Below are 276,948 nucleotides of genomic sequence, written 5' to 3' on the forward strand. Positions count from 1 at the left end.
CATTTGCAGAGCTTGATCCAGAAGAATCAAAGCACATGCTTAAGGAAAAGAATGGTACGTGGTTCATGAACCCCATAATTAGTTCCCCTTCCTAGCTCTAAGCAGTAATTAAATCTGTCACTTCTGCTCTGCTGATTCATTTATTTAGCTACTTAATTGCTCAGCTGAATACATCTTTATCTCCGGAACTGCAACATTTTATTCAGACAAAGAAATAGCATAATCCATTATTTTTTTTTCCAAGAGCAGGGACATGTAGAAGAAAAGAACACTAATACTAGATGATTTGGTGATGTTGTCAGTTTTCACTTATCAAACAAAACAGTGTTTAAGGGAAAACTTCAACCAGTGCTTGAGGATAGCTTTCCATATATAGGCTTGCTTCTCCAGGAAATTATGTCAAACGCGAGGACCTGATGTATCTGATCCTGGTTTCCATTTCCATAATGAGTTAACTTAAAGCATTTCCAGTCATACTTTTATATAAAACAATAAGTCTTACCCTGATCTATTGGTGGAATATTTCATAAACAGTTTAAAATTGCAAATGTATACTAAATTGTTTACAAACTAAACAGTATCTTTTCTTTATACATTTTATTTTTTGAGACATTGGTCATAGAGATTTCTGTCATCTGTCTCTTAGATTTATCATCAAATATAGCATTTTGATTTGTAGAGGAAATGGCTTTTTGAATACTTTCAAGCTTACAAAGGAGAGTCCTTCTGAATACCTCTCTGTTTTCCATACACGCAGTTTTCCTCACGTTACATTTTCAGCATCCTTAAGGGCAATGGTAAGATTTCCCTGCCATTTCTATCAATAGGTTGAAAAAGCTGGTGTAGGAAAGCAACACGCAAAACAATGAAGACCAGGTCAAGACACATCATCTCAAACAGGGTCTTTTGGCAAGAAGAGGAAATATTGTTTATTTTTATAACCTTTTTTTCCTCTTGTCTCTGAGCTCTCTAATGATAGCTGATCCAGGAAGTGAAAGATACAAAAACCACTCAAAATTCAGAGAGAAGGATATTTTTCTTTTACTTCTGGCATCACTGACTCAGTTCTGCCAATTCATTCATCTGCCCGGCTTGCTGGATTTTTATACCATGCACACAGTCTTGCATTTCACTTCATCAGTGACTTACTTGTGCTGTCTTGTTACTCAGTTACACCTATGCAGCTGTTTAAGTCATAGGTCATGTTTTTCCCAGGTAAGCTCATTATTCTAAAAATCTTTTACTGCTTACCTGGAGGGGTTTTGCTGTTGAGGATTTTTTTTTCCCTTCAGCAAAGGTCCTGTCCACTCCTTTGCAATACAAAGCATGGCTGTGCTGCCACTGCAGACACCCAGCTTGGTCCTGCTTGAAGTAAAAGCAGGACCCAACATAAAGACCAGCCAGTGGAACTGGCTGGGTTTATTAGCTATATTATTGCAATACCTTGCAAATACAGCTGGATGTCCTGCCATACCTCCAGCTGCTGTGCTGGGCTACATGGACCTCCACCCTGCCTGTGCCAGAACAGGGGTCTCTGCTTCGCTCTCCCCTATCCTCAGGCAGGACTTTGTCAGCCCATGGGCTGGAGGCTTCGGCCCGACAATGCTTAGTCTGTATTGTTCGTGTTGGTGTTATTGTTCTGCATCTGTGCACTCCAGGTTACTGAAAGCTCTTTGTTGAAATAAAGAATATTTCTGTCCCTGCTGGAACTAAGAAGTCTGGAAATCTTGTGGGCAGTTTTGTTCTTGCAAGCCTGTGCTTTGGACTAGGGTTTTGCATGAGCTTCACTTAAATATTGTCTCTTCTAAATGCGTTTCTTCAAATGATCTTCTAAAAGCACATTCTTTGTTATGTAGGGCACATGCTTAAATTCAGGGAATTAGTAAACTAGCAAAAACCATCTCTATACATCCTTTGAGGTTAAGGGTGCTTTGAGGATAAGCCTGTATGTGAATGGGTTTTGTATAAAAAAGCAGTGTTCACTGCAGCGGGACGAACAAGTATGATCAAAGGAGGGCATGGATTGAAATTGAAAAAATAACATTTATTTGTAGTAGAAGAGAAGTTTATTGTTGAGTCGGTGGAAACTGAACAGAGGAAACACAGGGATAATTTCAGACGGCTTTTATCTCAGTTCTGAAAGAGCATGAGGTTAGTCAATAGGATTAACTACTTTTACATAGATTTGTACATAAACACTGAGACACTAGAGTTGGGGGGACATGGGCTGAGTGCCCTCCCTTTGCAATGATTACATTTGGGAACGTCTGTGGGGAGAATTAGGTGACAGTGACTATCAGCTTCCCCTCAAATGAACCCAACTGTTGTCATCCTGCCATCAACAGGCTGGAAAATACTGTATCAAAGACATTGCAGAGTTTACAAGCAGTCATATGGGACCGAAACCGCTCCCTTCCCCAGCCCTCCCCATGCCGGAGCAGGCAGTGTCCAGCTACTTGTACAGCATGAACTGGAGGTTTGCAAAGTGGTGCACAAGCTGTGGGTCCAGGCACTGCTGGTGGAGGCAGTCTGATGGATCAAGGGTGTTTGGGGTTTTTTTTTTTCGTTTTTAATATGTTTTTTTTGTTAGTTTTCAGCTCTATACTCACTGTATAGTTAGAAACTTCAGGCTGGAGTTTGTCCTTACTCAGTGCTGGAATACGCTGGTCTAAATCAAATTATATTAAATTCCCCAGTTCTGATACAAATGCACCTGGGTCTGTACTTTATTCATGTATTGATTTACTTATTGGCATATTGGGAACCTGTTGTTAATGTTTTAGAGAAGCCATTGCTTATACTATCTGTGCGATGCAATGTGTCTCTCGGGTTGGAGGCTACCTCTGATCAGCCCTGGTCACTGTACTTGGTTATATAAGGTGCATAGACTTGGGTACCTATAAATACTAGTGTGCAGCTGTCACAAAGGGATTGTGAGCGAGCTGTTCGGGATGTCGAAAACGTAATAGCTTGGCACCCAGGAATATACAACTTTGGTAAAATATTACAAGGTTACGTATCAAAGGAGAGGGTAGAAAGGTGGCGACTGCTTTTAATCTTTGTCTTTTTTTTTTTTAATTATTTTTCCGACTTTGTACTTCTGGTATACATCGGATCTTTACAATTTTTATCACATTAGGATGTGATATTCCTGGCCTTGACAGTGCTTTTGTTTGGATATTTATAGCTGCTTCTGGTCGTTGTTGAGCAAAGGAGATTGCCCTGCCCTCTGGCCCTTTCTTAAGCAGATTTTGGGCAGAAGGTCCCCTCATGTGGCACTAATTGAAATGATTGGTGGAGGGGGGTGCTGTGAGCACGCTCTGCCTGACTCGGGCTTATCTGCCAGGGGCTAAGCCAGGGGAGGAAGGAAGGGAGGGAGGGAAGACGGCGAGAAGGGAGCTAAGGGGAAAAAAAAGGAGGGGAAGCAAAAAAAAAAAAAAAAGAAAGAAAAAGGAAAATAAAAAAAGGAAAGGAAAAAAAAAAAAGCAGCCCAGCGTTGGTTCCCTGCGGTAGGACTGAGGGCTGCCGGCCATCTGTCCGCGCTCGGGCGGCGGGAGGGCGGCGGCTGGCTGCGCGCCCGCGGGAGGACGGCAGCGGCGCGGGGCTGCGGCCGGGCGGGGGGAGCCGCGCAGCAGGTGCGTACTTCTGCCCCGCGCAGGGATGCGGGGATGGGCGGGGGGGGGAAGGCGAGGAGAAACCGGCTCTTGCTTTCTAGGCTCGCAGCGCGGCCGAGGAGGGGTGCTGTGTGCGGGGGGGGGGGGGGGGGAGGCTGGATTTGCGGCGGTTTGCTTTGTTTTGATCTTGCAGCTTCTGCGGGTGCTTTGAGGGCTGAGTTTCACTCCTCTGCCAGCCCGGGACGGGCTGCGATGGGCGAAGTCGTTAAAAGATTGAAGCCAAGAAGTTGCTGTAGAAGTGATTTGTGTGGCCAGGGGGGCTGGTTTATCACCCGGACAAGTGAGTTGCGCTACAACACGTGTTAGGGACTGTCAGCTGGAAAGTGCGCGCTTCCCTCGGGTGAGTAACCCCGCCTGAGCCGGCGGCGCCGGGGCTTAAACGCGATAATATAACCTAGAGGGTGAGGGGGATGTGTGTGTGTTCTCCCCTTTTCCTGCAGCCACCCATGGTTACTAGTTTCCTGCAAGTTTAACGTGAAATGGGGAGAGGCCAGAGCTGGCCCTCGCCGAGGACAACCACAGGGGCTGCGGGGGGGTTAGACGGGCAGAGGCTGAGAAGTTTCTGACGTACTGTAAAGCAACATCACTGTCAAAAGCAACCGAGCTGGAATATTGCCCCATATTTTGGGGGTATAGCATGGGGAGTTGTTTCCTTTTATTTAGCTGGTAACATTTCTGGAGGTTTTTGGGTTTTAGGTTGCAAATGTAAACAGCCTAAGCAAAAATCATGTCGTTTTCTGTGTTGTGTAATGCGCGGAAAGTGAACTTCAAAGTGTGCATTTCTTAAAGAAAAGTTAGGAAATATATGGTAGCTTTATGATAACAGTAATAAGACAGAACTCTGGACTTCATGCCTTACTATTATTATTAATGTTATTATTTTTAAAGATGCAAGAAGTTTTCTTACTTTGTATGCACCAAAAACTATGCTTCAATCTCTTTGATACATCTGCTAGAATGTCCTATTACACGGGATATGGCTATGTTTAGTGTACAGCTTCTGTTTGTGTTTCTGATAACCCTGCTAGTACTACTGGAAAAAGAAACAGTCCGTTAACACGTATTACCTAATCATATTTTAACAGCTCTTGTGTAGATTATAGACAGCAAAATACAGTCATAGCTAGAAATTGCTGTGCGTGTCTATCTTCAAATATTTAAAAAGAAAAAAGTGCTGTTAGAAGTGTGCGTACCATCTAGTCCAGCTGTAGGTCTTGTTTGTTTGTTTTATTTATGGTTTTAGAAGTAGAACAATAGTAAAAAAATGGAGTTGAGCAGCTGGTAACCCATTTGTCCACTGCTTATGCCTACTACAAAGATTCCTGGTGCAATGTTCATGAACTATCCCCGAGGATGGTTCAAAATGGAGTCCGGGAATCAGCTGTACTAAAATCAGGCAAGACTTTATAAAAATAAAATAAACTGAAAAGCTGTGGCTTGCCTACTTATAAACTTCTTAATAAATACGTTATCTATCTAGTATTCTACTTGTATTCAAGAAAAGGAAAAATGTGATTGATCATGTGGTTATTACTCCATACCTTCTTGATCTATAATCAGGTGAACAAAAATATTTTTACTTTCCTTACAATCTGAAATAGCTAGTTTCTTACAAAAGACCTTACCCCCTTTCTTTCTCTCATCTGTGTCCATGCGGCAAAAATAAGTCCTCAAGAATATAACTGTTTGTTTTACTGGTTCTGTTCTTTATCAGTCTTGGTCTCCAGTTTATACTGGTTTGACTGTTTCTGTAATATTGAGCTCAGTTGCCATTACTTCCTTCAAGGACCATATTTAAACACATCTGTAGAGTGTGTGCAGTACGAGAACACATAGCGATGTGGATATATTAATTTTATTCTTACATGGCTCGGTGTATTTTTCTTGTTACATCAAAGAAGCTAGAAACGGGATGAACGCTCCATTAGTTGTATTGGTAAGAGAAATACATTAACGCGAGTGCACAGTCAGTAAGAAAGAGCTTTTATTTGAAAGCCTTCTCATAATGGACATCGTACTAATAATCTTAATGTGTAACCTGTGCTGCGTATCTTCGGTGTTAGATTAGATTTGCTTTTAGGTTCTTTGTAAATACAGTTTTTATTCAGGATAACCGAATTTCTACTAGATGTCCAGGCTCCTTGTTTCTTTTCAGCCTTTGTAGCCTTTGAATGCCACAGGATTTTGCCAGGCAAAGGACTAGGTGTGCATGGGGTAGGTGTTTCAGGATGCAGCTCTTCTTCTCGGAAACCAGCCTCAGTATTGTGGGGCATTGAGGTCTGATATTAATGTAAAGTGGAATGTGGTATTAAAAATATAAGTCAAATCCAAGGACTGCTGTGTTGGTTGGATACCCAAGAGCAAGCTGGAATAGCCGCCTCCGACAGATTACTGCAAATGTTGTGAGCGACTTTTGCAAGCTGTGCGGGAAGTGCTCAGTTTTCTGTGCGTGAAGCCGCTTGCCACGGAGCCATCGCAGGGCAAGACGCTGTCCTAGCCAAAGCGTGGTGGATCGCACCCCTCTTGGTGCTCCACACTGAGGGAAGCGGCACAGGACACAGGGGAGCAGAGAGCGAGCTGTCCCTCCTGGTCGGGAGGGCTGGGAGGCTGGGGCTGAGCACGCTGGGCAGGGACAACTGCAAAGGGACCCTGCAGTAGGGCAAGGGTGTATCGCTGTGGCAGAAAGTTGTGGAGAAGCTTGCAAAGCTAATGGGGAATGTGGCTGCAGCCACAGGTGTGCGTGGCAGAAGTGTGAAAGAGGTATTTGCAGGAGGGAAAGGTTTTGGAGTGGTAGATGCTGTGACAAAACACATGGTGGTCATGGAGGTGATGTTTTGGGGGGCAGAGAGGTCAGAGGTCTGATGGAGCAAGGAGTAAAGGCAGGCTGGTGGCCCCAGGAGCGGTCAGGAGCCAAAGCTCTTAATGCTGCTGTAGGGAGACTTTGCAGCCGGAGGGATAACCCAGTTTGGGTGCTTTAGGAATAAAGAGTCAAGAGCTGGGAAGTGACCGTCGGGATTCCCGCCCATCATCGAGGACCGAGGAGGAAGCGTTGGGCAGCTGAGCCGAGGTGAGATTAGGTACGGCAGTTATACTGGGGTGCAGCAGGAGGGCTGGCAGCCAGGAGGCAGGGGGGTGATGAATAATCTTTAGCCCTTCCTGTTGCATACCTGAAATTGGGAAGACAAACTATTACAGTTCAAAGCAAAACGTAAGGATAGGAACTCAAAATGAATCTGTAGCACCGAAACTGTTTACTCACGTTGTTAGTCTTTCTCAAAGATTTTCAGTTAGTGCGTTTTCCATCTTCTGATGTTTATAACAACGTCACGACTGGAGATTGTAGAATGCACAGAAATTCATTTTCATAGACTTTGCAAGATCGTTTTTCTTTAAAAGAGACCTTGTTCCACTTTTAATAACAGATGCAGTTTGTTGCATTCATTTGCTAAGCAACAGACTCACCGTGTTGCCTATGAAGCACAAAAGCAAGGGAGGCTTTGACACACGAAGTAGAGCTTACGTAAAGTTCTTGAGCAGCAGCAGAAAGAGTGAGTGATGAATTCTCTGGGTTTTGTTCCTTATGTTAAAATATTTTAAGGTTGGGTATTTTCCTCTGCTGGCTGCCATCAGCAATAGACGTATCAACAGGAGAAAAATGGGTCGCTTGGGTTTTAGCATTAAGCAGCAAATCCAGGGCCAATAGGATTTAGCTGGGATGTTAAGGTTTATTCAGTGCATTTAGTTAATGAAGTTGGGGAGAGGGAGAGAAAAAAGTCAGTGTCTGGGGCTGGGGGAGGGGGCGAAATAGCCTCCTGCCACCCGGTGCCTCCTGCAGTGACTCTTCCTGATTGATAGATGCTCCACAAGACAAAGAAGAACTCAGTGAAGGAGGTTTTAATTAAAAAATACCAGCTCAATACGAGCTCTGTTGGATTAAAATCAAGCAGAAAATCTTTGTAATAGACATCCACCTAGTCTTAAGGGCGTATGTTTTTACGGAGTGTAGTGTCCATCGGCTAGGGGGAGGGAAGAGGGAGATGATAATACCTTCAAGCACCTATAAAGTGGTTATAAAGCCACGAAAATATTCAGCAAGTGCAATCGTATGTTAACATTCATCATTCAGGCACAGAAATCAAGTTCGGGTTAACAAACTCCCATTTCAGCAGCATGCCAGGTTTCTAGCAGGCAGCCCCATCATCCGTGATGCACCCGGGTGGCCCTTCGCTATGCTCACCCATATTCTGAAGCCTTTGTGTCCCCTGCCAAAGGCTGACATCTTGTGTACACACACGCTGTTCAGCATCTTGACTTGCTTTCCAAGCCCTGAAAGCCTTCAGCACAGAGACATAAAAAACAATTAGTATAGAAAGTTATTGTTATTTAAAATATAAAGGGTTATTATCTATACTTAAAAAAAAATGCAAACCAATGTGAACGGATCTTTTTTTCCAAGAGGGTTAAATGTATGCATTTTTATTGTTTTTTTTTTTTTAAATTCTGTTCCTCTACAGACCACACTCCCACTTGGATCAGACATTTTTTTTTCCCAAAGCTGTAATGGTCATTTAGAGTCTGATGAACTTTCCTATTCTACCCGCCCCCTCAGAGGTCTGTGCTTGATGTCGTAGCTAGACACTGCTGGGAGTCATTGAGCAGCGATTAAGACTGTCAAGACTCAGCCCAGTGACCTCAACAGACTTTTCTTCTGAGAAGGACATGGGCATCGGTGGCAGGATTTGACTGTAACAGTATGGAATAAATAAGCAGCAGACTTATAAAATGAGAAAAAGGAGTCCACGTACCTGTTGTTCTCACCGTAATCTAGTTGCTCAGACAGCCTATGGCTTGATACAAGTGTGTGAGGAGGACACTGCAGCATGTCTTAGTAGGATTTATTGCAGTGACACCTGAAAACTTCAAAATGGTTCAGAGAAAAACTTGAATGTGTAATTTTTGGTTTTGTTTCTTTTTGTTTCAGTTTAAGACAAATGTTTTCAAATAATCAAAAAAAAAAAAAGCAATGAAAATGTTCAGAAAAACTTTGCACTTCTCTGCTTTGTTCTGTACTGCTTTATTTCTGTTAGATTCACAGTATGTTTACTGAAAACATTTTGGCCATACTTACAGACTAGTTTAGGGACATGTCTGTAATGAGAAACAAAGAATAATTTCACTAAAATTAAAAACAAACAAACAAACAGAAACACTTGACTGTGGTGCTTAGAGCGAGGTTTTTATGAAGGTTCAGCCAAGTTTTAGAAAATGGGGGTGGCTGTGTCAGAGCCGCAGTCCCAGACACACAGCAGCAGTCTGGGCAGCTGCATACAGAGCAAGTGGAGCTCTAGAAAAAGACTCCTGTCATCTTTTAAATATGAATAGGGATGCATTCGTTGGTAAGCAAATACAGATGAGATGTTAGCACTAATCTGAGGATTTCATAAAATGAAATCTGAACAGTCTGGTTGTCCCAGTGGCAACAGGGAAAGCAGAATACTATCCCAGATGCAGAGCACTCCACAGAAAACTGAAGGGGGGGTATGTTTCCAAAAAAAAAATACTTTTGGTTGTAGTTCATGGCAATGAAGTGCTTGGTGCAATGTCCACAACATCTAGTCCTGTATTTATGATGGCCTATTACCTTTAACCCCGTTGGCTTGTATTTTTCTCATCAATGGGCAGTAAAGCACCTATTCAGCATTTGAGCCTGATTTAAACTAAAAGAAAGATAGAATCTGAGCTTTGAAGACCATAAAATGACTCTTCTGTGATTTCATTCAATTAACAAAACTGTGTGCATACATCTAGCCAGAAGAGCTAATGGAAATTTTGCTGGCTGATTGGTAACGTTAAACAGTCTAGAGAACAACAGCAGAGATTTTAAATGAAAGGACTGTAAAAACATTGGGGGCAGACGCAACCTTTGTAAATCCTGTAAATCCACTCAATATTAGTATATAGAACTGGATTAAATACTGAAAGTCCCTGAGCTGCTTGGATCTGGTGGAGATTTGCTTACGTACGATCAAAGTGATTAAAAAGACTGTTTGCCTTTTTTATTAATGTATGTTACACTTATGAGAGTAAATTAAAATAAAATGTTTTGCTCCTGCAAATAGGAAAATATATCAGATGTTCTGATCTACCATTGTTCTGACATGCAAATTCAGATTTTTCATTGACAGTGATGAGAATCAGGTTTGGAGTCTCAGCTTTTGGTTCGGAGATGTTGAAATCGCTGGGTTTTGATCAAGTAGTAGGAAACATCAGAAGTCACACTGTTACATTTCTGGGAAGAGCAAGGGCTCCAGGCAGACGCTGAGAAATATATACTTCATTTCCCTCTCCCTCTTTCTCCCTGTCAGCATTCACACTGTACAAATACAGGTGCCCGGCAGGTTACGGAAAGAGTGTTGCTGTTAATTAAGTACTGTGAGCATCCCACAACGCTTACTGTGGACTGGGGTGGGGTGGGGGAGGCTGAATAAAAATCATAAGGGCTCTTAAACCTTGCTTGTAACAAAGTCTACTGTCCCTTCAGTGTTTGTAGTGTCAGAGAAGATACTCTGAATCTGACCCTACGTTTTAAAATACTGCTGAAATTTTGAAGGCTTCTGTTGTTTGTGTAGGAATGGTACATCTCTGACAAAAGCCTCCAATGTGAGCTGTGGTGGGGGAGCCTCCTGAATCTGTACTTCCCCATGACTACCTAGAACAGCTCCCTAAACAGCCTCCAATGCTGACAGAATTGCATCTGCACTTGGGGGTGTCTGTTGTGACTGTCACATGCTGGGTGTGACGCTTTCCCACACTTCTGACCAGCGTTGCTGTTGGCCTCCCGTTTGCTTACAGGAACCATAATTGCCTGTATATCCCTGGGAACTTGAGTACCAATTAATCTGTGAGCATATGCTGTCATAACTTAATATGTGACATCATAGTATTCAACCTGTCATTGGTAGCTAATTAGTGGTTGGGAGTAATTTTACCCATGTCTTAAAAAGCGTGTTTTAAGAAGACACTGATCTTCAGCTATGGCATGGTAACTTCAGGGATACCTGTTCCTGGTACTGGCTGTGGAGCAGAATGCATTAGCTTAAACACTAGAAATGCAAATAATTTCCTTCTGCAGCTATTCAAACTGTCATGACTTAATATAATGGTAGCTCACCTGTTTTGCTTCGTGTTGCCCCCACGTTGGATCCACATCCATGACCAGTTACTGAGTGTCAGCTGCTGAGGGATAGATGAATGATGCTTTATAGCCAGTGGGTGATACGATCTCCTTGCCGTTGTGTGAACATGCTTTAATGGAGTTGGATGATGCTTTTTGATTTCTCAGAAACACCCTTGATTTTCAGTTTCAATGAAAAGATGATAAAAGTCAAGAGTTTAAGCAACCTATACTGATATTCCCACATTTTCTGATACTTGTTTTCTGCTGACAAAGGTAGCCTTAACCTTTGGATTTGCTAAACTTTTAGAGGATTTTGTTTGTTTACTTGGTTGTTTGGGTAAATGTATCAATGCCACTTGTGGTGGAATATATATATATATATATATATGACAGTTTTTTTGATAGCTGCTTCTTGACCTTGCTGGGAGGAGATTGCTGACACGCAATTTGTACCCTGGGCTTTGCCTTGTCATCCCTGGGTTTCATTTTAGGGTAATCTGCTCACTGGGACCTGCTCACTTCTAATCCTGTTCATTGTCTAAAAAGAAATCTCACAGCACTGTGACCTTTTCTTGCCTGTTGTACCTCCTGTTAAGAAACAACCCTGATCTTACTTTGAGTGGGTGTGTGAAGTTGCTGTGGAGTTGGCAATAAAACACAAATGAAGCTTTATGAAAAAAAAAAAAAAGAACAGAAACTATCCTTTTTACTGTGCTTTTATTACATTGGATTGTGCACAGATGGAAGGGCTTTTAGTTGGCTCAGGAGTAAAGGGCCCACCAATATATATCTAAACCTTTCTAAAGCAACTTGAATTCCCTTAGGAGCAATGCATTAAAGTGCCTATGAAAATGGAGTTTTCTTTTACCTTGTGACCTTTCTGCTTTCCCATCACTAGACAAGAAAGACCCAGTCTCCAGTGAATATTATTATTAGTCAATAAAGTTAAAAGCAGCAGATTATATTTATATTGGGAGATAAATAATAACAAAAGTAGCCAGAACTAGGATTGCCTACGGCTACTAATAAAATGTCACCTTCATTTTAGCTCTATATGCCTCTGAGATCATACTTAAAAATGCATCAAAATCTGGTGCTCTCAATGAGAATATGGCTGAGTTGACAGATAAAGAAATGTGTTTCTGAATAATATCCTTAAAATATACTGGACAAGTATAAAAGATTGCAGATGCACCTAAAATGTGTTTCATTTCTAGTTCCTATGCTGCTGATGCAATTTGAATTTTTCAGATGCATATAATTTTGTATTGGGGGATTATTTTGTATGGAGCTTAGCAGATTTTACAAAATCCCTTCTTGGCTGTTTTGATTTCAGAGATATTAATTCTTACTCACTTGAAACACTTAACTGGGAACTTTACTTAACTACAACCTTAAAACCATGGCTGGCAACTTTCTGAAGAAAATTATCATGTTTATACTACATTAAATTTCTTGCATGCTTTTGGTTGTAAAATCTGGACAAATGGAGTAAAATTTGTGTACATATTTGCCCAATTTTAAAAGGAGATGAATTTGCACTTTTATCTCTGCTTTCTGAGAAAATTCTGAGAAATTAATCTATTGCTGGGAGTAGTCACAGAAGCAGCTCAGTTGCTGTGGTCAGAAGTAGTTCTGGATTAGTACTTTTATTTTCTTGATAGCAATTACAATTTTTGGAGGGTGTGAATATCCACAGAATAAAACTGCTTTGGTTCTTCAAATATGTCTAAAGCTGAAGGCAAAGTCATCTTCAAAAATCACATCCTCACAGATTCAGACGTGGTGACTTTGGCTCAGCATGTCTTCTGCTGCAAACCTTACTTCAAGATATTATTAGTCAAAATTCAAAAACTATGCAGGCGACTCTTGCAGAAAGCTGGTGATCTGTCTAATGATCCTCAATGGTCTGGGGAAAGACAGAGAAAATGGTGTGTATTTGCATGCTTTTCAGTGAGAACCATTTATTAGGTTAGACGTCAAATGGGTAGGCTGTAGTAATAAACAAAAATGGGTTTATGGCTCGTGTTGTGAGACCAGCTTTCATGTCTGCAGCTTTGAATAACTGCTGCGGGTAACAGCCTCTCTTGCCTTCACACTTCTCTTTCATGAAAAGGACTTATTGAACTGTATTTGTTCAGATAAATCTCTTTTTTAATTTACGGTGTGTAATCAACAAAGTATGCAGTTAATCAATATTAATTTTAACCTAATAATGTTCAATTAGTATTAAGTCAAAGTCAGTAGTTTTGTGTGAGCACTGGGCACCTAATTTACGTGCCTATCTCTAGCTTGTGTGTACACATAGTGACTTTGTGACAAAAATGGTATTAGAGGGGATTCTGAGCCATAAACATCATCTTCTGTTTCTCTTTTTTGGCAATCTGAAGTGCCACTGATCTGCATTCTTAGCCAATGATGATCTTAGATTTGTAACTGTAGCCATGTTTTAATACAGTTTACCTGGTTAATTTTTGCAAATTGGAACAGCTTTTTCTATGATCTGTTTCACTTATTTGCCGCCTTAATTCTTTGGGACAGACTGTAAAGGTTGTCCTGAATTTTAACATGTGTGCAGAAGGCCAAATGTGGTAAAAGGCTGAGCTGAAGGTAGCCTTGTCCTGTTTTAACATCCAAGAAAAGCATTGAGGAGGAGGACCCCCTGACAGAATTTCTCCTCGATTATTCTGTTGGAGCAGTAGGATGAGAGCAAGTTTCTGTCTAATCCACAAGGGCTCCTGAGATTCTCTGTGCTCCTGCATCCCAGGAACATCCGTCTTTATGACAACACAAAGATGTTACCAGCAACTTCTGTTGACTTGGGCTGCAAGTTGGCATCTCGTTGTGAAAGTGATGTGTGATACTGCTCCAACTCAATATCTGAATAAGATATGAGCTTTTTCCCAAGTAACAAGAGATAGGACAAGAGGAAACGGCTTCAAGTTGCTCTAGGGGTGGTTTAGATTAGATATTAGGAAAAATGTATTCACCAAAAGAGTTATAAAGCATTGGAATAGGCTGCCCAGGGAAGTGTTTAAGTCACCATCCCTGGAGGTATTTAAAAGACGTGTAGATGTGGTGCTTAGGGACATGGTTTAGTGGTGGACTTGGCAGTGCTGGGTTAATGGTTGTACTCGATGATCTTAAGGGTCTTTTCCAACCTAAATGATTCTGTGATTCCTAAGATCCATGGAGACTGTGTTTGCATGGGCTCTGTCTTCTTCCCCATCCATTTCTCCTGACTTTCCTTCCCCTATTCAGAAGGTCTTCTGAGTTTTAAGCCTGGACAGCACCCTCTGTTTGGGTAAAAGAAGAAAGAAATGGGTTTGCAAAGATACTTTGTCTCAGTCATGGGACCAGTGGAAAGGGACAGTGAGAGTGGTATGCCCATGAGATTAGAAAGGGAAAGTCTTTGCAATATGTTTGGGTAGAAAGTGCTTACCTTGGTAGGTGGATATTTTTCCACATACCTCAGAGGAGATATTATTTTTAATGACATGGGAAAGGTCTAGTGGTTAGTACTGGAACACTACACTATAAGGCCTATTGTATTGTGTCCACGACCACTTCACTTCAGTAGGAATATGGACTTTCCAAAACTTGTGCATTTTCATTTCAACCACTCAGAACATTCCGCAGTGAAATACCAAAAAAGTTATATTCTAGGCATGCATTTTTTTCCCATTCAAAACTATCTCAGCCCCAGTACTTCTGATGCCAGCTGAAATGGAAATAAATGGCACAAGAAGGTGCTGCGATGGCACATGAGCAGACAGTCTTGGATAGGATCCAGTGCCTCTGAAACGTCTGTGAAGCTGTGTGTGTCAGCATGTCCGCGTTAGCAAGGGACTATTAATGGGATGGAACAAGTAGGCTTTGGTTGGTTGTTGACCGATCCTCCCCAGTAAACACTGGTATATTACCTAGTGTCCTGTAATAGTACTGTAAACACAAGTGTGTGATGTAAAAATAAAAAAAAAACAAAACAAAACAAAACAAACAAAACCCAAACAACTAAACCAAAAAACCTCTGTTACAGCGAGGGGCAATCTCTAGCTGTAGTTACACTTTTAACTACTGCAGTGGTTCTCTTCTGAGCTGATAATGATTGTGTGTCTTTGGTGTTTTTGTAGAAAAATACCATTGTACAAATGTTTGTCAGCAAATGGACTGCAATCGATTACCTGTCTTGAGCCTGTGACATTTCCACTGCAGATGAAGTGTCTCAAATGGCCACGTTTATGGAGCAAAGGGGTGTATTCTTGTTGTACTGCTCATGTGAGCTTTCATGACAATTGGCAATCAAGTAATGAAATCTTCCCAGGGTGTGTGCAGCAATGCTATTAAGTATAAAACATTATCGCTTGCCTCTTTGTCAGAAACACACTTAACAGTATTACAAATGTTTGATCCAAGGTAAAATGCTGCTGTTTCGATAATTTAGTGGACAGAGTTATATCTGGTTATGCGTATGGTATGTCTGATGCGAGGGGGGAGTATTCCCCAAAGCTGCCTAACAAGGCCTCCTCCGCCCTTGGCTCAGTCTGTGGTCAGTAGGGAAGCATCTCCAAGCAGAGCAGCTCTGAATTGCCTGTCTCAGAAGCCAGTCGTTCTCCCCTGACTACTGGGAAGCCTTGCTAGGCTGAAGTTAACCCCTGGACATAAATCCATTAGTATTTGGCTGCCTGCAGTGCAGACTAGTGCATCACCACAGTCCTCCTGCAGATCTTTAAAAACTATCATTAAGTGGGCTACTTGTGTAGTGACAGCGATGTAGCCACAGCAGCACAAAACCAGGGAAGAGGCTGAGCTTCTACTGGTATCCAGACATGGTTTTGCAGGCTGTGCTTATGTCTGCGTGGTTATGGCTACACTGTCTGCACAGTGCCCAAGGAAATAATTACTCTCAAGCTAGCTCAGTCCACGCTGCTCTACAGCAGCATGAGGGGTACAGTAGCAGACTACTGGATCTTGTATCAATCTTACGGCCAGCTTCTTGTCATCTTTTGTAGACTCCTGCGGCTCTATTGAATGTATTTGCAAACTCAAACTTCACTTTTTTCAATCTTTGAGGTAAATCTCTACTTACTCATTCCAATTTATTCATTCCATTCCTGGGCTGCATCAAAAGCAGCGTGGCCAGCAGATCAAGGGAGGTGATTCTCCCCCTCTACTCTGCTCTCATGAGACCCCACCTGGAGTATTGCGTCCAGTTCTGGGGCCCCCAACATAAGGAGGACGTGGAGCTGTTGGAGCAAGTCCAGAGGAGGGCCACGAAGATGATGAGAGGCCTGGAGCACCTCTCCTATGAGGACAGGCTGAGAGAGTTGGGGCTCTTCAGCCTGAAGAAGAGAAGGCTCCGGGGAGACCTTCTAGCAGCCTTCCAATACCTGAAGGGCACCTACAGGAAAGCTGGAGAGGGACTTTTTTCAGGGGCATGTAGTGATAGGACAAGGGGGAATGATTTTAAACTGAAAGAAGGTAGATTTAGATTAGATATTAGGAAGAAATTCTTTCTTGTGAGGGTGGTGAGACACTGGAACAGGTTGCCCAGAGAAGTTGTGGATGCCCCCTCGCTGGCAGTGTTTAAGGCCAGGTTGGATGGGGCTTTGAGCAACCTGGTCTAGTGGAAAGGTGTCCCTGCCTGTGGCAGAGGGTTTGGAACTAGGTAATCTTTAAGGTCCATTCCAACCCAAACCATTCTATGATTCTATGAATTTATTTGCTATGAGCAATTATTGCTTATGTTGACATTATTTGAAAATTTGCAAGTTGGATTAATTGAGAGCAAGTCCTCTCTTGCTGTCTGAGACATATCCTGGGCACTTGCTGTATGTCCATCTTTAACTGTTATGATGGGTTCTTTTCCATGTTAATGCATTTTTTCCTGTCTGTGATCAGTATTAACAATCTGTCTCCTGTAAGTTGCAGGGAAAAATAGAAATACTTGTTTTGGACAGCCTGTCTTCTAACTTTAAAACCATACTCAACTTTAATATCTCTTTGAGTTCATCTCTGCTATTGAGTGCCCAGTTAGCAAAACAAAACCCCATCCATTCTGTTGGCAGATGACCATAGGATTGGGAATCATCCACTTTAGTTGGAACTGCAACATGTATGAAATGGCTCCACCTTGATTAAAATGCAGTCCCATGCACACTGCTGTGAGGTGTTAGGTTTTGCAAATATTTGGCCTACATTCTTCTGTTCAGTTTTGCCTTCTTTAGCTAAAGGAAATTGCTTCTCATCTTATCCTCTGCCAGGACTTTAAGTAATTCTCTTCTTTCATCTATATTGTTACCTGTAAGATATTTATAGACTGTGATCATTTCTGCTCAGTCCTCTTTCCTGAATTATATAACTTTAGCTTCCTTAGTCTGTCTTCATATTCAGTATCTTATCGTCCAATTCCTGTATCATTTAAGTTAGCTTTCTTTGTATATGCCTAGTTATTTTATATCTTTTTTTGCAATCCGTTGAGATAAGAGCTGCATGCAATATTGCATTTGTGGTCACATCGTGGCTTCGTACTGTGGAATTATTACCTTCTTGGATTTATAGAAGATACATACACATTGAAGGCTGGCAGTTGCTTCTCTGCAAACAGATCAAACTTGCAAAATAATCTTCAATCTCCAGTCAAATATTGACCCTACTTTCAGATGGCACCACCATTGATGCTTTTAGACAACTACAGTCAGTGCTGCTTATATTCCAACCTAAAGCAGGAATAACTTTATTTATTATGAGTAAATATTGCCTTGTTTTCTGCATTAGCACATTTCAAATGTTTGTGGATTGCTATAGTCTTTGGCTTTGTAGACAAAGGCAAATCAATTGGGAAGATGCAAATTATTTCCTCCAATGTACATGAACTTAATGCTTACAGACTTTCAAAAAAACCCCACAAACATTTAAAAAATCATTCATCTTTACTTGATATGTATTTGGTTTTGCTTAATTTTCATGCAGAGTTGTCATTTCTGATTTCAAGAGAGCAACAAAGTAATAGTTCTAAAGTAAAGAGAAACCAACTGCATGTAAGACCAGTTGCTGGACATACCAAAACTCTCACAAAAGCAACGTCAGTTTTTGTGTTTAAGAGGCCTCTAAATTTTTACAGGCTTGGTTGTTTTTGTTCTCCACTTCACCCCCACCCTCCCAGTACATCAAACCTCTGAACTCGTGTCTGATTTATCTACCTTGAATTCAAGATGTTTTCAGTTTCAGTGTGATTCAACAATGAATTACATTTATAAATCAAATTACATAGAAATATTATGTGGTTCTATTAATGACATCTGTAGTAACTTTTATAATAAGAAATCTTTATTTTAACTTTCTGTAGTTTTCTTGTAATGTGCATTTTCCAAGTCAGTAGTCTTTTTCTGCTAAATTTATCCTATGTGTCTAACTCTTTCTCTACTGCTGTTGCTCCTCCCTTGAGTAACATTCAGCACCTTTTGCTTCCATTCAGAGTTGCTTATCTGTGTGAAATAGTTCACACTACTGGCATCTTGTATTGTTGCCTGAGTGAATGCCAGAACTTCCGAATTAGTAAGAAAGCAGTTTGTTCCTTGATTATCAAATTCTTCTACTCATATAGATGTAAATACTTTGTGCTGATTGTATCCCTGTTTGTGGCTTCTTACTCTTCCTATCCAGATTTACCCTTGACATCAGTGGCCACATTTCTTATTTGCTTCCGTACAAGTCTGGGCCAGAGATTAATTTGTTTCATTATCTTCAGTTAAAAAAAAAAATAAGTGTTGCTGTAATATTGAACGAAATATTTTGATGCACGGTTCTGGATGATGCTTTATCGTAATTCAGGTGAAGTTGAATCAGGCAAGCTGTCTTTAAAATGTGCCTGCTTCCTTCTGTGATGGAGGTCCTTGCCAATTGTTGGCAAGTCCGTTCTGACTACTAGGTTATACTGGTTATTTTAAAAAAAAGTTTTAAATGCATTAAGTGCTTTAAGATTAGTGGCAAAATGAATGTTATTAGGTAGTCTGATGAACACAGTCTGTTCCTTTTTGAAGTTAGTAGACACTGAGATCTGGGAGAGCAGTGTTAGTCCTGAAAAGTTGTAATGCAGTCCTACTGTCCCAAGGGAAACCCAAGGAAAGGGGACTTGCTGCAGAAATAGAACTGAAGTTAGAAAATAACAGGATTTAGGAAGAAAATTTAAGCCATCTGAAGGCATCTTTCTAGCCCCATAGCTGGAATCTTGTCTCATACCTCATTGCCACTGAATCTGCAGAGACATGGCTTTGATTACCATCTCCTCGGTAAATTACTAGTTCCTTCCTAATGTCTGTCTCGAGCTATTAGACGTGGAGTTCATCTTGCCATACTGTGCTGGGAGCAGAGGAGCTCAGGATGGTTATTCCTGGTTTGCTTCCCCCATGCTCAGAGCAGGTCTCTTGAATGTCCTTGACATTACTGTTAACAGAAGGGTGGTGAGAGGCAGTGGGGGGGTATTCTGTGAATCTCTGAGTTTAGGATATTGGGGGGTGTATTTATTTATTTTTTACTTGACATAATTTAGGATTAGTAGCCTGTTCAGGGAGTTTGTGTTGTAGTGTATATATAGCAAAAGAAAAGTGTGTGGTGGGAGACAGATATGTACGCAGAGCAGGTTCACGAGATTAAAAGAAGCCATTTGGTTCCTACTCATACAGCTGAAGCTTCCGTATTGTTTTGTTTCCGAAACAACTGATGCTGCCATGTTACTCTGGTCTGCTACAAAAGCCTGGGAGCACCCTTGCAGCCCTGCAGAACTGTCTGGCATCTGGCCACGAGGCCAGAGAATGGGAGGACAGCGTGAGTGGGCTCCGCACCACAAGTGTGCGTCCCCACGGTATTTTTAGGCTCTTACAGCGCTGTTGGTAGGCAAGGCAGGGGCAGGGAGCGTGCGGTCGTGCTGCTTCTGGTCACGTCGTCAGCAAGAGAGAATAGATGTGTTTGGGGTTTTTTGTGGGTGGGTGGTTTGGTTGGTTTTGGGGGGCTTGCTTTGTGTTGTGGTTTTGTTTTGGTTTTCGTTTTTTTTCTAAATCTAAGCCACCCAGGTTGATTAGTCTGTTGAGTGCAGATAGTTGGCCTGCATGGACTAGCTGCTGTCTGAGTGTCTGTGTCCCTTCTGGGATGAGCAGAAATGGCTGTTAAACAGCTTCATCTCACAGACACGGGGAACGCGACTACAGCTACTCCTGAGCCAGCAGTCGTGTGTGTGTGTGGTTGGGGGGAGATCCCTTTGCAAATGAACCAGGTTTCCAAGGTCTGAGCCGTAACCTGCACCGAGTTCATTTGCATTGTAATGAACTATCCTTGCAAGGTTAAATAGGAAAATTGGCTCCTATTCCTATGGTTTCCTGGTGTCTGGGAGCAGGGAGGGTAAGTCTGTAGCCATTACAAGAGGTGGGGATGAGGTGGTCATAAGACGAGTGACCTCTGGGTGTAATGGTCCCCTTCCCATTCCTTCAGCTGCAGCCATGCCTCCTGCATTCTCAGGCTGTGGCACATGTCTTGGGCCGAGCTTGGACCCCGCTGTGTTTGGCACACAAAGTCACCAAACGTTGCTGGTGCTGGGCTGGGAGTCAGGCGGCTGGGACCTCCTGACAGTGCATTAAACTGTCTTGACAGAGAATCAGAGGCGGGAAAGAGTGTTTTTGTGGAAACTTAGGACATCAGAGGCTGATACCACACTTCTACAGGCTTACAGATATTGTCTCCTAACTGCTTTTTGTGCCTTGGTAGTCCTTGCACCTTAATTGCTTTGTTCTTCAGCTTGCAGTCAACATGACCACCACAGTGCTTGTCTTCTCCTGCTCTTTGTCTGTCTTTTTTTTTTTTTAAAAAAAAAAAAAAAAAAAAGAGAGAGAAAGCAGAACAATTCCTGCCTCTGTAAGTGTCCTCTGTGCCATTGCAATTTAATCTGCCAAAGAAAATGCAACACCCAAATTGGAGTAGCAAATGCTTTGTCCACTCTTGACATGCACCCACATTTAGAGATCAGCTCAGGAAAGTTAAGTTGCAAAGTGCTGTTAAACAATCACAGTTTAAGACCGATGGAAAGTGTGTTAGTTGATAATGCTGGGAGGGCTTTGGCAGAATATGATGATACAAGGTAGGGTTGGGTCACTTGGGTTAACCCTCAATTTCTACTCTGGGCCCACTGATCAGGCAGTTGTCAGTGGTAAGGAAGCCCTTTCTAGTGTGACCTGAGTTATTTCAGTCCATGTTTGGCAGTACTTTTTGCAAACATAAGCCTGTATATTTGAAATTCACTTTCATTTTTCATATCTTATGAACCAAGGCTAAGAGATTTCAGTGCAATTTTCAACAGCATGATTCTTATTTATTTACTTTGTAGTCATTTTATTAACATTACTTTCACTTTTCTCTAATTAAGCTGTCCAGTTGCCATTGTGTCGAGTAGTGAAGTTGTTCAGTAAGCTTTCATGGCCACATAAAGGAAAGAGATGTTTTTTCTCATACAAAAAGTCCGAAAAATTTTTCTGAACTAGTTCATTATTCCTTAAAGCCATTCTGGACCACTGATTTATAGCTTATCAAAATCAATTTTTTATTGAAGTGGTGTGTTTTGCAGATTTATAGTAATACAAGTATGAATATTAGATCTGTCAGGATGTTACATGTGTCACTTATTTGGAATAAAAATTATGTACAGGTCCCTATTCTGCATGTTTTGTTTCATAGTGAAGATTTCTGGTGCTACCTGGTCTTTGTTTATATTTCATGTACTTGATCTGGATCTCTCTGAAAGCACAGTTTCTCCCAATTGGAAATCGGAGGTGTTGACACAGCCTTAATGTTGATCAGTCATATAAAAACTGAAATAAAGGATTTTTTTTTTTTTAATAAAGTGCAAGAGTAGGTGCATGAAAATTTTCTGGTTGATGTGCTCGTGAATTCCTCCCTCCTTTTTTGATCCATCTTTGATCCTACCAATGAATCTTGAATTTGAGCCAGATTTCTCTGCGAAATTGTCCCCTAGATGATGATGTTTGCCAGGAAAGGGTTTTCTACAGTGTGTTAGCAGGGGAAAAGACTTAGTAATAGAAATGAGGAATAAGTAACATCAAAACCACTGTGGAAAAAAATTAGATTATTGTTGTCTGCACCCTATAAATTTGCAAGAATTTTTTTTGGTGATTTTATGAAAGTTTTGTCATGTTTTCTATGAAATTGCACAATCCCTACATACGAATTTGTCTGATGAGGATTTTTTTAATCATTATTTCCTGTATGAGTTATGGAGAGGAGGGGATGCTGTTACTGGAAAGAGCCTGCATAATCATCTACATCGTGCCTCAGCCAGCGTGTTGTGACTGTATTGCTTTTTCCTCTTTGTGATATGATGTATCACCAGGAGCTGTGATGTGCCAATGCAAAACACCGGAGTTAAAGCTGAAGCTTAGTGCTCAAACCTTTAGCTAAAATTTGGAAAGAGATTGTGGAAGAGAAAGTACACAGCCAGGAAGAACTCTGTTCAAATCAATATATCTTTTAAAGGCCTGCACTGAGAGCACTCTATAAAGAGCAGAAGCGATGCATGACTTCAAAACCAACATGTGTAAAAAACATGGATTGAAAGAAGTGCTCCAGGGGCTTCAATGATCAGTGGGCACAAAGATACTTTTGTTTCCAAGTTTGTGCCTGAGGGGACATCTGTCATGTAAGAGGACTCTTCATATAGGCCACATAATGCTGAGGGCTGGGTCCTTTGGGTGAATCTTATCTGTTGCTAAATGGATGCATGAAATACTCCTGAAGGAAATATGGAGAGGACTATACATAGTATAAACCTCTATTGGAGCAACGGGCCTTTGCTCCAGTGGAACTGAGGGAAGGAAAGGATTCCTCAGGCAACTAAAAGAAAGATATTAAAAAAAAATAAAGGCTCTTATAACTTTGTCCCGTGTCTGGTGATTCTTGCAATCACACACAGGACTTCTCCAGCATAGCAGGTATGTACCTCCCTAAGCCCCAGACAGTACATTGGCATTTCACTTTGTGCTGTAAATTGGTTCTGGCCAAAGACATTCTGGCTCTGAACCAGGACCAGGCACAGATCTCACATGCTGAAGATCAGTCTCAGGTAGTTAGACATGGGTCCTTTCAGTTCTCTGTAAGTGTTGTAGGCAGCCAAGCTGCATTTTCAAATATAAGTGAGACATCTAAGAGCCTAAGCCTAATTGAACAAGGTAATGTCTAAATATCTCTAAAACCGTGGCCTAGGAGAGTATTAGGTTGTTGCTGATCCCAGAAATCCTGTAAAATTAAAGGCTGATAAACTACAGAAGGAAGGATTGCAATGTAATTTGTACCTAAACATGCCTAGAACAATGAGACCTGAAAATGTAAGCATCTGATTTCAGTTTGAAGAAATCTTGTCCACAAGACCATGGGTAGTATCACTCTTCTTGTCCCCCTTCCTTTTGGGTGAAGCTGGGATAACAGTATTCTAAGCAAAACAGCTAAATTGTGATAAAGAGATATCTTTTAAAAACTGTTTTTCAGCCTATGGTCTGTGAAACATATCTCAGAAACCCATGGCAGGTAAGGATGAAAAGCAAGTACTTTGCCTTGGGCTTAATTTTGCTATTCGAAGGTCTGCATCTCCACTGAAAAATATTTAGGGATCTGTGAATTGAAAACAGTTGAAAATCACTGACCTGAAAATATATTCCCTTGTTTTCAGAAAACCAGCAAGACTGAGTTAGCAGAACATTTCTCTATGGTGATGTTGATGCCTTCCCTCTCTACCCCCATTCTACTAATGGATCATGTGATTTGTAGCTAGAATATAGCCTTTCATTTCTTATGGTCGAAACCTTTTCCAATGAGATCTTTTTGTGTTCAGACATCAGCGTGGAGCTTTCCTAGACCACTTGTACTGCAAATTTAAATGCAAATAAAAAGTTAGATTAATTTGAAAAAAAACATGTTTTTCACTTAATTTTAAATGATCAGTCTTGCCAAAGAGATCATAGAATCATAGAATAGTCTGGGTTGAAAGGGACCTTTAAAGGTCATCTAGTCCAGCCCCCCTGCAATGAGCAGGGACATCTTCAACTGGATTAGGTTGCTCAGAGCCCTGCCCAACCTGACCTTGAACACTTCCAATGGTGGGCCATCTACCACCTCTCTGAGCAACCTGTTCCAGTGTTTCACCATCGACATCATAAAAAATTTCTTCCTGATATCTAGTCTAAATGTACCCTCTTTTAGTTTAAAACCATTACCCCTTGAGATCTCCCATTATAATGGAGATGTCTTACAGTTTTGGATCAAGGCTTATTTCTGTTTACTCTTAAAAAAAAAATTGACTATTGTAAATGAAACTGAGACATGTCTACACTAGATGCCACAACTATCCATGACAGTGCAGCCTGCATTTGGAAAGCATGTGCTACAGGCACAGCATTCATATATTACAGACCTCTGACCTTAAGCAGATGTCATTACTTTAGTCATGTGGGCAAGCCAGAAGGAAAGGTCAGAGCTCATTCATATATACTTATATAATAGTTCTTTATTTCATGTATACATGTGGTATTTTTGTTTGGAGGTTTGTGGGAAGAGGTTACCCCTAAAAGGTGGTTAGGTTGGGGCTGAGCTTCATTCTGACAGAAGATGGTGTTTTAAGGCATGTGACGTTGGGTTTTTTGGCATTTGGGGTTTTTTTTCACTCCCTTTGTTTGTTTTTTTTTTGGCATGGAACACACATGAGGTTGCTGTTACCTAAATTATGCACTGGAATCACTAGGGTTGCCCAGGGTGGACATCAGCACAGACTTTGTTCCCCTCAAAGTAACTGTCATCTTCATGAAATATGCTCAAGTCTGATCATACCTTTGGCAGCAGTCTTGAGCCGGAAAACATCCTTCCAGTTCAGGCGACTGGGACTTGTATTTGTTGCACACCACTCTTAATGCAGGCAGGGGAGCAGCAGGCCATCGAGTTAATTGTACTGCATCTTACTGGTGCACTGCTGTGATATTTATGACCTTCCTCCTTTCCTTCATCTGAGAATGAAAATATCGTTTTATTTTGTGATGTTGCCTGAAGCCCCCAGGTTATCCAAATAACTTGCAAGCCTCAAGGCAAAGCATCAAACTGTCCGCCTTTCCTAAAGATACTTTCACGCTCCGTCACTACCACCACCAAGCTACCTTTTTCTTCTGTGCGAAGAAAAATCAACCTTGAATCATCTTGCAATTGCTAACGCAGCAAACAGGTCTTATTAAAATAAAAGGACAATGGAGTAACAAATTAAAGTCCACTCTGAAAGGAAATGGATAGATGAGTTCCTGTGTGAAAATGCACCTTTTTCTAACATCATGTTGTATAAGGTGACTGTTGCATTTTAGCTGAGTAATTGAACTCTGGGGTACATGCTTATGATGCCAGGAGGGCAGCACGAACTATGCTGAGAATTTCTCACATTTAAGTCACAGGCCTTTTAAAGCTTAAGCAGCAGCTGGGTAACAGTACAATGCCATCTTAAGGGTAAGAATAGCCACAGGGATTTCTGACAATTTACACCCATGAATTTATTGAAACATGCTGCTTTCAGCTCTTCAATGAAAGCACCTGCCTTTAAGCAATGGCCAAAACATACCTATAGGTTGAGAGAGGCACTTCTTCAACTGTATATTTTCTTATCCACTACAAAAGCATATACAGTGTTGATATGACCCCCCCAAAACACATATGAAAAAGTTTTCTGTATGTATGTCCTCAGTGGGGAAGAGCATAGTTGCAGCAGTTGGTGTGTTGAAGCTAATTCCCTCCATCACCCTGTACAAAGTCTGGACCACTTGGTTCTCTGCAATATGGTCCTCCTGGGCTCAGTGCTCGGGCAGAAGCCTGGGTAAGAACTGCTGAGCTGACACCGAGCTGCAGCTGCCCTTTGGCTTTCCTCCAGTCTGTGCTTTTTGATGCTCTTCATAAAGACAGGGAAGAGAAACTTGGCTCATTTGTAAAGGGTTCGTTGCTTTGTTATATATATTTTAGGGAGGAAAAAATCTGAAAACTGTAGGAATTGTTAGCTCAATTTCTCTGTTTACCAAAACTCTCCTCTTTCTTGCTTTCTCCACCCTCCTGTTGTGCAATGGGGCTGGAAAGCACCAGAGCAAGGGCAAACACTTGTACTGTCTGGATCTGTCCCGGGCCTTAAAGGAGCCAACCAAACTGTGTTGCGTTAAGATTTTTTAAATTTCACTTTTTGGCATAGTCTTGTAGGGCTGGATTCTTTAAGAGTCAAAGCTGAGGATTTAGACCCTGATTTTCATTCTGATTGAAAAAAAAAGAAAATGACCATGAAGAGGGTAAGGAAAGCATGTAAAGCGTAACAGTAAGTTGAGAGGTGTTATAAGAAGATTGACCAAGCTGAAAAAACCTCGCTGCAGGCACAAGAACAGCACTGAGGGAATCCAGACTTGGCAGTAGCAGAGGTCAAAGTTTAAAGAAAAATAGATGAATTATAGAAAAGAGATACAAGAGTTCACTTCCAGTTGATAGTGTTTGGCATCTGTTACCATCCACAGGTGGAAGGCTGCACAATTTGGCAAAAAGATGCACAGAGATAACCCCAGGCGTTGTTTCTGTGTGGCACCAGACCATATCAAAATTACATGGGGCATGACAATATTTAGATCAAAGCTTTAAAGCTGAAAGGGCATCCAAACCTTCTTGTACCAAGGAAAAAAAAAAAATTAGGTAACCCTTGTTAAAGCTTTGGCATAGTATTCCGTTGGGGTCAGGGAGAGAGAACTTTTGAAAAAACTATGAGGTGTTGATTGAAAGTGAAAATTTAGACTTGCAGGTTGTGAAAAGCCACTTTGAAAGGATGAAATTGCATTGTCTGTTCTTTTTTAGCTTCTTTGTATGATATGTGAGTTGACAACAAGTGTGCACTATGAGTTAACTGTACAATGTTCAGCATTGCTAGTACTACTGAGTGTAAGTCATTTAACTTCCAGCACTTTTTGGAGCCAAAGTAAAATGTGTTTAAAAATTACTAGTACTCTAAATGCCCATTTGCTTCCTAGCTCATGCAGCTCAAGTTCTTAATATCAAAGGAATAGAAGTTTAGGGCATAGTTTAGGTAGAACAGTGATGCTTAACGCACTTATGAAAGAGAATAAATGAGATCCATGGGTGGAGGGGAGATTCTGACCTACCAAACCCCTTGCTGATAAGAAACCATCTCTCAGTGTCCAAGGTCCGTATAAAGGAGAAGAAACTTCTAACTGAGGAATTGCTTAGGCATAGGGGTTTAGGAACTCTGTTAAGCTTTTCTCTGTAGCTTGGCTTTTCAAGAGCATCTTGCTAGTTTAATCTAGTAGAGTAGCAAGCAATTTTTGATGTAGAGGAAAAGTAAAGAAACTTTAGGGGGGATAACAGTAAGTTAAAATTGGATAGATCCTTTTAACAGTTTGCAACTCTCAATTTTTGTGTTAGCCTTTACAAAGACATATCTCTATATGTTTACTGTAAACCTGGCAATCTTGAAGCAAAAATCTGTTTTCTGGGCCAAATTGGAAGAGTCCTAAATTTTGCTTTAAAATTAAAGCCAGCCACAGTCTGCAGGGACTGCAACACTCTTCTATAAAACAAATGTTAAAGTTGGAAGGATCAGAACAACGTAAGTGACTTTGGTTCCAATTTCTTGCTGATGTCCAGACTGTAACTGACTTTGCGCTGAGACTGCAAGTTAGGTATAAAATGTTGCTGTTATAAATTGGTGATGTTTTACTCTCTTTTTGCATATTATATTGAAAAAGAGAACAAAGCCAACCAAGTTCTGTTGTCTGTGCTGACAGTAAGAGAGATTTTCACTGATGGAAGACAAATGCTTTGTGAATAGCATACACTGATCTGGGGGTAAACCCATCACAGGACTGAAGAAAAAACACTTTCATATACACTTTGGCACAGGTGCCATTCTTTTCATGGAGAAGAGCATGGGGGCTCTCTTGGTGTGTGGATTTTGTGGATGCTGCACCTCTTAAGATTTCTTCCATTTCTATAAAGCTCACAGGACAAGGGATTTATCACTGCTATCTATTAACTGCCTGTAAACACTGTGTACTTAAATATTTCATAGCTACATGAAGGGATGAGCACTCTGGGCACTATGGTTTTATGCAGCATATCCGTCACATGGCTATCATACTTCCAGTTTCAGAATATATTTTACCTAGAAATGTGATCATCAGGACGCACTTTTTATAGGTAACACCTTTACATCAAGAGGAAAAAATGAATGTATAAATTAGTTCTTGATGTGTCTTTACACGTTGGTCCCTTGTTTGTTGTTTGGGTCATCGAAACATTTAGCAGTGCATGAGAATAATCTGATTTAATGAAAAGAACAAAGAACTGGCTCTCTGTTTTCCAAACTTGCAGCAGATGTAGAGAATAAATTATTATAAACAATTTTCCAAACATAATGTATGAATTTATTGCAGTGACATCTTGATCTTGCATAAGAAATACAGCATATACATACTAAATAGAGCAGTTCATGCTAACCAGATGCAGGGTCATACATTAGCAATACTTTATCTGATTAGTATTGTTAATGGAAGGTCTTATCCAGCCATTTCGTAAAAGCAGATCTGCTGTAGATCATGATTTCTTGTCAATACAGTCATAAAAGCTATCATGGTTAAGATGGCCCAGCTATTAACCTACTAGAGAGAAGTGGACAGAAAAATATACTGAGCAGTCAGTGAAACGGAGACACTTCCATTTATTTTTCTTTCATGTATAGCATTGCCCCCTGCTCTGCTACCTTTTCCATCATTTCATTTGGTAAGACAAATGATTTCAGCATCTTTCTTTACTCAACTTCTAATATATTCAGTGGCTTGGTTGTGATAATTTGTTACTTTTGATTTTATATTTATCATGGTCTTGATAAATGAAAAGGTAGTACTGAAAGGGCATGTTTCTGGAACAGATGGAAGAACCATAGTTACACCATAGATTATTTTAAAATGTGTAGATTAGGAAGAAAACAAAATTTAATCTTCGACCTGAGAAAAGAGTGAGCTTGAGAATGGAATATCCTGTGTTAACTTTGAAGACGACCTATCTAACATTTTAATTTTGTACAATACATTTCTGTAGTTTGTTTTAGTATTTCTGACAACAATCACAGTATTTAATGATCTGTATTCATTACAAATAGTATGTTTAGATATTCACAATTCAGCATAATTTTAATCAATTAGAATTTGTGTAGAAGTCAGCTCAAACAGGTAATGTTTTGTTTAGGGTAATCTGTGCTAGTTTTGAGTTTCTTTTTGAAGCCACTGTTCAGTTAAAATATAGTGGCTTTCTTGTTTATTTTGAATAACCTGGGAAAAAAAAAAATCTTCTGTTTATTTTTAAATAAAACAGGTTTTCCTAAGGTATTTGCCTAGCTCTAAGGCAAAAACATTTATTTTTAATTAAGATGCTGATATGTTTTAAAACCTGTTATGAGTTTAAATTCATTGGAAAATAATCCTAAAACAAGTGAGGACCTACTATGACTTGCGTGCATGGTAGCAAACATATGAAGTAGCTGTGCTATCACAGAACAGTGAAACCACAGAGCTTCTCTTGCTGTTCGTCATGATCCCAGTGCTGTACTGCGTTTGCAGCTCCCATGTCAGACCCCAGCAGCAGGGAATCAACTCTTTGTTGCCATGGTTGTGGAGCTGCACCATTAACTTGGAATATCTTCTCAAACTGAACTCATTCCTTCCCTGTTTTCAAGAATAAGTTAAAGATTAATGAAAACTTTGGAAATGTTTTAGATTTTATACGCTTCCTGCTAAGACAAGGTGATTTAGGATGACATTTGATTATATGAGGTGGTTGTATTTCTTTTCCTGAAATTATAACTAAGCTTACCTACGTAAATTTCTTTCAAACATCCTTTTAAGTATAGAAGACTCCCTCCACTATTTTTTGGGTTTTTTTTTCTTTTTTTTTTTCCCCTCTGTTTCTCTCTTTATTGCACACACTTTCATTTGTTCTTGTCTTTCTAACTTTGCTTGCATTTCTCGGATTCTTTGTCCTTTTCTTTATTTCCACATCTTCCTTATTTTTGCCTTTCTGTTTTTTCCCTCCATGTTTCACTTCCCTAGATTGGATACAGGACATTCTGTCCCACGGTCTAGGTGTGTATGAATCTGTCCCTCCCTGTTCACCTGCCTGCCTCTTTCACTCCTTACGTAGGGATAGGGAGTAAAACCTGAAAGATCTGAACAAGGGTTTTCTGACAGTAAAAGTATCTAATATTGTCTACCATGACTACAAGAAGATCATAATTCTTGAATTCCTGAATGAACTGAGAAATACTAAGGGCTGTAAAAACTAGCAAAAAGACCACAACATGCAAGTCTTGGCAATGAGGATGAATAGAAAAGGTCATATCTCAGGTACATTTGCAAGATTAGGACATAGCTAGAGAACAGAAGTCATACTGACAGTAGAGTTGAAGATGGCATCCCGTTCAAGGATTGTGTGAATGGCAAGATGGTAGAGCCCTTGTGGTGTTCAAGGAAAGAGATAGGAGGAGGGTCTACTGTGCTTTGTCCCTATTCTTCTTGAACTTGCTGATCATTACAGGAGATGTCAGAATGAAAGATCAAAATACAGACTGAAGAAAAGGAGATGGCTATGCAAGGGAGAGGTAAATCAATAATATCAGCACGGTAGTCCAATCTCTTGATGAGGTTACCTGGGGAATATGATGCAGAAGGTAAAAGAACACAAGACATGCTTGTGTCAGATCTTTTCTGAAAATCATGGGGGATGGTGAGGATTATTCTCTAAGTAATGATTGGAGGGGTACGGAAAAAAAAAGCATTAAACTTCTTGGAGAAAAAGCTTCTGACTGACTTTGCAGAAGACAGTTGGATGGCCAGGATACTGATTAAAAGACCTGACCAAAAAGAAGACACTAAAGCCTTCAGTGAAGGCAGGAATTTCTACAAGAAGTAGAAGCCAGACTGCAGCAGGTCAAAAATTGAAATGGGGAGTTTCAAACAGTATTTGTAAAAATGCTTGTGGGAAGTCAGATATCCAAACAGTTGCCATGCTTTGTAATGAGGCAGAAGAAGTGAGTTGAGGATGAAAAAAGTGGAAAAGGGAGATGATCTGCAGCCACGTGCACAGGGGCAAAGAAAGCGAAAGAATACAAGAGCAAACTGAGAAAAGGCAAAGAGTCATCAGCATTCATGACCTGGAAATCACAGGGACTTCCAGTGATAGGGAGTGAGGAGGAGGGGTTGATGCTCTGTTTTGGCTGAGACCAGAAAGAAGATAGAAGGCTATCATGGCAGCAAGAGGGAACATGTTATTGCTTAGTTGGAACCAAGTAAAATGAAAGGTTAGTCTGGCAGGGTGGAAGAATTGAATCAATGCTCTTGGCTGAATGAAGACAGGAGGGTGATGAAGTGTCTAACTGAAGGCGTGGAAGACCAAGTCATCAAAAATTAGTTCAGTTAGTTGTGACGAAGGGAAGGAAGGACTTGGTGGATCGTGGATGACAGCAACATGGAGGGGAGATGCAAGTAGAACTGGATGTGACACTAAATAAAAGTAAAGTAAAATAATTGAACAAAACTCCAGACCAGACAACGTTTGGGAAAGGTAGCTAGTAAAGTCTGATATCCCCATGACTGTCTGAGCAGAGGTAAGGAGTGTGGCAGGGAGAAGGAGAAATCACTGAGAAAGTATAGTTAAAGGAGTAATTTCAGAGGAAATCATCTGATCTCTGAGGGGTTGGTGGAAAGGGGAATTGTAAGGAAGCTGTGGCTGGTTGTGATAATTTTAAATACAGAGCTTCCGAGAAAATAAAAGCAGAGACAGAGGGAAAGAAAGAGGCTGAGACACAAGACATGCAGGTATGAATAATATTACTAAAGTCCTTGAGGTACTGCCAAAACTGGGGTGGGAAGTAGAAGGTGGACATAGCAGGAAGGTAACTCCTGGGGGAGAATGTCACCAGAGGCAGGACACTGAGGATGTGGGATTATAGGGTTGCTGAGAGGGGGAAATGGAAAGAGAATAAACAAAGATGGTCAGATGTAACTGAAGTTAGAATAAAAGAAGGAAGCAAAGGGAAAAGAGCAAATGGAGCTAGTGTAAGAAAAGGATAAGGGAGACAGATGCTATGAGGCAGTAAGGGATGTGGTGAGAGCCCTAGGAGAATAGCAGATGGACAGGTTTTTTTAAAGAACAAACAACAACAAAAACCCCAAAACAAAAAAAGGAACAAACCCTAACAAGATAAAACAACAACAACAAAACTCCTGAATGACATCCAAGGAATTTATGGCCTTAATCCACCTTCAGGAAAAATCTCATGAACAGCTAAGAAATGATAGTCAAATGGCTAAAATGTTGTAAACTGCATGGCTGTCTCCTCAGATGCTGTAAACTAAAATGTAGCTCTCCACTGAATTTTTAACCCATCACAGCTCTTCCTGTGTTACCCGAGTGTGAGGGCCTTGATGGAGCCTTAAAACTGAAAAGCAGCAAACCCAAATTTTATATGCTGCAGGTGTGCACAGTAACGAACTTAAACTCCTGCTCACATGCCTTTTGTATTTAATACCTCTCATATCTAGTATCTTTTGTGGTTTTCTGCATTTGGTTTTATACCGGAACACTTTCAACCATAGTTCGCAAGTGGATTGTCTGAAAAACTATCGATGTGGTGAGAATTTTACACACTTTAGTATCTCCTTGCGCTTGGAATTACCTAAGATCTAATCAATGGGACACACTTGACTTTCAAGTTATCTAGTTGTAATCAAAATAGTAGATATCAGCTCAGTCAGAACAGTGTAGAATTGTGGCAACTGGTGTGCTTTCAATGACTATGCTCTGAGTTTGCACCAGTGTCTTTCAGCACAGAATCCACCACTCAGTCTGCACCAGTATAGGTAGGCGAAGAGGTTTTCTTGGTGAATGAATTGTTTATTCCTTGTTAGGAGTACTCAAATACTAAGTTTCTGTATGTGTTGTAAGCATAAGGGACTGAAAGTGACACAGCAGTCATCCATGCCAAATTATATACAGAGTACAGCACAGTAGCAGTGACATCAATGCATCCTGTAATGTCTGCTTAAACATCCCCATGCCATATTTGACTGAAAAGGGATTGTTGTTTTGTTACTGGGAATGACAACGGTGCACTTCCCCTCCCTACACAGCATCTTGGCTGAACAAGCTATTGAATGGAATATGTTCTAAGTGGCCATGTTTTATATTAAAATTTGATTAAATTCATTCTGTAGGCCACTTCAATGTGAATCCTAATTATGTTATTCTGCCAATAACTGAGGTAATACGATAAGAAGAATGTCACATTCTCTGGACTGCTTTTAATGGAGTATATATTACAGCTTGGTGCTTGCCGTATTTAGCGGTCCTCACTTAAGAAAGAAATTTAGAGCTAAACAGCAGCTTAGAGCTGTAAAACTTGGTGGGTCACACTCTTCCTGCTCATGTATAAGCTTGATTGGGTGTAATAGAAATCCATGCAAGATGAAAGTCCAATGCAGGATTTGAAAACAAGGGAGGGTGGTGATAAAACTTCCTCACATTATTAAACATTTTTCATACACGCTCTTCATTATTTCAAGGCAAGTGAGGCACTGTACTATCTTGGTTGACCTTCTCTGTGACTTATTTTCAGCTCATCTCCTTCAATAGATGAGAATGGATGTGGCTCTCTGGCAGTTTATTTTACTGCAGCAGAGCTAGCAATAACATTTCATAGCCTTCCCTTAGAGAATTCAGCTCCTCGTGTACTGGCATTGCTGTGTGGCTTTGTGTTTTCAGCCATCTAATGCAGTTGTGGTTTAATGAGTGCAGTTAAAAGAACAAAAGAGGAAAAATTTTGGTGAGGCAAATAAATGACTAAGAACAAGGTAAGCAGTCAGCACCTGTGTGTCAGGTTAAAGACTATAGTTTCCAAAGAGGTATCGTGTGTTGTGGCTTCTCCGTGCTGCAGGTTATAGTAATGTGTTTTAAAATAATGATTCACAGTTGGTTATTTGATGTCAAATGGCCTAAAAATCGCATCTACACACGGCTGTAAGAAAATGGAGCCTTAAAAAATAAACACCTTGGGAAAATGGATTCAATTGTAGTGAATCAACTACTTCAAACGAGCAGTAGGGTCATTGCTGATGCTGGTTTTACCATTTCCCTTTTTATGCTACTGTTTCTGGAAGGTCATTTTGTCATAGTCCTCTCCACACCGATGTTCTTTTTTTCCTTAATCGTTTCTGACAAGATACCCATCGTACAAGCATTCTCGGACAAACTTCCAAGAACAAAGAGTTTGTGCTCAGTATCTGGGGAAGAGCTGCTCAAGTCCATTGCGATTAGGCTGCTATGGCTGAGGTGCTGGAAGTAACAAGGGAGGCTGGTGGTGCACTTCCCAACTGAAGAAATTAATTTTCTGTGTATTATCAATCAATGTGCCTGGCTCCTCTTTGGGCTGGGAACTGCACGTGTGAGAATTAACAGCTACATTCTGAGCTTTGATGCAAAAAGTAGTATGAGGGGTTTTTTTTTTGTCTCTGCTAACCGTGCTGAGTGTCAGGAAAAAAAAAATTAGTGACCTTGTCCTGCTAAGCCTTGAAATGGCCTTGGATCAGCAGCTGACTTTGGCCAAGTTCTCTTGTAAAAACACCCCTCGGCAAGATTGCAACATGTGAATAAACAATAAGTGTCATTCTAGTAACAACGCAAAGGTCGAATATAAAAATAAATAAAAGCAAGGATAAAAATTGCTGACCTGAGGCCCAGTCCTTAATCACAGAAGTCGGGTGACTTTTCAGGGTATTTCAAAGCAAGCAGTATGTCAGGCTGACTGGGACTGGTGTTTTTCCTGGTCCCGCTTGTATTTACTCTCAATTCCATGTTACAGTGATCGCTGTTTACACTGTGATCAGACATTAGTAGTTCTACTGGATGTGGGTCTTCTCTCACTGATGTTGGAAGTGCAAATTTTTAGGTTTAGTGAGTTTGATTTTTTCACCTCAGCAGCAGTTTCAACTTTTACAATAATGAAATTGTCTCCTCGTGCTAGCCAGTGCCTCACGTGGCTGTGTCTCTTCTTGTTGGGCTAGGCTCTAAATTTGGGATGTCACTGAATTCATTAATACATGGAAATGATTCATTTAAGGGAGGTTTCTTTCCCCTCTGTACATGCTTGCTAATTAGCAGATGAATTTTGATGTTCTAATTGATCTGCTGCAGGGAGACAGCTGTGCACCCCAGCTGTCCTCCGCTCCGGTGGGCTGCCTCTGCAGAAGGGAGGCAACGGCCCTGCTCCTGACAAATTGATTTAACTCGAGTGCGCTGCCTTGGGGGAGTCGTACACCACTCTGTCGCTGCAGATGACTGCAGCCTTTGCAGACTGCAAACACTGGAGCGCTGTAATTGCCCAACAATGTCCTTTCCATTGCCTCGCTGAAATTCAATTTTTTATGCCTCACCAAGCTTTCCAGTCCCCCTCCTGCCCCTGTATTCTGGGGAGATACTGTATTCTGCCTGACTGCCGTTCTAGGAAGAAATTCAGGCGCTTGACAATGGGGTTTAAATTGTATTTAATATGCTGATAGTAACTAAATGTGCTCAGTCAGTCACATATCAAAGTATTTACATTTAATTTATAGGGAAGTATTCTCTAATTGTATTGTTTTAGCAGGTAGTCATTGCTACGAACCTTTTAACAGTAATGTTGTTGCATCACCATTCTTCCACGTGTTGCCCCACATATGTAGAATGATGGCTGTGGTGTCGTTTAAATGTTTACTTTTTCAATTGCAAGTATGAATTTTTAAGGCTTTGTGCCCCATTTGGTCAAACCTGGTAAATACTTGGATGTAGCAGGTGCCTTTCCACAAAAATGACAACTGTGGACCCAGAAAGCACAAATGTCTAATTAATCTTTCATGTCACACTCCCTCATGAATGGATTTCCAAGCTGTGCACTGTGTCATTGCCACTGTCTGGGGGCCATTGATTTGGCCCGAATACACCTCAGGGGGGAAAAAAAAGCACTACAGAAAGTGCATTCGTGAATTCTAAAGTGTGCCATACCATTACCTTTCTGCATATCTGATAGATAACCAAGTATATCCAACATATTTATGGGTGTGCAGATTTATAGACTACTAACAGGTAGCAGCTGTTCTGGAGGTCCGCAAGTTTTGTGTGCAGAGGACATACAGGATTCCTGAGAAATGGCTACCCATTGCGTTTGCAGAAATGTAGTGTCACTTTTTATTATTCTTATTTGTTCCCTGTATGCTGCTCTTTGTGTAAGTGTGTGCCAGTGATGGGCAGTCACCAGAAAGGAAAGAAGGTACGGGTTCATACCATTGCTTGTTGAGGCAAAACCAAGATATATACATATGCAGGTATTAAGCCATAAGGATGCTAGAGATTTTGTCACACTGACCGTATGTTCAAAGGTAAGTGACGACCCCTATAATTTTTCAGAAAACTACCTTTCTGTGTTACACTGAGTTATAGTCCCAAAGAGCAGCAGAAGGGATATTGGGGGGGGGGGGGGGCGTGCAAAGTCAGGATTCCATCAGTCTTGTATGCTGCTGTTCTCCACCCATGCACACAGGAACAGACCAATATGGATTAAGCTTAAGCAAATAGTGTTTAGGTAAATGTAACTTCCTTGATATAAGTCAGACAATTTCCTTAATTGGCAGTGCTTTTCTCAAAACTCCTGTTATAACTTATGTGTCTTCAGAATAAATACCTCTCTGTTAGGGTCAACCCCTGTACCACATGTTGCCATAATGGTTATTTTCATCCTTCAATAGCCTGTCTTCTTTTCTTTGTTATATTTCCAGTGAGATATAATGCAAGCAACAAGGCATTTTTCCCTCAGAGAATGACAGAAGCATATATGGCATAATGAGTAACATATTTAGTGGTTAAAAATAATGCTTATTGGTCATTTTATTTCATTTTATAGCAGCAGCTGCGGATTTACTGAGTACTACTTGGTGATACTACCTGAGATTTATGGGCTGGGGAAGCAACCTAAACTCTTTTAATCTTTGACAGGATGTAAGAAAGTGATACCCAGTGGACCATCACCAGTAGGACTAGATTATGCTGAGCTCATTCGTTAGCCCCGAATGGGGAGAAGGGTATTCCTAAGGACTAGGTGCAGCTCCCACCACTGTGTGTTGGAGCCCTGAGGGGCATAGATGGAGGTGTGCTCTCCTGACATGCCTGGGATCTCTAAAATGAAATTGCTCCTTGGGGGCTTCTGTGCCGATGGCTGTGCCTGCAGGTGGCTACAAGTCACGGTTGCAGCTCCACTGGAGTGAGAACAGGATGGATGCTGTACCTGCTCACCTTTGTCCCGTCATCTTCTGCAGGGCAGTATCTTGCCAACCTGCATGTAGCTTCCTACCAGCTGTGCAGTTACAGCTGGTAGTAGAAAGCAACAGGCCACAATAGATGGAGAAATCAAAAGGTCATATCTCTTCTCCAAATACAAACCTGCACTGTGAGGTAAGTCCTTTTTGTCCCAGCAAGGCGTGAATGATTAAGGCAGAGGCACCATTTGGCACATTGCTCAGGTTGAATGTTCTCATGCTCTGATAATGTCCGGCTATATAGGTACCATGTCCTAGATGTGCCCATCAGGCATATTCACTGACTCAAGGTCTTTCCATTGCAAGGTGTTATTTTTTACAGAAAGTACTGCAGGTCTTGGGGCCTCCATGGAAGGTCAGATGTTGATCTCACTTAATGTACAACTCTATCTTTTTCATTGTATTACATCAGAGGGGAGAACATCCTGGTAATCCCTTTTTGTCATTAACACTGTGAGCAAATGCCCTCTAGACTCTTAAGCCTGTATTCTAGATTCTGTCACTGGGAAAAGCCAGTTCTTCCTTCCCTTCCCTCCCTTCTCTCCCTTCAACCTGTTGGGGTGAAAAGCCAGCAGCTACCTCCAGCTGCTGCTAAACCTCCCGTTGCCCAAAAGCATTAATGATAACTAACAAGGTAGGCTGTTTCAGAGGAACACTGTTCACACAGAATCAACCAGCCAACCAGGTTGGAAGAGACCTCAGGGATCATCGAGTCCAACCGTTGCCCTTACACCACCCTGTCAACTAGACCATGGCACTAAGTGCCACTGTTGGAACATTGTGGGGTTTTGACCACTTTAAGGATTAATTTGCTGGGCTGGGATTTTTCCCCCCAACCAAGATGTTTTTTATTGAGCATTTTAAGCTGTCACATCACCTATGAGGTGCTACTTTACTAGCAGCTTCTAATGCAGAGTACTCAACACTGCCCGTCTTCTCATACATCTACACCATAATGTTTAGCTGTTGTGTATCAGAGAAGTGTTTATTCCAACATATATTGTAAAGTACCATTTTGTGCTGTGTTTATTTAGTTTTGTTTCATAAGAAGCAAATAGAATGCTAAAGGTACATCTGCAATACAGCCTCCACAGTATATTATTATGGCGAAGTCATGAAGGAACTGCTAGTTCAAACTTGCAAATGAGTACTGACACCAAAGAGAAGGCAGTGCTTAGCTCTTTTATTTTGACCACTGTAATGTAATTACTTATACTAATCTTTCATTATATTTCCATGACTAGCAAAGACAGAGACCTAATTGTGTCTCTAGCGGTTGCTACTGCAAAGTACCTTTTAAATCATATTAGCATCCATACTTGATATTCCTACTGTTTTTGACATGTAGATCACAAGATATTGTTAAATTACTCAGCAAGAGCGACTTGCTCACGTTATATCTGAGCCACAGTATAGGAATGTATCCAGTGTGAGTGATCTGAGGGAAACAGAAGAGGCAGTGACCCCTTTTCTCTGGGAAGGCACTTGACCTTCTTTTTTGAAAGCACTGTAAGTTCTGTGCAGCATTCTACTCTAGCTGGTATTTCAATACCAAGATGCTAGAAATAGTCAGAAATTAATTATTCTGCTTCTGGCTGTCTGAGAAGCTATGCTTCCTTTTCTTTGGCACAGATCTAGCAGTAGTGATGAACACGTTCTGCACAACCAGGCTGGATTATTGTAACTCATTGAAGCTGAAGATAAAAGCTCCGTAGAAACTTCAGCTATTGCAGAGCGCAGCAGCCTACCTCATTAGTAGGGACAGCACTGCAAACACACAGCGACTATGCTGTGCATTGTCAGCTGGCATCCTGTTTGCTTTAGCAGCCAGCTGTGGGCTCACTCAATGTATAAGGTCATCAAAGTGGTGGTATGGATGCTGTTCTGTCTACAGCTTGCCGTGCTTCGTGTCTCTGGTACAGTGCTGCTGATCGTGTGCAGAATGAAACTCCCTGGAACTGGACATGGGCAATTTTGGCCAAAGACCTTTTCCTGAATCTCAGAGGCAGATACCAAAAGAAGGTCTTGTCTCAGACAGTTTATAAGCGTCATGTTCTTTTGAAGAAATCCTTCTGCAGTGACAGAAGAAACATTTAAAGATACGTATGTCAGAAAGAAAGGATACTGAAACTTAGGAACAGAAAGGAGTCCACCTTGGAGAAGTGTGGGAACGTCCAATACCAAAATTACCAGTCTAATAATGCAGCAAGAGGTGTCACAGAAATGCCTTAGCTAGTGTTTTACTGGTACTGTGGGTAGATCTCAGCCTCACTGTCAGGATAGGCATCAAGAGGTCACTTACCTTCTTTATGTAGCCCAGTTCCTACAAGGGCAGCAGACTGCTCCCCACAGTCCACAGGGAGCTGTTGTCCATGCAAAGGTTTGATAAGGCTTGGAAGGCCAGGGCAGAGGGTGGGGGGAAAGGCAGCAGGGAGGGCCAGAGGTAGCTACAGGAAGATGGCTCTAGGAAAGAGCAGAGGGCTTTTGAACAATGTGCTGACAGAGGGACTTGAGAAGAAAGTGTGGTGTTTGACTCCTCTTGCATGCAGGAAGATGGAAATTTTGTCATTGAGCCCTGTTATGTAGCCCTGTTTTCTCAGGCTCAGAAATACCAGACTGGAGGGCTGAGAAGCTGTGAGGGTGACTCCTCCGAGCTGTTGAATGGGAACACCAGGCCCTGACAGCCCTTCTTATTCAGCTGAGATGGGAAATTGTGCTACAGGGGGAAGGGGCTCATCTCTACCCCTCTGCTGTGTGGACAGCCACAGTTCTTACGCTGCTTCTGCTAGAAGAGATCTCTAAAGGTCACCTAGTTGTGCTAGAATGAAGAATTATTTATAGTTACATTATCTCGTACGGGATTTTTTTCTTTAAAATCTGCTGCAAAGGGGATTGCATGCAGTAGTCTGCTTCCATGCTTAGTGGTCCTTTTAGGTAGAAGGTCTGTCCTCTTATTAATTAGAATCACAGAATCATTCTTTTTTTTTTAATTGCAAGTTAAGCCATTAATTTTTTTGTCCAGACGTGGAGAAAAACAGCACTGTTCTCATTTACAAGAACATTTTCCTCTCTGAAAACTCTCCTCTTTCACTAAGATTAGGAAACCCCACCTTTCAGTCTATCCTTCCTGGTCAGAGCTTTAGGAACTCTCTTGAATATGTTTGTTTCTTCTAGATTCTCTGCAGTTTCTCCACACTTCCCGCAAGTGCAATGCCCCAGACACCACATGGGGGCCTCCTCAGTGCTAAGTGGAGGACAGTAATTGCCTCCTGTCTTTTGCATATAGCACTTCTGCTAATATGTCACAGAATGAGATTTGTGCCCAAAACAGCCTTACAGTATTGGTTCTCGTACAAGTCGTAGTTCGTTGTGGGTTGCAGATCCCCAAGGGTTTTTGCAGATTTTAATTTTTTAGAGTTTCTTTTTGTTTTCTAGTTATACCCCATTGTGTACCTCTTGTATTTTGTACCAAAAATGAAGGTGTCTGCATCTAAGGACGTCTGATTTCATCATGAACTTTTTGTCCTAATGAAAGTAGTCCTCTGAATTTTGGTGTATTGTTAAGGTCAGAAAGGGGTATCAATAATTCTTCATAAGGTACATTGATCTTAATGTGATGAATAACAGTCATTACAGCATCTGGCTTTCAAGTTGGTGAGAAGAAGGATTGATTCTAAAGTTTTATACAGACATTCATGGTACATATTAGTAGAGTGGAAATAAACGAGGGTGAGCTGTTGTTTTCCATATGAAGCCAACTGTAGCAATGACTCAGAAAGCCTCACAGAGGCCAAAGCAAATTCAGTGGGTTTCCCACCAAAATAAGTGGCATGCCCTGCAATGCATGACACGTCTTCCTCTGACCTAGGACACCTTGCTTTTAGCAGCATTCAGCTCTGCAATTTATACAGGCATTCATATTTCACTTTCTCCAGTTAATCCTAATAACTAGCTTTTAGAAGGACATGACAGCATAGCATATGGGTGGTAAAACTGCTCATAAACTATAATAACATGGCCAAAAAAGATTAGATAGATAGATACACTGTGCTTATTGTGACATTCGCTGATTAGGAGGTATAGCTACTTATTACTGCCATTACCTTGGTGACTTGGAAGCAGACTGAAGCTGTTATTTGAAAAACAGGTTATAGGTCCAAATTTAAAACAACTGTGTACTTACAACATGTAAGATATATAATTATGTTTGCAATTCTGTTCTTCGGTGTGCAGATGATAATTTTGTTCATTTATGGTTGCACACTGATAATGTTTTCTGTAGAACTGGTGTTGGCAGGATTAAGTGTGTGTTAACAGTAAGTAGGCAGTCTGTAATATGGTTATCATTTTGTTGATAGGGTTCTGGTGGGATGAAAACCAACCAGAAACATAAGTTCAAATTATTCCTTACTGTAGCTCCAAGACAGGCTTCCGCTGTGTGTGTGTGTTCTTGCATCTTATTTTTTATTTTTATTGTGTGAAGAGTTTTTTCTTCTTTCCTTCTCATTTGGAAATTTTTGTATTAGCTTCATTTTCAGTGTGGGCAGTGAAGTTGGGCATCTGCAGGTTTGTGCCTTTAGGAATAAAATTCAGTTTCCACTCAAAGTAATTTGAAGTTTTCTATTGGTTTTTAGGGGTTGATATATTAGTATACGCTTATGAATGTATTTATGAAAGAGACATAAAGAAAAAACATCTATTAAAGATACCCTTTTGCTTTCATATTTTCTCAAAAAGTAATTCAACAGATGTTTGAGGGCAATTAACAGAAAATTTTCAACAGCTCTTCCACTTTTCCAGATTGAAAGGGAAACATAAATATGCAGATCAAGTCTGCAAAGTGCTTTTAAGATGTTGGGCTTAGGTGTTAGAGAGTCGTGGTACAGTACAGCTAGTTCATTATTTGGGTTTTCCAGTTTTAGAAATGTGTGGCACTCTCATTTCAGTTTAATTAAATAGATGTAAAAGGGGAAAAATGTAGTTATGTATCAAGCCCAAGATACATAATAAACATCCTCTATTGTTACTTGTTTAGGCAGTACAATGAGTTTTGCATTGTATTAAGGGAACTGGGCATAGTACAGTATACTACATATAATGATACATATACATAAAATATATTACATACTATTTAAGTTATACATGAGTATACATATAAAAAAGTAGACTGCGTATTACATCTATTTATGTATGTTTATATGTTAAATATTCTGTATAATATGCACAGAATTTATGACAGAAAATACAGGTGCCATGGAATGTATTGTCTTAGAATGACCACAATGGTTTAAATTCTCAGAATAATGAAAAAGCTCAGTCTAGGCTATGAGATTATACTTTAGCAACTCAAACAAGATTTTGCCAAAAGCATCACAGCCTCCAGAGCCATATAAAGCAAACATGATTAAAAGGAGGCCTTGTTTAGCATCAAGAAAAGTCCTAACTGGTTTCTGGTTTTTTATTGTCTTTTTTTTTTTTTTTCCCCTTCTATATCAGTAAGTTTATGAAAGCAGCATTATGGCTAAATGAGTGTGCTTTATCTCAGTTTTCCGTGGTTATGGGAGGAGATAATTACTCATGGAACCCTTTGTGTCCTGTTAGGACCATCTCTAAAGGATCTTCCCTTTTTCCTGTAACTCGTGGGATGCAGCACTGATGTGAACGGACCTTCCTACGTGTGAGGCTGTGAGTGGCGCTTTGAGAAAATACGCTCTAGTAATTGCATTGCACACAAATGTATTTAGTAATGTATGCACAGTGTTTAGTAACCTATAGCTTGGAAATGTTGGAAGGCAGTTTCTCAGATGCTTTCTTAGCTCTTAGCCACTGGTTAATAATAGTATCACATTTTTTATGTGATTTATCAACGCTAACCTTGTGAATAAGATTTTAAATACTGTTAGCAACTAATTTAAGTACTGTTAGCAACTAATTGTGTGTTAGTGACCAGGTAACATATATAACCTTACATAGGTAACAAATTAAGTTAGTGGGCCAATATATTGCATGTACCACCTAGGAACACAAGCTCTGCCTTTGCCACAAATGCTGTCTAATAAATGGGGCTTTGCAAGCAGAGTCATAGAAGAGAGCGCTGGAAGGCACCTCAAAAGGTCTTCTGGTGCAAACTCACTGGCATAAGGATCAGCTTTCCGTAATCATGCCCCGAAGGTCATCATGTTCCAATTTGTTTCAAGAACTTGCTCCCTGTTATGGTCTACCATTTGTTGCCCTTAGGAAGAGTCTTGGAGTTGTAGTCTGATTTTTTGTATGACAGTGAGAATCCACTATGCAGCAAGAAGGTGCAGCAAGAGGGACAGTTGCTTGGATACATCAGACCAGGCTTGGATTTACTGGGGAAGGGAGGAAGATGATGTTTTGTGGGTTCATGGGTTTGGATTTACTGTGTCTTGTGACAGGAAAATGTTAACAGCCCTTTTCCTGGCCTTTCACAGAGCTGGGCTGAGCAGTTCTGTGAAGCTGTAAACAGGAATCAGACATGATAACTAACACCTCAAACTCTGCCTGCTGAGCAGTAGACAGCCCAACACAGACCTCAAAGCACTAGTTATGCTCAATTAGCGCATTGCTCTGCTCCTCATTAATGGAAGGGCACAGGCTTTCTGCCAGACCCCCACTGTTATGGGAGGTGGTGACAGGGCTGGTGTTTCTGGATGGAAAAGGTTCATCTCCTGCTTAGGTGCATGAGGTGTGAAGTTGTCTGGACTACTGATATAATATGTTCATATAACAGCAAATGAGTGGCAAATGAGAAAGAAAAACATAGTTTATCCAGTAGGCAGTGGTGGATGGGACATAACCTGCTTTTCCTAAGTCAGGAAGACCGTTGGGGACTCTTACAGAGGGGGACTGCTGTACAGTGGGGAGGAGGGCAGAGCTCCAACCACTGTGTTGCACATGTGCAGTTCTTCAGGCTTTGTGGCTCTGTCTCAGAGAAGTAGCAACCCTCCTCCCTCCTAATGCATGTTAGCCATGGGTGGTCATAGCTAAACCCAAGGAGCTGTCCTCTCTGCATTGTGGTGGTGCCTACGGATGATTTGTGGATTAGGACTGTTTAGTGCTTTGACACTTATGGAAACCCCTTCAGCAGCTGCAGTTGCATGCGGATGGTGCAAGAGGCCGCACCGCATTCAGGGAACACCTCTTTTCAGTTTGTAGTACCTTAGGAGAGCACCTAAGTCTCCCCTTATGACCTCCTTGCTACTGGTTGTTACTCATCAAGAGACTCAACTGGGTATGTGTCATGTGAAAAGGCAGCAAGTTAATTCATGATCTCTGCAAATGCACTGCTTGGTAAGGATGGATGCACAGCGTACGTGAGCGATGGAGATACTAAGGATTGCGAGACCATGAAAAAGACTGTGATTTAGAGTTGGTTCTCTGTTCCTTTTTGAGTCAGACTCCTCAAGGCAAATGCAGCGAACTGCTTCAGTCAGCTGCATGCTGTACCACAGGCTAATTTCTGTTTGAATGCATGATGTATGAGTAACTAACCACTGTCTTTCATGAAGAACTTGTGCATTCCCGTGGAAAAGAGAGGAATCTGGAGCCTTCAGCGGAAGGGGCAGTTACTGCCTTCCTCTTTGATAAGGGTTAATGACTCTCAGCAGTTAAGAGAGGGCATTGCTCTCACCCACCAGCTCTTAGGCTTTGTACACTACTAGATGCTCTAAGTAGTCTCATAGGTTTCTGATCTCTATCTCTCAGCTGGGCAATGCCTACCTAATTGAAAAAGTAATACTGGAAGGAAACGGTACAAAAATAAACGTATAGAAATTTAATCAGAGTGCAGCTGTCTAGTTATTCACTTTCCCCTTCTATTGAGTATTTGAACTGTTTCTTTTTCCTGGAAATAGAATTTTGCACAAGTGATTTTGAGCTCTTCATTTCCTGCAAAAGTCTTTTGCTCTTAGTTCTCCCTCCTCAGATAATTCTTGTTGCCCTTTCAGCCTTGGTGGTTGCTGTACGCTTGGTTGTGAATTAGTATGTATTAAAAAAATTATATGGACAGGCTGTCTTTGGTATTTAAGAAGTCTTTATTCCCTGCAGAATCTAAGTGACCTGTAATAGTTAACACATTTCTTTAAAAAACTCCAGAGAGGAGCCATGAATCAGCTTGTAAAACAGATAAATGAATTCACTTGCCCAAGATCAAGCAAAAAACCTCTGGGAGAGGGGATGTGAAGCAACATCTCTTACAGCTCAGTTTGGTAACATGTGTCCTAGACCAGCCACTGTCTCTGATAAAGGCAGTCAGAAGCATTCAAAGGGATGTTTAATTTTGGCAACTGCAAAGGTCACTTCTTGGAAGATGGTATTGTCTGTGTGGATTATTTCTTCTTTATATTTTTATCCACCGTTTGCTTTTGATCTCAACTCTTTTTTTTTCATTATTCTTTGTATGAAATGTCAGCAGTTCATCTGAAGAAGGGCTAAATTCTGGTAGAAAGGTCCATAGTAGTTTTCATAACTGTCACAAAAGTAGCATCACAACCCCAGTTGATGTAAATCACAAGGGAGCTTCAGAATTGCATTTCAATTAGATTGCTTCCTCATCCCCAACTTCTGTTGCATTTTCTCTTTGTAACAAGCTGGCATTGCAAAATAATTGATTGTGTTTCAATACAAATGTGATGGGCTTGTAGCTGTCCAGACCTGTTGAATAGTGATGGTTGTCCCAAAGGCATCGCCCAAGAACCTGCCAGCCCAGCAAGTACGCGCTTGGTAGGTTTTGCTTGTGCTTGGCTCAATGAATTCGAGGTAAATGGAGATAGTCCTGAGGTTTCAGTGCGTTGCCTACATATTGGCTGCAGGACGTCGTGGTGGAGGAATGGTAAAAAGAAAAAGGCCCCAGCAAGGGTTAACGTACTGTAATGACTGCTTAAACAAGCACTTATCGATAAATACTTTGTGCCATTTGCATAATACCTTCTCCTGTTAATGAGCAGAAGCTGAGGTGGGGTGTAGCTGCTTGGGGGCAGGGGAGGATTGAGGGGGTGTTGAAGCTGTTTGACACTACACTCAGCGTCTAGTAGTCTATTAGGCAATCTTTAATATACAATAGTTTTTCAGAATATTTGCTCTAGTCCTTTTCCTGTGCTTGTTCAAAGTGCTCCTAATGTTTTAATTCCCCCCTCCCGCAACAGAACATAAAGTGAATATACAAGGAAATGCATGGAGATGTGTAAAATGATGATCTTAAACTTAACAAGCCTGTTTGGTTTTTTTTCAAGCTAGTGAATAAACCCTCTGTTGTTTATGCTGCAGAGGTCAGTGCTCTGTAGTAGGAAATGACTGGTTACACGTCAGTATTCTCTAAGAGTTCATCTCAATTACTGGATTTGTCAAACATAGCAAGCCTGAATGACTGTGTGGTGAAAATAGCACACAGTTTGACTATTAAAGTAATTGGAGCATTGACATTTAACCAGACTGCAAGAGAATTGCAGTAATAAGTCTGAGGAGCACAACCACAAGCAAAGCAGAGAATAATATTTTTATAAAATCTCCAGTGAAACTGATGCTTTCTTGTGTTTTGATTAATGTAGATTTCAGTATCTTTTTCATTTAAATTATAAGATTAAAAGGAAGAGATAATTCCTTTTTGCTACTTTTTTGGAAGAAGTACTAATGTTTGTATAATTGGAAATTTCATTAATTTAATATGTGCCCTGGTGCAATTTTAGTATTGTTACACACAATCTATGTATGTATTTTTAATGCCCTTATAAAGTACATACACTATACAGTTAAAAATGTATGTATGTATATACATGTATATGGAGATCATCATGTCATATGATCATCACAGAATTATGTTATAAATGTGTCAATTGTTTACTGGCTTTCCACTTGCTACTCTACCTTGCTAAAGAGCTACTTCTGGGCTTTCAAGCCTGAGATGTGGAACTTAAAATTCTTAGCTTTGGTACATGTAAAAGAGCTTTTCTAAAATCCTTTAAAAGTAATTTACTTGTATCCATCTGCAATTCGATTTTTATTTTTTTAAATAAGTTATTTCTCATTGTAAATTCTACATACATCAACTTTTCTCAGACATACTGAGACTCTGGAGAACAGTATAACTATCAGTCACTGGATAATTTGGATTTGTATTTGTGGATCTGAATGGATTTTACAATCACCAAAATTGTATTTCAGACAGTGGCTTAAGCCACAGCCTCTTCCAATGTCTCTGGAGTAGGGACTGAAATAATAACAATTTATTACATTAGTCTGAGGGGGCTTATCCTCAGGTGAGTTACCTGCATTTTGGCACATTAATTTTACCTTACCTGAACTTTAAAATATGTTATCTCCCAATGGTGGGAGCAAGTCTTCATGTGGAAACTGGGAATCTCCTGTTCCTGGTGAAGTAAACCAGACAGATAGTAAAATAATCCCAAAAGAGAGGGGCAAGACCGTGGTACAACCAATGATATGTCTAAAATATCTTAATTACATTAATTTATAAGGATATCCTTTGCAAAGGAGTTTAGGGGTACAGAGTGTGATTTGCCACTTCTGCAGTCACATCTTAATTATTGTGTTATTACAGGAGCACAGAGCAGTACTTTTAAATTTAATCTGTTACTTGCCTTGACTGGCTTAAGTCCGACTCCACAAAGCGGTTGAACATTATGCTTAAACACATCTCCCTTGTGTAAATGTAAGTATATGTTTTAAATCCTTTTGATTTCAGCGAGACTTACGCACACAGGTAAGTATTTTGCTCAGTAGAAATAAACCTCCGTATAAATTTAACTGTTTTAGTGAATTTGGGAATTGAGCTATCCAAAGCAATGCTTAGTCACAGCTTAAGTACACATTTTGGGCAGCCTTCCCTAAACAGACTTTCCCGTATTTCCCGCTGGAGAAAATAAAGGAAAATTCAAGGAAATACAGTAGATGCTTTCGCAACTGTTTGCTGACCTTACTGTGAAAATGGAATATTTGTTAGGACCAAACCAATATCTTGAAAAAATAAAAGGTGCAGGTGAGAGTCTTAGTTTCTTTTTTTTTTCCCTGAACTACATCTTGCGAATCTGTATAGACTGGGGGTTGGGGCGGGATGACAGACCTACAGGCTGTTTGTGTTCAACTTTTTGAAGTACATTCTGTAAAACCAGTTATCTCCTTCTCCTCTATTGCTGATGTAAATCCAGTCAATGTCTTGAAGTTGCTCCTGACTTGCCCCTAGTGTGACAGAGATCAGATACGCATCCTCACAGAATGAGCTCTTATTTCAGAGCTTAAGCGGCACTATCCTTACCTAATGTAAGTCCATTTACCTTGAGTGTTGTGGCACATTGGGGTTGCCCGTCTACTACTGTTCTTGCCAACTTCTCCTAGAATTTAATTCTTAAGATCCAAATTCATACTGAAATGTTCCTCACAAGAAGGAGCTCAACTAAAATGAAGAAACTAAATAAAAAGTTCTCTTTTCTGGAGTTTGAGGGGCTGAAAGTGGAGACCTCAAATTCATCCAAGCAAGAAGAAACTCCCTTATTAAGCATTACACAGTTTAGACAATTTTAGCTGCCAAGGTTAACGTAAATCAATGATTTGGAACATCAGGCAGGCAGGAAGCATTATTTGACTGTGTGCTATTCAATGGAAACGGTGTCCTGCAAAGAAACATCCATCCAGTTACAGGGGAAAAGCATCTTTATGCTGATTTAATAGTAAAATAGCACAATAATTTAGAACATTTTTTTTCAAAGCTTCTGAAGTAGAAGGGATCAGGTAAAAACTGGGAGCAACCTTGCCTTTCAGTTCTTGGGCAGAAGGATGAAGGCAGCATGCACTGTGACAGTAGGAGAGCAGCATAACCTGTGTTAGCCATTCAGCCTGTAACGGTGTTTTGAACTTTGAGCTGATGGAAACTGATGCAGAAACACTAGATACCAAACAGATTAAATCAACATCCAGCAAAAGTTGCTACCAGAGATATTCAAAGCAGCAGGAGGACCTTGTAGCAGTTCAGTATTATACATCAGCCTAAAGTCTGAGTACAGTGAGGTAAGGCATTCTTCTTGAGAGTGAGAAAGAAAATGCTAGGGAGGTCTTGCAGATGACTACCAAGCAGTCACTGTCATTAGAGACACTTGGGCAGGCTTCTTCCCTACTAGTTGTGTTAGGACTTCTGAGATGATCTGCAAAAATCCCAATTTACCAAGTTTAACTTCTGATTACTGGCCTTGCAAGAAGAAGATGTCAGCCTGTGAGACCTAAAAACAGTAACTCTAAAATGCAAGAGTACAATCAATTAAAACACGAGGCTGTTTTGCTCGGATTTCATTCCAGTAAGGCTGCAATTTTGCCTGAGATCCAAAGCCACACAGGTAGATGCCTTTCTAGGCAGAACTGCCTGTCTAAGAAGAAATTTCATCTACTTGGTGAAGTGAGTTATAAGAAGTTTTTTCCAGAGATTAGTCGGTGATTGGGGAAACGAAAGCCAACCTCAATATACTTGAGCAAATCCTTTTGTGGGTGACTTACGTGGAGCGGATGGGGAACAGGGCTGAGTATTGCCCCATGGGCTGTGATTGAAGAGCTCTGTTGATTCAGGCCAAGGCAGTTTAAGAAGTTACTGCTGATTAATTTGCCCTGTCTCTGCTGGAGTGCCTTATCCTTGAGGTAAAAATAGCAAAAAGTGGTGTGCCTGCTCCCCATCCACTGCAGCTCCCAGCCGGAGGGCAGTGTAATCTGCCTTTAGGTTTTATTTGGTGTTGAGGCAGCCTGTGAACTGGAGCAGCTGGGGACTTTGGGTCTCTAACGTATCTGATTTAACTGTGGCAACAGAGTGGTGTCAGAAGAGGACGGGAGGACCGGTGACCTCATCAGCCACAGCTGTTAAATCCAGTAGGGATTGCTTTGTGGGTGCTTACTGTCCTGGTTGCAGAAGGTGCAGTGAACCTTTTCTTTCCTGCAACATGGTTGACCAGCACTGTGCTGTCTTCAGGGGATGAATGGGCCCTGTATTGGCTAAGAACTGTAGTCATCTTCTAACTGACCTGTAATGGGTCTTGATGGATAGGAAGTGAATATCAAATATGAGTAGTAAGTAAATCATGACTAGAATGGAGCACACTTATCTACTTACATTATTTTAGTGTTTTCTAAAAGACAAGATCTTAGTTTGGCTCCTGTAACTGTTTCAGGGGCAAAAATAAATGTTACCATGTGACAAATGGCTAACCATGCCGTCAGTAGGTATAAAGCAATTGTACAGTTCAAAGCTGCTTCTGGAGTCATTTCTAAGAAACTGTCAAACTCATTGAATGTGGTAAGCATGAAGGTGTGTTTATGTTGGTTGCAGTTCTGTGATTCTTCTCTTTTAGCAAATTTTAAACCAGAGATTAGGTTATGTTTTTTGTAAGGTGGGGAGAGTGTCTTTTTCAGACATGGAGATGTCCAAAGGACCTTCCACAGGTGTCTAAAGTTTTGAATTCACACTAGAAAATATTTTGAGATATATCATATTATTTTTACAGGAAAAGATGGACAAGTCCATAAATCTCATCCCTTTATTCATGCTGACACAACAGTAAAGCTTTTAAAGTAACCCATATCTACTTGTAAAGTGAATATCGGCTTGATGTAGAAAGGTACTTTGGCGTTAGCATAGTGCTTAAGCACTTGCTTAACTTTGAGTATAGAAGCATGTGAGTAGCTTCTTGAAATGAAGAGAGAACTTAGGGCTGTATTCAGCACAACTCAAAAGCTTTCTCAAGGAGGAAAGAGTTTGATTCCCCTTCTTCCCCTCTGTGAGAGACACAACTGAGCCTCCTTTTGTAGGAAGGATTTTCATTGTAGCACTCAGGGAGAAGGCTTGAAGATTTCCTAGCTTGTGATAACACTCTGCCATCATGAGATGGCATAATTTAATCATCATGATTTTCCCTAAAATTCTGTGAGAATGCTTTAGTTTTATAGTATGGAAACTTTGAGACTTTTTGCTGAGTTTTGCTTTTGCATTTGGCATCCCTTTGAACCCAACACTTAGGTCTGTGAGCTTATTATCTTCACTCATAGCCAAAGAAAGCACTCACTCATATGAAACCCTACAAAGTCAGAGCTCTGTTTTGTACTGACTTATTATTAGCCTCTTCTTAATAGCAGAACTCTCAGCTTGCTTTGTTGTTGGTTTTTTTTGTAAGGGAAAAAAAGTTGCTTTTATTTTTAGCTGGGTTGGGTTATTTAGACTGAATGTGACATTCAGGCTTCAAAGAATCCAGTGCAGTACATTTTTAATCTGTTGTTTTTAATGAATTCTAGTCACTAGGAAATACTGTTATCTAGGTCAGATTTTTTGAATATTGTTTTTCTGTGACTGTGCATCCTGCTGTGCTTCCTCTGAATGAGCTCCCCAATGATGTTTTACTTTCTCACGGCTTCCTGGATTGACTTTCCTGACTACAAATGTAGGTTTCGTTTTGTTTTTCAATACAAATGTACAAATGGCTGAACCAGCATCCACCCATCTAAGACTCAGTCCTAAACTTTCTTCGGCGAGAAGGGGAAAGGATGTAAGATACCTCAAAGTTTTATCCTTGATTTGAAATTTTGCCTCCCTGGGAGAAATGGAGAAAAGATGACAAAATCACAATTTATTACTGAATTTCAAAGGTGTTAAGACAACTGCTTCTCAGCTACTCACGTGAAAATGGCCTTATCCATACAGCAGGGCAAGACACCACCTGACACCATGGAGAGGCTCTTAGAGGTTTCTGAGCATTTCAGTTCTTTCTGGCCCTCTCTCTTGCTATACCATAACTGTTGTCTCCCCAAGAGATTTCTCAGTGCCTTGAACAGAAATGCATCAGAACTGTTAGCCATGCTTACAGGAGGGGATACTTTGCAGTGGTCATCTGAGATCACCCAGCAGATCCATGGCAGAGTAGGAAATTGCACCCGTTTCTCTTCAGCTGACTATCCTGCCCCTTTCTGATACCACATTTTCTTCAACATATTATATGGATTGGGCACATACCTCCATGTTCATTGACAGAATACCATTACTCAGCTATGCAGTTTCTTTACTTGATGGATATCATTCTCCACTCCTGGTGGAATGATTACTTGCATAAAGATTCTTCCAGGGTAGTGTAAACAGGTGGATGTTTTTAACTTCTGTGCTTAATGATAATTTTATTTTAGTTCGTCATTGAGTTAAATAGAAATTACATAGACTTACCTGGTAGCAGACACTATGTGTGAGCTGATATGAAGTTCATGTAAGAGGTTGTGGTTTAGAGGCGTTCAGTCAGAATCCAGTACAGCAGATTGAATCCACACCATTGTCTCCACACGCAGTTATTTACACCAAATATTTGTGCCACCAGTGCCTCCCATGCTAAGCACAAATAGTGCTGGAACAGTATGTTGTCAGGACGGGACACTTTTTTCCCCTAATAGTGTGGGGTGGAAACATTCTTGTGCAGCATGAAAAGAACTCATCAAGTCCTGCCAGTGAAATCCCATGAACTGGGGGATTTCTACAGAAAATCTTACATGGACTACACAAAATTGCAATAGCTGATTAAATTATTGCATGCATTTTCTTAAGCATGTCTTGGGCAGGGAGATTCTTTTCAGAAAATTGCCCTTTGTGCACACACACATGTAAATAATAGTGTCAATTTTGTCATTACAAAGTGGTTCTCTCGTGTTTTTTGTCATTGTAGAAATATTAAAACTTGTTAGTAACTGAATTGTGCAATTTGCTATGTGAGGTATTTATTTCTGACAGTGATGTAGCAGATCAGCTTATAAGCAGTGGAAAGGGAAAGCCAGTTTTATGATTTAAGTGGATAAGAAGAGAAAAGCAGAAAAATAATGTGGAGTTTATATCAGAATGAGGATACTGAAACTGAAGAGAGGTGAGAAGGAAGCTGGATGACAGTCTGCTGAAAGCACTTCTAGAGCAGCTCACTCAGTGTACCCTGTTCTGGAGCTCCGTGTTGGGAGTCCTGGACTTCCCATCTCACTGAGATCGATGGCAAACCTCAGAAGTCTGAAAACAACAGCTGTAGCGGAGTACTTGAGGAGCAGTTTCTCTTCAAAGCTTGAGCCTTGGGTTGATGGGGTGAAAATATAGTTGTGTGCTTTCTTTTTGCTGGAGAAGAGAAAGGCTGGATAGAGTCACTCATGCCAAACCTAAATAAAACTGACTGGTCCCAAGGAGTTTTGAGCTCTGCGAATGCTAACTTGGATTATTTGTCAGTGTTAATATGAGGCTTAATTTTAATAAATAAATAAATTGAATACTGAAGCTTTACTAGGAGTTTGCAGCTGGCATTGAAGTACAGCAAAAAAAAAAAAAAAGAGAGAGAGATGTGGACTTCAGCCAACAGGACATCCAGCCATTTAAACTGACCTGAGCGGGTGTAATTTTATTTTCAAGTAACACAAGAAGGACTTCAAATGCACTTGCATAGATGGTGGATAATTGACTCCTAGCAATGGATGCTGAATATGGAGGTGCCTGTGCTGGTTTTTATTAGATGTATTGTCAGCCTTTAACACCAATGATCACAAGGTTTGTTGACTTGTGTGCTGTATGATCTACTTCACACCTAAGTTAAGCATTCAGGCAGGTGGTCAACATAATAACTATATCTCTCCTAAGTCTTATTTAAATGCTAGTTTGAAAGTTCAAAAGGGACTTAAAGCTTGCTGGTCCTCTGCAAAAAGGGAAATTACTCTGAGGTGAATTTTGTGGTCTGAAGGAGCAACTGGCTGTGGATTTGCATTTCAGTGAGCACCTGTCTCTGATTGATCTCCTAGCACACATTACTGAAAAGGTAACACATTGGGAAGCATCTATGGAAATTGAGGCTTTTTTTAGTAGCAGTTTGAAGGTAAAACCATCTTCTCAATCCTTTGCCAGTTCCATAAACACTCAATTCTGGTTTTGTTATGTAAATTGAGTGTCATTAAAGACCAGCTGTGGTGTTGGATTTGTTTTTATTTGTATACACTGTATTTGTGCTGAAGACATATATCCTTAGAAAGTACTTGCACCTTTTTATTAAAGGTTACAATTCTTGCTGAAGCATATTTATTTGGACATCTGACTAGTGACATTTCAAGATCAAGACCTTTGAGTTTCAGTGTGTAGAACAAAATGTTACGATTCTTTTGTTTCTACCTTCAGATTCATTCATTGAGATGGCTGAAACTGTGCCCGGTGAATCAGCAGAGAGCTGTACCTTGCCCTCTTCAAAGCTGGTGGGCAGGGATGGGAGAGGACAGCAGGGTGGCATTTAGAGAAAAATGTCTTTTTCTCCACAGCGTCAGTTGTCTTCCCCCGTGTAAGCTTGGTGAGGCCTATAATGGGAGTGGGAGTACTGTCTTGTATTAATTGTGTTTTCTCAACAAAGAGTTCAATGATCTTCTGTTTTTAACATGGACAGTGTTTAAAAATGAATTCATTTTGATGATGCTTGTCCGTGCTAAATGGCTTTGTTTAACAATGTGATTTCATTAGCAGTGCGATTTAGTTCTAACATAGTGCATTTTATACAACAGGTAAAGCATGAGAGATGGACAACTGTCTTTTTCACCTGCCTCCTGTAATGCTAACACCTAGGGCAGCCCTTCTACCATGTCTGCCAAAGGACAAAGGCTGCTCTTTTCAGGGTGAATATTGCTCCTCATTTCATGGCAGAGAGAGGCAAAGGACACCTTTACTCTTACCTTTCAGCCAGCCCAGCCAGGGCTAGCAGTCTGTGTAAATATAGTGCAATATAAAGCTTCTTGGAGTATACCAGGGAAGAGCTTAGTTCAAAGGTTTTCTTTACCTGAACAAAGAAGCGCCCAGTCAAGGGGATGACACTTTCTGCGGGATGTCTTCTTGGAAAACTGGGCCCTGTCATTCATCTCAAACATTTTAACCATTCAGTAAAGTGTCAGTCTGCATCACTGCTAGCACTGTTAACAGGGCCTGGTTTCCTAAGGGAAAACGTGGGTTCTTGTTCTTTACTTTCTGCTCCTGTATCTATTTAATCGTGCACTGGGAACAGTCTGCCTGTCACTGGAAGTTAAGCAATAGGAGTGGGATTCTTGAGGACAATAAATGAACAAAGTCAAGAAGTTTTAGGGACTTTCAGAAGTATATCAAACCCCACAGCAGGTCAGGGCCCCACTTTACGCTGGGCTGTCAGCATGCCCCATCTGAGCTGACTTCCCTCGGCACAACCCCTTTGTGGATATGGGAATATGGAACTGGACATGCCTTGGGTTTGCAGGGTGGCTGCAGGCCTTCCCTGTCCCTCCCAAACTGACAGTGCTCATGCCTTCAAGTGCAACAGCATGGTTTTTCACTGAGCAGCCTGGGCTTACGCTTCCCCTCTTCAGGGTCTGTGGGAGTGGAAGCCGACCAGCATCCAGGCTTTCTGCAAGTTCCCAGAACCTATTGCCCCTTTTTTTGGAGGTGGAGGAAACACCCAGATCTAGCAAATGTGCAAGTTCAAAGTCTTCTCAAAGCTAAAGATAAAGCGGCCTGTGCATTTCAAAAGCAGCAAACAGTAAAACTTTAACAAAACAAGACGCTGCATTGCTCAGAGACCCTCCCTGAAGAAGGGGTTGAAAGAGAAAGCAAGGCAAAAGATGTTAGCACACAATGTTCATAGAATCATAGAATGGTTTGGGTTGGAAGGCACCTTAAAGATCATCTGGTTCCAACACCCCCTGCCACAGGCAGGGACACCTTTCCTCTAGACCAGGTTGCTCAAAGCCCCATCCAACCTGGCCTTGAACACTGCCAGGGAGGGGGCATCCACAGCTCCTCTGGGCAACCTGTTCCAGTGTCTCACCACCCTCACAGTAAAGAATTTCTTCCTAATATCTAATCTAAATCTCCCCTCTTTCAGTTTAAAGCCATTCCCCCTTGTCCTGTCACTACTTGTCCTTGTAAAAAGTCCCTCTCCAGCTTTCCTGTAGGCCTCCATCAGGTACTGGAAGGCTGCTATGAGGTCAAGCAAAAATGCTCAGTCCTGCTACTGAGTTCTTTAATACATCCTAAAGCAGCAGTAGGGACATAGCCTTTTTGCTTGGCAGTTCATCTTTAAATGAAGAAAACAGTCCATTAAAGTGTATATATTATTGAGCATCATTAAGACACAGGCTAATGCTCACATACAGGAGCTGAATAACAATAGCCTAAGGGTAAATGCCTTTACATTTGTAAGAACACCAAAGAGGCAATATTATCTTTATTACATCTTAATTGATAGTGATGGATTTACCCTAACTTTTCATTTCACTCATTGACTCTGTAACACCTAACATCTACATTGTAACAAATTAATCTTACACTTATAGGTTTTTTTTAAATAAAGGTGTGCTTGTAGGCAATTAATTTATCAACGATTTCCACCACCGTTGATGTGGCTGCCATTTATTCTCATGGCAGAGCTCCTCGTGGTTTCCACAAGAGGAGTCCTGAGCTTTTAATTCTTGTTTTCAGGACTTAACTTTTGCAAGGAAGTATGGATTTAGAGGAACGTTTTTTAATGTTTTCTTTTCTTTTAAAATAAGGTCCTATTTTTAAAACTCCTACAGCAAGTGTACCTGACTATTTTTAGCATTGTAGATTGGAGCTTAATCTGCCTTGCCCTTCTCTATGCAGTAATAGCAATAAGCTAAATTAATTTAGTCTAGACTTTTATTAGTCCCACTGAAAACAACATCTAGTGAGACTGAGATAGTAAAGGCTTTGTATATGTGATTTGCATACATATTTTCAGAAAAAGGATTTAAAAAAAAATTAAATGAGCAATTCTGAAAGCTGAGAAAAGACCACAGTACACACCAAGGATGGCAGTGCAGAAAATCGTTAGTAATGCCATTTTTCACAACACGCACAGCGTTAAGTTAAACACTTGCAAAGCACAAAGTTGCATTAGTACCGCCAAAACCAAATGAATTTGTGAGTGCTACACGCCGTTTTTCATTTTTCCACTCCTGAGCTGTTAAAGGAACATAATTGAGATCAAACTCCGGCTCTGTTTTCTGTAAGTTTAGAGTAGGTGGCAATATGCCATGGTAACAGGACAGTGCAGTAAAAGCTGCTTCAATAGCTCCTGCAGCCCCCAAGAGATGTCCCGTTGCTCCTTTTGTTGAGGAAACTGCAATATTACGCGAGTGATCTTTAAAAAGTCTCTTGATTGCTTGATTCTCAGCAGCATCTCCTAGAGGTGTAGAAGTTGCATGTGCATTGACGTATGTTATGTCTTCAGGTTTGATCCCAGAATCTTTTATTGCTGCAGACATACACCTGTAACAACTACTTTCCTTCGGCATGCAGCCAGTGACTTGCTGAAAGCTCTTCTGTGGTTTTGTAAGCATAGATTTAAATTCAGACTTCGGAGATGAAGATTTGCAATCTTTAACAGATCCCGTGAGCACTGTGAGAACATGGTGGAAATCAATCACTTCAAGCAGTTCTCAGTAATGTGTAAGAGGGTAACGCTACGGTCATGAGGGAAGCCGTGTCGTTTGCCATCGGTGTCCTTAATGCGGCATGCGTACTGGCTGAAGGAAAGAAGCCAGAGAGTGGTGGTCAATGGGACGGAGTCCAGTTGGAGGCCTGTGTCTAGCAGAGTCCCTCAAGGGTCGGTACTGGGACCAGTTCTATTCAATGTATTCATTAATGACTTGGATGAGGGAATAGAGTGCACTGTCAGCAAGTTCGCTGATGGCACCAAACTGGGAGGAGTGGCTGACACACCGGAAGGCTGCGCAGCCATTCAGAGAGACCTAGACAGGCTGGAGAGTTGGGCGGGGAGAAATTTAATGAAATATAACAAGGGCAAGTGTAGAGTCCTGCACCTGGGCAAGAACAACCCCATGTATGAGTACAAGTTGGGGACAGACCTGTTGGAGAGCAGCATAGGGGAAAGGGACCTGGGGGTCCTAGTGGACAGCAGGATGACCATGAGCCAGCAGTGTGCCCTTGTGGCCAAGAAGGCCAATGGCATCCTGGGGTGTATTAGAAGGGGTGTGGTTAGCAGGTCGAGAGAGGTTCTCCTCCCCCTCTACTCTGCCCTGGTGAGGCCGCATCTGGAATATTGTGTCCGGTTCTGGGCCCCTCAGTTCAAGAAGGACAGGGAACTGCTAGAGAGAGTCCAGCGCAGAGCCACGAAGATGATTAAGGGAGTGGAACATCTCCCTTATGAGGAGAGGCTGAGGGAGCTGGGTCTCTTTAGCTTAGAGAAGAGGAGACTGAGGGGTGACCTCATTCATGTTTATAACTACGTAAAGGGCAAGTGTCAAGAGGATGGAGCCAGGCTCTTCTCAGTGACATCCCTTGACAGGACAAGGGGCAATGGGTGCAAGCTGGAACACAGGAGGTTCCACATAAATATGAGGAAAAACTTCTTTACAGTGAGGGTGACCGAACACTGGAACAGGCTGCCCAGAGAGGTTGTGGAGTCTCCTTCTCTGGAGACATTCAAAATCCGCCTGGATGCGTTGTGTGTGATATGATCTAGGCAATCCTGCTCCGACAGGGGGATTGGACTAGATGATCTTTCGAGGTCCCTTCCAATCCCTAACGTTCTGTGATTCTGTGAAAAAATTCTGCTAGCTTTGACCAAATTTGTGTACAAACACAATGCATAATGTGCTCTGTGTGTGTGGACTTCTGAAAAGCATTCAACTCTTTGTGCATGACACTTTCAAATAGGGCTACACCTTCAACAAGTAACATCTATGTAATCAAACATGTTTGTCTATTGATTTTTTTTTTTAAAAAAAAGGTATTAGTTGCACATTTAATTGAAAAAAGGCTCATCCTAATGCTCAGTTTCAAGGGACAAGTTACTCTTTTCAGGATCTGTTTCAGAAAGTGACGTATGGTTTGCATGATGACTGGATATGTCATCTATGTTGATTTGTTATTTTGGAGAATCATGACTCATTGTAAGTTGGTCTGAGGCTCTCTGGCTCCATTGTGTTCACTTCTCCATGACCTGTTAACTTATTCCTCATGGACTCCAGACATTCTCTTCATGCAGTGGCCTGTTTTTTGTCTTTTTTCTTAATATTGTACAATCTCCCACCACTTACACATGGTCAAAAATTGCATCATCAATTTTATTCTAGTTATAGCATTACCCTAGAATCTTCCCAGTGGATAATCATATGTTATTGGTATAGCAGCTGCTTTCAAAATAGAGCAAGATCCCTGGGGCTTCTCTTCCCAGGCAGTTTCCTAATAATGTGTTCTCCAAGGCATCTCTTCTCTCTCTTTCCCTGTCTAGCAGTGGACAACTATTCTGAAGAGTGCTTCTTCCCAGACTCACAGGTCCAGTCCCTGCTAATTTGTTTAGCAGTACAATTAGCACTGCCGTTCCTAGCAAGATGAATTTCACTGCTGCACAGATACTGAAATAGAAGCCACAGATGCCTAGATCTATTGGAAAGTAAAACATTAATTCAACAGGAAACACCAACTTTTCTTAGTTTGGCTGAACATTTAAAATGCCCTTATAAAAAAATGAATCATCTCATTGAAGCAGTTTCATACTGGTTTTGTGCTAAAGCTTGCCAATTTCCCAGCTGCCTGCTATTTGGTACAAAGACAGGTAGCATCCTCTGTTGTGCTTTTTTGACCCAGATTCTTTATTCACATACGTCAGTGTTAGCAGTAAACAGGAATTTGCAATAACTAAGTGCTGGATCCTGTTGCCTTGTGACTAAATTTTTCAATCTTTGTTATTACTACCCAGCAACCAGATAAAAATAAAGCAGAAGAATAAAGCCTGAAATACTCAATAACAATACAAGTGAAGATCATAAAAAAAAATGAATATGCAATGTTTATAGGAAGCTACACTGAACAATTTGCATGTGTTGCAATTTACAACCGCATCTGCTTTGAACAGTCTGCAGTCGCTTCTCTGTCCCATTCCCATCATCGCCAATGCAGAGTAGCCTATGTGGAAAAAAACAGAGATGTCTGAAGAATTTTTCTTCCCAGCCCCCTCCTGTCTGCATTTCTGTGATACTGTTGTAAACCTAACTGGGTTATGTGTAAAGCATATCGGAGTATCATTTTATCTATCCTTGAGCTGGATTTGTGCAAGTTTGCAAAAATAAAACAAATTCTATTTCTTTTTCCAATAGTTATAATAACAGTAATAAAGGAAATATCTCAGAAGCCTTTAACTAATGCAGAGTAAGCCCATACATCTCCCTGGGAGGCAAAACTGCGATTAGCATGTTTGAATGCCTTACTACAAGTGATACTTTGTGAAAATGCAGCACTTTTTGTGGGAATGAAAAGTGCAGTTGCGAAGCAGGTTGTTAATTAACAGAAGAGTTAGTGTAGTGTTTACTGTGATTTCATCCTAGCTTAACAGAGCAGAACCAAACTGAAGAGCCAAAAAAACAAGCAAGCAAGAGCTCTGTTGGTGGGTTTTTTACATCCTGAGAATTTGACTTTATTCTAGTCCCTGTACCTTAGGGTAGGGGTAGAAAATTATGAAGTGTTGATTTTAATTCAAGCTTCTATATGTTATAAGTAGGTACTTCAATTTTTCTGAGATTGTTTCTAGTTGTTGCAAAGCTCAGAAATGAACAAGGCAGTTTTATGTTGTTGAAATCTTATCAACGTTGTAGTCTGAGTTCAAACTGACTCTTGACAGCTAGATTTTCTTTGCAGGGGAAACAAGGAAGAGAGAGAGTCTCCCTAGGGTAAAGGCATCATGTTAAGGCAGCAGCATGTTCTCTCTTGTCCTGCACTAATCCTGCTGCCTAAGCAAACCCGTGTGCGAATGCTCACCTAACATCGTGTCCATGACACGCTTGGAAGTGTGCTTCAGGTTAAAGTGAGTGGATGCAATTTTGCCATTGAACCAGCAAAGGTCGTTGTGGTCTGCCTGTTTTAATGGTTTTGTAGAACTGTTGTGAACAAAGTAGGTGCATTCTGACATCTCCCAATAAGCAACATCACTAAAAACATACACTCAGTAAAAATTATTCTTAGCAATGCCAGAAAAGCACATCTAACTCATTTTATTAGAAAAGTCCTTAAGATAAGCAGTCCATTCCAATTTTTTAACTGATACCATATTTTCTTTCATGTAAAATGCAATAATATTACAGTTTCCTCTTGTCAGATGAGGATAACTGATGAATGAAGTTGCTTTCAGTGTAAGACTGTATGATAACTCAGCGTGACAAAATCAAGCGCATTATAGATCAGTGACAGATGAAAAGCGCTCTGTCCAAATTGTCATTGATATCGTGCAGTGGCAAAAAGACTGTCTCCTTATGTGCTGCTTTATGAAATGATTTGAATTGCTTGCTATTCCTGAGTTGCTCAAGCCACTTGGTGCCTCACATCACGTATGTTCCTGCTCCAGCAGAGAACAAGACAATACCTTCACACCCTGGCAGTCTTAAAGCAGACTCTTAGCACAGCTCTTTCTTTGGGAAGGGGATCAAGGAAGTTTTCCTGCCTCTCCAGCCTCAAGTTCCCATCCTTGCCCTGATTGCAGAACCAAGAGTGTTTCAGCTGTAACTGGAGAAGGGCAGCAATAGCTGATTTTCCCTGATGCTAGGGTTAGTGAAGATGCAGTTTGTTGCAGTCAAAGAAGATATAATTGTTCCTAGGCTTTGAGTGTCTTACTGAAGACCCACTCAACAGCAAGAAATGTTTGGGGGTTTTTTGCCTCAGCTCCCAAAGTCATTTCACATATCCATGTCTCTGTTTTATTTATTCTTAAATGAAATACGCTTTGTGAGCTAATTTCCCTTAGCTAAAGGCCCATGTGCAAGTGAGCACTTAAACCTACATGACCGCAAATGAAAACAGCCCATGCTGGTGAAATGCCCAGAGCTGTCCCACATCTGGTCTGAGGCCAGAGAGCTCCTTTGACCGCCTGCCGATGCTCACAACTGCACAGCACAGCAGCAGCAGACTCTGATGTCTTCCAGGGTTTGGGTAGGTCTTCTCTGCCTCCAACTTTATCACTCCTGGCACAAATCTGCCCTGAGAAGATAGTTCTCTGAAGCAGCCTTGCCTTATGCTATGGAGAACCTCACGGCATGTCCAAAATGGAAAGCAAAAGGCCGCAGTGGGCAGCATGAGCAGGTCTGGAATCTGGCTTGCACCGTGTGAACTGGTTGTGAAGAGGCACGGCTGGACTGACTGTAAGCCATCACCCATTGCCCATCACTGGTGCCATTCAGTGTCTGATACACTAAGAAACACTGTGCAAAAAATGGGCTTTCCAGCCCCAAAACCCATAAAGACAGGTCTGTTGTATTACAGTTGTGTATTAATTGTGCAGCACTAAGCACTAGCAAGAAAAGATTGTTTCATTACTAATACTGGTGAAAAATCAAGTGATGTCTCTGTGACCACTATGAACAGGACTGCACTTTGTAAGCCAAAAAAATGCAAACTACAAAGCTTTCTTGTTTCCTGTGATCAAGTTATATTCCCACATCAATGTGCATAGCAACAACTTCAGGGAACAAAAGAGTCTTTGTCTAAAATAAATGATTATTCGGTCCTTTTTAGGTTAGCATAGAGTGACCCTTTATTTTCAGAAGCTCAAACGTGTCTACAAATTGTTGGAGTGCCTAAAATTCTCGGCATATTAAAATTGCACTTTTTAGAAATGGAAACAGACTGAGCATAGCAGGGAGAGGACTCTGGCTTGCAAGGAAGGAGAGGGCAGAACCAAAGGTAGTGCTGCTTTTTCTTTGGTGTTGATCACTTACATGCAGTACACCTCTGACTCTCATTTTAAAAAAAATCATAGTGTGTGATGACCTGTGCATTATGTGATGCTAATTGTGAAGCAGAACAAAAGCGGACATGATATTGATTAGAACAATGAAGCTTAATGAAGTAATTGTTAAGGCATAACCTCCATACTGAGGAGGCTCAAAGTGTAAGTTGTTTGCTCAAAAAAACCCCAAACCCAGACTGTGTTTATGTGTGAAGGTTGGTTGGACACTGGGGATTTAATATCTATGCTGTAAATGCTGCCACACTGTAGACTGCTAATGGTATAGGTTGAGGTAGTGTCTAGCTTTGTTTCCATCTGAAGGAATTCCCATGTGTCCTCAGTAGTGGTGCAGGGCTGCAATTCCTGTAGGTTTCACTTTGCTGGTGGTGGGAGGTGAAGATCATGAAGTTCTGTGAGGCTAAAGGGGTTCAGGCTCTTTTCTTTACCATCTTTTTTGCTTGAAAGGATATTCCTCAAGACAGAGACTCTCTTTATATCTGTTTCCACTGTGGCACTAACCCCACCGTCAGTGCTTAACAAAGAATACGTAGCATTGCACTGAAAAACAACATGAAAAGAACTTTAAAGTGGCAGAAACAAGCTCTTGGAAGTCAGGAAAAGCTAGATGTGTGGTTTCTTCTGTGCCTTCAATTTGGCCTTATTATACGTACATAATGTGTTACAGTCATGAATTACATCATTGCAGCTGTTTTTCCAGAGGAGCAGCATTCCCTTTGGGCGTGAGATGAGCAGTGTTCAGGGCATGAATCAGTTAGGTGGAATGAATGAGGATGTTGTCGAATAAGTTAATCTAGGAATTGACAGTTGTGTGATGAAGAGACAGGATGACTTCAGGAAAGGAAATGACGGTCTTGTGTTTAAATCAGATGAACTCGAGGCAGAAGACTTCACTTCTGGCACTGCTGCAGGGTGTCAGGGAGAAAGAAGGTATTGGGATTAGGAACAGTGGGCACTGTGGAAAGGGAGAAGTCCAGCCAGGCTTATTGGCTGCTGGCCATGGGCAAGCCAGGCTGATCTACTCCCCAGGGTTCCCAACACAGTGTGCGCAGCTACGATGGCAGCAGAGGGGGCCAGCTGTGGGACAACCTGAGCTTTGGACATGTTGTCATCCCAAGCCTGGAGGGTGCGAGCTGATGGTGAGAAAGGTCATTCTCTGTGGTTTCTTATGCAGGGTGAGGAGGTGTCTGTCTAGGTTTGAAGACAGAAAAATTCAAATTGATCCAAAGATGGTGTGGGCAGGTGACCACCAGGCTACCAGGCCTGTGGAAGACAGCAAAGGAAAGTTTGGAGCCGAGAGCCAGGCACAAGTGTCAATGCAGGATTTGTTTTAGTGGGCAGGATGTGGGTCATGAGCTTGAACCAGTGAGTTACTGAGGACAGCAGGACCTCTGGGGAGATGTTAGGAGCTTGCAATTCTAGCTAACCAGAAGCAACAATCCTTTCCTGATCTAGAAAGTCTTAATGAGGAACTGCAGATATTTTGGAGAGCCTTATTTTCGTTGGGCAAGACACTGCAGATTATTAAAATATAATATAGAGAATTGTATTTTTTAATGGAGAAAAAAAAATAAAAGAAAGATAAGTCCCAGTTTTGAAGCTTAGATCTGTCTGTTGGGTCTTGGTGGAAATGCTCGTACTTGTGGGTAGAGTTAGAAGTGCCGCTTCAGAGTTCGGCATTCTCAGCTCTGGTCTTGGTTTCAACCCATCTTCAAAAATCACGTTAGCAAAATTGTCGAACAACATGGTTATACAAAGACATGCTAGGACACTGGCATAGAAATGGGATGGTAAAGCTTGCTTCTGGGTCTTTGATGGGAAAAGCAAGAAACTTGCTGGTACTAGTTGTTGTTCCTTCACACGCTTCAGTTTATGCATCTTCTTTAATCATTCCAGAAGCTTCTAAACTAGTCAGATTTGTGTCGTTCTTCCTGCAAGACAAAAATAAGTTTAAATCCACTTCAGGTGAGCAGGGAGAATTCAGTTAATAACACTGAGCCATTTACACTGGAGTGCCAGCAGATCACTAAAATAAATTCACCTTGCTTGGCACGCCTTTGACAGGACATCTGCTGTTGAATTTTACCTGATAACATCTGGGCCCAAGTACTTTTCTAAAATGGGGAAAAAAAAGATAAATTGTCATGGAGAAATAGTGTCTGCATTTCTGCTGCATTAAAATTCACCATAATCATTTTGTGTACTGTTTCTCTAAGGATGAGGAGGTGGTAATTTTAACAGTAAGGCTTACACATGATCTTCTGTCTGGGGATCTCAAAACATTTCAGAAATGTGAAAGAACATTTTCATTCAGTCATCAAAATGTGTTTGCAACAAAGTTTCATTTTCTTAAAAAGTTACCGTTCATATTTAAGAAAGCACACTATACTTTTTTTCTTGGACTTTTCAGTCTGTATTGAGCATTTAGTTGTCACAGCTAACTGGTAAACAAAGTATGCTTCTCTTTTCAAAAGAAAAAGATCACACCTGTGATTTGATGTGTAAATTGTTGAAGAAAATTTGCAGGTTAATTTAGCCTTCTGATTTGACACAACTTTCCAGTTTGGTTAACTACCAACACTGCAGCTGTAAGACTGACGAAGGCAGCAGTAGTAAGCAATGACCACTCCTCTTGTTCTGCTAACACAAAGGCATTTACACTGAACATTGCTGAGAAATTCAGCTCCACGAACACGTCCCTTCCTGGAACTGAGACAGCACGATTGAGAAACAGCAAGGAATTACAGACAGATACCAAGTTGTCTTGTGGTCCCTGAAAAACAGCAGAAAATTTTAACCCTGGCCAACTAGAAATGGGCAAAACTGCTGGCGAAAAAATGTAACACCTGATTCTTCAGTACCATCCATTTTGTACAGCCAGGTATGGTTACACAAACATTTTCTCAGTCAGCAAAGTCAGTTCAATAAGTCACCGTTCCTGCAGTGTTGTTCACCGACTTCCATGTTGTGCCAGATGATTATTTGCAGGGTTGTGCCATAAACCAGATCCAGATTTTGGGTTTAGGTTTTTTTTTTGTTGTTTTATTTGGTTTTCAAGTCAAATCACTTCAGTACAGTTTTGTTCACTTTATGGTTGCATGACTGAGGGGATAGAGGACTGCAGGAAAGAAGCAAATATAAAGAAAAAAGGATGGAGACTTCTTAAACTGCATTTGTCATCATATGAAATGTTTCTGTAACTCTGCTTTAATTTTTACAGGGTGAGGGCGTGCAGTGCCACTGTTCTGACGTGGCAGCACCTTCTTGGGAGTTCCCTAATGAAAGAAAGAGAAAGGAGAATTGTCAGAAATAGCACTGTCTGCCACTACCCAAATATTTTATGGAAACAAAGCAGTTTCAACATCTTCTAATGAAATATTCCTCATTATCTATCAGGTTACCTAGGGGGCTGCTAAGGATGTGAAAGTAATAGCATGTATACTGGAGATAAGGATGTGCAATGTGCATGTGGACTTGTCTGCTATGATACCAGGAGCTTGAGAGTCTGAGCTGAGCTGGCTCAGGGTCACTTACAGTTCTTAAATACATATGTACATAGATAGAGGGAGAATGTTTGATTAATTTGAAATTATTTTTTATTCCATGTCCATGGAAATTTTATTTCAGCTTCATGCATACATTTAAAGAGCTGTCAGTGTTTACAAAGGCCAGTTACATTGTGCATGAAACCAGAGTCAGAAACTAACAACCTCTAAACAAACTGTGAAATTAGAAACTATTTTTATGTGGATCTATCAGTACCTTTTGAAGGTACTTATAAACCAGATTGTATTAAACAGAGTAATATTATTTTGTGATATTAATTTGAGCCAGATTGCCCTATGATAAAATAAACCAAGTTTGTTGCACACACAACTATCCTTGAATACAAAATGTCGTATGTTGTCCAGTCAATTTGTTATTCACAGTGAGCAGTTCAGGATAAACCTGTAGCCAGATAAATGAATCCCAGCACACCTGAGAATGGCGAACACACTTATAAAAACTTTATTTTCTTTACAGACAATTTACCAGCAGGATAAAAACATTGTATGTATCAAACTGTTGACAAGCAGTGGTTGAACAGCAGTGTTCATAGTGATCACTTAACTGCCACAGCATTGCAAGATTTTGGATTTAATCTCCTTCAATGTCAGCATACGATAAATTGTAACTATCACAAAAAGCATGCAGTCATAAAGCATCTTAAAGCAGGGACGTGTACCAAAATAAGTGGATTAGCTTTTTACATACCAGGAACAAAAGGGACACAAAATCCTCCAAATTAAATTTGTTTGAAAAGGAAACTCAAATGAAGCCAACATTTTTAATCTACTCAAGATGTAAATGGCTGTTCACCTTGCAGAGTTCAAGGTAATCTTACCAGCACAAGGATAAGGCCCATTTCTGTATACTTTCAATCACTTAAGCAGTCCCAGTGAAATTAAGAGCGTGTGCTCAGGTGATGTAAACACTAGCATGGCTTTGTAAACCTGCAGTACCATACTGCCAGTGCACTCCTTGTGTGTTTACAGCTCGGACTAGCAAGTGAACACATTATAGCTTGTGCACAGTCTCCAAGCACAGTAAACTACTTTTGGTAGGTACATGGTTTTGACCATATATTGGCCTGGAAGGTTGGATCAGCAGAGCTTTAGCACCCAAAAATTGCCTCTTCTTGTCCCTTGATATCCCATTCTGGCAGAAATTTGGAGTATAGAACTAGTTAGCCCTTACTAGAATGCCTGTTCTATAGACTAATGCTCTCACAGTTAAGCCTACCTATTGAACTAGATGTTGTTTCCATTTGCTTTGGTCCTGCATAGCTGTTACAATTATTACCTACCTGCAATGAGTAGGGGGGACTTTTAGCCCCTTGCTCTGAGCTACGTAAGTCCACATATAGTCCGTGGGTTGTTACTATATCTTAAATGTGTGCAGAATTTGCAGCATCATTTTTGACAGTGAGAGCAGGGCCGTAAGTTTGTGAGTCTTGAATTTGCAGTCATAGGGTGTATAGGTCTAAATAGCGAGGCTGTGCTTGGCCAGAATGCCTGCAGCAGCTGGGAGACGGCTGCAGTGTAGGAAATGGCATAGGTGGTTGGATTCTGATGGCTTCAACTACACCTGAGGCCTTGGACTCACTTTCTGTATATTCTGGCTGCACCCACCAGAGGCACCTACCCAATAGGAAATACTGGGCACAGGGACTTCCACCCGTCTGAACTAGGACTTCAGGGTAACCCTGCCATCTTCTGTAGTGCGTGTGCTGTCGGTGTAGGGCTTCACACATATCTTTTGTCACTGCTAACATTTTTACTCCAGCCACCCCTCCATACTAGGGTTTCGTTGCTCATGCTGAGCTGCTCCTCTGTGGAGTGGGCGGACAGGGGATAGCAGCGTCCCTCTTCCACACCGAGACAGAAGCCCTCGTTCCTGGTCACAGTCCAGAGAAGCACGTGCAAGTTCGAGCAAGGGAGAACGGGATGCAGAAAGGGAGTTTTCTCTCGAAGCTCAGACTGCAGCTGCTTTGGGCAAAATCTGAAAAGGGGGAAGAGAGAGAGCCTGGCCAGTGGGTTCACACTTTGATATTCTAGCAGCTACATGAGAACTGCTAGCTGCCAGTTCATCCAGCAAATACTTCTCCTTGTGAAGAGCCATTGTTGTTCTAATACGTGCTGCAAACGTATTTTGTGATTAAAGTTGCAAAGGACATTTGGAATGTCCTTCACGCCAAAAATAAGACTCTCTGTTTAAAATTAAAAAAAAAAAAACAAACGAAAAAACACAACAACAGAACAACTCAATTTTCCATGAAAAAGCTGTTTTTGTGAAAGTTTTTCAAGCAGCCTGTCAGTTACTTATGCATTTGTGGGAGAGACCAACAAGATGCCTTTTGTAATAGGCTGTGTACAAATTTGCTTCCTGCCGAATCTACATGTCTCAGAGTTGCAAGCCTATGTTTTGCTAAAATATATGAGTCATTTTATCCTCCCCTCCATGGATTCTTAGTTTCTCCTTTTTTTTTTTTTTTTTTGAAGTATGCCATCTGAAAGGAATTTCATGGCCACGAGTAAGAAACTCTGGTCTGATGACTTTGGTGGCAAAATTAATAATTCTGTATCTCGTTTTATGAAAGAGTGCAGATGTTAGTATATTCAGTCTGTGTGTGAAGTCAAGCCAGATTGTGTTAATAGTCCATCGGTAAGGAGGAGGTAACACCCACTGAGTTTTGCATTATATATTTCCAAAAGCTGGATGGCAAAACAGTCGTTGTCAGAAGTGCTAGAGTGTTGGCAACCATAGGGCAGGGCTGGGGGAAGAGAACATGTAGCTGTAACTATTCCTCTACATCAGCTTCTGTGCTTCTGTGATTCATAGAATAGAGAGGGAATGACTTGCATTCTAAATTTGCATGACCGGAAGGGTACTGCTTAAGTATTCAGTCATCTTTGCATTTTGTACTTAGAATTCTTTTGCTCTTTTGCAGTTATTTTTGCTAATCTTCTCAAGCACTATTAGAATATAATAACATTTCAGTACTGTGGTTACCTTGGTTATCTGTACTCCTGGGAGAGCTGGCTTCCACTGTTTTTTAGTAGCAAAAATGTCTGGGAGTGGGTGATATTTGACAAATGTTTAGGTAACAGAAATAGGACTTTTAGACTAGTTCCTCATTTAGGAATTCTTAACAAAATAGCTTGCAGAAATTCAGAACATTTGGGTTTGAGTCTCTTGACTTGAGCTGGCAGAGACCTGATGCAGGGAAGGAAGCAGGTAGCGTGGCTCGGAGGGAGGAGAGGCACTGTTAGCATGCCTAGGGCTTGGGGATATCATCATGGATATCCCTCTATTAACACATATACACCTCATCTAAAACATTATGCCTTAGGCTTTATGTAGCATTTGAAACTTCATCTTTGAAGAAATACTCTGGGAGGCAATGATGTGTTGTTGGAGGTTTTGGGGGGTTTTATTCAGCTAGCCATAACAACAAATTACCTGTGTAATTCTTCTCTAAGGTCCTAATACTTCAACAAAATTTATGTTTCTCAGACTTTAACACCAAAAAAACCCCCACAAAATGATTAGGTTCAACATTTTCAGGCTGTCTACATCTTTTTTCCTCAATTTTGCCATTAACCAACTCAGTCATGATGAGAAATTGTGAAGTAGAGCTGTTTGGAGGCTATCAGTAAAGCTCAGGAAATCCTTCAGAGTGGTTCATCACCTTTCCTATTTAGACCACAGGGAAGTTAAGGGAAACAGAGGGAAACGTTTAACACGCCATGTATGTCTGAAATTTCCTTTCCCTAAAATGCCTTCTTTTTCACCCTCTTATCTTGCAAACATCCACCAGCAGTCTTTTAGAATCAACAGGTTGCTGTAGAAACAGTAGAGGAGTGGTTATCTGTAGAAGTTGCCCACCAAGTGTTGTGCTGTTCTCCTTTCCATGGTTTTTAGGTGCCTGACGTCCCTCCTTAAAGGTCCAGTTTGTGCCCAGAAGAGCCCTACCTGTGACCCTCCCCTCCCCATTCACCTGTGCTCACAGATCAGAGAAGCTGGATCATAAATTTTTTCATATCCACAGAAGTTGTCTTGCTCTGCTTTTGTTTGATGCTGTTTTTTAGGGGTCAGAAGTGCACGGACTTAACATTTTGTTTGGGCCTCCTTCATGCCAGAAAGGCAGGACCAATGTACCCTTACCTATCACTGCGGCAGAGGTTTTTTGTCCTGCGAGGTGCTGAGAATTCGTGCTTCAGCTTCACAGGGGACCCAGGGTAACCTGGGGCATGTCTGTAGCCTATGAACGATCCAAACTGACATTTGCATTGTCAAGAACAATACATAATCTGACATTTGTGTATAGAACAACTGTGTGATAAAACAGTGGTTGCTGCTGCATTTTATGTGATCAGAATATTATCTCTGAGTACTGAGGGAGCATTGGGGCTAACACAGGCAGTTCTGTGCATGTAGGACTCCATCAGAATGAATATATATATATATGTATATGTGTATTGCATGGCTGATCTCTCAATTATCTTGTTTTTATATTACAGTACAGATTGGGAAGACTCTAGATAGCTTGACTGAATGCTGTTGCAAAGACAGAGCTTCATCTTTATGCTACCATAATTGAAGACTTAGATTCTGAAGAAAAAGATCCTGCTCATGAACTCAGTATTAAACAGGCTGAGAGCCGTTGCAGTCTGGGAAAATCTTGTTTTATAAATTAATGCAGACTAGTTCCTCTTGGCAATGTTTTGGTGTCATATCCCAGTTTATAGAAAATATATCAACCCTGTTACCAGTGCACATTAGTTTTATATTTAAGTACATGTGTGGACATGAAGGTGCACACTGCTGTGTGTTCCACATACTGAAGAGCGGTTAATTAAGCAGAGCACAGTGAAGCCTCCCACAAAGCTTATTTTCCTTCTGTATTTTATCACTTCCCCTATTGAGGTGGAGAATAGCTACAGACAGAAGCTGGATCTGCCCATTACAAACAGGGTCCATTTTCATTTCAGCTGCTTTTAATTGATTTCACTTCGAGGATGTATATATAAGTTGTAGATGAAAATCAATCACATAGTGGAGGCGTGGAGCATCAGAAAGCAATTTATAAGTAGATTTCCTTAAATGCTGCAAGAAAAGTCATTGATTTGTATGGAGCATGTGTTAGGGAAAGGGAAGGGGAACAGTTTATAATACACTATAGTGTGATCCTCCTTCTGTGCTGACCTAAGAGCAACTGTGTTGAGCAGGTTAGCTCTTCAGATGCATCATTGGGTGTAACTAGTTGACTCCAGGCAGTCTTGGACAGTCTTTGTGGGTAGCAGCGGAGGGAATAACTGTCCTATATTTATGATCTTTTTTTTAAGATACAATGACTGCAGACATAGTTTGTTTCATGGTAGCAAGATTTGGTGGCATGATGGTTTGGCTGCTGCTGTGCCCGTACTGGGCAGGTTCCGGGATCCTCCATGTGCTTGGATTAGGGGACCTAAATCACCCAGTTATATAGTCAGCTGCACCTAAATAACTAAGGATCTGCCAGCGTCTAGACATTTAGGAGGCATCTGTGCTGTTTCTACTGACATACATTGATTTCCTTTTTGGAGGAGCTACTCCCTGTCACCAGTGTAGCCTTTAAAGTGTCTTCAAAAATGTTTCTGTGTGCTGCCTAAGACAGGGCGGTGGGTAAAAGGCAGGTTGTGCTTTTACATAAACTGAATTTCTCTTACTGCTGGAGTTCAGTGAAAATGTCTTGGACAGAGCATGAACTGTTCTTCCTGCCACTTCCTGAGGTGGGTCTCACGTGCTTGTGGGTGAGCCTGTGGTGACAGGAGGAGAGCTTTGGTTTGGGTCTTGTCACACGGTCGCAGTCCTCACTGGGGAAGGGAATTCGTTTTTAAGCTTTTTTAGAGGAAAGTCCGAACCTGAAATACTGCAGTAGAGTGTTCACCTCCTCTTACTTTTCATTCTTGTCTTTTCTTAACTGAAGGCAAAAAATAAGAGATGCAAATGACCCACATTAACACTTTGATAATCCCAGTCTAGCAGTTCTGCTGAAAAAGATTCTCTGTGGCCCAGTCTGACCCACAAGTTGTGCAGAAAAATAGGTAAAACCATTTTCATACAGCTGAAGCCGTAACGGTGGATTTAACTCTTACAGACATTTGAAAATAAATAGATGCGGGGTGTCTCTGTTACCTCCCTGGGGAAGTTCCTATTTTAAATGCAGTCCTGTGCAAAGCAGTGGTCTTATGGTGGCAGGAGACCTGTATTGCTGCTGTGAATGAATGGTGAAATTCCCTGTCTGAACCTTAAATTCCAAGCTGGTTATTCAAATTTACTCAAAACACAAATTTTACCTCTTAAAAAAAATTGCTTTTAAGAGGACAGACACATTATCGTCACACTAGCTGTCTCAAGTGTCTATAAATCAAACGTGACCATACCTATACCCTGTCTCCAGGGCTCTAAACACTGTGCCAGGATTACCCACCCTGATGCTTTTTCAGCTTTTATGCCTACTTCGTTGTTAATATTGATCATGGATGATGCAATCCCAGGCTCTTAGCACCAGTTTGGCTGGTCTCTTCCCTCCTGTCAATTACTCCATCTCTGCTGATTCTTTCCCTGTCTCTCTCGATGCTACCTTCATCACCTCCTTGAAGAAAAAAAAAATATAGCCAAGTTAGCTGGCTGCTGTCTCCTTTGCTTTTTGCAGCATCAGGAACCTTCTGTCCCTCCTCAAGTGATGGCAAAAGTACCTTTCTGTGACTCAGTGCCACCTTTTCACCCTTTTTCCTTTGGCTTCTCCTGTCATCTCTGGTAGGAAAGCAAGTCAGCTCCACATGACCCTCTGTTCCCTTGGTGTTGGGGTGCAGCTCCCACTCTTTCTTCATTCAGGCTTCCCTCTCTGTGTCCTGCTGGCAGGAGACTCCATCTGACACTGGCTCCATTGCTTACTGAAGCACATACCCAACCTCTGAACACCTGAGCAGGTGCCAGTACCAGCATCAAAACTGGTATCAGCACAGGCCACAACTTTACAACTGTGTTGCTCTCTTAAGTAACCTGAGTAAAGAGCCACTTAAACCATGCTGCTCTCTCCTGACTTGACCCTGACCTTAAAAACTGCTTTTATTATCAGTGCTTAAGGGGTTACATTGTCTCTTCAGTTGCTACCAACAGTCTGAAAGCTTCATCCCAAGTTCATGTGACTAAGCTAAGGTAAACATCTGTATGTTCAAACACTTATCCTGTCTTTAAGGACACTTTTTATGCAATGTACTGGGGACAGAGGTGCTACCAAGCCACATCTGACCAGCCCTACAGCACAGACATCTACTCGTTGTCTAGTAGTGGTCACTAGCTGGTGCTTCAGAGGCAAACCTTGAGCAATAAATTCTTCCAAATTCTTTAGGGAGAATTTCTAATTAAGCATGATGGCTTTTGTTGTTTGGTAATACTGGCAAGACAACAAAGCCTTGTCAAATTGTAATAACACTCTGCATGTCTTATGACGTGTACAGTTTACTTTGAAGCCTAGAAAAGCAATGATTAATTTCTTTGCATGGCCATTGGCCCCGCACAACTGCTGTGTTACAGCCCACACTTGCGAGGTGGAAAGTGAGAGGAGGAAGTGAATTCATCTAAACCAAAAAAAAAGAGAGAGAAAAAAGGAAAATAATTGTTAATAATCTCTGTTAATAGGATTTTCACAGGCATGCCCTGCCACTGGAACATATCTCTCTTCAGGGCAGCTTCCCCGCCTGTTTTAGCCAACTAGAAACCTTCTGTGAACAGGTGATATCTTCTATCAAATCTTCACCTCTTCTTCAGACATCAGGGAGCTATCGGGGGGTTGGTTAGGAAGGAGGGGAGAGAACCTTGTTCTCACGGGTTTCAGATAGTTCTTCAGCAAAATACACTGATGACTCTTCCTTTTTGTTAGCAGTATATTTTTGTTTTGCTCTGTGTTTCCTTCCAAAAGTTTGAGATGTTTGCTTTTGGGATTATGTCTCTTATGAAAATAACCAGGCTTCCAAATGCAGTCTGTCAGGCTTGCCAAGATACTAGACACGCAGGTTGCCAGAGGAGTTTTGCTTCTCATATTGCCTGTAAGTAGATCAGCAATGTGGAAGCTCTGAGCTTTTCAACGTCTTCAGCTCACCTGCTCTAATTTGTTGAGGAAAGGTGAGGCAGTGAAATACACAAGAGAAGGAATTTTTTGTCTTTCCTTTTTGTGACCTTCCCAACAGGGGCAGCAGCATAGTGCATGGGCACCTCTTAAGAGCATGTGTTTGGGGGTGCAGGGAGTTACATGCCTTGGATGGATGGAGTCCTAGAAGGAAGCTGGGACTGCTTTTGACTGGGGCCAGAATCAGTTTGGCCATGTGGGAAAGGAAAGCCCAAGTACTTGTGACAGTTAATTAAGGCTACACGACTATGGGAATGAGGCTATTACCAAATGTGTGTTTGCATGATACCTAGTACTTTTGGGGACAATGATTTTTCTTCATTATTATTCTGATAACTGTATGGCCTCCTTTTGGATTGTCTTTAAGTAATTCCTAGCAAAATACATGTGTTCAAACCAGCTGGATAATATGTTCAGTGTGACTGTTCCTGACGTGCTTGCTACAGCAATAGAGCCCAGAAGACCAGCAAATAACACGGAAAAAATCTCCATAAGGAAAGGAACAACAAGACAGGCAAGACTTTAAACTCTCAAAAGTGAGAGCATGTTGGGGATTGTTTTGCTTGTTATTGTTATGGTGTGCCCACTCTGGTGCTTTGAATTTTAGTGGCCCTGGTCCCTAAAGCCATGTTGTACGTCTCATTCAGTCATTACTCTTCTGCTGTTGCTGGAGGTGCCTTCCTGCAGACTTCCTTACTGAGGCAGTGGATGCTTCTTGACAAATATCTGTTCAGCCCCTGTAAAAAATGAATAAAGAACAAAACAAAAGCTGACCAACACCTGTGATCTGTTAGAGAGCACTTCTTTAAAGGCTTATGATGATTTGTGGGTTTGTGTGTTAACAAACCTACCCATAGCACAAAAATAAACGGCAGTCTCCAATGGTGATTTCCATTGTGTTGAATACAAGCTGATACAGGCACAGGCATGTTATAGATGCCTTGCACTTGCTCATCTGATACACAGGTGACCCAGTTCATGCCTGCTAATGCGTGGGAAGTTATCCGTCAGGGTCACCGCTAAGCTGTGTGCTCGGCAGAGCGTGCTATGGCACTCTGCAACAGGTGGTGGCTGTAGCCGCGTTTGGAAGGATGTCAGGTCATGCTGGAGCCTGGGTTTAGCTCGTTTATTACAGGTACTTTTGTCAACTGCTACAGATCATTTCAGGCTGCTTTGTGATTGTCAAGGGATGAGGTTACAAATGTAGTTCATGAAAATTATATTAAACTGATCAAGCACAAAATGAAGCTTTAGCTACAGTCTTATGTATTGTGTCTATGAACTCCACCCAAACATTAAAAGGAACTGATTTAGTGACTCATCTTTTCCTGTATTGTATCGTCTGTCAGATAACAGCATTTTAAGAAGCTCAGGAACAGGTCAGATTATTTTGATGTCTTCTGTAGCATGCAGCATAGATTTGCTTTCTCTTTTTCCCCATCTCTTCCCTGCCTCCAACTCTGTCTCTGTGTCTCTCTCTTTTCCTCTTTATCTGGATTAAACAAGTCTCTGGTTATTCTTTATGCCACTGCAAATAAAGTCATTTTCAGAAACAGATGTCGAAAGAGCCCAGTGAAATAATCCTGGAGGCAGATGCAGTCTTCCATAAGCTGCCAAGTGCATGGTGCAATCAAAGTGATGAAACAAAATGGACCAGGCTGCAGAAAAAGTAATTAAATTATAGTTCCGTTGTAGAAGCACATTTTAAAATTACTGAGATTCAGAGCCCATAATGCTGGTATTATAGTTGAAAGAATGCTTGCCATGGGTCATGAGCATTTTTTTTAACAGTTATTAATCATGCTTGACTGGAAAGACGTGTAACCTACAACAAGCAGTGGCTGTAGTTTTGCCAAAGGAAGCTTTTGTTCCCTGAAGAGAATTGTATCAAAGGCCAGTGTGTCCTATTATTATGTGTGCAATAGCAAAGTGCAGAATCTGAAACAGGGCTTTTCAGATTTCAATACAGAGCGCTGGAGGGGAAAAAAAGAAAACAAGTATTGTATCTTTTTGAATACTATATGATCTCCTTTTTCTCTTACCAAGTTAACTTACTTATTGACTAAATAATAATAAAAAAATCTCTAAAACATCCCTTCTCTCCCTAACTTCAATAAAGATAATGCCAGGGCTCTTGTAAAAATGGAAAAGAGAGAAAATGTACAAAGTCTTGGAAACTGGAGATTAAAAAGACCTCATTAGTTTATTTGACTCTTTTTCCTTTCCATTGCAAAGTGAGTCTATAGAAGAGCAGATGATAGAAATTTTTCAAATTTTTTTTTCCGATTGTCAGTATCTAAATGTTCTGTGGGAAAGTGTTGATTTCCTTGTTAAAAAATTAAATGAAAGACTTCGATAGTGACTGTCCATACTGCCTCCACAAAATCGTAAAAATGTGCCATTTTGGTTTTCCATTGCAAAGAGATATTTTTACTTTGAGATACATTATACATAATAGAATATAAAACCAGCAAGTTGAAGTCTTTACAAAAATTTTGTTGTAGAAAAATAACTTCTTTGGATTGACAAAAAATATTAAAACATACACAAACACACATGCTCATACACTCATACACTAAATTATTTCAAAATTTGACATTTTGGTTCAATTTGGAATGAAAGCAAACTTTTCAAGGTGGAATTTCCTATAAAATGGGCACTCTACATCTAAATTCTGTTTGAGACTTGATCCGGCATTCCCAGTGCTGAGTGTCTCAGCTGACTGCAGTGTATTTCTTATGAGGCTTCCAGGAAGCTTTATGCAACCTTTCTACATGGAAACATCAGGGGCACTGCCACTCCTGGAGAATGTCATTCAGCCTGAGAGAGAGCCCAAACATGTTTTTGGGACAGAAATTTAGCTTTGTTTTCTTCCTTTTTTGGTAGTAAAGTCATCCTTGCATCAGGCAGCTACACTTGCAGCCTCCTTGTTTCTCTCCTTTTCTTTGGTTCCCTTCAATATCAGTAGCCTTTTTTGAATACTGCCTCATTTGTTGCTGGCTAAGATCCACCTCCATCTTTGTATAATTTTTTGTTAGTAGTTTTTTCCATTATCCTCTCAATGAACTCCCACTTTTTCCGCCCCCCTCCTGTGGTTATGGTGTGTCCAGATCCAAATATGAAACAGAATATGGTTATGTGAATGTGGTTGCTTCCTCTTCTGCTCCGAAGTATAAGCTTTCAACCTCTGATTTGCAGCCTTATGTCATCCCCAGGTCTTTTGTATCATCAGTGCCTTCAAGATTTGACTCATTATTAAGAATTGGTTTTCCTTTGTTGTCATATTTGTATTATAAATGTATTGTAATATATTGTAAAGGTATTGTAAAGTAAATTTATTACTTGTATTGTAAATGTACTGCAATACATTTTTTCACTGTGTTTCTTTTTGTGTTATCGTCCTGCTAACATTTGAGCTCTTCTCCTTTATAATGTCTGCAGTCCTTCCAGTTGACTGTCATTACCATGCTACTAATGCCCTCTTCTAGTTATTGACATAGATAATACCAAAACTTCAGTAATGCTTTTTTTAAAAAAAAAAAAAATTTATTTTTATTTAATAGTAACCTATTCCTCAGTATGTCTTTGGAGTCTTTGCAATTACCTTCTCTTGATGCTTACTTTTTTTCTTTCAAATAAGCAAATGGACCACTTTGTGGTCCCAGGCCAAAGGTGGGAAGGTAAGGGCAACATCAAATCCTTCACGTTAGTATGGGTCTTGTCTTGTTTTAATAAAGAGCATAGGACCAAAATTCCACATCCAGTTACGTTCTTGAAACTCTGTTGAAGGCAGTGGGGTTGCATATGAGCAACAAAGCTCCTGGAGCAGCTGGGAAAAAAAAAATTGAATGTGTATCCTAGTTAAAGCACCTTTTGTAGGGAGTTCCTCGAACATGGGGGCTTTTTTAGTGATTGTATTAGTTCACTTCCAGAGCCCCCTTCTCTTGCTTTGCTCTCTCGTGATGCTCACTGTGGGAAGTGGCAAGCGCATGGTGTGGTGTGGCTGGCTATGAGCTGCTGACCCACCTGCTGCCAGGCCGACTGGGAACCGTGCACTGCTGGGTTCAGACCAAAGCTTTTCCTGCAGTGGAACCATGACCTCTCGCCTCTAGTTAGGCTGTGGCTCCATTAAACTTGTGTGAACTTGAAACATCGGGCATCCCTGTATCTCTTCAAAATGTTGAAACTGGTTGGGGAGCTTATATATACATATATGTATGAGTAGGTATGTATGCATGCATGTAGTTGTAAGGAAAGGGACTGAAGGATAGACAGAAGGACAGATACTTCATGAAGCACTGTTTCAGCTGAGTAACTCTGTGAAGCAAAATGAGTTGTTTATGCAAAAATAGCCTCTTTTCTTTGTAAAGGTTGCACAGAAGTAGCAAATGGATAGCATGAGCGCTGTTTTTTTCCCAGTGCTAGAGCAAGATATAGTGATTCCCTTTATAGCTGGCACTTTGAAGTCATTAATAAATAAACTATTTGATTTTTCTTCGCTTTTGAGTACTTCATCAATTAGACTTGCTTTTGAGTTTTAAGGATTCTCCTGGTTTAAATCAGTGACAAAATTATTGATTTAAGTGTCTTAAATCTTGGCATGTGTTTGGCTCTTTACTCTGAGTACTGACTGCCCATAAGAGTCATTTGTTGTAGGCTGGTTGTTGGGTTTTGTGGTTGTTTTTTTTTCATTAAATCTAGTTTCAAATGAACCACTGGGAACTTAACTGGGGTTTTTTACCCACTGCTTAGTCCTGAGTTTCACAGTGCAATTCTTATAATGCTATATGTTTTGACTAACCGCCAGTGACTGAGAACTTGAGTATTCATCTTGTGAGCATGACTTTTGAAGGCAACCATTCTCACAACCTGGCAGGGCATTGCAATGCTGCTTTTTGTGTTCCTTTTTACCCTCATGAGTGATGGAAGTCTTCAGAGCGCTGAGCCGTATTTGCAGCTGTAACAGCTGTGCTCCTGTTGGACTAGTTTATCTTTCTCAGAAAATTCCCAAAACATCCTTGCCTCAAGCGAGCACGAATGTGGTGCCCCAGAAGGGAGCCTGTGACTCACATTCCAGAGTCTGGTACCAATCCCCTTGTGACAGAAGGATGGGAGCTCATCCTCTTCCCTCCCTTAGGTGCTGTATGAATTTCCTTTTTTAATGAGTATTTATTTTATTCATCTAGGGAGCTTGAATGGATTTTCAAATCACAGCCTTGTAAATAACATCATTAAGGTAATTACAAAAGTGATATTTTTGCTTGTTTGTATCAGAGATTCAGTTATATCAATATATAATATTTGTCTGTTTAATAAGGTGAAATGTATTATTACCATTAGCCTCTTTTCCCTAACCAACAACCATGTTTTATACTGGATGGAGTGAAACAACTGCCTCACTTTTATTGAACTGGATATGTCTACAGAACATTTAATTTACAAATAGGTTGGACAAATATATATTCTAAGGCAGATGTCATTTCAACATTGATGGAATTAGAAAAATACAAATATATTTAAATATCTGTTTATTCTGTGCCCAGTGGGAACATACTTGATGGGTTAATGTTTCCCATTAAAGAAGCTCACGTATTTCTTGGACTGTTATACTGGTTTTGGGCATTTTTTCCTTTGATCAATAAGAAGCTATCTGTACTCTTGTATGTACTAGCAAAGAAAATTATAATGCTTCTTTACATCTGTGAGACTGTTTATACTGAAGATAAAAATGTCGTTTAAAAAATCATGCTATTCTTAATGTTTGCTTATTAGATTATGCCCCAGCAATCTTTTAACATTTGTCCACATCCATCATGTAAAAAATGTATCTTGCTTACTTTCCAGCATTTAACCATATTCTATGCATATATGCATACTATATTAAAATATATCTTTTTATATATGTATATAAATCTTGCTTACTTAATATATCTTGGAGATAGACCATATGAACTATTTCTGTGTTCTCTCAGAGATTTTAAAAAATGGAGGAAAGAACATCTGTTTAGGCTTGACTCTCTTTCATTTGGTGCAAGTGCATTTATTTTTAAATCAACAAGCAAAGTTTGTATGCCCCAAAACATTTTTAGTTGTTTTATTTGATTTGAATTAAATTAAGGTAAATTTACAATTGAAACATTATTTCAAATTAAAAATATTTAATTGATGACATGTCAAAGTCATGCATTTGACTTTAGGGGGCAGAGGTAATTTAACAAATATAACACACATTCACTATGTTTAGGTCATCAGAATCTAGGGTTTTTCCAGGAACAAATGTGGACTGAAAATAATCTTCTGTGGTAGACCATTCTTGTAAACATCTCTGTAATGGAGAGACAACTCACTGTTGGTCATTTATTCAATTTTTTCCCTGCCGTCACTGTGACTTATATCTACATTTCTTTATTAGATTTATTATCTCAGACCATATGGAATGATTAATGCAAGTTAGTTGGAGCATCTGTTTGTTAGTTGAATATAAGTAAAGCAAAATTTTTATTTAAAACTTCAGCAGCATAAAAACCAAAGAAAGATTTGAGAAACGCTATTCTTAACTTGGCAGTTTTGGAGCCACAGGATAAAGTGGCAGGTAAAGCTGATTTTGTGCTCAAAGCTATGATTAGAAAACATTCTTTGGTAAATAGCTGGTCTACCATATGTGTATATTGCCTTCCCTGATCTTGCAAACTGCCAGGTCCATGATAAAGCTTACAGTTAATTGCATTGTGTGCCATTAGGAAAGGAGAGAAAGCACCTTCTGCTCCGTCCTGAACTCGTTGTTGAATCCTCCCGGGGAATACTTGTACAGAAAAATTTATGGTGGGCTGCCACAACTTACTTATTCGTGGAGGGGTTTATGTTTCATTAGTGTAACATGGCAGTTTCCATCTACAAGAGCTTTTAGCTGCCTGGCTTTTTCACGTATTGTGGAAGACCTAGTTGGCTAGTAGATCTGTACAAAGTGCTGACATGCACACTCTGGTGCTTTTATTTAGTTCATGGCAAATTGAAAAGATGCTCTCTGCATTCCTGCCAAGGGAATTCTGGAATAATTGCAGAAAGGAAAAAAAAATACTTAGACAGAAGACATCAGTGGCAAAAGAATCACTCTCTTTCCATAGCCTGGAAATCACTTACTTCCTCAGGATCCCAAATCCATTTGGCATTTGCTGAAGGCAATTATACAGTTTTTCTAGATTTCCTGAGACTTGATTTACAGGCATTTGATAGCAATTATTGCCTGTTTGATATGTGATGTTTTCTGAAGGAATAAGTTCCTATATTTTGCAAAGTGTGTAGCTGTCTGTTCACACACAGCATAATATTTTGACATTGATTTGTATTAGATAAGTAATTCATCATTGAATGTTGATATTAGGCAATACTTTTGTGAACGAGACAGTAGTCTTTATTGTGCTTCTGTGAGTTTTCTTCCTGTAATAAATTCATGATGCCATACTGTTCACTCAAAAGGCTTTACAGAAAGTGTTATGAGTAGAAGAGTCAATAAATATGTTGCTGTTCATTTCCTTTAATAAATCAAAACGGAAATAACCAGTGCCATTGGCTGAAGCATATGCTTTTTGATGAGCATGAGGAAAAGTGCTCATATACGTCAAGTTCAGCAGCTAAACATCCATCAGCTGAGAACAGAAAAAATAAGTCTCTGGTCTTTTGCTCTTCTCTTCGAAGATTATTTGAAATCTAGTGATCTTCAGCAAATGAGAGGTTGGTCGTATAGGGTAAGGGCATTTCTCGTTTTAGGGAGAACACAAAGACAGCTTCTTCTATAGACAGGATAGGTTCTTCCTCTGACAAAATAGCATTAAACATATCCCTCAAGGAAAAACTAGTAACCACTTTACATACTTCATAAAATTACATTCGAAAGGCAACACTCCTGGAGCCTTGCCAGTTTTTATACTTGCTATTGCCTTTAAAAGTTCTGCTTTTTTTTCAGTCTGTCATTTCCTTTTCAGTTTCACATCGTTGGCAAACCTGCTGCTTCCAGATATCTGTAGGAACTACAGAGCTTAGCATATCAGAGATAACAGAGATTTTTACAATAATTAGTAAAAGGAGCACATGGCTTGCTAAGATGTGTAACTGTCTTTTGTTGGTAGCTGATAACTGGTGGAATAATGTGCTGCTTTTTAATCCCCTTTTACTTCTGAGCTAGCATTTTCCCACTTTTTTTGTAAAACATACTTTGTATATCCGTTTGTATGCTCAATTTCTGCTCTTTCAGTGGCCCATATTCAGCTTACTTTCCTATTAGTTAATTGTTATTTAGATCTCTCTGAGCATGTGATTTCCTGAAACCTTGTTCTCTCTAGCGTTTGTTTAAATTTTGTTCTTGAGCTATTCCTTTATCTTATTTTATCTTTTTTAGTGAAAACCCATTTTACCAACTCACACACAGACACTTTATTCTGCTAACACAAAGAATTAATTTTCTCATTTCTGGATTTTCAGATCCATCCTGACTATCAACTTACTTAAAATGGGCCATGATATGACAATTTAATGGAGCCAGGTTCTGCAGATCTTGTTCACTTCATGAAAGAATTAGAGATTAACATTAAATCCATTTTGGGATATAAATTATAAGGATGTGAATAAAAATGTATAATTTCATTCCTTTGTGTAGTGTCCTCTCTAGTAATTTGGGAGATGGAACTGGTAAAGTAGAAAGGTTAATACTGCACCCCCTTCCTTAGCTATTGTTCATTAATCAGATTCTCCTGGTGAGGCTTCTGTATAAAACTGGAGTGCTTCAAAGCGTGATTTCTCCTTTTCCAAATAGTTATTATTGGGAGAGAAATCCTTTGAAGAGTTGTCATTGTTATTACTGTTATGTTATTGTGGGTATCCTGTGTGCTTTCTGCTCTTCGTAACCTCACAACGATATGATTTAGTAACAGTAGGTGTCTTCATCCTTCAGTTGACACATAAAACTGAAGAAGTGTATGTTTAGCAAATGTCCAGTCATCGTCTTTTCCTTCAGCTGAGACCATAAATAGCTGCTGCTCATTATCACTTTTCACCATTTCTGAAAAGAAGTTCCTTGAAACAAAATAATACAACTGAATCTGGTTTTGCTTTTGATTTCACTTTGGGTCGTGGGGTTCTTTTTTAACTTCTGCCAGTGTTTTTCTGTGTAATTACATTGTTTAGTCCTTTGACATCCAGAGATGTTACTTTCAAGTGAAAAGCCATAGATAATAACTGCTTAGCTTATCAAAGAACTTGGAAGCAAAGTAGTCATTTCTTCATTCGATAGTAGAACCTTTCTGTGCAGACAGATTATTTTTAATTTTAAACCTTACATATATGGCTGAATGTGTCAATTTCTGTTGATAATGTCATCAGTTCTTCTCCTGTAGTAATTTTCTGAAGTTTCTTTCAGTCTCCTTCTCCTTTCCTATATTCCCTTCAGTTTAAATGAAGGACTAAAATCACGTAAGTAGCATGAATCTGTCCCCGAAGGACTCTGCTCTGCTGAAAGCACAGGTGCTTTCTTCTCATTGTGATCCCTGGCAGTGTGCTTCTTCCAATTCCCAGGAGGTCTGCCTCTACCTGGAGGCATCTGATCAAGAGGACTTAGCTACAGGCTTTTCATGGCTTCCCATGTTTCAGTTTTCTCCATTCTTTTTTGTTCACTCTTACTTTTGCTTCTTTTTTTTGGCAATAACACTTTTTTTTAAGAGTTCTTGCTAAATAAACCAAACTCTGAACTATTTCTTCATAACATCAGTGTGTTACTGTCCAACTTCCAGTTCTTCATAACTCATGATAATTCTCTTTGTTTGTCTTCAAGTTACTCTGCTCATGTCTTAGTCTCCTTGTTCAGCCCCTGTCTTTTCCTGCCCCAATCCTTATGGCTTGATCATCTGCTTAGCTATGCCTCCTTTGGGACGTTTCCATATATTATGGAAATGACAGATGTACTGTGACAGACTGGATGTTCTTATGTTTCCCTTATTGACATTTTCTTTTTCTAAACCTATAGATACACGGGAACTAGATGACTGAGTTTAAGTTTTCTCATTAAAATTAGACATGGCTTCTGCTGAATGTCACTATAATTTCCCCCATTCTTTTTTCTTTGTTATAAAAATCTTTTTCTTCCAGTGGGACATCTGTAATTTGTTCTTTTGAATTTCACCTGTAGATTTTTCCTTGCTTTCTTCATAGTTACATCTTTCTGTTGATGGTGATGAAGCACCATAATAAGGTTCAAGAGTCCCTTTTGAGGCTCAAGCACAGGGAATGCTGTGCTGGGTGCTCTGACCAGTTTCATCTTTCCTGACAGGCTCAGATTTAACAACCATATGATCAAGACGTCACGTACTCCCTTCAGGAGTGAACCTGGCTCCAAAATGGCTGCAGTCCCTCTGGGGGTGTACCTGCTCTGTCGTGGGCTTACCCATGGCCACATGCTTTGAGGTCCTCCAGCATGACCTCATGCACAGCCGCTGGTGCTTCAAGGTGTACCTGCTGCAGCATGGACTTATCCATGGCCACAGAGGCTTCGAGGTGTACCTTCTCCTGCGAGGTCTTCTCCTTGGGCCACAATCCCTTCAGAGGTATACCTGCTGCAGCACAGACATAACCACAGCCACAGACGCTTTGAGATGTACCTGCTCTGGCATGGGCTTACCCACAGCCACTGATGCTTCTGATCCCACGTGATCAGGAGGTGTCCTGATCCCACGTGGACTCATCCACAGGTCACAATCTCTTCGGCTCAGGTTCATACTGGAGTTCCAGCCTGTCCAGTACAGCAGCACAGAAACAGCAGCGATGCCCTGGCCATCTGCCAGCCCAGGCGCATGGCCATTGCTGTTATCAAAATGTTCCCAGGCACAGCAGAGTAAGATGATAAGCAGTACAGCAAGCAGTGAAAGCAAAATACAGCCACTAATGAGCACTAGGCTCTAACATACAGTATTGCAAGCAAGCCCCATGGCAAGCACAGGAGCCTATCAGTTAATAGCTAAACAGCAGTAACAGCTATAAATTTGATTGAGCACCTTCCAATCAGACCCGTTGTTGTCTCGAACCCTTTGTGCCCCACGTTGGGTGCCAAAAAGGACTGTTGTGGTTTAACCCTAGCTGGCAGCTAAGCCCCACGCAGCTGCTCACTTGCCCCCCACACCCCTCCCGGTGAGATGGTGAGAGAATTGGAAGAGTAGAAGTGAGAAAACTCGTGGGTTGAGATAAAGACAAATTAATATGTGAAGCCAAAGCTGCACACACAAGCAAAGCAAAACAAGGAATTCATTCACTACTTCCCATGGGCAGGCAGCTGTTCAACCATCTCCAGGAAAGCAGGGCTCCATCACGCGTAACGGTGACTTGGGAAGACAAACGCCATCACTCCAAACATCCTCTCCTTCCTTCTTCTTCCCCCAGCTTTATATGCTGAGCATGACATCACATGGTATGGAATATCCCTTTGGTCAGTTGGGGTCAGCTGTCCCAACTGTGTCCCCTCCCAGCTTCTTGTGCACCCCCAGCCCACTCGCTGGTGGGGTGCTGTGAGGAGCAGAAGAGGCCTTGACTCTGTGTAAGCACTGCTCAGGAGTAACGAAAACATCTTTGTGTTATCAACCCTGTTTTCAGCACAAGTCCAAAACATAGCCCCATACTAGCTACTGTGAAGAAAATTAACTCTGTTTCAGCCAAAACCGGCACACCTCGTCACACAGAGCTTGAGAAAGGAAATCCTTATGTATTTAGCCTTTTGTTTGCTTACACAGAGGCACGCATAAGCCAGGAACATAGTAAATTGTTCAAAATGCTGATTTTGCAAAGGAGAGGGAAATTATTTTACTGATTAAATATTAATGTTGTGCTCGTATATTACAGCAGTAGGTTTATAAATACATGGATGTATTGCTGGCTGGTAGGAGGCTTTGTAGAGGAAACAATTCTCTTCCTTGTGCCATGACCTGACATCTCCATGAACGCAGAGATCTAGACCATCATGTGTTTGCAGTGATGCCTGCGGAAAAATTTGCTGTAATTAATTAAAAATAATAAAGGATAGCAATGAATTTTATTTTAAACTGTCTTTAAAACTGAAATACTCAGGTAATTAACAGTCCTGTAGTTTTACTTTATAAAGCTGTAAATGTTTTACCAGAATACTTGGACTCTCAGGACAACTGGGACAGTTTTAAATGACCCAGGACAGTAAAAACTCTTCTCTCTTCATGGAATATGTATAGGTTTCACGTATTCTTCCTTGTCATGTGAGGTTGCCTTTTTGAATTCATTCCCTTTGTATCTCACACAGCTGCCTAACTCCTTGCAAGCACACACAAACTCAGCCCTCCCCCAGACATCTGTTCTGCTTCTCAGTACCAGGTGCCAGAGTTTGAGCTTGTAGGGAGGAGGGGCAAAGACAGAGTCCTTCAAAAAAATTAGATGGCGGTGACATTTGTAACAATATTTGGGGCAGAATTTCATTTTTAACCTCTCTTTTTTTAAAAAAGAACCCAAAAGGCGTTAGCTAAAAATACAGATTTTTTTTTCAGGTTTTATCTGGAAAAGGTCAGGCTTGTGTGGGGGTTGATTTGTTGTCTGGGAAAAGGCTTTCCTCCGAAATTTTTCCCAAAGTGAGCATACTGCCATAGCATGACAGGAGTAAAAGGCCATGGCAACTGTAAACCTCTGTCTAGTCTGGGATTATTTTTCCCACGTAGGAATACATTTCATTAGAAACATAGGTGTACCTTCATCACTACATTTTGGCCCATAGATGGTCTTAAACACCTTGCTTCTACTTGGAACACATCCATTACGTGAAATGTTCCAAACATGCCCTAAGCTACCATGGGTTTCTAGAGATCTCAGATGGCCAGTATTGCTCCCGTAAAGTCCAGGATACTGAGGTGTATTCTACTATCTATGTACCAGAGAGCTCCTGTTTGGCATTTTGGCTTGTTTTGGGGTTTTTTTGACAGAGCTGAGCAGAAAATGCTTGGGCTGTCAGAGCCGGAGCATTTCCCTCAGCAAGCAGCAAGGAGCAGGTGAGCACCATGGGGCCATTCCCTTCCTTACTCTGGGAACAACCACAGTCTCCTCCTCTGCTTCTCCCTCTGCACTTGTCAGAAGGGACCGTCATGGGCACTCACTTGCAGATTTTACTGTGAGTCCCGGTCCAACCTTAAAGAAGCAGAATACAGCCCCATACCTTTCTCTGTCATTTCCTACCGGCTGCCTTGGGACGTTTTGCTCTCACCTCTTGCACGCATGGTGCATCAGAGGCCTGGCTGGGCTGCTTCTGTTTTCTGCCTTCTCACCCAGGCACGTTGCTCCTCTTCTGCTTTTCTCCGTCTGGATCGGTGATATGTAAAGTAAGCGATAAGCCTAGAAATGCGGAATAAATGGGATTTATTTCAGTGGCCGGGGTCTGGGTGGTAGAGCATATGGTATGAAATACACTGAGTCCATGCTGGGTTAGGGAAAATCAGCCCTGGCAATGGAGCAGGTAGGTGGGAGCTGCTCTGTGGTAGCGACTAATGAATTTGCTTTTAGGAAGGAGGAGTTTAAGTTGCTCTTTCTCCCTCTTTCTTTTCACCTCTCCTCAAGCAGACGCCTCTCGTTCTTGCAGCCACTGAAAGCACAGAAGCTCTCTATGGTCCTAAGTACTCCTGCAGAGACTTGAGAGAAAACTCTGCATCTTCCAGTGTATTTCCCAGTGGCAAAAACATCAGGAGTGGCTTGGCCACTCGCAGGCTCAGTCTGAAGCAAAAAGCATCGGCCATCAGAGGAGTGACTTTCTGGGATGGTCTTCACGTAATACCCAAAAGGCAAAATGTGTAACAGGGGGAAATGACAGTCAGCAAATTTAAGCCAGATAAAGTGGAGCACATTTTCCCACACTAATCATTAATTTGTGAGACCAAAACTTTTGGAGACCAGATGTATGGATTCAAGAAGGGATTAGGCAAATTCATGGAGGTATGGTCCACCAATGATATAGAAAATGCTGGTCTGGATGCAGTCTCCCAGAAGACCCTGAATCGCTGATTGCTGGCAGCTCAGCAAGTCTATCAGTGATGACTTCATACATGTTTCTTCTGCTCTTTCTTTAAGCATTTGTTGTTGACTTCTCTCACACATAACAAGCTCAGCTAAGATGGGCTTTACTTTGGTCTAGTGTGTCAGTGCTTAGAGGTTCTTAAGATGGAGCTAATCAGTTGATGAAGCAGCCTGCATGATACTACCTCTGGCATTTTTAGGGGCATGATTTCGTAGGTCCCTCCGGCAGTTTGGTCCCACGCCTGAGCAGTCTCTGCAAGGGGACAACAGCTGTACGCCAATAGACACTGCTGTACGCTCTGAGCCACAAAATGGTTGTCCCTAGGGGTGCTCATTAGCCAGTGCTCAAGGTAGCCAAATTTTTAGGAAGCTCCAAATGCGAAGCTAATAGGGTTGTCATTAATGAGGGGTGGTTACTGAGAGGCGTGATGTCTGTTTAAGGGTTTTATGCTCTGTAAGATAGGCCTGAAAAGGACAAAACTGAATAAGAGATCTCTAAGCCTTTTCTACTGTGGAATTTGCAGCTCTTGGTAATATTCCTTCCTGCCCCCATTTTTGTTTGTACTGATAAATGTCCTTGCATTAATAAACTCATAATGCATCTTGTTTATCCCTTCAAAGCCAGCCCTTGAAGCTTTCATTAGCACTTTAGGATATTTATGGCTTTGTAAATGACTGAAAATCTGCAATTTGTTATTAGGAATTAAGAAAAATCTTCCTGCTACTTACGGCTGAAGCTCAGCTTTGGCCTTTGAGGGACTGAGCCACCTCTGGGCCTGGTAGACAAAAACAAAGTCAGACAGTGCCCAGATTTACAGCAGCAAGTGGCTCTTAGTTACTCAGATGTCTTTGATAATGTGTCATCCGCTGTTGCTGGCAGGGATCAGTGTTTAGGCTCAGAATTAATTTCTCTCTAGCTGGAGAGAAAACAAAAATATCTCTTCTGCAAGAGCTAAAAGAGAAAGAGGTAGTAACAGGGAGAGAAATGAAAACAGCACCAGGGACATGTAAAAATGCATATATATATATATATATTGCATATACACAACACAAAGATTAACAGAAAGTGCTGTTCAGAAGAAAACATTGTATTTGACTCTCTTGTGCTCTGTACTTTCAGCTTGGAAATACAGGAAGTTAAGAGAATTTTTGAGATTTCAAAAGGGAGTTTATCTTGTAATTGGTGAAGGGCTAAAGAGTTGGTCGGGGAGGGATAATAATCAAAGGAGCCTTTTCGGCACTAAACTGTAGTCCAGAAAATCAAAGGGAGGAATGTTAATTGGTTTGTACAACATGATATTCTCAGTTCAGAGTAGCTTCAGCCACTCAATGGTACTTTTTATTTTTTTTCTCCCTCTCTTTGTAGGTTGATTAAGTAAATAGGGAAAAAAAAGAAAAACGAAGCTGCTTTTGAGTATTGAAGATACAAGGCCAGGATGAACACGAAGGACACAAGAATGACTGAAGGAGGTCTCAATGTCACGCTTACCATACGCCTTCTCATGCACGGCAAGGTGAGGCATTTACTGTTGCCACAGAAGTTGCCTGTGTGTTGAACGAGTGTGTGCAGTTACCATCAGAGCCTGACAGTGGCATTGACAGAGGGTCTGCTCCTCCTCCAACTGGAGTCAAAACCACCATTGCCCTGACCAAAAAATCACCCCGCTGTCTTTCAAGGCATCATACTTAAGTTTGCACTGCAGCCCCAGTTTCACTGGAACAAACCCTGCCTATAACAAACCCGTTTTGAGCAGATCCAGTGGCAAAAAAAGAGTTCTTTCATTGATAGTTAGCCAAATTAGGCAGACCCTTGCATAAGGCTGACCTGCATATGGCTCTCCTTCCTCATCGTTTGCTGGATTTTGCAGGGTTTTTTTAAGATACCAGAACATTGGCTTGTGTGAAATAATTGCCACAGAATTACTATTTCTAATGGATGCAAATGGAATAGTTCCTCATTATTCCGATGTACCATTTTATTAGAACCAGCCCCCTGATATAGCAAGCATTCGTCCAGGTCCTCTGCGGGTTTGTTTTGGAAGGTTGACTGTCATTTCGTTTCTGTCCGGTGCAGCACTTAAGCATGCAGATAAGTGTGAAATCTGTGCCATAGATGAATTGCCAATTCAGTGTTGTCAGACTTAACAGTCTGATAGCCATTTATTTCACATTGCCAGATCACAAAATGGGCTTTTAATTAAAAAACATATTTTGTAGTTTTGTTTGTATTATTTGCATCAGGCAACACCAGACATTTTTTGGCTTAATGAATGAATGTTATATAAAGGAGGTTGTTCTGGCTCTTTCTTAACAAGTAACAGTGAATATATATCTCTCTCATTCCGGAGATCAAATTTGTATATATAAATCTAAAAAGTATTTTTACTCCTAGAATTTAATTGAATAACTAAAAATACATTTACATTTCAAAACACTGCATGCTTTCAACCTATGGCATGAGCCCACATATGATATACCCATAGCACAAATAGGACACTAAGGTATCTCCCTCTGTGTTTTACTTGTGGAGCTGCTAAGAAGTACAAGGGGGTTCAGTTTAAAATTGCAAATTAAAAAAACTCAGAAATTAGGTTATGTCAGATCAAATTATGTATTTTCTCAGAAATGATCTAACCATCTTGTTTGAGTTTTTTTCCCCTGGAATATTCAGCTTCAGGCAGGCATCCGGTGTGCAAAATCTGCATCTTAAATAGGGATCTGTCAAACAAATTTAATAACCATTTCTCTTACCAAACCCACCTAAAATCTATACGCATGACTGCACTCAAAATTGGGTCTTAGGGGTTGATTCTGCCGGGTTCTGGTCCCAATGCAGAAAAGCATTTGAACGCATCCTTATCCTGGTGGGTGTAAGTAGCCCTGTTGGTTTCAGTCAAATTCCCATGTGCTTAGGTGTGCTTTTTTTTAACCGCTGTCAGACAGCTCTGCTTCTTTCAGAATCATGCCTTTAAAGCAAAAAACAAGTATCTGTCATTTTCAGGACATTTTAGTTAAACTGTGGTCTAGGGCTTTTTTTGAAACAATTTTTTTTTTTTTTAATCAGAAATTAAATCAGGCAAAGCTGATTTTCTGTGTTAAACATCAGTGATTGTGTGCGCAACCACTTTTAACAATAATGGGTGTTATGTGTCCAAGCTACAATGCATATGTAGCCCCAAGGGTCTAAATTAAGCCCATAAAAGCTACGAAGTTCAAATTTTAAGTGGAAGTATACCATGCATCCTCAGTTAACAAGGCACGATTGGTATACTGTTAACTCTACTGTGCTCTGATCATGTATCCTATTGTGCCTAAGTATTCCAAAGAGTACATTAAATCAGAATTTATTTTGTTGGTAAAAGTTAGACCCTTATGGTTTCTTTGATGTCATTTCTGTGATTTAGAAATGATAATATAGAGGAATGAAGGATGCCTGAGTCAGTATGAACTCAGCGTGAGGAGGTCACTTTGGAAGCTGTATGTGCCTCTGAAAAAGAAGAAGAAACATTTTTCTAGGCTCTTCCTTAGGATTTATTGTGGTAATGACATCGGTGGAAATTGCTGATCTCTGATTAGTGTTTCTAGACAAAACAATTAACTGAAGCAGAGCTTGGGCTGTAAGTAACTGGTCATAACTTGAGAGAGAAGATGGGAATTAAAAGATTGTTTTTAAAAGTAACAGCAGCAACCAGAATTCAGTTAGATAATTTTAAAGTAAGATAATTTTGAAGTTATTTATTTATTAGTGTGTTTCACGGAAATATGAGGGTCTGTCCTCACTAACCTTAACTCTGTCTCTAAACCTTTATTGCCAGTGTACCTTTGCATAGGGGAGGTCTATGTGCTTTGTGATATTTGCATTCATTTTGATTGAAAGTCCATAACTTTTGCTACTGTGCTTAGTTATCTCGGCTGTAAATCCTGCACACTTAGAAAATTTTCGGCGTGTACTTTTTTTCGTGTGATTTTTATAGGGGCTTTAAGTCAAGGATGGACATCTTAAGCAGGCAATTAAGCTAAATTCTGTACCTGCAGACAGGAAAATCAGGATTTATATGAACGGACAGACCTCTGCAAGAGGGTAGGGAAAAAAAGCATCTTTAACAACAACAAACAAAACAAGGACCAAAAATCAAACACAAAATTAGTGTCTGGTGAAAGGAAAACAGATGGGAACAGTCCTGAGCTCCAGGAGAACCCAGGGCTAGTGCCTCCCTGCAGGTAGGACACCTCTCATCAGCGCCTTTGCTTTATCTTGCTTTGGGGAAAGAAGCGGCTGTAGGTCCAGGCGAGCTCCTGCAGGGCTTTCGGCAGCATCCGACCACAGAGGCTGGGACAGCTGGCTTGGAGGAAGAGCTCAGCCGCTGTTCCGCAGCGCAGCAAGATTTGGGAGCAGCTGGCTGGCAACGAGGCAAGGCCCTGATTTTCTCAGGGCAGAAAATGTGATGTTAAGGGAGGGCAGCAATTTTTTATCTGTGGAAGCAGCAAAAAGGCTTGTGTGGGCCCAGCAAAAAGCTAGCCACTGCGAGGTATAAAAGGTTAACCTCAGGGTAACTGATTCCAGGGCCTGATGTGAAAGGTGTCCACCTGAGCCAGGACTTCAGACAGTGTGTGATGGTGTGAGATGAAAGGCCTAATTTTCATCTTGCACCATGCTACATCAGTAAAATAGTTATGATAGTGTGACAGCCCTGAAGAGAAACCAGGAGCAACACAAAACATTTGTCATACTTCCTTGCGATGAATTCCTTGCTAAGTCGTGGGCAACGGGAGAGGTGCCTGAGGACTGGAGGAAAGCGAATGTCACTCCAGTCTTCAAAAAGGGCAAGAAGGAGGACCCGGGTAACTATAGACCGGTCAGCCTCACCTCCATCCCCGGAAAGGTGATGGAACAACTTGTTCTTGATGCTGTCTCTAGGCACATCAAGGATAGGGGGATCATTAGGGGCACTCAGCATGGCTTTACCAAGGGGAAGTCATGCTTAACCGACTTCATAGCCTTTTATGAGGACATAACCCGGTGGATAGATGATGGTAAAGCTGTGGATGTGGTCTATCTCAATTTCAGTAAAGCGTTTGACACAGTCTCCCACAGCATCCTCGCAGCTAAACTGAAGAAGTGTGGTCTGGATGATCGGATAGTCTCCTCTTCTCTAAGCTAAAGAGACCCAGCTCCCTCAGCCTCTCCTCATAAGGGAGATGTTCCACTCCCTTAATCATCTTCGTGGCTCTGCGCTGGACTCTCTCTAGCAGTTCCCTGTCCTTCTTGAACTGAGGGGCCCAGAACTGGACACAATACTCCAGATGCGGCCTCACCAGGGCAGAGTAGAGGGGGAGGAGAACCTCTCTCGACCTGCTAACCACACCCCTTCTAATACACCCCAGGATGCCATTGGCCTTCTTGGCCACAAGGGCACACTGCTGGCTCATGGTCATCCTGCTGTCCACTAGGACCCCCAGGTCCCTTTCCCCTATGCTGCTCTCCAACAGGTCTGTCCCCAACTTGTACTCATACATGGGGTTGTTCTTGCCCAGGTGCAGGACTCTACACTTGCCCTTGTTATATTTCATTAAATTTCTCCCCGCCCAACTCTCCAGCCTGTCTAGGTCTCTCTGAATGGCTGCGCAGCCTTCCGGTGTGTCAGCCACTCCTCCCAGTTTGGTGTCATCAGCGAACTTGCTGACAGTGCACTCTATTCCCTCATCCAAGACATTAATGAATATATTGAATAGTACTGGTCCCAGTACCGACCCTTGAAGGACTCCGCTAGACACAGGCCTCCAACTGGACTCTGTCCCATTGACCACCACTCTCTGACTTCTTTCCTTCAGCCAGTTCACAATCCACCTCACTACCCGATCATCCAGACCACACTTCTTCAGTTTAGCTGCGAGGATGCTGTGGGAGACCGTGTCAAACGCCTTACTGAAATTGAGATAGACCACATCCACAGCTTTACCATCATCTATCCACCGGGTTACGTCCTCATAAAAGGCTATCAGGTTGGTTAAGCATGACTTTCCCTTGGTGAAGCCATGCTGAGTGCCCCTAATGATCCCCCTATCCTTGATGTGCCTAGAGACAGCATCAAGAACAAGTTGTTCCATCACCTTTCCAGGGATGGAGGTGAGGCTGACCGGTCTATAGTTACCTGGGTCCTCCTTCTTGCCCTTTTTGAAGACTGGAGTGACATTCGCTTTCCTCCAGTCCTCAGGCACCTCTCCCGTTGCCCACAACTTAGCAAAGATGATGGAGAGTGGCCTAGCAATGACTTCCGCCAGCTCCCTCAGCACCCGCGGGTGCATCCCATCAGGGCCCATGGATTTATGGACGTCCAGATTGCTTATTTGGTCCCTGACCCAGCCCTCATCTACCAAGACAGATTCCTCCTCTATCCTGACTTCTTCTGAGGCCTCAGGGGTCCGGGGCTCCTCAGGACAGCCTCCAGCAGTATAGACAGAGGCAAAGAAGGCATTCAGTAACTCCGCCTTCTTTTTATGCTCTGTCTCCAGGGCCCCCACCTCATTCATCAGTGGGCCTACATTGCCTCTAGTGTTGGTTTTACCTGCAATGTATTTGAAGAAGCCCTTTCTGTTGTCCTTGACCTCTCTTGCAAGGTTTAATTCCAAGGAGGCCTTAGCTTTCCTCGTTGCCTCCCTACATCCTCTGACAACAGACTTATATTCCTCCCAAGTGGCCAGCCCCACCTTCCATGATCTGTACACCCTCTTCTTCCACTTGAGTTTGCCCAGCAGTTCCCTCTTTAACCATGCAGGTCTCCTGCTAGCCTTCCTTGACTTCCTACCTGCTGGGATGCTCTGATCTTGAGCTTGGAAGAAGCAGTCCTTGAATGCTAACCAACTACCTTGGGTCCCCTTACCTTCTAGTACCCTGTCCCATGGGATTTCCCCTAGCAATTGCTTGAAAAGGCCAAAGTTGGCCCTCCTGAAGTCCAGGGTTGTGATTCTACTAGCTATTCTGTTCCTGCCACATGAGATCCTGAACTCCACCATCTCATGGTCACTACAACCAATATTCTTATTATACTTGCTCACCTTTTGCTGAATTTTTTATTCCCATGAATTGTGGCTGTTTTTTTTTCTTGCTTACTGCCACAGGTAATGAGGTTGGAAGATTGTGGAAAATCATAGCCTTGCCCACAGGTATCTGCCAACATACCTTAGTACTTGGCATCTGCAGTGCTCTTGTTCTAGTTTTGGTCAGTTCATGCCCAGAAAGAAATAGCTCTTGAAAAATCATGGAATGATAGAATTGTTTTGGTTCAAAAGGACCTTTAAGATCATCAGGTCCAACCATTAACCTAGCACTGCCAAGTCTGCCACTAAACCATGTCTCTAAGCACCACATCTACATGTCTTTTAAATACCTGCAGAGATAGTGACTAAACAACTTCCCTGGGCAGCCTGTTCCAATGCTTGACAATCCTTTCAGTGAAGAAATTTTTCCTGATATCCAATCTAAACCTCCCCTGGCACAACTTGAGGCCATTTCCTCTCATCCTGTCATTAGTTACTTGGGAGAAGACACCGACACCCACCTAGCTACATCCTCCTTTCAAGTAGTTGTAGAGAGCGATAAGGTCTCCCCTCAGCCTCCTTTTCTCCAGACTAAACAACCCCAGTTCCCTCAGCCTCTCCTCATAAGACTTGTGCTCCAGACCCTTCACCAGCTTTGTTGCCCTTCTTTGGACTCTCTCCAGCACCTCAATGTCTTTCTTGTAGTAAGGGGCTCAAAACTGAACAATATTCTAGGTACAGCCTCACCAGTGCTGAGTACAGGGGGACGATCACTTCCCTTGTCCTGCTGGCCACACTATACAAGCCAGGACGCTGTTGGCCTTCTTGGCCACCTGGGCACACTGCTGGCTCCTATTCAGCTGGCCATTGATCAACACCCCCGGGTCCTTTTCCATCGGGCGGCTTTCCGGCCACTCTTCCCCAAGCCTGTAGTGTTGCATGGGGTTGTTGTGCCCCAAGTGCAGGACCCAACACTTGGCTTTGTTGAACCTCATACAGTTGGCCTTGGCCCATCAATCCAGCCTATCAAGATCCCTCTGCAGAGCCTTCCTACCCTCCAGCAGATCAACACTCCCGCCCAACTTGGTGTCATCTGCGAACTTAGTGAGGGTGCCCTCGATCCCCGCATCCAGATCATTGATAAAGATATTAAAGAGAACTGGTCCCAATACTGAGCCCTGGGGAACACCACTTGTGACCAGCCACCAACTGGATTTAACTCCATTCACCACAACTCTTTGCGCCTGGCCATCCAGACAGTTTTTTACCCAGCGAAGCATATGCCAGTCCAAGCCATGAGCAGTCAATTCCTCCAGGAAAATGCTGTGGGAATTGGTGTCAAAAACTTTACTAAAGTTCAGGTAGACAACATCCACAGCCTTTCCCTCATCCACTAAGTGGGTCATCTTGTCATAGAAGAAGATCAGGTTAGTCAAGCAGCACCTACTTTGACTATACTGGATAATGATTACATGATTTTGGACTAGTTTGGATTTGTACACAGCCAGTGTTAACAGGCTGATTAAGACCTTAGAGACTCACCATTAAAGGTTAATTTTAGATGTGGATGGTAAAGAGACTATGGTGGTAGAAAGATGCTGAATTTCAGGAAAGCAGCTTAATGGAGATTTAAAAGTCGGGTCCATGAGGTGGAACAGGATAAAATGTTTGAATGTGCCAGCATGGAAAGGGCAGTAGAGTCACGAATCCACTTTGGTCTCCATCTCGTAGTGGTGGTGCAGGAGTCTCTGCTTCCTCCCTCCAGTACAAAGCTGCAGAAGAAAAAAATGCATCATTTCCAGAGGCACTGCATGAAGGTGTGCATCAATGAAACCATATTGGGTGCAGTGAAGTCTGCAAGATACCGAAGTAGAATATATTAACATATTGAGTGTGAGGAATCCTTTAGAGAAAGGGGAAGGAGTTCAGAAATAGAAAACAAAATGGATTGATAAAGTCAGATGGTTAGGAAGACCAAGCAAATAATTTACAGGTAGGATGAAGGGGGGAAGGGAAAACTGGCAGGGAAGTAGGACTCTTGCCAAATACCGAGAGGTGTAAACTGGAGAGTTTAGGCAATTAACTGGAGAAGGTAATTTAGAAGATACTTGTTCAGTGAGAGAAGGAAATCTGGAAAGCATAAAAGGATGAAAGGCATCAGATGTGGCAGTGTCTAGAGAGTGGCACATTTGGGATATGCTGGGTTGGAGAGGAGGGCTATTGCAGCAAACGTGTATGCAATTTTGGATGTATAGCGTTGGTGCATCGTGGGTCAAAGAGACAGTAACTACCTTACTGTTCTTCTGGCAAAATCACACCTGCTGTTCTGTGCTCAGCAGCAGGTGCCACATGTGTGAGTGATGTCGAAGACTGAGCAGAGGGGGAATTAGCAGAAAAATAACAAAGTTTTAGGAGGCTGAGGAGACTGTGTCTAGCTTTCTTCAGACATCCTCATAAAAACCTGGAGAGAATAAATACGAGTGTAATGGAGTGTCGTTATTTTGAATGATTCAAGTGCTTGTGGCTGGAAATAATGGGATAAAATATACTTTTGAAAATAAATCCTAATAAGGGAATCCCAAGAGAAATTCCTGATATTGGGATTTTTATGAGGTTCTGGAAGTCTCCTAAGCAGATTTTAAGCATGGCTGGGGAAAAGCAGCACATGTACCATGTAGAATGTATAATCTGCATTGATGGAGGAAAAATACGATGACTGAGTGGAGCTTTTCTTTCCCAGATACCATTTGCTCAATAATATGTTTCTCATAGTTTCAACAGTACTGAATTAGAAAAATGTACCTAAAGTCAAATGTTCAGGTTTGGACGAATCCCTGTGAGTGCCTTGATTTTTAGGTACTAAACTAACCATACTTACAGCTTAATTTTAGATGCTCTGAGGAACTCTGTCTCCCAATGGTTTCAGCAGGATCAGTGGGTGCCTTGTGGCGCTGGAAGGACTGGTTACAGTGGACTTGCATCCAGCTTTAGTGGTCTCTTTCTGACATGTTGGTGATTGTTTTGTAATGCTATATATAGAATTTTTACAAGAAAATAGAAAAAAAATAGACTAATTTAGGTGATTGCTCACACTTAACAGCTCAAGTATAGGCAGAGTAAAATCATGGAGAAAATTGCCATTTTCATCAGTATAGATAATATAGTTTTAACATCACGGATTTCTTTTAGTGGCCACTTTTTGTACCTGCTTAATTGCCCTCTGGAAGTTTGTAAAGCAAGCACAGAAATAATTTACTCCATCTTGAAGGTAGTACCCGTCTCCTTCCCCATTTTTTTCTTTTATTTTTTACTTATTAAAATATAGCATACAACAAAGTAACTTAAAGAATCACATTTTCAGTAATTTAATCCAAGCCATAAAATGCCAACCAAGCCAATGTTTGTTCTGTTCTTTCTAGTTTCCACGAACACTGTCAGGGTATTATGAGGATTGACTGTCCTGCTTATTGCTATTATAGTTCTTGTTTTGTTTGTTTGCATTACTGTGGTACCTAAGAGCTCTAGTCACGGAACAAAACTCTGTGTGCAAATACACAACACAAGATGGGTGTCCTCTTAGTGTGTTTGTAGTAACAGCCGAGAATTTCTCACAAGCCTAAAAAATCAATGGAAAGGACAGAAGTCTTTTCTCCCAGCCTCTGGGCACTGTATGTCCCCAAAAACCATCTCCACAGACAAATTTTCCCACTTCTATCAAACAGAATCTCATCGGTCCACAGCTGTAATGAACTGAGATTGCAGAAGACACACGCCCTGCTCAGTGCTGCTGCTTCAGCATCACAGGTGGAGGGACAAGCAAAGGGAGAGCACCGTTTTTTGGTTTGTTTTTGGAGGGGAAGACTGGGAGGTTTGGTGAAAAATTGAATGTAAATTGGTTACCCATCTACTATCAAAAAGAAAATGAGAAATGCCCATTGGCATAGCTGCCCAAAAAATGGTAGATGGACCTGTGGAAGATTCATAGCACTGGCATCTCCATCAGAAAGACCATAATTTGAAGGTTTCCTCATACACTGCCACATTGGTTGGCATGAGATCTGTCTCAGTAAGGGCTTGGATTGCAGTGCCTTACTAAATTAGGGCTGTTAGCATTAGACAGTGACTACTGAAGTATCACCTAGGAACATGAGATCTCCCGTGTCAGTGAGGCTAATCCCACATAATCCCAGAACACGAATCAGACTCTCAGTTTATCCGAGGCAGCTGTTTGTTCCCGGAGGTAGACATGTTAATCATGTTTCCCAAAACTGACTTTTTTTCCAGTCTTTGAAAAATGCTGATGCCTCACATGCTCCATGCAAACACATTGTTCAGAACATCTTCTTGGAACATATTCCTGGGCATCTTCCATGCATGCGTCTTCATGAGCTTGTACAAATATTGGCAACTCTATCTCAGAACAAGGCAAAGAGAGAGAGAGTTGTTATGTTACGCCTCTTTATGGTTGGGAGAAAGACAACTGATGCTGGTCTAGAAAACTTTACCATCGCAGATGCTGTTTGCTGTTGCCAGGATCCCTCCTTGTCTCGTGATGGATGTGCTTCCCCACCGTAGAAGGCTGTATTTCTTTCCTTTCAGTGCTTTTCTAGCACGCTTTTTTGTTTGTAGAGTCCAATGCTAGTGGTTCTACCTTATCCTTGCTCATAGAAAACAAGTAAGCGTAAGCAATCAAAGCATTGCCTGAATGAATTGCAGGCTTTAGGATGTAGCCTGTGCTTTGTCAGATGCTTTGGGGTGAACATATGTATTCTTGTATTATTTCTTACATGTGTTTTACTTCTAGACATGGCTTTATCTCAGGGCTTCTGTGAGGTTAGTGTTCCATTTGCCCCATAGCACTGATAATAGAAGCTACATGCCCCATGATAATAGAGCAAGGCCGGTGCTTTTCTATATTCCTGTAAGAGCTACCTGTTTTGTTTTGATTTCCTGGGACACAGTAATTATTAAACTAGCCACACACTTAGAAAAATGATGGAATTCCACACATTATGTTTACAGATCAAAGGTTAATCTTTAAACCAAGGTTTGTTACCATTTGTTAAGCCTCTTGTTTTCTAAACATGGCTTATTTCTTTCTCTCGTTATTCAAAAGGCACATCAGATAATTGATTAGGAAATAGCTTTCTCCTACAGCCTGTTTTATGTCTTTGTTTAGTCACTCGCACCGTCAGGAGCCCAGCGAAAGCCTTGGCTCACAGACTTCTCTGCTGCCACCTTTTATTCTGCTGATGCTGCCTTGCCCTCACCACAGATGATGCAAAAGCTGCAGAAATAGCTTTCTGCTCTTTGATGGGCCCACCACTCCCCAAGCATTTGTTAAGAGCAAAACTCATCCCATTCATGTGAATAAGATGTGCAAATAATGTTATATGCTGCGTTTCAGCATGAAAGAAAGCATCTTCTGCTTTTACCATTGCTTTTCCTCAAGTTATCTACGATGAATTGGGTGGTTGGCTAGCAATATACTTTATTGATACTGAGCAGTCTTCCGGTGTTTGTTGGTGAGATTCACCACTTGTGGTTTTACCTATTTTATTAGCAACAGCATACTAAAGAAAATCATAGTCATAAACCAACTCAACACCCCCAGGCTTGAGAATTATTTTCAGGCTATCTGAAATCAGCACGTACATTTCAAATTTTCCTGAGGTTTTCCAAAGTGACACTGTTGGAATCCAAGTGTGACACTGTCCTGCTTGAGATACTGTCACCTGGAGGTGACATTACTTGGCATTACTTGGGCTGAGTAGTCAGCATAATCTGAAACTCAGGCCCCTTTGATGAATCTCAGGATAGGCTCCCCAAATTGCTGTCATTTCTTGAATGAAGTTGATATCTATCTCTTTAGAACCCGTATGTATATATTGACTTCGCACATAAATATATAGATGTATGTGTGTATGCATACATATCAGTGGATGTAGGCACACGCACACTTGCAGCTTTTCAGAGGCATCCTGTTCATCCAGTACGGTTGCTGTGGCATATCTGCTTCTGACAGGTGGATGTTTATGTGTTGAGGCCAAGGAGCTTGGGTAGCACTTTTAGCTCTGGCATCAGTCTGCTGGGTTGCCTTGGACCTGTCTTTCTGCCTCTGAGCTTTAGTTCCCCTATTTATAACTTTTTTTTTGTGCACTGCTTTTTGATCAGCTGTTGAAATGTGATTGTATGAAACGCAGTAATTGTTATCATCTAACTTATTTTCCCACTGTGTTTATGCGTAGATGGTTAGCCAATAAATCAATCTGAAACTGATGATAAATACTTACCTTTAGCTTATATTCCTGAGCACCGGAAAACAGCAAATAGTTCAAGAGTTATTAGTATATTCTAGTAGGCGATTTTTTGCTGGTACAGCTAAATCAAACTCCTGTCTGACCTGCACTGGGACTGAATTTGATATCAGCTGTAGGATTCCTCTCACCAAACTTCAGGTATGTCAGTCTAGGCTGCTTCTACTGCAGATGGAGAAAGATGAAACCCTCGAGAGTACGCTTCTTCCCTCCTCTTTTAGGAAGAAAACATCCTTCATTATCTCTCTCCCTGGACCGCAGAGGAGGCTGTGTGCCTGGCTTACACTAGACTCCTAACGTTTAATGAGCTGATGTAGGTGACAGACATCCCATACCTTCAGTCTTATGCAGTTAACCACAGCACAGTTTGGTGTCTGGTAGATTTAGAAACATTTTCTGAAGAAGATAAAGCCCTCAAAGTAACCCTGGCTAGAAATATTGATAAAACTTGAATGTCATAAAAATTATGTTAGGTATCTCATTAAGCACAAAACATAATTTAGGGTGATATAAGAATCTATATGAAACAAATATTGAACTATATAAAGAAACATTGAAGGTTTGATGAAGTAGAATTGGTAGTTTGGAGAATGAGGTGTAAAGAGTCTTCTGATCTAATCTGTGGTTGAAGTAGGTTTCTCATAATTAAAGACATGATTTGTTGTCACCAGTACTTACGGGAGTTTTCCTAGAAGCAGCTAAGGCCCCAAAAAACTCTGAAGTGACCTGTTTAGAACCATTTTAGATTTTTTTTTTTTAGTAATTTGTATGGATCAAAAATGATGGAAAAATCAGGAATATCCATGTGAAGTTAAATGTTTCTCTCTCTCCCTGCGCCCTTCCTTCACATTTCCAAGCAAAATCACAGCTCCCAGTGCAGGAGGAGAGGTGGGATTTGCTTGCATGTTTTGAAACTGTCTCCTTATAGAATAAGCTTTAAATTCACCCTTTGAGGAGGGGAAGGTTTGAAGTACTCCATAGCATTACAGTGACATTTGCTAGCATGCTCCAAGGAACTGGTCACCAGTCTCATTGAAATATTTTTTCTCAGTGGGATTCACACTGTCCATTCGCTCAGTTCTTTGGCAGCTTGTACTCTTTGGTAATAATAAGGTGATGATCAGTCAAGTAGAATTCCTATCCCCATTGAAATCAATAGCAAAACTCCCACAGACTTCAGTGGAACAAACAGCTTGAGAATCCTAATGTTTTATGCTCTACTCTGCTTGTTTAAATGCTCCCGATTTCCTTGTTTGAAATGGACCATCTTTTTTACTAGGGCTACAAACAGCATATTACTTTTCTGTTTCCAAAGTGAAGGTATCTTTTCTTATTTCCAAGGAAGTACTTATTTCCAAGTCTTTGTACTTATTAGCCGTGACCCATCCATAGATCTCTGAAAGAACAGCTGTCATTAAGACCCAGGATGATCAAATGAATTGGGACAGATTTCACACTAAGTGTATGCTGGCAGAGCCTTGCACGTTCAAGACCAGGCCTGCAGCTTCTAATAAAACTTCAGATATACAAAAACTGAAATCATACCATGGACTGAAATACAATTGCTTGCCCATAGCAATTGAAACACAATGCGCTCACCCATAGCAAAGGGTCCTTCTACTTCTTAAGAATCTGTTTTGTGAAAGAAATTATTTCTGAAAGCTGGGTCTGAGAAGACTGGAAAAAGTTTTCAAGATAGAACTACTGAATGTGCTGAGTGGGGACATAGAAACTACTAGACATGAGGGGTTCCCAAGGCTTATCATCACTGAGAGTCTTACTCCCTGCATCGTTTAATCCCATTCAACAGTTACAGGCAGATTGGCAGAGTTACAGTGATAATAGAAAAAAATAGTAAGATCTTAAAAATTCTATGGAATGGGTGTCCCAGATTTGTGTCACTGCTAACAAAAAAAGCTGCATCTCATTAGAGACCTTACACAGCATCCTGGTACGGCTGTCTCAGCCACAGGCAAAGGCGTGACCTAAACCCACATATTAAGAGACACGGGATAATTGGTCACAAGACACAAAACTGCAGCGAGTCCGCTTCATTCATTTCTCTTCTCACAGAGCTGCTTCTTTGCATTGTATGTGCAGATGTACAGATGTCTCACAGTCCCAAATGGACACAGGAAGCTTTAGCAACAACAGTCACACAGCTGTGTGATGTGTAAAGGTCTACGGTACATCAGCCAGCAGAACTATAAGTTTACAAAGCAGATACCTCTGGAAGATTTGCAATGCCTACCTGGACAATATCTGTTCTCGGCTCAGTATGTACAAGAGAGCAGAATCCCATCTTGGAAGAGAAGTAGGAAGGGAAATTAAAAAGGGAAATGGGAAACAGAAAAAGTAAAGTTTGGAAATAAACATGAGAAGCGGCCTCACTGGGTTGAGGAACTAGTTAGTTGGCTAGTTAGGCATTGACTTCGATGGGTATTAGGCCATGCTTGAAGAATCACAGACCCATGGAGGTTGGAAGAGACCCCCAAAGGTCTCCAGTCTGACCTCCTGAATCAAGCAGATCCCATTGGAGCAGCTTGCTCAGGGCCTTACCCAGGCTGGGTTTGGACACCTTCAAGAATGGAGACTCCAAAGCTTCTCTGGGTGCCTGTTCCAATGTCCAGCCATACCCATGGTAAAAAATTTTTTTCCTCATATTGACTAGGAATTTGATTTTGCCACTTGCTTTCCTTATTGTACACTGCAGTAAGATCCCCCCAAATCTTCTCTTCCTAAGGGTGAAGAAATGCAGTTCTCTCAGCCTCTCCTCATGTGTCCTGTGCTCCAGTCCCCTGACCATCTTGGTGGCACTGTATTGGATTCACTTCAGGGTGTCCTTGACTGTCTTGTACTAGGAGCCCAGGACACAGTCCTCCAGGCACGGTCTCACAAACGCAAGGAGAAGGCAAGAATCATTTGCCCCAGCGTGCTGGCTACACTCTTGCTAATACAGCCCAGCATTTGGTTGATCAGGGATGCACTGCTGATGTACTCATGTACTCAAGTGTGGAGTTGTGCACTGGGACCCTCAGGACTTTTTCTGCAAAGCCAGTTTGTATGTAGCAAGTTTTTGCCTAGCTTATCCTGCTGCATGGGCTTGTTCCATCCCAGACATGGGTGTTTTCATTTGACTTTGTTCTGAGGTTTCTTGCAGCCCATTTCTCCAGCCTGTCTAGGTGACTCCAAATAGCAGCCTTGTCCAGCAGTGTATTGACTGTTCCCCCCAGTCTAGTGTTATCTGCAGACTTGCAGAGAGTGCAAAGGAACCATATGCCAAAGTTCTTCATTGAGATAGGTCGTCTTCTCACTGAAAAGTCTTTTTATCTTGTGAGCAGGATGTGAAGAGATGCAAGCACAAGCATCTTCATATTATGAGCTTGTAAATAACATTCTGGTGAGAAATAGCTCTCTCAAGGTCACTGCAGACAGTCCCCTACTGCAGAGTGAAGTTAGTACCACTTTATCATGAGTCCATAATTGGATAGAGCAGTGGAGGACAATTTCTTAAATCTTACTCTTTGGACTGTGTTTCAGGATAGGTCAGACTTAAGTATATAGACTAGGGGAGGGAAGGGAAACTGTATATCATATGTCTGGGGCAGATCAGCCATGTGAGACAGTCTTAAACCATTGAAGTAGATTTCACAATCTGAGTATAGGAGAGGAGTTTGTTTTCCTTTAGCTGGTCTCCTCTCCATCGGATTATTTCCAGTCTGAAATCACACCTGTGTGATTTGTGTAAAGTGTCCAGACTATTCATTTTAGAGTTATTAGCTTAATTGTTGCTACCTGTTGGTTTTGTGCACTGTGTTTTTAACCCTTGGGATGTTGCCAGAACTGCCAAATTGTTCCCCTCTTGTATGTTCACACTGACATTTCTTGGTATTTTCTGTCCCTTCATGGAAGATTGTGGGAGCACAGTAGCAATTCCCAAATCCCTAAAAAGTGATTAGCAATTATTGTTCTGTAAGTGCTTAATAGGGAGATTAAGACAGGCCACCAGGTGTTTACGCAGTAACACTTGGTAGCATGGAAATTCAGCTCTAGCTATTACATGGTGTAAAGAGGATAAATGTCTGCCCTCAGAGATCAGCAATTATTTTGATGCTTGTATTATATCCCATTTTCTCCAGCAGGTTGTGCAGTTCTATTATTTTTGAATTTTTCATGCTTAATAGGGGTTTATCTGTGTTTATAGTAGCAGGATTGATCTGTAACCGCAAGATCAGTTTCTGTTAAAGGTATTTTTCTTGCACAATCAGTAAGCTGCAAAGCCACATTTTTAGTCCACCCCTTTTTCTCTAACACGGCATATTTATGTACAGCAACAATGGAAGGGGGCTACGCTTCGCATTGCAGGTTTGAAGTAAGTGATAGTGAAATAGCTTAGGAGCAGAGCAAATGCTCTTCTGTAGCAAATCATGTCATTCACGGTGTCTTTTTTTTTCTGTTTCAGGAGGTTGGAAGCATTATCGGAAAGGTCAGGAAATTACTTTCTCTGTTTTCATGGCAAAATATTGTATATCAGTTCACTTCATCAGCCCAGGCTAACTTTTTTTCTGTTTCTTTAACAGAAAGGTGAGACAGTTAAGAAGATGAGGGAGGAGGTAAGACAAGCCTTGATGTCTTTACTTGCCTTTCTTTCCAGCTCAGAGAACGGAGAAGTTCAGCCTGTGCAGACCGACAGTGCCATCAAGTGGGCAGTTAATTTAACATCACCGCTCTTTGCAAGTGGTGGTGTATAAATGTGCTGGCCTAAATTAAATACTGTTGTTAATGTAACCTCCTTATCGCCACACCAGTCTGGAGTCTTTAATTCCCACAGCAATATGCCTGTTCCTGTCTTATCTCAGGAACAGCTTAGCCAGCATGATTCTGTGCATCAAAACCACAGTGTCTTTCCTAGGCATGCCAGCATCAGTCCTGCACGTGGCTTGGCCTCCTGGTAGAGAGCTTCCAAAATCTGAAACCAAGCTTCAGACTGATGCTGTGTAAAGTTTGAGGGTAGACACAAGCTTCAGCAGAGCTGGAGCCAGACTTGCATAAGCCAGAGAATCCCTCTGCCCTGTCTTGGCAAAGCCTTAACTTTTTGCAGCTGTGAGTAGGCTGTGGACAGGGTAGATGTGCACACCTGCCATTCACATCCTTTGAAAAGGTTGTAAACACAAAATGGCTAACTAAAACATGGCACTGCAGAAACCTCAGTCTCCCCAGCGTCCTCAGGCTTCTTTCCCCACCACACAGCAAGCTGAGCTGTCTTCAGAGGATTGTGCCCACATGGAGGTTACAGACCCACACTTGTCCTGCAAGGCAGCACACTTACCTGGAGATCCATGTAACTTTCCTTCTTTGAAGCAAGTGCTAAAAGCATAAGTCAAAAGACAAAACCTACTGTTTAAAAGTTTAGGAATGCAAAGTGTATAGAGGATGCCTCAAGAAAAGTCAGTTTGGTTCTGGTAGATCTGCAGTATATTACTATGTCAGCTGCTTTGTTGTTTTATGCACTGATAGAAGGTCTGTGGCAGGGAAACCTCAAAGTATTTGTAGTAAAGAAAATTGTTGAGATACATCTTTAAATATACACAATAGGGAGTTCATTGTCGGGCTGACAGAACTACTTTTTTGATGATAAGAGCTTTCACCCATGTTTTCACATATAAGTACATTTGCTAAGACTTAAAAAAAAAAAGAAAAAAACTGTTTCCAATATACTAGGTAATCCAGTTGATTAAACACATTGTAGTTTAATTATTAATTATGATCACAGGCAGATATCTTTGGATATAAATTGCACACACAAAAGGGAAGCCATCGTTGGAGAGTGCTCCTCACTTCCAAGTTAAACATCTTAGTTTGAGTTATGATCCCTGGTTAGTTTTTCAAGATAAATAACAAATGTTCTTCTTCCACTCCTGAAAACCTACTGTCATGTACACGTGGTCACAAGAGGCTTTATTTGGTTGTTTGGGTTTTTTAACAAATTATATGCATCTTTATATCAGCACAGGACTAAGAGGCTATATCTCCATGTGATGATAACTCATTCCTTCTTTTAAATAACTACTTCAGTACTTCTTTAAAAGCAAAACAACTTTATTTTGACTTTCCTGACAGATGTGGCAAGTTGCATGCCATCCTTATGGAATGAAATGCAACTTTGTCTTGCTCTGCCAGAGCAAGAAATGTCAGAGACAACTTCAGTCCTAAAGAAAAGTACAAAAACCTCAGTGCTGTGCCCTGGGGTTGTTAACTTCCTGCACAAATGTGGAAGCCGCCATGTAACATTTTAATTGCCGTAGCTCTGCTTTGACTGATGGTCTATCAGAGGAGTAACATCTGTGAATTTTGGCCGCTGCCAATCCACAGTGGAGCGATCTTTCAGACATGGCTACGGTTTCAAAGAAAGAGCCGTGCTTTGCACGAAGGCAGCCGTGGGACGGGCAGGCCTGCCTGTCACCGGCAGCTCTGTCTGGCATGGCTCCTGGCACGCTCCCTGCCAGCCTGAGTCCCATGGCCCCAGGTTCGCATGTGGTGGCGGCAGCCGGACATTGCCACCAGCATGAACAAGCCCCAGGCCCTGATCTCCTTCCTGATGGGATGCTGGTGTTTGATGAGGGCAGGTCCCAGTCAGGTTGGCCTGTCAGAAAAAGTGTCTGCTGCCCTTTCTTACTTATGAACGCTGAGTATGCCTGCCAGCGGAGTCTGCGGCAGCAAGATTTTCCTATCAGTAGCGTGGTGGATTTTTTTCTTGTTGTGTTTGGTTGCTGTCACACAGGGAAACAGGATATCATGCTGTTGAGCATCAGCATGCACGTGAATACGGGGTCAGACACACAGCACATCGCCTGATTCATGGTCACCCTGAAGGCAAAGGGCCAAATTAACTCAGATTGTCTCACATTTGCTACAGACCCAGATTGTGCCTGTGGATAAATTGAAGCTCCAGTGGCTTGTTAGGCTACATCAACACATTGTTGTGCCTGAAACCTCAGGGAAAGCATAGGGTGGGTCTTACCTGAATGGCTTTGATCATTATCTACACCAAGATCCTCTTAAATACATTTACATCTAGTTTAGGGGTTTTCTCTGAACTGCCACAGTGACAAAAAGTGGACTAAGTATACCTGAGAGCAATGCTTACTTGTCTCCAAGACTTAAGCTTTTCTAACTCCTTCCAACAGGCTCCTAGCCGTAAGGAGATAACACCGTTGCTAATGCCTGTCCTACCACTACTCCTTTAAAGTGTTGTTCAGTGCATATTAATTGACTGCCTTCACATGAGACACATCTATAATGAACCTTCTCCACAGTGCAAAGCAATGCCCCAGTTAGACAGATCAAGCCCTGCCTTTGGGTCTCCAAACCAGAGAGGTGCATCTTTCCTGGGAGGCGTTGATGCTCCCTTGAGACAACAACCTTGTCTGAAATTCTGCAGCTCCAGTCCTACTTAAGGTTAACCCTGCAAGAGGGAAGGGAAAAGACTCGATTAAGCAATTATTTGCAACTTTGAGTTACAGAGGCACTATTTGCATACTGAGATGAAGGCTGTATAAGTATTTACCCAGACAGAATCCGGCTTCCTGCAGCTAGATGAATTTTTAGAGTGTGATCAGTTTATGCTGAAATGATATGATGTTGGGGCTGCAGTTGTAGGGGAGGGAATTAGATGCCTCAAGATATTCCTTCTCAAACTACATCCCTAATCCTGCTTAGTTTGCTTCCTGGGAATTATAAATTTGAAAAATATTTCTTCTTTTTGACAGAGTGGTGCTCGAATCAATATTTCAGAAGGCTCCTGTCCAGAGAGAATTGTGACAATAACAGGCCCAACAGATGCAATTTTTAAAGCTTTTTCTATGATTGCACTAAAATTTGAAGAGGTAAGCAAATAAAATATGGTTTTTTCTCTCTTCAAGTTGAAATACAAGCACTGTTTGAATTTTCTCATGTTTGCTTTAATGTTAAATATGGTTTGTTTAATGTTCTGTTTAATAGTAATGAAAGTGGTTGTATTTTTATAAATGCTTTTGGCAGTAACGCTGAAGAAAAGTAATGGGTCAATTTACAAGCTGTTTGATCATTTCTTTTGCTTTTTGGAGGCTTCAGGGAAAAGCAATTGCTTCTAGTAATGTGCACTAATGGTAGGAAAAATGTCTTGGAAAATTTCTGGTCCCATTGTGGGTTTGATTTGAAAAGAATAATTGCCTAACTTTTAGCTCTGTTTTTATATTATTCCATTTGGTATTGATGTAAATTTTATTTATGTCAAAATGAATATATAATTCATTCAACTAGAAAATTTTTGTTTTAAAAACAAACTATATGATTGACAGTTACCATATTTAAAGCTTGTTTTTTAAAATTAATTAAAATAAAGGCACTAAGAGTAAGTGAAGCAAGAGAGCACTCAATTTACTGTAGAATCACAGTTCTGTGCAGATACATACCTAAAGTGCTGGGATCTCTTCAAGTTTCATGGACCAACTATGATTATATATGATCACCACTTTAAGTGGAAACCTCACAGAAACGGCAGCAGGCTACAGAACATGAACTCTGGTCACTCAGAAGAGGATTTAATAATTCCCTCGACTTTTGAAAATCAGGCGTCCTATCCAAGAATCTCTCCTGTCCTCTGTGGAGAGACAGAGGCCCCTGCAGAATGCAATTTACCTTCTGCTAAAGGAGGAGCCTGAAGATAGGTGAACAGAATCATCTGCAGCAGGAGAAAGGGGCTGTGTCTCTCCATCAGTAATTAAACTAAAGGGATTTGAATCCCTTTCTTAGGAGTACTTATTTCTCCAAGTCAGTGAGGTTAGTCTCCACATCTCCCCATAGCACTGGGAGATGCTGACATTGATGGGAAGCATCAGCATGTGCCTTTGTTTATCCATGGTGATTGTTCACATTTAGAGTAACAGGACTAGAAGAGAGCTTGTGGGTCATCAGATGCAGTTGTCTTCTAGCATAAGCAGTATGTCTTGCAACCTCCTTCACAGCATGATCAAGAAGTAGTTAGATTTTTTCCTACTTTTTCCTGTTATTGGATCTATAATCTCAGTTCTCTGATCATCAGACACCTTCTTTTCATTCCTCACCTAAATTTTTTATTGAGCAGTTTATACAGCTTTGTTCCTGTGCCAGCACTGGCCATTAGTTTAAATGATTCTTGCCTTTCCATCCCTGAGGATTCCTCTCTTAGACGGATTTTTAGAAACCAGTTTTATCCCCCCACACTCTCGCTTTTGTCAGAGCAGGTGAGCCAAGCTCAGTCTTTCAGAGGATGCATTCCTCACCTGTCTCGTGACTCTAATAGTCCCTTTCTACCTTTTCCACAGTTACAGTTTGTGTTAAATGTATATGTTAATTGTGGACAGGTTGCAAATGAAGGTCCACAAGGGCTTATTTAGTGGCGCTAAGAGTCTTCTGTCCTGGCTATCGTGCTAACATATCCCTACTGCTGCTGGAAATGCCTCACCTCCTACCAGTGTAATGCTTTCTACACAACCATGCTGTGCCTGGCAGGTATCCACAGCTCCCACTTAGGTGTTTTCAGTGGGAACCTCTTTGGTCTTGGCAGACATTCCTGTCAGCCCCCAGACATATGACCTTTTTTTATATACTACAAATGTTAATCCCATTTATATTTCTCCAATCCTTCATGGGTTTTCAGATCTTCCTTTGTGATATTTCAGTCTTCCAACATGTTGATAAAGTACCCTGGTTTTGTGGCATGGTATACTTTAGAAGAACGTTATTTTTTTTTCCTTAGCAGTTGTTAATGAGATAATAATGATATTGTGGTTGAATCCTGCAGAACCACACAAGTAATTCATCTGCTTCTCAGCTTTATCTCCTACCCATCTCATACCAGTCCCTGTTTCTTCTAGCTTAAGAGGCAGCTTTGTGTACAGTACCATACCCTCCAATCCACAGAGACCTGGAGGGAGCAGTCTCTCTGCTCTCTACATGAAAAACATGCTCTGTTTAAGGCCTTATCCTGAAAAATGCTGAGGGATCATTAACAGAGATAATCCCTGCCAGTTCCCACCAAAACAAGTACCCAGTGGAAATAATGCTGCATTTCTCATAAAAGCATTGAACACTGCACAGTGTCATATCCCTACCCCACCGCCCAACACCACATTGTCTTTGAAAGTGCTGTAGCTAGCAATAAGTGAAGAAATCTGAAATTCAGGCATCTGACTGGATTTTATGCATATTTACCCTTCTAGATTTTGGAGGGTATTTTGGGCTCTTCATGTGGATATTAGCAAAGGAGTGTTGGCACTCCCTGCAGATAAGGTACTGCAGTTATATTCCGAAATATCTAGTATTTATTTTTAATATAATTGGCTTCTGGTATATTTAAAAGAACAGTGGTCAAGAAAAATGTCTCTCATAATCAGTTAGGTTTCGTATAATTATTCCTGTTAATAAAATGAGGTAACTGTAACACTTTGGAGGCAAAATAAAGTACTGTTTCAGAAATCACAAATGAGCTAGCTAACAAATGTTATTTTTCATGCATATCTTTTTGTTGGAGATTTCTTTGGCTATTTTAAAAATTGAAAGTCCCAGAACAGACAGTGCCTGGCCCAGCTCTGGTTACCGCAGCTACCTACAAACAGAACAAAAAAGATGCCTGTGCGAGACTGATGGTTTGAGGGATTTTTTGGTATTTGTTATGCATGCCCACATGAAGCATTTTGACATGAAGCCCTTGAACCCTTAATTTCAACCCTACAGCTGTATAGCTGGGGATGAGCAGGTCTAGGAAGACATGGGAGCCCTGGAATGCTTTTCTAATGTTAACAAAAAATCTCAAAATGCATCAAATGATAGGAAAAAAGAAAGATCTGGAGGAGTGTTCTCTGCGTGGTGACTCTGCAGCCTTATATCACTCTGCTTTGACAACCTTCCTAATAAAAGTTGATTTTCTAGCAGCCTGATGATAAATTTACCAGATAGGTAGGTAATTACATAAACAACTAAGGCGTTCACTGCAGAGGAAAAAGAGAGCTCTTAAAAAATGTCGCTAACCCAGTCAGACTACTGGAGCTGCAAGAAAGGACATTTTAGAGCAGTGATTTCCAGACTGGAGGCTGAGACCCAAGAAATGCAGCTGTAAGTTCACTGGTGAGTGGGGCAGCTCTGGTTTTGAGTATAAATATGCATAATCCACTGGAAGCACATGGTAGTTAAGTGCTGGAAAAAACAGCAGGCGGAGCTCAGTGATCAGACCTTCTCCAAATAAATAAGAAAAAGTTTGATGGAATCCTTGTTCATTGGCAAACATTTATGAAGGAATTGCTCAGCTCTAGGAATAAGGAGGAGAGAAAGACAAGGTGATAAAAGCAATTGAGATGATGCCTTTTTGACAAATACTAACTCCTGCTGCTACAGCTAAGGTAAATCCTGTGGTGGTCATTTAGTAAACCAGTAAAGAAGAATTTTGATATGTTTTTCCCCAGAGATTTGGTAGATTTCTGAGCTGCCACATTTGCTTGCCTTGAGAAGTCACAGTTAGACACTGTGACTCTAGAATGCCAGGAGCTTGGGATGCTGCAAGGCTTCAACGCTGGGAGCTGGCTCTCCCACTGCTTCGAGGCTCACAGTTAGCCTGTCCTGGCTGAGGAGCAGCCCAGGCAAGCGGGCAGAAAGCCGTGCAAGGTCCCACTCTAGTGTCTGCCAGAGCCTTGAGGAAATGGATGCAGTGCCACAGAAACTTAGAGATTAATGAAATAGGAATCTCCCAGTTACAAAGATGACTGTTCTGTGAGAAAGCCTCCAGTAAGCCCTACTTGGGAGCCTGCAGTTCTGGGGGGAATCTTTTTCTGCTCATTTCTCTTTTGTTGTGTTTTTGAGCTGGACTAAGTCCTTTATGCACTCCACACTGCTGAGCCTGCGGGTTTAGATTTTGCTCTTTTTAAATGAGAGAAGAAAATAAAGAGAATAGCGGCTTCCAATTTTTGTGAAGTGCTTTTGAAGGCAGTAAGTGCAGTGAAGGCCTTGAAGCCAGGGCAGATACGATATGGAAGTGGGAGACATTATCAGGGTCGTGCTGGGTGGCTGAAGAGGGTTATTTACCTACATCTGGATGATCATGTGCCTCCACCTGACACAAGTGTGATATAGTGAGATGGCATCTTCCAGCTGAAAAATTGGCATGACTTGCACTTTATTTTAGATACAAGGGTGCTGCAAAATTCCATTATCCCTCCCGCTTTATTTTGGATTGCAATCTTTCACTGACACAAGGACTAAACAAAATGTGAGTTACTGGCTGGCAGAGGAATGATTTGATAGCTATCTTGTGGCATGCAGCAATGCTTCATTCCATTTAAGATTTTTTTCCTTCTCTTTTAAGCCAAGCAAGGTCACACTGAGCAATTTCTTGGACAGAAGAATGAATCATAGAATCATAGAATACCATGCTGCGATCACAAGTGCAGAGGTGCTGCAGGAATCAGTGCTGGTGTCACTGAGCTCCTGCACCGGTTCAACAAGGAGTGCAGAGTTGTTTAAAGTACCTTTTTTTTTTTAATTTGGGGTCTTGATCACACAGTGTAGGCACTTTTTTTTTTTTTAACAAATGGTAACCTTGATAAGAGAGAATGTAGGGAAACACATCAGTTCTGTCTGCTGGAACTCTTGTTGCGTCGTAAATGAGTTAAATTAATATGAAGTGCATGTTTTCTGTCATTCCTGTCCTAATCTTTTGGGTAGCATTTCTGTGAAGGGTGTAGTAGCCGTGCCATGCCACCTCACAGATGGATGATATGGTCTTTTCAGCTCGCGGCTAGTGTTAGTAAACCACATCGAGATTCTCATGAGTTGTTGGACAGGTGCTGTGCAGCTTGTGACTTTTTTTTTTTTGTGATCCTAACTGCTCTTAACAGCATCCCATCGATCAGTGGGAAGATAAGCTTTATCTTTTCCTCTGTCATGAAGACATTAGAGGGATTGTGTTGTCTTGCCTAGAAGATTTTGAACTAACAAAATATATTTAAAACAATGTAAACCTTGTGACAAGTAGTATATCAAAATGCTCATGAAAACGTGCAGTGTAGTCTCATTGGATAACGAGATACACGGATACAGATTACGTTACCTGGATACAGGCAATTGCTGCTCTGCTAAGGTCTTTGTACTCTGGTTACAGAGCTGTGATGGAAGAGATTTTAGAAATTGTATAACACTACAAATACTTATGGAACTGCTACAGAAGAGAAATTAAACCTGGGGGGCAGCAAAATATTTATAAAAATAATCTGATTTACTCAGCTTCAGATTATTCACAGATTCTTTGTCATTCCCTTTTTTAACCTTTTTTCGTTGTGTCAAACCTGACAAGAAGTTGTGTGAAATGTAAAGACATACCATTTAGTAGAAGTGTTGTAATTGAGATGGTGGAAAAGAGACCAAGTCAGGATTTGGGGGCCTGTGAACTCAAAGGCCTCTTTGTCTTTTCCATCTGCTTTGGCTGGTCTAATGACAGATACCACCTTCTCCTCCTCCTCCTAATCTTGCCTCAGACACTCTCTTCTGGTCCTGCAGTGTGGACCTGCAATGCCAGACAGCAAAAGGGTTCCCCTGGCACAAGCTGCTTGTGCAGTTCGTGCTTACGGCGTATCACCTTCAGAGCCGGTGGCTTTACCCACAACAGAAACAAACCACGACTGGTTGCATGTTCCCCAGGTCTCCACGAACAGCTCAGGCATTTGCTCTGAGCCCTTCAGTGCTTACCAGGAATGACAAATCCTCCACTAATTCTTACTGATGTTGTGATTACAGGACATAAATGCTTCAATGACAAACAGCACGGTGACAAGCAAACCGCCCGTAACACTGCGGCTCGTCGTCCCAGCAAGTCAGTGTGGATCCCTTATAGGAAAAGGAGGTTCCAAAATCAAAGAAATCAGGGAGGTAAGTCTTGGGATGTCTGCCAGGAACTCTGGCTAGCTCGGCGTCCTACCGCAGCGTGCCCTGCCACCATCGGCCGCTGCACTTTGCTCATCGCACGAATGTGAGCACGTGCTGATGAAGAGCCTGGAAAAGCCTTGCTCTGGGGGAAACAGGGGGTCCAGCACAGCCACACCCATCTCCCTTCCTTGAAGCTAAAGAGTGTGTGTGAAGTGAAGAAACAGCTTTACAACATACTAGTCTCTGACACATAGTTTAGCAAAGCAACAGTTTAGCGACAGAAATGGCTCGTCCAGTTTCTCTTCAGGCACAGTCCCCCTCCCCAGCAATACTCTGGTGATCCCAAGTTGGACCATTGCAGCCATTTCCAAATTAGCTGCCACCCTTGCAGACAGAGGAAGGCCCAAGTAGCACTGGGGAGTCCAGGTTAGTAGATCACATGCTTCATCTACTTTTTAGAAAAAAATTATTTTCATACTCTTTTCCTGTTTCTCCCTAATCTCACTGTGCCACAGGTGACCTGATTTCTTGTATTCCAAACCCATATTGACTTTTTTTAATCCAGATTTTATCTAAAGGTATTCATTCAATGTGCTGTGCTAGCAGCCACTTCTTCCTTTAACCAGAAAAAGCAAAAATTATCATACAGTGCCAGTGTTAGTTCTTCCATGCATGCCTGTAACAACATAGCACATGCCAAGCCAAGGATCCAAGGTTTGTCGTCAGTCAAACAAGAAAAATAGGTACATGCTCAGTTACGTAGAGAAAATCTGAGTAGGGCATTTCAGAAAACTGGATTTTTATTATGGAGAAACTGACAGTGCTCCTTCTAAATTTGTGTTCATTCCAACATGGGGTGGGGTGTTGAATATCAGGATAACATGCTGATCAATTTTTTTTATTTGACTGTGTCAAAACAGAAGCTTTTGACAGGCTTTACCAAAGTGAAGCTTCCTTTTTATTAATCTAAAATGTAGTAGGTTTCAGTGAGCTCTTATGCTTCATTTCAAATTTGAAAAAAAGTTAACAGATATTTTCCTATCAAGGAAAATTTGATCAAATGTCAAAAAGGAGTGGAAAATCCTTTGATCAAAATTTTACATCCAGCATTTGCTATGAAATGTTAGTTTATGGTAGCCTTGGAAGGAAATCCGGATGGTGATAGAGGGCAGTTAAGGGTCTCGTTCTGTTGACTTTCAGCGTCTTCCAGATTATTTCATTTCAATTCCAATTTGATTGTCCCAGGAGCTTTTTTAACAAAGTTCCCTCTGAAGGCTTATCTTCACCTTTCAGGATTTGGCTGCTACTGAAACGGTCTTTTCTCTCCTTACGTACAGGGAAGTAAAAGCAGCATGTGGCACTTCCATCAGCTGAAAGAGCTGCCAAAAGCTATTTTCAGAGTTTTTGTTGCCAAACAAATATGTTGTTCCTTCATGTGCCTCTTGCTTTGTAAACTGTATTCATGAAAACATGCATAGGTTGTCTGCTGTAAACTCGCAAAAAAACAATTCAGAGCCCTGCCATTTGAAGGGGGACCCTGTGCTTACTGACATCTGCAAATAAAAGGCAATTACAAATCAGGTTTTTTTTTCTTGGAATTCTGTTACTTTATTTTTCATCAAAGAATCCGGGAGCTATGACTCTCAGTAGTCCTTGTTGTCAAACCAGCTTTTGAGATGTGGGAGAAAAGAGTCACTTGATGACACTGAGGGGAAGAAAACATTATTTCTGTGCAGATGTTAGAGTCATAGGAAACCCTCTCTCTTTTTTCCTTTAATCCCCAAAAAAACTTTGTCAGAGAACTTTGTATACATGGGAGAAGATACTTGTGTGTTGAAGTGCATTTCCTGTGTGGAAGGAAAGTGTTCAGTTTGCCTTATGCACGAGACGTTTCTGGCTCAGATTCTGCACGGCCACCGGACTGTTGGTGTTTCAGCCGTTCGTGTCTGGGTGAGTCAGAAAACCTGCAGAGCGGCTGCAGGCTCTCGCCCTGGCAGGCAGAAGGCAAAGCCAGGCTAAAAGCCTTGCTTCTGGAGAAGGCAGAGCTACGGTCAGAGCATGCGGTTGGAGGCGACCTCAGCCATGGGACGTGATCTCTCTTGGTCCTCCAGATCCTTAGGTGTCCAGGAGAACTGTCAGGCAGCAGGAATCCAGCTGATTTCTTAGTTGTGTTAAAATAGGAGCAGGCGTGAGCATGAACCATGTGCTGGTGAGTGCTTAGCTCCAGGTTTTACAGCTGTCGATACTTTGGATTTTATTTTAAATATTGGTAACCTCATCTAGAGCACTCAGTGAGTGCTTTTAAGATATACATAGGCTTTTAAAGGTGAGATTGGTCTGCTGGTCTGTGAACATTAAATGATGTGATTATTCTGGTCAGCATCGTTTCAGAAGCAATTACCTACTAGTCTAGTACAAGGAAGTAAGAGGATAGTGTTTGGCCAAATAGGCCTTTTGATAAGGCTAATGTAGGGAGAAGTCACACATTTTTTTAAGCATAAGGGTAGTGGACAACATATTACTTGTTTTTTCATTGCTGACATATGACCAAAGTCAAAGAATAGAAAAGATTAGTACTGGAAGCAAATGCATAAATGACTGCAGTATTTGGCAGAGTATTTTCTGCTAGATGTAGATACCCAGATTTGTACGTTAAACAGCAAATATTATCAAACAGGAAAAAAAAAAGGAGCATCCAGCTTGAAATGTCATCTGATTTCATCATCATACATCACACTGAACGGCAATTGCACAAGGGATGGTCTTTTGTGTTCAGTCATGTACCCAGGAACAACATGTAGGGTTGCTGTACTATTTTCAAGACAAGATAACAAAAAAAAAAGAAAAGAAAAGCATGACTGATTGATCGAATTATGGCGAAATTCCAAAGCCTATTATAGAGCAAGGAATTGATGTTCTGGCCTTAAACAGCACTAGTGAACAGAAGATGCAATCAGTAATTTAATCAGTCTCTGTAGAGAAGAATAACATGTGTTGTATGTAACCAGGAGGAAAACAAATTAACTCCTTGCTGACTGACACAAAGTCAATGGTTAGTGAAAATACTTTTTTTAAAAAGCCCAAAATATTGCATTGCAATAACAGTCAGGAATAGATTTTGTTTGTAATATGTGAAAGTGTTAACTTAATATGAAATGCCTGGGTTTTTTTCTATTGACTGAAAAGGTCTTTCAGGATGTTTTTGAAATAATGCCAGGGATTGTTTTGGCCTCATGTATTTTTTTCTTTTCTTTTTTTTTTTGGTTAACTAAGATAGATTAGTGCCAAGATCAAATTTTGAAAAAATAAAACAAAACAGGCTCATTACCTCCTTGGGTTCGTTAGTGAGCTAAAAGTTGATGATGTGCATATATTTAATCAACACTAATTATAATTTAGAACTGCTTCTGTACCATCCTGAAATATTCCAGAGCATAAGGCAGCCCCAAATTTCATCCAGAGAAACAAGTCAGCCATCAGTGGATTAAAGAGCCATTTGCCTGCAACTCATTTGATTAGCAGACCTTCTTCGGTTATCAGCATTTTTTTCCTTTCTTTTTTTTTAATTGCTGAAAAATGTTTCATTTCACCTTTTTCTTTTTTTAGTCAGCATTGCAACTGTCTGTCTTTGAGGGGGTTAAAAGACTTGTCCTGAAATTCAGGTCACAGTTTGATTCACTAACAGCTACTGAGGACTAATCTTCCTAGGATGGGAGTGTTTGCAAATTGGCTTGAACAGGCAAATCCATGTCTGGCCAGACCCCAGTTACCCTGTCTGGGCAGGATTTTACATGCTCTACCCCTTCCTCTGGGTAGAGTTTACGCTCTACCACGTATCTAGCAAAGAAAAGACAAAAAGTTTAGAGGTGCATCCCCTCCATCACATCAGTGAGTCACTGACTTTTGAGAGGCGCCGTTAGCATGCCCAACATTGACGCTCTCTTTGCTTTGTCTCTGCTCAAGTCCACAGGAGCCCAGGTGCAGGTAGCGGGGGACATGTTGCCAAACTCGACGGAGCGCGCAGTGACCATATCGGGCACTCCCGACGCCATTATCCAGTGCGTGAAACAAATATGCGTGGTTATGCTGGAGGTAAGTGAGCGCTTGGCTTATCACCTCTCACTCGCAGGATGCTCAAACACATCATTAATTTTCAAGTGCCCTGGGTTCCCCAGAGGTGCTGCCTGCTCTCCCCGTGCCAGGGATTTCAAGAGGACTCTGTTAGACTGTTAGACTGTGTTTGAGAGCCTCTTGCAGCAGGGTTTATCAATCAAAGACCAGGGCTGTCATGACACTGTCAAACAACAAACCAGGTCCAGCATGGAGCTGCAGCCCGTTCTGAGAGAAGAGCATTTTTATTCTGATGCAGAATAGGGTAGAAAACATCTAGGTCTTGTTTTAAAGAGAAATAGTTCTGACTAGCGTAATTTAAATTTACCAGGACCTTTTGCTTCCTTAGGGTCAGGTCATTGCATAAGGCCAGAATGTTTCATTTTGACGGCAGTTTTTTAGCTCTTAGATTAAATGATACAAAATTAATTTATACAAAACTCTGGGCATTTTAACCCTTGCTGAAAATGCCCGTAACTTCATGCAAGTACATTTCTCAACTGATCAAGTTGAATAGAAGTTTGAAAAACAAATTCAGCAAATCAAAATGAAATATTTTGACCTGGTAACCATAGTTTTTGACATGGAGCATGAAACATCTCTACTTTTATCACGTTTTCTGCTGGAAAATTTTCTGTGTTTTTTTGGTTCCTTTTGATTTTTTACCTAAGTCTAGTCAAGGGCTGTGTCATTATGATCTCTGACACCCTACTGTTCTGTTATTCTTTAAGGAGGGGAGAAACAGCAGAGTATTTGAGACAGCAGTACAGCTATTGGCTCTTCAGAAGTATACAGTGCATCAGAATGACACACAGCTTTTGTATCAAAATGTCATACAGCCTAATGCAAATAAAAGCATAAAAATTAATAACTCCCCAGTGTTTTACTGGGGAAAAGTGACTCTTGTTTCATTTTTTTTCACTACTGTGAGGAAGGAGTTTCTCTATAAAAATGCAAGAGAACAGAAAGAAAATATTAAAAAATAATTTTAATTTGTTAGAGATGGAGTACATGATGGCAATAGTTATCAGCTCTGTGAATACAGTGTATAGTCTATTGTCCAAGTGACATTCATGGAATAAATAGTTATTTGCTAAAGAAGATGAGAGAAGCCACTTCTCAAAATCAGAGACACGGTCCTATTTTCCCACAGGTACAGCCACTTTTTAAATTACCAGTTTTGACATAAGAAATACTTAATTTTAATGTAAGTCAAATCGGAAGCAGCACTAAGAAGTCACTGGCTTAACTACAGTTTGCTTCTTCAAACCTTTAAAGAACTCAGAAAATGAATGTGCTCTAATTTGCAGCATATATTTAATTTGGCAGCAAACACTTTCATTGATGTGAAATAGCTAATTATATGATATTAATAGAAGTGATATTGTTGTTACCTTCTATACTTGTAGTTAATGCTCTGAAACCAAGGCACCATTCTGCTAGGTGTTACATAGACAGTTTGAAGCCTTTTTTACAGACAGGTGCTTCCCCTTTATTTGGGAGGAGAAAGTTAGCCTCGGTCAGGGGTTTTCCCTTTGGGTCCTTGCCTTGGGCTACAGGGAACAAACTCCCTTTTCATGCATTACGAAGGCTGTGGTTATGCTCCTGCTGAAGCTAGGAGGATTTTTCTCCAACCTTCCAGCTCAGACAGACAAAAGGCAGGCTCAGACTGGTCATTTGCAATTGAACAGCTGACTTAATTGAGTTGGTAAAACAAGAACCCTTGATGTGTAGCAGTGTAGGAAAGATCAATAAGCCGGAGATGTGCTCTGTGTTAACAAAGCAAGAGCACAGGATGGATTCTTCCAAAACATCAACAAATTTCAAAATTGTGCCTGTGTTTCCTGAAATGCCTTGAACTGCTTAATGAAGCTTCATAGCTTCATCCAACAACAGCAATAATGAAGCCACAAGTGCCAGCACTGCCTGTTTCGGATGTGCAGTCAGGACCTTGGCTCTTCCATTCAAAGTGCAGACAACAGGCCTCCGGCTTACTTCTGGGCTGATGGTGTGGTGGGCTGGGTTGGGTTGGGTTAGTTGCATGCCTTGTTGTCTGAGGTGACCAAGATAAGGAATGATTTTTTAATACGAGCTCTGCTTCATTCTGCATTTTGATCACTTTGTGTTTTTGTCTGCAGTCCCCACCCAAAGGTGCCACCATCCCCTACCGTCCCAAACCTGCCTCTGCACCTATCATTTTTGCAGGTGGCCAGGTAAGAGCAGACACCATTTTGGCTTCAGCTGGAAACCACACCGTCTTGGCCCAACCTCAGCCAGCGCCTGTTAGTTTTCAACTTTTACTCTGTTTTGCCTGGTATAGTATTGATGTGCTTCATCTACTCTGCGTGCTTACAGTTTGCAGGAAAGGAGAACACTGCATTGCAAACTTTACACAAATTGTGATGACTGTTATTTTACCAAGATTTAAAATTAAATTCTGTAATCAAGAAAAGTTTGCCCTCCTGCGAATTGAGCGGTGTTCAAATCAGATGCTCCCTGAGTGAGACAAAACTGTTTGTTGTAGGGGTTGGTTTTTTCACTCTTAAGTTGCAGCTCCACCAGCAGCATAAGCAGTTTTGTCATCTTCTCAGAGATGATCAGACAGCAGGATGTCTCTGCTCATGAAAGGCATCATTTTTCTCTCTTAGTTTTCACATTTGTTAGGACCACATAGTACATTTTGCAGTAAAAATCTATACACACATAATTTCTGCTGCTTTTAGTCTTTCAGAACCAAGTAGCAATAGGGTTCTGAGGTTACAGGAACTACGTACGTGCAAATGTAGACCTTCCCAACCACGACATGCAACAGCCTGATTGATAACACAAGCACAACGTTCCTGTTTCTTTTTTATGTAGTGAAGTTTTGACAATTCCCCCTTCATCTTAAGCTATATCAGTCAGGGTTCTCATCTGCCTTTAAAATCTCATGTGCAATGTGACTCTTCCATATCTTTTGATAATGCTCTGAAATGGGTCTGCAATGGGCCACTGAGACGTGGCGGGAATTTGCTCTGCCATCATTCATTGCAGGGGGAATGCAGTTTTAGTAACTGATGAGCCAGCAATGAACACAGCTGATATGTACCCTGAAACACCATAGGAGATTCACAAGGGGAACCTTATAGCCAAGAGGCTAAGAGCAGCACTGCCCAGATAACGTGCAAAGGTGGAAGAGTGAGATGCTGCAAGCCCTGCCCAACTCAAGGGGAAATTGATCTCCTAAATCTGGCCTAGAGGAAGGCAGCCATCTCTCTACTTGGGATTCACGTATGTGAAGCCTCCCTGGCAGTAAGGCACCCCCACCCACCCAAATCTTTTCCCCAAGATGACAGCAAGGCCCCTTTTTAAGGAGTTACCCAGTGGGAAGAGCCACTCACCTGCATGGTGGAACATCTGCGGGCAGGTCCCACCTCCCATCCCATTAGCCCAGCCCAGGTCATCACCCTGTTGCAGGGTGGTGTGTGTCGCCTATAGACCTTTTCTCACCCCAGTAGGCAATTTGGAGGTCATATGAGAAGCCAGACATGGGGTTCCTGTGGGGCAGAGGGCACGAGATGCTGCTGATATTCGTGGTGGTACGGCAACCTGTGCCACCACAATCTGACAGTTTGTAAGGAAGCTCCTGCACATCTCAAGCGTACATCAAAGCGCCATTGCTTCTGATAGACCCTTGTAATGAGCTTTCTCTGAAATTTTGTCTCAGAGTTTTACCTTCTACTCTGTAATGATACGTTGTGGTTTATATCCTGATTTTCATAATCTGGATGTAGTAGCTTTCAATTCCTGTTGTTCAAGCCCACCACTCGTAGTTGTCTTCAAAGTAAGAAATCTGCTTCTTTAGTGCGCAAAGTTGAACTGAAATTTAAAATAGTTTGCCTAAAATTCATCTATGACTGAAAGTTCAGAATAATTTACTCCATATATATAAACGTTTACACTGCAGTGCTTTCCTTTAAGAAATATGTGTGTATACATATGCAGTAGCCCGTGTTACCAGTGTTGTAATTGCCACTGCCTTCAATGACTGTCTCTCTATATGATTACTCCAAAATATTGAAACTGTTTGCTAGAGTGCTCTGGGCAGTTTATATAAATAATTGAAAGTGTCCTATTTTAAAGTCTAGTAACTCTTGTCATCTTCAGTTTTATCAGTTAAAAAAAGTGTTCTCACTTTTCTAATGCAACCTTGTTGATGTGAGAAAGTGTTAAGAGACAGACACTTTCTGTGTGCTTTGAATTTAGTCTCTGACTAAGCAAACTTTTTAAGAAAATGCTTAAAGTGTGTTTGGGAGTTGGTATGGAAAGACACTTTAACCAGGTTTCGTAAGTGGAAATTAATACTGAAAATAACATTTTAGCGGCAGTGTTAATTCCACCCAACCTTTTGGCTATGCTATCAGAAGTTATTTTTCTGTCGAAATTACATCATGACTATCTTGAAAGGTTTTGGTTTGTTTAATCCTTGCATATCAAGCAATACTAGCAAAATCAAGTTTCTAGTTTTCCTTAACAAGTTGGGGTTCTTCGGCTTTAAGTATTGCTTTTAATTCTCTTGTGCTTCTTTGATACTGCATTGCATGACACAACTCAAAGGAAGCTGAACACTGTCCTGCCCTGCTCTGCCCCTTACCAATATTTAGCATATGCAGTGGTTAAAAAAAAAAAACAAACTAGCACTCATGCCTGATGGAAACAAATAGGAAATTTCTACCCACTGTGCTACATTGCTATTTAGATGGACACTCACAGGGTACAGCTTTTCTTTATGTCTCATAGCAGTTTTATGGTTTAATTGAGGGAGATTTGTAGACCAGGTCATTCCTGCTGTTACTAATGTCAGTAAGTCAGTAGGAAAGTTGCCCTTGGCTTTGATGGACACAGACCTGTAGCTCATGTCCTTAGTGAAATGTTACAGTACAGATATCTTAGAAGCCTCTACCAGGCTTGTGCTTGGAATGCCTCAGCTATGGAAGGGCACAGTTCCTCTGGCAAGGGGTAAAGCAGTCAGTTTTTGTCAACCTAAATCAATCAATTTTGGGAGCCTAAGAAGTGAAGATTTTTTTTTTTACTGGGAAAGAAAATGCAAGACCCATCTTGTCCATGCTGCTTTGATGGTGTTCATTGACAACCAAATAAAAGCTAGCCTGAGCTCTGAATGTTCATTAATTCTGTTATTTCTCCAGTTTGTTTACTTCCTTGTATGTATACATGGAAGTATGAGGGAGCAGAGTGACAAGGAAAGGGGTGATTTCTGTTAGGTTCACTGGTGATTTTTTTGCGGTGGTTTCTTGCTGCATTGCAGACCACTGTTTGGAAAGCACCCATGTAAAAGATGTTCTCTCAGCTGGCTTTGAAGCGAAGCCAAGATCAGAAAGGACGCTTGTGATCCAGCACAGAGGCTCAGAGACCGAAGCGTGGTTTCCAAACCCACTGTTTGCTCATGGATGCAGGCCCCCACCCAGTGCTGTTTCCAGCTATAACCTCCCTGAGGCTGCTGCTGTGCTTGTCTGTGCAGAGCCCCCACTCAGCAAAGCAGCGTAACATCTCCTTAAGGTTGTCCTTAATTGGCAAAACACTTAAACGCATGCTTTGCTTGAGTGAATACGTGCTTGCTTAAGACCCACTTATGGCAGTGATCACCTGTTTTGGTGGACTGGAACCTTTTCTTGTCATTTATAAACCATCAGTAGTGGCCATCCCCTGTAGATGCACATGAGTGTTTGCCCATGAGCATCCCACTGAGCCCAGTCACATACACTTCCGACTGAAAACTGCTCATGTGCATAATGTTTGCCAGATTGCAGCCTTGCTTTATAACTAATTTAAAAATTAAATGAAATGTTTCTTCTCCAGAAGGGAAATTCTGTTGCAGAAATGTGCATCAAGCAGTTGAGGCATTAAAGGTTTTAATATCCGAACTCCATTAAATGAATTGTTTTGTCATTTGCAGAGGATTCATTACTTTCTAAGAGGCCTTTTGTCAAATAAGCATTTTGCAAACTAAGCTAATCAGCTCTGTTCCTGTTTATAATTCTCCCACTACAAATATTTATATGTTATAATTTGTCCTGCTTTCCTGCCTGTCTAAGCACAAGCACGTTAAAATTTTTCTGACATGCCATTCCTTTCAGAAAAGCTCTACAGGATATAAGAGAAAATTATAAATTCTCTATAGTTTTTTCTTTGTAAGCCATTACAGAGAACTGAACGGAGCCAGCAGGAGAGATCAAGGGCTGTGCTAACTGGTGCCAGGCATGCCACCGCATCCCTCCTCGCTCATGTGCTTTTTTTTGCCTCCCCCACCTCAGCCCAGTGCTGCCAGAAGCGATGCCAGAAACTACACCCCTTGCACTGCTCTTGTGGTGCAGAGAGGCTGGATTTGGAGGGGTATATTTGGCTTCTTGTGGAAGATAAGACCACCACGCTGGTCATCATGCTCCTATCTCCAAACTGGTGTGCTGGCCTCATGCCCAGGCACTGCAGGACAGGCTGCCATCCAGCACGTGTGCTCACGTACCCACTGGCATGGCAGCCTGGGGCACGAGCCCCGTGGGGTGCACCAGGGCAGACATTTGCTGGCACTTAGCATCTGTGGCTGTCGGTAGCCAGACGAGGTGGCTCAGAGCCAGCTGGCATGTGTCCCTGCACACAGCAGTCAGGAGCTGGATGGCAGGGCAAGGCATCCCTCGGGTAGGTCTGCCCCATCCTTGCTGCCTCCCTTGCTGCTTCGGCGTCAGCATCCCCCTGCATGCATCAGTGGCACTGGACGGGTGGGCAGCAGGGAGGGGAAGTGCCCTCCGCCCCCCCATGCTCCTCGACCCCCGCAGTGTCCCCAGCTCTGCCCCCAGCAGATGGAGCTGGACTAAAAAGAGGTCCTGAGGACCAAGGTCATCAGAGCTCAGGCAGCGGCACTTTGCATCCCCTGCTTGCCAGGGGTGCGCGGGCAGCCTGGCAGAGACCTTTCCATACAGTGCCAAGCGTTATCGAGCAGCACAAGACAATTAAGCTTAACTCAGCATCGAAAGCAACGCGGATGGCATTTGCCTGGGGAGCCAAGAGGATGTTTTCTGATGAGAACAGGAATGCTGCTTGTCCCACCTGACTGACCTACATCTTAACTGTGCTTGTTGTTTTCAGGCGTTCACGATTCAGGGGCAGTATGCCATCCCTCATCCAGACGTGAGTCCTGCGCATGTAAATTACTCCCTCTTTCTTCCTCTCCCTCTTATTTGTTCTGGGCAACATTTGCTTTCTACGTTTAGCAATAAAGACACGCCTAAGGACACCTTTCCTGAACAACACACTGTATAGCCAAGTGTTAGCTCAGCTGCATCTCTTTTACTTTGTGTAATAATTGCTAGAAAGTACAATGGCCCTGGAACAAATGACAGTTTTCTTGGTCTTTTTTTGCATGTGATATATTTGAGTTCTTTTAATATGTAATTCTACAGCAATTAGTTTATATTAACAATAGCCATTACACATAATAACAGTAGAGATGTCATTTATAACCAGTTTGGGTGTTTTTTTTTCCCTCTACAGTAGATTAGAATGAATGAGTAAACCTTTTTTTCCACAATATGATTTTAATTAATCCAGTTTTAGAACATGTAAGATGGTTTCTCTGCTCTGAAATAATTCCATTTGATTGGTTAGTTCTAATTTCCCATCCTGCCCTGCAGTTGACCAAGCTTCACCAGTTGGCTATGCAGCATCCCCCCTTTACTCCCCTTGGGCAGACCACCCCTGGTTTCCCTGGTACGTACCCATGACCCCCTGGGGATGTCCTTCTTCTTAACAGCTTTGTTTCCCATGGTCATTACATCATTTTAATAATGAATGTGGTCAATGACCAGCGATCCTTCTGTTTTTGCACATTAATCTCTGTTCTTCCCTCCCGTGCCTCTGTTACAGTTCCTTTCATCATTACTAAAATGTGCTTTGCTTGTTACATTTATTTAATCAAAACCGATTCATTTGTGCCATTGGCTAAAAGCCCTGAGTTTCTTTTGTTCAGTCCTTGTAAAGTTATTATGGTCCATACAGTATGTACCAGTTGGTCCCGACTGAAGTATTGGGGCATGCGTCTTGTCAAATTTCCAGTTTGGTAGCATGGTTCAGAAAGAAGTAAACGCAGGAAAACAGTGTGTAATCGTGGTACAGAAATACTGATTAAAGAAATTACAGCACGCTGAAACTCGAATTCCTTGTAGAGACAAATGTCTTAAGAGCATCTGTAATCATCACTGCTGGTGCCGCTCTTCCTACTAGATACGCAGATATAGCTACAACATGCAATGGAAATTCACTTAAATAAAGGACTGCAAATCTGGTCCATACTTATTAAAGCTGAAGCTGAATTCTTGATTCGAGTGAGAAGTCAGTTACCCTGCAAGAAATCATTTTTACTATTCTTCACTATGTACACGCTTGGCATCTAAAAACTTCACAAAAGAGAAGTACATATGTACTGGTACATGCTTTGTATGGCAAATAACATTTTATCACATACATCAAATTCTGTGAGCAACTTGATTGTTTTATATTCAATGTAAAATAAGCATATGCAACTCAATTGAATGTAAACACAAGTAAAATGTAAGTGAGTCACTTTTTTGTAAGAGATTTCTTTTCCATCTTTGCTAGTTGGAAATGAGTATTTTTGGCACGTCTTTACAGATAATAATAAACAACAAAAAAAGTGAAAAGGAGAGAAAGAGACATGACATCCAAAATATACTTCTTTTTCTTCATGATGTATCTGATAAAATACCTACAAGTAATACTAAATTGCCTTCCCTAGCTTTATATTTTCCTTATTCTTGTCATTAACGTGCTGCTCCTTAATCTTCTCCTGGTTATATTTGTGAGATGTACGTTTCTGTAATGTTACTGTGTGTTAGAGCAGTAATTCCATTTTTCCTGAGCATTTTCCTTTTGTCCACCCAATTTACAAACAAATGTATGCAGCTTAGAGTATTTTGTACATTTCCCTTCAAAAATTACCCTTCCCAACATTTCTTCAGCAACTAATCACACATATAATTTCCAAATTTTCCTAGGTTAATTTCCTCATCCTTATTAATTTTTCTTATTCATATCTGTGTATTTTGTTCTGCTAATTGTTCATTTGACTTCCACTTTCATTTTCCATATTCTAGAACTCCCGGTAGACAGGTCAAATTTCAGCATTCCGTTAATTTCTCAATTGATGTGTTTAAAACAAACTTCAGAGACTATTTTTATGGGAAACCCTTCATTTTCTAGCAGCTTTTTGTGACCGTGTGGAATCTCATGTGACATTTGTTGCTTTGGTGGGTTAAAGGTCAATTGAAATAAGACTCATTTAAAATTAGTCCAGCCCTCTGAGTTTTGCATCTCTTGCTTTCTTTTCTGTTTCACTAGCAGTTCTCTCTTTTAATTTGCTCCTCTCTTTCCCCCCACTTCTTTCTGTATGTTTCCTTCTTTAAAATATCATTTGTTGTGTCTTGCCGCCCTTGCAAACAATGGCATAACATTTTCCCTCTATCCCCTGAATAGGACTGGATGCCACTACTCCAACCAGTTCCCATGAACTTACTATTCCCAATGATGTAAGTGGACCAATATTCAATATGACTTTCTGTTCTCTTGCTCCTCTGCCACCAGAGGGGAAACCTCTCATCTCTGGTTGATTTATAAACACCAGTTCCCAGAATAAACTGTACAGCATTTAGTCTGTTGAGGAGGGGGTATTTGGGGTTAGTGAAATGCTGGTCAGAAGAAGCAGAAGTGATTGTCCCTTCATGTGTCAGGTCTCCAGTGTTGCTGGTTTCGTTGCATGACAGTGCCAGTGCCACAGCGCTTCACTGGCTTCGTTAAAGCCTGGGTGCCTGCTGCTTACAGTGGTCTTGGGCGAGTTATCAAAATTCATCTCGCAGGTGGCACTAGCATGGGCGATCTCAGCAGAAGGGTTAAAGGGGGTGGAAAAACATGCGGCCTTGTGTGCTGTGTGTTGGGCTGGAGTCCTCTGTGCCCAGGGAGTGGAGAGCTTGTACCACAACGGCTTGTGCCATGACAGTCTCCACTGCACCCTTCACTTATCTCAGACAGCATTTTTTCTGAGCAAAAAAGCTACTTCAGTTATGTAAAGGTGCAATATAAGGGTTTATTTGAAAAACAAGAGCTAAAAGCATTCCTGCTTCAGCAACTCTGGACTGGCTGTGACCAACAGACCCAGTCTCCATGACCGATATGGTGCTGAATCTTAAAACAGCTACTCAAAATGCCCAGCGGATACGCTGCGTGTCATATAAGAATGCCTTCCTGTTTTACTCACTTTCATTGCAAATGGGAGGGGGTGGGGGGGTGTGTCAGTTTTCATTACAAATGAGTCACTTGGAAAATGGAAGATTTCCCCTCCAGTAAAAAAAACTTTCAAGCATGAGTGGGATCACAAATAGCAATTATACTACTTAAGAGATACTTACAGTATTGTGTAAGCCCTATTAAACTCAGTGGCAATGATTTACAGTAAGAAAAAATATAGGATAACAAAGAAGCAAAGGTGTGAGTGCTGTGATTCCGTAAGCTTTCTGTTACTTAAAAGATGCCCTGCTGATTTATCAGTACCTGCTTTACAACCCAATTTAGTGTATGTTGGGAATTTTATGGGAGCACCCTGTTTATCCTTACAGTGCAAGTTTTTTAATCTCACTTTCAGGCAGATGTTATTCTTGTCATCAGTGATATAAATCCAAGGTCACTCTTCTGACTTCACTTCTTTCAAGGTTTATAGCAGAGAAAGAGAAGGAGAAAGTTGGCCTTGTGTCCTGTAGTACAATAGAAAATTAAAAAAAAAATCAGTTTCTCATCTAGGAGGTATGAAATGCCCCAGGTCAGCACTATCCTCTGAGAAGCAAACAGGCATCCGTACGTTGTTTCCAATAGAAGGTTTTTCTGTCTGCATGTCTCTCTTTGTCGCTAAAGGAGAAAAACCAAGGCCAAAATGGGGTTAGGCTTAGCAACAGCCTGCAGGGGCTCTACGGATGGTGAAGGAGAGTTCTGATGTTTGGACGGTGTCAAGGTGCGCATTAAAGGACCGAAAGGCCTTAGTGCTGCCCACGTGCGCTGCATGTGTGCGTGTGTGTGTGTGCACCCAGTGCTGCAGTGCCGGCGCAGAGGGCAGCATCTCCTCGAGCCGTTTGCTCTGCCTGTGCCCCAGGCTGTCGGCAGCGCCCTGCCAGGCTGCCCTCAGGCTGCAGCTGCCCCATTGCCGCTGGTTGCAAGGCTGCTCTCTGGGCAGCCTTGTGGCTAGAAATGAGGAGGCGAGGGAGAGAGACAGAGGGACACGGGGCAGAGAGGGGGCCGGGTGAGGAGGCAGCCGGGTGAGGAGGCACCAGCGCCCATGTTTCACGTGTGCCCCGTCAGTCAGATGCTGCGCATGGAGGGAGGTCGGGGCGGGAGAGGCAAGAGCAGTTGTGCAGCAAACCTGTGCTGGTAATTTGACTTCGCTTTCCCAGTAAGCATCTCCTAGTCCCGGCTTTGACAGACTGGCAGTCAGTGTGGCACCGTGATTATATATCTGGTTGGAGGTGAAGGAAGCCACAGGCCCTGGCACACGGGGCTGTGGCACAGCCCAAGGCTCCACGTGGCCCCTGCCTGCCCCGACTCCAGGGATCTCCTGCGCTTCACGAGTCCTGCGGCTTTCTTGTCATATGGCCTTACGTGTGCAAAAGTCCAGCATACATGAGAAGAACATGAGACTTGCAAGTATCTACATGCTCTGCAGCTACCAGAGAAGTCAGTGTGTATCTGCATGTGTGCTATGCATTTTTAAAAACCAAGATAATGATAAGCACAGAAAGCCAAAGCCTCAGTAAGACCCTGATGGAGCAAAATCAGATATAAAGAGAATAAGGAGCTCAGACTTTAGCCTAGTCTACAGGAAGTAGGTATTAATAGCCATTTACAATTTGCATAGCTTCATATTAAAATAAGTTTTCCCCACTCCCTCTGACATTAATGCAGTAACAGTATTTTTTTTCCTGTTATTAATAATTACTGTAACAACATCATGCTGCTTTCTTCATACAGTATGCTGATAATTGGAACTAACCTGTTGCTCAATAACAAAGAGATACCAGAGAACAATAAATGCGTTTAACAGAAAGCTGTTTTCCATGTGCTAAAAAGCCCAGGCTTCCCCTCCAAATGGTAAATTCAGAAGATTTGCCTTTCTGAGTTTTCTTATAAATTCTCAGTATCCCCAAAAAGAGAACAGAGCACACATTTCTCCAGGTCCCTCTCAGAAGTCACTTTAATCCTTATCTAGTATCTCCTTTTCTTCATCAAGACCTCTTATAGGGGCATTTGTTTGCCTTTCTTTCCTTGCTGGGACCTTGTCTGGCCTTCTGCTGCTGCCTAAGTTACGCAATGTAAGTGTGTTTCACACAAATCCCAGAATAAAGTGGCATAACAGTGGCAGGTCCTGAAGGGAATGGAAGGGATGGGATCCTTGGGTGTACCTGATTGGGCACAGATAACATGTCTTAGGATTTTGTGATCCAATCCCCCAAAATGGCCAATGGGAATAAATGAACAAATCAATAATACAAAAAATCTGTCTCATTAAAAATTGTGTATATTTTGCATATATGTGGGAGAGACAGTAAGTAACAGGAAAGCAACTTCACCCCTCAGAAAACACCAAGAACATTTTAAGAGAGCTGTAAATCTGATCGATACTCCATAGAAAGAGAAATGTAAATCCAGCCAAGTTGGAAGTGGCATACTGAAGAACTGCTTTTGTTTCCCCATGGAGCCAGAAATACTTCCCTGCAAATGACAGAGGGGGATCCACATGTGGAAAATGCTTTCAGAGATGCCCACAGTAAAAATCCAGCATTGGCTCCATGTGATGCTCCAAGGAGGTCTGCATGGCACTTCCTCTTCCACCAGCCATCACTGGGGAGGCTGAGCTCTCATCTTTGCAGATCCCCAGTCCATTGCCTTGCAGGGGGGGAGAATCGATGCAAGCCCTTAAGGAGAACATAAGGGCAGTGTCCGACCCAAACTGTGACTTCCAGCAAGGCCACCCACCACCCACACGTTACAGGAAAAGGGCACCTCACCCTCCCTATAGCCCTCTTCCAGAAAAGTCCTGAGAACAAGTGCCATGTTCTTATAAAATTAAGTTGCTGGCTAAGTCCATCCCTGGCTCAGAAACTTTCCAGTTGTATGAGACAGTTTAAAAGCAATGGTTAGGTGAAGACTTAATAAACCACACAAGATGTGCTGGGAAAGGTCCTGCTGTAGTGTAAGTCAAAGCGCTTGTACTGAAGGCAAGGGACCTGTGGATTCAACCTTAATAAATTTACCTTAGTGCTGAGAGACTCCTATGTAATAGAGAAATAATGCCCAGAGCAGAAATACAGAATTAACCAGATTCTGTCAACTAGGCATGTTTAAGGAGGTGTGTTATCAAAAAAGTAATTTTTAACACTTTTGATACGTTTGAACATGCCCTGATTTTTATTTCCCTTCATCTAAGAAAATGGCAATTGATTCCTCAAGTAGACCTGTCCAGATGAGGTCAAGAATCAGCAGAAAGATTTCACAAGCTTAGTATCCATCACAAGCAAAGTGAGACCTTTGGTGGAACAAGGCACTTTTGAGCATGAAAAGTAATTTCCCCCAGAACCACCTACTGCTCACTTTAGGGAACGGGATGGGAACTGATGTTGGGCCCTCAGTAAATTGAAACACACACAGATCTGCGTAGTCATTTGGTTTACAAAACAAGTAATAAGAAGGCTCGTTTCTGAAAATGTTTTCTCAATTTTCTGTATGCCTTCTTGCAAAACCTATGAAATCATTATAGTCCAGATTTTACATTATCCTGGCAAGGAAAGTGAAGTTTATTATTATTATTATTATTATTATTATTATTATTATTATTATTATTGGTTTTAAGAGGCACAGGGTATTTCAGCATCTCTTTCCAGGCCCTGCAGTAAGTCTGTAAAGAACTGTCATCATACCTCAGGAGATGATTATTTCTCCCTATAGAGTACTCTGCCCCAACATCTCTAACTAAAAAAAAAAAAAAAAATACCAAACCAAACCAAACTAAGAAAGCCCTTAACTTTATGAAAAGCGATTGAAGTGTCTGTCTCCTTCATGATGAGCACCTGCTTGCTCAAGTAATGCAGAGGCTTTGCCAAAGCCAGTGGACTTGCTCTGGGTTGGCAGTGGGGAACCAAAGAGAACCACATGTACCTGTAGACAGGTATGGTCAACCCCTCTGCTCCGGACAGCAGATATCAAGTTGCAGAGGCTACTTACTTGGCCCTTTTTACCAGTACTACATTCATTATAACAAAGGAATCTGATTTTTTTTACTAGTATTTAAAAAGAAGGTGAGCTCCATGCCACTTCCTGTGACAAGCAATACTCTGCAGCATTGGGCTTGAATAATAAACCAAAACCTGAAAGTCTGATTGTTCCCAGTGCTGCACAGAAGTAATGCAGCGTGATGGACACAGAGGAACAAACCTGTAGGAAACACCCAGCAGAAAGCTGTTATTATGAGGTTCTGTCAGTGACTTTAGCATTATAGGGGAAAAAAAAATATATTTATATATTTGTGTTTATATTATATATATATTTATATTTATATGTATATTATATATATATTTTATATATATTTTTTATATATATATCTAGCATTATGGGGAAAGAAAAAAAATGGGAGAGAGGGACCTGAACCAAAGATGGCATAGCGAATTGGGAGAAACTATCATCAGCATCAAGAGTTTGGGGTAAGAGGAATCACAGTAGACCTTCCAGCCCCATCCTTTAAGAGTCCAGACTCCTGATTCAGTCCTGTTTACATCGGCAGCAGAACTTTTTACTGAAGGACAGAATAAAAGTAGAAAAAGGCAAAAAGCAGATTCCATGTTTTAGGGTTGGTTTGTTTGGGGTTTTTTTATCATGAGAAATGAGGTACACTGAGGTAGGGGAAGACCCATCAGAAGTGGTGTAGAGAAAGTGAAAAGGGAACAGTTTCTCCCTGGTGCTCACAGTCCAAGAAGGAGGGGACATCAGCTGAAATTTTGAGATGTATGAACAAATGGGGATACTTACACACAACACACGAGCAAGTGCTGCAGATCACTGCTATGGCCCTTCTTGGGCAGCAGGAGAAACGGATTCAAAAAGAAATTGTCAGACACATGGACTGTTGAGCATAAAGGCAGAGATACCAGGTGCTGCTCAGGTAGTCTCTAAGCCTTAGGTGGGAAGTTGGGATACCAGCAGAAACTTTGTTTTATACCTCACACTGGTTTTATGCTTTTTTTTTGTAAGTGTGTGGTACTGCCACAGTCAGAGACAGGCTGCTGGGCTAGGTGCACATCTGATCTGAGCTGTTCTGCTCAAGTCTTGAGAGTTAAAGTATATATGCATATATACACACATATTATGTGTGTGTTTGTATGCACATATGTGTATGTTATATATATTATACATATATATATTTATAGTATATGTATTATACTATAGTGCATAGTAGGCTTGGTATAGTCTATAGTAGGTTTGGCTCCTCTTTCACATGGGCCAGCTTTATCACTTGTTTTCTGGAGAATTTCCTCTTGATTTATTCTGTAAGTGAGAGTAAGGCTCGCTGTATGTTGAGTAAGCGAGCATCAAAAATGATGCAGCATGTAAAGTCCTTGAAAACAGCTATATGTTTACTGTCCTCCACATTCCCTAACTCCATCTACTGAGCTTGGAAAAGCACCAAACCCATGTCTGTGAAACATGCAGCATTGCATGCAAGGTAGCAACTTTCAAAGTTTGGGGAAGGTTGCTTTTGTGGTGAGGGACTTTTGTGGGACCGAATTACACATAGCCTGCCAAATCATGTGAAATGGCCAGCTACAGAACGACACGGGCAGCTGATGGCATTAGAAAGGTCAGTCTTGAAAAGATATGTGTTTGGATGCAATTTGACATGGCTTTATCTCAAAGCAAGGCAGGGCAGGTGTTTTTATGTAAAACCAAATGTCCATGGCCTGATTGATCAAAGCTTTCTAGATGAAAACCAGTCCCCTGAACTTCTTCCAGAACCCATCAGCTCTTGAGTATTCAGACACTACACAAATTTCAGTGTAATATGTAATGGGAAAGGCAACCCAGAGAGAGCCCAAGCACCCCAGCACTACTGTCCTTCTTGCACGGCAAATGGAGAAGCGTATTCTGCGAGAGCTGCGGGTCATGTCACAGCTCGCAGAGCATATTCAAGCAGCCCGTTGTCACATCAACAAAGGATGACTTTGGAGAGCTTCAGACCGAAGGTTATCGAACCTCTTTTCCAGATGCTTGCATCGCCAATATCCTTGACCAGTCTGGAGTGAATCCTTTCCACCTAACTTGAAGTCAGCTAGGAGACTGCAAATTCTTTCTACTAACCCACCTGGGTTACAAGCCTTGTTGAAGGATCCCCAGCACATACAAGTGGCACCCTCCCAAATGACCCGGCAAGTGCCTTCTCAGAGCTGGTGAACCAGACGTGTCAGACCATGTCTCACAACGTGCCTGAAGAACCAGCGGTCCCACACAGTTCCTCTGCTTTGAATGCCACAATGACAACCACACCTGTGAACTGGACTGCTTGAAATTCTCCTAAATAATATATTTTTATGTATCTTTGCATGTTTTTTACACCAAGTAGTTTTATCAGATTTCCACCCTTCTGCTTTGGACAGGCTGAGGGAATATGTGCAGTCTACATTTTCCTGTTAACACTTAGGATATAATTATTAGAGCAGCCAGAAGCATGTTCAGAACTGCACATCAGGTGAGAAGTATCAGAGGAATCTGAAGACATGAAAGGCACCATAACAGCTGCTTCACAGAGCCTAAGTCCTGCTCACTGCTTCATAAGATCGTCAGTAGCAACAGACAGATTCTTGACCAGTCCCTTCAAGATCATCATCGCAAAAATGATCAGATGCTGGTTGTGGCAGAAGGAAAAACAGCCTCCACTCCTGTGGGCCATTTCAAGACACTCCTATATCTGAGGGAACAATTCTGGCTAGCAGTCAAGTAAAGACGACCAAAGGTTTTTTCCCTGCTCTGTGCTCCATTCTGCTTCTACAGTACTGAAAGCTTCTGACCAGATTTGTGTGAATTATAGCTACAGTGTGACATGCAAATGATTTATGGGAACAAAATTATGGAAGTCCATCACCAGGTTTTAACAGATAAGAGTGGATCTAGTGCTGCCAGCTTTGCTGTTCAGTGATGTGCTGGCAGGACTGCCTTTGCTTTCCTCACACTGATGGCATACTCTGATAAAAACTGAACCCCACCACTGGCTGGCTCTGGTGCTACCACCTGTGCTCTGGGCACTCTTCTCTCCTGCTTCACCTTCACTACCTGCGGACTGTGGAGGCCAGTGAGGCTGAGGCGTAGCAAGAGGACGCTAATGGATCCCTGTGCTGCTAACAGCTAGCGTGTGTGGGATCGTTCATGTGTGCACAGAGACAGACTAGACTCTTCCCGGTGAAGCTCACATAGGTCCCCTGCAGTGGCACATGCAGTCACACACTAAGACAGGTCCTCGGGATAAGGACAGGGAGCTCAGTGAGGCCCTCCTGTTTGAACAGGATGGGAAATCCTGTGTGCGTTTCCTGAAACCCCAGTTTTTCCCCTCATGGGTGCTCCTCTTGTGTTTGGTCTCTGTTTCAGCTACCCGGGTACCTGCTTTGGCTTACTGCTTCTCCCTGAGCATGAAGCAAGGATTACGTTGGAGGGTCGGGAGGGGGGCACTTCTTTTGATAAAATGTCTGGACAATGTGAATCTATTTCTGGCAAGATACTCCCAAGTACTACAGTGCCAGAAAGGGTAACACGTCAGGGCCTGAAGCAGCAGGAAGGGTGGGTGGGTGGGGAAGGCAGTCTCTGCATCTTGGCACGTCCTTCTGCCAAACATCATCCCAGTGTCAACAGACCTGTAGAGCAAAGTTTCCATTTTCTACCTATTCTGGCCATTGCTGAGCTTCTCAGCATCCATCCTTCTTTAACACAAAACAAAAGTCCACCTCCTCACCCTTACAGAAGCCAAAACATCTCAGCCTCAGCTGCTGGTTTGGTGCCCACTTGCTCTTGGGAGCTCCCTGTGCTGGAGGAGCAACACCCCAGCACATCTATCCCACTCCCTTACCCCAGCTGCAGCTGCAGCAGTTACGCATGCTGCTAAACACTTTCTCGAGGTCTTGCACACAGCTTCCAAAAGCTTGTGACAACACTAAGAACGTTTAAACAACCTTTAAAAAATTGAAGATAACACCAATGCAATTTTACCAAAAAACCTGAAGGGACCTAGGAACACACACACACAATTCAGGCTCAGTTTTATTCATGAAATATGAGTTTTGGTAAGTTTCTGTAAAGGAACACAGACAAAATTTCAGTCGCTTCCTAGACCTGGTTCTGCCTGCGGTCACAGAGCTGTAAATCCCACTGACTTTAATAGCGCAGTACCTGGCCAAGCGATGACCACGTGTGCCCGGGGAGGTCTAGGACTAGCAGACGCACCAGGACGGTGCAAAGCCGCACAGCGGCAGCTTTGGATGGTCAGCCTGACTTCCAGCTGCTGTTCTTGGCTTGCGAGTCAGGCTGGGCTGTGTTTTGTGTTCGTCAGCACCACGGCACGCTGTCATTTTCTGCCACGGAAGACAGCTAAATAATCTGATATTGAGTTGATAATCATGTAGCAGCGAAACTTGATTGGGAGACGTATGACCAGAGAGCCAATAGATTGCGCTAGTTATTCCTTCCAAACAGCACAGCAAAAATCGTTTGTTTTTATATTGAGCTTTTCATAGCCATGTTTTTAGCAATACTACAAATTGCAGTTAAGTGGTTTTTGCTTGTGTCTGTGGCACTAATCTCAGTCTTTGTCCCGCTCCAGTTAATAGGCTGCATTATTGGCAGACAAGGCAGTAAGATAAATGAAATCAGGCAGATGTCAGGAGCGCAGATCAAGATTGCTAATGCCACAGAAGGCTCTGCAGAACGACAAGTTACAATCACAGGATCCCCTGCAAACATCAGCTTAGCACAGTACCTCATTAATGCAAGGTAAGTTTGCTTTGTAAGTGATAATGCTTCTGCGAGATTGCTCTGTCTGCTCTCCAGCAAATGTCTGTCCTGGATAGATCCAGAAAGTTGCTTTTCAGTGTCCATTTTGCATACTATTATTCAATTCCTAATGATTTGTAAAGCCTATATGATTAGAACCTGTGTTTGCTGTTGGTTTATATGGAAAGGAGCTTAATTCAGTGCAATTCCAGGTACATGTAGAATGACAAAAGCTGAAAAATCTGAATACTCACATTAGCATCCACCTAAAATATAGGCAGATAAGTTAAATGAAATGACAATCATAAATTCTTTAGAAGAAAATACTTTTCACAGACTCGTTTTACTGTCCTAAATGGCAAATATAGTGAAACAGATTGCAAAACAGATTTAATTTACTAACTGGAAATTGCCACTCAGAGTTGATATTAAACTGCCGTTTGGTTGCTAAAGAGGCACAGGATTTATTTTTTCAGAGACAGCATCACAAATTTGTAAAAAGCATTCCCTAATGAGACAGGGTGAGACTATCTGCTTCTCCACTCCTCAGTGCCAGAATTAATGTTTAGCTAAGCCGTTGCGATGGCTTAAGTCTCTATCAGTTTTGATATGATTATTTAGAAAAATATTAAAATTGATACCACCTTTATTTGCAATTATCCTGAGAAGAAAGTGCAATGGATATAGTGCTGTCTCACAGATCTACTTGTAAATAGTGGACCAAGGCAATATATTGTGGGGAGGGGAAATATCTACATATTTTGTTGCTTTTTTTTTTTTTCCTTCCTTTTTTCCCCTGCAAAATACTATGATACAAATCAAGCTTTGTGTTTGACTGTGTTTGCTGTTAAGGTAGTAGAAAGTAAGTATGTGATTTATATGGGGGGGCTGTAGCCATAGCAGGTCTACAGTATCCTGTGGTCCAACCTCCTCCAGCCCAGTTCTGCAGTGCACCACTGCAAGCCACTGTAAATGTATTAATGGAGGAAAAGGATGTTTTGTGCAGCTCCATGTTACAGCGGACAAAAATATTACTTTTTATGATTCAGTTTGAAAGTAGTTTCCTAGGGAAAGACATATTGAGGGGGTGGCGTCGTGAAGCCTAAGATAGGTCGTTTCCAGAATCCTAAAACAACCTACAGCTCTTTTGATTTATATTCTTTGTAGCAAATATAAGTCACTTCCATAAGCCCTGTAATCAAATAAAAATGTGTTCCCTCCTTTAACCCTTAAGGATATGTTCTTCTCTTGGTGTTCAGGGATTCCCCACACATCGAGACGAGAATAGACCCCTTCATTTTTAGTTGCACAAACACCATATGGCATGCATCTGGATCTCAGAAGATAACAATTTAAGATCTTCAGGACAGCTAAAGCATGCAAATAAAATAATGCACTGATTAATGGAGTTGCAATGAGCTGCTCACCAGAGACAGAAACTCTAGTGAACAAACCGCTGTTTGACTCACTTTAGAAAAGCCTGTGAACTCTCACACGTCTGTTTATTACTGTTTAACGATTCTTTTGATGGAATGGGATATATATGAGATATTTTAAACATACTTTTGCGAAGAAGAAAACTTCTCAGCAGTCATATACTACGGATACTCTATCTATACCCTGTGAAACCAGAAACAAAATATTTTCTTCCTGTTGAATTTCTAGATAGAATTCATTTGTTACCATCAGCTACAATAAACCGTCATATATTATTATGTACCATGTGTTGAAACTGTATTTAGATGAAGTGACTTCATTTGTAAGTGAAGACTCTTAGTAATGTATAATAAATTAAGCTCTAAGGTAACATAGGACATTAAGGCAGCTTTTTCATTTTAAAAGTTGACACTGTTCCAGATTTGTCTTTTCCCAAGAGAAATTCCTGTCCAGTTAGGTGCCACCACAGCAACAGTGCGAGTTCGCAGTCGCACCGGAGGAAGAACTGAGAAGCTTTCAGCCAGAGGGAGGTCTGCTTTAGCTGGGGTTTAGGTGCTCGGGCAGGTTTCTGAGAGGCAGATCTCGGCTGCCGCTGCCTGTGCATGCTGGGAGCCAATTTCAGTGTTTGTCAGTCCTAAACCTGCCACAAGTACTGCCGTCTCTTTTAAAGATGCTGGCATGAAATAAACAGTGTTGGGGAAGAGCTAAGTACAGTACCTAGGCTGCCCAAGATATAGTCTGGTATGTCAAAGTAGTAGTAGTAGTAGTAGTAGTAGTAGTAGTAGTAGTAGTAGTAGTAGTAGTAGTAATAATAATAATAATAATAATAATAATAATAATAATAATAATAATATAAAAGCCATATAAGCATTCAGGGTAAGATGGACTTCTTTTTTCTCTCCCCCACAAGATCTGTCATTCTCATGGAATTGGTTTCCAGGGCCAGTATTTCTGCACAAATCAGTGTCTCACAGCAGCGTAGGATATAAGGAAGAAAATCTATCCAGTGTGTTCCTGAAATGAACTGTGTGTATCTTTAAACTATCCTCCAACCAAAGTTGCCATCTATAAAATAATTTATCAAGTTGTTTTAAGACTTTTATTGCAATCTGGTGTTGAATATGTACATAATATACCCTAAATTATAGCTATATAAATACATTGATACAATATCAAGACACAGATTTAAGTCTTTCTGAAGTATTGTTTTGATTCCGTATTGATTACCTGAGCGCTGACCTCTGTACCAGTAGAACATGTCCCAGCTTGTTTGCAGTAGAACTGTCTTTTTTTCCTGTAAAATCTTCTGTCTCTTAATTGGTCTCCACTGTAGTAACTGGATTTTCATGATCCGATTCCATCTTCTAGCTTTTATTAAGAATGTGAACCAGAGTTTAGGTTTCCTGTGTAATATTTGACTTTGAATTGTAAGTGAATTGTAGCCAGCAGCACTTTCTCCTTGTTGAAGAGAGTTTCCTGAAGATATTTTTTACTGCCATTTTGATGACAGGTTAATTCACAGAACTAACAGGACCACCGAAGCCACACTCAAGCTTTATTCCTTTCACCAGTTTTGGATAATGCAGGATGTGGCCCTCTGTGTATATATTCATAAAGTGTAGTTCTTCAAAGGGACAGTGTGGAATTGTCACCATGAAATTCTGTACGAAGGCTGCCTCGTTCGATTTTGGTGCATCTACAATTGGTTTGGGAAACGGCTTCTGTCACAGGACAGCCGATAGCTAACCTGACTTACTTTCACCTTACGCATTACCACCAGTAATAAATGTGAAGCAGGGCAAATTAGAGCTTTAATTGTACCTATGTGAGTACACCAGAGACAGGACGTTCGAGTGGCTGCTACTGACACCAGTATTTAGCCTGTGGGATCTAGTCTTGCTGCTGGTGCAGGAAAAAGCTCAGGCTCAACTACCCCCCCCATACCTGTAAGGATTTTTTTCTTTTTGTTAAATGCAAGGTAGGTAAATTTGGAGTCACTGAAACACCGAGTCCTGCATTATCTTTCTATATGCCTCCCTCCCAGAATAATACTGAGTTAGAAATACAAAAAAAATCCAACTGTATAAACTGAGTTTTTCAAAACCTGCTAAGTGATCACCGTGTAACTCCTACACCCCAAGACGAGGATGTACACTGGAGCTGGAGCCACTGATTCAGTATTCTTGATGTAAATCCCACTGTGTGAGTAGATTGCAAGCAGCACGGCTACCAGCACAAGGATACTCTTCTGTCTGCAAACAACTCTCCTGCAAGGGTTAGAAAAATTCCAAGATGCTCATCCACGGGGACAGATAAACACCACAGGGTAGGAAGACCAAAGCTTTGTCTCCCACAAACGGGTCTGCATTTCACGCACTCGCCCTCCTCCCCTCCCAGCCCCTCAGAGAAGCCGTGCGCCTTCTGACTTCCAGGCAAAACCCGCCGAGGAGTTAATACTCCAAGGGCCCTCTTTATTTTGCAGGGAGGAGAGGAGCTTGGTGCTCAAGCGTTTCCCTCTCTCCTCCACTGTCCTCTCCCCAGCTCAGACCTGCTTCAGGTATCCTTTAGACTCACCTTCAGCAGCAGTGCTTTGGGAAGCTGTAGTCCAACATCCCCGTCCCCTATTTAGCGCTGCTTCATCGCTTGCATCCTTGCCCTTGCGCAATGCAGGCAGGCATCCTGGTCGTTGCCTTTCTCTGGTCATGAACAGACCAGGGGCTGTTACTCTCACAACTGCGTGTAAACCTACAGTGAGGAAAAGCAAGGCTCTCCTAAGCCCCGAGTAGGGCGACCATGCTCCCCTCCCTTGATCCTGGGCAAGGAGCCTGGCTACAGCTGCTCTCTAACCCTGCACGCCCAGCCCCTGGTGCCAACAGGGACCAGCACAACCCCTGCGCTGGGAAGCTTCCCCCAGGCCTGATGATGGGACTTGGTAAGAAAGCAGCAGGTCCTCTGCCACGCAGGTCCTCTGCCATGCAGGTCCTCTGCCATGCAGGTCCTCTGCATGGCCTCGCCGGCGCTCCACTCTGGGAGGGAGAAGCTGCTGCAGCTCCTCAGTTCACCTCAGGAGAAAGCCTGGGGCCTGACAAGTTAGTCATTACTGAAAAAAAAAAACCAAACTTGGAATTAATAAATGTATAGCTGTAGCTAGCAAAGATTTTCTAACCCGTAGTCCCATTTATATATTAGGCTGCCATACCTCCCAGCTGGTCACATACAAAATGCATCCTGAAATTAGTATTTAGGTGGTTTGCCGACCAGAAAGCCAGCGCACAAGCTGCACCAAACACATGGCAGAGGGAGGATTTATCTAGGTAAATATTTTGTCATCTGAAAAAACAAACAACACGTCCTTGGAATTACTGTATTTTAATGTCTAAAAATGTACAGAAAAGCCTAAGTACATCGGCCAAACTCATCTTGCCGGCCGATGGGTGGAGTTACACTGAAGCAAAAGTGGTTTGGTACCTACATCCTCCAAAGAGCCAGTCACTGCCTTGGGCTCAGAGGCCGGGTCAGTTTGAACTTCCTCGTGCTGGTGGGGTCCGTCTGACGATGTGTGTGTTGTATCCATGTAGCACCTTGTCTGTCGGCTGGTAAGCTCTTTTATGTTCACTATAACCGCTGCCACAAGCTCGGAAAGGATACCGCTGCTGTGGAAGCTGGGGTGATTTTCAGTCTTCCTTTTTACTAATTTCTATATAACTAGATTGCATAAATATTTTGTTGTGATATAAAAAAAAAAAAAAGTCTGGGGAAAGTACAAACCAAAGTGAACACGCTGGCTAATCAGGTTTGTTTTATATGAAAAATGCACATTGACCTCACAGTGAATGAAATGAAAAACTAACTTTCTAAAAAAAAAAAAAAAAAAACCAAAACTTTATGCCTTAGATGGAAGCAGCAAATTGTTGCTGAGTCTCCTCTCATCCTAGCAAAATGACGAAGGGTACTATTTATGTCACAAAATTGACAAATTGAAAAAATTACCAAAACCCCCTGTGTCCCTCTTTCAAAAATACCGTAATTTTGAAAAGCTAAATTCACATCAGTGCTGGGGAGTAAACTTCATAGTTATTTTAAGTTTTCTTTTAAGTTTCGTTTTTTCCATCTTTTTGCCATTACCTGCATTCCTTAGATTTCTTTTTTTCATATGTGAAATAAAGTAGCAAACCCCCCCCACCCTCTTTTTTTTTTTTTTTTTGGAAAGAACTTTATAGTCTCAGTAATGTTTTCACCATCGAATCATGAAAACCCTTTTGTTATTTCTCTTCTTTAACACATAACATGTTCCTCCTTTGACCCTCATTTTCCCTTTTTTTCTCTCTCTCCCTCCTTCCCTCCCTCTCGTCTGTCCCCCCTCGCCCACCGATCTAATCCTGCCCTTTCGTGGTTGCTGTCCCTCCGTCCCTCCCTTCCTCCTCCTCCTCCTCCCCCTCCCGTCCCCACCGCCCTGGCTGGACCCTCCCAACCTGTTTGTTCCTCTTCCTCTCTTCGTTTGCAGCTTAGAGATGGCTAAAGTCAGCACCCAGACCGCTTCCGTCACGACCCCTGTTGACCTCAACATGAACCTCTCTCAGTCCGCCACCCCTACCTCCACCCCCACCTCCATGGCCGTGCTGGCGGCCGCCTCCGCCGGTACCGTCAGTACCCCCCCTCCCCTACCAACTCTGCCAACCACCCACTATGCCGTTCCTGTCTCCAGTCTGCTTGGCATGAAAACTGTCCCACTCCTGGCACTAAATGCCGCGGCCGCCGCGGGGGCCACGGGGAGTTTGTCCGCTTACACTGCCAAAATTCCTTCGACGAGCGGGGTTAAGAAATCTGACCGCCAGAAGTTTGCTCCATATTGAAGGGATGTGAGACACAATGCAAGCTTTGCCAGCTCTGCCAAGAGTCTGTGGTAGATCCTAGTTGTCGAGGAAACAATACGGCATATTTTATTTTCTGTTAAATTGCTAGTGTTAACTGTTGCCGACTCAAGTCGTCTTCCGCTCTCCATCACGACTAACACCCGGCCACCACCTACCAACTAGTTCCAACAGCAGGCGGGTGCCAGTGCCGGGGCCTTTCCCCGCCAGCCTGGGGGCTTTCCCCCCTACCCCGACGCCATCCCTCCACCGGGGCCAGGGCCAGGGCTGGCCCCCAGCAGCCCCGCAGTACGGCAGGGTGCCCCCACCCTGGCAAGGAGATGCCTGGCGAGAAAGAAAAAACCATAAATAAGGCAGAATTTTGACAGCCGGGTCCTGCTCTGGCAGTACTGCCTGGCATATAAATACGCTTACATCTATTTGAATGGATCCCCCCAGCTGCGGAACAATTTTCTGTGGCAAACTGGCACCTCTGGTGAGTTTTTCTATTGCTAGAGCCTGCCAGTCTAGCACTTCTGATGATTGCTGGTGCCCCTCAAATCCCATGTAAAGCGCTGGCCCCCTTGGTCATTCGGCTGCTCTCGACAGGCTGCTCCCGTCTTCCCTGCCCCGACACCCGCCTGCGAGCAGGGGATGAGGGCTAGAAAGTACCAAACCTCAGGTACTTCTGGGGACAACAAATCAAGCTTTCTGGTCCGAGAAAAGCTCCTAAACTAAAATAATTGGAAGACAACAGGAAAAAAATACCAGGCACCTGTGCCTTTGCGCTGCGTTCCTTTAAAGGGCGCAACAATTTTTCACTGTTTTGGAAAAAAAAAGTCATTTTTAAGCAGTCCACTTTAGGGAGGGAGAGCAGGCTCCTCCTTTTGCACTCAGATGTTTTACTCTTAGTGACAAAGTACGTGTTTCTGTCAGTACGTAATAGCAGATACAAATCCGACATGCACTACTCTGGTACCCCCGCCCGCACATATTTTGTTTAGCCAAAATGACCATTTTTTTGTTAGGTTTCTCTAAGTACGTCCCTGTTTAACTCACCCCTAATCATGCAATCAGACTGATTACGAATGAAACCCAGTGCATATTAAAGGACATTGAAAGGTTGCTGCCTGGGCAGAGAACATCCCTTTAACAAGCACTTAACGATGTTCAGATTAACTAAAACCAGACGCCTAATTGCAGCCAAACTGAAGAGAGCCGGGTGATGTAATGGCTGGTTGCTAGCTGTTGGAACTAGTTTTTAACCGCATTTTCTGTTTGTCCATCCACCTTCTTTTTAATTTCTGTTGCATAACTCAGTAATGCAATATTGTTTTCCTCACCTCTTCCAAATCCAGAATCCCATTAGCCCACCATGTTAATCCACTTTGCACTCCTTGGACACAAAGCTTTAACAATTGAACTGTATTCAGTGCATTTTAATATAAACTAAAAACACAATGCAAATGCAATACTTTTTAAAAACATGGTATTTCAAAGTGTGGTGTTATTATTATTGTATAGGGCTAAGTACTATCTCAGTATTTTGTGTCATTTTCTGTATTCTGTGGGCTTTTCTTCACCTTAGTACCTTTGCACTAAGTTTTGTCACTGTAACCATTTATAGAACTGCCATTGTTACAGTTTGCACTTACCCAGATGGGGTTTTTGGTTGGTTTTGTTGGGTTTTTTTGTTTTTTCTTTTTTTTCGTTCGTTTGTATATAACGAAGGAAAAACTGGAAATAATGTCAAGGTACCTCAGCTATTTAACAGCTCTAGAAAACTGCTGTAAAATTGTTCTGGACTACTGTAACTGTTTCAATAACTGACTGGGGAGGGGGGGGAAAAAGCAAACCACCAACCTCCGTGTGAGAAAACTTGCCTGCATTGAAATGCTGTTCTATGCTGGTTGTATTCAAGTGTTATTTTTTTAATAGTGAGAAGATTTTTTTCTTTTTTTTTTTTTGCCTTTTTTTTTTCCTTTTCTTTTCTTCGTTTTTGTTCCTACATTTTAGGCTGTCTTCAGAAGTTACTGGCCTGGGGGCTCTGTAGTATATCTCATCATGCCCTAGTGCATTAGCCACCAGACAGGACTTTTCCAAAGCCCCATGAGACAATGCTTTCTATGGACTAATCTACAGAGGAGTTTCTGCCATTTCTAACTTTCTTATTATTCTGAGACATCAAAAGAAAATACTTCTTTTACTCTTTAAGCAACTGTGCTTCCTAACTCCTGTGTTGCTTCATTACTGTTCCAGTTTTAACACTGTTGTGGCTCAAAACATAAAGCAAAGAAAAGTTAATTTCGGGGGTTAATTTTCATTGATGTTCATGCTTTGGCTAATCTGTATAAAAGCATGGGCCGTTAGTGTTCTCAACAACTGTATTCAGCTAGAGACTTGACAGTAAATTAAATGAGACGTTTTTATAAATAAATTTTTTTTCTGATTTAAAAAAAAACAGACGTGGTAGCTTTGTGCATACAACTGTTGTGTTGTTTAAAACTTTGTTCTTTGTAACCAAGTTGCTAATTTGTCATTTGAGAAACACTATTTTATGGATTGTCAAACTAAGATCATAGACAAATTGCTTGTTTTCATTAATGATTAAAGGTTTCATATCATCACGCTTAAGGTCCCAGTGCTCATTGGGAAAGAGTGTAACAACTGTGCAATACTGGCAACGTTAGAAAGCACATTAGCCCGTGGTCAGGGATGATGAGTCTTTTCATGATTAGATGGAGCCAGATTGTGTAATCAGTACAGCAAGCAGTATTTCTGCAAAACCTTACCTGGTTTTTAACAGTGTTGCTCTTGGAGAACTTCTCACACTGCATAGAAAAGACAGAATTTGGCTTCTTGCTACAAGAAGCCACTAGTTTGTATCTCGCGTGTTTTCCCATATTGATTTTAAGATCAGATACTGGGGAAAGAAAAATGAGAGCAAAAGAACAACCTTGGGTACTGAGTACAATATTGCTAAGACCCTTCATATTTTCCCATTCCCAGCAGCACTGTTCAGTGACGAGGCTTCTAGACAGCACCTTTCACCCCGCCAGGAAGCCAGCCCAGCAGCTGGGAGGAGCATTACCGTTTGGATTAAAAATAGAGAACGGAGAGCTGGCCCAGGGCAGTGTCTCACCCTGCCCGGACACACTGCTTGAGCCATTCAGCTCCTGCTTTGGATCTGCTCAAGCATTGCCGTCACATCCTCAGGTTCTCTCTTCACACGATAAAGGGAAAGAAAGGGGCTGTCTCGAAGTTGTTGCTGCATACAGTGCTTCTGGCTGCGCTCTGGCCACCCCTCCTCTTAGGGCATTGGCAATACTTTCACGTTTATAGCTTTATCCTCATGAGAAAGCAGAGGTTTTGGCAGTGCAAGTGAGTAGCATCTTTAATGAGATGAGACTAATTCTACAACATTCATCCTTACTCTACTAAGGTCTATACTTGTCTTCTGGTATTTAGCTTGGGGTCTCAGTCCCCCTCACTGCCCCAGCTGAGTACTTGTGGGGTGTATCGCTACTATTTTTCATGGACTCCAGTGTACAGAGAGCTCCTATGTGCCTAGGTCTTGAGTCTGAGTCTGGAACTACGGTATGACCAAGACATGCATACAGGCCTGGAAGCCTGTAGAAGTCCACAGCTTTTTCAATATAGATGCAGCCACAGAGCAACTCTTGACAATAAAGGGTGCACAGGAAGATTACAGAATGCCTCGTTGCATCCCAGCACCCAGGAAGCCTTACCCAATGTTGAATTAGCTATTCCAACCCTTAGGTTGGAAGAACTATAGGCTGTAGTACTAACCTTGATAAAATTCTGTGTTATTATTACTTAAAACATATTTAACTTCTTACTCTTGAAAGGAGAGCTGAAGCTGCTTTCACAGCAAGGACTTCTGTATTCTTCATTTCCTAAACAGCAAAAGCTATTTCTCTGGCTAATGTAAATGGAAAAAAAAAAGAGAACATTATTGCAGCTCGACACTAAGTAGGTCAAGGCTTTGCTCTCCCAGCAAAACTGCTAGGCAAAGGGCAGCAGCAGCTCTGTGGTGTACAGCATTGTTCACATAAATAATACCCATGTACCTTGCAGAATCAGCTAGAACAGACTGAGATTTAAACAAACTAGTGCAGGGACATGTTTGTGTGTGGAATGAGGAGAGGTAAAAGAAAAACACATGGACAAAAGAAGGAAAGAAAGAAGTCTTTTGAGAGGGCTTTGGCAAAAAATACAAGCAGAAATGTGATAAAGTCTAGGCTAATTGAGGGCTCAATTTAATTATTTTCGTTGGAAAGGATTTCTGAATAGCAAGGAAAAGTTCCTGGATAGCTTTAATGTACAAAACAGGCAAACAAAACACAAGAAGGTAGATCTGAAAGGAGAAAAGGAAGTAAAAAATGTTATCAAAGATAGAAAACTAAACCACTCACGCCCAAAGGGAGATAAGAGGAAGCACGCAGCCGATATGAAAAGGTCACTGCCCACACAGCTGTGAGTTTCCAAATGAAAGATAACACAAGTTCTGCAGCTTTCACATCATCAAATCGGTATCAGAGTTCTGGCAAACATCTCAAAGGAATTCAAGCAGCTCTGTTGTGTTTCTCTAGTGGAAAAAAAAAATAGAAAGTACGAATGCTGGCTAGAATAGTCAACCAGAAAGAAAACAAACAAAGTTAGAGGTATTCAGCCACATAACCTAGTCCCTTGCTAATACAGAGTGCTTTCTGTTCTCACATGTGGCCAGAAGGCATCTATGGGCCTCAAGGTGCATTTGTGCCAGTCAAGGCTCCGAGGAAACTAACAGCATAAATCTCATGGTGCCACAAATGTAGGCGCCTGGGAAGTGCCTCAGCCTCACCAGGCTGCACGGGCAAGGTGTTCCTGTGAGGTTTCACAAGACAGTCTTAAAGCATGCACTGAACCTTCCCCACCTGAACTCGGCAGAAATGGAAGCATCCCTGTTCTTCTCATTTTTAAATACCCAACAGCATGAACATACGAGTGCTTCTCTGGGCTGGGAGAGATCCAAATCCACTTTTTCCCATAGCCTCAATCTCAGCTGAATGTATTTCAGCACTATTTATGTACTTAGAACAGGACATACCCCATTCTCAGACTGTCATGATTATCTGACAAGTCATACTTGCTCACTAATTCAGTCATTTCGCAGTGGCACAGCTTCTATAGGAAAGACTGCGATGGTTAGGCTGCTCAACTAGATCAGGGGAACTGTAGGTTCAAAGGACAGCATAGAGAAGAAGGATTTGAACATGAATCTCTTGCATCTTCCCTAGGTGCTGTAACCATCAATTATGCAAGGCATTAGTCCCTCAACTATATTTGTAGAAGAAAGACCTGGTTTAGATGTCTACAAAAAGGAATTGCTCGCTTTTCTTTTTCCAGCTGATAGGCCAGGATAGTTCTAAGTGAGGTGACGAACAGAAGATTAAATGAAGGCAGATACTGAAAAACTGCTTCACACCAGAAAGTTTCAATCTCTTGGCCTGAGCGACACTTTCCAGGGATACAAGTACATACTGACTTTCTTGCCACTGAAGTGTACTTACTCCTTGGTTCGCAGTAATGTTGATTAAATCAGTTTCTGCGTCAATGCTTGTGTCCTGTCACTTGAGAGGCTGGCGTATGTCTCAAGACAGTAACTGAAATGAAAAAGAAGTGTGAAACTCATGTTACCTAGCAAAACAGAATTTCTGAAACAGTATATACTCACATTATGGTTTCTAATGACAGCTACAGTACGATTCCTTCTGGTTGAATGTCTGATTTCCTAGTGCAAGGTTTCTTGATTATAAGAAAAAAGGAAGTATTTTTACGTGCTGAAAATATTTGAGTAATAAGACTTTTCTTATTAGAGCTATTTCTAGCTCAGTGTTTTTAAGATGATAAAATGTAGAGAATTTAATTACAGTGGGATGTAATAAGCAAAACTTTTCTCTCCTCAAATTGAATTTATTGGCAGGGGGCCTGATCAAAGCTAATGTTAATGTTCTTTCTAACCAGTATTTGTAATTCTGAAGCCAATTTTAAAATGATATGCCTTAGTGGAGGAATGACAAACAATCATGTTGGCAAATGAGAATATTGTTTTGTTTGTTGTTGTTGGTTTCGTTTGGTTTGTTTTATATAATCACTTTTGGGCTCCTCCGTACCAAATACAGCCCTTTTTCCACATCTACTTCTAAGTCGTGACAGCAGCAGCTTATTTCTTCCATGGTGGGAGAGAAGTTAGCACACAGATTACCATTTGTGATTGCTTGCACTTGCCAGAGAACAGCTAACTACCAACAACTGGCAGGAGCAGCTGTGGTTATCTGCTCCCTGCAGAGCTGCTACTTGGAACTCCATTTCAAACACACATGCAAACACACATGCAAACACACATGCAGACAGACACACACACACACACACACACACACACATATATTTTGGCCCTGGAAGTCACTTGCCAGTTTCAAAACCACTGAGCTGGGGAATTGCAACTATTTTTTTTGTCATGAAATTCCACAGTTCTTAAATTTGGGCAACACTCTCCGTTATTATATTAATAAATAAGGATTACAAATGCTAAGTCTTCCTCCTTAATTCTGATTCTTCAGTTTTCTGGAAGTCCTGGAGATCAGAGAATTAAAATATCCTTCTCCATTCCACTGTGCCAGAGATTAAAACTTCATTTTTAAAGTGGCTATGGACAGAGCTAGTTAATAGGACTACTTTCATCTTTATTGTTTAAAAATAGAATTCAAGAAAGTAAAGGAGTTAGAAAGAAATTAAGAAAGTACTTATTTTTAAAAACAATTATTTGCTGTGGTGAATCATCTAGCTGAATAGCTCATCAGAAGTTCATAAAATTGTTTTGTAAAACTGAGGACAGACTTAAAATATAAATTAATTACGGCTATGTTTTTATAAGACACAGATAATTTACCTTGATGAATTAGCTTGACTATTCAAGTAAGGATGGGATAATTCCCTCTTCTCCCTTACAGCCAAGCTACTTCCATTGCTAAAAAGCAGGATGATTTCTTGCCTTCTTGACACAACAGCACACGTACATCAATGGTCACGTAGGATACAGATAGCAAAGTCACTCCCATCTTCTTCACAAAGCTTTCTAAAAGCTTTGTTTCAAATGGTGAAGAAATGTAGAGTTGTATGCAACAAGCTGGATAACACTTGCGTACAACACTATTTCTGGCTCTATGAGATTCCTCCAAGGAAAAAAAACATCAACTCTTAAACAAGCAACAACCAAGAAGGACCAATGCTGTCAGTTCCTTCCTCAGCAACACATAACCCACGGGCTGGTCCGTCCTCTTTACTGTTTCAACAGAAGTTATGCAAAGATAATGAACAGAGTGATGAGATGAGTGATCTGGTGTTTATTCCTGCCATCTATTCCTAGTAATAATTAAAACAATGGGCTGCACTGGTTTGGATTTGAATGTACAAGCTCCCTCCACTGTAACTAAACTCACTGCCTTTAGCTTTAGCTTCTTACCACTAGATATCTCTGAAGAGGAGGGCAACTGAACTAAAACAGCTGAACTGTTTTTATGCTCAGTTGCTTTCCTATTTATCTGCAGTTGAAACCATGATTTGCAGATTCAGTGTACAAAATGGAAGTGTAAGTTATAAACTCAGAGATTAAGACTTCTATAGTGTAAAAACATATATTTTTCACATGTTCATTACACATGAACGTCCATGACGTTCAGTGTAACCTGATTTTAGTCACGTTTCTCTGACATTAGAGCTGCTCTCTGCATTTAGCTTAAAATTCAGCATTAACTAGCTAGGATGCTTTGGTGAGCGAGGTCAGTGAAAAGCAAAGTCAAGTAGAACAATTAGAAACTTAGCTTAGCTCTTCTGCGAGTGAAATTGGGGGAGTGTATTTTGTTTTCAAACAAAACTGTCCATCTGTTAATATTGTATTACTCAGCTGAAAGTTCTCTTTATAGTGAAAAATGGATCTGGACACCTTTCACTGCAGCATGACAGGCACCTTGTACATTGATATGCAAATGTTTCACACTATAGAAGGAAATTTTATTTCAGTTTTGGCCCAACTAAGTTTTCTCCAACTTGCCAAAGCATTCATTATTTGTTTCAATACTCTCTGAATGTTTCTTTATTAAGCCACAGATGTTGCTATCTCAACAACGGGACTAATTCACATAAGACTGCAGTGCTGCGTCAAACATTTTAGCAGTAACAGCAACTTACACTTAATGGTTACTAAATCAACCAAGAAACAACAGCTGTAAGCAGGAACATGTGAGCAGGAATAAATGGATGCACCAAACTGCTAAGGACCATTGCTTGAATTTTGACAGTTTTATAAATATTAAGAGCTGAACCCAATGATCATGCAAACCAGGAGTGGTAAAAAGCATCTCACAATAAGGAAAGGGCTCCCACCGTATCAGATCTTTTTTCCAAAACAGGCAAACTTCTAGCATTTAGTTTTTCTTTTTATTGCTTGATCAATAAAGGTCTTTGAGGCAAGCATCTAGAATGCTCTTGTAAGAACCAAGTTTGTTTTCTCCCTTTAAAACCTCAGTAACTTGTTTTAAAATGGGAATATTTAAAAAACAGGAAAATGTCAAGCTGTTCCTTCACAACTTTACTTTTTGATAAAAAAGAAACCACACATTTCTCCTATTTTTTCAAAAGACCTCAGCAAATTTGACATGTTTTAAGACTTGCAAAAGTAAAAAAATGTTTCACAAAAAAAAAAAAGGCACACTTAGCAAAGCTCAAGGTAGTTCTGCTTCCCGTGTCCCAATCTTGTCAAGTTTGTTGGTTCTTGATTTTACTTCATCCATGTTTATCAGATCAGAAATCAATTTTAGATGCTCTCCATGCCTAAGTTAATATCTTAAGAAAATTTCCAGTATTTGCAGCTAGATAAATAATTTTAGCTCATCAGTTTCCAGTGTAGTACCTTCCTCTCTGGCATTTTGTCACCCTTTCATTTAGTTATGCAAATATGTAACCACTGTGTTTTCATCCCTCTGGTTCAAGAAATGTGAGGTATGCTACACTATTGCTGTGCTAAGCAAAACAAAATACTATAAAGAAAAATACTCAGCACTGCCTACAGCACATGTTGTTGGGAAGCTATAGCTCATTTCTGAGCTTGGCGCTTACGTACACAGAGAAACTGTAACGGATCCTGAAAAAAACATACATATTTTATTGGGAAGTGGGGCAATGGACAGAAGAGCACTTACAAATTTTAAGATAATATAAATGCAAACTACTTTCTTTTCCCTAACCCCCCAACCTGGGAAAACTCCATACACTATCACTTTTGCTAGTCTATACGCAATAATCCAAGTCTCAAAATTACCAGATATATACAATGTTTCCAAAACCTTAGAGATTCTTCAGTTACTTATTAATCCCATTAAAATACCTCTGTTAGGAAACCAATAATTTTAATAGGAAAGGTACATTCAATGTTGTAAAACATTTGCAATGTACAGTTTTTACAGCAGGTAATGCACCATTGTAGATCTACAAAGATTATTGTTTTTAATAAACTTGGCTCTTTACCATCACACGATCCTCTTTAAATAAATATTTAACAAAAGCGTCTCACTTCTAACAATGGAAGTAACATCGCAGATAAAGAGAATATCAACTATGTTGCAGAAATGCTACAACAAAGCCCCTTTCACCCGCCAGTCTTGAGACAGCAAATCCTGCAATTCTTCTTCATCTTCGCTACCAACAGCCTCATCCTCTTTCTCTTGAGCTGCTCGTAATCTCATGGCTTCCTTTACCTTCTCCTTCATCAGATCCTGGCGGTTACGCAGAAGCTCAACACGGCGATAACATTCACTGTTGAAAAGTAAACCACCTATTAATATTTGTGGCCTTTCCCCATTAATTGTTATTTTCTACAGTGCTGGATTTTGCTTCTCCAACTTCAGATTAAAAAAGCGCCACAGCTTCCCATCAATTAAAAAATAAGCTTTCAATACGCCTGTGCACCTCCTCAGTATTAATCAAGTGGAAACAGACCAGAGGAGAGGAAAGGTGCGGTCACTTCTCTAGCAATGAGATCTAATCCAAATGCTTAACAACTGCAATACCACTACAAATCATTTAAAAAAAAAAAAAGCACAGAACCAATATCCACCTCCACACAGGAAGATACGCCACTCTTTGCTCCACTTACGGTTTTCATATATGGTAGAAAGGTGAGGTAGCAATTGCCTATCAATTTTGATAACTTAGTGGTGGCACCTCTGAAAATAAAAAAGCAGCACAAGCGTTCAGATCCTTTATCTGCTTACTGTGTGCTATAACAGAACATTTTAAGTAAACACAATCTACAAGTTTCAGTTTTCCGTTTACTTAAAAAGTTCTGTCCTTGAAATATGTTTTGTAACAATTATGCTAGCCATTTTAACAGGGTATTTTATTGAAAATGCCAAGTAGTATCAGCCTGATTTAAATACATCTTTGCTTCTTTCATTCCTATTTGCTAGGAGGAGTCACCAAGGAAAGATTATTGTCTGGATTCTGTTTCCCCTTGTGTATCTGCAATACGATTACTTACAGACAGTCACAGCTGAAGATTTGAAGGCTAAGGAAAACATGAATGTCACTGGAATTAATTTTATTTTGAATTTAATTTGAAATAGCCTGCATTTAAACACACTCAGAAGACAAAGCTACAAAAACAGTCTTTAAAAATCTATTTGGAACTTTTTTTTGGGGAAAAATAATGATGGTAACAAACGTGACATTCTCTACAAATTTCTGAATTTGATTCTACGTACTATAGCATCCTAAGCTAGTGGTAAAAATGAACACTCAAACACAGCGAGGTTTAGCTCAAGCCCTCTCCAAAATTACATGAACTTTGTTAAAAGACACCCCTCTACTACCAAAGCTCAGTTTGAATCCAACGCTGTTGTTTTTATATGCTGATTATCTGTAGCATGTAAATCTGGCCAGATGGCTTAAGTGTTGCTTTAATTTTTTAGTGTCTTCTTCTTGTTGCAAGGTTCATTAAAATCAGAACTCGTCTTTTTTCTTTTCAATCCCTAGCCTTGCCATAATCACTGTTAATCAATGTGTTAAGCTACATGATAACGGTAACAATCTGTTCCACTAAGCTGTATTTCAGGTTCGAGTTTAAACTAATGCTTACCCAAGCGCTACACCTACCATTGCAACAAAACAAAACAACCCACTTCATGTAATGAAGTGCATCATTCAACAAAACCTTTAAGTAAACTTTTATTAGAAACAAGGAGATTTAGTCACAGAACAGGGCATTTTCAGTACAGCAAAGGGACAGTCAAAATACAAATCTCATCGAAATTTTTATTTCAGTGCAGAATATCACACCTTGTTTTTAAAAAATGTTCACATAAATTCTAGGTAAATCAGCATTCACAGAGAAATACAAATTAAGATATTTGACAGGGGGAAGTGGGACAGTTTGTTCAAAGAATTTCCCTTCTCTTGCTTTATTTTGCCCATGCTTGCTTGCTGTATTTTCAGTGATTCTAGCGCATTCTCTCTTTGCAAATAATTACATAACTTTGCACCGAAATTCATGTTTTTATTAAGTATCATTCTGCAATTTGAGGGAGTCTGTCTTTCTCCTTCAAATATTTAGGTGATTAATGAAAGGTAGTATCACTGAAGATTAGAATCAAAAATGTTTTTATCACTCTAGTCAAATAGCAATCCATTACTGCTGGAGAACAGAAAGTTTGAGGAAAAATTGATCTACTTACATCTGCTCGTCAATTTCTCCAATCTGACGATCTAGTCGTCCCTCCTCATCCTCTTCTGCCACTATTGCTTCTGAAATCTAAACCAGAGAAGCTCTAAGAAAATTAACCTTCATCCTGAATTCCACTGTTGTTCCTTTTTGACGCCTGTGTCTTCCCTTCCTCCCCTCTACCCTCAAGTCAGTCTCAGTCTCCTATACATACACTCCCACCTTCACAAAAGAGTCTGAAGACAAATACAGAAAAAAAACGGTCTCGTTTAATTTGAAATGGGAATGTTTTTTCTTAAAACTAAGTTAAAAGTAGTTTGGCTGCTTTGGGGTTAACCTTTTGAATTTTTCAGTATACTACTATTTGAAACAGCATAAACTAACTATACACATCCAAAGTCGGAGGCTGAAATAGGAGCTATATCCCAATGCTCGGGACTTAATTACACAAGCTTACTGAAAGTATTGGTTAAATATTCCCACTAGATCCCGAAGTGTTTCTAACCTGTTATTTTTTTCAGCATATACTTTCTCAAATCTGAATGTCTGGGAGATGCTATGCAATCAATGGTCCACGCATAACTGAGAAGATTCCTTCTAAGCTGAAGAATTATCTGAATGGCTAATGCTAGCAAAATGTATCCACTACTGCTTTTGTGTGAACATCCGCTCTGTTTATAGTGCTGACCACTTTAAAATGAGCAATGACAAATTTTTTTGCACCACTTTTCTTAGCAGTTGACATATGAGCAATTAGTTACAACTAAAATTAAAAACCTAGCAAATACTCTAGGGGACGACTGAGAACACCAGGTATCTTTAGTGACAGTTTTATATTGTACAAAAGGGCAGATAAAAACCTGTTCCGGGAAGACCTTCCATGCAATGCTGAACAGTAAAAAAATGGAAGTACAGAAAAATTGTGGCTAACTTACATCTATCACACACAAAATCTTTTGTCACTTTCCCAAATTTTGGGGTTCCTTTCCAGGACATTTAAATTAACCATAAAACCCATGTTACCTACACTTTATAGATCCTTTTTGAAAAAGACAGACAAACGGGTGGTGTTTTGTTCTGTTTTTTTCAAGGGTAAGATATGAATAACTCTGATCTAAAGAAGAGCCCACCGTTATGTCTTGTTTGGATACAGGAATGCTGATCTGAGGTATATGCCACCTTATTTAAATACAATTTACAAAAGTAACTAGATATATATTGATAACAGGATCCTGACCAAAAGTTTTTTCAACTTAACTTCCTTTAAGTGGAAAATAGAAGGAACCTTTGCTCATTTATAAAGTGCATTTAACCACACACTGCATTGCAACAAACAACTGACAAATGCAGATGTCAGTCATTCTGCAAAGCTGCATGAAACTCTTGTTTTCCTTATTGTGTATAGTATTTAGAATCAATAAAAATAGATTCCATTACTTACTGTGTTGACCTGTCGCATTGCCTTTTGAAATTCATCCCATTCTTTGTCCATCTGATCCTTTGGAGCATCAACTTTTCGCACCTAAGGAACATGAAAAAACAGGCTTCTTAATAATTTCTGTCTAGTGACTCTGAGGCACTGTAAAATACCTGAGGAAATGGGACAAATTATGCTGTGTTCTCAGAAGAGTATGGTCAATGTACTGCAGTTTAAGTAATGTATATGAATAAGAGCTGCACAGTGGTTTTGGAGGAGAAATCTGACTCTACTGAATTAAAACAACATCCTTGACTGTAGCATTAAAGAATAACTGACTAAGAATGGATGGTGTGGAATGTCTGGATGAAAAAAAGTGACTAAGTCTGTTAATTTGATGGTCTGTAATTTCACTACGTCAGGTGATAACTTTCAAATTCTTCTGCAAGAGCTGCCTGTTCAATCATATATAGTAGCTATCTCACAAGCCAAAAAGCAGTGAATTATCTACCTTCGGCATAATACAAAATATCAAATGATTCAGTCACTAGTCTGACTGGTGTTAGGTAGTCTGACTATATTTCAAATCTAGTCTACTTTTGTTGGCTAACAGAAGAAATAGTACAGCTACATACCAATTTTAACAACATGCAAAGCTTTTTCTTCTGTGATAGACAGCATTAATTACTAAGACAAGAAGACTGAAAAAGTAGTAGCTGTAAGAATGTGTTTTAAGATCTACAAGTAATCAAAACCAGACTGTGCTTTTAGTACAAGCAAATAAACAAGATAATCTACCTGTGTAACCAAAAATTCCACAATTCAAGACTGGAAGATATGGCATATAACATATGATGACAGACTATGCCTGGATCTGGACTGGGTGAAAATTATATACCTAGGAGAACTAAGCAGTTTGAACAGAATAATTCATTACACCATCCTTTGGCATTAGTTTTATTTTTCCTTTATTCATTGCTCTCTTTTGGTAACACATCAGTCATTGTCATGGTAAAGACAACAGTTTGGTACATTGTGTTCCTGAACAATTATACAAAAACCAGTAGTATGAATTAAGTTTATAGAATAAATTAGAAGCTTCCAAGCAAACCACACACTGGGAAGTAATAGTCATCATTTCATTTTTCTGTTCTGTGATTATTTCTATCATATGTGTATGCACTGTGTTATTATGCATTGTGGTCGTCTTTTGTAATTCATAATTACTTGTATTTCTTACAATAAATTTCAACACTAAAGAGATTATTTTTCCTTGAAATATTTATCTAATCCAGAATTTATATGCTTTATAAATTCCTGATGTAAAGAACCAACATTTTTCAAGCCCACAATCTCCCTTCCAAAAAGCTCACTGTTAATTCTCAAAATCATTATTTTGTGTACGATTCCAACACAGAATCACTGCAGCCACCACAATATAAGCGATGTCACAAACATTTTCCTTCCCCTGCATATTAGCTAAACTTAGAAAGGGCTGATTAAAAAGAAGAGAACCTGCAATCAATTCAAGGAAGAGCTTATTGGAACATGTATTCACCTGTAAATTTTTTGAGCTGAGGCAATGACCAGAACAGAGATCACTAACCAGTGTCCTCACAGATATACGCAGACTCTCCTTTGCCTGGGTAGGTGTTCACGCTTTGTACAAGCTTCCCAGGTCATGGTGAAACCAAGTATTTGAAAAGGGTAACATTCCAATTAGTCATATGCCAAAAAAAAAGGGCATCACATGGGCATGAGTGGTGCCAAAAGAATCTTGCCGGAGAGACCTAAGCTTCTAGTAGTGACGGTGGAACTAACTGAACATAAAGAAGTATTATTTGGAAGGTCTCCAAACCAGAAGTCATGGCTCGACCTCACAATTCAATTTAAATAACCAGCAGCCTTCCACAGTGTGAAAAACAGGGAAATGTACTCAAGGAAAATAAAAAAGACTTTGAGCCTATAACACTATTATTTTGATAAAGAAAGCAGGAAAGTCATCAAATCTGTGGTAAAATTTACCAAAAAACAAATCTTTGTATTTCAAATATCAGAGTTTATTTTGGTCATCATTTGGTACTGTGCAAGCTGAAGGAAGTATGAATTATTTTGATCAAAATTCCAAGATTTTTAGTTGTGATTTTTTTGAGAAACACACTGAATGTGCACCTTCCTTTTCTTTTCCAAGCATCAAAAAAACCCCACAGCAGTAAAAGGCAAGAGGGTTGAAAACCAAGATCACTGTTGTAGTATGCCAGTAGTAGAGATCACAGCATATGCCATAATCTACCTTTTTTCATTCTAACAGGATGCATAGTATCAGTTGCACAGTAACTCTTCCAACACTTTTCAACAGGATCTCTCAAATGACATTAGAGAACTATTTTTATGTCCTCAATTCAGAGGCAGAATGGATGTACAAATTCAGTGAAATGCTTTTCCCGGGTTGACTCAAAGTAATAAAAGTAACATGTGGATTGCCCAAATCACAGCCCAGTATTTCAGCCAACAAATAACACTTCTTTAGTTTTCTTTAAGAGCCACAAAGGAACCACAATCAAAAATACACTGAGAGATGATTTAACAAGCTCTTCCTGCCCCCTCTGTCCCTTTTCATGTCTTCTAATTAATACGAACCAAAACAGTTCAGTCATTTTCCTATATTCTGCTCTGACTAATTACCTGGAAAAGCATCTTCACTACTCAGAAAATCGTTACAACTGGCAGAAATAAATCCAGCAGCATAAAATGAGCAGATCACTTACTTTTGCATCCACTTCAGGATCATCAAAGAAACCTTCTGGCAAAGCTTCAGCAGTGTTTTCTTTCCTGAAATGTTTCATTACTATTATCCCAAGTTAACACTTTACAGCCTGCTTTATTGTAGAGTTAAAAATAGTCAAGAATAAAATCCATACTCTTTTATAAAAGGACCTAGAGATGAAGCAAGTTTTTTTACACCCCAAATTCTACCTGCAACCATCAGAACTTGTTTCTTCAGTTTGGTCTTACCTAACTTACAAGGAACTGCACAGACAGGTTTAAACCTCGCTGTCAAAACAAGAGCTATAGTTTAGGCTTCTTAAACTATTCTTTCCAGCGTGCTGAGCACCCAAACATTTCAACAGCACAGTCTCTACTTTTGAAAGCCTAAACCACTGTCTAAAAAAGTGCTCAAGTGAGCTAAACTACTAGCTTAAGCTAATGTTTTTCTTTAAACAGTAAAAAGCAGTGGTTGGCACTAAGCTTCAAATGTATCTGGTGTTAAAAATTGCAAATAGAGATGTCTAACAGACACTGTATGGCATTGCTCCATCTCTTATCCTGCCCCTAGGGTGTGAAACACCTGCCTGCAGTAATGCTAGATATTGATGTATATACAAACTAGTCTAAATACAAGTTAACAGTATGACAGATTTCTAAATGATCACAGTCTGTATTTCCTGCAAGGGTAATGCTTATTTAGAGTTCCCAAATTTATCAATATTTGATTTGACTGCTTACCTTTCCACTATCTTCTCTTGTATCTCTGCTTTCTGTATGGATCCTGAATGGGAAACTATAGGAGCAGCTGTAGTTTTGCTGTCAAAGAAGTCTATAAGAAAGGACAGAAGCCTATGAACAAAAAGAACTGTTCAAGCTTCTTTATAAATTTCTGACTAGAGAGCAATTTCAGTTAACATCTTACTGAATCAAGGGAAGAACACCCAGACGTTATTTCACTTGACAGCCTCAAACAATTAGAACGTAAAATCAATAAGCATGCTGAGAAAACATCACATAATAACAAGCTACCAAAGAATCTCCTTTCTCTACTTCCAACTACACATCCTAACCAGCTAATAGCAATAATTAGAAAAATAAATTAAAACCCTTCCATCATGAGTTAAAACACAGCTTCTCCTTTCAGAATCACTTCCTACTTCAGTCAGCATTACCTGCAGGCAGAGAATTAGCTATTACTTCTTGAGTTGGAGGTGGAATTTCAGTTTTATGCATAACAGAAAATTTGTTTGATTGATCTTGTTCCTCCTTTTCATCTTCATCATCATCATCATCGTAATTTCCTGACAATAAACTGGGACCTGGACCCTTTGAAAGCTGTTTGTTTGCACTGTCTTGCTCCGTTTCATCAAAAAAATCTGCTGGTAGCCTAGTAAGGAACACACAACATAGCTATTTCAGACTTCACAAAAATCAGTTACAGTCTAGTAGCCGAAGCCTATTCAATCTGTGAACCAATACGACCTTGTAGATATTGTGCAATACCCTAAAATGCGCAGCTACCGATGTAACCACTGTCTGAAGGCAGCACATACTTGTTGCTTTCCTTTGAAGTTCCCCACAAATGCTCAGGTTAATTCTGAAAAAACTTTTCAGTTCCATTTTTGTATTTGAATATTCAATATCAGAAACATTAATAAAAATATCCCATAACAAAGTGCATTTGGAGGAATGACAGCTTAGGTAATTCTATTTCCACAAAGTGATTTGCATCAGTATACCTGCTGTGAACGCATTAAATACCAAATTCATAGTTCAGTGATCATACTAATGTCACATAAACCTTGATAACCTCCATGTATAACACAACTACTATTTTGGGTAACTCCTGCTGCTCAGAACTGCAGCCTAGAACAGCCACCCAGGCTCAGCAGTGAGAAAACTAAGCAAATTCTAAGATTTGCTTAGAAAAGCTGCAGGCCTCCAAGTCAAACATTTTTCCAGGTTATATTTTAAAATAATCATAACAATCAGTTTAATAATGAACAAACCTCTCAACTGTTAATTTTGCACACGCACTTAAAATTTTCACAAGGTAAGTGTCTTCCAGCATCAAGATAACAGCACGTAATATCTATGCAAGATAATAATAAACTATCCTGTGAAGAAATGTACAGGAGACCTGGAGGCCTCACGTGACATCTACCAACCCCACAAAGACGTCCAAATACAATCAGAAATCTTTAGTGCCAGTAAGATGCTTAACCCAATCCCTTGAAGTCAAATACACTCCTATATTTGTGAGAGTTCACCTGCAAGATACACATTTACATGAATTTTAAGTGACAAAAACATCTTAATAAAGATCTGTTGATGACATTTGTTACTAGTTTTTGTGAATAAACATTATTTAAATGTACATTTAAAATCTGTCTTAATTTCAGACTACCATCTCTTCTGCAGTACGCTAGCATTAAAGATCAAGAGTGCATGCCACTATCACGTTATTTTCATTCTAGCAAACTGCGTAATATCACCACATATTAATCCTTAGAAGTCTGATAGTGACAAGAAAATAATTCCTGTTTTGTCATAGACTCTAGAGTCAATACCATGATTTTCTCATCTGCACTGAGGAAGATGCTGCCATGTTCAGGAATATACAGCCACATTAGAAAATGAGCAGAAGCAGGGATCTGCTGATTCTCTGAATCTTTACCCTTGGCTAGGAAGGAAAGATGAGGAAGAACACAATGAGAATGCAGCAACTGGTACAGTTACAAAAAACTCATATGTAATAAGATCTACTTACCCAGACGTAGATGTATGTGGCTTTTCATCTGTACCTGTATAACAGCCAAGAGTCACTTCTTGTAAGTCATATTTTTAAAAGAAATATCCCTCAAACAGACTCCTACTACAGCAGCAAGTTCACAAATGTACACTTTCGTATATTTCATATATTTGCATGTTCAGTAACACCAAGGGAAAACAATTAACTATCTTTCCTTTAGCATGAACTTTTATGCATGGTTGAGGTAAACCAGCAGCTTGATCCCACTGAAAAGGATTAACACCACTTCTGGGCAAGTGCTTCTCCTGTTTCTTACTTACACTGTTTCTGGTTCTGTTTGGACCAAGCCCACAGCTCCATGGCCTAATTTAGCCCAATAACCCAGAACAAAACTAGGTAAACTACCAGAAGTGCAGTTTTCTCCTGATCAGTGAACTCACAGAGAAAGAGCACAACAGACTTCTTCCCTTTTCAGCAGCAACAGGCTGACATTAACTCAACAGTCTTGTGTATTCACACTTATTTCCATGGGAAAAAAACAAACCAAAAACATTCAAGATGTAAAATGGCTAGATTCTGGCAAGTGCTTGATAAGTATTTTTCTCTCCCTACCTTTTACTCTCTTTAACTCTGTATCTTCTGTGTCAACGGTTTTTCTCTTGACAGGATGAGATGATGTGCTAGCAGCTGAACCAGCTGCTGTCTGCTTTGTGCCTTTTAATTCTGCAACTCTCTGTAAAGAAGTACAAAATTCAGGAAGCTTTCCTAGCAGGAACTTCTGGATTGCAGCTTACAATACAGTGCTTTTAGAACAGTTTATTAAAGTGAGCTAGTATCTTTCTAGAACAAGATCACTGAAATAGACATCACAGATACCAAAACCAAGACCAATGTTTCTGTCAGCCTCTTGAACAATGTGACATGGGCAGAGGAATTGACACAAAGGAGGCTGTACAAGGGAGAAGGGAAAGACTAAGATCAGTGACATTTACAGCAGTAAAACACTGGAGGAAAGAGCAGGAAGGCTGGATTCATCCTAAAGTCTTGGAATATTCATAGAATCATAGAATGGTTTGGGTTGGAAGGGGCCTTAAAGATCATCTAGTTCCAACCCCCCTGCCATGGGCAGGGACACCTTCCACTAGACCAGGTTGCTCAAAGCCCCATCCAACCTGGCCTTAAACACTGCCAGGGACGGGGCAGCCACAATGTCTCTGGGCAACCTCTTCCAGTGTCTCACCACCCTCACAGTAAAGAATTTCTTTCTAGTATCTAATCTAAATCTACCCTCTTTCAGTTTAAAACCGTTACCCCTCGTCCTATCACTACATACCCTTGTAAAAAGTCCCTTTCCAGCTTTCCTGCAGGCCCCCCCTTCCGGTACTGGAAGGCTGCTAGAAGGTCTCCCCGGAGCCTTCTCTTCTTCAGGCTGAAGAGCCCCAACTCTCTCAGCCTGTCTTCATAGGAGAGGTGCTCCAGGTGGGGTCTCACAAGAGCAGAGTAGAGGGGAAGAATCACCTCCCTCAACCTCCTAGCCACACTTGTTTTTATAGAAAAATGTTTATTTAAAACACTTAATGTATATATAAAGTGTTTTAAAATGAAAACACAGTAGTAGTATTAAAGACATGTCACTGTGCCTTGCCAGAATGATCTACTCAAAATGCAGGCAATGAACTAGGAACCCCACAGTTCTTTTGGTCTTTTCCTTAGTACTTGTAAAATTAAATGCAAGCTCTCAAAGTTTCTGCTAAGCAGTGTCAGAATTTAAAAGAATAAAAAAATCAGACCTACGGTTGTATCCAAGTTACAGGTTCCCTGGAATTGTTTTACGAATGCTTTATCTTTACTGCTAAATTAAAGCATGTTTTCTTAATGACATGTAAGCTGTCGCTTGATAACATACGTAACATAAAGGGTTATCAAGCAGTGGAACAGGCTGCCCAGGGAAGTGCTGGAGTCACCATCCCTGGAGGTATTTAAAAGACGAGTCGATGTGGTGCTTAGGGACATGGTTTAGTGGTGGACTTGGCAGTGTCAGGTTATCGGTTGGACTCGATGATCTTAAAGGTCCTTTCCAACCAAGACGACTCTATGATTCTATCCAGGTAACAAAGTAAACCTAAGGAGGGCTTCCGAGTCCGAGCTGCACACAACTGACGGTTAAAAGTTGTCGCTAACGTGGGAACAGCTTCATCTCAAAACTCTGCCCCCTGAAAGGCACGGGACGATTCACTCAAGCGCTGGCCTTTCAACAGGTATACAGGTTTTAAGGAAACTAACAAGACAATCGGGCTTTCTGCACAACTCTGTCCTGGCGGACGCTCAGCTGTCACCTGCAGCGCGCACCTCCGTGAGCAGCAAACCCCTAACGCGCCGCGACCCCCCGCCGTCCCTCCCCCTTCTCACGCGGTGCCCAGCTACTTCCGAACAACAAACGCCCACCCAGCGCCGAGCTGAGCCTGGCTGAAACCCGCAACCCGAGCCAGCGGGCGGCCAGGACCACCCGAGCACCGGCACCGAGGCGCCCCCCGCCGCCACCCCCGCCGGCCTGCGCGGGACGCCAGCGGCCGCTCACCTCGCGGTGCTGCTTGCCCAGGACGTGGGTCTGCCACAGCAGCTCGCTCTTCACGGGCGCGTTGCACAGCGCGCAGCTCAGGTGTCCCAGGCTGTTGTACGTGGCGGACGCCGTTAAGGAAAGCAGGGGGCTGCGGCGCGGACCCCCGCCCCTCACCGCCCCGCAAAGGCCGCCCCCTCCCACCCGTCGCGCCGGGCCAGCCCCCGAGGCGAGGGCTAGAGAGCCCGCCACCGAGGATATTTGGCGAAGGGCGAGTCGATCCGCTTCTTCCCCGCGTTCTGCCGCTGCTTCTCCCGCATGAGGCGCCGCAGCTCCTCCTGCCGCACCTGCTTCCGCCCCGCGCCCACCCCGCCCGCCGCCATCTTCTCCCGGCGAGCAGAGCGGAGGGGCGGGTCCGGCGGCCAGAGCGAGGCTACGGCTCCGCCCCGCGGCGCACAGCACGCCGGGCGGGCGGGGATGCGAGCAAGCCCCGCCCCGTCCTGGGGCCGAGCGACGGCAGCGGGGCGGGGCTTCGGCCGGGGCGGAAGCGGGAGCCCGGCCCCGCCCCCTGCGCGCGGCTGGGAGCGGGAGGAGAAATAAAACCACCTCAGCAACAGAGCAGAATCCTGATCAGGTCTGTCAGAGTTAAGCCTCTGGAGCACCACTATAACTAAAGAGGCACCATCATCCAGCTGCCAGCCGTGCCTCTCAATACATTCCCCAACAAGTGCCCAAAAGTAGTAAAAAACAAACCCCCAAAAAACCCAGTACATCCCATACACGCAGATCCAGAAACCTTCAGTGTGCAACACGACTGTGAAAAGTGCTTTTAAAAAAAAACCTGCCCTTCTTTAAGCTTCATCTTGTTGCCAATACCGGTAACATTTTGCGCTGCACCCTCCCCAGAGGCCCAACACTGCCTGCTCCCCCGCACAGAGCACACTGCAACAGGGAGAGCAGCAGTTAGTAACCACATCATGACCAAGGACAGCAGAGAATTTTCCATATTTTATTGTTACCTTTTCATGTATGATAGTACAATAAAATAACTAAAAAAAAAAAAAAAATCCAGCCCCAAATTCCATAGTGTCAACTACTCCAAACCACGAGCGACCACTAAAAGTCAAGAAAACATTACTCCAGGTTTACAGCGACGTTACCTTCAGGAGGACTTGGTCACAGAGGATGCCGCTACAAGCAGCGTATTTTATGGTGTTCCCAGAGAGCAAGCCGTCCCACGGCTCCAGACCCCGCAGCCCACTGAATGTCGGGTTCGGTTCGTCTCACTCAACAGCTTATAGGGAGTTGGAGGAGAAAGGGGGGCAGGGAAGCGTGTGATTCGATTTCCATTTTCATAAAATAGAAACTTTGCGGTAAGACATTTTGCCCGGATGGCAAATCCGAGGTGAGTAAACACAGCCAGAGCAATACAGCAGCTGGAGGAAGACGATGGGGTAAGTGCAACTACGGCAAAAGGGAGTCGCTTCTCTTTTGACTTGATCAGGGAAGATGGTTAGGGTGGGAAACTGATGCAGTAGCAAAATAGGTACTATCACAGTACACCTAGACTACAGAATCAGTGAGAATAGATCTTAAGCTTGAAGGAGATCCAAGTTTACAAATTCTGAAGAATATTTAAAATCCCCTCTTCTTTCTCCTTCCTTCCACAACTGTAGCCTGCTGCACTTTTCAAAAGCACAGACGTTTGCTTTTACTGAAATTTAAGGCTATTATGAAAAAAATTAAGTGTAGGGCTCCTCTTTCAAAACTAAGTATAAAAGTCAATCCACTCTAGAAGGTCTTCCATAACTTAAATTCAACCATCCACTTTTCAAAATTAATCAAATCATTTTTATATCTGGAAGCCAAAAAATTTTATACTGCAGATGTTTGTCTTCATACACTTATACTTTTGTCCTAGAAACCAAACACTCTGATACCAGGAGTTACCACTGTTCGGTAACTTTGGCTCAGGACACCCACCCTCTGCTGAATCCAGATGTGCTGGTGGGGGAGGTTCATCATCACTCTCTTTGCCTCCAACTACCAGATTATCAAAAGATCTACAATCGAACATCTTAAAGTTAATCCACCTGGCTTTAAGACAGGCTGAGGAGGTACTCACACAGCACATCTCAAGGAGCAGCAGTTTCTGGGAAGGAGTGCTGGGAAGTGGCTGAAGTCAATAGCCTTTTCCACTGACGGAAAGATCCAAAAGATGACGTCTGCCTATAGCCTTAGGGTTCTTACCCAAGATAGAAAAATAGTAGCAGAAACGGACACAGTTCTAGCCATGACCACAGCTCCCAGTTCTCTTCACAGGCACAAGGGGATACTTCACTCATTATACATGCACCTGTGGAAGTTCAATGTGTTAGAAGACTTTGAGAGGGTGAGGATCCTTTCCATCACAGGAAAGCAGGTAATTTTGCATCCCCTGAATTAGGCGCCAGCATTGCTGGTGGTTTAAGTCAGCTGAATCTGGCCCAGAAGCAGCACCAAGCTAAGAAGGGCTTCACAAAAATGGCTACAACCAACTCTTCTTCTTCCTAACCTTAAAGTGCTGAGAAAATGCAGCATGACCAGACTAGTAGCCTAAGAAAAAATATTCACAGTCCTACCAAACATACCATTTCCTAACTTATGGTAGACAAGCTTCCTAGGAGTTTAGACCTTAAAGTCCTCCACAGATGCTGAGAAGTGTTACATATGGAAAAAATAAAACCTTGAAGAAACTGGTTAACAGTAAAAAATATGGCAACTTTCATCTTGGTATGGTCAAAAAGCATTTTTAGAATAAAAGTGACCCTTTCTAATGCAAGGCTACCACTTCATTTGTCCAATGCCATTTTTCACTAAAGAAATGCTCCTCCAACTACAAACATCAAAGATAATACTTTAATAATAATACTTTAGGTATTATTTAAGGTTTATAACTTACTAGAAGTTAATATTTTTTACACACATTTCCTAATTTTATCTTGAAATGACAGCTCATCTTAAAGCAGTCACATAAGGATAAAGGCTCACTACCTAAGGGCCATTTCTAAACATCCTGTCTGACTCATTTGAGACGAAAGCTTTTCCCCCCCCCACAAACAGGCTCCTTACCAGTCACTACTCCACCAGTCACCGTGTATACGACTGATCTACCACCCAGAAGCATCAGTGTAAAAGCAGCTCCCACTACGGGTACGTTAGCTACAGGCTCTGACCAACAATTGCAAAGTTGGCTGCACCTGCTGACAGTTACTACCTCCTGTAGAAGCTTATTTTTCATCAGAGAAGGCTAAGCATGGCACGTATCTGACTGCGAGAATCAGTCATAATCCTCAGTCACAAGGCATTGCTAAAATAGTGTCACTTTGTAACACGTTATAAAAATTCACCGATTACCTTAACATACTAGAAATAATCACTGCGATTTTCTATTAAATATAGCATCATCAATTCAGTGAAATCAGAAAGAAAGTATAAGAAAACCTTTCAAAATAGCTCCTTAGTTATATCTTGCTTGAACTGAATCCTTGGTATATGAGCAGCATGAGTAATCTCATTTCATTTCTCACCATAACTCAAGATGGAACACATACAATAAAAATAAGAATAAGCTATAAAAACCACAGTACGTCAGATATCTATGTAAAAAACATCTGTATCGAGGAGCTCAGTAACAACTTAAAGCACCACTCAAAATTAAGTACCATACATGTTACAGTACATTCCATTTATTATGACAATTTAAGGCTAAAATAGGTACGACTCCCTTATAGTCAAGCTTTCTTATATTTATAAATGCATACAAACATTAAGTAGATACAAATGCGTAAGGTTTTTTTTTATTGCTCTGAACTGTCTATTAGAATGTTCCACTTTCCCAGATGTTGTCTCAGTTTGCCTTTTGCAACCAAACTGAAGTCCTACAACTGCAACTTATGGCACTCATACAATCACAGACCTCCTTTGATTTGAGCTGTAAATAATTCAAAGACATATCAGACAAAATTGCCCATCACTGCAAACTTTGTAACTTAGTTAACTAAACATTCGTCCATAAGATACATAACAATTCACCACAAAGATTATTTCTGCAATTCTTCAGGAAGGATTTTCTTTTCAAAATAATAGGTCTAACCAAGTGGCAAACAAGACAACCAGCAAGAAATGATTGACCAGTACCAGTCTAACAGACTGGGCTTTAAAAAAAGAAAAAAAAGAAAAAAGCTGAATACATGCTCCAAAACAAAGAGCAAACTTTTCTTCTTGCTCATAGAGCAATTATGTTTCCTAATTACGTACGGCAATGCCTCATTCTGCCAGTGCCAAATTCTTTGACTGTAGCTTGTCCATTTCTTGACCAATATTTCCTTCAATGGTATCACACTGGGCAAGAAAAACCTGAGAATAAGAAACAAACAAATGTTATTGAGGATGCAATTATAGCAATGGTAGATGCTTCTTCAGAATAGAAACTGCAGTTTGAATCACGAATTTGAAGAAGCCAACTCAACAACCACCTTCCAGCTCGGTTTTGATAAGAGCTTATTCACAATTTGTTTACCCAGAATCCAACAGAAACATGGTATTTGACAAGGCGACAACGTGGTTGCCCATCCTCATCAGTCCTGCCACTGAAATACTTTGAGTTGATCCAAAGTTCATAAACAACAATAAGGACAAAAGGTTCAGACAAGTTAGTGCTTCAGTTTGGAACAGGACTTTTAAGCCCCTTTCTAAAACACATGCTTCTGTAGCCAAGGGTGGCAGTGACAAATCTACTCAGCCAAATCTAAAACAAGCTTTCATTAAACCAAGGCCTCTTCTATTTCTCAGGACTACACGGCAACATGAACTCTCACCTTTATCAGTAAGGAGGTGGTGTGCCTCAAAAGGCAGAAGGAAGGCTCCTTTCCAAAAAAAGGGCAGTCCATAGCACCTTAAGCTTTCTTAGAACCTGCCCACAAGTTCTTACAAGTACAGCAACCCACATACAGCAATTAAGAGCCAGCAGCCACTGGTCACTTTGCTTGTGCTGTACACAGCACAACACGCCAGTACTTTAAGCCAATAAATTCTTTCAGGCCAATTCCAATGTACGCGAGTACACTGCAGTTTCTGAGCAGACTCTCTCACTACCTATTCAGGTCTTGCACTCAGTTTTGCTGTGTCTGCACTAGACTTTTAACAGTCAAACCAGATATTCAATGTTATTTACATTAAAATGGCATTAAGAAACTTCCTTCCCTCTAGAGCAGGAAACTGTTGTGCCAGGTGAATGTTTCTCAACCATCACACTGTTTTGAATCATCTGTCTTCAACCAATCCCTTGAGCTGGCATCAACCCACTTTTGTAAGGACTTGAGGGATGAAAAAGTCAACGTGGCAACGACTGCAGTTGTTGGCTGTGAGTGTTTTATATCCGTCTCCCCATTCTGGAAGATACGACTGCCATCAACAGAAGGCAATCGCTCCCCCTCGCTTTCATGAATACTTAAGAGCAATAAGTGTAACTTGCCATTGTTTTCTTGCTCTGCAAAAAACAAACTGTTGTTGACTACTCTCATCTGAAACCCCTTAGATTCTTCTGCAGTCCTCAAAGGGTTCGTAACGTACAGTTGCAGAACACTGTGCCTATAAAAGCACGTAAATAATTCTGATCTCTACTCATCAGAGTCTATTTTATGCTTTAACAGCAGTTCTTACACAAAGCCCCACTTACTTCTGCAATAACTTCACCCAAGAGCGGAACTCTAACCTTGCCATGAGGTTTACAGCCATCCTTGTGCCCAGACCCCATTCATTACTCCAGCCCACCAAGATACCATAAAGGAAGAATGATCCTGTTTTCTTTACAAGCTATCATCATTACTTGACATCATCAGGCAGCCATAGGGCCAAGCACTAACGTAAATTACAAACATTATCTGAAAATAGCATGAACTATGAAAAACCTGTATTTTTCTATGCTGTTTTATAAAGCTATTAAATACCTCAACAAAGGGAGGTCATAAGAAATACCAATGTAGGAACAAACACTGAAAAAAAATCTAAGCTCTAAACAGCTGTGATTTTCACAAACTCTTGGTATACAAGTGCCCAGCATTAATGGGAAACAAAAAAACTCAAAAAAACTTACCTGAACCTTTTTCACCAACCCCTTCTTTTTCAGTTTGCAATCACTGAAATTCTCTGGCAGATTCTGCAGTAACATAAACAAGTTGATGCAGCTTAATGTTGAAATTAACATATTAAACTTACAGCAAAAACCGAATGTATCAAAGAATCCCTTGAACAGGCATACTGAAAATGCCATGCCTGCTCAGCGAGGATGACTACACAAGAAAGAATTTAAAAGAAAAAGTCATAAATTCAGAAAGTCAGGGATGCGGCATGTTGATTGCAAAGAACTGAGCTAGCAAATTTACCACCTGTCTTTAGGTAACATACAGCAATAGACTACATACACTGCTTTTGTCTACTGTGGTATATGTTAACTGTTCTGCTGAGCTTCAATTTCAGCTTTTTCAGACGATAAGATGAATTAATTTCTTACAAACACATTAACTCAATCACTCGCCATCATTAGAATGTATCATCAGTAATGCAGGCATTGCCAGTCTGTTTAAGCTGTACATCTGATCTTCTCTGCAATCTCCTCATGGAAGGCAACAGATGTGAAGTGTTACATGCTGATAGCTTTTAATTTCATTTGAACTGCATCGTTTTATGGTGAGTTTTAACATGAGCCAGCAGTGTGCCCAAGTGGCCAAGAAGGCCAATGGCATCCTGGCCTCTATTAGGAATAGTGTAGCCAGCCAGTCTAGGGAAGTGATCGTCCCTCTGTACTCGGCACTGGTGAGGCCGCATCTTGAGTACTGTGTCCAGTTCTGGGCCCCGCACTTCAAGAAAGATGTTGAGGTGTTGGAGCAAGTCCAGAGGAGGGCGACCAAGCTGGTGACGGGTCTGGAGGGTCTGACCTACGAGGAACAGCTGAGGGAGCTGGGGTTGTTTAGCCTGGAGAAGAGGAGGCTCAGAGGTGACCTTATTGCAGTCTACAACTACCTGAAGGGAAGTTGTAGTGAAGTGGGAGTCGGCCTCTTCTCCCGGGCAGCTAGCGATAGGACAAGAGGGCACAGCCTCAAGCTTCGCCAGGGGAGGTTCAGGTTGGACATCAGGAAGAATCTCTTTACAGAAAGGGTTATTAGACATTGGAATGGGCTGCCCAGGGAGGTGGTGGAGTCACCCTCTCTGGATGTGTTTAAGAAAAGACTGGACATGGCACTTAGTGCCATGGTCTAGTTGACAGGGTGGTGTAGGGGCAACGGTTGGACTCGATGATCCCTGAGGTCTCTTCCAACCTGGCTGATTCTGTGATTCTGTGATTCTGTTTTCTGTACTCCTACCAGCCAATATATTCATGTATGTCGCCTCAGCAAATGTTATATGCTTTGTCCTTTTGGAGCTATGTGAAATTGGGCTGTTGGTGGGGAATGGTGCTCAGGTTTATGATTTTTTTTGAAACAGATGAAAAACCTGTGCAGATGATTATCATTACATAAAGTTTATGTGAACATTCTTAGAAACACTGGGTTCTCACTGTTGAAGATGCATAAAAATCTTGGAGTTTCTCACTGGTATACCTTTTATTTTTCACCCTAACTCCATATCAAGAATAGACGTTTCCCTATATTACCCTCTGTTCCGTTTCAGCTAAAATGCAAGCCCCACTGGGAGGTTTAGATACACAATCTTTGATAACAATCAAAAAAAAAAAAAGGTGCTCTTTTCTTTTAGTGTCTAGCCAAACATACACTGTCTTAAATATAGGAGTCTTGCACATAACCTAACGCAGGAGTTAAAAATAGACAAGACTCCACACCAAAAACCAGTCCATCATGGGAAGTGAAACTGTAGGCATCACTAAGATCCAAGGAAGTTCAGAGATCACACTGCTCCAGTATCTGTGCAGTAATTAGCATGCTGTAAGTGGTATCAGACAAAGAAATAATAGTCACCAGGCTCAGCATGCATTCCCAGCACCATGGGGCGAGGAGAAAATGGGCATGCAACAGAGCGACTGGGACACATTCTTACATTTTATTTCTACATAAATTTCTGGTTTAAAATACCTCTCACTCTTTCTACTCTCAGCTGGAAGAAGGAATGCACAATGCTGCTTCTTGTCTCCTAGGAAAGTATGGAAGTTGGAAGTGGGAGTAACTACTACTACACTAACCTCTTCTCAGGGTCAGTTTTTTTGGTTTACATTGTTCGTTTGCTTTTGGAAGATTGGTAAGAGAAAGAATCTTCTGTTTAAGTAGTTCCAGCTCCATTTCTGCTGCTCCAGTACCAGTTTTCCCAAACAGCAGCATTGTTAAGCTATATAAAAGTCATATCAACTTTCCTTCAGCATCAGAAAAGATATCTCCCTTACAGAGAACTTTTATGTCACACTGCAGCTCCTGAAACAGAGCCAGAAACTTCTTTCAGGTGGAAAAGTGACCATCAGTCTGACCATCAGAGTATGCGGATTAAGGGAGATACCCTTCCAAATGCAAACTGGTGCAGTGTTATCTTACAAACAGGGACAGAAATATCTAAAAACTAAAAGTTATGTTGGTTAGTTGGTTGGTTTGTTTTTTTTAAATTGATGTTAATCTTCTTAATACCAAAAACACTCTTCAGTTTGTCCTAAGATGCATTCACACCTATCTATCCTTTCCAACTCCTCTTATTTTGTGAGAAAGAGAAGAAGTAACTTTGAAAGTAAGTTACCAGGTTAACTCCAGGAATCTCTCACGCACAATATAACTCCTCCTAGAGGAGCCTGTTCTACAGTGCTCACTTTCTTCATTTATGTAATGTCACCTCACATCCTTGGATTTACAGCACAGATAGGTTCAGAAGCTGTTATTACATTTTCAACAGCAGCCTGCCTAAAATGAAAACTCCTTTTTGCAAGTGGCACACGTCCATTTTCCAAAGCACAGCTTTTTTCCAGTTGTTCATTTTGGAAGCTACTTTGCTCTTTACAAATTGTATTTTCTAGTACTGTCTACTGCAATAAGCCCTTGCTAATAAGCCCTTGCTTACCGTAGCATGCTAAACCTGCACGTCTCCTCCCAACAAGCAGGACACTGTGAAAAGATTTTATTACATGCTTTTCTTTCAGAAACTGAATGCTCCAAAGACATTACAAACCAGCTGAGAAGTTAGTTTAAAGCTGTGGGTGAATTCTCGTCAAACACTAGTTCTAGCTCACAAATAAAAAAGGTGGCCTTTGGAGTATTTGTTGTTGTCACAGGGAAAAAGAGTTTAAAAAAATATTATAAAGTTATATGAAGTATTCTAAGGGATCTTAGACATAGGATCCTGCAACCACAGGGAAAACATTCTTAATTTTCCCTTGGTTTTCAACAGCACAATTAACTTTTTAAAACTAACAAAATATGACAGGAAACATTTAACATAAAGAGAGTATTTGATGCGTACTATTTTGACTCCATGTATGTAATAGCCTGAAAGAACAAAGATGACTTAGGCCTAATTATTAACGGCTGATTCTTACCAGAAAATTAAGATGTTATCTTATTGTCACAGAAATTCTTTTATGCCTTGAAGTTTTCCATGACTTGGAATTTCTTACTAATCAAATTAAAAATGAAAATATGCACTAGCTCAGTTACACTCCCCATCTCCCTTTGCTGAGGACTTATTTCAGGCTGTACTTTCTGAAAGAGATTCTGGACTATGCAAGTATTCCTACCAACCTGAAACAGCAAATTAACAAACAATTTTTTGTCTTCAAAATAGGCCTAAGTTACCTTTCAACAGCAGACAGGGAACTCCAGCTGGGCTTATCACACAAAGTCTGTTTCTAAAACAGATAGTGGTAACTGGAGGAAACTGAGTGTAGAGAAGACACTCAGACTATTTCTATTTTTGACAACATTTTTCAAAACTCCTATGTTTGCTTACACACTGTCATAGCTTTTTTTTTTTTTTTAATCACACCTTGTAATCCATTGGCAGAGACATGGAATTGGAAGGCCTAAATGTATTAACTTATCAAGCTGCTTAAAAGGGGTTTTGCAATCAAATTAGTAAAGTTTACAAATCTTAATCAAATTAAATCTCAGTCTCTCTGTTTTACCTTAGTCAGCTTACGTCTCCTCTCCAGGAATACGTTGTCCAACTATTCAGGGTTTAACAGGTGAAGCTGGCAATAAACCTTAAGTCACAATAACATTTCAATATTTAATTAAAATCAAATTGAAATTAAAGAAGGAGCAGCTTAAGCCTAGGCAGTGCTTGTGCAAAACTCTTGCCAAATCTACGTTTTTGGTGCTAGCATTGCTTGCAGGGCAGTAGCTGGGATTAGTATATGGCTTTCTACTGCACAGCATATTCTTACTTTTATAGTAGGTCTCCTCTTTGCATTGCACTTTCTCTGTGACAAAACCCTGCTCAAGTCTCACAGTCCTTGGTCTGTATGGTCTTAAACTTTCAGAAGTGATTGCAGTGCTGGCTTCACCCCAGCAACTCCTGTAGAGCTCCCAGGCACAGGTTCTTTATCCTCCCCCCACCCACGCAGAAACAGATCTCAAGTCCCCCTGCTACCAGTGGCTATCATCTCCCACCCCACACCCCCGAATTCAGCATTGCTTAACCACATCTCTTTGAGAGTTCTCACCCTGCAGATACACTGACAAGATGCACTGCAGACACACACACATTACATCCTCAAAGACCAATACAAAATGCACAGCACTCATGCTTTATACAAGAAATCCTTAAAACCAATCACGGCTTACAGAGTAATAAATTCATGCATGTGCATTTTCCTGCCTCTAGATACACTTTATTCTTGAGTGTTCTTTTAAATGCGAACCCAGCATCCTCTCTCCTGAGCACTGCTTACAAAATACAGACTGTCATTTCTTTCCCCTCTCCCAGCTGATCTCCTAATAAAACCACCTCCCTTTGCTACAGAACATCACCCTCAGCTCTGCTCAAGTTCTGTTTGTTTTAGAAGTGCTTCCAATAATGATTTTTAAGCTTAGCGTTACCACCACATCTTTGTTCTCTTCTTTATTTATTTCCCAAACCATAGACCCCAGAAGGAAATACCTGATGCCTGAAGCCACATTATAGCAGCATCGTCAGTTAATGAACAAAACAAGTGCAAGTCAAATTTATTATTTATTACTATTTTATCAGAACTAAAGAGACACCATTCTTAAAATATGCAATCTCCTACACTAGCAGTCACTATCAATCATAGCTAGAAATATTTTTGGTTTGTTATCAAATTGCTTAAAAAAATAAAAATCACTCTGCTACACATGGCACCAATGCTGATCAGTTGCAAATAAAGATTTTTTTGCTGACACCCCATCCAACAAGAAGCTTTTTTGTTAGTTTCTTTCAAAAACCCAAAACAACATAATAGTATTTTAGTGTCTACTTTTTATTGACTACCAGCCCTTCACTTTTTTTAACTTATTGTTAAATAAATAAGTAAATTGGGTACGCACATTATGTTGACACTGAATCTTTTTCATCTAAGTAGACATCTGAGCAGCTTCTTTAAAAGCAGCTATTAAATGGCAGCATTTGTCAATAGATTTTCTGAATGCAGAAGTGGTAACTAAGTGCTCTGCGCTCACTGAGGGATAACAGTATTCTCATGTTCCTTGCGCTTTAGAAAAATTTCCCCCTGAAGCTTTGATTTTATGTTTATGATTCATGCTAAGAGATTTAGCAGTTATAATACGAAATGTTTATCAAACGTTTATTTATCCAGATAAATTCAAAGGTTTAATAATAAGTTTTCATCTTATTGTAAGCAGAAAAACTTCCCAGAAGCCTGGGAAATGTTTGTTACATGCACCATGATGTTTTTTTCAGAATACTTCTTTCTTTTAATCCTTGAAATGTTAATTTGGTATTGATTTACGAGATGACAAGTATAGCAGGGACAAGGAGACAGTGAAAAAAGCTTCATCAGAACAATACAGTAATTTAAGTAAGTTTTACAGAGGAATTATAACAAAAAAAATCCTCAAGAAAGGAGGATGGGCCACTAGAACATAATTATGAGTCAGTAATATTATCAATGTCCTCAATACTGATACATGCAATTTGATAGATGATTTCCTTTTTTTTTTTTTCTTGAAAAAGCCTTCCAGTTATTTAAAAAACTGTGCCACCTGATCAAATCAAGGATTTTCTGTGTTCTACTCACTGAGATTTGTAATAAGTCATGTCTTTGACTTTTACTCCTGGACCAAATGTTTTAACTGCTGAAATAAATGGCATTTCTGGTGATGTACACACACAAATCTTCAACTGTTGAACATGACTCAATTTGTATTCCTCCTGAAGAAAACTGCAAACATCTGTGGCTTATGGGAACATGTGTGTAACCGCATTCAAAAATTTGTAAGATGCTCGTAAGATCCCTCCACCCTTCCTGCTGTGGAAGCAGTAGCTATTTAAACACATTTAATGTTAAGAAGTTTAAGTTACAGCTACTCTAGCCAAAAGCATCCCTTCAAGACTTTCCTTTCACACCTCTGGCAGTGACAACAATGTATTTTTTCTCTCCTACCCAATACTGTATGACTACCGACCTACTTCTCCATTTCCTAAATCACTTCTTCTAAATTCATAGTTGTTGAACACATGGAGTCTAGTAAAAAGGCATATTAGTTCCAAACTCAGCTCCTCTAATTAATGAGCTTGTCTGATAACAGTAAGAGAGTCACACCCCCAGAAGAGATAGAAAACAATATGCAGGCTTCCTCACCCTTAGCTCTCTATAATCATACAAATGTCATTTTGTATCAAGCTAGATGTTTTTCATTGATCCAAACAATGTATGACAGCCAAGGGACTTTAAAGAGCTTCACAACAATTTTGCCAAAGAAACAAACTGGAACATTGATAGCATGAGCTTGCTGGTATGTTTCATTTTTACAATGCATCCATTCTTCTGCCCTAGCAGAAAACAGTCACTCTTTTTTTCCCCTTATCTTTTTTTAACATGCTGTTGGTTGAATCAATAGCACATCTATATGGTCAGTAGCATTCAAGAGATTTGTCAGAACTTGCTTTTTACTTGGCTAACAAAAAGAATACTAAATACTGTATAAACCAATTCTGAGATACAGATAAAATACTTTCTGGAAGCTTTACACTTTTCTGCTTTGCATTTCTATTCACTATCTTTTACTTCAGTGGAACCCACTTACTGTTCGTAAACATACTTCATTACTGTTCTGTGTAGCTACTTCTGTACGTTGCACAACTACAGCACAGCTAAGTAACACCTCAGGAAGTTGGTGGCCTGCTCATCTGATCTGGTGTAACACCAGTACACTGAACAGCTACATTTTATGTAAAGATTCCACCCAACTACAGGTATCTCATCTGCAAGATTTCACAGAAGTTTCACAGTAGTTCAGTTTTCATGATAAAAAACACAGCCACCTTTGTATATTAAAACAAATAAATATGGACTTTGGTATATGTAACGTAACTTCAATCACTGGTAATAAAAACCCTCACTTCTTGCTTTAAAAAAAATGAGGCTCATCAATGTCATAGGCTCTTATACAACAAAGTAACAAACAACTATTACAAATACTAAAAGTTACTAATTATAATTAGTTTTAGCTCTGGTTGCTCTACTGTCTCCCAAGAGACAAAACTGAGGCACAAGGACTCCATTATTTCCTAAATCTAAACATGGAGTCACTAGGTTATAAGTCTTCTAAAATCTTGTACTAAACCTGAAAACCCCTTGTTCAGTACTATTTAGAGCATTTTGGATAAGGAGGTAGATAATAGCACACTTTCTGTTTAAGCCATGCAAAAAGTACCAGAATCAAAAGTAAACTTGGGAAACTCGGTTTGGATTAATTAGGAAGCAGTGAAAAGCGTTTTTCAAGGCTGCTTGCTGGGTTCCAGAACTGTACACCAGCATACAAGTACTGACTTTTTTCTAAATAGGACTCAGTATCAGGAATTGAAGGGGTCAGAAATAAGCTTTAATCCCATCCAATTGAAACAGTTGTCACCTTATTGCTATTTCCATGATAACACATAGTAAATCTGCCACTTCAGACAAGGAATCAGTTATATGAAGTCTGTATGTCTAACAGCAGTCAAGAACTGTCAGCAAGACATTTTCCTCTATATGAGGCAGAAAAGTAAAGAGAAATTTTAAGACTTTAAAATACTTAGCATATTACAATTTTTAAAAAGTATTTAAGAACTGTTGGCCATAACAAACAGCAAAGGCTAGTTTACCATTAAAGGTGCGCAATATGAAAGGAGGAAGTAAGTTAATGAGCTCCCCACCATTCCTAGGAACACATCCATATTGTATAGCATCTGATGATGGCCAATTCAAATTATTACTCTATGTTTAGTCTGCTGCTGAACTTTTTCAAAGTGTCCATCAATTAAACTATATTTGGTTCACCAATTATAGGCATTTGCATGGAATCTTGTTTCAGAAGAAAAAAATCCCCTAAAGGGTCACTGTACAAAGGAGGAGACCCAAAGACATCACCACCACAGAAAAGCAGCACTTTTACTTCAGAGCAGGATATTGTGATCATGATATGCAATATAATTATATAATGAAGTTTACAGAGAATGACCAGCAGACAGAGAAACAGAATAAGGAAACACCCTAGTTGCCACATCTTCTATTTACCTCTGCACAGTCCTTTATCCTCACCTAGCTCTCAGCTACTACATGATACAGATATACTCTGGAAATATGCTGTAAAGTTATGATCCATTAATGACTGTGAAGCACTTGGATATACCCCAGTACATTACAAAGAAAGAATCCAGTCCTCAATATGCAGGCTTCTCAAATAAATGTACCGTCAGTCGACATACGACTGACCAGAAAATTCTTCAGTCTTCAAGACCTCCTTGTTCTTATGCAATATAGAATACATAGTTTATCTGGTATTTTCTTCCCAGACCTTTAATGTCACCATGAAGTTTAATGTTAAAGTTTGCCAAGACAAACTCAAAGGGTAAAACTTGAGTAAAGGATACCCATTTAATGTAGTCTTAACAGGCTGCTTCCCGAAATGAAGCTCTTCTGTAGAATGGGGATGCATACACAGGCATTAATATCACCATTTAGAAATAGATGCTGCCAAGTAGTCTTTTGGAGACATACAGAGGCAAGAGCTGGGTATTAAAGAAAAAATGAGCAGACCAATTAACTAATTTTGAAAGCCAAAAGAACATTTTCAGTATTCTAAAATATCAAATAAATTACAAGAAAGATACGTTCTTAACAGTAAGTTTCTGTTGGGATTTGACCTTCTTCTGTGGTTATATACTTACAATGGCATCAACCTGTTCCAGAATCTTCATGAACTGCTCTGCAGTTCCTTTTATCCTCTTGTCCAGCTGTTTTAGAGCTTCTGCTTGGAGATCCTTTGCTAAAAATCCCTGAGGAGGAAAACGAGGGAAGGAAAGGCAAAATTATTCCACATCCTACTGAATACTCAGCTTAGAAAACCTGTCAATCCACCACAGCAGAAAACATCTCTTCCTGTTTCTGTAGTTTCCAGTTTGATAGGGACTCCAGTCCCAATCTGTATTCTCTCAGTCCTTGAAATGCTAAATGTAAGATCTGCAAGGTTTACTTAAAAGATTAAACAAGTAACGGACATTCTCCTTTGGACTTTGAGAGAACTCTATGTTTTTCTAGATCTAAAGAATATAACTTATTCAATATGCAACAATATTTACCTTTTTCCAAACAGTGCCATGCCGCCATTTTGCAAACTCATAAATAGCATTTCAAATTCAATAAGAATTTTACAGGCCCCCTGGGCAGTTAAGAGGGGCAGCCTATTACTGACTACACAAAACCTTTAAACAGTATTTTTTAAAAATATATCTACCTACAAAACTGTTTTGCAAAGATATAAAACAATACAAAACTGGCATACCTTCTGGATACTTGTGAACTCTTTATTAACTTCCTCTAACTTATTAGCTATTTGCTCCACTGACTTCTCCAAATCCTTTAACTTCTTTAATTCAGTCTCTTCTTCTGGACTATTCTGTGTATTCAAAAGTACAACATTCACTACAAAAGTACAACAAATAGTCACTATGCAGCTAAAAACTATCAACAGTGGTGATACAGACATAAAGGCTTTTAATTTAAAATACATACTGCACTGTGGTTATTCTTTCCATATTTTAATACCTACCAAATAAGCGTCTTCCAAAGCTTAATTACAAATACAGTCAAAGTGGTAATGTATATAAACATATTAAATGAGATGAATTTGAAGGGAAAAAGGAAAACTGCAAACAATTTTTTTTTGTTAGCTTAGCATCTTTAAAGTAGAGGTAACATTTGTATCACAAGATACTACCTTGTCCTCTACTTGGCAAAGCCAGCCACAAGTCATTTCACTAGAAATAACCCAGCAGACTTAGTAGCTACAGCTTTCTCTTTTTTTTAAACCAGAAAAATAAGATGGGCAGATAAGGTCATCAGTGCACAGAAGGTTCATGAGCACTGACAAGCAACAGATTAGGCAGAAGTCAGTCAATAATGTCATTTCAGAAATGTACAAACTGCAGAGTTATTTGCAGTACAATGTGAGATTGAACTCAACTTTGTGGGCAGGTATACAAGACTAGGTTTATGCTGTAACCTGCTTCTGCGTTCAGCAGCTGAATCATTGACAGAAATGATGAAAATTTAAGGAAAAAACAAAAAGGTCCAAAGGCAACACTTACCCTCTTCCCAATCAACATGACTTTGCAACCATTTTTAACACCAAGTGCTGACAACGGTTGTTCCAATTCTTTCAGTGACTTCCCTAAATGGAAAACGAGAGAGGAAAAAAACAGTTAAAATATAGTTAGTGGCATAAGAATGTCTTTTTGAAGACATTCAAAACATGGACACCTGAAAATGACTAAGATGAAAGGTATCATCTATAAGAAAAATTGACAGATTTATAAGTTACCTTTGTATATCAGTTTCTGAAAAGGAACTGGAACTCCAGTGACTTGTTCAATAAGCACAGCCATGTCTTGTAGTGTAGGTTCACCATCTTCTTGTTGAGAAGCAACCTGAATACTGTGTTTTTCATTACCTAACAAAAAACAGAGTAACAGTAATACTTATTGTTACCTAGAAAATATTACAGGGAATACATTTCTAATATTCACTTCCATTCATGCAGAAAGTTCTCAAATCACTGATTCTCACGTACAATCATAATTTTCAATCAAAGAATTCTATTGCATTTCCTTTGTCTTGGAGTGACTTACCTCAGCTGAAAAATTTGTTTTACATTCTAATAATCTGAAGAGTTCGATCAGGCGTACTCTACTGGCATAATGCTCCTGCTAAATATTATTCCCCACCTCTTTTTAAGAGTGCAGATGCTGTCCAGATGTCCCACAAGCTAAAGCATGAAAGCCCACACTTTCATGATGTGTTCCATTTCCTACTTGTAGGAACTTTTAATGGCCTGAGTCTTGGGGAATCTGAGACAATTTATCACTCCCTTTCCTCCCGATTCCTCATAAATGAGGAGCAAGCAATCAATGTCTACCCTGCCTCCCTTCCACCAGCCACCTGAGAGAATTCTCACAGTCCAAAAATTATTTCTCCCCACGATACTGCTGACATGCAGCCTCAACCACTTTGAGAAGTCTCAGCCTGAATGTCATCTTCCACCTATGGAGCATCCTATTCAGACTTCCTAAAATTACTTGCATGCAACCAGCAGGAAGTTCTTAGAAAGAAGGAGTATGTCTATCAATCTCTGCTTTGCAATAGACCCTTTCTATAACCCTCTGCTCCCACACACTTAAGGCCTGTCAATCTGAAAGCACCCACAGGAATCAGCCACCATTGGCTGCAAGGGAAATCAAGACAGGTATTTCTTATGTTGCAAGAAGAGAGAACTCCTTAGCAAATACCAGAAAGAAAACTAGTCTTATGCCACTAATTTGAAGTGCATGTATCTTTTACAAAGAAGAATGCTAGAAACATCGATTTAAAAATGTCCCAGCCTCCCAGAGTCACATAACAAGCAACACTGTGGCCTCAAAAACTTGCAAGCTCCAATAATATTTATTAATTCCAAAATGGTTTTAAGCTCAAAATCACATTATACAAACTCTCCCCCAAGCATTTTCCATAAACAGTCCTTCCCAATTTGTTTTGGGAAAAAAAAAAAATTTAGGTCCTAACATTAATATATTTCAAAAGGTTGTTCTGATATATAGAACTGCTTTGTGTAAGGGCTGTGCCTGTCAAAAGTTGAGAGAAAAAACAAACAAACAAAGAGCAAACAGAGAACAGCTGAAGTTTGCCTAGCAATAGTTTTAATTACAAATTATGAGTACAACTTTGGGCAGACTGTAACAAAAATTTTACTGTAAATTCACAGCAGAGTGAAATCACCATGAAAAATACCTCATGGGTTAGAACTGGTATCATAGCATATCAGTTTGCTTCAGTAAATGACAATACTAATTTAAAGTAACCACTAGTGCAAAATTCCAAAATATTTTTTTTAAAAAAAGGATTAAATATATTTAGAAAACAGGTCAATTAATTTCTTGCAGATTGTCAAGTGATACATGTGGGTCTACTACCATTCTCTTTCTTCACCCTTATTTCCATCTTTCCCCACTTTCATTCACACAGGCAAAACTTTAATAAAAATGTCTGTGCTAAATAGTAAACCAGCATCTGATAGCAACAGGTACAAAGCAGATAGCTGAAGTCCCAGATGAAGGATGCCTTCTATTCACTATTTATTAATGACAAAGTAATTACCAGATAAGAAAACAACTGGAAAGATAAAAACATTCTCAGATAAGACAACTGTCAGCAAACAGTAAGATGTTGGAATTATAAACACGAGTATTGTTAAGTTATTGTCATCTTTGCAAATGAAAACGCCTCAGATCAAATGGAGCTCTCTGAAGACATCAATGAGCACATGAATCATGAAGATTCAAACGGATTATTCCACAAAGTTCCTCACCAAAGACTCTTACATAAAACTGCCAGGTGATAAAGGAAATATTTTCACAAAGTAATGTATCAAATACAACAATAAGCTTGAAAACACGAATGAGCAAGCAGAAATAAACAGTAAGCTCTAAAGGCAGACAGAACATCACCAACATACTGCAAAAGGAACAGGAGCAGAATTTATTTTTCAATAATTAAAAAATAATCCATAAAAAAATTACCAAGTTTCGTTAACAAAAATCAGCTGATGAATACCTCGCTGATTTAATACGTTACTACCCTTCTCATTTCTCCTACTGGCTCACCTAGGTCCACTTCATTAAAATTTAACCATGGTATTTCTCATCTTATTTTTAAGAACTGTGGAGTCCAGGCTATTCTTACTACTTTGCAGTAACTTTTTATATTTATTTGCAGACTTAACCATTTCTTCCCTTTCACCTCCTTTTCCCGCCTATTTCTCTTCCTGAGGGAAAAAAAAAAAAGCAATCATGCCAGCTGGCCTTTGAGTAACCCATTTCACCAGGTCAGCACCCAACCGTCATACTGATGAAACCACCGCTTTCTGCTGCAATCTTGCAAACGTCCAAGCTTATTCAACACACAAGATGAGAGTCCCTTGGGTAGCACCTGCTTTTAACATACAGTGCTGACTTCAGTGATATATTTTATCTAAACGAAGATTGCTACGAAAAAAGTGACCTCTGCTCCGTGCCCTCTGGCAAGAACAGCCTCGTCACCTGTTCCCACCATTGTCCTTACAGTAGATCTACCCCTGCGCAGCAAGTTTGATTATGTTAGTGGTATCACAGAATGGTTGGGGTTGGAAGGGACCTCTGGAGATCATCTAGCCCGACCCCCTGCCAAAGCAGCTTCACCTACAGCATGTTGCACAGGGTTGCGTCCAGGTGGGTTTTGAATATCTCCAGAGAAGACGACTCCACAACCTCCCTGGGCAGCCTGTTCCAGTGCTCTATCACCCTCAAAGTAAAGAAGTTTTTCCTCATATTTAGATAGAACTTCCCACGTTTCAGTTTGTGCCTGTTGCTCCTTGCCCGGTCACTGGGTACCACTGAGAAGAGTCTGGCCCCATCCTCTTGACACCCGCCCTTAAGGTATTTGTAAGTATTGATAAGATCCCCCCTCAGTCTTCTCTTCTCCAGGCTAAACAGACCCAGCTCCCTCAGCCTCTCCTCATAAGAGATGCCCCAGTCCTCTAATTACATTTGTAGCCCTCCGCTTCACTATCTCCAGTAGTTCCTTATGGAAAAGTTTTTTTTTTTCCCTTCTGTTGGATCAGCTTGAGAGAGACACTGGGGAGACGTGGGCAGCAGAGCAGAGAAACCTTACGGCAGCAGCCGGCACCGAGGCCAGGTTAAGCGGAGGATGAGCCGTGCCCCCCGAGGCCGAGGCAGGCCCGGCCGCTGGCCCAGGCGAGGCCGGGACGCTGCCGCCGTCCCGCTGACAGCCGCAGCCCCGGCCTTTTGTGTTTCCTCGAGGCTTTATGGAGCGGCAGCCGCGGGCGCTCGGGCCTCAAAGTCAGTCACACACCCAACCACCCCCTCCCACTTCGGGCCGCCGCCGGGCGCCTTCCAGCGCCGCGGCCCGCGCGACTCCCGCTTAGCCCTGGCGCCAGGGGCTGCCACGGGCCCGCCCCGCACGGCCAGGCTACCGCTAACGGCCAAGGCGAGGTTCGCCGGTAGCGGAGCCGGCAGGGAAGGGCGGCCCCGGGGCCCGGCGGAGCTCCCCGAAGCAGGGGCCTGACCCGCGGAGGGCCGAGGCACCAGGACCAGCTCGGGGTAAGGGGCGCCAGGGAAGGCGCCGCGGACCGCGCTCGGCTCGGCAGCGGCTGGAGGTGGGGCCCTCACCCGCCCGGCCTCCCTTCCTCGGGCGGCTCTTACTGTAGGTGACGGTGATGGTGACCGGGGCTCCGGGCGCCGCCATCTCCCCCCGCCGGCAAGAAGCCGCTCTGAGGGCATCTCCCGGGGCGCGCCGGTAGGACGTCACTTCCGCCCCAGGCCCCGCCCCTCCGGCCGCGAAGGGGTGTGGCAGCGGCGGGACGTGGCGTTACGGGCGGCCCAGGAGCGGCTTCCACGGGCCTGTCGTTGACTGGCGTCACGGGCGGGGTGACCGCGCCACCGCCCGCGTCTGTAACGAGAGCGCGGGCACGGTCGGGCGTTTCGGGCCCAGGCGCGGCGGCAGACAGGCGGGGCAGCCCTCGCCGCCCGGCAGCGCGGCCTGCGCACCCACCCGCGGCCTCACCCCGGCTTCTCCTCCTGGTGACCCTCTGCCTCCCGGCCTAGGAACGGCGCTGCGTACCGGGGCCTGGCCGCGGCCTCGGACCCGCGGCTGGCGAATTAAAACCAGCAGTTTTCCTTGGAGCGTTTTTGCGAGGATGCTGGTTTTCCTCTTGGCTTTTATCGCAGCTCCTGTCGGGAGTTGCTCGGAGGAGAGACGCGGCCAACGCACGGCCGGTGTGTGTCACAGGAGGCTTGTGCGATCAGAACCGGGCTCCACCGCCGGCAAAGCCTGTGCTGGAGCAGCACACGACACTGATAAGAACAGGGAACAGGTTAAGGCTAAATTAGTTACCAGAAACACCACACAAAGAGATCAGCTAATCTACATGATTTTATGTCTCCACAGAATACATAAAGTTAACGACAACCCTATTTATTACAGCTTTCAAGAAGGTTACAAGTCCAATAGCATAAAAGGCTCAAGACTGCAGCAGTTTAAAAATTGCTTCCAATTTTTTTATCAAATAAGCATAGTAATAAGGGAGCTATTTTACAGAGAGTAAGCAGCAACATACAGTCTTAGTTTCAAGAAAGAGAAACATAATACAAAGTCAAAGTAAACGTCATCTATCAACAGCCACTACTCTTCACATTACTTTGTCCATAAGACACAGAAATCAAAACCTATTAGACTGACTGCTTCCACTGAAGGGAATTGTGCCGAATTTTCCATTAATAGAAAAGTCAGTAGGACAACTTTCTTCAAAGAAAGAACACCATCAGCCATTCATACTGCATTCTAGGATGTAGTGATATTAAGGTTATGCTGGAAGGACAAGTCCTTTAGGATTTAAAAAAAAATTCTTAATTTGATTTGTAAAGTGTAGTTCATTATATCTATTGTGCTTTTGAAACATTTATGTTGCAGGGATCTTTGGCAATCCAAATTCATCCACCAGTACACCATCCTGCATGAAAGAAAAAGAAGCAACAGGTTAACAACTCTCCACTAACCAGAACATTTCACAAAAGTCTCCTTACGATTTCTATAAAGTGATTTATCTGTAATTGTCACTGTGTGACAGCTGGGATCAAAATTGTTCTTCCTCATTATGAAGCCCCAAAAGCAAGTATACAGAAGACTTGCTTAGGTTTTTAACAATAACCGTACTAGAAGCTGTAATGGTACGCTTAAATTCTACTTGCAATCTGACAGTGCTAGATAGGAGTTACAAAATGCAATTTTACCTCTTTAAAATACAATAAAGAACATCCAGTACGCTGTATGCTCTCATATATAGCATCGAAAACACATAAAACAATAAGCGCATTTTTTTGTTCAAAATATTAAGGATTCCAAATATCAAGCAACCAAAACAAATGTGATTAATCCAAAACAAACAAAAAAATATGTATTTTGCTTTTAAAGGGGAAAGGACTCACTTTGTTTTTCGTGTCAGTAGGAGTGACCTCTGGGATTGCTGGAACAGATGCGGCTTCATCTAAGTAGGAATTGTCTTCATCAGCTAAAAGTTCATCACCTAACGCATCCAGTTCTGAAATTTAATTATGTTGGTTGAAAAATTACGCAAGGAATTCCTTTTGCAAAAAACAAAGTTGCTCTTACAGAGAAACAGGATTCATACTGAACACTTACATTCATACTCATTTTGCATTACTTAGTCATCAGTCAGGAATACACACACACAAAACAGAGAGAACCTTCTTTCCTTCATTGTAACATCTCATTAGTGTCTGTCTCATGTTTGTCTCATACTCTTGTTACTGCTCTTAAAGGAAACGCAGCTTTGATGTTTAAAAAAGTTATTAAAACTCTTTTTAAACACACATAAAATATTTGACTAATGAAATTAAAAATCACTGTATGATGATTTTTACATTCAGTAATGTAAAAATCATCCTCCACCTTCCTAACCTGCTTCCAAGTCATCTTCATCAATCTCTGGCGTTCCATAGCTACGACTCAGTGCCTCCTGGACTTCACTGGCTTCTTCCATCATATCCTCTAACTGATCTTGTATGTCCTGAAGCAAGAAACAATTTGAACTGGTCCATATTTAATAGTTTCAATTAAATTTAGCAGAGCTTAATCAAATTCAGTTTAATCATTCCAACATACAAGGCACGCAAATTTTTGAATGCATAAAACGTTTTTTGAAGCAGCATTAATACAAGTCAAGACTTTCAGTACTTAACTACTATTAAAATGACAACAAATGTATGAGGTAGAAAAAGAGGAACCTTGAAACAACATCTCTGCAGAACTCTCTTGGTTTTTTGTTTTAACTATTCTTCAGGGTAAATTGAAAGCCTCTAATAAATTACCCACAGTTCAGCATTATGTTAAAAAGCAGGAGGGTATAAAATCTAGAGAAAGTAAATCTGACGTCTGGAGAACAAGCACTAGCCTGAGTTGTGCCACACCAAAATTTAGAAGATACTTTAGCATACCTATTGTCACTGTACTTGGGTACAGGTAAGGAGAGAATACTTGCCTAAAGGTTTACAATGCAGGCCACGTATAAAAACAGCATAGGAAAGAGAACTTAAAGGAATTCAGCACTAGCGCCCAATAAGAGTTTAAGTGCCGCATACTTTAAATTATATTTAAAGATCTTATGTTTTTAAACTGCATTTTCTGAAGACAGAGCCAGGCCTTGCAGACCTCTGGAAATTTATTTTGTTTTTGTTTTGAATCTGTCACTACCATAAACTAGGGGAGCAAAGGACTAATCTGCATGGGCAAGTAGCACCATGGGGTGGGGCGGGGAAAGGAGGACAAAAAAGCCATAGCAGGAAGTATTCACCAACATTTATGCTGAAGTGCTGAGGAAAGGAAGGGAAAGATTAAAGATTAGCCCAGCAAGGAAACAATAGTCAGTGCAAGCAGGCCAACAACTGATTGTGCAGTACCAAAGAAATCAAGAAGGAATAATGATGGTGGTCCCATAAAAAAGGGAGGCAAACTCATGTGAACTAAAACAGCTTACCTTTAAGTTACACAGTCCACTTGTCACTATTTCAGTACATTGTTTCTGTTCTTTAAAAATTTAAACTATAGAAGCTCACCTCAATTTGATCAATTTTGACTTGCTTGTAAGCTTTCTTCATTTCTTTCACCCCCAGTTTCATTGCGTCAACCTAGAACAGAATCAAATAACATGCTTGTATCTGATGTAGCACACACAAATTAAACAAATGAGATTAATATACTGGTACCGTTGTCTTTGTATCCTTCAGTGCCTGAATAGTGTAATTAGCTTGTTCCATATTAAAAGACTGCTGTGATAGATTATCCCGCTGTTGTTCATACCTGTTAAAAACAATTCAAATAATGGGTTTAAAACACTACTATTTATTGCCACAAAAATTCTTAATTTTTAAAAAAATTGAAAAAAACAGCAGCAGTAGTCTGAAGAAAAGAACAGATTGTTACTTTAATTTATTACAAACCACCAAATCAGAATAAACAGCTTCATAAAAATCTAGCCATTATGCATTTCTATGTATTTAAAGTTGACAAAGCTACTCCTGAACTAAGCTTCTCTTTTAACTGACAGCAATACCACATTTGTATAGGCTTACACCGTAGGTAAGGACACAGCAAAGGCTTTTATCGCTGTAAGCCAGAGATGCCTGCCACTGCTCACTAAGGCTGTAAGCAGAATGGAAGAAGTGCAGGTTATCCAAACCACAATGGCTCTGCACTGGAGCTTTGCAGGGCAGGGAGTGGGGAGAGAAGGAGATAGGGTAGAAAAAGGAAACTGTTATGACTAACCAATAAGAAAAGGGAGACTTTAAAAAAATCAAGAAATCATCCTTCTCAAAGCTAAACATTTATCCAATCAAGAATGTAAAATATGTCAGGTTGAACATAAAAATGAAAGCATAGAAATGACAATAATTCCTTCTTCAAACATCCCAGGCAGGAGGTCTGCAAGACAAGGATGATCCAAATACAAAACAGCTTCTGGACAAGGAATGTATATATTACTGTTTAGCCAGATGGGAAGGAGATGATGAGGGATATGATGATAGCCTGTTATGAGGGACCCAGTGACTATAAAGAGGGGAACAACTATCAAGATTAGCAGGCAGCAGATAAAAAAAAAAAACAAACCAACAAAAAAAAAAAAACAAACAAAAAAAAACCACCCAAAACCCCAAAGAAAGCAGTTCTTCTCACAACATCTAACTAAACTATTGTATTCCTCACCACAGGATATTTTGGATTATAAGAGTTCACAAATACTTAAACAATTGAGCAAGTCTGTAGAGGTGCAATTCCTCTGAGGGATATTAAATGCAAGATGATATGAGCTTTGGCTTTGGCTCAGATAGCACCTAGGAGGTGTGCAGTTCAGGGGCTGTAAGATATTCTGGTGAAGTACCCCTGAACACGTGCCATGTTCTGACATTCTTTCCATTGTATTTGTTGCTGGGCTCTTTTCAAGACAGTACGCTGGGCTAGACCGGACCACAGGATCACCTATCATATCCATTCTGGTTTTCTGCATAGACACAATTACCTGCGCTACATGTGTTCAAGTCCTAAAGGGTGTCCACAGAGAACATGTAAATTTCCAGTAAAGCAGAACAAGATCATGAAGCACACAATTTATAGCAAACAATTAATGATATAAAATGAGGCACACTCTCTCTCTCAGAAAGTTCAGGAGCCAAGCGTAGTTTTAGTGGTGAGCAAATTTGGGTCAGCTTGTCCCAATCCAAATGTATATACTCTCATACAAATAAGGCACAAACATGCTGATGCATAATTTGTAAGGAAATGCTTCTGAAAGGCTGGCTAGCTTGTTCAGCATTTTTCTTTTAAGAATGCTCAGAAGCAAGAGTACTGGAAAGAGAAATGAAAGTGTGCCACTCCCCTTAAAGAAAACAGGATTTCATTAATCCCAAACTGATAAAGGTTTGAACTTACATTCGCTTCTGCTTCAACACTCTCAATGCTTTCTGCTTTACTGTATTCTGAAAGAAACAATATTATTACACTAGGAAAAGTATTTGACTTTATGCTGGATTATACTGCTCGAATCTCATGTATCACATTTAAGTTGTCCAAAAGATTCCTCAGTTACTAATGCAAAGAATTTAACAGTAGTCACATTCAGCGTTTGTCCTCCACTAACAATTAACCAAATAGGCTTGTCTGTAAAGCTTCTAAAAGCAAATACTTTCAAAGTTTCTGGCTTTTGATTTTTTTTTTTTTTATAAGCAGAATACAAAATCAGACTTATTCCATTAGAACCATCTTTCATCATCATATTTTAATGGTCAGCATCAAATAATACTGCAAAAGGTACTTTATCAATAGTGTTTATACTAGGTATGTTTATTATGAAATAAAAATTAGGTATGTTTATTATTAGATCCTTTTTATATTATACATTCATCCCCTTTCACAAACAAGTTTTTCTGCTCCCCTTCTGCACAGTGCAGACCTTTCCATTTTGGCTGATGAACAAAACAGCCTCTCTAACAGAGTTAATCCAGGTAACGGAAGAAGGGAAGCAAGCAAGTTACTTCTGACTGGGGAATTAGATGAAAACCAATGAAAACGCTGTTTACAGATGCAAGTCTAAGAGATGCTTCAGAACTGAAATAATCCTGCAGGATCTTATATCCCATCAGTAGGGCAAGGTGCAATTCTAAGAACCTGATGAACTGGCTACGTCACCCCACTACATGACAAGAAGCATGAGTCACATCCTCTCATGCTTAAATCCCACAGAAGATTCTTACCTTTGCAGGCCCCTCTCTCATCTTCTTCATTTGATCCTTATACTTCACTAGTTCTGCATCGAGCCTAGCGATTTTCTTGTCAATTGACTCAGCTCTGCTATCCACCTTTAATACATGATGGGGAAAAGAAACAAAAAAAAATTAAGTTTTATTCAGGTAGTGGACAACAAAAAGAACAGCCTCAGTTTTATTATGCTTCTAACTGAATTGTTTCTTCACTCGATATGTTTTATAAACAGTTACAGTTTGTAGAGAATCCAAAACGAGAATCAAGTGAAACACCTTCTACGAGGAGCACAAAAAACATTCCAAGGTTGCAGGAAGCTCTGCCACTGTAACACGTTCTCATCATTTTGAGATGCTTTCTTGCACACCCACTCAAGTCACAGTCTCTATTCAGGCATTTCTGATAACATACAGTGCCAGGGACTACACTGGAACCAAAAAAGAAAAACAGGTGTACCATGCTGGCAGATAAGGAGGCAATGCAAAAGGAACAGGGATGTGTTCAGCAAGGCTAGAGGTTTATTTTTGGCAGGCAGAGAAACACTAATCCTTCAGAATGATACCTGGATTACTGGTTACGTTTAAGAATCCCAAACTTAATAACGTTTTTTTCAAAGGTGCCTAACTTCTTTGTCAGAGACACTTTTCCCATCACTTCCCACAAAGGGAGCCAGCGCACAGCAGTTCCACCTGGTAGCTGCTCTGAATTCTTCCTGCACTTTTGCTCCAAATCCCAGTAGCAGCTGCATTAACTCAGTAAGGGACCTCCAGCAGTCAATCCTAACAGTCCTGGTTCAAAGCATACCACAGAGCTGTCATGATGGGACTATTTTAACCCTACTGCATAAGAGTGCTAAAGAAGATAGTTACATAACCAGGCATGGGTATAATCATTCTAACAGCATACACATATTCATAAAAAAAACAAAGAAAGCCTCCTTCACTTGAGCCAACTATCACAGCATTTATCTGGAAACAACAAAATAAAGTTTATAAACTTCTCATTCCAAGGAGCCTCTCTACGGATTATAATATAATTACATTCCAATTATAGCGTGAGACCAATCAGTGCACATTTAAAATTCTGACTTGCTAATAGTGTGGCTAAACATGTATAATTATGCCAATACTCATTTTGGTGTCTCAATGATCCTTTTAAATCTCTGCTCTATGACAGCAACATGCATTTGCCAGAGGCATCTTGAGCAGAACATTTGATACGAACACTCTACACAAGACATTAAAGTGCCTGGGCACAGCTGGCATTGAAAACAAAAATTATTAAGCTTTCTATTATGTCAAATATTTTACTAACAGCAAGAAGGAGAGATATTTGTGATTTTAAAACTCTTGTAGGTTCATAGTGTAGCACCTCGGTCAAGATCTTCATCAGCTAAAAGCATCTTTGAGATCAGCCTCCTTCACAGGGGAAAAAACAATATTTGGTTCATTTATATGATTCTCTTAGGTAGTACTAGCAAACGGAGACAGATCCTCCTACATTGATTAACTACATAAAAAAATCACACACACATTACACAGGACCTCAGCTTTTAAAAATGACAATGGACAGAAGATGGGAGAACAGACCTAATTTATCCAAAAGAAAACTAGACTCTGTATTACGACTTGAAGAGCTGCTTTCTATTATTCACAAATAAGGCATACTGAGGTACGTTTCATTGCTACAGAAGGGCCCCAATCTAAACAAAAGAAAGTGATCGTGGTATATCTAAACAAAAGAAAGTGATCATGGTATCCCAAATCCTTATTAAGCAAAATCACAGCTTATTTCAATAATTAAAAAAATTAAAAAAAAAGAACATCACATATAAGACTGAATTTTAACATTGTTGTCACAACTATTAGCCTTTTGTTCCTATGTTTCCTACTTACTACTTCAAAAAAACATAAATTTTGAGTGTTTTTTCAAAGAAGAAAAAGTAAAAACAATGCCACAGTTCTGATCCGTCCTCCTACCTGCCTCATGACAGCTTTGAGTCATCTGACTGTGCTCAGCCAGCAAGGATAAAAAAAATCTGCCAGTTAGTGCAATGTCGAGGCACGCACAGTAGGCACAGCAAGAGAGCGAGCAGAAACTGCAAGGGAGAGTGGGAACATACCCGTGGGGAGTAAGTGGGGAGACAGGCAGGCATCACACAGCCAGCCAGGAAACTCGACAGTAACCAGCCATTGAAGACAAGCAGGGAGAAGTGTTTCCCGAGTTTCTGCAAACAATTCAGATTAGAGATCCCACACAACCAGCACTTTAAATTAAAAAATCTTGAATTGTGTAGATATCTTAAGGTGATGCTCATTCTCTTACCACAGAAAAAAAAAAAAAAGCGTATTTGTGTGCTGATCTTATTGGGTTCCGTCATATTACTTTTGCATACACAGGAAAGAACATCCAAAACATAGGCATGAATACTGCCCGAGAGCTGTCTACATTTTTAACAAATGGCAACTATGAACATTAATCCTCACTCGCCAAACACATTAATTCCTAACTGCCATTTAATGGCTAATTACCATTGAAGAAACATGGCAAGAGATTTTGCAAAGCAATGGGACTCTTTCAAAAGGTACAACGAAATGTGTCTAAGATTGAAAACAACACAGAAGTGATGTTACTCGAGTCTCCAAACTGTTGAATTTAACACAGTAAAGAAACAGCGCAAGTTTTTTAATATCTCACACAACTCTCTTCAATAATAATTCACATGCAATTTAAGAAAAAAATCTGATATCTCCAGTCCTTTAGCAGGACCTGTACTAGAGACTTCCCTATTGTGAAAATGAACTGAAAACACAGCAAGTCTTTCACAAACCAGACAGATTTTACTACATGTAAATTGTCGCAAGTTAATTCACAAACTTTGAACTTATAAAAGGAAGTTTGTTTCTCCCCATGCTTACTAGTATACAGATCTGTCTTAAATTTTAGTCCCATCTGCAGAAATTGAAAGTTGTCAAAACAGGGCAAAAAGCTAACATGGAGCTCAGTAATGATAACAATCGTTTATAGACTTCCTCAAACCAAGGAGCTGTGCTTGGAGCCAGCCCCTCATTTCTCAACAGCTGACCAACACAGGCTCTTGATTTCATATCTTAAGAACAACCCCATAACTCATCACTGGTTGCCAAGTCACCACACATGTAAAATAAACCTGAAACTATGCTTTTCAGTTAACCTGCTGTCTTATATAGCCAAATTTTCAGAGAACATAATTACAAACAACTCGAAGAGGATCAAAACTGCATACAGCTCCTAGTGGGTGGTGATGGTGACAACCACCTTTTTGGGAAAAAAACCCTAAATTCCTGGTGTTGCCAGTCAAAGCAGCAGTTTAAATTACACTTTTGTGTACCCCAAAAATCCAATGGGATCGAACAAGCTCCTAGTGGACAACAGCCTGCAGGCATATCTAAATCGGGCCAGCAGGCATATCTACATCTAATCTGATTTGTCTCAACATTAAAAAATGCACATTAACTTGGAACTGTCAAAATCAGCCCTCAAAAATCTGGCTGACTAATATGGAGTTGGTTGCTGTGAAGACAAGATTTCCTCATCTTCTGCTTATAGCACTGAAATGGCAAACCGCAGTATTAATAACAGTGTCTCAGATGGGTTTTGGAGTTCTAGCCATCCACCAAAGCATTTACTGGTAACAATGGGAAAGCTATTCCTGATTTTCGAGTGCATGCTTTATTTATTGTTCAAACTAAACATACTTGGTGCTGTGTTTGGGCTTAGTACTGTTAAAAAGCAATACAGATTCTTCGCCAATAAAATAACATACTGGGAAAAACACTACAACTACTTTTCTCCCCATCCCAGCCACTGGCATACAGAAGAGACTGATGCACATGGGTTTGTGTAGGTAGCACTGACAAATATTAGGTATTTAACCTAGAGAGTCTCTTCACTGGGTAGCAAAATATATCTTCTGGGAGGAAAATTGTGATTTTCCACAGAAACTTTTTGTTGTCAGGTTCCAGGGACAATACTTAGTTGGCCTTAGTTAACCTCCATTTATACCACAGCCATTACTGACCCTTCACCTGACTTTGTTAACCACTCAGACAAATACTCAAGACCTCTGTGTTCTTTTTTTCACCTTTTAAAATTAGTTTACAAGAGAAGGAGCTGTAAAAACATACCACGGTTTTCTTCAGGAACTTAAAAGCCAAAGACTATGAAATGACAAGATCAGCCTTCTTAAAACTTTTCCTTAACCTTCTTTCCAGACAGGCCAACCTTACAACAACTGTTAAGTGTTCTATCCTGTGTTTCGTCAGCATTTCTTACTTGGTCTGGGCTTGCTTAACTGTCCATCCACACACATCTTCGCCATTGACCCTATGGCAGGCTCATCTGTAGTAGACGGAACAATCTTCATCAGGGGGATTTGCCCTCCCACCTTCTGTACTGGACAGAGGGGCTGGTTCCCTTGCTCCTGCCCCTACCTTCCCACAACTTGGCATGGCAGGAGTTAGCCAGGGCAAGCAGCTAAGTCCTCAGATACAAATACTGAAAATATCATAGAATTGTTTTGGTTGGAAAGAACCTTCGAGATCATCAAGTCCAACCATTAACCCAGCACTGCCAAGTCCACCACTAAACCATGTCCCTAAGCACCACATCTACTCGTCTTTTAAGTACCTCCAGGGATGGTGACTCCACCACTTCCCTGGGCAGCCTGTTCCACTGATTGATAACCCTTTCAGTGAAGAAATTTTTCCTGATATCCAATCTAAACCTCCCCTGGCACAACTTGAGGCCATTTCCTCTTGTCCTATCACTTGTTACCTGGGAAAAGAGACTGACACCCACCTCGTTACAACCTCCTTTCAGGTAGCTGTAGACCTGTATTCATGAGGATGTAAGGAGAGCCAGGCCCTACATGCACATTGTGTGGGATGTGCTCCTATACACAGGAAACAAATATAGGTATAGGTGTGTATACATACAAACGTACGTACCAGTGTACACGTATGTTCCTGCACATGCTGTGCTGATGCACAGGTGCATGCTAAAAGACGTGTGCATATACACAAACCCACTGTACCAAAGCACAGGCAGGTAGCTATGTATGTTCAAGTGTGTATATACATACACACAGAGTGCATAAATATACACACACATACGCACAGCTGTATATCCACACACGGACGCACACCTGTGAACAGGTGCGTACCGCCAGGCACGCACCTCCACAAGCACAGGCTGTACCTCCAGACCAGCGCACGCCCACACACCCCCGTGCCTCCGGGTCGGTGCGGGCACCCCCACACTTCCGCGTACGGGCCGGCACACAGACACGCAGCAACTCAGGTACGAAGCTCCGCACCGCACCCACACGGGCGGAGGCGCTCCAGGCCTCACAGCCAGGCAGCCCCGGGCCCAGGCCTCCGGACCTGCCCGTGGCGGAGGGCCTCGCCCGCACGGGCGCGCCCCACAGCCCGGGCTGGCCGTACCGCCGCGGCCGCCCCCCTGCCCTCACGAGGCGCCGGCCGGGCCGAGCAGCGCACTGGTAGGCCCCTGCCCTTCGCGGGGATCGGGGGTCCGGGTGGGGGAGAGGCCCCCGGGGGCAGTACTCACCGTCCCGATGCAGTCGGTGAGGCTGGGCGGAGGCGCCTTCGGCTTCGCTTTGCCGAAGAAGCGGTTCATGGCGACGGCGGCGGCGCCTCGGTCTCACTCCCGGTCCCGGCAACGGCTACAGCGCTCCCCGCCGACCCGGAAGCCCAGCGCCGGCCGCCCCCGAGGCGGGGCCAAGGCGGAAGCACTTGCACAGGGACCCGCCCCCTCACTTCCGCCCCCTTCCCCCCGGCGGCGAACTGTGATTGGCCACGCGGGGGCGCTACCCCGGCGGCTCTTCAAAGGGCGGCGAGGGCGGCGAGGGCGGCGGGGCCGCGAGGGGGGGCTGCTGCGCCCCGCGCCGGGCAGCCAGGCGTCAGGGTGAAACAAAATCTCATCGTGTTTGTTCTGTTTTGTTTATTTTTTATGTTAAGAACACTTGTGTTTTCTGTACAGAAATTACTGAGGACCCAACATGTCTTTGGGCTTCACCCACTGGTCGAACTGGTCGGCGGTGAGGAAGCCCAGCTTCACCGCCGCCTCCTTCAGCGTCGTCCCCTCCCGGTGCGCCGTCTTGGCGATCTTGGCGGCTTTGTCGTAGCCTGTAACGAAATAAAACCAACCGGTGAGCCACGGGCCGGCACAGGAGAGCTGTTAGAGGCGAGAAAAAAGCGGGACTCGTGGCCTCTGGTCAATTAATTTGCTAGGGCTGCTGCTGCTGCACTCGGCTGGCAGCCCGTGCGCACCAAGGGTATCGCACCAACTCCGTACTTAAAGCGGAGGTAAACTGTTACTCTGGTCTCACTGCATTTAGGTCAAAGTTTTATGTGACTTTCTCCTTTAAAAAAATCATTCTGTAATCTTTTCATTGTTATTATCAGGCAAATCAGGACGACAGGGACACAAATTCTCCCAATCTCTTCTTGACTGTCATCAGAATCATTTTTATGATGCACTGGTACAGACACTGCAAGGGGGACACAGCTCTTTCACCAGTAATAGCAGTTGGTGATGTTAAAGTAAATTAACTTTTGGCCTGACCCATGACTTGGTCTCCTAAACATTGTGACAACACAAATAACGTGCACAAAACAATGTTACCGCAAAATATTTCAGTCTAATGTTTTGAGAAGTTTCTGAGCCTTAAGCCTACCTATATGCGGGTTAAGTGCTGTTACCAACATCAAAGATTCGCTCATGAGTTTGTCGATCCTGTCTGTGTTGGCTTGGATTCCAGCTACACAGTTGTCAGTGAAGGAAACACAAACATCTCCAAGAAGTCTTGCAGAGTTTAAAACATTTTTAATCTAACAAAAAAAAAAAATCAACTATTACATTCAGATATTAATAGTTGCACAATCAAGCACATTTGTTCCTAACCACTGGCTCCCCTGCAATATCCACTTCTTTAATGGGCTGTTTGTAGAAAAGGACTGCAGTTTGTAATATACCCTCCTCCCTTGGCAGGGTAAGCTCAGCCACTCCTATTTAAAAGAATTGGTGAGAAGCATTCAATGGCAGAAGAACTCTTGCATAAAGACAACCACAGTATGTGTAAACATTTTGTTGGAACAGTTCACAAATAACAAGTAAAAAATACATGAATACAATGTCATTTCCCCCCTCAGGTACCAATCAAGAGAAGGCATCTAAAAATATAAAGCACAGTAATGTCTGGCATTAGTCCTCTGACAATCCATATCACGCCACTTTTTTTTTGGAGAGGTGTCTGTTTCTATCAAAATTTATCTTCTGCTAGGTACATCTCTTGGCCATTCAATATGATCTTACTTTTTTTCCTCTTCAAAACCAGGAGCTATATGCTTAGAACAAATATGTTCAAATCGGCAGAAAAAAACATTACCCTAAGCAGACACAGTAAGGAAGAGACAAACACTGATTTTATTATAAAATTTCAATTTTCTTTCCATCATTTCTAACTAGCATAATAAAAAAGCAGTACCAGTCAGTACAGGCTGTGCAGAAAAATAACAAATGACATGCTGCTTCCTTTGTGCCTCTTATTTCTAGCAAGATAACAAAAACTCAAAAACTTTCCTTTTATTTCTATTTAGTATTAGGATCTTTTCTGCAAGTCACCTTAATTCTTTTTAAACCAGCATCCCTACCCTAACCTCTGTGCTATTCCTTCAACATCTTATACACAATTCTCCACAATCTTCTGATGTGATGCTTTTGTTTATATTACTTCCCTCAATTTCTCCTCTGTTTATTTTTCCTTCTTGGTTTTAAAGGGAAAAAAAGTAAATAGCCCAAAGAAGAAAATGAGAATTATGACTTGGTGTCAAAACATCCAAATTTCAGTACAAGGTGAGTTGTAATACCCAATGAATTTGACTTTGTAGAATTAAATATACAGAAGCAGCAATATGTATCTTGGTGTATCCTGCTCACACTGTAGAAGGCAGACATTATTTTAAATACTGAAGTCTAAGACTAATAATTTACAATTTTACAGGACTCACTTGCCAAAACCATGTAATGCTTTGGTATTCAGCAGTAACAGAAATAGAAACAGACAGTTGCTAAAGAAAAAAATCCTCATTTTTAGCTAAAATACCAAATTCTCTTTGGCTTTGGGCAAAATTTTGTCTCAGTTTCTGTTCCTCTCTCTCTGCTTCCTTAGACTGATGAGGAATTCTTTGGTTATATACGCATATATTGTTAAGATAAAAGCTTATCTACATAAGATAGTTTCACATAAAAAAGATTGCCAGTTCTCTGTCAAAATAACAAGGACTTGCCATACAAAAGAATAAAAAATGTTCTCACAATTTATTAGCTTCTCTGGTGCTTGTACTGACCACATATTCAATGAGTTTTTTTCCCCACGAGTTACTAGATTGTACAATGATTTAAAAAGTCTGACATATTTAAAACTTTATGAACTTACCATCATGGGCTTAAAAACATTCAGTTCAAAGTGTCCATTGCTACCTCCTACAGTAACAGCAACATGGTTTCCCATAACTTGGGCTGCCACCATGGTTACAGCTTCACACTGGGTAGGGTTCACTTTTCCTGGTTGTGGAAGGGAGAGAAAAAGGTTACAGAACAAGGAGGAGGAAGGGAAAAAAGAAAAAAACAACCAACCAAAACCCAGTAGTTTCCTCATTTACCAAATCACGTTCAACAGAAGATGTTTTGTAGGAGGTAACATGTCTTACTCATCTGTATCTGCGCACCACAGAAAAGAAATCATTTCCATAAATGATATTGACTGTACTATTCCAGTAAGTTAGCTAGGATTTTTAAAACAGCTATGGCTGCTTTAGTAATCTACCAAGACTTTGACAGATGGATCAAATGTGCATGAGCTAAGCAGCTGTTCATTACCACAGTTCTTAATAGTCAAGAGATTATAACTTGTCTTTACTCATGCAAGTAGGCACTTCTGGTAAATCACTACCAAATCTCAGTCAACATAAGAAAAGTATTACTAATTTGTTAGAATTACTTTGTAATAAAATTAATACACTCTGTTTACTTTGTCAGGAAAAAAAAACCCAAACCAAACCAAATTAGAGTGACCCCCTAACAAGGAAGCTTTATGATTGATTTCAATTCTAGAAATAATCCTAATAAGAACATTCATTATCTGCTTTTTTGAAAGACAGACATGCTCACGACCTATTTCTTTTATAATTTATCATACAGAAAGAATATGCTTAGAATAGTTTTGGATGTACAATATTCATATATACATACTTTTTTAGGAGGGAGGCAAAGAATGATTACTAATATTATTCTTTCCTTTCTTATCCTCTCATACAGTGAGACCATTGCAGAAGGAAAAATGTGAGGACATAACACTACTCATGCTAGGAAGTAAAGACAGAAGTCAATTCACATCACAATATTGCTACAATTCATAGATCATTTAAAGCTTGTTTCAGAAAAGCCTTTACATAAAAAAATTGTAGAGATCTTGCAATTCTAAAAGGTTTTGAAAGTATGCCTGTACTAATAAAGTCACATTTATGGATATTCATCTCTGCCACGTATTTGCCAACACACAGCTGTGCAAACAAATATTTTCATGAACACAAATTTTGGTAAAATGTGGCAGAAGATAAAAACTGACTGAAGTGTTGAATCATGGCCTTACTGACATTTGTGGTGGACTTTGCTAAGTATCTGTTAAGAGTTAGTGATCCAAAACAAAAGACACAGGCAATTTTTCAGGATGTTTCCTCTGTACCTGGCATAATGCTGCTTCCTGGTTCATTTTCCGGCAGGATGAGTTCTCCTAGTCCAGAGCGTGGTCCAGAACCCAGAAAACGAATATCATTAGCTATTTTCATCAGACTGCATGCCACTGTGTTCATAGCTCCACTGAGTTCAACTAGAGCATCATGAGCCGCAAGAGCTTCAAACTTATTTGGAGCAGTGACGAAAGGCAAACCTACAGGGAGGGCAGGAAATATTAAACCCGTGAGGCGCTTCCTTGCAGACATAAATCAGATAATCAAACACATAATTAGTTTAATAAAAAATTGTATTAATAACACTGTAAGTTCATCTCTCTCTTCTCTAGACCGCTCCTCACAAATGTATTTCTTAAACAGATTCAATATAAAAGACACAATAAAAGTCACTAAAATAAAGCATATGAAATTTGAGCTTCTACCCACAACAAAAGGTACAAATTTCAAGCTTCCATACTGTGTTGCATACTAAGCACTGCTTTGCACCGCGGTACTTTGTGAATGTCAAGAATCTCTTACAAGTTAGCCCAAACTTCTATATTTCTTTCATGAAAGCAAGTTAGGTTCTTCAGATTGTCAGTTGCTGGGATGCTTTCTCCCAGTTATGAAAACAGAGTATTTTGCAGCACAGTACAGACATTAGGATAAACAAAAAGCAATCACAATGGAATTAGCTACTTAAAGAAAAAAGACGCATCTGAGTATCAGCACTGGAAGGGAAAAACAAAGAACATGTGAAAGCTGATTCAAACTTAGGACGATGCCTGAAACTGCTGCCAACAGCAAGAGCACAGGAGTAATGGAAGCAACAGCTCTATTTACATTAAATGCCTGAGATTTGACGCTAGGTTCCATAATGAAAAACACTTCTTCAGGGCTTTGAGCTGGAAGAAAAGTCTCAGCAGAATGTTATTAGTGGTAATGGACATCACTAAGGACTGACTGTGGGCTGGACTTCTGCCCCACAAAACTACTGGTCTGAGCTTACATTACTAGTTCAAATAAGAGGAGCATAACCCCCATAATTTCTAGTGTTCTGCAGTTCCTGCCAAACACCATATGCCACTAAATATGCATGGGCTTCTGAACTGCACAGCTGCCTTCTCAGTTGCAGAGATGATTCCAAACTCTCCCTATAAGAACATGTGGAACTTCAGTAGTCTGCCCTACTTGTTTTAAACTCATACAACCTGCCCATATGGGACACCTAACGAGCGTTAAGATGGGAGAGCTTCCTAACACCACCAATGGCTTCTTCAAGCACCAAAACAAGCCCTGTACTGCTTCTCAGCAGCTGTTGCTTAAGACAAGTTACTTCTTCGCTGTCAGTTTACAAGGAAGTCTTGACCCTTTACAAGACAGTGGATAACAGATCCATTAAAACAAAAATACTGCTGATAAGCAGTTTCAGATCTTACAGCAAAATTAAATGCAAGACATATGTATTCATTTTGGAGGCATTTTAAAAACTGCTACTGTGACACAGAAGAGCTGGTTTACAGATCAAAAAACTCAATGGCTCTGTAAATTAAGTTTTGAGATCTATAAAGACAGCATCAAAAAAAAATCAGACAGCTAACTTTTACTCTTTCACATGAAAAAATGTAATGGCTTTGGGAGGGTTTTTTCTCCCCTTCTTTTGTGCCAAGTCACTGTAGATTAAGAGAGAGAGAGAGAGAGGAGCAGAGATCAAGACAGAAGCGTTATAGCTGGGCTAATAATAGACACCTGAAACTGTATCTATCTCCAATAAGCCTTGCTCAGGAAAACATGGTAATTTCAGTCACTTTCAATGTACTGAGTGTAATTATAAAAATACATTGCACAAAAAATCCTAAGTATAAGGCATATAACATACAGCATTAACAGAAAGTTTCATGTTGAAACATAAATACAATTTGAGCTTATGAGAAGTATGGAAACGGAAAGATTTAGTTTGACTTTGACTTGATGTTACATATATTGCTTTACTGATAACTCTGAAATATCGTTCCTCACCTGTCAGTTCAGCCACTTTAGCAGCAACTTTCTCAGCAAAGCCAATTCTTGTGTTTAATCCTGTACCAACTGCAGTCCCGCCAGCTGCCAGCTGGTACACTCTTGGCATGGTCGACTCAATTCTAGCCACACCATATTTAATTTGTTGCACATAGCCACTAAATTCCTTTGAAAGAAAGGAGGACAAAATAGAGGAACAAAGTCAACAACCAAGGAAAAGCATGTACAATTATTTATATTTTTAACATGATTGGATAATTTCTTTGCAAACCTGAAGGCACTGAACTTCATGCAGATGCTAAATCTTAGCATGTTTTCACTAACAGGAAAAAATTACATATATTAGAAGACTGCTCTCACAGTATGAACAATTACACATAAAACCAACCTACATACATAAAAGTGTATTCACAGTACATCTTTCTCTTGCCTTTTATTTCAGTTGTGTACTTCGCAGGATCTGAATCCAAGGTAAATCAGCTCTCAGATTAAATTAATGTTCTCAAGGTACAATTAGATAAATCGATCCTGGGCTTTTTTCACTTAATTTTAGTTAGTAAAAAACCCACAAATTTTACACGGATTTTTATCAGTTCAGTTTAAGTTAATTCATTACCAAATTAATGTAACATAACCCATTCTTGACAGTAAGACAACAAAGATTTGCTATCATATATATATATATGATCATGTATCAAAGATTTTAATTCAAAATACTTAGTAGCTTTGTGTGTTGACAAAACCTCGTTTATATAAACTTACAGGTTACAGACTAACTACCTTCTTCCTTCCAATGTCAGTGTAACAGAAATATCATGTGTTATGTGGTAATGGAACATGATCTAAAAATCGTTTATACCTTACTACTGTTAGAAGTAAAACACACATCGACAAAAATAAGAACATTTATGATGCAGTAGAGTACAGCATCCAGCAAACTCCAGTAAAGACAAAAATACTCTGACTGAGATTCAGCCATTTTTCTATTATTTCTCTTAAGCTATCAGCTTAATTTAGGCCTCTTCAAGTTTGCCTCAGTTTCCTCCAATATATTTACAAGAATTTTCCAAACAAATGCATAATTTTTTTTTTACCTGTCCAAGCGTAAGTGGAACAGCATCTTGTGTATGGGTGCGCCCTATTTTTATGATTTGGGAAAACTCTTTGGATTTCGCTTCAAGTGCATTCTGTAGCTTCTTTAATCCAGGTAACAACACCTCATTAACCTCCTGGGCAGCAGCAATATGCATTGCTGTTGGGAAAGTGTCATTTGAACTCTGTGAAGGAAGTTCAAGAAATTTATTTACAAGCTTTTCTCACCATTGTTGCTGTAAGATGTACATGTATGGCTTTAGTCTCTTTATTTTATAAACAAGAAGAAACGAAGAGTAAGCAACTTAGGGGTATTCCACAAGTCAACCTGCAAGAATAATCAAATCTTCTAAACTGCAGTCCAGCATCTTATTGATAAAGTCAACTTTTTATAATTATACCCACAGAAAGTTAACTACACGAGTAGACTCGTCACAACATTGGAACAAAAAAAAAAAAAAAAAAAAGAAAAAGAATTGCTAAAGTAGTTATGAGAGCCACGTAACAAATGGATGGAAGATTTTAAAGGAATTGTATGTGACTTTAAAACACCTATGTGTTGTTTTGGTAATGTTAAATCCATAGTTGCCAGGATACAGCGTAAGCACAGAAGATCAGGAAGGGATACAACCAAGTCAGTGGCTTAAACTTCAGCTAAGCTGAACAAAATAATAAGAGTGAAGTAAAATAAAAATGTCTACCACAATCCTTGGGGAAAAAATGAAACGGATATTTCATTTACCCATTACGGGACTTCAGCCATCTTATTATTCTTTCTACATGCTTTATGTAATGCATTATGGAGATAACAGTTATAAGTATCCAGCCTTTAGAAACTGGATCTATATTTAACTTTAAGACTCTCTGTAGTAGCAGTGGTTGTCACCAGGCCACCTCTGCCCATTACATCATGTGTGAATTCGTCTGCCATGAATGAGTTCAAAAGTTTGAATCTCAAAAGCTCACACTGTCACTGACCAACATTTTAAAGTTCATTCAAACTGAAAAAGCTGGAAAATTGTTGCCAAAGCTGTACAAAAAATTCCTTTTTTCTTTTTTTATTTTTAAATCTAAACAGTGGCTATAAGAGAATCCAAAATTCACAATTAAAAAAAAACACTTCTGACATTAAAATAAGTATAATACAAGTATAACGACCTGGCTTTTGTTAACATGATCATTCGGATGTACTGGGGTTTTACTCCCCAGTTTGCCCCCCATTATTTCAATGGCTCTATTGCTGATGACTTCATTGACATTCATATTGGTTTGAGTTCCAGATCCAGTCTGCCACACCACCAATGGGAAGTGATCATTTAATTTTCCTTCAGCTACCTATAATGGAAAAAGAGAGAGAAAATTTTTTCTATTGGAAGAAAAACAAAATTAAAAAGCATAAACCTGAGAATTTTTTAGCTATAATTCAAATAATGTTCTCCATTATATTTGTAAATCTACATGTAACAATTGTGAATTATACCAGAATAAAGAGAGTTTGATGTAATACCAGATATTAAAAGGGCAAAAAACTTTTTCTATGTTTTTTGAAGATGAATTCTGAAATACAGAGAAATATATAATTTAACTTCATGTTCTACATTCATAGAAAGAAAAGATTTTAAAATGGTCTTTTAGGTTGTACATTCTCTTTCCCAAACAATGCAGATGATTTTCTAAGTCCAAAAACATCCCTTCCTTCCCAAATTTTAAAGACATTTGGATTCTAATCTTCCTGGATAGGACTAGAGGTAGTACGTGCTGGTTCTCCCTTCCACAGTTATTCGCTCAGGTTAGTACGATCTCCCAGGCAAGGGAAATATCTTAGGTAGTTTCTCAATCAGAGCACGTAAGGTGCTTCAGGGTACTGATTCAACATTGTGTGTCTCCTTGGGTCACAACCATCCTTTGGGTGTCAGAAACATCCGTTTTCGGACAGTGCTTATCTGTTTACAAACTCCTCATCCGCATAGCTGCACCGCTTTCTCCTAGGAAATCAAGTTCAACAGCTGCACAGTTTCATCATGAACACTGATCACAACTATACAACAATTTGAATTAAAGGCATTCGGAAGTCCATTCCTGATGGGAAAGAGTCCCCCAGAAGAGGTGATTTTGCCTAACGCTATTTGCCATGCAAATGCAGTACATGGTAGTTGTATAATTGGACTCTAAAATTTCTCCAGAAACACATTTCATATAGGGAAGTTCCAGACCTCTTTCTTACATACACCTGTAGATACTGGATTTTGCATCAATGCAATGAGATGGCAGATTGCTGCTAGTATCAAACACCTCCTTCCTGTAAGGCGTGCTCTCCCTAGTACTGCCCTGGACCTACACGGCTTTAAATTGAGAGTTGCCTAAAAAGGACTCATGACTGCCTTTACTGTACCTCAACTGTAACTGAATGTGTTACACATATAAACAAGTATGAGGATCACCCAGACTTAAAAAGGTTCCTAAGTACTGACTTGCTGATTACCCAGGGGAACAAGGTCCTGATCAGCCAAAGATGGCTATACCAGCTTACATCTTTTGTAGGCAGGCTATGACAACTACCATTTGAAATCAAAACAGAACAACAGGTACAAATACTCTTCTGTTTGATCTACATTTTTTGGAGCCTGTTGAACCTTATATGCATTTAGAGATTTTTCTAAATGTGTGTTTGTGATAGTATCAAAATCTGTGCTCAAAAGTATCACCCCCATGTATATTAGCCTCAGAAAAGTTGAGAATGCAAAGCAAAGGATCTGTTGTCACAGTTCTGGGGCTAGATAATTATCTCCAGATTATCCAGATACATCAGTCCTCCTGGAATCATGCTTTTCAGGAAAGGATCTTATGTATTTCCCATCCTATACAAGGGCAAATTTCCCACCTCCAAGAGTAACTTGGTTTCTTGCTGTATCTCTTTAAGTTATATTAGAAAATTATTTTGGAGTTAAGGAAAAGGATATCACTGCAGGGGTGTTTTTAAAACACAACAAAAAAGCCTCAAACAACTTTCAGAACTCATGAATCTAAACTAAGTAGCCTTTAGCCATCAAAACTTCTGATCCACCTTTAACTAGGAGAACCCTAGAAACCACAAGAAGAGACTGGACATATTCTGGAGTTCTCCAAAGCTCTTGGGTCTTGGGACTTATGGTGCTACAGCTCATAGAAAGAGGATAAGGCCTTCTGCAAATACTGAAATATTTTGAAGCTAGTCAGAACAAGAAAGCTCCGTAAAACAATGCTTCTAGATAAATATATCTGTTGATTTACACAAAGCAACACACCTGGTATTACCATACCTCAAATAATGGTCATTCACAACTCTGTGCACTTGGGTGGCATTTATCCTGAGAAAGAGGAGATGCCTCTGTGTGTCACATCACGTCCTCTTTAGCTATAAAAGTGATACTTAAAAAGCACAGATTTACTAGTAAGCTTAAGTCTGAAGAGGAAATAGACTAGCAACAGAGAAACTATTCAGACTGCAGATGGTCTTCGCATTACCAAGATGCAATTGCTCAACAGATTGGAGACTTCCAAAACGAAAAAGCTTTGCTTGGCATGTCAGACTTCACATTAGCTGAATGAACAGAGATTCCATTCACCTCCTAGGTTTTTTTATACTGTTCATCTGGTAAGAGTCAACACTATGTGAGTAACCAGTAATCTTAAGAGAGGGAAAAAATTACACTGTTTTTATAACTTAAGTATCAAAATGTATTTTAACATTCTATCATTTCTATAAAAGTAAGAAGTAAAATAGTAAAACATTATATTAAGAAAATGATTTCTCAACCTGAAAAACAAAATTTACTAACAATAAATGCCTTCCGTCTAACAATTTGAGAAATGCAAGAGGTCTTCCCCCAGCCTCCAAACTTCCAATGAAAAGCCTAACAAAAATACAATGACAGTTCCAGTATTCTGAACAGTTTGTTCTCACCTCATCTGCCGCCTTTACAATAGCATTAGCAATCTTTGGGTCGAGACCATAATCTTGATTTACTTCAGCAGCTGCTCTCTTCAAGATGCCAAAAGCCCTTATAATTTGAACCTGTGACACAAGAACAAGTTTAAATATGTAACTTTTTTTCCCCAAAGGACATTTTAGGAACATAAAGCACAGGTCTAGTTCTAAACCAAACTCCTTCTGAACTTAAATCCAGAAGCAGTCGTTCAACCAAAGCAAAGATCAATCACGTCACATGACCTATGCTCCCATTAACAGTATCATTTGCCCAAGCAGTACAGAAAGTAGTACACACCTCATCCTTTCTTTGTAAGACAGATATGCTTTGTCTGTCGAAACAGGTTACATGCATTAAAATGAATAGAAAAGGAGAATTGGTTCTACTTCTAAAATTGCCTTTTTGAGGGCAAACTGACATATGTTTCAGTACATGGAAAGCCAGTGCATGACAAAGCGCGTGTACAGTAATGCTCTATGCACAGCTACACATGAAAAAGAAACTTCATATCAACTCATGCTACACTAACCATCTTCAAGAACGAACTACATAACACTACAGTAAACAAACTATTCCATTCAGTCTTTCATCTTCAGAAAAACGAAAGATAGATTTCTGTTCATCTTGGTTATTAAAAAATTAAGCAACACAATAAAATAATTATTCAAAAGCAACATTCAATTTATTTAAATGAAACAAAAATATTTCTAATACAGAACAATACCTTTCCATGAAATTTCTAACTTTAATTAAAATTCAAAGTTGCTCATATTGCCAGAAAAAGTACAAGAAGAAGGTATGCACTCTCACATCCAAAACATAAAGAGAAAAAATGAACACAGCTTTCAATTACTTACTGGCATTCTTTCTGAAACACCTCCAATCTTGAAGTTCATTGTAGATCTTACAGTCTGGGCACCATAGTATTTGTCACTTGGGACCTTCAGTTCACCAAATGTATCATATTCTATCCTAAAAGCCTCTTGGGTGGACTATGGAAAGGGAAAAAATGTATTTCAATCATTAGTAAACAGCACATCCTTTCTGAAAGCAGATACAGTTAAGAAAAAATGTGCAAGAAGGGGAAAAAAAACAAAACAGTGACACGCAGCTAGGCATAGGTATTTTTCTAATTATATCTTCAAAGTTAAGACATTTTTCTAGTTTGAGCACCTGTCTCACCAAAAGTCACAACGACTAACATCGTGTAGCCTAGCAAACCCATTGGTGACAGGCAGGACTACAAGACTTAAGACCTCAGCTGCCCACTGTATGAAATAGGTCATCCTGATAAAAGACTCGGTTTCTTTTTGAAGAATTAGTAACGTATCTTAGAATTTACAGAATTGTTTTGCTAAAACCAAACTGAGGAGCTAACACGGTAAGAATTCAGGTGGTATCCATCCAGGCAACATACATGTAACACAATCCCTGTTTGAAATCCACATTGCACATGGGACAGAAGAAAAATACTGGAAGGGAGCAACTGACTAATTCAGCATCAAGTTACTGACAATTAATTATCTTCTTAAGCCTAATAAACCTGGAACACAGCTGCCCTAACCAAAGTAGCTGTGCAACATGAAGAAACTGCATCTAGGAATATTTTGTGCAATATTTATGTGAAGCAGTATTTCTTTATCACATATGCACCTAGCATGCATTGTTATCTAACTGTCCTGGTTTGGCCCAAACCAGGCCAATTAGTCTTAGAGAAACCAAGGTCACTGCTAAATTCCTCACTGCTTATGAGTGAAGAGCTGAAGGGGGGTCGTACCTGCAGGGAGGAGCAGACAGGGCAGCTGGCCCAGAATTGACCAACAAGGTATTCCATCCCATACACGTCATTCTCACTTTCCTGTTTATCACTAACCCACTGCCTCCTGGAGGTGGGGCCCAGGAGGGAGGGGCCCTCCTGTCTCCCACTGATTGGTACCAGCTTTGCCAAATCTCCAGTTAAAAGCCTGCAGGTGTGATGGCAGGGGGAGCTACTGCCTTTTCCCCTCTGCCCGTGCTGGGTGAAGCTATTGCATTTTGCCCTCTGTCTGTGCTGGGTGGAGCTACTGCATTTTCCCCTCTGCCTGTGCTGGGGGAGCAACCCTGCCTGAGGAGGATTTCCAAGCTCTTTATCTTGGTTTTGTACATATTTGTATATATCTGGTTATTTCTATTATTATTGTTATTATATTCTTTTTCATTATTATAGTTTATTAAAACTGTTTTAACTTTCCAACCCATAAGTCTCTCTCCCCTTTCCCTTTCCCTTGGGGGGGCGGGGGGAGAGGGTTAACAGAGAGCATCTGCCACCTGGTTAATAGCTGGCCCAGCTTTAAACCGTGACACTAACACAGCTAGAGGTAAATTGATTTTAGATGACATACACCAACTAAAAAGTAATTTTTTACTTTTTGGGAAACAACCCATTCATTTGTGATGATGAGATCACATCCACATGCAGCTCTACAATGACCACAGGACCAGACAGGAAGCAAGAGCAGTGTACTCTTCCTCTCCCCATGCCTTGGTCAGCAAAGTCCCAATTTTCTATGAGAAAGGTGTTCATCCTTTTCCAGAAGAGGAGATTACTTTCTTGCAGAGTCTTCAGGAAGGGGAAGAAGTCTTTTTTAAATCTTAATCATAGATGGAGTAAAACAATTCCAGCTCCACAGGGAGGGTATATACAATGCTGGGCTCTGACCTAACCAAGACCCTCAGGGGTGAGTCTTTGGGACTGCTCTGTCAGAGCATCGAGTCAGTGTTGCAGCGCAGCAAAAGAAGAAAAGCAAATGTTAGAACTATTAAGAAAAGCAGAGGATACAAGAAGAAACATCACTGTGCCACCATGGTTCATCTGCACTCTGAAGTCTTTGCGCAGATTTGGTTCTTTTATCTCAAAAAACATATTACTGGAGACCGTTCAAAGAAAAGCAATAAGGCTGATAAAAGGTAGGGAATGGCTTTCTTAAGGCAACTGACTTTTTCATTCAGAAAAGAGACAACTTGGGGTTTGAAGGAAAACTGAGGTCAATAAAAGCATCAGTAGAATGGCAATAGGCATGAGCTGTTCACTGTCCCAATACAAAAACAGAAGCCATAACATTAGGCTAGTAGAAGCCAGGTTCAAAGCAAGGAAAAGGAAGCAGCTCTCCACACAAGTAGCCGACTGACGAAACTCCTTGCCAGCTGATGCTAGGGGAAGATAAACCCTCAGAACAAAGATCTGAATTGGGTTATTATACAGACAAACCACAGGCTTAGGAAATCCTCTGATGTGCAAATGAAGAGTCTGGGTCAGCATAAGAGGAAAACATCGTATATGTCTGCACAGTTCTTACTCTTCCCTAAGTGTCCACTTCTGAAGTTGGACTGTTACTCTCTCTTCTTGGTCTGTTTTACTTGCTCCTTGCTTGGTGGGTCTCAGTCTTCTTGGACAGGAGCACAGATGGGTATTGGGCAGAACACCCTCTCCAGCAACACCGACTTTCTGCAGCAGCCAGTCCAGGTCCACATCACCACGGATGGCAAGTTGCAGGCGGTAGTGGTGGTGGGGGGGGGCAGATCCAGCCTTTTCACTGTCCTGAGTGGCGTTCCCAGCCAGATGGAGACACTCTGCCGTCAAGTCGCATACCAGAGACACCAGCCCTGCTCGCTTAGGGCACTCTTGCAGAGTAGGTTGTGGATGTGACCCAAGAGAAACTGCAGCCCAGCCCATAAACAGCCAGGGTTAGCTCTCACATCGCTGTCCCACTCCCCACACCTTGTGTTTTGGCTGATGCTCTCCCAGATACTGACCCCAAAAGAATACAAAGCTTAGTGTGGATCAATATGCCATGCCTATGTTCTTTAATCCTCTTTATCCTATTTTAATCACTTAGCGTTCATTTACATGCTAACAAGAAACAGAACATAGTCAACACTTCTTTAGTATCTTACTACCAAAAATGTTTAATAGGAATGCTTGTGAGTCTTACTGTACATGTCCACATATTAATATTCCAACAGTAGATATCATTGATGCATCTGAAATCCCTTCTTTTGATATCTGGTCACCTTGTGCAAGCAGACAATATCAAGCTTTTCCTAGAGCTAGATAAGGGGAACGAATTCAGTTCCAAGCCCAGCTCTTGATACCGTCACTGGTTCAATGACTGAAAGTACTCATGCTCAAACAATATAAAAAAGTTAAACTACCTGCAACCTTTTAAACAAAAAAGCTAGCAGTTGCACAATTGATTCCTCAAACTTACGTAATTCCAATGTCAACAATGGTGAAACAAAGATAAATAGGATCAGTACCTCCTCGTACAAGTACCTTTTAACAACAAAATTCTGTTATTAAAAAATTTCTTTTCCTAGCCAATTCCACATTACACACATTCACAAACGCCAATGAAGTTAATGGGGTAAGGTGCTTTAAGCTGAATGTCATTTGCTGATTAATACAGTAACAAGTGACATTAGGTAAAAAACCAAAGTTATATTTTTCATACATACTAAAGTAACTAAACTAAACTTCAGCATTACCTTCAGACTACTGTAGCAGCCTGCAGAAATCACTGTCTGAATTTTTATGTTAAAAAACATGCTTCCCTCACTCCTTAGACAGAATTCACCCTCAAGCGGCTTTATGAGCTGAAGATCCCAGTTCCCGGATCTAAAGCAGTTTTTGCAGTCACTCCTTGACCTAGGGAACCTGGCGTGAAACAGTGCCACAGAGGCACGCTTGTGTCAACCCTCTGCTCCCACACCAGTGGACCACAGGAGAAGCCAAAAGGAGACCTAGCAACTCTGCCACAGGCCAAGGCAAACTCCTGGGCTCACTTAGTTTCTATCATAGCTACAGCAAGTCTCAGCTCAGAACTACTGTTCCTCACCTTTAAAAAACAAAAATATACATTTTTTTAAAAAGAGGCCTGACAAGGTGTGCTCTGCCCTCCAAAATCCCAAGAATTCATAGTCCAAAGCTTGCACAGTTAGGCAAACATGCCTGTACCTTTACCTTGTTGCAGGGAACTGATCAGCTAGAACGGATTGCACAATAACACTGCAGATATTCAAATGGCAGAACTGCTACAATAATGTTTCCCACGGAAAATTACACTCTAATTTAAGGATGAAGCAATTTTTGGACATAAGTATTTCAATTCAAAGAATCATCTTTTTTAGCATGTCAAAACCAATCTTTCAAGGCCAGCAGAAAATGGGAATTTGTGCTCAACTGCCCTCCTTTAGCGGATGAAGAATGTTTCCATTTTCAAGTTTTATTTCTCCTTTATAATATCAAGTCACAAATTCTGAAATTCACTCTTTAGAAATCAAAACTAAATATTTTACAACAGTCAGCTGAAGAAAGACCACTGCAACCACAACGCCATTTAAAACATCTTGTGCAATTTAGCTCTAAGTTAAAGCAAATGTCAAGTTAAGTCATACTGTAGAACATACACGTTCGGTTGTGTCTACACAAGGTGTTCCAGAACAGAACTCTTGCTGCTGAAAAATCTCCATAAACATCAAAAAGCAGTGTTTTTTTTTTAATTTAAGTACTCATTGGTACATTTTTGGTGGTCCTTTGGTGGTTTTTATATTGGAAATAAAAACATACAAAGTTTTCCTGTAAGAATTCAAGGGCTCCTTGAGTTCCAAATTCACTGAGGGACGTTTTGCTATAACTTCTCGTGTTACTTAAACTCAAGAAATTGATAATGTCTATTTACAGGACAGGTCATATTTCTGACCAGCAAAGATCAAAACACATATATTTCATGTAATACTGTAGCTTTCATAAACACCAGGTCTTCATCAAGCAAATGAAGGCCATGATCTACGTTTTTATTGGATGATGCCAAACAGAAAAATAAAAAAAGGGAACCATCTGACAGGCCAATGCTCTGACACAGGTTTTCCTATACAGGTACATTTCATTCACCATGCAGTTTATTCACACATTTGGAAGCTTGTTTTTCTATACCATAATAAATATCACAGATTGGGAACTAATGTTCTAGTTAAATTTACGAATTATTTCAGTAAACTAAGTGATAAAATGACTTCTTCCAACACGCTCAAGTTATCTGCTTGTTTTAAGGAGTGAACTTACAGAGATGCACCCGAGATTAAGGTTTCCATGCAACGCCCGAGCTGTTAATACTTAGATTCAGAGTTCCTTATTCAAGTAGCATGTTCATTTCTACACTGAGCCACGCGCAATAAGCAAGTCCTACTCACGTTTCAGCCTGATGGTCAACTGACCATATCACAGAATCACAGAATGTTAGGGATTGGAAGGGACCTCGAAAGATCATCTAGTCCAATCCCCCTGCCGGAGCAGGATTACCTAGATCATGTCACAACCTGAACAATACCTGAAGAATAACTGCGGATGCCTGCCAGACGTCACCAGCAGTTCCCAGCTGAAAGCTCCCTAGGTTTCAGGCAGCCCCAAAGATTTTCCAGACACCCCCATTTCAGTGAGGATACAGCTTTTTCTTATTTGTACCTCAACAGCTCTAAGAAAGAGCCTGAAATCTCTGCGGAGGAGGCTGCCGCATGCCACAGCTCTGCCGCAGCAGGTCCCTGCAGGAACATCCCCCCCTGCCCGCCTGGTGGGATGCCGCCCCTCCCTGCCCGGCCAAGCTCATACAGCCACCGGCCGCGCTCACCACGTAAATCCCGTCCCCCGGGCAGCGCACCCGGACACCTGCGCGCTGCAGATACCCGCAGCCCGCCCCTGGAGCAGCCACCGCCTCGGGGCTGCAAATCTGGGTGCACCAGCGCTGCGGAGCAGGGGCCGAGCCAGGCCCCGGCGCTGCCCGCGCACTCCGGGCGGGGACAGGCCCCGCAGCTGCCTCGGCGGAAGAGGTAAGCGGCCGCGCAAGGTTGGCAGGGGATGGCGGCAACGTCTTCCCGGTGCCGTTGCCCTCCCCGCAGCGGCCGCCGTTCCCTCAGGCAGCGCGCGCCCGCTCCCCCTCCCGTGACTGGGGCGAACGGAGGGTCGCGAGGGCCGGCGGGCGCAGGGGGAGGAGCGAGGGCGGCAGCCCGCGGCGGGCAGTGGCACTTAGAGGTCACCGCCCCACCGCCCCCCCCACCGGGGTGCTCACCATGGCGGCGCGCGGTAGCGGCGGCGGCACCCAGCGCGGGGCGGCGCGCGGGGGCGGTGGGCGCGCGAGGAGGCCGGCGGAGCTGCCGAGGCGGCGGCAGGCGCGGAGTGAGCGGTGCATGGTGACGGCGGCGGGGGAGCACCGCCGGGGGCCGGGGCGGGGCGGGGAGAGGAAGCGGGCCCGCCCCGGACGAGCGTCAAGGAGGTAGGGGCGTCCCTCGCGGCAGGGACCCCGCCGCGCCTATCGGCTGCCGCCGCGCAACCACCTCAGCGGCGGGGCGGGCGCCTGCGCAGCGGCGAGCTGAGCGCTGAGCACCGACCCCTCTGCCCCCTCCCGCGGCCGCAGCACCGGCGCTGCCAGGCAGAGCCCCTGCCCTGCAACAAGGGCAGGGGGGAAGCCCCTGGAACAGCAATTTCCGGACGGTGGAAAGAAGGTATTGACTTACTCCGCTTTATTGTAGTCTTTTTAAAGATGTATGAAACATTATTTCCTCCCCCCTTCACAACAGTCAGGGCTCTTCCTACCAAAAAAAGCCAAGTCAAGATGTAGTCTCCTTTTCCCTTCCTGCCCATGCAGGGGTAGTGCTTCGACATGCAGCATTTCTCCGAGTCCAGTCTCAACTCCCTGGTACAAGGGACAGAAACACTACAAGAGTGAAAGACTGTGTATTCAGTTTTTCCACCCACCACCAGCAACTTTCCAACATTCATTTTTTCCAGCAACAGCCAACATTCAGCAGTCGAGAAAACAAAAATTGTGAAAAAGAAATGCTCCGTTCAGTTACAATCTGCATAGTTACACTTCAGTCCTCCAAGAACTGGGAGTTATTCACAGAAAGGCTGCTAGTAAGTGCTCCCTTGATGCCTTACAAGTTACAGCTTGGCACTAAAGCACACAAAGTTTGAGTCTGGTAAGCTTTAACATTTAGGTAAGTCTAGGAAATACACACACAGGACACACCACAAAAATGCCTTCAGAAGTTCCAGAGATTGTAGAGATTAGCTATTAAAAATATGTTCTGTTCATGGTATATTTTGGAGGAAGTAATTGGAGCAATACCCTGTTTCCTTCAATAAAGCAACTGTGTGACAATTTTTTACAATTTTACCTTCAGAAAAAACAAAGTTATAATTGCACCATTTTTTTCTTTCATGTTACTTACAATCAGCAACTCTGATGCTTGATTTTAAGTCCCCATATCATAAAATTTAGCATCTCAATCCTGTCTAAAACTATTGCAAAGCATTTCTTGTTCTGAAAATACAGAAATAACTATACAAATAAAAGCACTGTAATTATATACATAACAGCATATTCAAACAAATACAAGACTTCTCATCACTTTATTTAGACACATTTTGCATTTTCGTGGTCAGTTTTGACAGATGGGTGAAAGAAGGTAAGCTGTCCTGCATTCCATTTTCATAATTGTACAGTAAGCCACAGCAGAATACAAGCTGGAGAAAAGTTTAGTCAGCATTTTCCATTAATTGATAGTGACAATACCATTTTGATTTGCTCGCGCTATGCTTATGTACACTAACCCCCTCTGGGAGAGGATTGCAAGTTGAATGTAAGTTACTAGTATGAGCGAATGGCAGGCGGGACACTTGAGCAGTCTTCTTCATTCAAAGTTCTGTCAATCACAGGTCTGTATTTCAAGGTAACCTAAAGTAAAAGAGAACGAAGAACTGTAAGACAAACAAACCTCTTGTATCTAAACAAGACAGCCTAGCTAACAGGAATGACTGAATAATATAGATAACAGAATTACTTAACCTAATTTCTCCATTATTCATTTCCTTCCATAGAAAAAGAACAGTTAGTAACAGTAGGAACAGTAGTGTTCCTACAAGGAACACTTTAAGTTCCCCCAACGTTACCACTGACTGAATTCATTAAAAGCAAAACCTGACCAGAAATGGTATCAGAAGACTACTTCTTTAAAAAGGCCTTTTGGACGAAAGTAAAGTTTTGGCTAGGACTGCTAGTTCCTAGTTCTTTAAGCTAGGAAAGTCTTGGAGATTGAGATCACAATGGATCAGTTAGGAGACTGAACTGTGCCACTATCTTTCTGGCCGCAGCAGCTATTCAGGAAGTGTTCGCACTTGTCCTCAAACTAGCTTCAAGGAAGCTGCAAGCGGGGGAAAGGAAACAAAGAGGATTCAGAGAATGGGATACAAAAAAAAACACTCAGGATTTTTATAGGGTCACATTTCAGTTCTATCTTTGAAATACCATAAAAACTGTATGCTAAACACCAACAACAGGTTTTGCCACCATCAGAACAAGAGAAAAAAGCCTTTGAACTAGCCTGATTCAAGAGGAAAAACAATTCCAGCTGAAATCACAAAGTCACTTCCTAAAGAACAACAGTAGCTTCTCCCAGTTATGCCTACTGTTCAACAACAGAATAGAAGTTCAATTTTTTTTGCTCTAAATACACTAAACTGTATCAGGTACCTCAGAGTGACAATCATTTGCAGTATTATCACAATATCAAGAGCTGTCTCTGAGAGCAGCTGTTTGTTGACAGTGAAAAAGACTCAAGCATCAGTCTCAACGTACCTTCCCAGATGGGACATCCACGTATGAAAGGGTGTGCTTTCTCCAGTGCTCTTCAAATGGCTTCCGCTGTTGGCCTTGGAGCGGCTTAGAATAGTCAAACTCATCTATCCGTACCTAAGGAGAAAATTAGCTTAGTATAGACCAGAAATTGCATCTGCAAATCAGTTTATGACCACATGATTAGTTGCATTCCAATTACAACTGTAATACAATGTGTCTCCTAATAGCCAGAAAGCTTGCCCCTGTCAAACTTTAAAGCCCTTGCTAAGCCTCAGTATTCAAGGTAATGTTCCTTGCACAGAACAATTATTCTGCTTGAAATCCTGTTTATGCATTCATGACCTTATTATTACTGTAGTCCTGGTTTAGACCTCTCTAATCATTGCAATGCACACATGGACCTACTCTTCTCCCAAGACTGTTACACAATGTTGCATGTATTGGTCATTTTACATGTAACAAATAATAACAAGTAAAACAGCAGATGTGACCCCAAACAAACACTATACTAATCTTAACTCAAGACCCTGAAGACTTTACTTTGAAGAAATTACAACTTTTAAATAATCCATCCGAGGACACGTAACAAGGAAACTGAATCCTACGTTCAGGTCACAGAAAATATTTATACCTTATAGTCCTCTCTGGCATGAGCACCCCGGGACTCCTTGCGAGCCTCAGCACCATAAATGGTTTGTAGAGCACAAAGCATCAGGTTTTGCAGTTCAAGGGTCTCCACCAAGTCAGTGTTCCACACAATACCTAGTAAAACATTGAAATACTATAGAAGGTGTTCTACAAACAAGTTATTCCTCAATTTACTTCTGTCCTATTGCTGATAATTAGAATCGAACTAGCCAATGCTCTACCTACTGCAGTCACAGTACTCTGGAATACCGAATTACTCACTACTGCCCGCGAGGCCCAGTAACAATTCCTACACCCTAACAATCGTAATGAGTCTTAGAAAAATTCAGTAGTTCTACCAGGTGTCCCTGTTGCGTGTGTACTACTGAGACAAAATTACACCATAGATTCTTTCCTGCTTTATATCACACCTACAACTCAGTCCCCATACCTCATTTTGGATCACAAGATCTGGCTAGATGGTAGCTCTTTAAGTAGATCCCAGGCAGATCCAGACAACAAGGCTTTCCCTTCCTTCCCACCCTCAGAGAGAGGGGAAAAAACCTGCTAATTATGCAAGCATAATTATACTTCGTTTAAGTATCTCCAAGGTGGACCCAAGTTCACTTATATGAATGTATCTTCATTTTGATCCCTACATTCTAAGCTATCGTAACACTTTCTTTGATGCTTGGTGAGAGCTGTCCAAGAAAGCCAGTTCTACTTTCAGTGTTAGGATACATGTCCAATGGCAGTAGTTGAAGAGAAATACACAACATGAGTGGACGAAAGGTACATCATCAGTTGTACTTAATTAACCAAGTTCTCCTAAGATATTCTGCAAGACATGGCAGTATCTGAATGCAGCACTACCAGCTCAGCTGAAGAACGAAAACTGAGTGTTCAGCCTATTAATAGTCTTGCTATCTTTTTGCAACTCCCTGGCCTTTTCAGAAGATACTTACAAAGTTCATCTTAGTATTTGAGAGTTCTGAGAGAACAGCAGTTAATACCTTATACGGTTAAATCTGATTTCAGTCTCTGCTTCTTTGAAAGAGTACACAACCAGAAAATGACCAGTAAGATCACGTATGTTACTATTACCATGTTTAGCAAGAAGGGCTCTACAAATATTATGAAAGATTCAGAATTGTCAAAGTCTTTGGCCAAAGTTTTAAGAGACACACAAGAAGGTTTACAGAAGGAAAAAAAAAAAAACCAACCACAAAACACCTTTTCCCAGAGAGTATTCTGGCCAAGGTGTATTCTTTGCTATCAAATTACCTCTGTCAAATGTCTTTAGATGAGCCAGATCTCTATAAATTTGGCTAAGTTTTTCACAGCCTTCTTGGAGTACAGAACCAGTACGAAATACAGCAGCATGACTTTGCATTGTCTGCAAGACAGTAGAAGAAAATCAATTTCATATTCTGCATATGCATAATATCCCACACAACTTCATTAGTTCCAACTTCATAGAGAGCTTCATAGAGAGCTGTTTTGACTTCGAACATGTCTGCAGCCTGAAGAAAAATAAAACAACATAGTTCTCTTCACCCCAGAGGAAAGCCCACTCTATTATACAGTGGGTAAACTACCCAAGAGGAGTAACCATGAAGGGAAGAAGAAACTAACAAAACTGATATAGCCTTTACTGTGCACAATCTTCTCACACCGCTTTTTACTTCTGCAAAGCAAATCCTGAAGCGTACTTTGCAAACTGACCAAACGCCCTGTTGCTTGCAGCTTCTCCCACCTTATATTTGAGAGCTTCACCAGGCTTACCTTCTGCATGTTAAGTCGCACTTCTGAAGTTCTTACGGTTCCGTCAGCAAATCGTAATTTGTCAAGATTAGCAACCGACTCTTCACCAGCATTTGGTCTAATGGAGGGAACTGGCTCTCCTAATAAGAAAATTGCAGTAAGGTTAGTAGGTGACTGTTTTTGGTTTCTGGCAGTTTCATAGACTAGCAACTACTAAAAGTCAAATTTGACTTAAAACAGAATCTGTTTTCTTCCTCTCAGTTACAGGTGAACTGTAACTTTCCATACACCTTAAAAACAGAGTTCTCAGTGGACTGTATGAATCACATTGTTTCCTGTGACAGTTAGTAGAGAATTTATAGGTTTGGCTAAATTCTGCTGTTAATTCCTTAAAAACAGCATTTGATGCAAATTATTCTGAACTAAGGAATAAGCTCGTGACTCCTTACCACCTTCTCCTATACTCTCCTTGTCTCCTCACCCCCAAACCTCCCACCCTCTCGGACCTGCTGAAGGACAAGGGACCAGTCAATAAACTTGGCAGTTACATGTGAGCTCTGCATCTTTCTAATACTGGAATCCATGGTGGGTAGTAAATCAAACACAGCATCTTACCAGCATGCTTCCATCTCTCGTGTAGCTTTGCATTCAGACTAACAAAAACCCTCCTGCAACTTCAAACTCAAAGGAGCCACAGAAAGACTAATCCAAATAAATGTTTGCACAAAGCCAGAGCCAATAGGCACCGCTAGATCCAAGCTGATTCCATCAGGAACAACCACTCTGTGCACTTTGTGCAGAGTCAGACTGAAAAAAACAGTCTTATTACTTGGACATTAAGCAATGACAAAACAGATGACTACTTCTGGACTTGAGCTGCTCTGGCAATATAACTGCCTCTCAGTATTTTGTTTGTTGGTTGGGTTTTTCAGCTCAGTAACTGTTGCTGAACCAGATGATTTAAAAACAACATTCAGTAGTGATAATCCACATATAGGGGATGAGATGTTACTATTTTTAGTATCTATCTCTTGTCACTTTAATGTGCAGTCCACTTTATAAATCAACAAGGTGGCAGCAAATTCCACTATACGGAAGTGCCAAGTGTAAGACAGACTACATTTTGATGTAAAGATGCAGTGCAGGATGTAGAGAAGTCAGTCTTCAAGTTTAGTATTCTGTTTTGCTAGTTTGCAAAAAATCTCAACTGTTTTTGCCAATAGCATTGACCCAATTCCAGTTTTAAGAAGATCAACTCACAAAGCAAATGTTAATGACAAGCATTTGCATCGCAAAGAACATGCCTATAAAAAGCATAAACATTGATTTATGCCTTTTCTAACAAATAAGAGTCTATGTCTAACATTCTGAATTTGAATTAGGTAGCAACAACTCTTTGTTGGGCAGAAATTAAATCATAAAGGCAAATGTCTCTAAAAAAGCAAGACAAACTCTGAGGCTTACCAGGCTTGCATGTCTCTGCAATAGTAAGGGCACAAGCACGACCAAAGACCACCAAGTCCAGAAGCGAGTTTGCTCCAAGTCGATTTGCGCCATGGACAGATGCAGAGGCTGCTTCCCCACAAGCATATAAACCAGGTACCACTTTATCCTCACCATTCACATGTGTGATCACCTGTTATTCCAGACACTCATTTAATACTCATTTCTTAAAGAGTTTATAACAGTGTAAACCTCCTTATTTGCAAAGGCCATGTGCATGTAAGGATGAAACACAGCAATCTAAAGTTTTCTCCAACTTTAAAACCATAAGTACCTTAGTTGTAAAGGGTAAGTAATAATACTATGTAAATACAGATGGCACTAAAACCTAAGATTTGTTTAGTTATGGTTATGAAACAGAACCATCTACTTCATTGCAATTCTGCAGCAACCCAGAAAAGCACAGGAAGCAGATCTGATCTGCACACATTTCTCAGGCAAAATTTTTCATTAAAAAAATAACAAGTACAATATACTGAAACAGAAAAATTCAGCTGACACCATCACATTGACTTCTAACTAGTATAAGTTGAAGGAATCCGCTCTAGTGTAGAGATTACATGAGGTACAGAGAATTAATATACAGTAACTTGAGTTACAGATTGTAATAGAGCCCTAGTTTGATCCCTGTTCAACTATATATTATCCTCAACTTCATAAACAGAGAATGGTTGTCAGACATGACAGTAACTTCATTTTAGATGTTCCTTGGAACTTCCATCTCCAGATGGACTGGAAAACATGGCTCAAGTTATTTACAAAAACAAACCAGATTGTGTGTTTTAAGTACTGTGACATCATTATTATAATATTATTATAAAGCTAATGTTATTTGGCATCCTTACATTTATGAACAACATTGTTAATGCTTTTATATTTGGAAAATCATTTCCTATTATCACACTGGGGAAAAAAAAATCCTATTACTTACCTGACCTTTGTAGTTAGTAGGAATACCTCCCATATTATAATGCACAGTAGGCAGAACAGGAATAGGCTCTTTAGTGACATCAACTCCAGCAAATATCATAGCTGTTTCTGAAATTCCTGGGAGACGGGTTGCTAGCTGCTGTGGTGGTAAGTGGTGCAACTGCAAGTATACATGGTCTTTTTCAGGACCACAACCTCTACCAAAAAAAAAAAAAAAGGCAACATTGGAATATGTAACAGGAATTCTGCAAACACCAATAATATTTCTAATCCAATTTATTTCATTTGGGAAAAAAAATAACTTTTCATTTCTTCAAAGGTTATCTGACAAAAATGAGTATCTAGCATAAGAAGACTGGTGAACCTGGCAGAATTCACATGTAGTTTTCACCTCCCAGCTTGCTTTTCACAATAAATTCACAGTATTTTAAGACTTCAAACCACTATATCACTGCAGAAATACGTAAAAATTGAACTATTGTACTGTATGCAGTCTAGTATGATTAAGTATTTATTCTGCAGCTTCATTAAGAGTATTTAACTAACCTTCCTTCACGGATTTCTATGGTCATAGAACGAGACACTACGTCCCTGGAAGCCAGATCCTTAGCAACAGGTGCATATCTCTCCATAAATCTTTCACCTTGACTATTAATTAGAATACCTCCCTCTCCACGGCATCCTTCTGTTATAAGGCAGCCAGCTCCATAGATACCTGTCAAGAAAGAAAATAACCATCAAATGAGATATTCTCTTGGCAGCTTCATAATCAGGATGACCAGGACTGAATAAACAAGGTCTTCTTAAAATAATGCAAACAAGTCACAGGGGTAGATTTTATTCCACCCTAGTCATACCACTAGTAACTGTCCCCCAAGACTGCTCAGAAACAACTATTGTTATTCCCTTCAAACACTTTTTCTGGAAGGTGAGCAAGTTGATTTGGAACACCCGTGGTATCTAAAATATTAGAACTAGAAGAGTTCTGCACCCACCAATATGTAAGGAGACTTTTACAAAGATTTTGTAGACCTTCAGCAATTACTTTGTACAAGATTTTTAAGTAAACCAGAAATTGATTATCTCAAGGCTAGTTTGCTCATCTTCATTCCCTCTTCTCCTGTGCTAAAGCAGTACTGGATGGCTTCAAATTGTGTGGAATGTGAAAGCTTACTCAGTAAGTCTTATTTACCTATAGAGAAGGAAGGCCTACCTGTTAGCCTTCAGCACTGGTCATCATAGGATACAAAAATGCTAACCAATTCATGCACTTGATAATTATGTTAAAAGCTATGGAATTATCAGACAAGCAATGAAGCTTCTTTGACTATAAAAACCTTGGCTAAGTCAAATGAACACTGGATCTCTTTATAACAACTATGCAACACTGTAAAATTAAGTGAACAATTAAAAAAAGTCAACACTTACAAGTTAAAACTGAGCATTTATTTAGCTATAACAAAAAATCTTACTTTTTAGTTTGTAACCATTGTTGTCTGGTTTAGATACTGATCCTGTGCTATAAAACCACAGTCCTCAGTATGTCCCTGTACTTCAACTACTCCACTTCCACAAAAGATTCTAATATATAACTCCCTAACATTTGCATCTATCCCATTGCTCCTGTATCTCATATCAAACCCTTCAATATTTTAATAACAAGAGGAAACATAAGTTTAAGAGGTGAAGTGGTTTCAACTTGGAATTCATAAAACCTGTTAGTTCTCTGAAGACAGCACCTCAAAATATTTAACACTAGTCTATAAATTAGAACAGCTGAGACCTCTCATATCACTGAGTCTTACTCTCAGATTTATATTCCACAGCAGTTGCAGACAAGTCTGAACACCTGTCACAAGCAACTAATGAACTAATGAAGTGCTACAGAAAAGTGCAAACTGACTTGAGAACATTTTAAAACAACAAAAAAATCTGTTGAATTCATTAAAAATAATGTTGCAAGTATTATTTCATATTCTGTACCTGTAGGGTGAAACTGTACAAATTCTAAGTCCTGGCAAGGAAGACCAGCTCGTGTGACCATAGCAGTGCCATCACCCGTACTAGTATGAGCAGACGTACAACTGAAGTAAGTGCGGCCATACCCACTACAGAACACAAAAGTTAACAGAATTAGCAGTCAAAAAAAAAAAAAAAAAAATCACCAGAACACGCCACTCAACTATGATTTTTGCACAATAGTGGAAACAGAGCAGAGGGCTAATATGCAAGATGCATAAGTTTTGCCATCGCCTGTACTAAGTTCAAAAAAAAAAGAAAACAAAATTGATGTTGTCCTGTTATGCTCAACCATATCTGAAAAATGGCAAGTGACATAAGGTCCAAGAAAAAGAATAACAATTTCAAAGCAGGATAGTTAGGTTAGTATCAGAAGTCTTTTTGCCAGATGAAGAGTTACTTCAGAAAATTCTCTCAATCCAAAAGCATTAGACTCCATTTGAACTATTACTAGCAGTTTTATCAAAAATAGCATATAACAATAGCTTAAATCCTCAATATGGTGCTGATTTTATATTCTTAAATTTAAAAATTTAATTGCCCAAAATTGGGTATTAAAAGTGAATTCTTATGCCTAAAATAAACATGTTAGCTTCCAATGTTATTGAGCACTGCAAATACCCCCCATTTCAGGATAAACTCTCAGAAGAAATATCAATCTACGTATTGTATGTACCTCAAAGTACTCAAGTATGAAAACAGCCTCAGCTTTAATAAAGTCAAATTATATAGGCAACCAAACTCAATAGTTTGCTATGCAAGATATTTATAAACATATCTGTCATACTGAAACAGATAAGAGACTGTTGCTGCTTATCGCTGTCTAATGCATATAGCATTCTAATAAAGGTACACAAACTTTTGCAACCAAGTAATGTTAAGTTACACTCATCCAATAATTTCATCCTACAACCATCAGACTTACAATCTTGGTATCTTAATGTAATAGCTTCTCCCAAATTCTGAAAAGAGTTGTTTCCTACAGGAGACTCTGAATGCTACAGAAATATACACGCTGGTAGCATTGCAACAATGTCTGCTTTAAACAGCACATTTTAAAAATCTCGGGCCATTTGGATCACACGTACTGCTTTTACACGTTTCATCTTTACGTCATTGTTCTAGAATTCAAAGTTAGACCTCATATTAAATTCATACTTGGTCACAAACTTAATAAAAGCCTTCTTTCAGAGGGAACGACTGAATTCAGTTATATCACTTTTGATCAAAGTGGGGAAAAAAGATGAACATACAAATTACGTTTTTCAAGCCAACGTGTCATCTCTACACTGTGGATTCAAATACATGTACAAACGCACAGACTTCCAACTAGCAGCACTCTGAAGTTTCTGTCCTTCACCATAAACATTACATTACCCAGTGGCAATGACAGTGTTCTTTGCTCTAAAACGGTGTATAGTGCCATCTTCTATGCAAAGGGCAATAACACCACGACATTCTCCATTTTCCATAAGTAGGTCCAAGGCAAAATATTCAACGAAGTAGCTTGTATCATATCTTAGAGACTGGAAGAAAATAAAAAAGGAACTTTAAGAAAAATCCAGAAACTGAAGCAACCTCTCTTCAAAACTGTCAATGCATATGGGCTGTATCAGGATAAAAGCCACCCCTACCAAATCTCAGGGAAGCCAGCTTCCTCACAAATCTTTACAAAAATTTGCTAATTAATCCATTCTAGCTTAAAGAGATACAATTAGCTACCAAACCACTTAATTCTGAGTAGTCATAGCTAGTCAGCATGGCTTCTTATTTCCCTCTACATTTGGCAACACGTTAGTCAGCTGCAGTGCTTGATACATGTACAAGCGCGTTTTACTTAACCTCTCTCAGAGAAGCGGAACACATCTATACCAGCAGAAGCAGCGGGCATCAAGTCAAAACATTCTTTCATGCCCTCAGGGATCAGACCAGTGTTTGGCAGCACTGAGCATTTGTATTGCAGCAGCACGTATAGTGTGAACCTGAAGGAGAGCAATTACCTAGCTACTAAGTAAATAAAAAAAAAAAACATTAGCTACTGGCTACTTAATTTCAGGTTTCAGGTAGCTTACTACCATTTTAAAATAACCAAATCTTTCTTCCATTATGGTTTGTAGAATAGATAGGAACAGGTGCTGCAACACTAGTCACTTACTTGCCATAGGGCAAGCTTAGAAACGCGCAGTAGGCCTTCATGCATTTATATCTCTTGTTTCTCCCTGCTCCCTGTTTGAAGATGAGTGAAAGAAAATGCTGCCTTGTACCTCTTTTCAGAGCTCCACAATGCTGCCACGTCTTATTTTTTGAAAAAAAGTTTTTTGGGGATGGTTTACATAAATTCTCTTTGGGTCTAGTTAACAGACACAAAAGTATTAACAGTGAAGAACTACTACAGACCACAAAGCTAACAGTGTAGACCAATTAACATCTGTTGTCTTCACGAGAGCCATTATAGTTGTGATCTTTCAATTTATTCTATTACTGCATACTCCTGATGAAAAACAAGCATCACCTAGGCTACATCCTTCCACATTGCCTCAGGAAGGAAGGAAATCCAGAACTGTTATCAGTCATCCCCTTGGATTCCCCATTCATATGTGAACAGCTACACATTTCATTCTGCCCCCCCATCCCACCCCCAAAATCCAGGGGAAAAGGAAAAAAAAAAAGTCATTAATTGCGAACACAAAAACCCAAACCAAGTTTACTTCACAGCTGCTTACCCTGCCATACAGTGTATGTAACAGCGAGTGTCCTGTCCTGTCTGCAACACAACAGCATCTGTGAGCCTGTCCTCCCTTTCCAAACTGAAGACTCTGTCCACCAAATGCACGCTGATAGATTTTTCCTTCTTCAGTTCTGCTGAATGGCATCCCGTAATTTTCCAGCTGTTGAACCCAAATACAAACAAACTCTTGTGCATAACAATCCAACAAGTTATTTTACTATGTTCCTAGAAAGAAGATCTCTTTGGAAGCTAGTCTGTGTTATAATTACTTAGAACCGACATCAGTTCCAGTGAGTCTCACCTCTATCACCGCAGCTGGGGCTTGCTCGGTCATGTAGTGTATGGCATCCTGGTCACCCAGCCAATCAGACCCTTTCACTGTGTCATAGAAATGCCACCTCCAGTTATCGTCCTCCATGTTTCCCAGAGCAGCATTGATCCCTCCCTGAAAATGAAAATCCATCATAGTTAATATATTATTATATATCATATTTAAATATACTATTAAATATATATTAATATATAATATTTATAATAATATAAAATTATATAATATTATCAATAATATAATATTACATATTGTTTAATAATGTAATTAAATATATAAATATATTATATTATTAAATATATATTAATATCTTATTATATATTATATTACTGAAGTACAGTTTTAGTAGGTTTTCCTCATTTCTGTTAAATATCACATACCATTTACGCCTCTGTGTACAAGAAATACAGTAAAGTCAGATTTAACGTGGCTGTGAAAAACCTGTGCAATTTATCACAATGGTTCTTGTCTTGTCTTGTTTTGTGTAACACAATGAATTGCAAAGTTACATTGAATGCAGTGAAAAAGCACCGAATAGAATCTAAACATATATTACCCTCCACAATAGTTTCAACTAAATATGCAATATTTATAAAGGAAGCCTGGCCTTGAAACGTGATGTTCATATGCATAACCAAACCAGCTTTCTGATGGCAGGCACTTTTTAAACATTTGTTCTACTTCATTTCTCACCTGTGCAGCAACAGTATGAGATCTGGTGGGAAACAGCTTTGTAACACATGCTGTATTAAATCCAGCCTCTGACAAACCAAATGCAGCCCGCAGACCTGCTCCTCCTGCACCCACAACAACTGCATCAAATTCATGGTCCACTACTGGATATTGTGTAGAAATCTGGAAAAACAGATCAGTTTGTTATGATCACAAACATTTCAAGCTAGATCAAACTTAAGTTTCATGGAGACACAAGCAGTACAGGTTTAATGTCCTTAATAGACTCGTGCAGCAAATGCTACATCTGTTAGGCACTTGGGTGGAAACTATCATTAAAAAAAAGCCATGCATTTCAGCAACTCAGTCATCAGGTACTTCAACACAGCACTCCCCTCAAGGCCAAGTTGTTTCATGTCTCTCAAGCATTACGTATGTTATCTAATCTGTTACTTAAGATATAAAGAAGTACAAACATACCGAATCAGAAACCTTCATAGAAGCATTTTTCTTTCCATAGACTGTGAAGTGTAAGTTGCGTGCAAGAGTCTGGCATGCCGCTGGCCACTAAGGAAAGAAGTCAAGACAACCATTACAGAACAAGTGTTTCCACAAGGAAGACTTCCAGCATTCTCGACTACCCTGCATTTATAACAAACCTTTACTTACCACCGATACCACAAATACAAGAATATTGTATCAATATATTTTAGAGCTACATCCAATGACGTTCTGGCTTTCCTATATTCATACCCAGAAACAAAAAAGAAAAAATAAAACTGGATGAGAGAACAGCCTGCAAGTAACAGGGTATCACAGACTACCTGTTATTTACCTCACTAACACTAACCAGTCTCTCAGACCTATCTGAGGCTGCACTGACAGAAGATGTTTGCAACTAATGCTGTAGTATTCTTGCATCTTTTTCATAAGTAACCAAAGATGAAGACAACTTTATAGGAACCACAGGAATTAATGGAAAATACCTCTCCTGTCAAGCAATCCCCAGAATTTCAATTACTTCAAGTGGTCAAGAGCAATGAAGATAAAAAAAAAATTAGGTGGTAGGGAAAGCTGTTCCAGCTCATCGTTGCTTCAAAAGTCAGAGATATTTCTTTTGTTCTCATTCTCTATTAATTAGTGACCAATTTAAAACCATTTATTAGCACCTAAACAAAGCACAAGAGCACAGTTTTCCACTTCTGTAATGTTATTCCCTCTCCCCTGGCATGTTCAAAACCAAAACAAAAAACCCCAGCACCCAAACCTACCCAGTATCCAGTTTTTGTTTTGATAGGTTAAAACAATCAGAATTTTAGTCTCCACCATATAAATCTCCAGTCTCGGAACATGGTATCCCTTCTTTACACCATTCAGAAAAAATACACCTAACTCAGCAGTCTGCTTGATGAGAAGAGCAACAAAAAGCCATACTAGTGACCTGTGCAGTGATATCAGCACTCCCCTATTTGAAATATATCCTAAAATGCACTGGAGTGATATTTACCTTTTCCAGCAACTGTTATATTCATGGTTCAATCGCCCTATAATATACTAACAAGCGGGTCTTCCCTCCCAAGTGAACTACAGTACATTTTCCTCAACCTAGTTTTATCATCACTCATACTAGTTTCCTCAAATTATCTTCTTGCATAACAGTGAATCTCTAATGTGTCATTGTATTTGCTAAAACACTTCTGGTTTTTACAGCCATTGTTAAATAAGATCAGTCTTAACAGCTATTCGTAAGGAGTTCTAATAGTACCCTCCTCCAGGCAGTTACTCTCCCCTTTCCACCCTGCTGTTATCATGCTTTGGGGCAATTCCATGCCCCTCTTAATTCCTGTATTAATCATCTTCATTAATATTTCACATACAGAATCAGATCAACTAGTTCACCGACAGCCAGATGAAACCTAAGTATCAGATGTAATTTATCTGCAGAACAGCTCTCCCAACTATCACACCTCAAGCTAAAATGTGGTGTCCTCTCTGTAGCAAAACTGCTTTCATGGGCCTGGGTGCAACTGAAGTTAGACTAGCAGAACTCTGACACAGCAGGCTACACTGCACACTCTAAATGTAGCAGCCATGCATTCTATAGCATATACTACTACTGCTTGTTTCCAAAATGTTGTTCCAGCAACAGTACAGCTCTTTTTACTGCAATAAATTATTTCTCATAGGTGAGCAACAATACATTTGGTTATTGCATAAAGCAATTCAAATAAAATCTTTATGTAAAGACAGCACACAACAAACAGGTTTGTTCATACTTAGTATTGCTTAAATAAAGTGCAAATGACTGAGGGGGAAAAAACAACACCAAAAAAAAAAAACAAACCCAAGAGCTATAAACTGGTTATGCCCTAAAGCCCCAAAAGAAACTGACACATTTTTTTTTCCTCCCCTCAGGGTAAACAGCCTGCTGCAATCTCCAGTCAGAATTCTGCTACAATGCCTTGCAACTGATTGCTTTTCAAAAAACTTTGTTAATTTCTGAAGTTGCTAAACAGTTATCAAACATATTTGACATCAGAGGACTCTGGAAATCTACTATGAAAAACCAAAACCTCACAACCACACAACTGTTTAGCAGATCGCTTTTCTTTTCACATCTAAGCTTCTGCAAAAGTTTTCAGAATCACTATTCCCATCCACATACACTTTTTTGTTAAAGCTATACATAAGAATTTCTGCTGCCACCAAGTTTAGTTCAGAACGAATCTGAAGGAAAGTCCACAAAGCAGAAAAAGATGTTACACTAAATTTGAAGGAAACACTGATCACACTAATCCTGAATTGTTATGCTACCAGGAACACCATGTCCCTTATGAAATTAAAGGTCCAATCAGGGCCAGTCCACTGCTATCTAAAACATAATGACGCTCTTCAAACCTTTCTCCCTCTCAGTAGCTTGGTCTTTTCTGCACTTGCTTTATAAGACAGGGACAACTACAGCTGCATTTACACGGTCCTTTTCCCACGCATTGATCTCTCATAATACCAACCTCATTATGGACACACACAGCAAGAACAGTGGAAAGAAACTGAAAACGCCCACTTCACCGGGGAGAAAAACAAAGCCTTCACTAAGGACCGCTTACAGATCAGCTAAAGCAGAACTGTCAAACCTTTAAGCAGCACGTCCTGCAAACAACTGCTAGCCAGATTTAAGCAACGTGCAGATATCCGCCAGCTGCCCACGCAGGTCCCGAAGGAGCCAGCAGTAAGCTTTCCACCCAGGTGCTGGGACTGGAAGGTGCTGCATCTGCCAGACTCTTTCAGGGCTTTTCCCCAGCACAGCCCGTACCCGCCGCCTTCCTCTGTCCCTCAGGTAGCCTGCTCACGGCCTACGGCTACGGCACTCGCTTCCCGAGCCGGGAGGAGCAGCCTGCCACGCCCGCAGCCAGCTACCTCCCGGTAACCTGCCCCAGGAGCCAAAAAGCAAGGACGAGTCCGCACCGAAAAAACAACCGGAGGGACCGAGCCTGCGAGGGGGCACTCGGCCCCGCGCGGCCCTCGCTGCCCCGCTCCCGCAGCCCCGCCCGCGGCTCCCCGCCCCGGGGCGGGTGCTCCCCGGCCAAGGTCACGGGGGAGATAGCGGGTACGAGCCGCCGCCGGCCGCCCGCACCACACCGCGGGTGAGGGCGGGCAGGGCCGGGGCCGGCCGCTCTCCCCCGCCGCAGCTGAGGGGAGGGAAGGGAGACGCGCGGGGTCCCAGGCCCAGCAGGCCCCTCTCCCTCCTGCAGGGACTTCTCCGCGACAGCCCCGCGGCCCAAGCCTTTCCCCTCCGCCGGGACGCCGGCGGGAGGGCAGGGCGCAGTGGGCCAAGGACAGGCACTCACCGACCGCGCCGCTAGCCGCAGCCAACGCTTGGCCAAGCTCCGCGAAGCCGCTACCGTCGCCGCCATTTCGCACGGATCCGGCGGGGCGAACAAGGGCGCGTGCGCAAGGCCGCCGCTAACGGCGCCGTTACCCGCACGGCCCGGTGGGAGAGACCAATTGTGCTGGGAGGGGGGGAGTCACGGGCTGAGTGCGTGCGTGCTTGCATGCGGCGTACCCCCCTCAAACCTTCCCCTCGTCCCACCACCTGAGCGGGCTGGGACGGGGCCAGGCGACCGGCAGCCCTTAGGAGTCGGGAGAGTCCGTTTGCTGTCCGTTCCCACCCCCACCCCCCGGGCTCTCCCCCTCTTTCTCTAATGGGCTCGCCCGGGAGGGGGCGGGTCCGGCAGGTAAGCGACAGCGACAGCGCTCCGCCGCGGCTCCGCGCTCCCGTGCTGGTACGTGCTGCCCCGCTCCGCGCCCTGCTTTGGGCTGCCGGCGGCGGGGTCGGGGCCTGCGCCGCAGAGGGACCTGGAGGCTTTGGGGGCGGCGGCAACATGAGCTAACGTGCCGCCGGCCGGGGGAGGGGGTGGGCAGTGACAGCGGCAGCGCCGAGGCCCGGCGGCTGTTACGGGGCAGGCCGAGGAGCCTCTCGCTGGACGAAAGCGTGTCCGTGAGAAGTTCCCAAGTAACGGGGCCGCCGTTTGAGGGTCTCGGGCAGAAATACCTGTGCCGGAGCCAGCTGCGGTCCCGGTGCGGGGGTGGGTGCGGGAGCGGCCCTGCTCCAGTGCGTGCCGGCAAGGCCGTGTTTCTCTCCCGTAAATCCCAGGTGCCTTCATGAATAATTTAAATGACCCTCCCAACTGGAACATCCTGCCAAATCAACGGGAGCCCGGGGATGATGGCAGCAGATGGAACTACGCCTTGCTGGTCCCCATGCTGGGCTTGGCCGCCTTCCGTAAGTAGCGCCCAGGCCTGTGGGCTGGAGCTGGAGTGCGTGGCTGGGCCCAGGCGCCTCACCCGTCAGCCAGAGGGGAAGCTGTACAGTGATACAGCGATACCCCATCTAGGCATTTCCTCTGTCTGCGTCAATTTATAACGTTATAAACGGTAAGCACTGTTTATAGCGTTAAGGCGGCGGCCGTTTTTTCACACATGGAGTTGAATCCGTGTTTACTAAGCTCCAATTTACAAAGCTCTTCAGAAGAGTGGTCATACGTGCTAGAGAGCCCACAGGTAACAACCCAAGGAGCTGCTGATGTATATCGCTGCTGATGTATATCTATTTACTGGACCTGAAAAGTTCTCAATGCAGTTCCTGCATTGGAAGCCTCCAGTTTGTTTCACTGTAACTTTATTTTCCTTCTTTAATCCAAGAAGTGTATGTAATAGCAATAAAACACTAGGGGAGATTTTACTTCAAGGGAAACATGATCATTTGAAGTGACTTACTGTGAAACATGGACCCACAGAAATACATTTTGTGGGACGTGTGAATAGGAGCGAATATCACTGGGGAGGGCAGGAAAGAAAGTTTTTTACCACTTAATATCTTCTTTAGAGGCATAGTTAATCAATCATACCCATCAATGTTATATGTGTTATACTCATGTCTGAAGTCTCATTTATATATGATAGGTTGGATCTGGACCAGAGAATGTCAAAAAGAAATAGAAAGAGAAAAAAAAGAATATTATAAAAAACATTCATCATTACAAAAAGACCTGGAAGCCAAATACCGGGATATAATCACAGAAAATCGTCGCACAGTTGCTCATTTGGAGTTGGAGCTTGAAAAGGAACGCAACAGAACCCTGAGTTACCGTGAAGCCCTCGTGTCCCAGAGTCGCAAACTAGTAGAAGAAAGAAGAATCCTAGAACAGGAGCAGGAGAAGTTAGAGCGAGAAAAACAAGTCCTTTTGCACTCAGGAGCAGCAGGTAACCTGTACCAAAGTTGTCTGGCAAAGGAAGAAGAGTGGCAAAAGAGAGCCAATATATTACTAAAAGAATTTGAAGAGGGACTTAAAGAAAGACAGGACATCTACTGCAGTCTTGTTGTACCCAGAAGCCAGAGACTAGAAATAGAGAAAAATCTGCTAGTTAAAGCAGCAACTGATCCTGTTGCTATGGCTCTACATATGGAAAGTGGCTTAAAAGATATTTTCAAACATGATAACTACTGTGGCAATCTGCTGAACAGAAACAAAAGTCAAAATGGAAGACTTATGTGGCTCTATCTGAGATATTGGGAACTAGCTATTGAACTACAGAAGTTCAAGAGGGCAGAAAAGGCCATGTTAGGAAAACGATAAGAAGGGGAAGTAATGGGATTTCATGTGATCCACCGTGCATAGTAGGGACAGTCACAGTTGTAGTCTGGAGCTGTTAAATTCTCCTACTGTGTTCCCATTTCTCCTCGTCATTGCACTTGTATTTGCATGGGAGATGTGCAATGTTGGTGCCTTTCCTTTCACTCTCCAACAACAGATGCTCCAGTGAGCTATGCATGCTCCTAAACTCTGTGAGTGTGTTTGTATTGCAGACTGCAGTGTAGTACAGAGATACGCCAGCTTCCATAGGTATCTGAAGCAGCAAAACAGAACTCTGTTTTGAGTGATTTACTTCGTTGACGGTCATACTCCATCAACAGAGACGTGTGGTTTGTCTCCCCCAAGTCGGGTAGCACATTGTGTTCCTTATCCCTGATGTTTTACCTGGTGTGTCTCAATGTTACCTTTTCTTTATTTTTTTATTTTTTAAAATGTTTATTTAAGCAGGACCGATTTGGAGGCAGATGTTTGGAAGAGACTATGTTTGAGCAAACTTCTTGTCACATAAGTCCTACGTGTGTATACGTACGTTTATATAAATATATTTATGTGTGAATGTATGCGTGTATAAATGTACGTATTAGTATTCTGAGTGGGGGAATAGTTAATCATGTTTCAAATTAATCAGTCTTGCATTGTCTTCCAACTTAATACACAAATAGTACTTTAGGAAGGAAACATCCAAAAGATGCTAATTAAAATAACACATAAAGAAACAGATTGATGAAAGTCTCATTGGAGGTAGGAATCCATGCTTGAATACTAGGGAGTGTGTAAACTCGAAGTTATATTCTCATCATACTGGAAGTATGTTAAGAATACTTACATTTTTGTCTCAGTCAGGGTTTTAGCTGTAACCCAACGGTGTGCCTCCATTATAGACGTCACTGTGCTTCTGCCTCTGCATCCCAATGCACTGGCTGCTACCTGGTTAGCTTGCAGGAACCTCTGTGGGTTACAGCCATTGCACTTGGCTCTGTTCCTTGGACAGGCCCTGTTTGTTACTCACAGATAGGAACCTAAATGCAGCCTGCAATGGTAGCCACTACCTCTCTCCCTGACTGTCTCAGTTCTCCCAGAACTGAAGGATGCTTTTCCACGACTCTTAGATTTTGAGCTTATGGTTCACCACTTCACGTACATGTGACCATGAAAGCCTACAAATGTACAAGCTTTGCAATCTTTTAAGAAAGGGGGCTTTTTGCTTTAGTTAGCACAGTAAAATAAACAGATTCAGATATTTAAAAAAAAATACCCCAGTGCATTTCCATGCTTGAAATCCCTTAAAACTTGGCATATTTGGGTCCCTGTAGCCATAGAAACCACCTTTATTTTCAAATGTGCCATGTGTTTTGGAGAACAACTTTTTTCTTGCTTCTTTCTAATCCAGCCTTAGACCTCAAAGGGGCAGCGTTTGCCCTTTTGTTTATGACATCTGGTCTTCTCTGTTGCTTGACTTTGATTAGTGTTGGTAAGTTCTCAGTTCTTTAATTAGCAGTTCTTTATTTGCTGAGGGCTAGACTTGACAAACATGTTTGCTCTGGGCAATCAGCTACTGCATGGCCCAGAAGCAATCCAGCTAAGTGAATGCCCATCCAATTTTAACAGAGAACTCCGGCAGATGTGGGTTTTTCTTTTATTATTTCCTTCTGGTTTCATTTCAGTCTGGGCATAGAAGACAGCAGATAAATCTTTTGAAGTAACGTGTGCAACCTAATCCAGTTACTCAGCAAAAATATCTAACATGAAACAAAATTCTTAAACAGTATATGTTTCACAGCTATTCAGTTTTCCAGTTGTGATTTTGCTCACCTTGGTGGTGCTAATTATAGTTGTATTGATTTATTAGTCTCTTATGTATTGATTTTTTTTTTTTAATTTTTTAAAATAAAGTTGGCAGACAGACATGGGAAAAAAAAAAAAAAGAGATACTATCACAGACACCAGAAAGGCCAAAATTTGTCTGGATGCCATGCATGTGCGGGTTGGGAGATGGGAATGCAATTGAGTTACTACTGGTGTGTGACAGCCTGAGCCAAGCTGCTGTAGGTGGCCATATGCACATGCCCTAATTGCCCAGTAGAACAAATTAGTTTGAACAACTAATTACCCTGTGTGTAATTCCTCCAGGATGCGAAAAGTGTCTCACCACACAGCTGTGGTGCATTTCCTGTGTACCTACAGGCAGTTAAGCAACTCAGCTGACAAACAACACTCAGTGAATCAATGCCTGTGTATTTAAGACTCATGCCTTGACTTTGTACCTGTTCGCTAGTTCTTAATATTAAAAGATCAAACATTTTATGCTTATTCAGTTTTTTCGTAGTTTGTCACTGACATCACTCAAAATGTTTAAACAAAATGTAATCTGGAGGGTAAAATATTTTTTCAGTATAAATATGTAAGTTGAAGCATAATATGCTCGATTGTACAGGGTTAGATGTAATATAATAAATGTTTGATACTTGCTTTCACTTCTTTAGAAGTGTAAACTATTTGTGCAACTAATGGTTGAACTATTGTTCATGGACCCTTTGCAGATCAGTATATTAAGACTGAAGAGTTATTTGACGAGGATTTTTAAAAATGTGTAACTGGTTTAGAAGCACCGGTCCTGTTACTTTCTACCAAAACTCACGTTTGTTGGTGTGTTACGTATTTTTGAAACATTCCCCCTTTGCAGGTTGTTGCTGAAAGTTCTTTTGTGAGCTTTATCTTGCCCAACAGCTATTGTTCTGGATTGGTTATTTGTTTGGAAATGCCCATATATATGTAGAATGGAAGAATAATTTGTTTTCAAAATATTTGATGAATTTTTTTGGTTATGAAAATGGTCACTCACCTGTTAAACAAACAATAAAAATTAATAAACACCCTTACATATTTCTGCAATGTTTTGTAACTTGGGCAAGATGGGTGGGAGGAGTGGAATTTGCTATTTTATTCCAACTTTCTAAGCAAACAGCGTAATTTTAAGGTTTTACAAACTGGACCATTTTTAAATTGGCATGTAAAAGGTTTTGGTCTTCATGCTGAGAAGAGAATATATTGGAAAGTTTTTTTCTTTCTTAGGAAAGAACAGCATTTTTAAACAGGTAAGTGCACCAGCTTTAACTAAAGATGAGTGATTGAAGATGACCATCCCACTGAAAGACTAGGGTAATTCCTTCTGTCTGTTACGTAGGGTATTCTGCCTTCTTCCAGAATGTCTCATTCTGCATGTCAGCTCCTTTTCATTTCCCAGTGTGGATTTTCTCATTTTCCTGCTCTGTGAAGAAGTACAATGCAGCTGCTTTAGGACAGTGTTCAGACACTCTGGGAGTCCTTGTTCCCTTCATAAAAGATCCTTAATCTCTTTGTATGTGACACAGTCCTTCCCATTTATTCATCCCTCACCTTCCCATGGAGAATGCCGTCCTTGTGAAATACTAAAAATTAAGAGTACAACTTGTTATCAAACTGAGAGCAAGAGCTGGTATTTGTTATTATATCTTCAGATTTGTTACTATAACTTCAGTTTAAAATTACCACACTGTTGAAGTCTTGGAGTTTGGGATTTCTTTTTAATGCATATGTTGTTCAGGTGTTTCACACACCTCTGAGTCACAGACTTCCCTGAAAGTTAGTAATATGCAGATTGGAAGAGGTATCCTAGGGCTGCTGTGGAACAGAGAGCTGAGGGTTCCTTTCCAAAAGAATACTCATATTTGGAGGCTGTGGTAGTGGTGCTGGGTTTGGTGGATGGAGCTCCAGGTGTCTGCCTCACAGGCATCCGAGAAGGGAAGGTCCCACAGGGAAGTCTTCAGGCTCGTCTGAGTCCTAGTGGGATGTGCCCTGAGTAGCTACACACATGGGTTTCACCACTTCACAGCTAAGTTGTCCCCAGTCCATACCCTGCAGGGCAGTAGCTGTGTTAATACAACATTCTACATGTAGACACAGGTAAGGAAACAGCCTGAGACATCTTGCGCTTTCAATAAAAGCAAAAAACATGTTCTGTTTGACCTGTGTGTTGTGCAATACAGCTGCTGTCCTGGGTGCATGCAATGAAAAGAGAAACACAAAACACAGTCTGGAGTTCATGGAACTTGGACTGAGTGCTAAAAAGGGGAAATCTTCCTTAGAAAATGATCCTGAAGAGAGGCACGTAAAGAGGAGCAGCCCAGAGGGTCTGGCCTTCTCTTGCTCTTTTTGCCTAAGTAGGAGCTGCCAGAAGATCACTGACATAACATGTCTTGCTCAAAGGGATGCTGCACTCTGGAAGTGACAGCTCTATTCAAGTCCCCCTGAAGGGAAGGGTCTTAGAGAGCCACTCATTACCTCTTGCTTTTTAAATCATGCATTTAGAATCATAGAATGATAGAATTGTTTTGGTTGGAAAGGACCTTTATCATCAAGTCCAACCATTAGCCTAACACTGCCAAGCCCACCACTAAACAATATCCCTAAGCACCACATCTACATGTCTTTTAAATACCTCCAGGAATGGTGACTCCACCACTTCCCTGGGCAGCCTGCTCCAGTGCTAGATAACCCTTTAGGTGAAGAAATTTTTCCTGATATCCAATCTAAACCTCCCCTGGTGCAACTTGAGGCCGTTTCCTCTCATCCTGTCACTTATTACTTGGGAGAAGAGACTGACACCCACCTTGCTACAACCTCCTTTCAGGTAATTGTAGAGAACAATAAGGTCTCCCTTGAGCCTCCTTTTCTCCAGACTAAACAACCCCAGTTCTCTCAGATGCTCCTCATGAGACTTGTGCTCCAGACCCTTCACTAGCTTTGTTGCCCTTCTTTGGACTCGCTCCAGCACCTCAATATCTGTGTTGTATTGAGGGGCCCAAAACTGAACACAGTATTCCAGGTGCTGCCTCACCAGTGCCGAGTACAGAGGGACGATCACTTCCCTAGTCCTGCTGGCCACACTATCTCTGATATAAGCCAGGATGCTGTTGGCCTTCTTGGCCACCTGGGTACACTGCTGGCTCCTATTCAGCTGGCCATCGATCACCACCCCCAGGTCCTTTTCCGCTGGCGGCTTTCCAACCACTCTTCCCCAAGCCTGTAGTGTTGCATGGGGTTGTTGTGACCCAAGTGCTTTTGAACACTCCTGTGTGAGGATGAGCAAGTAGTGAGAGCTCCTCCGTGGAGGATACAAGGCAGAAACAGTGGTCAACGGTTCAAGTATTGTGACAAAAGAAACGGAGCTTAAGTTATAGCTTTGATAAAAGGTATAAATTCAAGTTTACTCTGTAGTTACAGTCATGGTGCAGCTGGATATGAAGGCTTTGCCTGTGTGCATGCCAAGGACACACAGTCATTAATTGACTGCCTGGTCCAGCAGCTCTCCAGCTAATCACTGTGTATCTGTGACAACAGACAGATCTGCAAAGAAGTAACTCACTGAAATTTAGGGTAGCTTGGCAATGAGGAGATCAACTGGTCTGCCAGCCACTTCACAACAGAACAACTGACTGACTGCTGCAGGAGCTCTCCCAGCAGCTCGGGCCACGCCAGAGTTTTCCCCAGGCGAGCTCCCTGCAGTGTGTAAGCTGATAGACTATGTGTACATTTAGACATACTGCTTAACCACTTGGGGTGAAGGGTCCAGTGCACAGCCAGGGATTTTGCCAGGCAGTTCCTATTGTCAACCAAGGAATTGATCAAATCATGCATATTTTTTATAGGCAGTGGAAATTGTTCCTGCCTATGCAAGGATGGGCATGTGGGACTGTCTTTTGCTCATAGATGTGTTCCTTACATAGTTTAAGATAATCAACAAAAACTGATCATGCATACACTGTAGTGGTCATGTAGGTCCACAGGCCAGCTGGATTATAAGAATTCACCAGAACAACATTTTGTGGAGTCTCAATCCATCTAGCTGAAGACACCATTGCAGGGATGTTTGCAACATCAGCATCCAGGCAGCAACCAACCATCTTGGTCAAGAGATCCGATCCCCCCGCCATGAGCATTATCCTATGCAAAATATGCTGATAAAAATAATAGAAGTTCTGTCTGTGAATGTGTGCAGCAGTATATCAGTCAGTAAAGTGCAAATGGGAGAGTGAGAAACCATTTCTCAGCACAGTGAAGTTTCAAAATCTTGGAAAAGTGGACAAATTGGCCTTTTAAATTGATAACACCCAAATACATTTTGAAAGAGAGAAAAGAAACAAGTAAAACCTCAGCACCTGGCCTAGACCAAATAAGTTTAAAAGACCTCATACAGGCAGACTCCCAAAGGACTGGTATTAGCAGAACTCTGACTTACGGATGGCGACATGTGTACTGGGTAGTATCAAGGAACACAGAACTATTTTGATACTGAAATCAAGTTATGTGGCAAAACTGAGAGACCTATCACAATCTGGTCAACTATATTAATAATCTTTCCATGGATCTGGAAGTGTCACCACTCATCTGGAATTGAAAAGGATCATGCTGAGCCAGTTTACCATCAAGGTCAGAGTCAAAACAAGGGGATCCAATGTCACCCAATCATCCATTACTCTGCAACCTAGAAAAAGATGGCTATGGATTTCCACAAGACCAAATGTCAACAATGTGGCAAAGCCAGGTTACCACCTTGGCCTTTGCTGGTGACTTGGTCCTGCCAAGCAATGCATGGGAGGGGATGCAAAACACTTTCTCTCTTTCAGAAACCTTTCGGTGAGTACACTGATCTAAAAACCTGGGAAGGATAAATGTCATGGCTTTTTTGTCAGCCCTGCCCATGACTCTTACACGATCAATGACTGCAGCCACTGCAAGGTGTTCAGTATAAGCTAAACACAATTGCTCCAGGAGACTCTGAAAAATACACTGGGTTGAAAATTTAGCTATGGATAGGGACATCTAAATCTGAATATTGAAACTCTATTCTTGTTTTTCTAACATGGGAAAAGCTCTGTCAAAACCTTTACAGAAAGCTCTCACAGCTTTGAAGACCTACACAGTACCAAGACTCACATACTTGGTGAACCATGCAGACATGAAGGGTGCAGCCTGGGTGCAGCACTAAGGGTGGTGGCTGACAAGTCACCTGCGTGGCAAGTTTTATTCTAGGTGGACAAGCACAGTCATAGCACATAATCCTACTCACAAGGTACCACTGTCTGAGAAATTACTGTGGAAGGTGTTGTGCTAAAAGACTAATTACAGGCAGTTTATGGATAGACACTGGAGAAAGTGAAAAGATGAAACATTACTGGTAAAATAGCCCCAAAAGTTGTAGCTACAGTGTACAATACTAATGGCAACACCCAAACAACTGAAAGTTAATGGTGCCTCTGGAAACAAAGAGTCTGTTGAAGAGTTTGAAGAGTGTAAAGGGATTGTGAGACCTGCTGTGATGACCGTTCGCTGTCATGAACCTCGAACAGCCTTGTGCTCCAGGCTGATCCCCGCCCAAGCCATCCAGCTGCTGGAAAAACACCTCTTCACCCTTCTCTTTATAACTGATCCCACAGGTTTGTATTTCTGAGACACCTCACTTCTAAATTTGATTTACACAATCAGAACGAAATCCTCAGCTAAAGCAGTTGGTGCTTCATGTTATTAAAAACTACCTCCCCCTTGTGGCTAATGGCTCTTCTAGCCAGCAGCCTCAACCGCACCTTCTGTTCCCATGAGCTCCTCTGGAGCACATCTCAGATGCTACACGGTCAGAGGTCTCTGGTCTAAACACGACTGGAGCGTAGTAACAAGAAAGATGAGAAAAAAACGTGGTGTTCGGTGACGAAGACAGAATGAACTTGTCTCCACCAAAGTGGGTATTGCGGTAGACCTCTATGCAAAGGTGGCATGCAGGAGTTGGATGTAGTTCATCAACCTGTCAGCATCTCATTGTGTACTACAGCACTGGAAAAGAAAACAGTAACAACCTTGATTAAATAACACTGTTTATTGCTTAATGGACATGGCAAACAACAACCTACAACTGTCAACATGTTCTGCTGCCTGCTAGAGAAGAGATGCGTGTGGTGAGAGAGGTCCAAGCAGTAGCACTTTACTGGCTAAGAAATTTAGGGCGACACTGGCCATCATGAAATCAGATAATTTGATGCTGTCCACAGAAGCATTGCTACACTTATGAACCTTACCTGTTGTTCCCCCCAAGTGATTCCAAAGATGAAATATATTTTTCAAAGATGAAAGCAATATTTTGGGGACCTTCTGAATGTATGCAGTGCAACATTAAGGACAGCACATCTCCCTCCCGTCTCTCTGGTGTTAACAAGAAGAACAAAACAAAGAAGGAGGGTGATGCTGCTGGAGCTGATATTACTTCAAGGAAATATTTATATAAAAAGCTGAAGTAAGTATTATGCAAACTACCAATATATACAAAAATAAAGATCATGCCTGTTTCTGGAAGATAAAAAGCAGAAAAGTACCACATGGACATCAGTGTCAACTCAGTTCTGCATGAACTACAGCAGACGTGATGTCCCTTTAATTCTTCTGTGGCTAAGGACACTGCTACTTCCACAATAAACATGGACTGGCATTTTCTAGGCATGTCAGATTGCTGAAGGAAACTCCCTGACACCATAAAAACACTCCAGAAAGGGATATTTGTGGAAGTCATTGTGTATGACATCCTACCTCTGTTGCGTTCCCAATAGCCTGGACAGAGTTTTAATGACAGCTCGGTGCTGTCCTGTTTCTCCTCTGCAGTGACACTTGCTGGCACAAAACGACTTCTCTCTCATCTGGAGAAGTTTACAATTGCATGAATAGAGAGTTAGCCTCCAAAGTTTATTGGACTTCTCCAAAGCCTTCAAGGCGTCCCTGCTTGAACTGCTGTGGACTGATGGCAGCAGCCTTGAAGCACACACACAGGAAATCAAATCATGCCAGCTGAGGAGTTATGTCTTTTGGTTACCTATCAGGTAGAGTTTGAGAACACAGAAGCATAAAACGTAGATCAAGTTAAAGATCTACAGAAAATTTCTTGGCAAGATAAACTCCATAACCACTCGCCGTTGATTATTAGCCTTAAAATAAGCAACTCTGAAGCATTTTGTCTGCTTATCACCTGTTCTAAGATGATCATTAGTGTCCCCTAGGCCGGAGATTTTGAGTTTCCTCCTGAGCCTGGGGTTCAGTGCTCCCTCTTTGCGTAGCTTGTCAAGGATTTTATCTATGGAAGCTCATAAAAGGATTTTTGTGTTTTCTCATATTTTTCGTGCATATTTTAAAAGAAGATCCAAGTAGATTTTGCCAGGGGACAGCCTGTCAGAGACAGCATTTCATTTAACCTCTGAATTTTCTTCTTCTTCTTCACTTTGATTACATCTTTACACTTTACACTTCCAAATGAGAATCCTGTGCTTCAGGCATTTGACTGTATAGTTTACCACCCGTCTTTACCTTTCCGTCTTTTTCCTGTTTTAGGTTTATCACACAACCAAGAGTAATTGTGATTGCTCGTTGCTTTGACTACAAAGTAGAAGCTGACTGAAAAAAAAAGAAGATGATTGCTGGTGAGATATTGCTATAGAATCACTAGAGTAAGAGATTTCACACCAGTATCTGCTACAGTACTAAAAAGGGACAGAAAATAATGTAGTTAATCTTAATAGCATGCTATATTATAAGGCAAGATTAGAGAACAAACTCGGTGTTTATGATTAATTGCCTTTATCTGCAATGCTTTGTAAATGTCACTCTGAAGATATTTGGAGAGTTACAGACTTGTCCTGTGTCATACCAGGGATGACGGGATCACAAGGAAAGGACCGTATTGTATTTCATTCATGAAACTATAAGTGGATGCAAACCACATATATTGCCACTGCTTTTCTCAAGGGCTTTAAATGAAAGGAATTGGGTTTCTTAAAAAACAGACCCCTGCTCTGTCTTGCTGGTTGCTCCTTGTCCTCCCCTTCACGGGATCCAGCCAGAAGAGGTTCCCCCAGTGCAGTCCCCTCCAGCCCATGGTGGAGGGCAGAAGAAGACAGGCACTTCAGCCAGGTCCTTCAGTCAGTCAACTCAACTCGTCCATGGGAGAGAAGAACCTGTCCTTCTCCATATGGGGATGGCTTCCTGCAGGGCGAGTGAGCTGTGCTGGCCCAGGAGTGCCCACGCCAGCACTGAAAGAGACCTGAGCACAGGAGCAGCTGCTAGGTGGTCAGTCTGGGAGAGGGTGTCAGGCCCAACCTGCACCTCAGGAGAGGACGGCTTGTCTCCTAGCCAGGGACAGTCCCTGTGGAGCCCAGGCTACCACAGACATATTGGGAGCAGCCCATAGCCAGGAGCCCCTCAACCCAGGTGGCTACTGCACCATGCCTGGACCTGGCCCCGCAGAGGGAAGCGAGCGGCTCTGTCCTTGCTGTTGTCTTGATTTACATCCCTGATATCCTTCTACTGCCATTTCTTTTCTTCTACCCCCTCTCATACTCTGTCCTAACATCTTCATCGTCCTGCGAAATGAAAGCCATTTTCATCTAAGAAAAGGAAAATGTCCATATTCTTCCACAAATGCGCATGTGTGATTATTCCAGTAAAATATATGTCTTTTAGAAAGGGGATATTTCCTTTTTAATCAAGTTTTTGTAAAGTTCTGAGTTACTTATGGACAAGTTGGCCTCTTTTAACTTTTGAAAAAGTAGCACATTAAAAATATGGAGGTAATAGACAAAAAGACAAATGTGTCATTAGAAATGTTTTAACACAAGTAATCCAATCTAAATGTAAGATCCCTTTTCTCCTGCACTTATAATTAGCAATTTGCAAAACATTTTTTGTTTAGCAGCCTATATTGTGAAAGGATTGATTTCGTAGAGGTTTATTAGCTGTAACAAACACAGTGGGAGGTGCCAAACCTAAGCCTTGTGTTACTTGAAGGAGAAGTTTAGCTTAGAGCAAAGGAAAGGGCTCTGTCGAATAAGCCAGTGACTGTGACTATTGCAGAGCAGCCCCAACTTGTTTGTTCAAATCCACAGGGTGGCAATATAGACAACCCTGCCGTGCAATTGCGGGTCATGTTCGAGCTGGTGTCATCGCTACTGCAGATTCTTCAGAAAAAGGTGCTGTGCCTTCCGAGATCATTAGCCATGCAATTACACTGATAAAGAAATTTGAGCTAGATTCTATACCAGCATATTTGCTGCTGCAAATATTTAACAACTGATAGATAACCAACAACCACTGGAACCTGGCATTACCAAAGTAAGATAAACTTCTCCAGAAAGACATTTCAGATTTATTCAGTAGAAAGCATTCTGGAATGTATTTTTGGATCCTGATGGAAACTGCTTGCACATGAAACTTAGCAGAAAGAAATTTTCAGATAATCCTAACACAAGTGTGAATCTATTTCAAATCCTATCAATTTGTCCTCATATAATTTGATTCCCAAAAGAAGCTACATTCATTCCTTCTATGTCAGCTTGCACTGTGCTTGAAGAGAAACATGCTATTTTAGGTTCAATAAATTCTATACAGGGTCTTGATTGTCGAAGATTTCTGATTACAAAGAGTCGTTAGATTGTAACTGTAAGATACGTTGCATGGACAGCATGTAATCATAATCTGATTCAGTTACTGAAAGAGGTTCTACATACGACTTTGCAAAGATTTAGAACTAAAGTCTACAAGTCAGGGAATGTAGAAATATTATGGGGAGAATGTTGGGTTTTCCTATTTGTCTTCTGTCTGCTCTTTATTACTGCCTCGTATTCCCTACAGCATGAATACTAGGATTATCTTCCAGTGATTCAGGAGGCAGAATAATAACCCAGATGAGCTGTGAGCTCCTGGACCATGTAGTTTCTTGCTATTGACCAATAGGTCAATGTCTTTCTGTGAAACTGGAAGTTGAAAAGCTGCAATTTGGAAGTTCTCTATTGCCCCTTGTAAGTGAAAATTGATTTTTCTACTCAAGGGCAGTACAGTAAATGTAGTCTTTCTGAACTTCAGTAGACCTGTTGCCACTTGACCACAACTGGATGTATTAACTGAGCTAAACAGGAGATATAACGTGAACAAAGAACTAGGTAAAGATCTAATGATGATGGTAAGTTGTGCTGAAAGCAGAAATGGTGGTCTAAGGGGAGGTTACTAATGTAGTTCCTCAAGGATCAGTTTAGGAACAGTCTTTTGTCATTCTTCCACTAATAACTAAGGACAAAAATAGTAGCATGTTAGTGAAATACTCATGACACAATCTCAGAAGTACTGTGAATGCTGAAAATGTATCATTCAGGAAGAACTGAGTAGCTCAATGTACTGGAATAGCAGAAACTGGGTGAAATTTAAAATATGCTTTTGGTAACTTAGAAAAAGAAGTTCTGGTGCAAGTAGGAAATCCTTAGTTGGAACTGCCAAAGGAGAAGAAAGGTGTTGATCCAGTGGTTAATCAGGAGACAGCTCATCCACAGAACTGACAGGGTCATGAGAAAGGCAAGTGCTATCGCTAGGCAGACAGATACAGATATTTCCATTCAAGTTAGGGAAATATTAATACCTGATTACAAGGCACAGGGAAAATCCATCTGGGCTACTGTATAGAGTTTTCCATGTCAAGGATGAAGACTTTTTTTGTAACTTTTCTGTTCAAAAGATAATGAACAGCCCTCTTGGGGCACAAGAGGACTGAAATTCTAGACCAGCCTTTTAGAAACAGGGAGTGCAAAAAGATTAATTTTGAATCAACATGGAAAAGTTGCAAAGGGATGCTGTGTTGTGTTCACCCTCTTTGGCAGGGGCTGGACTTGCAATATCCCTTCTAGTTCTTTATTTTGACCACCCTGTTTCATTGTATGCAATGAGCCTGTAGAGTTTAGCTGACAAAATTATTTCTTATGACATATACTGTGTTAGATTTCATATATAGTTTTCAGTGGCAAATACTTACCTTTTGATAACACTGAGGTACAAAGAGAGCAGTCTTGTTATGATTGTACTGAAAGAATGAGGATGTGACTAGTATCTGATATTTGTTAACCAGTGTCTCTCTTTCATTTTTGACCAGTGTATCCTAGGGTCACTGAAAAGGTGAAGGGACCTTTGACTTCAAGCCCATTTACAAGAAAGATGTTATGTTCTTCAGACCTTGTTCTATAATGATTAGAGGCATTAGGGTAAGCAGATTACACTTATGATTTTAAAGGTTAGATTTTATAATCCCTTTCATTCTCCATCCTTTTTGTCAGAGCATTTAGTAGAGTAAGATCTCTTACACAAAAGGAAGAACATGTTTCAGCAATTATCATGAAACATACGATTTTGTAAGCATACACTATGGGAAACTGAATGTGATGGTGATTCACAAGCAGCTTATCTTCCTGATAAAAAACAGTATGAAACCTCTATGTTCAGTCTGAGGCCAGTGGAATCTTTTTGCTCCATATTTGCTAGGGCTATATATGTATTTAAGTGAGTTTAAACAGGGGAGTGGCAAGGGGTGTTTCGTAACCTTATAGGCGATTACAGTTTATAGCCAAATTATCTCCTGAATTACATTAGCTGAAATCAATGTCTTCTACTAGACGAACAGACTGTTCCATAAAACCTTGACAGATAAAGCATTAATAAGTGTTAGAGCTGACTTGGTCAATCGAACGATTTGCTGACGCTTCTTTTTACCACAAGCCTGCACTTTCAAGTTTAGTGCCAAAGGTTCACTATATATAGCTGTAGACAGCAAATAGATGTTCTCTTTTTGCGCAGATTTCTAACTAGCTGCCTGTTTCATTATCTCCTCGCTGGGGCAGCGTTTTCAGTGAGGGAGTTTAAAATATGGTGAAGCTACAGCTGCCCAATCCTGGCCTGGAGGACAGGATACCTTCCCATGCAGAACTCGAGGTCCTTGAGAAAGAAGAGGCAGACTCCAGACCAAAATGGGATAACAAGGCTCAGTATATGCTGACGTGCGTAGGGTTCTGTGTGGGCTTAGGAAATGTGTGGCGGTTTCCATATCTCTGTCAGAGCCATGGAGGAGGTATGTATTTAATATATCTTAACTAACTTTGACTATAAACTAGGTTTAATCTCTCTTTTGAGAAACAAATAATGGAATATGCTTAGACCTGGCCAGTTCCTATAAGAACAGTGATGTTCATCTCTAGTAGACTGTCTAATGGAGAAGATTATTTCACAGGTTATGAAGTTATGTTACTGATGGAAGAAAAGGAAGGGACTGTTTTTATTTTGGGACACAGGATTAATCACATCAGTCTTGCACTGTCAACCATATTTTCTCAATCTAAAACTAGTGTTACTTTAAGTACATACATATATATAATGTATGTTTTAAAATACTAATAAACTTCTTGTGAGTATGATTCTGATCACGATCCCAAATGATCTTTTCATAATAGGGTTTTCATTGGTTCTGAACTGATCTGTGTATCAGCTGTAGAGTCAGTGTGTGTGTAATTTATGATAGCAGTAACAGCATGAAAGTAGTTAACATTAAGAATATGCATTTAGCAGTTGGTGTTACTAAGTCATTTAAAATCCAAATGTATGCTATTTACCATATAATTTACTGTGATTCCTTAGGGCTCAGGTTAGGACTGAATTACCGTATTAAAAGTTTTGTTTCACTCTTTTGCTGTTTGTTTTTAAAGATGATGTTGAACTGAACCGTTGCTTGAAAATTATACGACAACATAAATTTCTCATTTTCCAACAGTCTTTTCCGCCCATTACCTACTTGTTATCTGCATTTCAGTCTGGATATGTGTAAAAAGTGTGTGTTTCTTTGTGATGTTTGATCCTGAAAGAAAACTTTTGGCTAAAGAACAGTATTTTGAAGTAATATTCTTTAAAAGTACACAGTAAGATGTTTAAAAATTGTTCTTCCTAGTTACAGTAGGGACCAAGGAGAGCTCTGTGGGGAGTTGCTGGTACAAACTCAGGGACGTTTAACTACAGGTTACTCAGTTGCAAGAAGAGATGCTTAAGATCTTAAATCTTAAGATTTTTGTAACATGGTCTGATTGGAGTATAATTTAAATTATGAGGGGTGATGAGTTTATGTCTTCTACTTTACCAGTGGCATGAATTCAAGAGGCAATGGGCACAAACTGAAACACAGGAGGTTCCCTCTGAACACTTCTTCACTTTGAGGGTGGCTGAGCACTGGCACAGGTTGTCCAGGGAGGTGGTGGGGTCTCCATCCTTGGAGGTATTCAAAAGCCATCTAGACATGGTCCTGGGAAACTGTCTCTAAGTGGCCCTGCTTGAGCAGTGTGGTTGGACCAGAGAACCTTCAGAGGTCCCTTCCAACCTCAACCATTCTGTGGTTCTGTGTGTGGTTCTGTGTGTTTAGAGTTTGCAGTGCAAAATGAAGGTCATTTGCAGCACAGCCAACTCTTGTAACAAAAAAGTTACAAGGCACACAAAAAAAATCATAACCCACCTTTCAACGTGTGACAATTTTAATTTGAAAAAGTGGATGAATATCTCCAAAATTCATGGCACTCATTGGCTTCTCAGGTTCTTCTGTTTAGTCTTAGAAAGTGGACATGCCCTCTTTCCCAGGATTATAGGCACTTTCCTGCTTTTCTGTCTATCTTTCCTTTCCCTCTTGTTCTAGCAGTATGAAATGCAGCTGAAAAATGAACATCCAACAAACACAAAGAACTGGGTATGGATCGTGGTTTTCTGACTGATGTCAGTGATGCTTTATGAATTGCTTGTGTGTGTCTGTCAGTACAGTGTTTTAATTTACCCTTTGGCAGCAATTATTTTTCTTTCTCATCATCCTGTGGATTGTCCTTGCTCAGGAACACTAACAACAGTTATCCCCATCTTCTTGCTTCCCTAGGACTCTCACTCACTCAAATTTTCATCAGAAGTTGAAAGGCAGCATGTAGCAAAGAAATGACATAGCTGTCTCTGGCTTTAGAGCTACTGTACAGATATGTGTCCCTGTAGACAGACTTGTTACTTTCTCTGTCAATTCTTCTGCAGAACCCCAAATGCTGCAACTCTTATCAGTACATAGGAGTGAGCAGCAATGCCTTCCCACAGCTTCTTAGAAAGGACTCCTTAACTTCGTCACACATGGGGGTAGAGAGCTGTTGTGCAATCCCTCCTCCCTCCCTGCTGTAAAGTGCACCTCAGTCTCTTCTGGTAGGTCTAAATCCAACTCGTGCCACCACTGCTATCCTCTCATTACAGCTCCTGTCCTCCAACTTCTCCCTTCAATCAGGAAAAAAAAGATCTTGCTGTTCTTTGGATGGATGGCTTTGAATTTGAACACATGACTATCCATATTGTAAACACAGATCTTGAAGTTCTGAAGGTATTTCTGAAGGTATTTTAGTGTTGGGACATTTTCTACCTAGTGAGACTTTCTGGCTCCTGCATCTCTAATTCCATTCAGCCATGCTTACAGCATAGCAAACACCCAATAGATGCAGCACTCTGTATCATCTTTGATTGGACAGACACTCTTAAGTCTGGGTTCACCTACCTCCATCTGGAAAACCATATTTACCAGACATTTTGGACATGTTTTGCTTTAGTCTTTGCCACCCAACATGGTGGTCAAGATGATTCATTCATCTTTGCATTTGTGTGACCCTTGGGTACTCAGGTACACAGACGTGCCTCTGTAACAGAGAAGGGGAAAACGGCAATGTTATGCACCTTCTTCCCAGTTAATTAAGATAAAGCATATACCACACTCATGAATGTGCTGTGGAAGCTCCATTTCACCCTAGTCTGTCCAGTGCCTTTACCCTGGGTGGTGTATGTCTTCACACGTTGTGTCTTCAAGACATGTCTTCACTGAATCCTAGGTGCAGAGCAGTGGGAATCCCTGTTGCAGCTCTCTTTCACTGGAGACAAGGATTATGCTGCTTCTCGGTCTGTCTCTGACCATGATTGATCCTGATGCAGAATCAAGGTTGCATAGACTACCTCACGAAAATAGTTCCTAATTTTTGAGGGTTGGCTTTACTATTTTAATTTCTTTCTTTTTGAAATATGAGTTATATGGATGAACTCTTGGAGCCATTTAGCACGGGTGAGGTCTGGTAGCAAGCATGTAGATAGTCATTGTTTCAGCAAGGACACTCCCAAAAGAAGCTGGATGTCCACCTACTTTGTGAATCAGTTTTTGCACATTATCTATCCCTCATGAAACATAAATAGACTATAGCGAAGTATAAAATTTACCCTTGTAGTACTTGGACTTCAAGGAAGGTGGATTTTTTTCTCTGCAAATTGACTGTAGTGAAGGTAGTTAGGAACACCAAGTTGTACAGATAACTAAATCTAGAATTATTTGAGGGCTGCTTCTTCCTACACACAACACTATGATAGCGTTTTAACACCGTGATACCCAAATATACAAAAAGAAATCAGTTGTTACATAATTTATCTGCTTTTGTTGTCATAGATTATGAGTTTATATTTTAAAAAATGGAATATTTACTGCAGTAAAATTTAGAAGAGTAAAACACATTTTATCCTTTTCACATCTTAAAAGTTGTAAAATACATCATTACCACAGGTGAACTAGATTTCAATATACACACAATGTAAAAGCTAGTGTTTGCCTCAGTGCTTTCACCAGCTTAATGAGGTTGAAATGTCCTTTCATTTGATAGCTATCTCTGACATTACACATAGCCTTTGTTTTTTTATTGAGCAACATGTCATTTAATCAACTGTTAAACATTTTTATTTCATCCCTGACAAGTATTATAAAAAAGAGGATGTATATTTAATGTTTAAACCATCAATATAAAAAAAAAAAGATCTTTAAGTCTACAACTCACATATGTCTGCAGTAAACCTTGCCACTGCATGAGGGAGAACTTTTTCATCTCTGTGCATGCTACACTGAACAAAGTGACAGTAATGATATCGGCAGTTCCTCGCTGGTACTGGTACCCTCACTACAGCTGAGGTCTAAGAATATGATAGTATAGAAAAACATCTCCACCTGAAGTCTATCTGTTTTCTCTTTATGAGGAATTACGTGAAAGCAATAATATTTTTTTTAATTTCGCATTAGAAACTCTTAGATTAAAGAGAGAGTAATAGCTATACAGATATTCAAACCAAATATTATGTGTTCTGAAACACAGTACTGAAACAGGATGAGAATCTAACATCTCAGCTGTAAGGTTTTCAGACTGGAAAGATTACTCATGGTTTATATATATCTATACAACATTTCTTTTTGGATCTTTGGTTTATTTGTTAGGTTCATAAAATTGTGACAGCTTAAAAAGCATTGATTTTTTTTTTATGTCCCATATAGCAGCTTCGCAGAGTCATTGTCACTTATTTTTCCATTATAGCTTCTTTCAGAAAGGTTGGAGAGAAATTGAGAGAAATGGAAAATGCAGCAGTCGGATTTCTGAGCTGGCTGTTAGAATTGAACCCTGGAAAGAGCAAAACCTAAGAAAGAGAAAAAAGTGGCATACATAATTGAGAACTGCCATTTTATTTCTCTTCAAAATGTATTGATATTCCTGCAGCTAAATATAGGTGGTGTTACTTATTTGTACAGTTCTGAGACGGCACACCCTGAGTCTTTAAATCACCACAGCTACCATGCTACACATGGCTAGCCCTTCAAGCTAGAAGTGTTTTAGCTGGTTTTTTTTTTTCTGAGGGATAGAGATTTTGCACTGCAGGTGTATACACACGCCATGTACTTTATGTCTGTGATAACGAAAGGGGTGGACAGAGCCCCACCTTCTCCATTTGTGTCCATCCCAGAACCTGAAATTTATTTCCCCGTGATTCCAAGGTAGTGAGGAAGCTGGGGAGCTGCGAGCACGCAGTTGGACAGCACACCTTTCTCATGTGATAGATGGCTTCACAAAAGGCATCATTTTTGTGGCTGCGCAAGAAAGGTCATGGAGTCTCTTTATCTGACTGCTCTGTCAAAGATGTGTCATGCTTAAAGACTTCTTTTATGACCTCTTAATAAAGGTCTCTCTGTATGTATCTCAAGACCTCAGGAAATCCCCTGAGGCTGATACAGGGCATGTGGTATGTTCTGTCACCGCGGAAGACGGTTCGATTCTGAGAGTCTTGAAGCAAGTTTGATGCACTGTGCTGTCCGCAGGGAGAGTATAGGGACAGTGCTATTGCTGCATCTCGCTATCGTGGAGAGTGAGGCATGATGTCTACCCAGACTGCTAGAGCTGTGTGAGTGGAGGAGCACTTTGCATTGAAGGTTTGCAAGAATGTCTCAAGCATGGAAAAATTGAGCCCAAAAGAGAAAATCAATCAGCCTGCTCTCTACGGAAAGTGAAAAGTTAGACTCAACTTTGAATGCTTTCTGAAGGAAATGCTTTTAGTGCTTCATAGGAAACGACCTGATCTTCCCTCCCTTCTGCTAACAGAGGTGGTAACTACCAAAAAAAAATTTCCTTGACAGGTATGATAAGAAACAAGTGATCATAGATTGAAAGGACTATAAAGGGTGTGCATTTCCTTACACAACAAGATCTTTGACCGGGGGGAGGGGAATTTCTTATCAAGTCCTTAAGTGATCTTGCTGTGACCAGATGAAAAAAAGTGACGTATCTCCATTAGGAGCAAAGACGGTTAAGCAATGCACCTTAGCAGAACTAACTGCCAGTCCATTCTTAAGTTTCAAGAGACAATCTAAAATCACTGCAAGTCGAGTTTCAAAGGGTGACAAGGACTTACCCTAAGTGCAAATGGTGAGTATTTGGATCAGGTAGCTGTACAGATACATCTTCTGGATGTAATTACTACCATTGCTGAGGAAGGGCCTTGTCAGAGAGAATTGAGATTGCAGTACAGCAGAGACCTATCTGGCATCCAAAAGGGGATATAAAAAGAAAAGATCCAGATGGAGCAGCCATACAGACTCTGTGGGGTCAGGTTTCAGACTCTTAGGAGATGTTTTCAGCTTAAAACAGAGACAATGCTCTGGAACTAAAAATTGCTTGTATAAACACAGTTATCCTGTCCTTATCTCATCTTACCCTCATGAGAGCTCCTGGGCAGAATGCAACAGAAGGGAAAGTGTGTGCCAGCCTGACGTGAGATTGGAACACATAACATATTTCTGGCTGCTTGCAGTTCCATACATTGATAAATAACTTTGTGAAAGAGAGGCTCTGTGTGTCGAGGTTGTCCCACTGACCCTCCCATGTAGGAAGAAAGTCATTGGCATGTGGGGGCACGGATCTCAACACTGAGAGGGCACTCATCGCATACATTGCAAAACTCCTGTTTCCTATGAAAGCAAGAATAAAACAGTTGGGAGAAGTGTCATTCACAGAAACACAGAAATAGAGCGGGGTATCAGTAGAGTACAAACTCTTTGAAGCCAAATCTGCATGCAGCGTATGTCTAATCAGATGAACAGGGGCCCTTATGTGCATGCCAGTGCATGTGCAAGCACAGCTAAGCAGGTCCATACAGACAAAATGGGATAAACCTTTAGAAATGCCAGAAACTGAAAGGACAGGGGGAGTCAGTTCCTTGCAGTGACCGAGTCTGACACAGTTTCAATGAATTCCTGAACCTCTGTCAGTGGTGGGTAAGACTTTTGCATCATCAACAGTAACATCGGGGCACAGGCAGCTGGAGAGTACATCACCATTTCTGGCGTAGTTGCCTTTCAGCAGCCAGTCAAGAAGGCATGGAGAGAGGACTGCCCTGTTACATCTGACATCAGTAGCTCCCGCTGTCAGTAATTTTGTAGAAGTCCCTGGAGTGGTGAGAAGACAGAGGGGAAGAACCTTGCTTTGGAAGTGATCCTAGTCCTTCTAAAATTGAAATACACCCTGTATGTTTCACATGTTTGTGGTGTGAAAATACATATTCAGAAAGACACGAGTCAGGAAGTTATTTCTTTAGCACTGATACCATTAGTAATCATATCTCAGCTAAGACCACAGTGCTAAATTTGAATTTGCAACTAGAGGAGTTCACTTTCCTCAAATCTAGTATGGACCACCATCCTTCATTCCTTTCTGGCATTACAAAATAGCTGCTTTCCTCCAAGGTGAGGGAGTATCAGCTTGAGGCTCCTACATCTAACAGGTAGCTGCTCCCCACTAATGCAAGGCTTTTGTTCTTGCAAGGACTACCTGGTCTCTGGAAAAGGGAACATAGCTGAGGTGTGAGAAGTGGGGAAGAAAACAAATGGGATACTGTCCTCCTTGATGATGATGTCCATATTATCCATTTCCCAACCTGATAGACTGGCACAGACAAAAGAAAGGAAGTCAGCAGAGTTGGAAGTTTAGCAAACTTCTCTGCAAATCAGAATTCATAGTAAGTCCTTCAGTTTTTCACTAATAAAAATTATATCTGAAATCAGTTATTCTCCTGTCTCTCCTTTGAAACTTCTTCAGTTTGTTAGTCTCCATTTTTACAGTGATAGATGATAGTTTTTAGTGCATACAAGATGAGCTACTCTGATTTTGAAAAGTGTTAAATTTTTAGTAAGAAGTTTTTGCGTTGCTAAATGACATGCTTTACCGAAGTCTGACAATATCATGTCTATACAGATACCTTTGGCAACTGGCTTCAACAAAAAATGTATTTGCTGGTGCAGCAGTGATTAGTCATTCAACCTGATGTGTGGCACGTGTATTTTCAAAGTGCTCAGAATTCTGAATAGCATTTTATGTATTCAAAACTACTGATTTCGATTAGTAAATCTTAAAAGTGTCAATGAAAGATGGGTGAGTAACTAGCATTACTTGAATTCCATAAGAGTGGAAAGCAAAAAGCATAGCTGGCCTATTTCACCATAATAGTGGCCACTTGATACAGCAATATTGTTTTCAGCAGACTTTTGTGAAGTACACAGAAAATGAAGACTTCACAGTAATGACCATTTCTAAAACTCTGGTGTAGACAATATCAAGAAGATACCCCATGGAGCAGAAAAACATACAGTTCAGCTCTTCCAAAAAACATTCAACTGCCTTGAATTCATAACTATAGTTTCCATTCTTCAAATTCCTTCTTTCACTTGTTATCCGATTTTCATGGCATACATGAGGAAAAAGTCAGCAAATACATAAACCTGAACTGTTCACATACTGTTTTGCATTCTTTTTATGCACTTAGATTGTATACTGCCTATGATTAGGAAGTTAAAGACTTTCGGTGATGACAGATAACCATATTTCTAACATGTAGCAATTTTCAAGCACTTGACTCTGCGCTTTGGTATTCCACTGTGGTGTTACATGTTATCTCCATGTCCTAGGTACACTTTATTCAGGAAAAAATTCAATTAAAAACTTGTCCTGTACTAACCAGCCTTGTCATAATTAAAAAGGTTTGAACCCTGAACTTCAGATCTCTTCTACTCAAACATAAGAGCTGTTGAACACAGTTGTCAGGAAGTTATTGGTTATTTTATGTAGACAGCCCCAGGCTCCTGTCTAATCTTTCGAGGTATCTTGTTTAGTTCATTCAACTACTTCATATAATTTGCATGATTCACAATTATAAAACCATAATCTTTTGCAGACAAAAAAAGGAAGTCAGTCCAGGAAAGTGACTACCTTTCCTCCACGTGCAATCCAAAGGTGGCTTCTTCAGAGTTTAACCTTGGGAGTGTGTAATTTGTGTTTATGTTTTTCACTTTGGAAGAATAAGAATTCTTACCTGAAACCACATATGTGATGAAGTGCCCTGCTTGGGCAATCAGGCAAAAGCATTGTTCAGAAACTGGAGAAGGGTTTCCACAAGTATGCTTACAACTCACTTGCTGTTTCAAAAGCCCTCGGAACTGAAGTTTGTGCTTTTTGTAGTACTTCACTGAAGGGAAACATCTTTTTTTTTTTCTTATCCATTCCAGGAGCCTTCATGATCCCTTTCCTGATTTTGCTAGTCCTGGAGGGTATCCCCCTGCTTTATCTTGAGTTTGCCATTGGTCAAAGGCTGAGGAAAGGCAGTGTGGGTGTCTGGAGCTCTATCCACCCTACCTTGAAAGGGGTTGGTAAGTCTGAAGCAGATACAAAAAGCCACCTGAGAAAGCACAAGTCTCTGAACAGATAACCTTAAGAACAAAGCTTCAGGATTTTATTCCAGTGTGCCATAAGAGATTCCAGGATCTGTTCCTTTTCCATTCTTACTAACTCTCTATTGATAGGTCACACCAATCATGAAAAGGCACTGTGACAATTTTATGTCCACGTTCCCAGGTACTATGGGTCCAGTTAAAACCTTTCTCTAATTTGAGACCAATCTGGGGCTTCAGAGATATTTTCTGTATTATGATATTGGCTGGTTTTGTCATTAGGATGAATGTTTAAGTGTGCCAAAGATTTGTTCTATAACTGGTCTGTGAATAAATAATAGTTGAATCTTTCTCTAAGCTGGTCTACCAGACTTCAGATCCATGTAATGTTACTTTCTTACATCTCAGAGAGGTACCATGCTAAAAGCCATGGAGACAGTATTTTGCAGAAAATACTTCTTCACATCTGTATTAGACTTCTGAGTATTCAAACACTCTATTTGACAACGTATTAAAAGCAGCATGATGCACACAGCATTAAAAACTCCACAGATACTCATTACACAGGAAACACAAGAGATGCCATCTGAATATCAGGAAACGCTGGGAGGGTGATCAAGTATGGGCACAGGTTGCCCAGAGAGGTTGTGGGGTCTCCATCCTTAGAGATGTTCAAAATCTGACTGGACATGGTCCTGGGCAGGTGGCTATAGGTAGCCCTGCTTGAGCAGGGGGTTGGACAAGATGACATCCGGAGATCCCTTCCCACCTCAACTACTCTCTGTGATTACCACACCCTTGAAAGGGAAGAAACACAGCCACTTAGGACTGTTGTTGGCATCCGCTGCATCTGTAAATCAGTTACAAAAGACACTTGTTCATTGCATCTGGAATTTTTCAAACTTCTTCAGAACCTAAGAGCCCTCAGGAGCTAATCATTAGCATTTACTGCCTGCCAGAGAAGTCACCAGAGGTTGTTTACTTGGGAGCAAGTGGAGAATGAGAGATACTAGCTTGAATCCTGCACATTTTCACAGACTGTGCCTCCTGGCAGCTATCCATCCTATACAACAAAGATTAGCCAAACGCATCGGCTGACCTCTGCAGTGACATTGTGGAAGGGGAAGACAATTGAGGTCTCATTTAGGCAAAATCCCAAGTCAGTTGAACTTTACATGTACCGGGGATCCCAAACTCCCTAGATATCAGTGGGCAAGACGGTGAGCAGGATTATGTAGTGTCTGTAGGGAGTTAGTCCACCCATAATGTTGTCTCCTAAGTGGGTGTCAGCTTCAGTCCAAGAGTGGTTCTAGGCTGTATGTCTATGTAGGACTCACCTGTCCAGCCTTTAGGTAATGAATTCGCAGTGATTAAACCTGCATCCAAAATAAAGAGAGGAGAGGGGAAAAGCTATAAACAACTAATTATGGTGGGGAGGAGAGTAGGGAAAGACTGAGGCTCATACCGTATATTTTGATATGTCTTGAAGACAAGAGTATTGAAATTTACATAGTGTTCTGATTTTATTTTTTTTAGGCATAGCGGCAATGTTTGTATCCTTCCTGGTGGGTTTATATTATAATACTATTATTGCCTGGGTAATGTGGTATTTCTTCAACTCCTTCCAAGAGCCCCTGCCTTGGAGTAGCTGTCCTCTCAATGACAACAGAACAGGTATATTTTATGAAATATTGTATTTTGTTGTGCAGCACATTTTTCCATTTCTAGTAGTTAACCTAATTGAGCCTCTTGCTGTAAAACAACATCAAGGCATGGCAGTCCTGTCAGGAATTTTGTGCTATTTTAATACTTGTGTTGTATAAAAATTCACATTATATAAAATGTGATCATTGCTTAATCTTTCAGACGAACTTAGACTTTTTATACGAAACTTCAGGGCTGATTTTGACAGATGTGTTCACAGAATATTTACAAACTGCAAGACTAGCATAAACATTAACATTTTCCAGATTTAGACAATGTATTTCATCCATCTCTTCACCAACCGCCTTCCGTTAGCATATTGAAAAGATGGGGGGGAGGGGGGGAAGAGACACATAATCCATAAGAAACACCTGTATCTCTCAATATGACAATAGTCTATAGCCCCTTGGAGACTGCTTGGTGACAACAGCTTTGTTTTCTATAGTCAACTCTGCGTGATACTGTATGAAGCAGGTTTTTCTGGTGGGTCAGTGAACAGCTCTTCAGAGAGTTTTGCTCCTCTCAAAGCCTCATGTAAGGGCAGGCCAGGGCAGAATACTGCACAGGTCAGCTCATTGCAGGGAGATGAGAATCCAACCTGAGCTGACAAGACCTTGAACGGTGTCCAACAAAACAGGAAGATAAAGTATTGCTGATCCAAAGGAGGTTTGGGAGGGGAAGAGCCGCCTGGCTGCAAGAAGCTGTGGGCAGCTGCCCACACTCCATCAGGCAAGAAAGAGCAGGATGCGTGTGGAAAGCCCAAAGCTGTCTGGGTTTTTTTTTAAGATGAGGTAGAAAGTGTACAATCATTGAAAAACATCTGCCTAACTGCTTTTCTTCTATTGAAAAAAAGTATTCCATGCAATATACATACATTTATGCTCAGAAATCCTCTCCACACTTTCTTTGGAATAAGAGGCTTCTAACCTTACCTTTTTGTGGGAAAAAAGAAAAATTATAAAGATAGAAGAGTCTTCGAGTGAGCTTCAAAGATTTTATCTGCATGGTTGAATTAACAGAAATAATGATAAAACCTGTATTAAAATCCATGTTAAACAATTATCTTTTAAATCTCTCATTTTTCCATGAAACCAGTCTCTAAGAATCTAAAATTTGCTAGCAACTAATTCATTGGCATTAGGTGGTATAATTTAGAACACTGGTGTTTATTTAACTTCTTTTTTTTCAAGTAAATAAAAGACATACAGAATGACAACCATTTTGTGGTTACAGATTACATAGAAGAGTGTGCCAAGAGCTCCCCTGTAGATTATTTCTGGTACAGAGAAACGTTAAACATCTCCACTTCCATTGACAATTCAGGCACGATAGAATGGTGGCTCTTGTTATGTTTAACATGTGCATGGGGTGTACTCTATGTGTGCACAATCAGAGGCATCGAAACAACCGGAAAGGTACTCTATACTGGTTTTTTATGAGATGATATTCATTATGCTGTTGTGATTCCTTACTCATACAGACTTAATCATACTGTAGGAACTGCCTGTTTCTTGAGTAAAAGCACGTCTAAAACTTTGTGTGTCATCACTGGGGCTGCCTTTTGAAGGAGGCTGAATGAAATGGAATTTGATTTGATTTGAATTGAATTGAATTGAATTGAATTGAATTGAATTGAATTGATTTGATTTGATTTGATTTGATTTGATTTATGTGGAGATTTTTGTGAGCAATTTGGCTTTCTTGTCCTTATAGGTCCTAGTAAAACATTCTTCAGGTATTACCACCTTAACATTAATATTATCCTTTAATGCAGGATTGAGGGACTCTGTCTTTTTTGCTGTGGCCATTCTCTTCAAAACATACATGTACAGATTTATTTGGGTTTGTGTTAGTCCTTAATATTATCTCTCTAAAAGACTGACGAATGTTCTGCTGCCCAGCGAAGCCCTAAGAGCCCATCCTTGCATCAGCAGCATCAACCTCATCTCAGGGTGTAGATTATTTTTATGCTGCTTTTTAATGATCTGAGTAGAATTTCAACAATGGTAATTTATCTTAAATAGAGCATTATAACTGTAAAAACATTTATTATCAAAATGTACTGCACATACTGTTTCTCTTGAACACAGTTAACTGTAGTTTGTTCACTGGGACTCGCTTGAAACTTGCCATTAATGTTAGCCACAGTACTGTGTTTATTCCACTCTTCCCTGCAGTCTTATTTTTATTCAATTGTTCTGTTTTAGTTAAGTGTTTTATTTATGTGCTTCTTGTGCAGGCTGTGTATGTAACATCAACACTTCCATACCTTGTGCTTACCATTTTTCTAATCCGCGGCTTGACGCTGAAAGGATCAACCAGTGGAATTGTGTATCTTTTCACCCCTAATGTAAGTCACTGCATGGTTCATCCCTTAGTGAAACACCATGTAGTTCTCTCTGTAATTAACAACCGTTTGAAAATTAGTCCCGTCTGTTGGTGCTTTTCTCAGGCACCTTTAAATTCTTGATCCTGATAGGTGAATCCTTTGCATCGAATGTTAAATATACATACGCACACACACTCTTTCTCTCTCTCTCCCCACCTCATCAAAATTTTTCTAAAAAATTGAAAGATCATCACAGGGCAACGCAAGGGGTTTGGTATAAGGGGGCTTGCTTTCTTTTCCTAGGATGTCTTATATTCTAGTTAAGGATGAGTCTAAACTGCACAAATTGTGCAGTTGGGAGTAGAACCCGTCTAATCAGTATGGCTCCATGGACAAGAGACCTAAAAGAATGGTTTAACAACAGTTTTTATACAAAATTAAAAGGGGTTTCGTTTTCCATGAGAAGACTTCTGAATGGTCACTATTAATGCTAAATAATAAACACCTTTTCCGGAAACAGGCACGGCAACTGTCAGCCAGGGAAAGTAATTTGTTTATAAATTTTCAAAATACTTGTAGAAAACCTACAGATAGGTTTTCTTTTTGAAAAAAAATATTGACCTATTTGTTAACATTCTTCAAAAATGGTGAGTTCTACACTGTTAATGTTCTTGGTTTAATTATTGTTTTAAACGCCTCATATTCAGTCTAAATAGCAATGTTGCACTTGCTTAAAGCTGTATGTCTGATGCCTCAGGTTACTGAGCTGGCTAACCCAGTGACATGGCTGGATGCGGGTGCTCAGGTGTTTTACTCTTTCTCCCTGGCCTTTGGAGGCCTCATTTCATTCTCCAGTTACAACTCTGTTCAGTAAGTAGCCTGGCAAAAGCCAAATTTTATGTGAATATTTCATTCTTTCAAAGGAAGCATGTCCACTTCTACCCTATTGTTACACAGTAATTACTTGGGACTGGGACACCATCCCCTCAGCCATGTAAGGCACATCTCCTCTGACTGATCCTAGCTCTCCCGAGCCAAGATTTCAGGTCCCAGTGCTGTCTGACTTTCTGCAGAAAGATGTGGTGGCGCAGGCTAGAAAGAAGGGGACTGGCTGCCTACCACCAGCTGATGAGCAGGAGCTTCCTCTTCAGGAGTGCTCAATGCACGATGATGCCCTTTTTCTCCTCACTGTCAGAGCTGGGTGGTGGTACACACATTTCAAAGCAATTCACAGACCACAGTTTAAATCTTTAGCTCAGAGATGAGAAGATATATCTAGGAGTTTTTAAATTCAAATTCAGTTCCTTCCTTTATATATGTGATGGGACCAGGGAAGAGATGTAGTACAAACTCCCATTACCCAGGGAAGGACCCAGTTGGTAATTTATGACACAGTGCTATATTCTACACTCACCCTCACAAAATATTGGAGCAACTACCAGTGCCTCTTGGTGCCTGCCGTCCCTTCAGCACTGTCCTCTTGAAAGACAAATTGTGTGGCATTCTCTGAGCCTAATATTATTGATAAATGTCTCTGAATTAAGTTTTAGATATGTGGTTTGGTGATGCATTCAGAAATCTGTGTTTCAGTTTTGGATCTGGTTTGACCACACCATGCCAGCGTTTCAGTCACTGATGTAATTCCCTGCCACCACTCTTGATTTCAGATGTTTTTCAAAAGTTCATCTGGAACTTTTTTTGCCTGTGAGTCTCAGTGCGAGGTGACAAGCCCTGCTTCAGGTCCAAGTCAATGTTCCCACAACTGTGAGGAGCAGAGCTGAGAATGTTCTGCATCCTTCCAAAAAGACCCAAAGAAAAGGAGCAGTGTCCTCCTGCTTTTCGAACACACAGGGCTGTGGCACCAGGCCACATTCCTTCAATTCTCAATCTTTCATGACCTAAGGAGGAAACTGCAGAAAGTCATGAAATTCCCATGGAGATATAAGAAAAAAACCATGCAAATTCCATAGTGTGACACTGTGGTGGTGGGCCACCTGCAGTTCAGCACCAGCTGAACCAGGTGTGAGTGACTCTGCTCCCAGACAGTTTGGGAGTATAAACATCTCAGGAAATACCATGAAGTTTCAGTGTCATCAGGGATTCACCCATTCATAACCTGGAGGACATTGAGCATCTTACTTTCTCTGAAAGAGAGAAATATTTTTATCAAGCTAATCATTGAGAATCTCATATTACTGTGAAAAAACTGGCATGAGAGTACAGCAAGGAATTTCCATTCGGTGCCCTCCACCCAGCAGAGACCTATTTGCAACACTATAAATGAGGGAAAGTCACAGTGTCACAGGTCTTGGCTGGACAGGCTTGTCTTTCCTCTCCTCTGAAAGGTGATTAGAAAATTAAATATGACAACATCAAGTTAATCTCAGCAGTCCTCACTTACCCAAGAGAAAAATGATATCTAGAGCTTTACAGCCTTCTCATAAAACCATTAAGTAATTTAATATTGATTCTTTATCTTCTCCCTCAGATGAAAGTCTCTTTCTGGCTCTGCAGTTTTTTCATCTTAGCACAGATACGTTGGCAAGAAGTGCCCGCAGCAGAGAGGCCTCTACCAAGAAGTTTAGCTTTCACAAGGGAACAGCTTGTCTGTCTGACCTTATCAGCATAACAGTCCATCATATTTCCAAAACTTGAGGACATTTTGAACCATCTCTTGTCCAACAATCAAACAAAATTGTTCCCAAGTGTTCTTGGCTACTACAGCTTCACCATACCAAAGTGCTATGGAAACTTTTGGTCACTTTTCCCTTCTGACTGACTGAATTCAAACCCAAATCTTTCACCTTGCAGCAGAACACCCCAGCAGTTAAGAAACAGCCTATGGCAATGTATGTCTGCACACATGCATGCCTGGCATGAAAAGGAGACATACATTTTTGCCCCTCATGTATTGCTTTCCATGAGCCAGACATGGAAGCAACTCAGGCAATTATTCTTTATGATAGGATCACTTGAGGGGAAAAAAAAAGCACAGGTATTAAATTGCTTAAGGCACCAAATTTTAATTTACTAAATCTATCTGTAACAGCTGTACTTATATATTCTTAGAGAGCATACTGGTGTACCTATGCATCTGTAGACTACTTTTTTGTTAGTCTTGTTAGCCAGTTTTTAGTATTTATTTTGGAAATGTGTTTGAAATCCATTCTTTTTTTCTCTTTGAATTGCAGCAATAACTGTGAGAAAGATGCTCTAATTATCTCAGTGATCAATGGTTTCACATCCATCTATGCAGCAACTGTCATATACTCCATCATTGGATTCAGAGCCACAGAAAGATATGATGACTGTTTTGACAAGTAAGTTATTGAAAAAAAACCCCAGAATATACAGGTATTTGTTTGACTGAGGCAGCTCTATTAGCCTGATGATAACAGGTTTGTAATTTCTGAACAATTGCAGCTCCTGACCCACATAGTATCAGACCACACATTACTTCAAAATATTTAAATCACGTGATATCAACCCCATAGGGAGTGATAATTATTTGAGCCACCTCATTTCCTAGATAGATGTTGCATAAGCAACCATGTTTTACGTTATTCCTTGACGTTTCCAAAAAGTAACAAGGGAGGAAGAGGATATTCCATGCTTTAATGTGTTTTTTGAAAGAGTTCTTTCAAATATAACTGCAGTTTATGTAATAATTTCTATTTATGTAAAGGTAAATTCTGTTCGTGATACATTATTTCACTAAAACAGACCAGTATATCTATAGTTTTAGAGGTAAATGTGAAAAAATAATAATTTGCAACAATGGGTATGAAACACCATGTTCTGAAGAAATGTATTTAACCAGGTAGGGCAAAAGTTTCAATAAAACTAGTTCTGTGAAAAATTGGATTTTACATCACATACTTTAAAAAGAAAAGAAAAGGGTATTAGGCTGCTGCTGCTATATCTAAGGCTTATGTCAAATCCTCAAAGGTCTCCTGATGTTCTTGGCCAAACTACGTCATTCTGCCTCGGAGGCCACTTGCGATGAGACGCTGAAAGCACTGCTCATTTTAGCAGAGCTCCCCATGACCAGGCAGTTCTGACAGTCCTGCAGAGTCCTGGCCACATCTGGATCACAGTGTGGGCACTTCAGGTACTGCTAGTGACTCTGCATACAACTTTGGGAAATTATCCAAATTAATTAATTAAATTATTCCCATTTAAAGTCACGAGATGAAGTTCTACCAACCACTGGAATGTTGTCTAGAAACTTTGCAAAAAGAAAAAGCAGAATTCACAATAAATGATGCCTGCTGAGCTGGCATATGACATGAATGTAATATGCCCTTGTTCCTGTGTCAGCTCTGTATTTAGGTTGCCTGCTGAAGGGCTTAAATGCTTAGGTCTCATCAGAGGTACCTAATTTTACCACATTAATTCAGACTCCCTTCTAACCAGTGCTGCCAGACCCTGCAGATTCCAGTCAAGTTCCTCTATATTCAGCTGTAAAATTGCATGATACATAACTGCAGACACCTTACACATTCCCAGAAGCTGGCCAGTCTGGGAACTGCTGCCCAGTCTGCAGTGCAAAGATGGGAACGTAATTTTTGCAGAGGCCCCTAGCATGCCTGATCCATCTGTGCCATGAAAGACAGTGTCAGACTCACCTTGGAAGAAGAAATAAATAGTTGCCCATGCACGAAACTGCTGGACTTCCCAATTTCAAAATCTGATCTTAAGCAACAGAAACATTATTTCCTTTGTATCTTTATAAAAGACATCATGCTCTTAATAACTTGCTTGATAATGAAAATGAATCCTGAGGATGCTTACAAATAAATAATTTCAAATTTATTGTATTTCACTTTTTCCAGAAATATTCTTACTCTGATGAATGCATTTGATTTGCCAGAAGGTAATGTAACCCAAGATAACTTTGAACAAATGCAGCAGCTATGTAACATGACCGATCCGATGATTTTTGCAAGCCTGAAGTTTGAATCCTGTAATCTGGAAAGTTTCTTGAATGATGTAAGTTTAACACCCTGACTCATACTGATACCATAAATATGTCAGGAAATCATAGCAATTTTTGAGTTGCCTAATGCTTTTTCTTATGAGGTTGTTGGGTTTTTCAATATTTCCACTGATTGATTGCAATTAGCTTGAAATGCTCTTGGACTGCAGAATTACTTTTGTTTAACCCATTTCACTTTTGAAGAGATAAGCTGTTTAATTACTCTGAAAAGCCCTGTCAATCTGCCAGAATAGTAGCTAAACCCACAAGCGTTCTAGGCTGGCCTCATGTAGCTGGCAAAATAGCAGCCGGTATTTCTCTGGAACTAGCTGGTTGTAGCCACGGTGGGACAAGATGACTAGGGAAGAGACACCCAGAGCAAGGAAGCAATTGGAGCAAGCCCTGTCCCAATCAGTACGAATGTGTCACAACACAGAAAGAATGGACCTTGACACCAGAGTGGAAAAGGTTACAAGAAGAACTCAATGTGTGCACCTCTTTTTTTGGTTAAAAAGGTGGTGAATTACAGAAGAAAATAGGTGTCCATAAAATCCCATGAACAAAGTTTGCATTGTAATTACAGTATATATATTGCTGCATTAGGAGGTCTTTGTGGAAACAAAAAGCATAATTATTGTAGTATGGTGTAGCATACAACAAACCTAGTGAATACCAATGTAAATTTAAGTGCTGCATGTTGTTAATGAGCCTAATTGTGGAGCTTCTGAAATCTTCCACAGGGAGTCGAAGGAACTGGCCTAGCCTTTATTGTCTTCACTGAAGCTATCACCAAAATGCCTGTCTCACCTTTATGGTCCATCCTCTTCTTCATCATGCTCTTCTGCTTGGGTTTGTCATCTATGTTTGGAAATATGGAAGGTGTGCTTGTACCTTTACAAGATCTTAAGATTATACCTCCCAAAGTGCCTAAGGAACTTATTACTGGTAAGTACGTACTTAGAGACAAGTGACCTCCCCCCATCCCAGAGAATAGCTTATACGCAGAAAAATCAACCCACTACTGTCAGGTTCTGAATTAAGCTTGTCAGCAGTTGCCCGGCCCTTGGCCCTTGACAGCAACCTCAAGTAAATTAAATGCAGTCAGTCCCACGTGGGACCCGCCTGTGAATCACCCGGTATGCTTCACCTGCCTTCAGGTAAAGCACCCCCAAAATCCTGACCAAAAATAAAATAAATTCGTGATCCTTGAGTTCGGACAAAGCACAACCGAGGCACTGTATCAATAAACTTAACCTTGACTTTATTAATTCCAACGAGGCAACTTAGTGAACAAGGAAGGGAGAGAGAGAGAAGTAAAAGGAAGAGAGGAAAAGAGATCAGTTGAGAGAGAAAGGATAGTCACCACCCTGGATCCTGCGGCGTCGGAGGTGGGCGCGCACGTGGTGGGGCAAAACGGCCTCTTTTATAGAGAATTTTTGCACAGTCATGCTGACACGGAGCCACCAGTCACAGTTCACACCACTCACAGTCCTGAGGGCGGGACAGGTCCGGTTCCCGCGCTGTGGCACTGACCTATCACCGGGCTGTTGCCCGATATCCTGGACGGGTCTCTCTGGAGGGGGTGGAGGGCTGCAGGGCGGGGACATCACTCACCCCTAGTCGGCAGCTAACTCCTCACCTCAGAAAATGTCGTCAAGGTCAGGTAGTCCTTTGCCCCAGAGATGACTTCTGAGCACGTGGGATAGGATGGTTTCTGAGACAATGCCGAAAAAGGGCGGGGGGGCGAGGCATATGGAGGAGCAGATCCCCACAACTACCCACCTGCTTTCTGATCTAGCACAGTCCTAAGACTCCTAGGTAACCTACTGAAAGTTTTCTCACGTCCCCCAATGGGGCAGCTTCTGTAAGTTTCCTTCTGAGCCTGCAGAGAGCTGCTCACCCCGTGGCTTGCCCATCAGCCTGCTCATGGTGATTATCATCTCCTCTGCTGGGAAGCTGCAAGACCCAAGTCCTTCCCCCCACACAGGATTTCTCTCAGTACAACATTGTCCCACTGCTTAAGAGGAAGAGGACCTATTTTCTCTCCTCAACCTTCTCACATTTTCTTTGTGGCATCTCCCACCTGTGCAATGTTAGGAGAGTTTTGCCATTTTACCTACATAGAAGCAGTCCTTCTCAGAGTATCATGAAAAATAAAGTGGATACCTTCAGGCTGCAACAGAATTAAAAGTTACAAAGCTTTCTGGCTACTGGGGATATGTCTTACTTTTTTTTTCCTTTGCTTTCTTTGCCTCAACATGCTACTGTTTCGTTTTTTTCACAGGTCTCATTTGTGTGGGGTCTTACTTGATCGCTTTTATTTTTGTGCTGAAGTCTGGTAATTACTGGCTGGCTCTATTTGACAGTTTTGCTGGCTCTATTCCCTTGCTAATAATTGCATTTTGTGAGATGTTTTCAGTCGTCTACATTTATGGAATAGACAGGTATGAAATACAAGTTGAACATTACTAGAAACTAGCGCATAAATTGATTAGTTGTATAGCTGCTATCTTGCTACGCCTCTGCACGTATCATTTCTGTTATAGAAATCACTGAAATTATGCAAAATTGGGTTAGGGTTGCTTATTGATTCAGGTTTCTAAAATAGTTCTCAACAAAACGAAATGATGCTTTGTCAAGAGTTTGGGGGGGATTTTTATTTGTACATGAAAGCTTTCAACTTTTCTATTAATACTTTGCAACAGATAATGCTTAATCAGCTGTAATAAACACATCCCTAAGATATTGCAAGAAAATATTAAGCATTAGTAAGTGCCCTCGAGTACAATAATATGAATGCAAATAATTTATTTTTAAAGTAAGCATCAGCATGTACGTGTTTGCAAGAGTTACATAATGCCACGATAGCACATTTGCATTTTAAATATGGTGGCATTTGCAATAAATCCTCTTCAGGATAATTGCATCAAACATTTAATCAGGAGAAGCAAAGTGCAAGCACATTGGCACTAAGCTGAAAGTTTAAAAGAGAGGTATATCCCAGGAGTGTTTAAAGTGAATGCTAAATGATATTGTTCACAGCAGGGATCTCCATGCAGTTTGCAGATACTGTTTTACAACACGATGCAAAGCTAAAGCTACTGAGATACGTTCTTAGCTGATAGATTCAGGACTTAATCAGTTGTAGCAGTGCGTAATTATCCTATCAACTTTCTAGAGATGTAATAAATCAAATTTTACCATCTTTCTGTTCATAATTAATACGTAAGAAATATGAAAAAAGCGTGGGGACTTCAATCACCCAGAGGTTTTGCTTGAACCTGCGCCAGACCCTCCAGCTGTGTTGCTCCTGGTGTTGGGGTGAATGCCCTTGTGGCCTGTCTTCCCATACTTAGTGTTTTATATTGCCTGAGGAGTCATGAATCAGAAAATCAGAGCAGAGGGAGCACCCTAGAGAAAGAAGGCTTATTATAATTTCTGAAGGACAGAAAAGTCTGTGTTGATCACTTTTCCTTCCCTTTAAAATCTCAGAACACTTTACAAAGTCAAATTAAAATTATTCTCAGGACACAAACATGGGCTAAGGCTATAGAGGGGTGGGGACTGATTCAGAAAAGAGCTTCACACCAAACTCGTGTTCCTGGCCAGTACACATCGCTGTAGCCCTCTTTGAGTACAGAACTTATCAGCGTTGCCCAAAGGTGATGGTATCTGCTCCAGATGAGTTTCTTTGACCTTTTTCTGAGAAAGGGTCATTGGTAAAAAGATGGGTCTCCTGCTTGAAGGAGAACCTGCATGTTATCCATGACACTCAGGTGAACTATACCTGGACGCGCTCTGCAGTCAGGACATGTGGCTCCATATAATTTTAAGAATGATACCTAGATCTTAGAAGTTAAGGATGAAAAGATAAAAGAAATCTACGTAGTAATTGAGACTCAACTGAATTCTGTGTGTTGCTCATAGCTGTAGGACCAACTGAATAGTCTCCCTCAGACTTATCCCCCACAGGATACGCAGGAAAGCCAGACAAGAGGACTAACAATAGAAGCCCCAAACTTCTAAAATAATTATTTTTTAAGGAGTGTGTGCAGATGATGCTGCATCATATGTAGAGGTCATAAATTGGTTCAGGACTGATGCAGACAGTATCATTTTCAATGCAGGGATTGTTTCTTCTTGTGGAGATATTTTTGCCCCATGGTCCACTGCATACTCTATGAATAACCCAAATAACACATTTTTGGGTGTTCTTAATAATGTGTAAAGTTAAATATTATTTCAGTACTCAACCTGAGAAAACTGGTAGAAATCCAAATTAAGCAAACATTATGCATAGAATCTAATTATTAAAATTACTCCAATTCACTTTTCCTCTTTTTTAATATTGTGTCATTCCTTCTAATTTATGCAGCTCTAAGATCTTACCAAAAAATTGTGAAATAATACTGCAATATGTTATAGGGAAAGTTCATCTGCATTGACTCTTTCATGTTGAAACTATTTCGCATATGCTTCACAGACTTCTTGAAGAAAGTACGTTTCCAAAAATAATTTTCCTGACTTCCTTTTGAGAACTATGAGTTAAAAACTTCTAACATGGTTATCATAGAGAAACTAAATGTTCATATCAGCTTTGAAAGGGCAAAGTTACAGTGCTATCTGCCTTAATTTGAACTACTTAGGTCTAACTGCTGATGTTACCAATCCTTGTTTCACATTGACATTAGCAAGGTCCTGGGAAGCACAACTAGGAGTAGTTTGAACTTTGCTGTTTATGAGCAGGCACCCTTTGATCCTGACCAGTTTTTACTGTCCTGAACTTCCTGGTTTTGTTTCTAGGTTTAACAAGGATATTGAGTTCATGATTGGACACAAGCCCAATATTTTCTGGCAGATTACCTGGAGAGTTATCAGTCCTCTCATTATGTTAGTTATCTTCTTCTTTTATTTTGTGGTGACAGTCAATGAAGAACTGCTCTACAGTGTTTGGGACCCTAGCTATGTAAGTATATAAACCCAAAATATTTATTTAGAATTATTTTATGTATTCTTCTTTAATGTAAGAGTCATAGTCTGTTATATTCATTTCCCATCTGAAACAGTCTTCTGGTAAAAAACTTACTACAAGACATAAAGTAATAATAAAAAGTAACACTTAGAAAAATAAGTCCTAAATTCAGCTGTGATGCCTGCAATGGGTATATAGTGACACCTGAGTAGCTTTTCTGAAGTGGAGAAAACCAAAACATCAGTCCAGTTGTCAAGTAAGACTGAAACAAATGTCAGTTCCCCAGCAGGAACTATAAAAGAGCTGGAAATGTCACAACCTTGCTATGTTGACAAAGGACCAAATCTGTGAAGCCATTTTGATACTGCACTTGTTTCTGTGTGCATTTAAAATCACAGCACTGCAGTAGTGCTGGTTACTCATCACTGACAGAAGAAATTCATTAATACCCAGATTTCTTCTTTCCTCTTCCAAATGTATTGGTATGATTGAAATTATAATTGCAGCAATAAGGTACCTACTTTTCCTTTGCTTCCCTTGCAGAATAGAAAACTGTATGTAGTACAGAGAAGGGCATATTAGAAAAAATGTGGGTCCCATCATTTTCTCCGTCACCCCATCTCTTCCCTTCCTGTCTAGCTTTCCTTTTTTGTTTTCCGGCCTTATACCAGCTAGCATCCTTAAAATAGAAACAGTCATGCCACACACTTAATTTGTAAAGATTAATTTTTCTTTTCATAAGACAGAGACAGGAGGAGAGAAAGGAAGATGGAGAAATGGGGCTGCTTTCTTCTCTCCTCCTTGGCAACCTCACTTCCTTCTTAATAATATTTCAGCTCTCCCACACCCTTTGATTTCAGCCTTCCCACCCAAAGGCCATTTGGCCACCAAGCCCTGGTGGCCTGTGAGCCCCCCACCAGCCCCACAGTCCTTTTTGCCCGGGAAGTGTTCCAGGAGTAGTCCCACCAGTCTCCCTTCCTGACTCTTGCTTCTTCCACACCATGTCCTCTCCATCACTTTTAAGTAAAAGCAATTCCAAAACAGCTGAGGCTGGAAACCCTTGAGCTGGAAACTGCTGTGGAATTGGCAAATTATTGTGCCATTGTGGTAGGTACTGCTCTGATTACATTTGTGATCTGTTGAATTATTGAACGTGTGCATGTTCCCAGGTATTTGCTCCTCACGACTTTCTACAACTTGGTTGTTTGCTCTTTCAGGAGGAGTTCCCCAAAACACAGAAGGTTCAATATCCCAGCTGGGTGTATGCTATTATTGTAGTCCTCGCTGGAGTGCCTAGTTTGGCCATCCCTGTCTTTGCCATCTACAAAGCCATCAGAAATTGCTGTCAGAAAAAAAATGATCGTACAGGCCTTATCATCTCCACATCTGAGACTTCTGTTAATGGAAACTTAAAGTATTCAGCATGAAACCATATAAAAAATGTTGAAGAAAGCTTTGTCAGGGAGAAAAGCAAAAATACTTTTTTTAAAGAACCCAGAGTTAATTTTATTTTCATAAAAAGATAACTATGTATTGGTTCCAGGTAAACATTTGTTTATTTAACCATGCAATGCGCTGTGAAGAGGTAATGGCTTGGATCCTGGAAGCAAAACAGCCACATTTGCAAGTGATTGGGGCACCTGGACAAATCATTTGTCCTCTTTTGGTTTTGAAGCCACCTTGTTTGAAACTGGCTTGCAGTTCTCTGTTTGGGCTGCATTGTGCCTGACATGCCATATGTGACTCTTCCATGTGCAGTCATTCTGGTTGGGTGGCCAATATGATGGGTAATTTTATACCAACTTCTCTTGCACATTAAATTGTTTTTACTTTACATGCCACTGTGTTGCACAAAGCCACCAATATTATTCATCTCATGCAGAAGTTTAAAATATTTAATAAAAATATTTCTAAGTATGAGAATGACAGTTTGATTAATTTATAATTCCAGATGTTTATTAATTGCCTATTACGCCCAAGTTCCCAGCAGATAGTGCTGCTTTTGATGATGACAGAAGAGGTAATCTTGTAATGAGGCAGCAGCAGTTCAGGAAATGGCAAATTCTGTCTTCTCTGATACCCATGAGCAAGGGGTGTACCACTTGCCTGGGAGGTCCATGCTGGTGGGGGATCCAAGGGAACCAAGTGGTGCAAAGCTTCTTTCCCTCATCTGTCACAGTCAAGGTGGGTAGCTCTAGTTCATGCACACACACACATGCACACACACACCTACCTTACAACAATTTCAAGTTTCCTATTTCCATGTGACCCAGAGGAGCTCAGTCGGGAGTCCCATTCCTTAAAGACTGGAGGGAGAAAGAGGCACTATTAGAGCATCCAGGCTGACCTGTAAATGTCCCTGCTGGATAGATGGTCTTTTTCATCCAGCTGTTCCTGTACGTAGGCAACACATTTGTATCATTTTGCAGCTCTTTCTGTACACACTTTTTAAGACAAGAATTGATCCAATTTACACCCTGACACTCCCTTACAATGAAAATACTCTTTTACAAGAAATAACTATATTTAGGGTATATCTACTCTGGAGTATGCTTTAGAGTAGTGTATCTACTCTAAAAAGAGAGTAAAGAACCAGGCATTGTATGTGTATTTGAATGATTAAATTCATTTGCATTTCAACTTCTTTTTTTTAAAAAATCTTTGAACATAAATAATTATTTAAACTATTC

General features: G+C 41.0%; 8 protein-coding genes across 10 annotated transcripts; 3 read left to right on the forward strand and 5 right to left on the reverse strand.

Moving 5' to 3' along the window:
- The first annotated feature begins 90,320 nt into the window (after positions 1-90,320).
- On the forward strand, positions 90,321-147,751 carry LOC137660985 (poly(rC)-binding protein 3-like). The gene is made up of 12 exons (XM_068396241.1): positions 90,321-90,397; positions 106,701-106,724; positions 106,819-106,851; positions 110,008-110,124; positions 116,042-116,173; positions 120,134-120,262; positions 122,419-122,493; positions 127,421-127,462; positions 127,966-128,041; positions 129,824-129,876; positions 139,242-139,411; positions 147,715-147,751. Exons 1-12 carry the CDS (start codon positions 90,341-90,343, stop codon positions 147,749-147,751), a joined length of 945 nt encoding a protein of 314 aa, XP_068252342.1. The 5' UTR covers positions 90,321-90,340.
- Positions 147,752-154,898: 7,147 nt separating this feature from the next.
- ZNF830 (zinc finger protein 830) lies at positions 154,899-167,414 on the reverse strand. Its single transcript, XM_068396242.1, has 10 exons — positions 167,231-167,414; positions 166,991-167,090; positions 165,025-165,145; positions 164,431-164,464; positions 162,833-163,047; positions 162,399-162,489; positions 161,660-161,723; positions 158,916-158,996; positions 157,488-157,564; positions 154,899-155,571 (listed from the first exon to the last, which is right to left on the reverse strand). The coding sequence occupies exons 1-10, from the start codon at positions 167,350-167,352 to the stop codon at positions 155,388-155,390; spliced, it is 1,089 nt and encodes a 362-aa protein (XP_068252343.1). The 5' UTR covers positions 167,353-167,414; the 3' UTR covers positions 154,899-155,387.
- Positions 167,415-168,043: 629 nt separating this feature from the next.
- On the reverse strand, positions 168,044-188,021 carry BAG1 (BAG cochaperone 1). Of its 2 annotated transcripts, XR_011047820.1 has the most exons (8): positions 187,934-188,021; positions 184,003-184,131; positions 183,770-183,852; positions 182,965-183,078; positions 182,351-182,458; positions 177,123-177,200; positions 173,106-173,168; positions 171,351-171,367 (listed from the first exon to the last, which is right to left on the reverse strand). XR_011047820.1 is itself a non-coding variant. In XM_068396378.1 (7 exons), exons 1-7 carry the CDS (start codon positions 187,974-187,976, stop codon positions 171,278-171,280), a joined length of 630 nt encoding a protein of 209 aa, XP_068252479.1. In that variant the 5' UTR covers positions 187,977-188,021; the 3' UTR covers positions 168,044-171,277. The 2 variants fall into 2 exon arrangements, 1 of the variants encoding a protein (XP_068252479.1); XM_068396378.1 differs by lacking the exon at positions 177,123-177,200 and having other exon boundaries at positions 168,044-171,367.
- Positions 188,022-188,645: 624 nt separating this feature from the next.
- Positions 188,646-199,837, reverse strand: CHMP5 (charged multivesicular body protein 5). The gene is made up of 8 exons (XM_068396619.1): positions 199,668-199,837; positions 194,054-194,158; positions 193,233-193,279; positions 191,513-191,606; positions 191,363-191,434; positions 190,209-190,317; positions 189,716-189,828; positions 188,646-189,240 (listed from the first exon to the last, which is right to left on the reverse strand). The coding sequence occupies exons 1-8, from the start codon at positions 199,734-199,736 to the stop codon at positions 189,190-189,192; spliced, it is 660 nt and encodes a 219-aa protein (XP_068252720.1). The 5' UTR covers positions 199,737-199,837; the 3' UTR covers positions 188,646-189,189.
- Positions 199,838-200,045: 208 nt separating this feature from the next.
- FH (fumarate hydratase) lies at positions 200,046-218,195 on the reverse strand. Its single transcript, XM_068396312.1, has 10 exons — positions 218,031-218,195; positions 211,788-211,922; positions 210,906-211,016; positions 208,121-208,297; positions 206,965-207,147; positions 205,871-206,036; positions 203,866-204,069; positions 202,558-202,685; positions 200,797-200,950; positions 200,046-200,245 (listed from the first exon to the last, which is right to left on the reverse strand). The coding sequence occupies exons 1-10, from the start codon at positions 218,148-218,150 to the stop codon at positions 200,103-200,105; spliced, it is 1,521 nt and encodes a 506-aa protein (XP_068252413.1). The 5' UTR covers positions 218,151-218,195; the 3' UTR covers positions 200,046-200,102.
- Positions 218,196-219,354: 1,159 nt separating this feature from the next.
- Positions 219,355-235,138, reverse strand: SDHA (succinate dehydrogenase complex flavoprotein subunit A). The gene is made up of 15 exons (XM_068395811.1): positions 235,018-235,138; positions 231,650-231,736; positions 231,191-231,352; positions 230,471-230,614; positions 230,165-230,329; positions 228,819-228,967; positions 227,406-227,530; positions 225,969-226,137; positions 225,424-225,619; positions 224,454-224,625; positions 223,011-223,129; positions 222,510-222,621; positions 221,230-221,360; positions 220,599-220,712; positions 219,355-219,698 (listed from the first exon to the last, which is right to left on the reverse strand). The coding sequence occupies exons 1-15, from the start codon at positions 235,081-235,083 to the stop codon at positions 219,612-219,614; spliced, it is 1,998 nt and encodes a 665-aa protein (XP_068251912.1). The 5' UTR covers positions 235,084-235,138; the 3' UTR covers positions 219,355-219,611.
- Positions 235,139-235,194: 56 nt separating this feature from the next.
- CCDC127 (coiled-coil domain containing 127) lies at positions 235,195-240,207 on the forward strand. 2 transcript variants are annotated; one of them, XM_068395813.1, is made up of 3 exons: positions 235,195-235,404; positions 235,824-235,952; positions 236,633-240,207. In XM_068395813.1, the coding sequence occupies exons 2-3, from the start codon at positions 235,832-235,834 to the stop codon at positions 237,304-237,306; spliced, it is 795 nt and encodes a 264-aa protein (XP_068251914.1). In that variant the 5' UTR covers positions 235,195-235,404; positions 235,824-235,831; the 3' UTR covers positions 237,307-240,207. The 2 variants fall into 2 exon arrangements, with proteins under 2 accessions (XP_068251914.1, XP_068251913.1); XM_068395812.1 differs by lacking the exon at positions 235,195-235,404 and adding an exon at positions 235,409-235,452.
- Positions 240,208-251,076: 10,869 nt separating this feature from the next.
- Positions 251,077-275,685, forward strand: SLC6A19 (solute carrier family 6 member 19). Its single transcript, XM_068396114.1, has 12 exons — positions 251,077-251,278; positions 260,114-260,254; positions 261,812-261,949; positions 263,213-263,394; positions 264,219-264,329; positions 265,066-265,178; positions 267,500-267,628; positions 269,144-269,300; positions 270,027-270,231; positions 271,571-271,730; positions 274,090-274,252; positions 275,476-275,685. The coding sequence occupies exons 1-12, from the start codon at positions 251,077-251,079 to the stop codon at positions 275,683-275,685; spliced, it is 1,911 nt and encodes a 636-aa protein (XP_068252215.1).
- The last annotated feature ends 1,263 nt before the right edge of the window (positions 275,686-276,948 follow it).

This window comes from Nyctibius grandis, chromosome 3 (genome assembly GCF_013368605.1).
Source record: "Nyctibius grandis isolate bNycGra1 chromosome 3, bNycGra1.pri, whole genome shotgun sequence".
In the NCBI taxonomy this organism is placed as follows: domain Eukaryota; kingdom Metazoa; phylum Chordata; class Aves; order Nyctibiiformes; family Nyctibiidae; genus Nyctibius; species Nyctibius grandis.

Excerpts from the sequence above, each read along its gene's own strand:
- SLC6A19 (XM_068396114.1), top strand. The coding sequence starts at position 251,077 with ATGGTGAAGCTACAGCTGCCCAATCCTGGCCTGGAGGACAGGATACCT. Across the intron at positions 251,279-260,113 it reads CTGTCAGAGCCATGGAGGAG|GAGCCTTCATGATCCCTTTC; the intron begins GTATGTATTTAA and ends TATCCATTCCAG. Across the intron at positions 270,232-271,570 it reads GCCTAAGGAACTTATTACTG|GTCTCATTTGTGTGGGGTCT; the intron begins GTAAGTACGTAC and ends TTTTTTTCACAG.
- CCDC127 (XM_068395813.1), top strand. The coding sequence starts at position 235,832 with ATGAATAATTTAAATGACCCTCCCAACTGGAACATCCTGCCAAATCAA. Across the intron at positions 235,953-236,632 it reads GCTGGGCTTGGCCGCCTTCC|GTTGGATCTGGACCAGAGAA; the intron begins GTAAGTAGCGCC and ends TATATATGATAG.
- CHMP5 (XM_068396619.1), bottom strand. The coding sequence starts at position 199,736 with ATGAACCGCTTCTTCGGCAAAGCGAAGCCGAAGGCGCCTCCGCCCAGC. Across the intron at positions 190,318-191,362 it reads TCAAAATTGATCAAATTGAG|GACATACAAGATCAGTTAGA; the intron begins GTGAGCTTCTAT and ends TTCTTGCTTCAG. Across the intron at positions 189,241-189,715 it reads CTACTGACACGAAAAACAAA|GATGGTGTACTGGTGGATGA; the intron begins GTGAGTCCTTTC and ends TCTTTCATGCAG.
- BAG1 (XM_068396378.1), bottom strand. The coding sequence starts at position 187,976 with ATGGCGGCGCCCGGAGCCCCGGTCACCATCACCGTCACCTACA. Across the intron at positions 183,853-184,002 it reads TCAGAAACTGATATACAAAG|GGAAGTCACTGAAAGAATTG; the intron begins GTAACTTATAAA and ends TTTTCCATTTAG. Across the intron at positions 171,368-173,105 it reads GGTTGGTGAAAAAGGTTCAG|GTTTTTCTTGCCCAGTGTGA; the intron begins GTAAGTTTTTTT and ends TCTTATTCTCAG.
- LOC137660985 (XM_068396241.1), top strand. The coding sequence starts at position 90,341 with ATGACTGAAGGAGGTCTCAATGTCACGCTTACCATACGCCTTCTCATG. Across the intron at positions 106,852-110,007 it reads TTAAGAAGATGAGGGAGGAG|AGTGGTGCTCGAATCAATAT; the intron begins GTAAGACAAGCC and ends TCTTTTTGACAG. Across the intron at positions 122,494-127,420 it reads TCATTTTTGCAGGTGGCCAG|GCGTTCACGATTCAGGGGCA; the intron begins GTAAGAGCAGAC and ends TGTTGTTTTCAG.
- ZNF830 (XM_068396242.1), bottom strand. The coding sequence starts at position 167,352 with ATGGCGGCGGGCGGGGTGGGCGCGGGGCGGAAGCAGGTGCGGCAGGAG. Across the intron at positions 163,048-164,430 it reads CCACATACATCTACGTCTGG|GCTACCAGCAGATTTTTTTG; the intron begins GTAAGTAGATCT and ends GTTCCTTACTAG. Across the intron at positions 157,565-158,915 it reads CAATGCGACAGGTCAACACA|ATTTCAGAAGCAATAGTGGC; the intron begins GTAAGTAATGGA and ends TCTCTGGTTTAG.
- SDHA (XM_068395811.1), bottom strand. The coding sequence starts at position 235,083 with ATGGCGGCGACGGTAGCGGCTTCGCGGAGCTTGGCCAAGCGTTGGCTG. Across the intron at positions 230,615-231,190 it reads CTCATACTGTTGCTGCACAG|GGAGGGATCAATGCTGCTCT; the intron begins GTGAGAAATGAA and ends TTTCATTTTCAG. Across the intron at positions 223,130-224,453 it reads TGCAGAGACATGCAAGCCTG|GAGAGCCAGTTCCCTCCATT; the intron begins GTAAGCCTCAGA and ends TTTTCTTATTAG.
- FH (XM_068396312.1), bottom strand. The coding sequence starts at position 218,150 with ATGCACCGCTCACTCCGCGCCTGCCGCCGCCTCGGCAGCTCCGCCGGC. Across the intron at positions 208,298-210,905 it reads TTGTAAAGGCGGCAGATGAG|GTAGCTGAAGGAAAATTAAA; the intron begins GTGAGAACAAAC and ends TTTCCATTATAG. Across the intron at positions 204,070-205,870 it reads TAAAGTGGCTGAACTGACAG|GTTTGCCTTTCGTCACTGCT; the intron begins GTGAGGAACGAT and ends CCCTCCCTGTAG.